At 43.5% G+C, this 288,358-nt stretch overlaps 2 protein-coding genes across 2 annotated transcripts; one reads left to right on the top strand and one right to left on the bottom strand.

The window, feature by feature from the left end:
- Positions 1 to 47,330: 47,330 nt before the first annotated feature.
- On the top strand, positions 47,331 to 178,399 carry DNAAF9 (dynein axonemal assembly factor 9). Its single transcript, XM_065405753.1, has 37 exons — positions 47,331 to 47,413; positions 73,511 to 73,590; positions 89,965 to 90,081; positions 90,703 to 90,827; positions 94,790 to 94,886; positions 97,813 to 97,919; positions 101,092 to 101,169; positions 104,715 to 104,813; positions 105,924 to 105,979; positions 109,408 to 109,543; positions 111,274 to 111,355; positions 115,895 to 115,931; positions 117,547 to 117,634; positions 118,129 to 118,205; positions 118,917 to 118,961; positions 119,491 to 119,536; positions 124,334 to 124,445; positions 125,696 to 125,766; positions 126,552 to 126,602; positions 128,762 to 128,849; positions 131,899 to 132,002; positions 138,416 to 138,562; positions 142,270 to 142,355; positions 142,655 to 142,753; positions 143,041 to 143,158; positions 143,645 to 143,733; positions 145,941 to 146,099; positions 149,626 to 149,751; positions 152,161 to 152,198; positions 165,746 to 165,881; positions 166,770 to 166,856; positions 168,085 to 168,191; positions 168,934 to 169,008; positions 169,217 to 169,419; positions 172,210 to 172,275; positions 175,456 to 175,549; positions 178,287 to 178,399. The coding sequence occupies exons 1-37, from the start codon at positions 47,331 to 47,333 to the stop codon at positions 178,397 to 178,399; spliced, it is 3,522 nt and encodes a 1,173-aa protein (XP_065261825.1).
- A 45,156-nt stretch (positions 178,400 to 223,555) lies between these two features.
- LOC135879702 (kyphoscoliosis peptidase-like) lies at positions 223,556 to 243,357 on the bottom strand. The gene is given in 8 exon segments (XM_065405752.1): positions 223,556 to 224,508; positions 224,511 to 224,867; positions 234,437 to 234,627; positions 237,579 to 237,770; positions 238,239 to 238,356; positions 238,610 to 238,727; positions 242,098 to 242,753; positions 243,297 to 243,357. Coding segments are annotated over 8 exon segments (2,646 nt in total).
- Positions 243,358 to 288,358: the final 45,001 nt, after the last annotated feature.

Raw genomic sequence — 288,358 nt, 5'->3', positions numbered from 1 at the left:
AGTCCTCGCTGTTGTTTCCCATGCATAAAGTTACACGTATACAGGATGTATAGAGGATATATGAAGAAGGCAAGGGAGTTGGGCGGATGCGCCCCGACCCTGGGAAAGAAATGTAAAGGATGGGAAGTTAAACAGATGTATCCTATTTACCCCTAGAAAGGAATCTAACAGACCCCCAGAAGAATAATCAATCTAGGGGGCCCCAACAGCTGTATCCCATCTACCCCTGGGAAGGAATTTAAAATTCCATAGGTTAGCAAAATGTATGCACGCTAAGTTGTTTGTTACTGTGTATAAAAAGGCTTGCTTTGTGCTTGTAAGGTGTGTTCCTCCCTCTGGCAATAGTCGAGGGAGACACCCACTCAGCTGACTGATCAATAAAAGACTTGAAGCCGTCTTCTAGACTCCCGTGCCTCCTTGGGGTAATTGGCCAGCTCCAGGGGGAAACGAGCTCATTTGGCTAACAATGGCGACTCCGCCGGGACTTCTCTCCCTGTAGAGGACACTGACCGGCGGCCGAGGGCGATTCCGAGGAGTGGCCACCTCGAGCTGTTGGTTTGCTCGGGCCTCGGGTCGTCACGATCGGTCGGGGCGGCTGTGTCCTCTCTAAAGAGAACTCCGAAGGACACGGCAGCGAGACGGCTTCAGAAGGAGGGGAAGTCTGACTGCCGGACGCGGCCACTTCGGGCGGTAAGTGCGTTTACCTCCTGGGTTAGAGGAATAACGCCCCCGAGGTGTGGGTTGGACGGTGGAAATCCCCTAGGCAGCCGGTATAAGGGAATGTATGTTAACATTGTTGTAGCATTATAGGTGTTTTTGTCATTGTGTTTTTGGGTTAAAGGGTAAGCAAATAACGGCTAATGAATAACGTCACTAACTCCACAAGTCCCTGGGCTATTCTTAACAATTATTGGGACCTGGAGCAGCCTCAGGGAGTACTCTTGTTTGTGGGAGGGGTAATCTTGTTTCTCCTCCTAATGGTGTGTTGGAAACCGAGACTGTAACTGATTAAGAGATCTGTGTGAAAGATGAATGAGTGCCGCTGCCAGGTCTGAGGCTTAAGCTGACTTCAGCCGCCCCAAGACTCCTGCGAGGGGAAACCCGGTGACCAGGATATCTTGATTGCAAGGGGGGTCAGCCGAACCTCGTGACCAAGCGGATATCTGAGATAGTACTAGATCCCTGCCCCTTTCCTCCCCCCTCTTGATACCTCTGTCTCGAGAAATACTAGGTAAAGCATAATGGGGTCCGGACAAAGCACCTTCTCCGGGACACCCCTGGGATGTATGCTGGATAACTGGAAGGCGTTTAGACGCCAGGCTGATTATGGAGTTGTATTATGTAAAGACAATCTTGTAAAATTCTGTACTCTTGAATGGACGACATTTGGGGTGGAGTGGCCCAGGGGAGGGACACTTAAATCAGAAATTGTACAAGCAGTACATAGCATTGTGACCCGGGATGGGCATTGGGATCAATATCCCTATATAGATATTTGGCAGGACCTCGTGGCCAATCCTCCCCCATGGTTGCAGAAATGTAGATCACAAACTGTTAAAACCTTAATGGCCCGCGCCCCTGTTAGGAAGCCCTGTCCCCCTGTTAAGAAATCTTGTCCACCGGCTGTGATTCCTTGTGCTCCTGATCCTATGCCCCCTCCCCCTCTGTATCCTGGCCTCCCGGTCCTGGCAGCCTCGATTGATGGCCCCTCTCCCTATGAGGGTGAGGCCTCAGCTATAAAAACAAGGGATGAGCCGAGCGTACCAGATTCCTCCGAACAGGAGCCCCCTCCGACCCCCTCAGGCTCCCGGGTGTCTGATTACACTAGGAGCAAGAAAAGTCAGGCGATAATTCACCTTAGCCCCGCAGTAACTCCAGGAAGGAAAATGTGGAAATTGGCACCTAATTATTCACCCGGGGACACTCGACTAACCCTTACTAGCTCCTCAGACAAGGGTAAGGATAAATCAGTATTCGAGTGCCCCCTGAGGGAAACTGCACTCCCCGGGGGTGGGCTCACTATGATATATGTTCCCTTTACTACTAGTGATCTATATAATTGGAAACAACAAAATCCCCCGTTCTCGGAAGACCCTGCCCCGCTAACAACAGTATTTGAAACCTTAATTACGGCCCACAACCCTACCTGGGGCGACATGAGGGTCGCTCTTAACACTCTATTAACCGCGGAAGAAAGGCGTTTAGTCCTCTCAAAGGCCCGCGAGTGGGTAGTTGAAACAGAGGGAAACTCGGCCACGGTAGCTGAGCGACTGCCTGAAAGCCCTCCTGAATGGAAACATGATGACACAGGCCGGGCTTCTCATAGCCGATACGCCACGGCTATAGTCCAGGGTATGAAGCGCTGCATTAGGAAAACCCCAAATTGGGCCAAATTATATAATATAAGGCAGGAAAAGAGTGAAAATCCAGCTGCTTTTTATGAGCGGCTTTGTAATACCTGTAAAAGATACACAGACCTGGATCCTGAGGATATCAACGGGAAGCGGGTACTAATCCCCCTTTTCATTGGGCAGTCCTACGAGGACATTAGAAAGAAGCTGCAAAAGTTGGAGGGGGCGTCGGGCAAGAATATAGAGGAACTGTTAGAAATTGCCATGAAAGTTTATGATCGGAGGGATGATGAGGAGCGAAAGAAAGGGGCCCGCGTTTTAGCCATGGCCCTAAGGGAAGGAAATGAGGAAAGGGGGGACAAAGTTAAGGGACGGCAAGGGCCACCTGGGAAGGGGAGGGGCCCTCGCCTGGGTCGAAATCAGTGCGCTATCTGTAAGGAAGAAGGGCACTGGAAGAATGAATGTCCCCGGCGACAGGCCATGGGAAAGGAACGTAAAGATAGAACCCCGTCCCTTCCCATCCTCTACAACAGCACGGGACGTTCAGGGGAGGGATCTTCCCCATAGGGGGGCCGGGGGACCCAGCGGCCCCTCCTGGCGGCGCAAGCTGCCAGCCTGGATCCCACGGTAAAAATTAAAGTGGAGGGCCGCCCAATTGAAGCCCTTATTGATACTGGGGCCACCCTTAGTTTGCTCCCCCTTAATAATGCTCCCCGAGGTAGAGCTCGGGAGCGTGCCATGGTCCAGGGAATAGAAGGACAAACTACCGCTTTAGGAAAAACCTTGCCACTCCTAGTAAAAATTGGGGACCGTCAAATCTCCCACCAGTTTGTTTGCAGCCCCTCTTGCCCCATCGCGCTGCTCGGACGAGATATTCTTACTAAACTGCAGGCAGAGATCTCGTTCGATAAAGGGACTATGGAAGTTAGACTCCCTAAGCAGCAATCCTCCAACTACCAGATGGCTTTGATAAGCGCTGGAAATCACTCCCCGGAATGTCAGGGGAGGAGTGAAGCGAGCCAGCTGTCAGGGGTTAACCTTGAGGTTTGGGCAGAGGAGGGAGGCGTTGCTCGGGCTCGGAATGCTTCACCAGTGCATATTTCCCTTAAGGAGGGAAGCAGCCCGGTCCGAATTCGACAATACCCCCTTAAGCTGACCACTAGAGTCGGGTTAAAACCTCTGATTCAAAAGTTTCTGCAGTGTGGGTGGCTCAGGGAAGGCACGTCTCCTTATAACACTCCGATAATGGGGGTGCCTAAGCCTAATGGACAGTATCGGTTGGTCCAGGACCTAAGACAGATTAACAAGTTAATTGAAGCCCCCTATCCAGTCGTCCCGAATCCCCATACTATTCTGGGCCAAGTTCCCAAAAATCACAGCTGGTTCTCTGTAATAGATTTAAAAGATGCCTTCTTTTCCATTCCCCTTGATTTGGAGTCTCAGAGACTGTTTGCCTTCGAGTGGGAGGACCCAGATACCCACTACAAAGCGCAATACCTTTGGACCGTTGTCCCACAAGGACTTACCTGTGCACCCGAGATTTTTGGTAGCCAGTTAAGAAGGGACCTCGCCCCATTCCTGGCTAAACACCCTTCATGTAATATAGTCCAGTATTGCGATGATTTGCTCTTAAGTACTGAGACAGAGACGGCTTGTAAAGAGCAGACTATAGAGCTCCTTAATTACCTTGGGGCACAGGGGTATAAGGTCTCAAAGGAAAAAGCGCAACTGGTTAGACAGCAGGTCACTTTTCTGGGGTATCATTTGTGCCAAGGAAGTCGCAGTCTGGGTAAAGAAAGAATCCAGGTTATACTTAACAACCCTCAGCCCCGGAACCCCCGAGAATTAAGGGCCTTTCTGGGATTAACTGGCTTTTGTCGGCTCTGGATCCCTGACTACGGGGGAAGAGCCAAACCATTATATGAATCCTTGACTAAAGAAGGTCTGCTCCATTGGACATGGACCAAAGAAATGGAAAAAGCATTTCGAGAGCTAAAAGAGGCCTTGGTTCAGCCTCCTGCTCTAGCCCTCCCTGACCCTCGAAAGCCATTCACCCTGTACGTTCATGAAAGGGGAGGGGTGGCTGCTGGAGTTCTATGCCAGAGATCGGGACCAACCTGGCGACCCATTGGATATTACTCAAAGGTGTTGGACCCTGTCGCCAAGGGATGGCCTGCCTGTTTACGGGCCGTTGCAGCAACCGCTCTCCTTGTACAGGAGGCCGAAAAATTGACCCTGGGAGGGGACACTGAGGTTGTGGTACCCCATGGGGTGCCTCAAATATTAGGGACAGGTGCTGGGGAGAAGCATCTAAATCCCAGCCGACATACCAGATACGAAGTAGGGCTTTTGCTAGCTCCTAATCTGACCTTTAGGACAGTTAGCTCCCTCAACCCAGCTACCCTATTGCCCGACCCTCGGGTTTCTCATGAGACCGGGCCCACTCATGACTGTATTGAAGTCTTGCAACAAGAAACCAAACCTCGCCCTGATCTTTCGGACTTGCCATGGCCCAACCCTGAAATTGAAGGGTACGTTGATGGGTCCAGCTACGTGATAGATGGCAAGCGGTTCACCGGCGCAGCGGTAGTAATTAAGGACAAAGGGATATACAAGTTTAAACTTAGCCCTAATTTGTCCGCCCAGGCTGCGGAGCTAGTGGCTCTTATCGAGGCTCTCCGGTTAGGAGCTGGGAAAACTATTAACCTATATACTGACAGCCGCTATGCTTATATGGTGGTACATGCTCACGGGACCCTGTGGAAAGAAAGGGGATTTATCACAGCGTCAGGCCAAAGAATTGCACATGGAAGTCTCATCAAAGCACTTCTTGAGGCTTTGATGCTTCCCCTCCGGGTTGCCGTGATACATGTGCGTGCCCATGGAAGGGCCCCGGAGGCTGAGCAACGTAGATACAATCAATTGGCTGATCAGGCCGCAAAGGAGGCCGGCCGGAAAGGGGCCTCATGGCTCCTCTTGGTCCAAGATACAGAAGCTAAAAACCCCCCTCCCCAATACACAGCTGAGGAGGTATGCCACGCGCAGGCTGCGGGGGCCCGGCAGGTTCCCTCGGGATGGTGGAAACTACCAGGAGGGGAGACTTTTGTCCCCCGACCAGTGCTTCAGGAAATTCTTCGGCACATGCATAAAGAGGGACATATGGGGTCGGGGGCAATGGTCGATTTGGCCACCCGATCCCTAAAGGGGCTGGGCATGCACATGGAAGCCCAGAGAATAGTTAGTAATTGCCCTGTCTGCCAACGAACTAACCAAAAGGGGTGTGGCCCTCCCGCCCCAATGGGAGGCCGGCCGTGGGCCATGTACCCTTTTCAGAGATGGCAGGTGGACTTTGCAGAAATGCCCCCTTGCCGGGGCTATAAATACTTACTCGTATTTGTGGATCAACTTACGGGATGGGTAGAGTGTTACCCCACCCGGCATTGCCAGGCCCGGGCTGTTACTAAGGCCCTGTTGCATGAGATACTTCCCCGATTCCACCTCCCCGAAACGATTGAATCTGATCAGGGAAGCCACTTTACCTCACAAGTGGTCCAACAGGTGTCCCAAGCACTCGGTATACAATGGAAGTTGCATACACCCTGGAGACCGCAAAGCTCGGGTCAAGTAGAAAGAATGAATAGAACTCTCAAAGATACTCTGACTAAAATATGCACAGAATCTAGTTTAAAGTGGCTTGATGCCCTACCACTCGCCCTCACCCGCGTTCGAAGGGCCCCACGTAAGGGTCTTAAACTCTCGCCATTCGAACTAGTTTTTGGATTTCCACCCCGAGTACTTATCCCGGGATTCCGGGAGGATGTAACCTGGGAAGTGGGAAATGACTTACTATGGAAACAGGTTTCCGGGTTGCAATCTGTTTTATTGCAGCTTCATCGATACGCGGCGCCATTCCAGGCCCTCCCCTTGGATCAGACCGTGCATCCATTCCGGATCGGTGACCAGGTCCTTGTCAAGAAGTGGAAACGCGACCCCCTTACGCCAAAGTGGGACGGTCCACACACCGTTTCGCTCATCAGCCAGGCCGCAGTTAAAATTCTCGGGAGCGACAAATGGACACATCACACCCGGGTAAAGCGGTTTCTGAACCCAAGCCCGGAGACTGAATCAGCGGAAGAGGACACCAGCCCTCTGCCCACCCCGGTTCCGGACGCCCGGGGTGGCACAGGCGAAGACTCCACCTGGGAGTATCAGCATTTGGACGGACTGAAGGGGCTGTTTAGAAAGAGATAATGAAATTGTTGGTAATATCTCTGTTTATGTACTTCCATCGCTGTTATGGTTGGGGGAATAGGTTTGTACAGCTGGGGGAGACAATAGCAAACTCCTTTAACCTCAGTAACTGTTGGGTGTGTGGAGGCCCAGGGGAAATAAATGAGTGGCCTTGGGTAGCCCAGCCGGTACAACCCAAATGGTGGCTCAGTAATTTAAGTATAGTCCACGATGGAACGGGAGTTTGGACCGAGGATAGTAGCCCTTGGCGACTTTATTCTTCTGGAGTAGGTGTTCTCTGCCTTAATCGGACAAGGCGGGAGGGAGAGGGAGTGTATTTGGGAGAAAGCAAGTGTGATTGGACTCTATCCCTAGGGTATGACTGCTGGGATCGCTACTGTCGCCCGTACGACTGTTCTAGATATCAGGGGCGATGGAACCAGACCCATGTAAAGCTTACCAATAATAGTTGGGTAAGATGCTCCTTCCAACACTACACGGGCGAAGGTTGCAAGGCGGCCGGACGGGATGGGTTCTTTGATAGACTATTTTTAGTTTGCCCGCGAGACAATACCACTAGCAAGGACCACGTGGTACGGTGGCATCGTTGGGCATGGCAGCATCAGAATGGAACTCGAGTATGGGGTTTCAGCCAGTTCTGGTCTAGCACCGATCAGCTGAAATGGGGCTGCAATTGTGTCTGGAAGGCGGGAGCTGGGGCATGGAAATGTAATTATTGTGACCCAGATAGTGGACTTGTGGGGGGACCTTTGGGGCCAAGTAATCCTTTATATTTCGACCACATGAAGGACGACGAGGATGACGAAACCTGGACTGGCCCCTTTGCTAATGGAACCTGGGCTCTAAAGGGCCATTATTGGATCTGTGGATCCTATGCCTACCGAAGATTGCCTCCAAACTGGTCAGGAATATGTTATGTTGAATATATAAGACCCTTGTTCTTTCTATTACCCCAGATGCAGGGAAATAAGTTGGGAATTAAGGTGTATGATGATTTAATTAGAGAAAGGCGGTTCGTAGACTCCACCTTGGCCGCCGGAAGCTCCCAAACATGGGGAGCTCAGGAATGGCCCCCTGAAAGAATCATACAACACTATGGTCCAGCTACATGGAATCCTAATGAGTGGATCTCAGGGGCAAGGGAGCCCATTTATAATTTAAATCGAATAATTAGGCTGCAAGCCGTCTTAAAAATAATAACTAATCAGACGGCTGCAGCTCTTGATCTTTTGGCCGATCAGTCCACTCAGATGAGGAATGTGCTCTACCAGCATCATCTAGTTCTTGATTATTTGCTGGCAGAAGAAGGGGGAATCTGTGCAAAATTAAATGAATCCAATTGCTGTTTACAAATAGATGATAATGGAAAAGCGGTAAAACAGCTAACAAAAGAAATGAGGAAGCTAGCCCATGTCCCGGTCCAAACATGGGGTGGGTGGAATATGAATTGGTTCACGTCCTGGTTACCGCAACTGGGATGGCTCCGAGAAGGCCTTTTTCTCTTTATACTCTTTATTACAACCCTATTAACCCTAGCTTGCTTTGCCCCCTGTGTAGTTGCATTAGTCCGGCGAATAGCTAAACAAATTATACACCAACGAATGATGGCCCTATACCAGCCAGTGAAGGCTGAGGATTGGGGGCCATAGGGCTCTCAAAATGCTTTTTAGGGGGGAATCTTGTTAGGCCCCAAAACCGAAAAACATGCCTATCTCAGTCCTCGCTGTTGTTTCCCATGCATAAAGTTACACGTATACAGGATGTATAGAGGATATATGAAGAAGGCAAGGGAGTTGGGCGGATGCGCCCCGACCCTGGGAAAGAAATGTAAAGGATGGGAAGTTAAACAGATGTATCCTATTTACCCCTAGAAAGGAATCTAACAGACCCCCAGAAGAATAATCAATCTAGGGGGCCCCAACAGCTGTATCCCATCTACCCCTGGGAAGGAATTTAAAATTCCATAGGTTAGCAAAATGTATGCACGCTAAGTTGTTTGTTACTGTGTATAAAAAGGCTTGCTTTGTGCTTGTAAGGTGTGTTCCTCCCTCTGGCAATAGTCGAGGGAGACACCCACTCAGCTGACTGATCAATAAAAGACTTGAAGCCGTCTTCTAGACTCCCGTGCCTCCTTGGGGTAATTGGCCAGCTCCAGGGGGAAACGAGCTCATTTGGCTAACAGCAACAAAATGACAGATGAAATTCAATGTTAAGTGCAAAGTAATGCACATTGGAAAACATAATCCCAACTCTACATACAAAATGATGGGTTCTAAATTAGCTGTTATTACTCAAGAAAGAAATCATGGCGTCATTGTGGATTGGTCTTTGAAAACATCCACTCAATGTGCAGCAGCAGTCAAAAAAGCTAAATGAATGATTAGCAAAGGGATAGATAAGAAGACAGAAAATATCATAATACCATTATATAAATCCATGGTTCGCCCACACCTTGAACACTTGGTGCAGTTTTAGTCATCCCATCTCAAAAAAGATATATTAGATTTGGAAAAAGTACAGAGAAAGGCAAGAACAATGATTAAGGGTATGGAACAGCTTCTGTATGAGGAGAGATTAAAAAGAGTGGGATTTTTCAACTTGGAAAAGAGACGACTATGAGGGGATATGATGGAGGTCTATAAAATCATGAATAAGGAAGTGTTATTTACTCCTTCACATGACACAAGAACCAGAGGTCACTCAGCTAAATTAATAGGCAGCAGGTTTAAAACAAACAAAAGGAAGTACTTTACACAATGCACAGTCAAGCTGTGGAACTTGTTGCCTGGGGATGTTGTGAAGGCCAAAATTATAACGGGGGGGGGGGGTCAAAAAAGAACTAGATAAATTCATGGAGGCTAGTTCCATCAATGGCTATTAGCCAAGATGGTCAAGGATGCAACCCCATGCTCTGGGTGTCCCTAGTCTCTGATTTGCAGAGGCTAGAAGTGGACAACAGGGCTGGATCACTCAATGATTACCTGCTCTGTTCATTCCCCTGGCATTGGTCACTGTCAGAAGGCAGGATACGGGGCTAGATGGACCATTGGTCTGACCCAGTATGGCCATTCTTATATTCTTATGAGCAAACTTTGCCCCTGGTATACAGCACTTTGCATTTTAACTCAAAGAGCTTCTGCCTAAATTTCCTGCTGTCTAAGTGGATTTTTTTTCCTGCATAGAGGATGACATTGGCCATGGGTGGTGCATAGCATAGGCTGGGGAAGGCTGTGCCTCCCCAAACAGCCCCACGTGGCTCTGCCCATGTTCCGTCCCAAGGCCCCCTCCGGCTACTTGCCACTAATTGCCCCAGTGCAGGCAGGCTGTCTCCTCTTCTGGGAAGCCTGGTGGGTGGGGCTGGGCCTAGGGCAGCTGGCCTGTGGCAGGGACTTGGGTTGGTTGGGGCCGCCCAGTGCCATGGGGCCTCCGGCGCTGGGGCCGCGCTGCCCGGTGCTCCGGGGCGGGGGTGGGGGGCGTGTCGCCCGCCTGCCACTCTGGGGCTGTATTCATTCACTTTTTTCCTACTTTTCTGTGGAGGAGAATCGTGGAGTAATATATAATCATGACTATCATGCAAACAGGCAATCTTTAAATGTATTCTGATATTTACAGAAGCTGGTTTTTATAAATGCAGATGTTCTTCCCTGCTGGAACTGCAAACTTTTTATTAGATAGGAGCAAATCTATGTCAGGAAGGATGGTAGGGCCTAACCTCAAGGTGGCAAACACTTAGGGCACTCTGGTGGGAGTGGGGCAACCTGGCTTCAGTAGGCTTCTCGAGTGACCATAGACAAGTCACTTAGTCTCTCTGTGCCACAGTGTCCCCATCTGTAAAATGGGATAATACAATTTCCCTGTCTTGCAGGAGTGTTGTATTAGCAATTGTGAAGCACTCGGATACTCTGGAGATGAGGGCTCTATAAATAGATCAGTAGTGAGTTACAAATAGAAAAATGCTTGTTGGAGGAGAGGGGATCTCATTTCCTCTTCCTGCTAAGCGGTCTGCGATTTCAGGTGAGGGTTCTGGGAACTGTTTCAAGGGGACTGTGTTACCGATGCCTCAGCTGTAATCCTGTGTTTGACAATGATTTTCTTTGTGTTTTTGAACCAGTTATTTAATCTCTCTCTATTATCATTTCCCCTGGGGAATAAATGAGGATCATACTCGCCGCTCTCACAAGGTGCTATGGGATTAATGAGTGAATGTCCATGCCACACTTTGAACAGTGGTAACGGTTATTATATTGCCCATGTATTAAGGAGGTGTAACATCATCGAGTGATCTCTACGGCGCCGTAGTCGATCCGCAGCTGCAACTGTGTCATACTGCAGCTTTATTAATTGTATCTCAGGTCTAATATTTCTTTCATAATATGCCCACACCTGGCTTCCTCCTTAACATGTTTCAGTTTGCTTTGAATAGGAAAAAGCAGGCCATCTTGGGAGAGGGTGGGTTGCCATGGCACCCACCATCAAGCTTTAAGGAAATTGTGTTTTGTTGTGCAAGGAGTTGCTTCTCATTGGCAGGGCCGGCTACAGGCACCAGCTAAAGGAGCAGGTGCTTGGGGCGGCCAGTACCAAGGGGCGGCACTCCGGCCGCTATTGGGGCGGCACGTCCGGGGTCTTTGGTGGCAATTCGGCGGCGAGTCCCTCAGTCCCTCTCGGAGCAAAGGACCTGCCGCTGAATTGCCGCCGAAGAGTGGAGCGGCGCAATCGCGCTGCCGCGGCTTTTTTGTTGTTGTTGCCGCTTGGGGCAGCAGAAAAAAACCTGGAGCCGGCCCTGCTCATTGGGCCTGCATGCTAAGGCTGGGTACTTTCAGAAACAGTCCTGATTAAGGGTGTCTGGGTCAAAGAGACAGAATTAAATTATTAAAAAAGAAGGAAAGCGACTGAAAGGGAAATTTAAAACGAGGCCCATTGCACATCTCAATAGAAAACGTTAATTATATGAGGTGCATCTGCAAATCAGTATCCGTTTTGTTTTCGTCAGCTGGCAGAGTCTCTCTCAAAGACAGCTTTTCTTTGCTGAAGGACAGTTCTTAAGCACAGTGGCTTTCCTGGCTACTGGCACACTGCTGTGATAATGTGAGGGACCGTGCTGGTGTTTGGAGGGAATATGCACAACGACACATCAAGGAGCCAGGGTGCTAATTGCTGCTCTTCAGATTCTCTGGCATTTGATATTGGTAAGTTCCCATGCAGGCCAAAACAAAACAAAACAATCATGGCCATTAACAATTGTCTTAAAAAAAAAAAGACTAATTTACATACATCGGGACAAAATCTGCTTTCAGTTACATGTGTGTAAGCTGAAAGATACTCCACTGAGTCAACATTAATTTGAGTGCAGTTGCACTAGTTCTACACATGTGTAATGGACAATATAACACTTGGCCTACTACAGAGTGTGTGTGAGAGAGAGACAGTGTGTTTTCCCACAGGAGGGGGACTGGAGGGGAGCAAACCTCAGGCTTAACCTCATGGCATGATTTGGGGATAACTCTGAATAAGGTGGTACACCTACATGTATGATCTTCCATAGACACCCCCTGGCCCTAGATATCTATTGACTTTGAGAAAATTCTGATCATGACTGCCAATCAAAATGCTTTCTATATTAGAGTATTTTGAGTTGCTGAGAACAGTGGGAGTTGGGTACTCAGCACTCGTAACCAGATAGGTGCCTAAATATGGATTTAGGAGCCTAACTTTAAGCTCCTATTGTTGAAAATCTTGGACACTTTACTTACGTAAAATTCCCTTTGTAGCTTCATTCGGATACGATATTGTTCATTTTCCGTCTTGAAATGTTGTATCAAGTCGCTGTGTGTTGTTTAACAAACACCCTGTTCCACCCTAAGGGTGGCTGCATTTTGATGGTGGTGTGGAATAATTTCATATGAATGACCCAGCTCTTGATGGGAAATGGCCAAAAGCTATATGCGCTCACCTAAATGTAGCTGCAGTTTATACAGAACTTGGACTTCTGTTTTTAAAGAAAGTGGTTCTGGTTTTTATGGTTGTGAAGAAAAATCCTTCCAAACGTGCGTGAATGCAGGGCTGGTTTATGAACTCTGAAGAGTGTATAATCTAAACAAAGGCTCTGAAAAAGGATGTAACATACAAAGCAGCTGGATGGTGAATTTAGCCATGTATCTTTTTGGGACCATTCTTTTTGCATTGCCTCTTCCCCTCCCCCCGCCCACCTAAAGTTATCCACATGTGACCCAGTTTCCAGTACTGTTGGCTCCTTCAATATCTCCCTTTCATTCATCATCCCAGCCTTGTGGCTGAATGGGAGATAGCCGGAGCAAAGCAACCTGACAGAGTCTACCCCTGATGCTGCACAGATCCGAAGTGTCTCCGGGGTGCCATCGGCTTGGAGTCAGGAGCAATGGAGGCTGCAGAAATGTCCCTGAGAGCCTAATTTGGCTTGCAGAAACCTCATCCGTCTGGGAATGATTCCTGAGGAGGAAAGAGCCCAGTCTGATTCTCAGTACCCCAGGGGAATTTGCAGGGCTGGGCATTAGGGATGGAGTGGCAGGCGGGGTCGGGGGGGATATTTCTACTTGCAAACCGAGAACATTTGATCTCAAGTCGCTAAGACAAACAAACAGGAAAATCCATACCACCTCTTTTACAGAGTGGCTTTTCACAGCAGAGCTGAATTTGACATGGTAGACGCTAGGGAAGTACCATTCAATTCACTTACTATTCATTCATTTACTAGAATAATTCTTTATATAATCTCTCTGGAGAGCTGTTGGCTATATCCATTAGCAACTGCATGGACCAGTTTGTGCTCAGAACTCTTCAGGGAATTGTCTCCTATTGGTCACGTAGGTGTCTTTTTAATCTTGAAGACTTGTAGGTGATGAAAAACGTGATCAGATTACAGACCACTATAACTGTACAGCAAACAAACAATTGGCAATGGTGCACGGACCAGTGTGTGTCTGCATTGAAGGCCAGGTAAATGATTTTAAGTTTCCAAGAACTCCTTCTTCTAGTTTACCCTCTTTGTGGTAGGATAATGTTAATTTTAGTATGCCAAGGTTATCGGTACCAATGTTTTCTTCGTAATTTTGTTTTTTTCTTATGTTTTCTTAAAAAAAAAAATCAATGAAGATTTAGGACCAGATTCAGCCCCCCTTACTCAGAAGTAGTACCTTACTCTGTGAGTAGCCCCCAAGTGTATGTGTGGATGTCTTTGCCATGTGACTTCGTTATATAGTTAATGTAATTACTTACTACGGCATTATATGAAATAACTTCACACTAAGACATCACAATTTTTGTGAAACCTTTCTGAACCCATTCTAATCTCCTTGTTTGTGTACTTGTTGAACACCGCACACATTCAAGTGGACCAAGTTCATCCTTGGTGTATCCAGTGGAGCCAATGGAGTTATACCATGGGCTACACTTTTGCCCAATCTATTTTCTCCCCTGTAGAGTTGTACTGGTACTTGCTGCGAATGTTTTGAACAGACATGTAAGGAAAGTGCTTAAATGTACCGTGTGTTTTAGGTTCCCAGAACCTCTCATGCTGATTGCCCCAAGGATAACCCCTGTAATAAAAAGACAAGTTCTACAAGCTGTGCCATGGGCCACAACTGCCAATGGGTGTCCAGGCATCAAGAGTGCATAGTTTTACCTGGTATGTGTAAATAAATAAAATCATTTGATTTTATTATTATATGTATTACAGTAACAGGTAGGAGCTGCACCAGAACCCTCCTTGTACAAACACAGAACTAAAAACGTTTACCATGCACTCCCAGAGAAGGGGGAGAGAGTACTTATTAAAGGAATAATTACGGTATGTAGTGTTAATGACAACGGTTTGGGGTTATGCTATATGGAATTTGGACTGGAATCCAGTTGGACACAGCAAGTATATTTTTAAAAAAATAAATCCATTTCCAGTCTGATACATATCTGGCCTTTGCCAGGGATGTTGTGAAGGCCAAGACTATAACAAAGTTCAAAAAAGAACTAGATATGTTCATGGAGGATGGGTCCATCAATGGCTATTAGCCGGGATGGGCAGGGATGGTGTCCCTAGCCTCTGTTTGGCAGAAGCTGGGAATGGGCGACAGGGGATGGATCACTTGATGATTACCTGTTCTGTTCATTCCCTCTGGGGCATCTGGCATTGGCCACTGTCAGAAGACAGGATACTGGGCTAGATGGACCTTTGGTCTGACCCAGTATGGCCATTCTTATGTTCTTATCTATTCATTCTGTTCCTTAAATTAAAGTGCTTGTTTCCTGGAGACAACAGACTCAAATGAAACAGTCCTTCTCCCTTATGAGAGATGTTGCTTCCCTTAATTAGCTCAGTCAGATGAGACCGGAACTATGAGGGCTTGTCTACACTAGAAGAATTATCCACTGGTGCCAGCTACAGGGGCTGCTACAATGGCAGTGGAGATGGTTTAGCTGTGTGTGTGGACAAGGACAAACCCCATATTATGCACTGTTACAGCTCCATCCATTGCTGACACCTGTTCTTGGAAGCCGGTCCATTTCCTTGTAGAGGCAACACTTAATCAGAGGGGGATACAAGCCTGCAAATGAAGAATACCACATGCCAGTGTCTCTATTGGTATGTTCTCAATTCACCCATGATAGAGGGGTTATTATTATATTTCCATAGCAGCAAGGAGCCCGCATCAGACCAGGACCCCATAGAGCTAAGCACTGTGCGCACACAGTCCCTACCACAAAGAGCTTACAATCTACGCTATTAAGGATATAGACAGACGGGGTACTAGTGAACACTGTGACAATACTAGGCAGTGTGATAGGTAGTGATCTCTGCCCACGAGCAGAGATCAGTGTGTGCTATGCTGACCAATACTGTAAGGGCACATTGTTGACAATTACAGTAATGTAGACAATGGGCTTGTCTACATTACTGCTCCATGTAGACAAGCCCTTCGATACAAGCCAGGGAGTAAGGAAATTACCTAGATAAACAAACTTCACTGGGAAAGAGGTGAAGAAACCACTTCCGGTGTTTTTCCAGAGTTTATTGAAACACTGATTTCTTTTCTTTACATATTTTTTTTTTTAATCACGGCTGTTTTATCTGTGTGTATCAGTTAAAACCGAAAACCAGAATCCTTAAATATATATCAAAGCATCAATCATGGATCCATGGTTAAGAATGAGTTGAGTTTTGCCCTTAAACTAGGGATTCAACTTCTTTGTAATGCATGAAGAATATAGCCTATTCCACACAATTACAGAATGAATTTATCAGGATTTACAAGTGTGACGCAGTAGGGAGCGGGGTGGATTGACCTGGGAATGTCATTTAGTTTTACTGGGACTGTGCATGGGGGATGGGAGAGCAGGGGATGACTTTAGGTGAGGGACGGTACCTGAGCCTGTAACCTGAGCCAGGAAGGGGGGTGGGGCAAGTCGACACCTTTGCCCGGGAAACTGGACAAAGGGAGAGGGGGAGAGAAGGAAGGGGAGAGAGCCCTGCTGGAGGGGTTTTTGGTTTCAGTTTTGGGCTGGCTGGGAAGAGGCAGGGAACCCCAAGTCTGGGGTCTAAGATCCTTGCCCCCCAGAGGGACCTGGCTGAGGGGTCCTGGTTGTACCTACAAGCCCTGCTTGGGACTGTGTTCCTATCATCTAATAAACCTTCTGTTTTACTGGCTGGCTGAGAGTCACGGTGAATCGCAGGAATTGGGGGTGCAGGGCCCTGACTCCCCCACACTCCGTGACAACAAGTAAATCCATTAGTCTATAACTTAAAATTCATTTTAGAACTGGGTTCATGGGGTGTCAGATTGGTTTTTCTCCCCCCTGCCCCAAAATTGTCACGATAATGAATTAACACAAACTCTTCAAAGTTTCCATATAGTTAGAATTCATGGGCATCTTGTGCATAGGTAAAATGTTTAAAAAAAAATAGGATCAATGGTAATTGTTTTTACTGTGATCACCTTGATTGATCGGTCCTCCAGCCCTCATATAGATTGCGCTGATCAAAACGTGTCTTCCATTCTTCTCTTATCCTGGCCTTCCCTCTCCATGTGCGACCATGCCTTTTCAAAATAAAATCTTTCTATCTCTTTGGAGATTGGCCAAGTGGTCATTTCAGTTCCCGTGGGTACCACTCGGCAACAGCTGCAGTCCATCGATTGTCAGTGAGCCTCGCTATATGCCTGGCCCATCACATTTTACTGTACCTGCTTTCAACAATTACATCCTGCACTCCATTCTGCTGTCTGATCACTTATTGGGGACTTGGTCGCGGATTGAAATCCCCCAAATTCTTCTTTCCATCACCCTCTCCGTGGCAGGCTCCTCTATCTTCATCAGCACCCATGTTTCGCTGCTGTACAACATTGCTGGCAGCACTGTTGAGGTGAAGAGGTTGGTGCATGTTGCCTGGTTGATTTTTTTTTTTTCCTTGGAGAACGTTTGATAGAACTGAATGCGCACCAACCTGCTTTCATTCTTCACAAGAGTTCGCCTTCCCGATCATGGCGCATGTTAATTTCTTGGCCCAAATAAACATATTGCTCAACTTCTTCCATCTGTTCTCCCTTGACTATTATTCGGGCTTTTGGCAAGGCATCAGACTGCATACATTTTGTTTTAGAGCGGTTCATTTTCAGTCTGACTTGGCTGCTTTTTGTGTTGAGTTCTTGCAGAATTTTCTGTAGTTTAAAAGTGTTTTCAGCAATCAACATGATATCGTCTGCGAATCTGAGGTGGTTTAACTGCTCTCCATTGATGCTAATTCCACCCTTCCAGTTCATCCGCCTCGTTACCATTTTGAGGCAGGCTGTGAAGAGTTTACTGTTGTTCATTACTAAAAAATTTTTCTATTTGGAGCAGCAATGTGGACCTCAGGGGTGTGATTTCTAAAGAACACTAATGTGTTGCACATTAATTGGTCCAGCTAGACCCTGCTGGTGTGCAGAATAATATCTGCTTCAAAGAATTCCATGTAGAATTGCCCTTTTCCAAAATGGCTGCCATCTCCCATCATTCTCAATAGGACTGAGGCCACAGTATGCCCTTAGCAAAGATGGCCACACCTTCCATTCAAAACTCTGACTTCAGGGAGCATCAAATTAGGCCCTCAAGTGTACAGTATATAATTACTGATACAGGACATTGTGCTGCTGCCTGTCTCTTTTGGTAAAGTGACCAAATGAAGTGGTCCTGTTTGCGTTGCCTGATGAAATAATGGAACTAAGCTTCTAAGGGTCTTTTTACTGCTAGGGCCTGATCCAAAGCCCACTGAAGTCAATGGGAATCTTACCACCGACTGCACTGGGATTTGGATCAGGATTTTACCCTTCACACTGGCCTTCTCTTTTCAGTGTGGGTAATCAGTAAAGAATGATTCACCTCCATTTTTGTTTCTATTGTGCAAATGAGCAAGGGCCAGAAACCTATATCTTACCAAGGTAGCGTCAAGTTTTGTGGTTTCCTGTATCTATGTCTTGTTTCTTAGTGCCCGGCATGTGGTGAATGCACAAGTGGCAGCTCTGAATGCACATGGGGCAGTTGTGATGCTGTGTAAAAAGGAAGGTGGCCATCTACACTGTTATACAATTGTGATAAATCATGTACATGCCTTGTAAGATACCAATGGAAAAGCTGTAATCTGTGGAACAGTGCTATCTTGAGGAAAGCGTGTGCCATCATTAGGTATGAAGTTACAAAATGTTACTGTATGCTTGTTACTAAACATGTGTTCCTGAGTAGTACCCACAAGACAGATTTACATCAAGACCAGCCAGCCATGCATTTATGGGCCACTAAGGAAAATAAATCAACTCTTCCAATGGGTCCCTTCCGCTGATGCCTCAGAGCATATGGACAATGGATACCCCATGACTCAGCAAGGCACATAGACCATGTGATGCATAGCGCCATATTCGAGCCATTACTTTCCCATGCACATGGACTGGGGGTATAAACTGGAGTTAGTGACATCACCTTCTTGCCTCAGTCCTGCCCCACATCTCAGGACTGTGTTTTCTAACAAGGGGAGCTTTGAACAATGGACCGAGGACCCTCATCTTGTGGGTGAACCAGAGAGACTTATTCAGGGCCGGCTCTGGCTTTTTTGCCGCCCTAGGCAAAAAAGCCACCCGCCCCCCCCCCCCCCGCCCTCCCAGCGTGGCAGGGGAGGGTGCCGAGCCCAGCCGCGGCTCCGCTCTCCCCGGCGGCCAGAGCACCGGGGGGAGGGCGGAGAGCCCCCGGCAGCCAGAGCGCCGGGAGCAGGGCGGAGAGCCCGCTGTGGCTCCGCTCTCCCCGGCGGCCGGAGCGCCGCGGGGAGGGCGGTGAGCCCAGTCGCGGCCCCGATCTCGGGCCGGAGCACCCACTGCGCCGACCCCCTCCAGGCGCCGCCCCAAGCACATGCTTGTCATGTATGATTCACTTAAACCTTTACATAATTCTCCTCTTTTTATATTAATAACCCTTTAGTTTACTAGAAGATTGGTTATCAGTGTGGTTCTTTGGGGAGATCCTGGAGTACATTTTGACCTGGGGCGAGTGACTGGCTCTCTGGAGCTGGAATAACCCAATGTGTGATGAATTGTGGGTTTAATAGCCTTTTGTCATAAAGTCTGGTTTGTCTGGGTGGTGCAGGAGGGGCTACAGGGCCTGAGGGGGGATGTCTGTGGCTTCATAATAACTAGTATAGTACTTTGGAAGCACACACATTACTGCCTTGGTAAAGTTTTATGATAGAGTATAACAGTTTTGGGGTACGTGCCCTGTTCTCTGGCAGTCTGACCTGAGATTGGCACTCTTAGCTGTGTCCCATACCAGGCCGCGTGACCTCAGTAATACAAAACAGCGTGTGGTCTCAAATACCTACGTGGCCTCCTTCCCACACGGCCAGTGTATGGAGTGGTACACCATGAACCATGAACCATTGTCCAGGTGGCTTATTATCTCTGCACCTATGAAAATGGTCTGCTTAGGCTGCTGGTCATGGCTAATCTTCGGCTGCATAGCTGGTCCTTTTAACAAAACGGGGGAAATGTATTAATAGGTGTATTCATTCCTTTGTGGGGAATTGGGAAGGACATCTCATTAACATTTATTTACAATCCTCAAAAGTAAGCAAACATGAGATTATGCTTAGCCCTAACCTAACACTGGTCTATATTATGGTGTATTGGCATCTACACTATTACGCTGTTTGTACTTCACGCTCACTGCAGTTGAACTGGCTACATCTCAGCACAGAGGTGGCACATGCAGGCTGCTCAGCAAATTTCATGTTTCTCTCCATTGTTTCAGCCACACTATTCCAAGCTATATTTTAGGGCTCAGTTCTCTCTCTGCCATCAGAATAGAGACTATTTCACTCTCTGATGCTCTTCCTTAGCGATAACTGAGTCAGTGCCCCCTCTGGCCAGATGGAGACATGGCACGTGAGCTCACTCAGCCTGGCAGGGCTGTTAGTATATTTATAGTACCCAGAACCTTGAAAACTCTCTCTGCTCTTATTTCCATCAGGGGGGTGGTAGGGGAACCCAGGCCCGCCCACTCCACTGGGTTCCAGCTCAGGGCCCTCAAGTTAGATAAGCTGGATCAGGGTTTGTCAACTCCAGCTGTGCCCTGATCATCTTCCTACTTTCCCCTGGGTTCCTGCAGGCTCTTCAGCCTGTTGTTCTGGTCTTCTCTTTCTAGGGTGTTTGTCCCTGGGCGGCTCTTCCGCTGCTTGCTGGCAGGAGATCCCTTGTCCAGCCTGCTCACTCCTGCAGTAGCCACCCCACCATGCTGCTTCCCAGCCCTTCTATCCTCCCAGCTGCAGGGAGGCTGCCAATCAGCAGTGGCCACAGTGCCTGTGTTAACCCTTTGGTTGCAGGGCCCGCCTGGGGTACATACACCCCATGACAGTAAGTAACAATTATACCCTTTACAATGAATTCAGATGCTTAAGTAATTTATCAAAAACAAACAAACAAAACCTCTGCATTGAATTAAACTTGTGGGGGAGTGTGTATGGGGGTGGGGGCGGGATTGCACACCTGGGTTCAGTGCTCAGCCACTGACTCTCTAAAACAGCTTGGTCAAGTTGATTAGGGCTTGATCCTGAAAGATGCTGTCATAACTATAAAGGGAAGGGTAACAGCTCTCCTGTGTACAGTACTATAAAATCCCTCCTGGCCAGAGACTCCAAAATCCTTTTACCTGTAAAGGGTTAAGAAGCTCGGGTAACCTGGCTGACACCTGACCCAAAGGACCAATAAGGGGACAAGATACTTTCAAATCTTGGGGGGGGAAAGGCTTTTGTTTTGTGCTCTTTGTTTAAGGGGTTGTTCGCTCTTGGGACTGAGAGGGACCAGACATCAATCCAGGTTCTCCCCATCTTTCTAACCAAGTCTCTCATATTTCAAACTTGTAAGTAAAAAGCCAGGCAAGGCGTCTTAGTTTTACTTTGTTTTCTCAACTTGTAAATGTACCTTTTACTAGAGTGTTTATCTTTGTTTGCTGTACTTTGAACCTAAGACTAGAGGGGGGTCCTCTGAGCTCTTTAAGTTTGATTACCCTGTAAAGTTATTTTCCATACTGATTTTACAGAGATGATTTTTACCTTTTTCTTTAATTAAAAGCCTTCTTTTTAAGAACCTGATTGATTTCTCCTTGGTTTAAGATCCAAGGGGGTTTGGATCTGTATTCACCAGGAGTTGGTGGGAGAAAGAAAGGGGGATGGTTAATTTCTCCTTGTTTTAAGATCCAAGGGGTTTGGATCTGTATTCACCAGGAGTTGGTGGGAGAAAGGAGGGGGATGGTTAATTTCTCCTTGTCTTAAGATCCAAGGGGTTTGGATCTGTATTCACCAGGGAATTGGTGAAAGGTTTCTCAAGGCTTTCCAGGGAAGGGAATTAGCTTTGGGAATGGTGGCAGCGGACCAGAGCTAAGCTGATAGTTAAGCTTAGAAGTCTTCATGCAGGCCCCCACAATTGTACCCTAAAGTTCAAAGTGGGGAAGCAGCCTTGACAGATGCTCAGGGCTCACATTTGAGCCAGCAAAGCATTTAACCATGTGCTTAATGTTAAATACGCAAGTGTTTCCACTTAAGTCCCACTTCCTCTACCAGTACCCTGGTTTCCTCAGCTGAAAATGGGGATAATACAGCTAATCTATCCAGCATGTGTATTATGAAGCTAAAATTCCCCACTGTCTGTAAAGTGCTTGGAGAGTCTCAGATGGTTGGTACCAGCATGGAAACTGTTACTGTTTATTTATGAACTGCAAAGACATGAAATAAACTGCTTTTATTTTGCACTATTGACCTCTCAGCTACACTCTGCCACTTAGACGTTGTCCCAATGGGAGCTACATTAATAGGCTAAAGATCAAAGCCTTCTCTATGGCCCAGGAGGGAAACCGCACGAGGCAGAGGTGTCACTTACCTCCCATGTAAGCCCTCAAAACAGAGTTCCAGGGGGACTTAGTGGTGCATAGGAACTCATGCTGGCCTGCTGCCCAGGGGTGAGTTTCAGCCCAGCTGCAGAAAATGGTGTATCTAACTTTGAAATGCAGGCAAGGGGGCCAGTTCTGTGTGGCTTTGTAATGGGAGATGGCACAGTGAAGAGGGTGGGGGCAGGGAGAATGAATGTAGCCTGAGGCCTTGGCACTGGGAGAGGAGAGTGGGGACACAATTTGCATCCTCTCTAGCTCTGTCCCGAGCCCTCCTCACTCCTGCCCCCAGCCTTCTTCAGTTTCAGGTCCGGGGAAGAGTGGTTGGGGCTCTGGAAAAGGCTGGGGCCATGCCCCAGAAGAACCAGGAGGAAATGACAGCAGCATGTGGAGCACTCCCCCATGTGTGGCGCTCTGGGGGAGATGGTCGGGCCCTATGTCATTGCGAGACACACAGTTAACAGATAGAAAGCATCAGAGGGGTAGCCGTGTTAGTCTGGATCTGTAAAAAGCAACAGAGGGTCCTGTGGCACCTTTAAGACTAACAGAAGTATTGGGAGCATAAGCTTTCGTGGGTAAGAACCTCACTTCTTCAGATGCAAGATAGAAAGCAGTGGACGGTTTCCTCACTGGCTTTGCACCTTTATTGTGTATTTGCTGCCTCCTGGTGCCTACAGAGTAACAAGTTATCAGCATTTTCCCTGCACGCCCTGCTCTAGCTGAAGCCTTGGAAATACAGAAGGTGTTTAATTTTCTGAAATGGACTGACTCCTCTGCATGGGGTGTCCTCAAGCTAGTCGGCAAACTCTTCCATATTCAGATCCCACCTGAAGACCTATCTGCTCCTCCCAGGATGCCCTGAGAGGAGAGTCAGCCATGCCATTTATTTTATGTCCCATTTCTTTATTTTGAAATAGATATATTTTCCAAATGACCCCACCGTGCTGTGCAAATGCCTTGGAGTAATTGCCTAAGTTTGGTGCTGAAACCCCCCATCCTCATTCTCCCAGCTCTGGCCTGCTGTTTTGTTGCCCCTGCTCTTTCCACCATATCTGAAATTACACCCCAATCCTGCAAACACTTAAGCATATCGGTCACTTTACTCATGTGAATGTGCTTAAGTGTTTGCAGGATGGGGGTCTTACACTGCAAACTCTTTGGGGCAGGAACATTGCCCTGTCTGCACCCTGAAGCATCTACAACACCCACAAGTGCCGTAAAATTATAACTTTTAATTGGTTCTTTTTTTTTCTTCTTAAAATTTTGCTCCTAATACAATAACATCAAATTTCATGGACCAGACCCTCGGCTTCTGTAAATGACATGGACTTCTGTGGCCTTCATTGAAGGTGTACTCACGTATATCTTCTAGAGCAGGGGTCGGCAACCTTTCAGAAGTGGGGTGCCGAGTCTTCATTTATTCACTCTAATTTAAGGTTTCGCGTGCCAGTAATACATTTTAACATTTTTAGAAGGTCTCTCTCTACAAGTATGTAAAGTAAATAATAGTGCAGCGAGGTGAGCGGGGCCAGCGGCTGGTATCCCAGGCCGGCAGCAGGCTGAGCGGGGCTGGTGGCCAGGACCCTGGCTGGCACAGGGCCGACAGCCGGAACCCCAGGCCGGCAGCGGGCTGAGTGGGGCCAGCAGCCGGGACTCTGGCTGGCAAGGGGCTGGTGGCCGGGACCCCAGACCGTCAGCGGGCTGTGCGGCTCAGCCAGCTGCCGGTCTGGGGTTCTGTCTGCCAGCTCCTGCCAGCCGGGGTCTCGGCCGCCAGCCCTGCTCAGCCCACTGCCGGCCTGGGGTTCCGTTCATCCAGGCAGGCAGCAGGCTGAGCGGGGCCGGCGGCCGGGACTCCGGCTGGCAGTAGAGTGCCACTAAAAATCGGGTCGCGTGCCACTCGTTGCCGACCTCTGTTCTAGAGACACTTTTGTAACAGCGTATTGCAAAATGCTGTACACATGTGCAATGTTCTAAATTAGGTAGGAAAGGAGAAAACTGCTAGTTGTGAACATTTCCTCCCCAGATCAGCCATGTGGGAGATGGACTAGGGCACAAAGGGTGGTTACATTTGAGCAATCAGATAGCAGCCAGCACAGAGGGCAAAGTCACAGAGCTGGTGTAGCACTAACATTATACGCTTGGGAGAAATAGAAATTATAAACAGATGATTTTGCATCATTCTGAATGTTGTGTGTCACCTGACATACATGCAGTTTCAGAATTTTTCCAGTGTATACCATAGTGAAACAAACTAGTGAATGTTTTACACTGCTGTGCTTCGCAGAAATCTTGAACTATTTATAATCTTAAATTAGAAAGTGATAGGAGGATCCATTCCATTGCCAGTAACCCTCCAGGTTTATTTTCCAAATTAATGTGTTTTCCCAAGTGCCCCAATATTTATTAAGGGCTTGGCTGAGATAATAAAATGATGCTACTAATGTGAAAGTCTCTTTGATTTGCCTGCATCAGACATGCTGGCAAGGCTCCACCCAATGCATTATGGGTACCTGAATACATTAGACATACTGAAATTTATTAGTTGCATTGGGAATTATGGTGTGTCTCTTTCTATTCCCAGAATGCAAAATCTGGGATCCTGATTTAAACTCCATACCTAACAAATGAGCAAGAAACTAATAGTTTTACATCCAATAACTTCACATTTGGACACTGCCACTAACAACGATGTGAAATTTCAACTTTGTTTCTATACTTACTACGATTAGGTGGCCTATCATGAGACTTTAATAATCAAGGTGAACAATAAATTTATTGAGCAATGAAATACTGTCTTTTATTGTGTGTATGTACAGAGAGAAATATTCTACCCCAGCTGTACTGAAAGTAATTCTGCAGGATCTCCTGGTCCATGTTTCTGGTTCATGATGGGATATTGAGCAAAATCCACTTGTTTTCAGGTGTCAGGAAAGAACTTAGTCTTTGATAGCAATTGTTCCTATGGAGGTGCTCTCCATGTTGTGGTGTTCAAATTAGGTCCTTTTATTTGCTCTTCGGATGAGCAAGAACCATTCACACTGTAGCAACATAAAGCATTGTGGCTCACCATAGAGCTGTCCTAAGTCTTGGAATGGTTTCAGCTACCCGCTGTCAAACCAATCTCTGCATCACTTCAGCTCCTGAGGCGTAAATTAGTTATGCCTGACACAAATCCAGATGAATTAGGAGGGGTGTTTGATTGGACATTGAGAGTGGGCTTTGTAGATTTCCATACGGAGAGAGTTGGACACATAATTAATAATCTCAGAGTGCGTATAAAGCTAGCTAAAATAAAGGGGATTTGCTGTGTGGCCTCCAGTTGACACCCACTTTGGCCCTTCACTAGCAGTTCTGGAATGCGTTACTGTGGGGTAACTGTGGCACCTACGTGTGTAACTCCTCTCGGAGTAACATAATCCTGGTTTTGTAAAGACAACAGATGGTTTGTAGCACTATCCTGGGACTTCCTGTTCCTAATAAATTCCTTGCAAGCTTTATCTAATTCTTTCTTTTGAGTGAAATGCATGGGCAATATGTACAAAACAGCTATAGGCGCCTTGACAATGAATTCATTTTTAAGGGGAATGTGCTTTTAGGTAATATAAGCTTCAGTCCTTGCCATCTCTTCAGATCTTTTTAAATAGCTTTCAGTGCTGGCCTATATTATTGCTGGTTAGGTTACCCAGCCTCCCCAGTGTTTTAATCCTCTTTTGGCCACTGTATTTGGAAATTTGATTAGAGCATGGGGGTGAAATCCTGGCCCCAAGGAAGACAATGCAAGTTTTATGATTTGAATAGGACCAGGATTTTCTTTGGCTTGAGGGGAGGGTTTTGTTTTTTTAAAGAGGAGGAACTTAAATTTTAGTTATTCGCCATTAAACCTGCTGGGTATTAAATCTTTTGCCCATCACATTAGATTCCACTCCATTTCATACAATAACAACCAGCTCTAGTAACGTGCACACCTATAGCGCTTTCAATTCACCACCCCCAAAGAGCTTGATAAGGGTTGGGTAAGCTTCCTTGTTCCCAGCTGACAGACGGGGTAATGGAAGCAGAGTGATTTTTGTGGCTTACCCCAGGTCACATGCACATCTGTGGAAAGTTAGGAATGGGATGGAGGATTCCTGCCTCTCAGCTCATTTAACACAGCTGCCCTCATTTTATCACAGGCACTGGTTAATTTTATGCTTTTTGTAGAATCCTAGAAATGCAGGGCTAGAAGGGACTGTAGCAAAGCACTGACTCACCAGTGCAGTGCCTCCTGCTGGTCATCCAGGAATTACTCATCCCAGCCTCGGAGCGCCTCCTGCTGGCCAGCGTCTCCCTACCAGTTCCTGCTTCCTGGTCAATCTCCATCACTTATAGTACTTCTGACCCCACGTCCCTCACTGGCCCACGGTGCCCCTTCTCCTGGGTACTGCCCGTAACAGTACCCCCACACTCAGGGTCCTCCCTTCCCCAGGGAACCCCACTCCCCTAAGCCCACCTCACCTCAGTTTTCATCTCACCTTCTCTCAGGGGTGAATTGCAGTCTGAAATGGCCACTCATCATCAGCCAGGGGGTTGGACCTGCTGCCTATTCCTTCCTTGACTGCTTCCCCACAGCCCTACCTCCTCCGGCCCCGACAGCAAGGCATCTGCCTGGGGGTCTGCCAGACTGGAGTGCCCCCAGCTCCTCCTGCCTTTCCCCAGCACTGCGCTGTCCAAGGTATCCTTTTCTCTATCCCACAGCCAAGTCCATTTCTCTCCAAGTCTGGAGAGAGACTGACTACCCTCTTCTGATCTGCCCTCTTTTTATACCAGCTTGGCCAGCTCTGATTGGCTCCCTCCCGCCTCTTCCTGATTGGCTCTCAGCCCCAGCCCTCTCCAAGGGCTGGTTTTTAACACTTTCTGAGCTGGAGCAGGGTGACTGCCCTGCTACAGGGACCTTGAGAGCTCATCTAGTCCAGCCCCTGCACTGAGGCAGGACCAAGTAAACCTAGATCATTCCTGATAAGTGTTTTTCTAAACTGGTTCTAACCAGGACCTCACTAGCTACATCCACCCAGTTTGACAGGGAACCATTGATAACTTCTCTTTTTCAGCCAGTTATGTACCCAATTTTAAAGCAATTTCATCTAGATCCCATTTCTCTAGCTTGTTTGTCTTTCCACTCCTTTGATGTTAAAGTTACTTTGGATACCTAGAGCCAGTGCTTCTTCCATAGGGCAAATAAGAGGTTAAAATGGAGATAATGGGTGAAATCCTGACCCTGTTGAAGTCAATGGGAGTTTTGACATTGACTTCAAGGGGCTAACATTTCACCTGAGGAGAGGAAGGATGGCCCAGTGATTAGGGCACTAGCCTGTGCGGTGTCTTCACTGCAGAAAGAGGGGGTGTTTTTAAATCAAGGTAGCTAGCTCAATGTAAAATTCCCATGGTGACAAGAGGCAGGCAACTTTTATCTTGATGTTGACCTTGACTAGCTACACTCTACCCCCCACCTAGGGTTTACTTCGACTAGCTACATGGAGGTTAAAAATGACAGTGCCCTGTTTCCACTGGTATTTTACATTGAGTTAGCCACGGCAGTGTAAAAACCCACCCTTTCTGCAGTGAACGCAAAGCCCGGAACTCTGGGGAGCAGGGTGCAATCCCCCGCACTGCCAAAGACTTCCTTTGTAATCGACCCTGTGTGTTAGGTCTCTGTGCATCAGGTAGAATAGCACTTCCTTCTCTCACAGGAGTAGTGTGAGAATAAATATACTGACGAGTGTGAGGCGCTTAGATGCTATGGTAACAGAGGCCAGATGAGTAAACATGACCGATATCTTGTTTCTCTTTCTCCAGACAAAATGGGATATCTAGATCTTTACAAGACTGCTGAGATGCTATATGGAATCTGGGGGACACTAGAGGATATTCTGAATTTTAATATTGTAGAATTGTAATGAGTTATGCCAGATATGCCATGTAAGGTATCTGCAAAAATGTTATCTGGCTAGTTATATTATCTCATTTATGTGTTTCTATCACCTTTGTATTATGAGTTATAGATATGCATGTCTGTATTTCAAACTTGTGCTATGCTTCTGGGTGTCACCCCCAGACAGTTTGGGCATCAGCTCTACCTAGCCTGCTTGATGGCCCATTAAGGACCATCAGCTTTACAACTGACCCACTGAGAGAAGACAGATACACCTTATGACTCAGCAAGACATGCAGCGGCATGCCTACGGACAGAACTCTAATGCCTCCAAGCCACGTGCTGGGCACCTTTTTGTTTGAAACAAAGGAAGCACGGGCCGCATGGCAAAAGACTATAAAAGGCAGCTGCATCTTCTCCATTTGTCTTCAATCCTGCTTCTTACCCCTGGAGGAACTTTGCTACAAACTGAAGATCTGAACAAAGGACTGAATGACCCATCCAAGCTGTGGATGTATTCCAGAGGGACTTTCAAGCCAACAAACTCACCAATACTGCTAGGAACCTGATATATGGACTTTGAAGTCTTTCTATGTATGTATGTATGTATGTATGTAACTGCTTTACCATTTAACATCTCTCTTCTTGTTCTTTCCTTTTTCTTTGTAATAAACCTTTAGCATTAGACACTAAAGGATTGGCTGGCAGCATGATATTTTGGGTAAGATCCAAACCTATACTGACCTGGTGACGTGGCTGACCCTTTGGGGTCAGAAGAACATTTTTGTATATGTGAGCAGAGTTTTTAAATAACTTCTCACTGTACTGGACCTAAGTGCTGATTAGGAGCCAGAGAACTGGAATGCAATAAAGGGGACTGTGATATTTCTTTTTTGCTTCTTGATAACCAGTGTGGGGGATCAGAAGCACAGTTTGACTGGTTGAGGAGAATAACTTCAGTGTTACCCACCAGTCTTGGGAGTATCTGCTCTCCCTTTTGCAACCTGCCCTGACCTTGGCATTTCCAGTGAGGTTCTGCCCCAGGCACCACGTATCACAACTGCATTTTCCACTCCAAATCAGCTCAAAGCTCTCCAGAGCAGTCACTTCCAATCCCTCTCCCTCCCCCTTGAACGCATGTGATGTATACATACCATTGGATGGTCAGGCCATTGGAATGTGTATTGCCACATCAGTGTACTTACTGCACTAAAACCACAGCTCCTGCATTTGTGCCCTTGTATCAAATCAATAAAAGGAACCACAATAAGTTGCTGTTTGATGGTTTGCCAGAGAGCTTCACAGAAGGGCTGTGCTTAAAAGGACGATGCTGCCAGACACTGTTTTAAGTAGTCTCTCTCATCTTGGTTCCTTCAATGCTCTCCACGGTCCCCTGAGTTGGGGGACACCTCGCTACCACCTGTCCTTAGCGTGAGGGAGTTTTGTCTGTGCTGGCCAGCGGTCAGCTCTCTGGCATCGCCAGCCACGGGCAGCGTGAGCACTCCCCTCTCAGCCCACACAAGCTCTGCCATCCCTCTGCGGGTTAGCGATAAATACACTCAATCCCTGAGTCCTCTGAGCTTCCCCCTGCAGTGCCCAGCCCCAATCCACTGGGCACTCATAGAATTCCAGAGCCTCTGGGTCCAAAGAAACAGGGCACTCCAGCCTGTCAGTCACATAGTAGGATGGCGCTCTGCTTAATGCAGGACACTTAGACATGTTTATAGTGAAAACCAGGTTAAGTTTATTTAACAAAGAACAGAGATTCAAATGATAGCAAACAGAAGTATTAGAAACAAAGGGTTACCATATAAAATAAAATCATAACACATATTCTAGAGCCTAAACATAACTAACAAGGTGCCTTCTAGTTCAATAAGGTACAGCTTCCCCAGAATCCTTTTCACAGTGTTTCTCAACCAGGATGGCTGAGACCCTCCTTTCATGAGACCAACCCCACCGGGAGCCTGTCTCCCCAGAAGAAGGATGCCATTATGTCTTTTTGCATGCCTAGATATGTTAGAATAGTCCTTTATTCCTTATGTGTAAATTCTCCCACTGTTCACTTCTTCCTGTTAATTTCTTCTCTTGAAATCCCTGCAATCTCTTCATTAGCATTTGACTCCATAGGCAAATAGACTTCCATTATAAGACATACAATGGTCAGCCATGGAAATACGTGTCTCCCACTTCCCATCTGGCGGAAACAGTCTTAAGGCATGTTACTTCTGGGAGATCTGCCTGTAGCATCAAGGTTTTAATAACATAATTTCTAGTATATACACACACATCTCATATTATCCACATATACATTTCACAAAGATTATGATGACCCGTGTGACACAGGCTCTCAGCAGACAGCTTACATGGCACTCTTTGGACTAGTATCTAAATACCAGACCCAGGGGATCCCTGTAACCATTATGCACCCTTGTGCCCTCTGCTAGGTGGCATCAAGAAGTCGTTAGGTCACAGTTGCCACTCCTAGCCACAGCTGTGAATTGCTGCTTAGCTTCACAGCATTGTGCCTCCTTCTTTTTAAGATCAAGGTCAAGCTCATGGTGACCAACTCAGGATAAAATAGAACGGTAGGACAGACAGACAGGCCAAAGACAAGGTGTCATAACTATAAAGGGAAGGGTAACAGCTCTCCTGTGTACAGTACTAAAATCCCTCCTAGCCAGAGACTACAAATCCTTTTACCTGTAAAGGGTTAAGAAGCTCGGGTAACCTGGCTGACGCCTGACCCCAAGGACCAATAAGGGGACAAGATACTTTCAAATCTTGGGGGGGGAAAGGCTTTTGTGTGTGTCCTTTGTTTAAGGGGTTGTTCGCTCTTGGGACTGAGAGGGACCAGACATCAATCCAGGTTCTCCCCATCTTTCTAAACAAGTCTCTCTTATTTCAAAATTGTAAGTAAAAGCCAGGCAAGGCGTCTTAGATTTACTTTGTTTTTCTCAACTTGTAAATGTACCTTTTACTAAAGTGCTTATCTTTGTTTGCTATACTTTGAACCTAAGACAGAGGGGGTTCCTCTAAGCTCTTTAAGTTTAATTACCCTGTAAAGTTATTTTCCATACTGATTTTACAAAGATGATTTTTACCTTTTTCTTTAATTAAAAGCCTTCTTTTTAAGAACCTAATTGATTTCTCCTTGTTTTAAGATCCAAAAGGGGTTTGGATCTGTATTCACCAGGAGTTGGTGAAAGGAAGGAGGGGGGAAGGGTCAATTTCTCCTTATTTAAGATCCAAGGAGTTTGGATCTGTATTCACCAGGGAATTGGTGAAGGTCTCTCAAGGCTACCCAGGAAAGGGAATTAGCTTTGGGATGGTGGCAGCGGACCAGAACTAAGCTGGTAGTTAAGCTTAGAAGTCTTCATGCAGGCCCCTACATTTGTACCCTAAAGTTCAAAGTAGGGATACAGCCTTGACATGGTGGCAGAGGTGGGATCGTTTTAAACCCAAAAGCCAGTAAAAAAAATTTTTTCTTCTAGCTGCTTAAAAAGCAGAGCTGAAGGTAGATAGATGCATATCTTATCTCTCCTTGCCTGAAGGCAGAGGTGTTAAGTTTTTTTTAACAAGGTCCTTTGTTAAAAGAACGGTTCAATCAGTGAGCAAACTGACTGGTAAAAGGAATTTACAAGCTGAATTGTTTTTTTTTTCTTTTTACATCCTCGGAAGTAGCTTGTTAGAAAGTCTCTGTTAACTCAGCAGCAGTCAGAGCTAGGTACATCCCAGTTTCAGTCAACTGCAGAGGGGTGTGACCCAGCACAAAAAAACAGGAAAATGACTACCAAAAAAGCAGCTAACAAAATAGAACTGACCAAACTAGAAGCAGAAAAAAATAAAAAAAAAACATCAAAGACTGCTTCAAATTAAAAAACTTGAAAAGAAGGCCCACAAAAAAAAAAAAAAATAAAGCTAAAAAAAGCCAAAAAAAAAGCCAAAGAGGAGGCCCACAAAAAAAAGATGGAGCTAAAAAAAGCCAAAGAGGAGGCCTATAAAAGAAAAGAAAAAGCCAAACAGAAGGCCCATAAAAAAAAAATAAAGCTAAAAAAAAAAAAGATGGAACTGGAAGCAGCAAGAACTAGGCAGGGTGCATCAGACCATCCTAACAACTCCTCTCCAGGTACCACTTCCCATCCCAGGAAATTCCCCACCTACAAGGCAGGCGATAATACTGAGGCCTTCTTAGGCTTGGCCGGATATTATAGGCGATTTGTACCACACTACAGCCAAATCGCCGCCCCGCTAACAGACCTAACAAGAAAGAAACAGCCAAATGCAGTTCAGTGAACTGATAAATGTCAAAAGGCCTTTAACCAGCTTAAGGCAACACTCATGTCTGACCCTGTGCTAAGGGTCCCAGACTTTGACAAACCGTTCCTAGTAACCACAGATGCTTCCGTGCGAGCCGTGGGAGCAGTTTTAATGCAGGAAGGACCGGATCAAGAATTCCATCCTGTCGTGTTTCTCAGCAAGAAACTGTCTAAGAGGAAAAGCCACTGGTCAATCAGCAAAAAGAAATGCTACGCCATTGTGTACGCGCTGAAAAAGTTACGCCCATATGTTTGGGGACGGCGTTTCCAACTACAAACAGACCATGCTGCGCTACAGTGGCTTCATACCGCCAAGGGAAATAACAAAAAACTTCTTCGGTGAAGTTTAGCTCTCCAAAATTTTGATTTTGAAATACAACACATTTCAGGAGCTTCTAACAAAGTGGCTAATGCACTCTCCCGGGAAAGTTTCCCAAAGTTAACTGGTTAACAATTGTTCTTGAAATAAAACATATTGTTAGTTTTTATATAATCAGTAGTATGTCTAAAGGTACATGTGTCTTATTAACTCTGTTTTCTCCTAGAGCTCCAGGAAAGAAATCACAGCCAGTGTGGAACCAAACGTCCAACACTATCTGTGATTTGGGGGGCGTGTCATAACTATAAAGGGAAGGGTAACAGCTCTCCTGTGTACAGTACTAAAATCCCTCCTAGCCAGAGACTACAAATCCTTTTACCTGTAAAGGGTTAAGAAGCTCGGGTAACCTGGCTGACACCTGACCCCAAGGACCAATAAGGGGACAAGATACTTTCAAATCTTGGGGGGGGAAAGGCTTTTGTGTGTGTCCTTTGTTTAAGGGGTTGTTCGCTCTTGGGACTAAGAGGGACCAGACATCAATCCAGGTTCTCCCCATCTTTCTAAACAAGTCTCTCTTATTTCAAAATTGTAAGTAAAAGCCAGGCAAGGCGTCTTAGATTTACTTTGTTTTTCTCAACTTGTAAATGTACCTTTTACTAAAGTGCTTATCTTTGTTTGCTACACTTTGAACCTAAGACAGAGGGGGTTCCTCTAAGCTCTTTAAGTTTAATTACCCTGTAAAGTTATTTTCCATACTGATTTTACAAAGATGATTTTTACCTTTTTCTTTAATTAAAAGCCTTCTTTTTAAGAACCTAATTAATTTCTCCTTGTTTTAAGATCCAAACGGGGTTTGGATCTGTATTCACCAGGAGTTGGTGAAAGGAAGGAGGGGGGAAGGGTCAATTTCTCCTTATTTAAGATCCAAGGAGTTTGGATCTGTATTCACCAGGGAATTGGTGAAGGTCTCTCAAGGCTACCCAGGAAAAGGAATTAGCTTTGGGATGGTGGCAGCGGACCAAAACTAAGCTGGTTGTTAAGCTTAGAAGTCTTCATGCAGGCCCCTACATTTGTACCCTAAAGTTCAAAGTAGGGATACAGCCTTGACACAAGGTCAAGGAAGATTCCCCAGTCCCTCTCTCCTGAGGATGTCATGATTTTATGTTGTGTGTCACTCTTTGTGTGGGCAAGGTTCTGGGGAAAAGCCAGAGCTTTCCTCCTCCATTTTGTTCATGTCATTTGAGGACTAAACCTAGTTTTGGGATATTTTAAACTTATAACTATTGCCTTTAAACATGACACTTGCATTTTTTGAATGCTTACAATTGAATGAGTCTGAATTTCAGTAGGGAAAGAGAACATGACCCTGCTATTTACCTTATTGCTACGTTTTGAGCCTGATTGGTTTAGTTTTTTAAACATTGTTATTTTACAGTTCAGGAGATAAGCTCACATTAAGCATCATTTTGTACCACTGGACATCAGATGTTCCCTGGCTTTTGCTTTATTATTTCTGCTTCATTTTTCACAGCGAAATTTAAAAGAGCATCTAGTTCTGTGTTGTGCATGAATGTTTAAAAAAAAGCACAGAGTCTAGGAACATGAAGCCGCTGTGAGCATTTCCTCAGATGTTATCACACCAAGTATCATGGGTAATTGAATTCCTGCTCCCTTTTTATTTCTGATCTCATTTTTATACAGTTCCCTGATCTGTATAAAACATTTCCCGATTCATTATCTTATCCAGCTGGACTGAAAATAGTTTCCAATCATTGCCCTTGGATCTTTCACATGAATCCAGACTGCCTCTGTTGTGATAGATGAGCGACAGGCTATTTCTTCTTCTAGCTACAATGAATACCCGGGTATTTTTAATACAGCATCTTAGCCAGTTTCCTGGCTCCGTTGCAAGAATAGATAAGCTCTCTTTGTCTGTAGTTCCATTTTAAATGTCCTCGTTTTCCTGTGCAAAACAGATTTCCTTACTTTAAAAAAAAAAAAAAGCTTTTTCCTTTGTCTCCTGTGGAACAAAGCACTCGGAACACATTATTTAAATAGTAATGGTTAAATCCAGCCCAGGTGAAAATGCATTGGTTTCACTAGGTTTACACGAGGAAGGAATTTGACCCTAAATGTCTAGTCACTGTCTGAATTAACAAAAAAGGGTTTATTTGGAATATATTAACTTGTGCAGCTGCAGCAATTATCTCTTCACTAATCAGAAAGACGACAAAATTTCCAGATATAAAAAATGAACAATACAGATGAGATGTGTATCTGTTATTTATTGTTCAGTTAATGGTTCCTAATTCATTCTCAAAGGTGATTTTCTGCAGCTCCCTTATGGTTTATGCAAACTATGCAATGCGACTTGCAACTCAAAGGGAAGAAGACAGGGTTGTCATGAGGCCAGACATGTAAATATATACGTTAGCTTATGCAAGGTTTGCTTATTTTCCAGTAGTTCGCCATTTACATGACTCCATCTAAACACAATAGGCTCAGTACTGCAACTCCTATCTTCATGAATAGTTTGGTTTAAGCCAAATCAAGACCCCTGTTCTAATCCTGCCTCTGATCTGCTGCTGTGTTATCTTGATCAAGTCACTTCCCCTCTGTGCACTCTTTCCCCTTCTATCTTTTGTCTTTGTCTGTTCAGGTTGTGAGCTCTTTGGAGCAGGGTCTATCTCTTACTACGTGCTTGTACAGCACCTAACACCAGGGGAGGGATAGCTCAGTGGTTTGAGCATTGGCCTGATAAACCCAGGGTTGTGAGCTCAATCCTTGAGGGGGCCATTTAGGGATCTGGGGCAAAAATCTGTCTGGGAATTAGCCCCCCTTTGAGTAGGGGGTTAGACTAGATGACCTCCTGAGGTCCCTTCCAACCCTGATACTCTATGATTCAATGGCAGCTTCTAGGTGCTACTGCAGTACAAATAATAGTGGAAATGTCTTTGCTTTATTTGGGAAATAAAAGTTGTGAGGCTGTTGCAGATCAAAACCTAAGCTGTGACTTTTCCTCATTTGCTGTTTATTGACCTGCATCTTGTCAGCACGATGGCAGAGCTGAGTCAGGCAGATTGATTTCTTTAGTTCCTTTGGTCAAAGCTTCTTTTCCTAACAGGCAGTGACTCAGCCAGTTTGCACCATGGGATTGTTACATGTCCAGAATGAACTGCAGAACGGCAGGAAGGAGGGAGGGGCAGGAATCAAAGAAACACTGTTTTGGCAAGGGAAGAGCCAAGAGTTATATTTTTCTGCTAAACTTTATATTTTGTTACCTAGTCCTTCCACCCCCATCACCACCACCTTGCCCTGTTTGCTGGGGGTGGGAGGGTTCTATCTGTTGTGCCGAGGGCGGGGGGGGGATAGTTCAGTGGTTTGAGCGTTGGCCTGCTAAACCCAGGGTTGTGAGTTCAATCCTTGAGGGGGGCCACTTAGGGATCTGGGGCAAAATTAGTACTTGGTCCTGCTAGTGAAGGCAGGGGGCTGGACTTGATGACCTTTCAAGGTCCCTTCCAGTTCTAGGAGATAGGACATCTCCATTAATTTCTCTCTTACCTAGATGTAAGCTTTCTGGGGCAAGGTCTATCTCCTTTGATTACTTGACTGTACAGCGCCTAGTGAAATGGGTCTCTAATCCTTGACTGGGGTTCCTAGGAGCTATAATGGTAAAACTGCCGTACTGGTCACACTGAAAGTTGTGTCACTCATTCTTCAGATTTTAGCTTTTTTCCAGTTATCTCTAAATAATTAATAATCCCCATGGCAATTAATAACCTTGTAAGCATTCCAGCGCTGCCTAGGTATGTGGACAAGATGCTTTTCCAGTGCTTCCTATGTAGCAGGTTCATCCCCGCTGAACAATATCACCAAGAAAGTTGCTGCATTTCCCCCATCGGGAGTGTCTGCAGTAGAACTTTCCAAAGAAAGCCCAGGAGCGGCAGGAAGTAGGGGAGTCTGTCCCGATCCAATGCCTGCGAATGGTGCAAAGGGGAGAGTCATGCTGGCGGGTGCTGTCTTTCAGCTCAGATGCGTAACCCAGGTCCCATGGCGATTAAACAAATCACGACTACTTGATTGATGACATTAACCATCCATGGCATTTTTCATGTGTAAGCTGTGGTGCTCTGGCCAAATTCCAGCTCAGGTAAGTTATTTCTGCCTGTCTACACTACCCGCTGGATAGCGATTGATCCAGCAGGGATCGATTTATCGTGTCTAGTCTAGACGCGATAAATCGACCCCCGAGCCCTCTCCCGTCAACTCCTGTACTCCAGCGCCGTGAGAGGCGCAGGCAGAGTCGACGGGGAAGCGGCAGCAGTCGACTCACCGCGATGAAGACACCATGGTAAGTCGATCTAAGTACGTCAACTTCAGCTACGTTATCCACGTGATTTCCCACCCAGTGTAGACCAGGGCTCAATCTCCTCCTTTGTTATCACTGGGTGTGGTAGTGGCATCCATCACTTTCTGAACCAAGCAGTTGTAGTGTTGCTGTGATCTGTCAATGATGGGCTATATTGTCCCTTCTATATTCTTGAGCTGAACTTCAAAACAGCCCAGAGAAGAAAGCGCCCCAGGATATCCCTTCCCAGGTTTTACACTGATCCCTGGGCACTTTAATCCCACTCTGGGTTTTTTTCACAACGCACATTTTATTCACCCATTCGGCACTTAGACACTCTAGTGTATTGAATAAACTAAGATATTTAATAAAGTCTCCATGGAGCATCTATGAACTTGGCACAGAACAGCATTTTCCACTCCAGACAGAACTGCATTTAAGGGGTGGGTGAAAAAAATCCTTATGCATGTTTTGTCAGAGCACTTGCAGGTCGAAATGTGCTATATGAAAGACAGGTATAATAATAGCTCACTGTAATCGTCCTTTAAAGAAGGCTGGATAGGTTAACGAGCAGAAGAGAATGTGATGTCAAACTGCCATTCATCTTAATGCACAGGAAAAGCTAAGACGTGGATAGACCTATGCTTAAATTACAGTTCAGCTCCAGGGTTTGTTTGAATTACCTGGTTGACTGTTTAAGAGCACTTTGTTTATAATATTTTCAGATGACGGATGAGGCTATCCAAATAGCTGTTATGTATCATGCCTGACTTCCAGGAAAGCTGGGGAAGACAGTAAGAGCAAAGGCTGGAGAGGTTGCATTCAGTGGGGGAAAATTCCCCAGAAAAGAAATTGCTTGAGTAGCCTTGTGACATGTTGCCTGGAGGGACCAAAAAACCCCCACACTGGCTCCCTGCTGTAGGTCAAAGAAAATGATCTTTTATGTGGCAGGGGAAAGAAATAGTGCATGTGCCTCTAGCGTGGTGTGATTATCAGCCTTCTCGTACATGATACTGATGCACCTCTCAGGCTTTGGAGCTTACCATACAGTGTACAGACAAGAACTGCCTGGAGCTAACGTCTTAGCAAATCGGCCGGGCTTTCTGCTGCTTGCATCATTCTGAACCTGAAGGGTTAGTCATGTTCATAATAATGGGACTGTAACGGGGTCACACTCACTTCTCACGCGCACCCCCGTCTCAGTGCTTGTGCCTGCTCACTCTCTGTTTGTGGTGGGTCTTCAGTGACTCTGCCTTCTGGTCAAGTCACATGCAGTCTGCATGTGAAATAAACAACAAAGCAAACCCCTTCCAGGGTACAAGACCAATAGGGGCCTCTCTCAGTGCCCTCTGTAACATCTCTATCAAGTTGTCCCTGCTCCAGTATAGCGCAGTGCCCCAGGGCTCCCTCCCTGGAGGCAATGTCTTCGCCCTCTGGGGGCCTTTCTGGCCACAGCTGTCCAGCTGGGCCACTACAGTTCAATTCCCCCTTAATGTCCAGGTCACTTTCCCAGTGGTGGTGGGGGGGGGGGAGGAGGGAACGGGGGGGGCCTAGCCCTATAGATAGCAGCTGTCTGACACGTCCTTTTAAATAAACTGTGTTGCTGCTACAATTCACTGAGCCACTTCCCTGTGGCTCCAGCACATTCTTTACTCTTACCCCAGGACCTTGTCCTGGTGGAGTCCCAGCAGCCAACCCAGAGCACCATCCACTCTCCTCCAGCTCTTGCAAGGAATTGAACTCAGGCTGGCCCTGCAGTTCCTCTTATACCAGCCTGCTGGGCCCTGATTGGCTGCTTCACACACAGCTGCTCTAGGCAGCTTGGAGGACCTCTCTACTGCCCTTTTCTGGGGTGAGGTGTGGCAGGGCACAAGGCTGCCAGCGGGGGGCATAGAGGCCTAGTCCACCCCATCACAGGGACACCATTCTGTTGCCACCTTAAAGAGGTTATTCCAGGGCTTGGCTAGTTGGGAGAACTGACATTTAAAGCAAATTTGACCTATTTTCCAATGTGATCATGCTGGATCTCCCAGCATTCCCCGGTACTTCCATGAGGCCTCCCATCCAAGGTCACACAGCAAGTCTGTGGCAGAGGCAGGAGGAGATCAAAGTAGTTCTGACACCCCAACCGTTGCTGTAATCTCCAGAGAATAGGACTGATGTTTTCTGGGACTGATTAGAAAGAGGTTTTCATTTAAAAAAAAATTGGATTGTGCTTGAGAATATTTAAGAATTTCTGACCACACAGGCGCCAGCTTTTTTCCTTTGCCCAGGGGTGCTCAACCCCTGCTCCTCCCCAGGCCCTGCCCTCACTTCATCCCTTCCCCCCAAGGCCCCACCCCACTTCTTCCTGCTCAGTTCCTCCCCTGAGCCCGCCCCGTCCCCACTCCTCCCCCTCCCTCCCAGTGCCTCCTGCATGCCGTGAAACAGCTGATCCGTGTTGGGCAGGAGGTGCTGGGGGGGTAGGGTGACCAGACGTCCCGATAAAATCGGGACCGTCCCGATATTTCGGTGTCTGTCCTGCATCTCGACCGATCTTTGGTCGGGACGCATTTTGTCCCGATATCCGCCAGCAGCACTGTGGGGTTTTTTGTTTTTTTTTGCTCAGCCGGGGCAGGACTCCCCTCCCCCCCAATGTGTCCCCCGATATTTTCTTCCCCTCATCTGGTCACCCTATGGGGGGGCGGGAGCTGGCTTCCGGTGGGTGCTAAGCACCCACTAATTTTTTTCCATGGGCGCTCGGTGTCTATGTCTGACCATCTCTAAAATTGCTTATTGTACCTTATAGTCTAAAGCCATCAGAATCTAAAGCAAACTACAGTTTTGGCCTGTTTCTCACTTACACTAAGGCCTGTCAGTGTAAAGTGACCTTAAAATGGGAGTAAATTCTATTTACGCTTTTACTGTAAGGCCTCTTTCAGTGTCAGCATTGTGCAAAGGGGCCTTATTGTAAACGAGGCTCGGGTCCTTTATTTTTGTATAGCATCCTTGAGATGGTACCAACAAAACACTTTACAGTGGGAATCAGTCAGGAGCTATATTAAAAAAGACAAGGTTTAAAAAAAAGATATTTGAAGGGGGGAAGGGGCTTGATGGTTCTAAGGGAAGGTGGGGGTCAGAGATAGAGGAGGCAGAATATGTGAAAGATCAACTCTGTTACAGAGGGTAGAGCTGGTCAGGAACTCGTCAGTGAGATATTTTTCTCATCAAAACTAGAAGGAGAGAGACCAGAATAGCTGGGTGATCAGGGCATTCAATTGAGATGTGGGAGATCTACATTCAAGTCCTTGCCATGCCTGACTGAGAGCAGGGACTGAGAAGCTGGGTGTCCCACATCCCAGGGGAGTGCCCTAACCACTAGGCTATTGATGGCCTCACTTTTCCCCAAACATGTTTGACGTGTCTAGGTTTTGTTCTGCATTGGAATGGAAACAATTGACAATCCCTCTACAGTTTTCATGAAATGGAAATCTTGTTTTCACTTGGGTTGGGAAGAGGAGGCGGCCCTCACTGAAAACGCAGTCAATAGGCAGGGAAGTAGGTGGCTGTGAGGTTGCAGAGGAACAAAGCTGTGAAAGGTTTGATGAAATGGGGGAGGAGGGGCCTTTGAACTAGATTTGCAAAAGATTAGGAAGCCACTGAAGATGGTAGGGTTGGAGGTGTGATATGAGTCTGTTTCCTGGTGTAGTCTTCCCTTACAAGGAAAATTTTTCCAAGCAGCTCTGGTAACAAAATTCTGATGAAAAAGGCAGTTTTGTGTGAAATTTTTCCCACCTTTCAACCAGCTCAAGTCCTCAGCATCACAGAATGCAAGTTACAGTAAGGATTTGGAACACCAGGGAAGACAGGGAAATTCGAAGTAAAGATATATTATGGCAGTCTTCTGGAAATGGCAGTAGAGGAAATGGTCATAGACAAGGGAGATGTGGGAAGAAAAGCAATTATTTGGGATGAGCAAGATCTCATTCCTTTGGAGCAAAATGAATGCCTATCTTAAGGGAAGAATTGCAATAGCAGAATCAGAGACTGATGCAAGGTGCTCTCAATCTGTACCTTCAGCCTTTGAAGAATTTGATAGTCTCTCTAGGACTTGAGAGTCAATACAGACACAGAGATTGCAGAGCAAGCTGAAGAGCTGTAGAGTTGGGTGTTGTCTTCACTGCAGACATAACTCAGGTTCTATGATGCTTCCCGGGTGTACCCAGGATTGGGAGGCACCTTAGCATGAGGAAGTCTTGTCTGTGCCTGCCATGAGTCCGTTCCCTGACTACACCTGCCATAGAAAGCACAACCACTCCCCTTTCAGTCTGCGCAGGCTCTGCTGTCCCTCTTTGGGTTAAGGAAGCACACTCGAGCCCTCTGAGCATCCGCCTGGGGTGTCCAGTCCCTGTTCAACTGGACATTCACAGTATTCACAGATTCGCTGCTCCCAAAGAAGCAGTGCACCCCAGCTTACTACTTCAGATCACCGCTCTGCTTAACATATAGCACTTAGGCACATTTATAGTGAAGTTGATTTAATCAAGAATAGAGATCCGAGTGATTAGCAAGCAGAAATATTGGAAACAAATGGTTACATATAAAATAAAACCATAACACACACTCTAGAGCCTAGACTTAATTAACAAGATACTCACATGTCTGATAACGTATTCCTCACCAACGTTTTCCAGGCAGGCTGGCTGTGATCCTTTTTTCATGAGACAAACCATGCTGTCAGCCTGTCTCCTCAGTGAAGGATACTGTGTGGTTCTTTGCAACCCCAGATATATCAAAACAGTCATTTGATCTTCATTCGTAAATTGGACATCCTCCTGCTGCTTGCTCCTTCCTGTAGATTTCACGATCCTTTGTCGATTTCATGGTCTTGGTTAGCTGGTGGTTCTGCATGCAAATATACTTGCATTGTGAGACACACAACACAATGACCAGCCAGAGAGAGAAGCTTCTGTTACCTCCTGCCTGAAATGAAAATATCCAAGGTATGTCACCTCCTGGTGACCCGCCTTTGACTTTAAGGCTTTAAGAACATAATTTCCAGTATAAATACATAACTTCTTAAATATTATCCATCCATACATTTCAGAATGATTAGGATGACCAGTGGGCTCTTGGCAGAGTCCTACGTGTCCGCTTTGGTGAATTATTGTGCATATACTTGAACCAGGGTAACCCTGTAAAATTCTATGCCCCCAAATCCCCTCTGCCAGTTGGCATAAAGAGATTCCTGATTCACAGGTTCAGCCACAGGTTTTGTCCTTATTGTGCTCCCCATCCACAAGCCTCATGGTGAGGTGGCCATCGCGCCATGAAGTATAAGGCAGACGGCGTGGTAGTTTATCTTGTGTATTGTGCCCCACTTCAGCATGGACTCATCTGTGGAGCTGGGACGAGTATACATTGGGAACTTGGATGGCTGGGAAGGTGTCCTCCCTCCCCTCCCACACACCCACCTGACACCCAGCCCAAAGAGGAGTTGATCCAGCCTCAGATAGGACATCCGCATTGAATCACAGGCACTCTTCCCTGATCAGGAAGCACAAGAGCATGGAAGGGGTGAAGCATAAAGAAGAACCAGGGGTGGACACATCTCAACTGGGAAAGGTGGGCGAAGCCATCTTTGTTGTTGTTACAAAAGTGAGATGGGGTATGCGCTAGCCAGGAAAGGGTTAATGAGCTGCTGTGGGTTCAGTCGGCCTCACCCCACTAGACCTGCAGCAGGTATCAGACTTGGAGGGAGGAGCTAAAAGGGAAGAGCCCAGCTCATTCGGGGGCTGACTGAGACGGAGAGCAGAGCGCCAGCTCTCACTGTGCGAGTGGATTGGCTGGGAACAGGAATTCCCAGAGGGACTGCCATCTGCCAGAGCCTCCCTGAATGCAGGTAGGCCTGATGCGGGTCTGTTGTTTGCTACCCATGCCTGGCTTGTTGCTACTGGTTAAGATGATGGCAGGAGGTGCCCTGCCTAAAGGGGTGACAGCCAAATAAACCCCCTTTTTATTTTGTGGCACCTGACCAAAGTCTTGGCCCTGGTTTGTCCCAAGCCCAGGAGCAACCCAGGTCACAGAAGGATAGTATAAAATATTGGTGTGAGTCTCACCCAGTAATTCTAGCCCCCATTTCAGGTGAGGGTGGGTGCCACGCCATGATGCTCATCTAATCCCCATATTCGTCCCTCTCTCCAGACCATGCTGCTTAAAAAGGTGGACAGCAAAGGGACAAAACCCCCTCAATCCTAGCAGTTTTCAATGGCTGAATGCAGTAGCGTTTTTTTAATGGAAAAGCATTAAAGCAAAAGTAAAAAGCTTTTTGTCTGTAGCTAGCCTGGGCAAAATGTAACAGAATCCTTACAGGAATGACCATCCAAAGTCCCCTTCATGTTAAGGCACTTTCCCCACTAGTGCAGAAGCTGGTTTATTTCTGATCTTATTTTGGTCCATTCCTGGACAGTAATAATAAAATATAATATTTTGCTCAGGAAATATTCCAGGCAGTCTGGCAAACCTCCCTCTGCCACCATTTTAACTGGCAATTTCTGTCCAGCATGTATCAGGTCATCTGTCACAAGAAGCAGAAAGACTTCTTTTGCATATGTGGACGGTATCCACCCCGAGGTCTGGAACAACCCGGCCTTTTTCTACTTTGGAATCCGAAGCAGCCCAACATCTTGTAAAGGATGCAGCAGCCTGAAATGGGCTTAACATAATCACCATTGCTGCTCTGTCTCCTAGCACCCTCCCCTCTTCCCCAAAAAGAAAATCTCGGGGAGAGTTGAAAGGTAAAATCAACTCACCATTTCTTTTCCTGGGAAAACTCCTTTACAAAGCTTCACAGAGGCGGGAGTTTGAGCACGAGCAAAGAGAACGGCCTTCTCTTGAGATAAACATTGATGCATTTTAGCTGTGGCTGCACACAGTGAGTGTGAAATTCTAGGGAGTCATGGACAACCACAACCTTTTTTTCCTTTTGTCTATCATGACCAAGTGAGACAGTAATGGTCCCTTCCGGCCTTAAACTCTATGAAACTGTTAGACTCCTCCAGAGGGAGGAGGACAACTAGGAAACTACTCAATGTCAGTGAAAGACTTCAGAATCTGAGGTCAAAGCAGTGGGGGACCAGAAATGGCTTAATTGTGGAGGTGCAAAAGGAATGCTCCATTTGATTGAAAAAGCTTGTGGAGTTGGAGGGGAAGTGATGGAAGGTGGATAAGGAGTGTGAGGAGAAGTGAAAGGAGGACAAGCACCCAAGAAGAAGTTGTTGGCTCAGTATCTAGGCCATGCTCTTGAGATGAGGGAGTGAGATACTGAGTTCCACAGGGACATGTTTGAGACACTACTAAGGCTCATGACCCAGAAGTAGTAGTGGTGGTGGTGGTGAATCTATGGGGCGCATGCACTTGGTGTTTGCCTTGATGTTACCATGTCTTATAACTTATGGACAACAATGCCTCCAGGGCCAGTCATTGAGCTACAGAACTGTACGCCGTCAGTGGTATCCACTGCACGTTACACCTGCTCCAATGTGGGGAAAAGAGATCAAATATACTCATTTGGATTTTTGTCTTTAGTGACATGGTGTCATATCTTCATTTGTCTTGTGATTGTAGACACTTAACCACGTGAGGCAAGAAGCAATGGGCTTAAATTGCTGCAAGGGTGCTTTAGGTTGGACATTAGGTAAAACTTCCTGTCAGGGTGGTTAAGCACTGGAATAAATTGCCTAGGGAGGTTGTGGAATTTCCATCATTGGAGATTTCAAAGAGCAGGTTAGACAAACACCTGGCAGGGATGGTCTAGATAATACTTAGTCCTGTCATGAATGCAGGGGACTGGATTAGATGACCTCTTGAAGTCCCTTCCAGTCCTCTGATTCTGGGTTAGGGCACTCATTTTTAGCCTTAGCCAATGAACTTCAATAAAGATAAAGAAGAAGGAGTCTTTAATGCTTGCATGAACATTATATTTGATTTCCAGACAACAGCCCAATGCACCTAACCTGTCATGCAACCCTATTAATCGGCCCCAGTTGACACGCCACGCACATGAAGCATCCCTTATGGCCTTCGTTGTAATAGACCCTGTGGCAGTAGGAGATGCATTTGGTGTTTGTGTGTAAGCAGACCCCGAAGTTATAATTGCAGGCCATCCATTCCATCTCCAAGTACTCCCCCTTATCCTCACATATTGTGAAGCACACAACGTGCCCCAGTCACATGTCTGGCATTAAAGACGCTACAATCCAAATGAGTCAGCAAGTAGCTCCAGTTTGTATTCAATCAGGCAAAGGCATGTTCCACCTCCATCCTGCATCTGCCCAGTGTGTAGTTAAATTGCCTCTTGTCTGGTTGGCATATACCAGATAAGCTTTCATCAACCAGGGCAGCAGAAGATATGCTGGGCTGTCTAAATTCACAGTTGACATGGACATCCCATTGACAACTGTGGTGTTAGGGGGGAACAAAGTATTAACTTGACCATATTGAAACAGACCAGTCCTCCAGCCAGGGCTGGCGCTTCCATTTAGGCGACCTAGGCGGTCGCCTAGGGCACCAGGATTTGGGGGGGCGGCATTTTGCCGCCCTTGGCGGCAATTCGGCGGCGGGGGGTCCTTCCGCGCTCTGGGTCTTCGGCGGCAATTCTGCGGCGGGTCCTTCACTCGCTCCGGGACCCGCCGTCGAAGTGCCCCGAAGACCGGGAGCGCGGAAGGACCCCCCTGCCACAGAATTGCTGACGACGACCGGGAGCGCGGAAAGACCCCCGCCTAGGGCGCCAAAAACCCTGGCGCCGCTCCTGCCTCCAGCACACGTCGGCATCATGTACCCTGCCAGTCCAACCGATGGAAATGTCTATAAATAAGCCATGCTCCAAAAGGGCCTGCATAACAATGCAGTAGTATCCTTTCCTGTTAATGTGCTTGCTTGCTTGAAATGTCAGGCATAGGATGGGTATAGATATATGTGTATCCCATCAGTCACATCTGCACAGCTTGGAAACTCCATCCATTCAAACTTTGCAATTATGTCAGAGATATATCTAGTTGTTCCAGTCCTGGGGGCCAGCACAGCATTAATTGCTTTGCACACACCTCCATGACCATTCTGCCAACCATGGATTTGTCTACCCCAAACTGTCTCCCCCAAACTGATTACCAACAGATCTGTAACACTCTGCAGTTGCCAGCTTCCACAGGCTGACAGCAACACACTTCTGGATCATTATTGGCTCTCTCATCTGGTTGCTCTGCTTCACCAGGGCTGGGGCATGCTCCTCAAAGCTCCAGAAATGTGGCTTTTCTCATGTGAAAGTTCTGGGGCCACTGCTTGTCATCCCGTTTCCATCACAATGTGGTCCCACCACTGTGTGCTTCTGGTCCTGGTCCACAATTAGCAGCCTGCATAACGGGGGGAATCTGCCATGAGAAACAGCATCTGCTTGGTCCATGCCTCCATCTCCTGGTCCCATTCTTTTGTTGTGCTGCTACTTGTAAGCCGCTGCCTCTGTCTTCTCCGGGTCAAAAGCAGCCTCTGAAACATCTGTCACCATTTCTTGGCAACAGCCTCTGCAGCTGCACAAAAAAGAAACATTTCCATAAAAAGCAGCAGTTGTCGGTTATTAGGGCAAGCCGGATCCATACCTTTGGCACACAGCAGCACACCACCACCTCCGCTTGGGTCCTGCCAGCACATGAATTACCCAGGACCAGACAGTTTCCTCCTGCAGTCCCCAGAGTGGGCAGCAAGTGTTTCCCCACAGCATCCTGCAAAGGCGAGCATAGAGCAAGGCAGTGAGATGTGGCACTATGAATCTAATGACAGGTGCTGTAAGTACCTAGAAGGCTGGAACCTGGGCCTATGGGGGTTCTGGGCTGCTGACACCTCTGCATCACCACAGGAGGCTTATGCTAGTTGTCCCCTGTGATGCTAGGCTCAGCAGGAAGTACTGCTCAGCAAGGACTGACTGGTGGCCCCTCACAGGGCACTGGGTGGCTGATACCAGTGTATAAACCAGGAAGCCATGATGGGGAGCTTTCTGAGCAACAGCACAGGCTGACTGCTCCAGTCCCAGCTTGCAATACACCCTAGACTCTGGCTTCTGACCCTGGTTTGTCCTCAGCTTTGCTATTCGATTGCTGCCCATAACCTAGCACTAGGGTGACCAGACAACAAATGTGAAAAATCAGGACGGGGGTGGGGGGTAATAGGAGCCTATATAAGAAAAAGACCCAAAAATTGGGACTGTCCCTATAAAATCAGGACATCTGGTCACCCTACCTAGCACCCAATCCCAGTCTCCTGCCTGCCTCCTGATGCCTGACTCTCGGTTTGCCCTCTGCCCTGTCTCAGACTCTGACCCGGCCTGACTCCTGCTCTGACTGCCCACTTCCCAGTCATGACATTCACCCAGACCGTTACGATGTTTATCCTGACTAGATACAACACCTGTGCAGACCTGGCGTGTGACAGCACGTGCTTATTTGACAACGTGGTCATGCAGTAGTGAGTTAGTGTGACTGGGCTCTGTTTGGCTAGGGGCTAGGAGGAAGACTGATCCCCAACTTCCTACTAACAGGTGCCTCTCATTGTAAGGACCAAGTGGTGCAGGAGCCAGCTGCAGACCCACTCCTTCCCATTGGAGGGGAGGAGTGTCATTCCAGAACAAGGGCAGGGGATTGGTGCTGCAGGCCAGCTGGTCAGCTCTGGGCTAATCAGAAAGAATGCTGATAGGACAGCGTGCTGCCCGCGGCCTGCAGAAAGGGCAGAGGGTAATGCAGCCGAGAGCTGTGGCAGATGATTATTTTCTGTCCTGCATGAAGCAAAACCCCACGTCAGTAAATCTTACATTGGCATGCAGACTTAAAAAGCATTAACTTTTAAACTCTTGGTTCATGCTGTGAGCAAGTAAATGAGGTTGTGGTGTAAATTTTATTCCAAGGAGTTAGATTAAAATAATACCACGGGACATTATGATGTCCTCTTTCAACTAGTTACATGATAATGACAGGACTAACGGGATTGGAAGTTTAGCATTTAATGTGTCTCTAAAAGTGTTAGGAAGACCATGCTTAGTGTGTCTAACCCCAAAGTGTTGGGCAGAGCTGGTTGGAAAAATGTCGACAAAACTAGTTTCCATCAGAGAATGCAATTTAGTCAAAATCCAAACCTCCTGTTTCAACAGTTTCAGAACAAAAAGTTTATTTTTCCTGTCAAAATGACTTTAATTTTTTTATTTTGTATTATATTACATATTGTATACTAGAATAAAAAACTTTTCATGTCAAAACCAAAACATTTCAATTTTCTCGAAATGAAACATTTCAATCAATCCAAAATGATTTTTTTCCTTCAGAATTTTCTTTCACAGAGAATTTTGACTTTTTTAGGACTTGTTCCAAATTGGAATGAAAACAAACTTCAGGAACTTGAAATCCTTTGCAAAACAGAATGTCTGTCCTTTGCCCAGCCTTAGTGATGGGTTATGCCTCCGTTCCTGCTTCAGACTAGACTTTTTTCCCCCAACTACTTTAATTCCACTGTGATCTCTTTAGCTCATCACTTAAAGCCAAAGAACCATAAATCAGAGTAGTACAAGAGAAACTAAATTCTACACAGAAACATTCTACCGGATGCTGTCTTCGGTATTATTATTTTGGGGAAATTCTCTGGCCTGTGTTATATAGGAGGTCAGTCTAGATGATCACAATGGTCCCTTCTGACCTTGGAATCTATGAATTGTAGTGGTATGCCATCTATGTATGCAATGCATGCTTTGTATGACCCCAGCTGGTGTATCACAGACAGGATCCTGCCTGTGGGACTATTCTGTCCAGCCTTTGAACGTGCATGGAGGACATCATCTTGTAGAACAAAATTGCATCCTCTGCATAGCGTGACCTGGTATGCACCTAACGTGTGAGATCACGCTGCACGGAGGATGCCATTTTGTGGCACGTCACTGAAAAGGTTGGAGAAGAAATGGTTATGGAAAAATAGTTATGATTATTCTGGGTTAATAAAGTTATTTTTGAGATGCTTCCTGCATATACCAAGTGCTTACTCTTCTGTTTTTGTGTGTTCTATGGGTCATCTCCTGTCGGATAACCCTGTGTTTCTTGTGCACATAGGGCCAGACTCCCTGCTGACGTAAATTTGCAAAACTCAATTTGCACTAGTAGAACATTTGGCCTATAATATTTACCCCATTGTTTTCATATTCGATTTAGGAATGAACTTGCTTTGTCACTTTTCTTCACTTTGTGTCTGCTCTTTATAACTTGACAGAACAATAATTTAAGGAGGGTGAGAAGCAGGTTAATAAAACTGTCCTCAAACAACATAGAGGGATTAAGGTGCTGATCTTTAGCCCCGAGAACTTGTACAAACAAAATAGAAATGACTTATTGCCATCATAATTCATTATTTAATTTTCTCTCTAGAAGTCCAACACCAGAGACCTTTGTTACAGTCCTGTTTTTTCCCTCCAGTGTTATTTATGATACTATATTAAATTTTCATCAACAGCTGCATATGCAAAAGGCTTTTTTTGTCTGATGTGAACACAACCACTTCTTTTGAGATGCTGTGTGGAATATAGAAACCATTACAACTTTTATGGATACTTAGGAATCCCCTAAATCTGAAGTTGTAGGAAGAAAAATTCTTGTGAAGCACAGGAGCTGATTCACTTGGATATTTCCTTTTTAACAAAAAAAATTGCATGCTCTTGTGTCACTTCATTTTAAAATGAATCTGTTTCACAGGAGTTCAGTAAAGGTCTGACCATGTGAAAACCGCTTACTTTTTTCCTGCAATATAAACAGGATGGATTTTTAAAAATAATTTCTATAAAAAAATTACGATAAGCTTGTAGGGAATTGAAACTTGATCTTCTGAATGTCTGAGTAGTAAAGCCTTATTGGAGGTTTATAACAGAAGCACCAACAGGCATTTCACTTTCGTGATAATATTAATATTGATTTTCATGTGTTGCTCTATCATTGCAAAAAGAATAAACATAAACCTAGAATATTTTAGGAACAGGAAATAACAATGTTGCCCAGAAACAACATTCTGATTAATTCTTCTTTAATTTAGCGCCTATGGGAAGGTATAATTTCCTTTTTTATTTTCACTCCCACTCCCAACACTCATCTGTAACCTCTATGTACACTCTCCCCTGTGATCTCCAACCTCACCCTCCTGCCCATACCTCACCTCCTAAACCATGAACTCTACCTGTGCTTAACCACCACCTAGAGCAGCATTTCTCAAATGCGGCCACGGTGGCTGCATGCGGCCACCAGAGGCTTTTCTTGCAGCCACAGCCACCTGGGCAGTGATTGGGGGGGGGGGGGGGGGCGGCAAGCATTAGCTCCTCCCCTGGGTCTGCAAGTACAGGTTGGGACCTGCCCCCCCCCCCCCCCGAGCCATAAACACCAGAGGAGCAGACAGCTGGTGTCAGTTCTCCACCTTCCCATGGGTAGTGGGGCTCAGGCTTCTGGCTTCAGCCCTGGGGTGGCAGGCAGCAAGCTTCAGCCATGTGGCGGCAGGCTCTGGCCACTGGGCTTCAGGCTCACCAACCCCCTCATCGCCTCTGGCCCCCACTGCCTCCCACGGCCCATGACCCATCCACCCCATCACCCCTGACCCCCCAATGCTTGCCTACCCACCTCCCCATGTAAGGCTTAATTAGTCCCCCGGCTTGCCAGGACTGAGAAAGTCTGCTGTGAAAAGTGATATATGTATGTTTGTTAATATCACTTTTCACTGCTGCCCAGCTAGCTAACAAGTCTGCTGCTGTGAAAAGTGATATTAACATACAAATATCACTTTTCACAGAAGCAGACTTACTAGCTAGCAATTCTATTAAAAAAACAAACAAACAGAAACCAAAAAAGCAAAAGGAACAACAACAAAAAAGGCAAGAACATGCAAAACACCTTATTTGTGTTTCTATTCTGTTTAGGTCCAATAAAGAATAGAGACAACTATACATTGTTGTTATTATTGAGTCTGCAAAAAAACCCTACATAAACAAATTACAATGATTTGGACAGGTATATGTGCATATTTATTTGTTTTTCCTAAAGCTAATTAAGTTTTTTGGAAAAATTGTCATATTGGCCACCAGCAAGAGTTGGTGGCCGCATTATGAGGCCACCAAAAAATTTGTTGCGAGAACCCCTGAAGAGGGCATAGCTTTTTCTGAGCTCAGCCCATTGTGGGTAGTTTACAATTTGTCTCAATAATAACTAATAATAAATTCCCTCTGTGTTTATAGACAGACATAATTTTTCAGTTACAACTCTTCTGTCATGTCACTGGTGTAGAATCACAGTTACATTTCAGTGGTAGGTAGATTGATATTATGTATTGTGGGAGATGGTCTTGTTGGACCATCAGGACTGGACATCAGGACTCCTGGGTTCTATTCCTGACTCTGCTTCTGACTCATGGTGGACAAGTCACCTACGTGCCCTGCCTCAGTTTCTCTACCTGGGATGGTGATATTTTCTTGTATCACAAAGAGGCTGCAAAGGGACTTTTTCATGTCTCTAAAACACATGGCGGTCTTTGGATGGATTTTGCTATAGAAGGGCAAAGTATTCAATATGACAGTGAAAGATGCTAAGATAAATCGATTTCAGGGGAGACCAAAGAACCACACAAGGTCCAAACGTGTTCTCGGAAGTCCTAAAGTAAGGCTTAAGGCCCACCCTTAGTGTAAGTGCAAGGTGATCAAAGAGTGATCAGCTTCCAGCTGTCACTGCTGCTAAATTCAAACAACAATTCATTTAACAAGGAAGATACATGTACAAACCAATATTGTGGGGTTTGTGCATTTATTTTAATAAAGTGCAGCCCACAGCCTCCTGGCAAGCTGCCAGCATGGGGTTGAAAAGTTTAGGTGTCTCTAGCGTGTAAAGGAATGTAGGATCTTACAGTAGGTAAGGCAGCATATACATGAAGGCTATTTTTAGCCCATCTGTTTTTACAGAAACAAATATTTAACAACAACAACAACAAAATTATCTGCAGGTGCAATGGGAGAATTTATTTTTAAAAGCCTGGCTGCAAACCTAGCATTTTCCAAAGATAAAAAAGCCAAGTACAGTCAGGCAATCTGAGCCAAAAGCACAGCAAGCAGCATCTCCACTAGGTCAAGGGGACCGAGATTTTATACTTAACCCAGATTTTATAGATTAATGTTGGACGAGAACTAGGTCAGGAAGAACCACTGAGCAGCATGTACAGCAAGCGTCCTCTTTTCCCAGCAAGTCAACTTGCTTTCTTTTTCTTCTTTATAGATTGTTGTACATTTAATACAGAGTTTGTAGCCTTACAGTTTAGAGGATCCCAAACAATAGTGCAACACCAAACCTCAGAAAAAGTTAATTATCTTCCCCTCTAGTGTCACTTCTGGATGGGGTCTGAGTCATGTCCTGGATCCCTTCCACACCAGTCATACTCCAGTAAATTTGACATCTTTCCTGCTTTTTCTGGGATCGTCTCAATTTTGTCCTGGTGATCCTGACTCCTACAAGCACCAGAGAAATCTGGAAAAAGTGCCAATCCTACACAGCTGCTGGAGGAGAGTTTCAGGGAGTAACATTTTGCTTTTAGTTTTTGCTGCCCGCTTTTCATCTTTATGGTTTTTATTAAAGTGGGAATGGATCTCTTTCATCTGTTGGGTTGGTTGACTTGCCTGAGACAGTCTCAGGTTTTCCCTTGTTCCATCTGTGGTGGTGATGGAGTCTACGGTCTCTCTTGAGTGTTCATGTGACTCTTTAGGTCTTGGTGGCTCTGAGCAGAGGGAGAGATGTATGAGGATTCTTCTGTGGTCGTATTGGAATTTCCTGTTTGGGACAGACACTTATAGTAGTTAGTGCTGGAGTGACTCCCTCTTGGGGGATATAGGCTCTCTCCTGAGCTGAAAGGTGTATGAAGAACTGTCCTTAGCATTTTTAAGTGGGCCTGTGAAATAATTTTCTCATTCCCCCAATGCAACTAATTCATGTCCAAACAATGTTGACTACCAGGCACTGCATGGAGTTGATATTTTTGGGGACGGTTTAATGAAATGATTCTTTGGGATGTATCCAAACTTTAACTGCCTCTACAAAAAGGGTGTATACAGGGGAAGATCTTCACGTTCCCCCCCGTCAGCCTCTCACTGGAAGAGGCACAAAGCCTAGCTGGGAATGGATGACAGGGGATGGATCACTTGATGATTACCTGTTCTGTTCATTCACTTTGGGGCACCTGGCATTGGCCACTGTCGGAAGACAGGCTACTGGGCTAGATGGACCTTTGGTCTGACCCAGTATGCCTGTTCCTATGTTTTTATGCTTATATCAGGGTCTGTGCAAAGCTGCCAACAGTTAAATTTTTTTTGCAAGGTACAAATTAGTTGGTGCCTAGCAACTTCCAGGTCTCCAACTCACCAGAGAGTTGTAGGTCCTTTAATATATTAACTTTTTACACAGCACTTTGCAAACATCAACATCATTAAACTGAATACCACTGAGACATAAATGGTGTTCTCTCCATTTCACACATGGGGAAAATAAGACATAAATTAAGCCCCAGTAAGAAGCGCTCTCTAATTCCAGTGACTTTATGTCCGCTTGCATGTTAATGTCACTGTGTATTGACAGTGTTTTTTCTAATGGTACATGACATGGGGAAGAGAATGGGGACAATGAAATAAATGTATCTGAAAGGAGTCCGTATCCCCAAGCAGGTCATATCCAGAACAAAGCTGAGTATCTGCATGTGTGTGCAGAGTATGAAACTGTAAAGAGGAACATTTCTCCACCCACACCCCCTAATAGAGAGTGTCAGGAATGGAAAGGGAAGCGGCTGGACCAATCTGTTTGTACACGATTCTGGGTAGAGTTGGGGAAGCCAATGGCAGGGTCTCCTTTTTCCCCTAGAGAGAAGGGAGAGTTGAAAGTGGCAGGATCTTTCTCTTTACCTCTCTGCTAATCTGTAGGGAAGGAAGAACTAGTAGGGGGCAACGATCTTCCCCAGGAAAGGGAGAATAGGGGAATTGCTTGGCAGCCTTAGCCTGCATGATTAGTATGGCATATACCTCTGGGAGGGTGACTGGCCCAGCACATCTAGCTAGCTAGCTGGGTGATGTCAAGGCACAATGTCTTATTATTATTATGATCTAGTATTTGTGTTACACAAGTGGCTAGTGGTCCAGGTCAGGACCCAGGTACCGTTTTGCTGGATACTGTAAATAAAAAGAGTCCCTGTTCCAGAAATGACATGATGCAACAATCAGAAGAAAAAGACAATAGGGGATGATGGGACGACATGGCAACAGTCGAACTAGCATGCTTTGCATAAAACCAATAACCTCTGCTCTGCACCACCAGGCCTCTTTATCAGCTGTTTGTGCTTTCATGCCATCATGACAGAGTAAGTCTTTAAGGAGTGATTTGAAGGAGGGCAAGGTAGTGGTTTTATGGATTTTGGCAGGGAGCGTTTCCCATGCAAAATGGGCATCAGAGGAGAAAGCAGATTAATGGGCAATAAAGGCTGGCATAGTGAAGGTAGGGTTTAATGTTGCACTAGTATACTAGACCTGATAGGTAGAGGCCATAGCCAAGTGGTTTGGGGGGAGGGATAGCTCAGTGGTTTGAGCATTGGCCTGCTAAATTCAGGGTTGTGAGTTCAATCCTCAAGGGGGCCACATAGGCAAAAATCTGTACTTATTCCTGCTAGTGAAGGCAGGGGGCTGGACTTGATGACCTTTCAGGGTCCCTTCCAGCTCTATGAGATAGGTATATCTCCATATATGGTTAAGGGCCTTAAAGGTGAGACAAGAAGCTTGTAGTTGATGCAATGGGTAAAGGGGCAGTGAACAGAAGCACAGAACGGTGATGTAGAAGAGCAGCCAAGCAGGAAGATTGTCCTAGTAAGCAGTGCTTTGAATGCAGTTCTGAGGGGACTGGTTGGAGTGGTCAAGGCTAGAGAGGAAGACATTATAATAGTTGAGGTCCAGGGTGGGCCTAGTCTAGACACCACAGAAAAGGCCAGATATTTGAGACATAATGTAGGAAAAGGCAGCCAGGCTTAGACATAGTCTGGATGTGTGGGTTGAGAGAGGGGCCAAATCAGAGGTGAAACCCAGGTTACAGGCCAAATCAGAGGTGAAACCCAGGTTACAGGCCTGTGGCATTGGGATTATGTTGGTGTGATGTCCATGGTGATAGAGTAAGGGGGCAAAAGCAAGGGCTTGGGACAGGGAGATCGAAATCTCAGTTAGGCCATGTTGAGCTTGGACAGTCAAGAAGCCATGTAAGAAAGACAGGAGACTGAGATAGGCCATGAGCAGGGAGGTAAAGTTTGTGACTTGTCAGCATAAAGATGGAAGCCAAAGTCGTCCTTGTGGATTAGAGCACCTAGGAATAGTGAAGGGTTTTTGTCTTTGTGAGGTTACTGGCTGAGCATCTGAGGCTTGTGTGGAAACAGTTCAGGCACTGGCTTCTGTGACTGCTCTTGAGCAGCACCTTTAGCTTGCTGGGCTAAAACCAAGGCACGGGTCTTTGGGAGGATTATTGGCCCAGCATTTCTAAATTGCTGGGATGGTCCCAAGGTAAAGGCGCTTGTCACTCAGACTGCTGTGCTGCTGTCAGGGGGCAGGCTACTGTGAGGTCAGTGGCTCACATGAGGTCAGTAGATCAGCATCTTTAACTTGCCGGGCTCAAGTGAAGACTTGGGCCCCTTGTGAGGTCACTAGTTGAGCACCTCTAGCTTGCTTAGCTGATGTCAAGGCCCAGGGACTAATCCACTGTGAACGTACTGCCTCAGCAACTGTTGCTTGCTGGCTTGATTTCTAGGCATGGGCCTCTCTGCCATGTGGCTAGTCGAGCACCCGTAGTTTGATGTTAAAGCACAGGTCTTTATGAGCTCCTTGGCACAGATCTTTGCAGTTGTAACTGGCTTACTGGAGTCAGTGGATATTGACCCCCTACCACACCTGACAGTGTGGAGGATTTCAACATCCCTGATTTCTCTGAGACTCTGTTTGCTTCTAGGAAAATGTGGAAGGATTGCAACTACAGGCAAGTCTCATCTTACGTGCATTTAACATGTGTGAATTCAGCTTTGCGCGATCGGGGGGAAAAAAAAAAAAAAAGAGAAAAATAACAATTTAAATACTGTACCTTTAGTGCGGGCAATTCCGCCAGCCATTACACTCAATGTAATTTTGACTATATGCGATTTTCGCTTTACGCGCTGACAGCGGAACGTAACCCAGGCGTAAGATGAGACTCGCCTGTACTTTCTCCACTTCTCTGCTACAATGAGCGATTAAGGTGCCTTTCCCCCCCCCCCCCCAAAAGTTTCATTTTTCATCAATGCTCATAGACTTTAAGGTCAGAAGGAACCATATACAGAGTCAATACAAACAAAAATTCATTTACTGACAATTAAGGTTGCACCAGGACATGCCCTAACTACTCCAAACCTTTAAAGCATAGAACTAAGGAATTACAGGGGGCTGGGAATGCATTGGGGAGTGGTGAGGGGGGCTGGGCTGGGTGGTGGTCTGTGGGCTGAGGGAGGTGACAGGGTTCTGCGGGCGAGGCTGGTTTAGTGGGGCTGGGAGCAAGACTGGGGGGGCTGGGGGAGGTGACAGGAATCTGGGAGCAGGACTGGGGTGGTTTGGGGGGTGCTGGGGGCGGGGCTGAGGGAGGTGATGGAGACCTAGGGGCAGGGCTAGGGGGTGTTTTGGGGGAGCTGGGGGGGTGGAGCTGAGGGAGGTGCTCGGAATCCGGTGGCAGGGCTGGGGGTGGTTTGGGGGATGCTGGGGGTGGGACTGAGGGGTTTTGGGGGGCTGGGGGAGGTGACGGGGAGCTGGGGCGGGGCTATGGGGTTTTGCGGGGGGGCTGAGGGAGGTGAGGGGGCGGGGCAAAGGGGGTGGTCTGGGGGGCTGAGGGAGGTGACGGGGAGCTGGGGCGGGGCTAGGGGTTCTGCGGGGGGGCTGAGGGGCGGGGCAATGGGGGTATTTTGGGGGGCTGAGGGAGGTGATGGGGAGCTGGGGCGGGGCTATGGGGTTTTGCGGGGGGGCTGAGGGAGGTGAGGGGGCGGGGCAAAGGGGGTGTTTGGGGGGGCTGAGGGAGATGACGGGGAGCTGGGGCGGGGCTGAGGGAGGTGAGGGGGCGGGGCTGCCAGGTTTGTGTGTCCCCCCCACCCTGGCTGTTGCCGGGCGGTACCACTGTCCGTAGCGGGGGGGGGGCGTATCGGTTACTCCGCAGGGCCGGGCCGCGCCGGGCCGGGGAAGAGGCGGTGGTGGTATCGGGGAGACCTCGTTCCAGCTCGGGGTCGGGGTCTCCTCAATCCGGGCTGCGGGCGGAGAGCAGGCGGCCGATCCCCCCCTCCCACAGCGGGCGGGGTGGTGCGGTCCGGCTCTCGCCCCGCCCCCTCCCAGACTCCCGGGGCGAGGCGGCCCCAGCCCGGCTCGGCGCAGCGCCCCCTGCGCTCCGCCCCCTGCCCCGCGCGCACAATGGCGCTGCCGCCCAGGCCGTCGCTGCTGCTTCCCCCGCCGTCCGCCGCTCTTCGGAGGGGCCGCCCCAGGCCCCGCGGCGGCGCCGAGTCCGTCGTCAGGTAACGGCCTCGCCTGGGGACGGGAGGGGGCAGGAGAGGTGGGGGTCTGAGGCGTGGGGGTGGGGCGCTGAGGGGGCGGGGCAGGAGTGGGGGGGCATCTGCATCGGGGGGTGCGGGGAGTGGGGCGGATGCGTGGGAGGGCCGGGGGGGGGGCAGAGGAATGGGGGGGAAGGAACTTGGGGGTGGCTGTGGAGTGGGGGTGGCTAGGTGGGACTGGTGGGGCCATTATAGGGCTGGGGTGGTTAGGTGGAACGAGGGGGGATGTTGTAGGGGCTTGGGGTGTGGGGTTGGGGGAGGGGATTAGCAGGGCAGGGTGGCCTGTGAGAAGGGGGTGGTTTGGGGTCGGTATAGAGGGACGGGCGATAAGGGGGGTGGGCATGGTGGGGGGTTGAAGTGGGGTGCGGACAGCGAGAGCATGGGTGTGCGCGTGGGAGGGGGGGTGGTTCCCCAGGCATTGTAGGCGTTAGGTCAGGGAGCTGCTGTTGTTGGGTTGCTAGGGCTCTGCCCATTTTTCTTACCCGTTTCCAGTTGCCTGGCAGAGGGAGCACGTGGGTGTATTAAAACAGGGCTCTTATTATAAAGTGTTTGATTATAAAGCACCATGAACAGGATGAGGTGCCAGGTGCCTGAGGCCCTGAATAATTAAAATGCAATATATGGCAGCAGTTAACTGTATAAAGTAGATAATAGAGTGACAGGCATCTAGCATATGCAGCGTCTAAAATGCCGCCACAAAATGTTTTGCAGAGATGCCAAAATTTAAAATGGCTAAAGGTATATATATATATTTTTTGTTATATGTCTTCCTCTTTTTCTAAACAAATGCATAAAGTAGCCAAAAATAGGACTGTCAGTCTTTAAGGGTATATGCCTGTGTGTTAAATCCTCCAAGGCTAGCTCAAAGAATGGTGGTCTTTCTGTTTGTTTGCAGTGTATTAAGAAAACTGTTGTGTGAAGGTTACAGTCTTCTTCCTGGTGTAGTGGGAAATTTAATTAGGCATGAGAGATGGGGAGGAGAAAGGGGAATCTTATTCTTTGAAACTGCTTGTCCTTCAGCTGTGGTGTTGATGTTTTAAAATTAATACTGCTTCATTTTTGTTTGAAAATGGAAAGTATATATTGTAAAATTTGAAATAACATGGTGTTCTTTTGAGTCCATATGGTTTAATTTTCGTTTACTGAAAGAGAAAATGGTTTCTGTTCAAGCCTCTCTGCTCAGGGGAACAAGTGACCTTGGAATATGTGATCCTGTTTCAGTGCTGCCTGGAGAATTTCTGATTCCTTAGAAACATCTGTGAGTCTTGAGCTCCCTTAGCATATCCAGCCAGCATCTGTAACTCCTCCCACTAACATGCCAAATGTCATCTGCTAATTTGTTTTTGGCATTCCATTTCACTTCATGCACTGTAACTGTTTCAATTCAAATGGGGAGGAAAAGTCTGTTTGCAATGAATACTCCCAGACTGCCAATAAGAATTGGGGTGTAGCTAATAGAAGTAACTTAAAAATAAAACAAAACAGTCCTGCTCCCCCAAACTCAAATGGAAAATTATTAGAGTATATCATCATGGAGAAACATCCCAAGATAACTTTTCTTGGATCTCTTCCATGTGCTTCAGAATTTCTGGACTTCTGTAGGGTGCTTGGGAAATTGGCATTCATAACTGAAATCCTGGGCACTGTATCAGGAAAAGGGAATAAAGAATCTTAAATTGTCTTAAATAAAACTTACTGAACACTTAACTGCTAAAAGAAGTCTTCTAAGAAGTGTGTCGTTTCAAAAATTGATTTATTGCTTGGTTCTTAATGAGATTTTGTTTTTGTGAAGGATAGAACCAGATTTAATTTAATATTTTTTGCATGAAAATACATGCATTTTTTTAAAGAAAACATTGGGTAAAAAAAAATCTCAGCTAACAATGCAAGTTAAATTTATTTGTTATAGAATTATAAATAGCTGTCCACCCTTGTGTAACCATTGCAGAGCTATATAGTTTATTTTACAAACAAGGATAACACTGGTGATTTGTACTTTATAATACAAGTTACTACTTCAGAGGTAGGAAAAATGTAAAGTCACTGTCTATTAAAGTGCTTTCATTTTGATCTTCAGTAAGCCTGGCATGGTGTTCCATTGACAGGTGAAATATTTAGATGAGAGAGAGAGAGAGGTACTATTAAAGCAAAATTCTAAATAGGTCTCATAGCTTTCTTATATGGGAATCTTAGATAGGCATTCAGTGGAAAATCCTCATGTTCAGTGCCCTTCATATCGTACCTTTTGAATATTCATTGAGGCACACTCTGCCGTGTTTTTGCAGAAATGTTTCTGAGGCTGTGTGTTAGGGGTAGAAGGGTTAAGGGAATTGTCTTCAAATTTCTTGATGCTGAGGACATATTCCTGCTGAAGGCTTACATTGTGCATTGGTATAATTGTGCTGTTCTTTATGTATATTATGGAGGACAATATATATGTTGCATATGACACTCTCATTTTGAAAACACATTGAAAGGGGTGTGTTTCACTTTGAAAAGTTTTATGGCTTTTTAAGTGGGTTGCCTCTCAAAAGTCTTTGAAACCATTGTCCTGTGGACTAGAGATGGTTAATGTAACTAGTGGACTAACAAAATTATTTGAGCACTTCTTCCAAAGATGAACAATGTTCGGGCAGGATGGAAGCATGGTAGTGGATATGTTTGTTTTCAGCTAAGGCCTGGTCTATGTGCAGATGTTCGTACTAGTGGTTGGTTAGAGGTGTTTTGTTTTAACTGAAATTGTTGCACCGGTACAACTCACAATGTGCATGCTGTTATACTGGTATAAAGGTGCCTTGCACAGATATAGCTTATTCCCATATGGAGGGAGAATAAGCTATACATCTCTATAAGCAATTTCATATGGGTATTATTGTGTCAACAAAAGTTTTTTGGTTGTTTGTTTGTTAACTGCCTTAACTATACTGGGGTAGTTACTCTTGGGGGAATTCTGCGCCATTGCATATGTGTAGAATTTATGTCCCCTGCAGATTTCTTTGCGTCCCCGCAGAAAAATGACTTTCTGACGGGGAAGCAAAGGGAAGCCACAAGAGCGGTCATGCGACCCTCCCCAGCAGTATGTTTTGGGTGCCCAGGGCAGCCAGCAGAGAGGTAAATCACTGTGGGGGGCAGGACTGGGGAAGACCCAGCTCATGGCTCCTACCCTATGCCAGTCTCAGCTGCTAGTCGTCACTGTGCTGGGGAGGGTGGAACTTCCTCTTCCCCTGCATGGCATCTGGGGCTGGGTCAGACCCCCCCCCCCCAGATTTCTCCCCCAGCTGCAGGAAGCTCTTCAAACTTCCCCCTGCTTCCTGCCCCCATTGCTCCTCAGCTGCAGGGGGAGGGATCACTGTACAGGAAGCTACTCCCCTATCCACCCAACCCCCGTGCATCCAGACCCCTTCATATCCAGACCCTCCCACCGAGTCTCATCCCCCCTGCACTCAGAACCCCCCCCGATGAGCCCCACTCTCCCTGCAGCTGGACCACCCTGGTGAGCCATCCACATTCCCACCCCACCAAGCCCCAAACAGCTGCAACTGGATCCCGAACCCACTCCCCTAGCATTTGGACCCCCCAGAAACCCCTGCTTAGCTCTATTTCCCCCCCCGCTGAGTCCCACCCACCTTCACCTGGATCCCCCCTGCAGAATCCTATTACCGTTGGACCCAGAACACCCCAACAATCCCCTGTGGATTCCCCACTGAGCTGCCCGCACCCAGATTGTCCCACACAGAACCCTGTCAACTCACACCTGGATCTCCCCACACTAAGCCCCTCCACACTAGGATCCTTCCCTGCTGAGCCTGCCTGCCCACACTTGGTGCACCTGGCATGGAGAGGCAGGGCCCTAGGGTGCTTCTGGGGTAGGCCCGGCCCTTGTGTTGTGTCAAGGTTGACTGCAGCCTCACCACTGAGTCTGTGTCCCATGGGGGTGGAGGGAGGAGCTGCACATTGGTTTCCCACCTCTGTGAAGCCAGAGGTAGGAGAATTTGCAGAATTTTAAAATATTGTTTGCAGAATTTTTAACTTTTTGGTGCAGAATGCCCTCAGGAGTATGTAGTTAGTGATGCAACTTTTGTCTGCAGACCCAGGTCTAAGTGTACTAAGGAAAAGCATGGACAAGGGCAGGAGGGATGACACTCATGGAGTGAGATGGACAGAAGAGAGGGATGCATGTTTTTGTTACCTTTCTTAATGAAATATTATTTTCAATGCAAAGATTTTTCTTAATTGAGAAAAAAGTAAAACAAATATTTTTTTTCTAGTCATTTTCCCACAAGGCTTCACCAAGATTTTTTTCAACTTCTATTTTTAGATCACTGTTGAAAATTTCTTTGGCCAAGTTTTGAGAATGTGAATAGAGGGGGGGGAAAAGACCAGACATCAAAATGAGGTAGTGATACTCAGGGCTTGAAAAATCTACTTGACCCCTACTGGCCAAGGAGTGAAATCCTTGTCTAGATTAAAGAAATCAAATGGTAGTACAGCAATTGATTGTTCTTACATCTATACGGTTACAAAACAGCACACTATAATGTCCACACTAGACTTGTCTTACACTGCTTCAGGTAGAATGGCAGTTATCTTTTACAGCTCTCTTAACCAGGAAGACAGAGGTCTCTGTCTTCTTGCATTACCACTCTGAAATGCCCCTTTGTCTTCAGCTGGGTGTACAACATGAGACTTCAGTCTCTGCCCACCCACATACCCTCTCCTCTTGGCCCAATTCACCCACATATGCTGCCCCCCACTCTGGTTTTTCCATGCATCAGTTTGCAAAACCAGTCATGGTTCATTGGCTGATACTTCTGCTAGCAAATGACACATGGTTCATCAGAATGAGAGTATTGATTGGTGTTTGGGGGCTGCAGTAGGAGGAGCCAGAGAGATCTGCATTTTTTTCAGCTGGCAATCTACTGTTGAACCACTGGCTGAGTACCAGCAGAGTGGGACTGCAAGAGAGCTCCATGAGTTTAGTGAAAGGTATTGAACCAATATATTAACAGATGTTCAGACAAGTGGTGATTTTTGTTTTTTTTGAATGGTCCACATTATCTTCTTACCCCATTTCTTCAGTGTGCTTCCTTTCCACAGCTTTGTCTCCATCTCACACCTTCCCTTCATTAGTGTAATTATGCTCAGGGTTTAATACTGGGGTAGTTAATAGGCAGACTGTGGGCCAAATTTGGACTGCCAGATGGTTTTGAATGGACCCTGAAATCTTTTATTTATCTTTTTTTAATTATTATTATTTTCTCTGGAATCTGGACCTTGACTATACCTTGACCAAGAAATTTGGACCATGACAAAAAATAGATTATCCCTGGTTTAGTATATTGTATCTTCCCTTAATTATCACCCGTTTATGTAAGAAAAAAAGTTTAATGTAAAGAATGCATTGTTTTGGTACATGATGAAAAAGCATGCATACAAGCCAACACTGCATTTGTTCAGAACAACAGTGCTGGGCTGCTGAAAAGTGCTATCCCTTTGTGTTCAGTGACCATTCACAAATATAGTACATTGCCCAAACTGTAGAAGTAGCATCACAAACTTAGTTGCTATTTATTTTGCTTCAAATGACATCTACACTATCCTTCAGCCTTCAAAAGTCATATGCCATTTGACTTTCACTGATGTGATCGATAAAGACATGGCTTTGTCTCTGTAATCAATGACTGATTTAATTATTCCAGGAGCAAGAGAAACTTCACCCAGAATCACTGCAGAAACAACATTTGTGTGTGTGAGAGAAATAATATATTATTTTACATTCCTTGTGTACAAACTACAAGAAAAATTCATTTTGCCTGGCCAGTGGCTGCTCTGTAAATTGATATCAGTAGTCCCTCAAGGTCTACTTCACAGTAGAAGAGCAACCTTTCTGGTTGTAATACTCACTTGGCATATGCTTTCTCATTATCTGCACCTGGGGAAAAGCTTCACTTGTACTTAAATCCTTCCATTATTATTGAGATTCTTGATTGTAGTAAAAACAAACTCCTGTTTGAATATGTCTGCCTGACATTTGTATTAGTAGCTCCAACTCTTGATTTGCTCACGCCCAACAAATGTGCTGGACTACTGTATTCGATATCAGTAGTCCACCTTCATAGAGCAATAACAATGATTTTGTTAACAGCAAGGGCAGCTTTTGCATCGGCAAACTGCAACTAACGTTGGGCCAAAGTCCTCAAAGTAATAACTCAGTTACTTTTCATTATTTTTAGGTCTGCTGATGTACCACATCCTACTAATGTGGGTAGTTTTGGACCAGATGGTGCAACCTAGTCCTAACCTACAGGCATTTGACACTCTTTTGTCCTCTGGGCTGGAGTTAAGGAGAACGTTGGGGGTGGGGGACATTGCATTCTTTGAGCAGCCAGGTGTCCTCCTTTATCACTTTTGATATCTAAAGTACTGATGAACAGACTTTTGATGGAGGCATTTGTTTTGGTAGTCACTGTGTTGTCAGGAATTATGTGGCTGCCAAACTGACTCTCAGAATTCTTTGACAGTGTGGGGTTGCAATATGGGAGATTTTTCCTAAGTCCCTGCTTCTACAGCTGAGAGGCTATGGCCTTATATACTAACAAACTTCAACTGTAATTCACCACGAGTGCATCTCTATTGATGGTATTAGTGGTAGAAGCTGTGGTGTAGACAGGGCTCAAAAGAATTTTACCCACGTATCTAAATGGGAAAGCCAGGCCTGAGCTCTGTTTGTGCTCCAGATTCAATGGTTACAGCTGCTGCTCTGGTGGTGGATTACGGAAGCAAAGCTGTCTAGTGTAAATGCAAGTACACAAACATGGCCTCAGCATGGGGGGATGGGCTAAATCAGTGGTTTCTCAACCTTTCCAGACTACTGTACCCCTTTCAGGAGACTGAGGCCCGAGCCCCGCTGCCCACTTCATGGGGCCCCCTGTAGTCTGGGGCCCAGATAGTTGCCCTGCTTACCACCCTCTTAATGCCAGCTCTGCACTTGTGACCCTTCTCAACCCATCCTGTGACCCCCTCCTCCCCCCGGGGGCTCACAACTCCCATGTTGAGAAATTCTGATCTGGATGAGTTGACATACCCCCTGGAAGACTTTGTAGGAACCACGGTTGAGAGCTACTGGGCTAGATGCCATTTTGAGGTAGGCCCTTCCAACCCTATAGGTCTATTGTAAAACAGAATTCTGACATGAGTGCTGGTGCATTTACTCTTAGAACAGTAGTGGTGTTCAGATGTGCTAAATTGCCGAGGGGGCCCCAAGCCACTTTTTTTTTTTTTTTTTTTTGGTTCAAAACTTCATTAAACACTTGAAATAGGTGGTATAGACAGAGCTGTAGTAGCAAATATTACAAAGTGCGAGGAAAATATGAATCTAACAGACTTAAATCTCATGTACACAAAAAGCAAAAAAATGAATGAAATGTGGTCCTCTAAAACAGTGGTTTCCAAACTTGTTCCGCCGCTTGTGCAGGGAACGCCCCAGGCAGGCCGGGTGGGTTTGTTTACCTGCCGTGTCCGCAGGTTCGGCCGATCGCAGCTCCCAGTGGCCGCGGTTCGCTGCTCCAGGCCAGTGGGAGCTGCGGGAAGCGGCGGGGGCCAAGGGACTCACAAAGGTGCGGCATGAGCCTGAGAGAAGCTGAATACCTACAATTCCTGTTGAAGTTGGTGAGTTTTGAGGGTATTTGGCTCTTTCGTGGTCAGGCCCTTGTAACTCTGAAAACCAAAAACTTTGATTACTGAGTCCCAGGGTGTATTGATTTAAATCAAAATGCATTACCTAATTGATTTTAATCTTGTTTACATTTGTACTTTTTTAGTATTTTTCTTAAAGGTTAATTCTCATTGATTGGTAACCATTAAAACCTGTTGATTTGCAAGTAAATATAGCTTTGCAGAAAATTTGATGTGTTTTCCTAACCAGGAGGATAGACTATTTATTTAAGCAATTATAGCTTAAAATAGATTTATTAAGGTCTTTGCATGTTTTACTATGTTAGAAAATGTTGAATTTTCTTTATCTTATTTATCAGATTAATGTTTTACTTACGATTTGTGTCAAGCTGCATTTGAATGGAAATTGGAATGCAGTGAAAAATACACAAGTATCATTTTAGAATTGTTTTTAATTAGTTAGATAAAATTGCCTTATGTTCTGGATATATATGAATTTTTTTAAATCAAAACATGCTTTTTGCATTTAAAACTAACTCCCTTTTTAAACCAAGGAGGGAGATAGTGAATTTCTGATCACTGTCACCTTCAAGTTTTTAGAACTAGTAGATCTCATCCTCTCACCCCTAGTTTTTATTCATACATTGGAAAAAGAAAACATGCTTCCCTGCTTCTTCAACCCCAATCAATTTGTCAGCTTTGAACTAGTCTTTGAACTGAACTAATTTGAATAAACTGAAATGAGGAAAATATTCTCTTGGCACTGCAGAAGTGGCTATTGCTGTCCAAAAACTGACTGGGTACATCGACAAATTCTGATTCCAGGTGTTTAGCTAGGGAATTCGTTTACTGGTTTGACTTTAAAATTTAAGCAGCCAACATGTACTGATCGAATATTTTTGTTGTTTAATTTACATGACTTTACATTTTATAAGAAGTTTAGGCCTTCAACAATAAATGTTGTCATATCTTTACATTTTAAATATTTTTATTTTTAAAAATAAATGTGTGTATACATAAAAAACTTAAACAAGAATCCATATAAAAATAATCAAATTTTTATCCTCACTGCTGAGTTTGAAACTGCCATTGTTTGAGGTTAGAACAGTGGTATATATCCAGACCACTACTACTTGCTATTCTGTCTGAAAATGAGTTTATTTTTCATGTTTTATTCCCAAGTGAACCTTTTCTCAGTATTGCAAAATTGCCAACAGATTTAACATAATTGGCTATTTATATTTGAGTCAGGCCTATGGCTACAATGGCAATAACAGCAGGCCAGGATACATTTTGTTGGCAACTGCTGAGGAGTGACGTTTGTTTTAAAAACAATAGGAGAGCCCTTTGGAGTCAATTTTAAAAAATGGTTGTAGTGCAGTGTGAGAGCAGGAAACATCATTTGGCAAACCTCTTATTCCCAGACAGACAGCAAATATCTGTTTAAGCTCCTGAAGAGACATCTTTTAGTTGCTTGTAGATTTTGAATAATTGTGCTGTGGATCTTTCGGTTTCTTTAGTTCACTGACATCTATGAAATTAAACTTCACCATGTGTTAGGCAATTTCAGACATTTCTGTGGGAGGAGTGTAACGTTTGCCAATGTGAAACAAAGCATACGCAAAGCAACACTTCAGTACAGCAGTGGAACTACATCTGTTACATCTGCTGAATAATATCGTTTACCCACTTACCACAGCTGTGGTTATGGCTCAGACATATGGCAAACTAGTCTACAACCCTCAACAGGGAATCCGTTTTAATGGCACTCTGTTTCTGCCCCTTTCATCAGTAATATCAGACTGGGAAACAACAGGAAAAGGAAGTCTCTGTGTAGTGCACTGAATAAATTAGATGTAGGAATACAGGATGCAATTAAGAGTAATAAGGAAGGTGGCTGTTTTTTCCACAATCTGTGGTGGTGGTGGTGGGGGTATTAGGACTTTATTAAATGAAACAAAATACTGTGGCATTAACTTTGTATGCTTAGTCCTCATACATAACTCAGTCCTCATACATAAAACCACACACATTTGTCCAAAATTAAAATTTTGCTTTTCTGTAAGGAAAACTGCAAGAACACAGTAGTAGTTGTAATAACAATTACTAACTTGTCAGATCTATCACTCTTGCATATGCCTTTAGATATTGACAAATGTTTGCCAGTCTACTTGACCTTTTCAGCACCTTGCCTATTACTTGGGCTATGTCTTCACTAGAAACGCTGCACTGGCAGCACAGCAGCTGTGCTGCTGTAGCACTTGAGTGTAGACACTCGTTACAGTGAGAGGAGGAGCTCTCCAGTGGCTGTAGTTACCTCCCCTCCCCAAGAAGTGGTAGCTAAATCAACGGAAGAATTCTTCTGTTGACCTAGCGTTGTCTACAGCAGGGGTTAGGTCCGCTCAACTACATGGCTCAGGCCAAGTTTCAGTCAGACTAAATCAATCCAAATGTGCCCAAAAATGCTTAACTGATGCAGAGATGGCTGGAGAGGTGAGCAGATATTCTGAAAAGCTGACAATTCTCAATTCAGTTGTCTTCTGGTGATTCTGCTCAGTAGCAATGGCCCTTTCTCCAATCACCAATGTCTCAATAGATCTATAACTTGTTCTGTAGTAGACATTACAAGAGCTTTGGTATTCTCGTTAAATTACTTTTAACGTTTTAGAAAAAAAGTTTTCATTCAGAGGTAGACATAAGAGCGTAACATTTCCAATATCAAAACTTTCAAATGTGGGTTTGTATGTAAATACTTGAATAAAATAGAAGCTCAAAAATGAAATGACAAAGTATTTTTTTTTTTTTTTTTTTTGGAAGAGTTGGTTTTTCACAAACCTATTAGGTATCTAAATACTTTGGAGAACACTTAGGTAAAGGTAACTTTTATTTCTCAAATGAGGTAAAGAAAACTTGATCTGCTGAAGGTTATGTAGTGAACTTAGCACAAACAATTCATGTATAATCTGACCTATAATTTTATTTCCTATATTTTGGGGTTATTGAATGAAACTTTTTGTTGATGTTGAACTTTGTATGGTAATAAATTGGTTAGTAGGTGGAAAAATGAGGATTCCATCTCAAGTACACACTGAATAAAGAAATTTAATTGAAAAAGTATTGGGAAATTTTCAATCTGTTTCTTAGGTTTTGGATTCCATGTTGGGAATTTAAGAACAAACTATTGAGTCAGTGCACTACAAAATAATGATTAAGACATCTGTTTAACAAACCAAAAAAACCATACCTTGGCTAGTCCATCATTCTGTGCAATGCTCTCACTGAGTAACCGCGTAAACTTTGCTTTACCCTGGTCTTTGTGTAACCCACACACCTTCTGGGTGTGGTGTTCTGTCCCATCTAGTGGTACCAAGACAACTTAGAAAGAGAGTTAAATGAGTCTGCTCTACAGCCTTAGCTAACAGCCAGTTGACTTTTAGCTCATGCAGTAGAGGCTCATGCACTAAGTTCCAGAGGCCCCAGGTTCAATCCCGCATGCCAATGACTGGGGCCTGTTGGCGTTACATTTGCTCTTCATCTCTTCCTATTGTTTCCTATTTCTCACCTACCCAGATGTTGTCAGAAATTAGTTTAAGCTCCTTGGGACATGATTCCTGTCCCACATATTTTAATTGTCAGATGACTGGTATATCACTATAACAAACGATACAACATTTGATGGTGATAGCACTAATTGTTTTCAGTGTAGTAAAATATCTGGTTTCATTTTTAGCTTCATTCTAATACTGTATCTAAAAGTAACCTTGTCACATGGTACTTCAGTTTTTCAAAACTGGGAACTAGTGAACCATAATTTCTTTAAAGGTGACATGCAAATGAAAAAAAACTAGGTTTGTGGCCTTTTTTTGCGTCATTATGATGTAATGAATGCCTGAAAGGTTTTCTTCTGAAGTGTGTTTTTTAATTAGAAATTCCAGTTTAGTTTGGCCTGGAATATTCTGGTATCTGGAGAACTAGTTACATTATGATATTACAAGACTCAAGAGAACAGAAGTTGAGCATTTGAAGGTAAAGTGATTTTGAGTCTCCTTTTGGGAGAAATGGAATCTATTAATATTCAACAACTCTTAAGTAACCTGTGAGAGTTCACAGCTACAATTTCTGAGGTCCCCTCCTCCAGCAAGACAAGACAGCCCGGCACCTGGCCCAGAGTGGGGCAGCAGGGCCAAGAAGCCCTGGACGTCTTTTCCCCCTGCTTCCAGCTGGGAACAGGGAGGCAAGAAGGGCCCCCCCCTCCCAGCCCTGAAATTGACAAGACAGCCTGGCTCCACCCAGGGAGGGAGGGGAAAGCTGCCCAGGCTTCTCCCCGCTTTCTTGTCAGTTTCATAGCTCCTGCCCTGAAATTGAGCAGACAGCCAGCAGTGCAGAGTCTACACAGACACGGAGGGCAGGTCTGCACTTGCCATTTAAAGTGGAAAAGGTCCCTTGTTTGCACAAAAACCATGGGAGCGTCTACACTTGCCAATGACTCTTTGCGGTGAAACTCAGAAGTTTCACCGCAAAAAGAAAACCACCTCCACGAGAGGCATACAGCTCTTACCGGTGATGCTTTTGCGGCGATGTGCAAGTGAAGACACGTTCTTCCAGTTTACACAGCTTTTAGCCTCCGGAGGATATCCCACAATGCCTAGGTGACCACTCTGGCCAGCAGCTCTCCTGCTGTGATGCCAGGTAAACAGACATCCACCCCTCCCCCTGTAAAGCCCCAGGAACTTTGAAACTCCCCTTTGAGTTTTCTTGGCAAGTGCTCACTTATCTGGCCAGGTGACAATGCCTGCTTCACAGAGCAAGTGGTCCCCTGTTTGGAGCAATGCTGAGATGCTGGAGCTTACCAGTGTTCGGGGAGAAGAGGCTGTGCAGGGATCCAGGATGCCCCACGATCACCCTTTCCACAAGACACATCGTCAAAATGGAGAGAGCTGCCCTAGAGCGCTGCGATGGAAGCGCTGCTAATGTAAGCACTCGGATGCCTTAGGACAGGGGTCGGCAATCTTTCAGAAGTGGGGTGCCGAGTCTTCATTTATTCATGCTAATTTAAAGTTTCGCGTGCCAGTAATACGTTTTAACGTTTTTAGAAGGTGTCTTTTTGTAAGTCTATAATATATAACTAAACTATTGTTGTATGTAAAGTAAATAAGGTTTTTAAAATGTTTAAGAAGCTTCATTTAAAATTAAATTAAAATGCAGAGCCCCCTGGACCAGTGGCCAGGACCCGGGCAGTGTGAGTGCCACTGAAAATCAGCTCACGTGCCGCCTTTGGCGTGTGCCATAGGTTGCCTACCCCTGCCTTAGGAATTAAGTGAGTACACAAACAAACCAGTGCTTTACTTTCACCGGTTTCCTATCACCGGTGAAACTTGCAGCACAGAAACTCTGCAAGTGTAGACATACCCTCAGTCTCCCTAACCACACCAACATAACTGCACCTCCACAAGAGACGTAGGGCTTATTTTGGTGTAGTAGTGCATTTACATCGGTGGGAGCAACGCTGTAGTGTACAGAAATTATATGGAGGGACGGTTAGGGGAGGGGGTCGTGGCCCGGCCCTCGCCTCCTATCCACCCCCCGGGGACTCCTGCCCCATCCACCCCCCCGGCTCCCTGTCCCCTGACCACCCCTGGAACCTCCGCCCCTGACTGCCCCCTGCTGCCCCATCCAATCCCTCCTCTCATTCCTGACGGCCCCCCCCCGGGACCCCTGTCCCATGACTGCCCCGGGAACCCCTGCCCCTGACTGCCCCCCACCGGCCCATCCAACCCCCCCCTCCTTCCTGACTGCCCCATCCAACCACCCCTTCTCCCTGTCCCTAACTGCCCCCCACCACTCCATCCAACCCCTCCTCTCATTCCTGATGGCCCCCCCCGGGACCCCTGCCCCCATTCAACCCCCCTGTTCCCCACCCTCTGATCGCCCCACCCCCTGTCCACACCGCCGCCCCCTGACCACCACCCCGAACTCCCCTGCCCTCTATCCAGCCCACCCTGCTCCCTGTCCCCTTACCGCACTGCCTGGAGCACCGGTGGCTGGCAGCGCTACAGCCGCGCCACCCGGCTGGAGCCAGCCACACCGTCGCCACCGTGCAGCACAGAGCACCAGGTCAGGCCGGGCTCTGCAGCTGCGCTGCCCCAGGAGCTCGCAGCCCCGCTGCCCAGAGCATTGCGCTGGCGGTGGAGCGAGCTGAGGCTGCGGGGGAGGGGGAACAACAGGGGAGGGGCCGGGGGGTAGCATCCCGGGCCAGGAGTTCAGGGTCTGGGCAGGAGGGTCCTGCGGGCCGGATGTGACCCGTGGGCCATAGTTTGCCCACCTCTGCTTTAATGAGTAGTTGCTACATGAATAGTAGCGCTATAGAAGTAAATAAGAGGAGGCAGATACTGCTTTTTGTTTAATATTAAAAGTTTTCCTTTTATTGAAGGCATTTATTGTCACTTGAACATTGAGAAATAAACTGTATTTGTGACCGTGTTCTTGATTTCTGATGGTGTTTCTGTCTATAATCCTTTTGACTCTAAAAATCTATATTGCAGCTAATACTTAATTTCAGTTCCTTGTACTGTTGCCAATTCTTTTTAAAAGGAAGAACTTACTAAAGTTAAATGTGAATTTTGCCTGAACAAGGAGTGAAAGAATTTTTGCCCTGGGGAATAAATTAGCTACAGTATCAGAAGACCTTGTCAGGAGTGTCATCAATAGCTTTTATTCTCCTTTTCCCATTACCTTTCTTTATAATCATCCCTTTGACATTTTGAAACTCAAATCTATTTCTTTATCAACAAAACAACCCTATAACAATAGGTATGTGTAAAAAACATAGAAATAAAATTATGGGGACTGGAGTTCACTTTTTATTTTGTTTGATATAATAGAGCTTTAAACTTAAAAGAAATGAGGAGTGTGACGGGTTGGATCACAGAACTCCCCCTTGGGAACTGCCAACTGATGTGCCAAGACTACTATTGCCCCTGCTTTCCCTGCCAGCTTGGGACTCCAGCACCCTGTCTTGCTGAGCCAGACACACCAGTCTGCTCCAACACAGACCCAGGGTCTGAACCACGTGTCCCAAAGCTGCAGACTTAACTGAAAGCAACTTGAGAAGTGTTCCTGTCTTTAACACTCAGATGCCCAACTCCCAATGGGGTCCAAACCCCAAATAAATCTGTTTTACCCTATATAAAGCTTATACAGGGTAAACTCATAAATTGTCCGCCCTCTATAACACTGATAGAGAGAGATGCACAGCTGTTTGCCCTCCCAGGTATTAATACATACTCTGGGTTAAATAATAAGTACAAAGTGATTTTATTAAATACAGAACATAGGATTTAAGTGGTTCCAAATAGTAACAGACAGAACAAAGTGAATTATCAAGCAAAACAAAATAGAACACGCAAGTCTATGTCTAATACTGTAATAAAACTGAATACATATAAAATCTCACCCTCAAAGGTGTTTCCAGTAAGCTTCCTTTTACAGACTAGTCTCCTTCTAGTCTGGGTCCAGCAATCACTCACACCCCCTGTAGTTACTGTCCTTTGTTCCAGTTTCTTTCAGGTATCCTTGGGGGGTGGAGAGGCTTTCTCTTTAGCCAGCTGAAGACAAAATGGAGGGGTCTCCCAGGGGTTTAAATAGACTTTCTCTTGTGGGTGGAGACCCCGTCCTCCCTCCTATGCAAAGTCCAGCTCCAAGATGGAGTTTTGGAGTCACCTGGGCAAGTCACATGTCCACACATGACTCAGTTTTTACAGGCAGCAGCCGTTGTTTACATGCTATCTTAAACGTCCTCAGGTAGACTTCTTATGTGGATTGGAGCCTTCCAAGATTCATTGTCCTTTAAGTGTTTCTTGATTGGGCACTTAATTTGCACATTTCTTTCTCAAGAAGCTGACCAAATGCTTTACTAAGGCTACTTAGAAATCAAGCAAGTACACAGCCAATATTCATAACTTCAAATACAACAATGACACATGCATACAAATAGGATGAATAGATTCAGTAGATCACAACCTTTACAGAGATATGTTACATGGCATATGTAGCATAAAACGTATTCCAGTTATGTCATATATACATTCATAAGCATATTTCCATAAAGCCTTATGGGGTACACCGTCACAAGGGGATCCATGTTGAATTTCATGTCCTTACCTAATAAATATAAATATATTAAAGGAAGACCAACCCTTGGTCAGCCCAATGTTGAGTCCTTTTAAGCACTGTCTCTAAGGATTGGCTCTCTTTCTCTTGCAGTTGCAGCCGTCTTCGACAAATCCAAAGCATCCTGACCCAGAGCAGCAAATCTCAACCTGATGGAATCCTCTGCATTTTAGGTTAGTTTTCTGAACTGTTAAAGTGAGTAAACAACATGTCAAAGAAATGCACAGACTAGACCATTAAAAGCCATGAAGACAATTGCGGATAGAGAAATATGGCAGGATGTAAAGTTTAGAACCATGGGCTGAAAACTACAAAATGAGATGCATCATAGATAGAAATAATAGTTCACATTTTTCCATTTTGGTATCTTTTCTAAATTCCTTACTGTGCTGAAAAAATTAGACAGAAAAGGATATCTGCTACCTTCCCCAAATCAATGGATTTTTTTTTTCTTTAAGGGTAAATGATTTAAAATACAGATTCAGTGACAAGCAACCTCTGAGAAACCGGGGAAGCAGTGATTATTTAATGGTGACAGTAGCACATAAACTATAACTAAACATAACTAGACCTGAGTTTGCAATGTCTTATGGCACCAAAACAATTAATATAAAACAGAGCTGTGTACACACAAGCATCATTTTACAGGAAGGTAATAGCCCTATTCTATATGCCTATCCTGCCTGTAATGTTGCAGTTGTAAGTACCTAATTACTAGCAAGATATTGACAAATTGGAGGGAATTCCATGAACAATGATTGGGGTAGCTGGAGGGCATGACTGTGAGGTTAAAAATTGTATATAAAACTTGGCTAAGCAATGACAAAGGAGAGGAAATGGCAATATACAAATATTTGAAGAGGAGAGGAATTACTTAGTGTACCCCAAGAGAGGCTAAAACTCATAATACTGGGATTAAATTGAGAAATGGATATAATGGAAAGCTTGCTGACCGTGTGCTTGCTGTGGAATAGTCTGCCAGGGAAACTGGTGGAAGACCATTGATCAGTTGGCACTTTGAAAACTAGACTGGATAGAAAACTAATAAATGTACAGGAGGTAATAATTCTGCCTTGGCAGAAGGTGGATTAGGTAACATTCTGGATTTCTTCCATATGTAGAATATCGGTATTAATTATAATAGTTGGAGAAATCTTTTGAGTTTTGGCTCAAGATGAAACAACTTTTTTCCCACTTGCTAAAGGAATTTCTCCAAGAGGAGAGACTGTGCCAGTATTGTAATTTTAAATTCAACAACATTTTGCATTTCAGTGATGCCATAAAAAATAAAAATACTTCACCCAATTTAGACTAGCATCAGAGACAAAAATGAAAGATTGTTTTTAAGTGATATAACTGACACAGCAGCCTTCCATTTGCACCATAGTATTCCTTGACATCTGTTGCTGTCAATTTGAACTACTGCTGCTGTCCTTACGTTCGAAGCAGCAGCGGAAGGCAAGAAGCAGCTTTAAAGAAATGCTATGCCTGTTGCTAGAAGCAGCAAGTAATGTTTGTCTCATTCTGGAGTTGACTTTGTTCACTGTGAACGCATCGATCTGGCAGAATAAGGGAATCTTGATGTGAAATATTTCAAACCATACAGAAAATCAGCATACCAGGCATAATTATTTCCAGTATGGAAAATTGTGGCATTTATTGTTGGTTAATACGAAGCTCAAACATCATCATTTGTTTTGGGGTCACAGAAGGGACCATTATTATCGTCTAGTTTGACCTGCACAACACAGGTCATAGAATTTCACCCTGCATCAAGGCCATAAATTTGGTTGCGCTAGACCATATCTTTCAGAAAGACATCCAGTCTTGATTTAAATACTCTTCAAGTGCTAGAGAATCCTCCAGTTCCTTAAATTATTAACCCCATGGTTAAAAAATTGCACCTTATTTTTAGTCTGAATTTTTCTAACTTCTTTTTCAGCCACTGGATCTTATGTTCTGTTTCTTAGATTAAAGAGACCTACATTATAAATCTTTTCCTGTTCAGATTCTTACTTAGGCATAAAGTATCATAATATAAATTGACACATTCTCCCTTCTCAGAAAGATATTGCATCAGTGTGAACTACAGATTTGTGCTAAAGTTAAAAACTTCTTTGTAAGATTCCAAAAGAAGGGTGGGTGGTGGAAGGTTCAGTGGCAGTTAAAAATATATTTAAAGCTGAATTTTTAAAAACATGCATCTTTAAGATCCAGAGATATTTGAATGGTAGAGTTGCTGGGTTCTTTGCAAGCAGTGAATGACATCACAACTACCATAAACAGATGTGAATGAACAGGTACATGTTTAACCTCCTGTTCTAATAATGTTTTTTCTGGAAGTTGTAATCTGCCTGGTTCTCTCAGAAGTTGCAGCTCAGATTTCTTGACAGCTTAGAAGTGATAATTGGGGTTTAGCTAATTTTAGTTGATCACAAATTACATTTTTAAAATGACTGTAATTTCTTCTTTTAGGATCTTAACTTAAAACAAACAAACTTGCAATTCACCTTTAGGTTGAGCTGTTTTTTGAGGACACGTATTTAACTGTACAGCATATATTTTGAAAACTTTACCTAGATTCACAGCTGCAAGGGCAGTAAAAACTGGTATGGTCTAGTTTGACCACTTTCTTAACACATGCCACAAGATTTGACCCAGTAATTCCTACAGTGGGAGGAATTATTTTCCTCTACTGCATATCTGAATCACTGTACTGTTGTCTACACTATTGTGAATAAGTTTCAGTATAATCAAATTTTGTGTTTTATAGCTTTGCAAATTTGCAAACTACAAAGGTAAATAAAAATAATGGCAGGGGGGAGAGAAGACACAGTATAGGGGCAAATAGAAAAGATGTTTTGCTAGGTGATATTTCAGATGCTTGTTCCTGGTGATAAGAGATGTAGAAGAGAAGGCTCTTGCTCCAAAAGAGATGAGACTGTGTGGAGGGACAGAAAGGAAGACAGCCCTGGATGAGGCTGAGTGAGCGTAGGTGCAAGGTAAGCTACAGCAAGTGCAGGGGAAAGAAATGGAAGGTCTTACACACAAGGAGAGCTATCCTGAACTGGATTTCAAAATAAGTAGGCAAAGCCAATTGGGTCATCTGAGGCGAGATAAGCGCTGTGGTTGCACTCCTCTCTCCTTGTAAGAAAGAAGGGAGGCAGTGTGATTTTTATACATGCTGGAATCTGGACAGCTGGGCCACAGAAGGGGATATAATAGTCAAGGCAAGAGATGATGAATATATGTCTGAAGACTTTGGTAGAAATGTAGTGGAGACAATGGAGTCTGCTGGTGGGGGTGGTAAACTTACACTTGGTAAGGTGCATTTAACTATAGTTGACCTCTGGCTACAGCTCTTGTTGGATGGGGGTATTTTTTTTTTCTCAAATGGAAGCAGGTATACTCCAAAATTGTGCTGGTAACACTTTTTCTTTTTTCTTTTTCTCCATTTCCAGTTCACTTTTCCTCTTCCTGCTAATGTGTGGTTTTTTGTTTTTTGTCTTATGCTTCTCTACTTTATAGCCATTTATTTAGATGGAATCTGCTTGGATACCACATTGCCATGATGACACCAAACAGCAGCTGGAAAATTGAGGAGGATTTTTGCAAGCCTTATCAGTTAGCATTGTTGCCATGGGTTACCATTGTTGAGCATTAGCTCTGCTCAGATAGCAATTAATCTTAACTATGTGAGATTCTGATTCTTCTATTTTGGTTTTGGATGAGTGGGAGAGGAGGAGGGAGAGAAAAGATTGGATTTCTACCATCTGGGATTTGAATTCCAAGACACTGTGGTGATACCCATATTTTGCTTTAAGTGTGTCACGGATCGCAGAACATGCTATGCCTTGTACTATATAGTATCATGATTGCACCCTTCCTTTTGATAGGCCCTGGACCTTCACTTTACTCGAGGGAGATCCGTGACTCTGGCACTCGTTGACTTGGTCCCTAGGCTTCAGTGCCCATTTCATTGTGTCTCCTTTAGCAGGGCCGGTTTGGCTTGGTTCTCTGCAGGAATCCTCTCTTGGGTGCTTTGTAACCAGAAAACCTATGCAGAGAAACTGTTCAGCCTTCTCAAAACAAAGTATGCATTAGTCAATAGGATACAGTAGTCACAGAAATGGGTTACAAATAAAGAAGGCGTATGTGCATGAATCTTACTCTGAGAGCATGCAGTAGCTAACAAGGGACTCTGGAGGGCTGAGACATTAGGTCCACAGTCTAAAGGTCTGGATTGTGGGATCCTCTCTGTGAAGAGGGATGTCAGACATGGGATCTGCCCTGAGGTGTGACCTAAAGCTAACAGTAACCAGTCACTACTCAGACCCAGGGGGTTCAGCAGTTGGATCCAAATACAGCAGCCTGGTCATCATCCCTCAGGGGATGCTTAGCCAGAGTTGTAAAGGGACTTTTGTGTTGTAGGCTTATTATGGGACTATTACATCATTATACTGTCTTGTTCCTGTTTCTAGTGCAGTCATGTGTCTATTATTAATGACCAGTTTAGATTCTGATGCAGCTCTGAACGCAACCTGGATGTCCTTGTTTTCTTGAATATTGTTGTGCTGAGCTCTCATTTGGTTATTGCTAATATATCTAGATTTGTCGGCAGCGACTGAATTGTATTCTAACAACCTGTGTGAAAGCTTGATTTCTGATTTATGTCAGAAGTCACATAGTTGCCGTAATAGATTTGGTGTCTATTAGCACATCCAGATGTTAACTGTAACCAGATCCTATACAATTTTAACTGTGGGGAAACTTTGATTCATTAGGTTCTAATTAAATGTTATACCTAGTTAGTTTATGTGAACGTTCTCATCTGTAAGAAATCGGTAGGTTATTTTCTTTATTTTAATTAAAAAGCTGCCAGTAGAAATTTATGACAAGCTTGGATTTTAAGAGTACTACATCAAGAATTTCCTCCTTGTTCCTTTAACACTTAAGTATTATGTATAATCATGTTTACACTGATAAATACTTCAGCTAACCTATTAACCTTTTAAGAACTTGAGGTGGCTGTGAACACTTAACTTGTAGACGCAAGCATTACTCTACAGTGTCGCTATTTTTATGTATGCGGTCGTGGTTTCCATAAATTTTATTAGTGTTTCCAGTGGTAATAAATGTTAGACATTTCCTTCATCGGTTGTAATGAAAATCTACACCAGGTTTAGAAAGGGTAGACTTGTAGTGTCTTTAATGCTTTTCTTTCTTCATGCTAGATCTTCTGTACTATTCATTTTTAACATCTTAATGCTAGATATTTTGGTGACTTTTTCTCAGAAGCCTTCCACATGCCAAATGTTTTGTGAGGCTATCTGTAGATAAATTCTGTCATACCTCAGCAGCTGCTTTTTGGTGACTCGGGGATTGTAGTGTAATACGTGTGAGCTAATGTTTAATCATGCAGTCTAAAGCAGAAGAATTGGGTAACAATTTATTGGGAAAGTTCAATCAAGAGCATATTAATTAGAATGAATGTTGTATATTTTTAGCTAGATGTGTAATCTTTACTCATCTAGTAATTTAAATCCTGCTGCTTGACAATGCTGCAGAAAGGTAAAGGGTTCATTTACAGAGCAATGTGTGGATTTAAGTCAGTGATGTGCTGCTTGTGTGGTGTTCATTGATCTGGAAAAAGGCTTTGATAGAGTTTCAAGAGAAGTCATCTAGTGGGATATGAGGGAGAAAATGATACCAAAACTTTGTGCGGCTTCAAGCCACATATATAAGTGTAACCTCAATAATTAGAATGTCTACTGGTGAAGCAGATGAACTGTCTGCAAAGGTGGGAGTGCATCAGGGATCAGTATTAAGTCCTTATCTTGTTTATCTTTGACCTGGATACTGTCACAAGGAACATACGGAAGGGCACTTTGGTGCATGTTAAATAGAGCAGTATAAACAAGTCGATTGTATGAAATTTTAGTATATATTGACTTTGCTAATGCTTTTTATGTAGCCTGTTATCTAGATATTGCCTAGTTTTACAAGTTGACATACCCCCGGGAGACTTCTGTGTATGCGCAGGGATACAATTTGTGTGTGTGTGTGTGTATATACACACACTGTAAATACACACACTGTAAATACACACACACACACACACACACACACACACACACACACACACACACACACACACACAAATTGTATCCCTTTATCCCAACTCTTCATAAATCACTTCTTTGCAAAATTGAGGGCTAAGATAGATTTACGTAGTTCCATTGAGCATACAATTGTGCACACTCTCTGTATGACAGGGGGCTTCAAATTGTAAACTGGGAGGGAGGGGCTAAGGACCAGGTTTTAATACATGATCTAGCCCAATGGGGGTCCTGGTCATGACTGGCGCCTCTGGGCATTACTGTTGTATATAAATAATACCTTGTTTATTACTGCTGTTATGCCAATTGGTCCCTGTGAGGCTCATTTCAGAGCATCATCAGAAAATTAAGACTGTTACTGTAAATAAGAACTATGCACCTAAATCACTGCTGTGCTGGAAGAAGTTCCCAGGAGCCACTTGCTAATGTTCCACTGCCCCATTCAAGATTTGGGGTGACTTTCCTGGAGCTGGAGTTCACCCTCTTTGGATATTGCCATCTCATTCCTGACAGAGAGAATTTCTGAAAAGATACACAACTTCCAAGAAAGCATATCCCTCTTTAAAAGTTCTATCCCAACCTTCTCTTCAGATTACACGAGAGAAATACTGCAATATACTATCAACAAACTCAATTTGTTTTTCGGGTACAAAGTAGAAACATCTCTAGCACAAAGAACAGGAGTACTTGTGGCACCTTAGAGACTAACAAATTTATTTGAGCATGGGCCACGAAAGCTTATGCTCACATAAATGTATATAAATTCAGTCTCCTGTGCTGAGGCAGGACTAAGTAAACACGTGATAGGTGCCCAACCTATTCTTAAAAACCTCCAATGATGGTGATTCCACAACCATCTTTGGAAGACTCTCCCAGAGTTTAATTACCCTTATAGTTGGTTCTTTCAATCTCCCTGGCTGCAGATGACGCCCATTACTTCTTGTCCTACCTTCAGTGGACATGGAGAACAATTGATCACTGCCGTCTGTATGACAGCCTTTAATGTAGATGAAGACTGATATCAGGTTCCCCATAGTCATCTTTTCTCAAGGCTAACATGCCCAGTTCTTTTTAACCTTTCCTCATAATTGAGGTTTTCTAAACCTTTTATAAGTTTTGTTGCTCTCTTCTGGATTCTCTTCAATTTGATCACATTATTCTTAAAATATGGTGCTCAGAATTGAACTAAGTACTCAACTGAGGCTTCACCACTGCTGAGTAGAGTGGACAATTACTTTTCATGTCATACATATGACACTCGTGTTAATACACCCCAGAATATTAGCCTGGTTTTTTGCAACTTCATCATATTGTTGACTTGTATTCAATTTGTGATCCATTATAATGCTCTAATTCTTTTCAGCAGTACTAACATCTAGCCAGTTGTTCCCCATTTTGGAGTTGTGCATTTGATTTTTTCCTTCCTAAGTGAAGTACTTTTCACTTGCCTTTGGTCTGACGTCAACAAGATGAAGATCAATAATTTGTCAAGGCTGTTTTGAATTCTAACCTTGCCCTTGAAGGTGCTAGTAACTCCCCTCAGCTTGGTATCATCCTTCACATTTTATAAGCATACTCTCCACTCCATTATACATCATTAATGAATACACCTCTACCTCGATATAACGCGACCCGATATAACATGAATTTGGCTATAACGTGGTAAAGCAGTGCTCCGGGGGGGCTGGGCTGCGCACTCCGGTGGATCAAAGCAAGTTCGATATAACGCGGTTTCACCTATAACGCGGTAAGATTTTTTTTTTTTTTGGCTCCCGAGGACAGCGTTCTATCGAGGTAGAGGTGTATATTGAATAGTACCAGACTCAGGACTGATCTCCTGTGGGACCCCACTAGATGAAACCTATTTGTTTGACAGTGAATCATTGATAACTGCTCTTTGAATATAGTCTTTCAACCAGTTGTACACCCACCCACATTTCCCTAGATTGCTTATGAGAAAGTCATATGGGACTGTGTCAAAAGTTTTATTCAGATCAATATATATCCTGTTTACTTCTCTTTCTCCCCCACCCCCCAGGCCAGTAATCCTGTCAAAGAAGGAAATTAGGTTGGTTTGGCATATTTGTTCTTGACAGATCCATACACTACTACTTGTAAGCCAGTAGGGGTTTACAAATTGTTAAATAATTTGTTCCATATCTTTCCAACATCAAAGTTAGTCTGACTTGTCTGTAATTCCCTGCATCCCCTTCGTTCCCCTTTTTAAAGATAGATACCGTTTGCCCTTCTGCAGTTCTTTGGACCTCACCCGTCCTCCATGCATTCTCAAAGATAATTGCTAATGGTTCTGAGATTATTTTAGCTAGTTCCCTAAGTACCCAAGGATGAATTTCATCAGGCCTTGTCGACTTGAATGTATCTAACTCCTCTAAATAGTCTTAACTATTCTTTCCCTATTTTGGCTTGTGTTCCCTTGTTAATATTAATTGTTGAGTATCTAGTCACCATTAACCTTTTTAGTGAAGATGGAAACAAAATAGGCATTAAACCCCTCAGACTCCGTGATGTCAACTGTTACTAGCTCTCCTTCTCCATTAAGTAGAGCACCTAGACTTTCCTTCATCTTTTTCTTGTTCTTCTTTATTTATAGAATCCTTTCTTATTGCCTTATACATCTGGTGCCATTTTGCACTGTATCCTTTCTGATTTTATTCCTACTTGCTAGTGTTATTCTTTTGTACTCCTCCTTAGTAATTTATCTGTTTCTCCACTTTTAGGATTCCTTTATTTAATTTCAGGTCATTAAACCCGATGGAGTCATATTGGCCTCTTATTGTTCTTTCTGTCTTTCCTTTGTGTCTGAATAGTTGGCAGTTGTGGATTTAATATTGTCTCTTAGAGAAACTGACCGCTCTCCTGAACTTCCTTTTCCCTTATGGTCCCATGGGAAGAAAATCTCTTACCAGTTCTCTGAATTTGTTAAAGCTTGCTTTTTTGATGTTCATTGTCCTTATTCTATTGCTTACTCCTTCCTTTCCTTAGAACCACAAAATCTATTGTTTCATGATCGCTTTCACCCAAATTGCCTTCCACCTTCAGATTTGCAACCAATTCCTCTGTGATGGTCAGAATCAAGTCTAAAACGAATGTCCCTCTGGTTACTTCCTCCACTTTCTGAAACAAAAACTTGTCCCCCTATACTTTCCAAGAACTTATTGGGCATCATCTTCCTACATTTGTCACTCATCTGCAGTGCACTTCGTTGGTATCCACCTTGGTTTCTTCCTTTTGGCCTTTTAGCCCAACATTTATTCATCCACTCTAGTCACAATCCCATTTTTATACATTGGTCCATGTCTCTTCAGCATTCATTTCTTTTTTTCACCAGAGATCTGATGTTTTTGCACGTGGCTTCTTCATATTCTTTCCTGATATTTGGCTCTTTTAGCTTGTCCATGTCATAGATCTTTGTTCTCTACACTCTTTTGGTCATTTCAGCCTCCTTGATGCCAGCACTAACATTAGATCTGTTATCCAGTATGTAAGGAGTCTTAGTTGAACACTTGGCGAATATTGGACCATAGAAACTGAACAAAGACTGGGAAAAAACCCCAAAACATGCCAGCTTAGTCATCACCTGGACAAACAAGGACCGCATTTTCCTCTCAGAAACTGAGTTGGGGGTGAAAAGTATGTGATCAAAACAAACACAGTACACGGAATAGAGAATTACATGATGAACTAGAAGGATAAAACATTTATTGGAATATGGAACACAGAACATAAGTACATTATACGAAGCTGGAGCATGTGGTAATGATGTACGAATTGAAAAGATGAGTGGAAATCTTTGGTTTATGTGAAACGAGAAAGGAAGGCAAAGGAGAATTCTACCACAATGAACACGGGATATTGACATCAGGAAGGGAAGAAGGTGGACATCAGGACAGAGTCACATGGGTGCTAAAGTTGAAGTCAAGCCAGGCTCTTATGCTGTTTAATCTGATATTTCCTCATATGTTGAAGGTCAGATTCAGATCAAATGCAGTGCAATTATAATAGTACAAGTATATGTGCTGACCTCAGTAGTGCCCAAGGAAGTAATTTATGAATTTTATAATGACCTCTAGAAAGATATACAAGTAGTTTAAAGACGATATAAGTTGGGGTGGTGGAAGATGTTAATGCAAAAATATGATTAGATGGGATATTGGCCTGGAGACGTAGGCATATTTGGTCTCTGGGAAGAAAACTAAAAAGGAGAGAGGCTACTAAATTTCTGCCCGAGTCACAACCTGGTGATAACAAACATGCTATTTCAACACAGTTGCAGAGAAAGTGGACTTGGATATCATTTGATAGGCAAATGAAGAACATGGTAAACTTGGTACTTGTGACTTGCAAATAGAAATTGTGGTGGTGGTTGTGCAGATGATTTGTGGCTGTAATTGGATCAGATTCATATGTAATTTTAATTTTTTTTATCTTGCTCATCTATTAATTCTGCCCACCCGGCACTCTTTTTTTAAAAAATAATGTCCTATCTTGTCTTTTAACCCCCATCTTAGATCTTGGACTTCATGTGGAGGGTTGCATCATAAGGGAACAAATACCTTTGATAACTCTAAGAATCTCTGGCATTTCTAATGTAATCTAGCATTGGGATATTGGGGCAGGACCCTCATGGCCCTTTATGCCAGCTCTCTGGAATTGGGTGGGGACCTGGCTCAACTTTGGAGTCCTTCTGATGTGGGAGTTGGGGAGAACAGCAATGAATATTGTATGAAAAAAAATAATGCAATATGAATCCTGAGGCTTTAATCTTGGGAAAGTCAGTACATTCAGAACGCTCATGCACGTGGGAATGACAATGTGGCTTGTGTTATGTGACCATACAATGTTTTACTGTGTGTAGTAATACAGAATGTTACAGGCATCTCTGGTTCTGAAAAGTGCAGTTCTTTAATATTGCAAGTGTAGAATAATCTAGTAATGAAAGACCCTACTGTGAATGCTCAAGGGAAGTGTTAAAATTCCCCACCATAATGTTATCTTTGGAATCTGACTTCACTGTGGTGAAATTCTCAGACTTACTACCAAATCAGCATAGATTTCTTTGCTTACAATTCCTTTTTTGAAAAAAATAAAGATATTAATGTTATTTATTTTTAAATCGGAGGTAAAGGGGAAACTCACTTTATTCTACTCCTGTAACAACGTTGCTAGATGGAATGTTATCTTCTGTCGAGCAGAGTTCTTGCTCATTATGGTGTCAAGTTCCCATAATCATTTTCTAGTACCTGTGATTTTCATTAACTATTTCTCTTACCATCTAGTATCTATATGATAGCATATACTTAAATGCATTCTGAGAACTATAGCTGGAGTGCTAGAAAGCTATAGTTGAGATTACTTAGTGGTTCCTATTCTAAATCCTGTGTGCTCAGTTACTTAAAACATTCCAAAGCTTTTACCTTTTTAGTCAATATTTTCCAGGTTTGATCTCAGCCCAACGACGAATTTTTAATTTTTGGAATGTTTGAGTAAAAATAGTTCATCACTTTTTAAGTAGGAGAACGAGGAGTGAAGTAGAATACGTTTTCTGCTATTAGTTATGTGTGGATGTATATAGACAAGATGCTACATGTGTATCCAAAGCTGTAGGAGGAGCTAGGGTTATAGTTGTATACACAATCTTAATTTTGTCACTTTCTGACTTTTGAGTACTTAGCTGTGCAACTTCAGTGTTTTCTTAACTTAAACTTTGATGAAATATATGTATGCTACAGAGGCAGATGTATGGACAGACAAATCATAGGGAAGAAACAAAGTGATTAAAATACTTTTTTTTGCAACTAGTGTCCCTAACACACTTAACACTGCCTTCACCAAACAAGGATGCTCCACTAGAGAAGTAGATCACATCATGGAATGGGCCACCCAAATACACTGAAAGAACCTGCTTCAATATAAGGGGAAAAAACTCCAACTGCCCCAAGTTGTCGCCTATCCCCCCACACTGGACCTCATACAGGATATCACCAAACAGTTACAATCCACACTTGATGGGGACAATATCCTGAAATAAATTTTTCCCGAGCTCCCTCTTCTGGCTTTCAAACAACCCTCCACCCTTGCCAAACGCCTCATCAGAAGCAAGCTTCCCACAGACCATGACACACCAACTCAAAGTGGCACCAGACACTGCTGTAACAGTGAAGCTTTCTGTATCCTGTTCGTGTTTTCTTTGTCAAGAGATCCATCGTGGGAGATGTAGCTGCCAAGATAGATAAAACAGTCAACTTGCTTTAGTTGAAGTCCACTAATGGATATGCTAGGGGATATGGCAGAGAGCGGTGAAGATGATTGGTGCAACACCACAGTTTTCTCCAGGATGATAGTGAGGCCAAACAATTTTGATGCTTCAGCGAAGTGATCTACGATGCACTGGAGATCTCCCTCTGTGTGTGCTAGGAGGGCCCAATCATCCGCAAAGATTGCCTCTCTTAGTAGTAGTTCAGTTAGTTTTGTTTTTGCTTTAAGCCTTGTAAGATTGAAGACTGAGCCGTCGTGTCTGTATCTGATGTATATACCTCTGTTGAGCCCATCTGGAGCATAGTTGAGAACTTGGGTGAAGAAGAGGTTGAATAGTACAGGGGCAAGGACACAGCCTTGTTTGACTCCATTTGAATGGGAAAGGAGTCAGTGAGATCTCCATTAAAAAGTACCTAACCTTGCATCCCCTCATGGAAATAAACATGATCTTTACAAGTTTTGGTGGGCAACCAAGTTCGCTGAGGATCATCCATAATCCTTCTCTATTGACTGTATCAAATACTTTTGTTAGATTGTTGAAAACACTGAACAGATTCATGTTTTGTTCGATACATTTTTCTTGTATTTGCCTGATATTGAAAGTCATGTCTTTGGTGCTACGACCAGGTCTGAATCCGCACTGAATCTCCGGTAGATTGGCTTCTGCGACAGATGAAGTCGGTCGGTTCAGGAGGACACGAGCAAAGATTTTTCCAGTGACAGATAGGAGAGAGATCCCACAGTAGTTATCACAGACCATTTTGCTGCCTTTATTTTTAAATATAGGAATAACTGTGGCATCTTTGAAGTCTTGTGGCATTTCTTCACTGTCCCAGATGTCGGTAAGGATCTTCTGGAGTGTATTCCATCTCTGCCCGAGGACTTCCCTGAGCTCATCGAACTGATTGCCGTTTCTGTTTCTTCAAGTGAGGGTGGTGAGTCAGTGTGCTGCTGAACAGGATTTTGAGGTATCTGATTAATAGCACTTCTTTCAATTGAGGATGGACTGTTCAGTAGTTGGCTGAAATGTTCAACCTATCTCTGTTCCATGCCCTGTTCGTCTTTGACTCTCCTGCCATCAGCCATCATGAGTGAACCTGTGCCCACCTTTGAACGTCCATAGACTAGCTTCAAGGAATCAAAGAACTTTTGTTTCATTTTGTTTCTGCATACATTTGAGTGTCTTCTGCTACCTTCTCCCACCATTTATCTTGTATCAAGCATAGTTGTCTTTGTGCCTTGCTTTGCAGATGTTTAAATCTCTCTTTTTCTGAGGTGGACTGAATATAATTTTGCCATATTTGGAAAGCCTCATTTTTTTTCCTTTCAAGAGTAGAATCATAGAATGGGAGGGGACCTCGAGAGGTCCTCTAGTCCAGTCACCTGCACTCATGGCAGGACTAGTTATCTAGACCATTCCTGACAGATGTTTGTCTAACCTGCTCTTAAAAATCTCCAATGATGGAGATTCTACAACCTCCCTAGGCAATTTATTCCTGTGCTTAACTATCCTGACAGGAAGTTTTTCCTAATGTCCAATCTAAGCCTCCCTTGCTGCAACTTAAGTCCACTGCTGCTTGTCCTATCCTCAGAGGTTAAGAAACAATTTTTCTTCCTCCTCCTTGTAACAACCTTTTACTTGTTTGAAAACTGTTATCATGTCCCCTCTGTCTTCTCTTTTCCAGACTAAACAAATCCAATTTTTTTCAATCTTCCCTCATAGGTCGTGTTTTCTAGACCTTTAATCATTTTTGATGCTCTTCTCTGGACTCTCTCCAATTTGTCCATATCCTTCCTGAAATGTGGCGCCCAGAACTGGACATAATAATCCAGTTGAGGCCTAATCAGAGTGGTGTAGAGTGGAAGAATTACTTCTCATGTCTTGCTTACAACACTCCTGCTAGTATTGTGATTTCCTCCTCATGTTCATCAAACCAGTCACGGTGAGCCCTTTTCTTCCATCCAATGACTTATGACAATCTATAACCCACCTTTGTCCTATGACTGCAACGGTATTAATTGCTCACTTAATCTTAAATGTTTTCCCTGCAAAATGTGTTTACCTCATGGGTAGTCAGTAGGCGGACCTCAAGACAAATCCGGGCCATCAGATGCTTTTGAATGGCCCCTGAAATCTTTATTTACTTATTATCATTTTTTTTTTCCTCTGGAGTCTGGACCTTGACTATAGCTTGGTCAAGAAATTTGGACCTTAAACAAAAAATAAAATTGACTACCCCGTTTTATCCCTTTTGTTAAATAATCTGACCTGAAGAAGAGCTCTGTAGCTCGAAAACTTGTCTTTCACCAACAGAAATTGGTTTAATCAAAGATGTTATTTCATCCACCTTGTGTGTGTCGTGCTTTTTAAAGCTTCCGACCACAACCTGCTGCATTTGCAACTTTCTGAGAGTCCTATAAATTATTAATTTCAGAAATTGGTAATATTCTACGCCTGCTATGTATGTCATTTGATATATACCATTAGCTTTAACATCTTATAAACAGCTGTGGGAGAAAAACGAGTCCTCACTCTGAGGTTGGTTGCAACATGTCAGAGGCAGTCTATTCTCAAGCAATATTGCAAGGGGGAGAATGCACAACAGCAGGTCTCCCAAAAGATAAACAATTAGGGCAAGCATTTATACCTTTTGTTACATACAGTAATGATCAACAACTGCATTTTGTTTATACATATTCCTTCCTGATATCTTACTTTCCTCAGCAATTTCTGCTACAGTCTCTGTTCCATTCTTATCTAACACAAGGTCGAAAAACAGCATCTCTTACAGTTCTTTTCAACTCGCCCAGGCCCTGCTTGGAAGTTTCGCATTATTAGCTGTTAGAGTTAGCCTGACTCTTGCTCTTCCTGTAAGACTAAGGGCTGGTCTACACTGGGGGGGGGGGGGGGGGGGAATCGATCCAAGATACGCAACTTCAGCTATGCGAATAGCGTAGTTGAAGTCGAAGTATCTCGGATCAAATTACCTGGGGTCCACACGGCGCGGGATCGACGGCCGCGGCTCCCCAGTCGACTGCGCTACTGCAGCTCGCTCTGGTGGAGTTCCGGAGTAGACGGTGAGCGCGTTCGGGGATCGATACATCGCGTCTTAACGAGGCGCGATATATCAATCCCGGATAAATCGATTGCTACCCACCGAAACGGCGGGTAGTGAAGACGTACCCTAAGATGTCTGCTCTTTTTCCAACTTCCACACAGCTGAGCAGCATCCAGTTGTAACATTAGAGATTTCAGTTGCTGTAATGCTTATCCGCAGCAAAAGTTTCAAGTTCTGCAGAAGGTATATAGGCTTTGTACAATACTTATACACTGCTACCTCGATATAACGCGACCCAATATCATACGAATTCGGATATAACGCGGTAAAGCAGTGCTCCAGGGGGGCGGGGCTGCGCACTCTGGTGGATCAAAGCAGGTTCAATATACCGTGGTTTCACCTGTAACACGGTAAGATTTTTTTGGCTCCCGAGGACAGCGTTATAGCGAGGTAGAGGTGTATTAGCTGGTGCATCCTGATCCAGAACAGATGTCCAGAGAACCATAACTTATTTCTGAAAAACAGAATATGATGGTGTTTTCTCATAAGAACACATATGCGTGTGTTATCTCATAAGAACAGTATAGTAACTTCAACAGTTTTTAATTCTGTGAAAGTGCCAGTAAAAAATGTTCTCCAGATGTGTTGTGGATACTGCAGACTTAAAAACTGTAGTCATGCTGCTTTGACAGTAGCCAAAATAATTCCTTGACTCCTTGATTATACGGGATTGCTATTCTTAATTGTGTAGTGTTTGGCTATGATTACTACGTTCTTTAACTATATTTGGGAAAGTGTAAATCCGTAAATTACCTTGGAAGAATTCTTGTTTAGTCTGCTCTAGGGCTGCTTCCACATAATTTCTCCCTTTTCTTCCCTCATGACTTGATAGATGAGTGTGGTTCTAGTATTAGTGAGTGTCTGTGCCTAGCTTTTACTATTTAGATTTAAACTAAACTGTCACCATAACAATTAGAGTGCTGTTGCCATTCATGGTATCACATGCACAAGAATAAGACCAGTCAAAGTTAATAATCCAGAGGGAGCTCTGCCACTTCATACTGTAGCTGCTCATACGTTTGTTCTTTTTCAGGAATCGATAGCAGATACAATGAAGGCTGTAGGGAGCTGGCCAACTACCTTCTCTTTGGTTTGTATAACCAGAATAACGACTTTGAGAAAACTGGGTTTCCTGAAGAAGTTCTTGATGGTGAGTAATATAATGTTAAGCATTGTATTTGCACACTTGCTTGTCAATGTCTAGGGCCCTACCAAATTCACGGCTATGAAAAAGGCGTCATGGACTGTGAAATCTGGTCTCTCCCCCCCGGTGTGCTTTTACTCTCTACTATACAGAATTCAAGGGGGAGACCAGCCTTTCTCAAATTTTCTTTTTGAGTGATCTCTATAATGCAGTACGACCCCTCAAGAGTAATATCCTACTAGAACAAATATGTCTGTTTATACAATATTATGTGAAGTGCTCAACATTATGACATTATATTTTTTCAAAGCACGTGGTGAGACAATCCTGCAGATAACAGGTTAGAATAGTCATAACTGTGTTGCTGAGAGAGAAAGTAATGTGGGTTTTTTTTCCTCCAAAAATGGGTAGCTGTATTAAGTGAAAGTGGGATTGATCTAGTAACATTTTCCATCATGCATTTCTGTTATGCTTTGCAGATTTTTTCGAATTGGGTACTTGTAGGAAAATTTTTCCTGTTCAATTCCTTAGATTTCTGTGTAGATATAATTTAGATTTCTAGTTAAGTTTGTAGCTATGAAGTTAATGTAGTAATCTCTGATTTGACTCTTGTTTTGGTTATTGCAGATGTAATCATATTAATAAAACCTGACAGTGTCCATCTGTATTGTAACCCTGTAAACTACAGTTATCTTTTGCCATATGTGGCATACTGGAGAAACTTGCATTTCCATTGCCTGACTGAAAATGAGGTAAGTGAAGGCAGAATAAGTATAGTTATAGTAATCAGGGAGGGTGAGGTGCTCTGCTAGCAGTTGAGGTGTGAACACCAAGGGAGGAGAAACTGCTTGGTGTTCACATCTCAACTGCTAGCAGAGCACCTCACCCTCCCTGATTGAACTAACCTCGTTATCTCCATACTGATTTATACCTGCCTCTGGAAATTTCCATTACTTGCGTCTGATGAAGTGGGCGTTCACCCACGAAAGCTTATGCTCCAATACTTCTGTTAGTCTTAAAGGTGCCACAGGACCCTCTGTTGCTTTTTACAGATTCAGACTAACACGGCTACCCCTCTGTTACTAATTGAAATGTTACGTTGATAGTCTAATTACTAACGTCGCCATAAATGTAACCTTTTTTTTTCTCTTCTGTAGCTTTTGAGGCGACTCTCAAAAATTTTCAGTTAAAAATAGTTATTCTCATTGATCACAACCTAACTGATCTCTGTCACGGAAGTCTGATGTGACTGCTGATACTGCCAGCTGCTTTCTTTTTCCAGGGCTACAGGGGAGCAAATGAGCATAGTGGGAAGTGCAAAATTATCAGTCTGACAACTTGGGCTGCAGTTTCATTCCAGAGGGCTGTAGTTTGTCAAAGGGGAATTCCAGTCTGATAGAACTGGGGAAGCCCAGGAGATTTAGCTGTTTGCCTCAACTGCAAGAGGTGGCTGGATAGTGTGGGGTAAGAGGAATTCGGGGTAGAGAAGGAGTATGGATAAAGGAGGAGGCACAGAAGCTGGCTGTGGAGCAGAGCTGGAGAACAGGTTGAGTAGTGGAGGTTCTCAATACTTACTTGTAACTTGCAGTTGGTGGAGAGAAGCAGGGCCACTGTATGTCCTGTCTTCACTCCCCAACCCCTACTTATTACATATATTTAGATTTATAACAAAAGAGATAGAAAAGCTATGAGGTATATTTTGTATACTACTCTAGCTGTGTTTGATAGAAACTTTAGAATATAAGCATCCAACTAAAATAAGCAGCTTGCCCACAAGCCAAAACATCTGTAACAAAATTTAAATGTTGACCCTCATCAGACTTGCCGGGTGCCTGGAAAGTCAACACACCCAGGCTATTCCAAACCATAGCAGTAGGTTCCAAAGCTGAGGGCCCCGTGCTAATTAATAGTAATCATTAATCATGCACAGCATCCCAAATGTGCTGTGCAATTAGAAATATTTTAATATGTTTAAGAAGATAAACATATTATCTTGGGTTTGAAAAATCTGCTTACTTTGCTATTCTCTGATTAGATTTGTTGTGTGTGGTCTGCTCTGGCTAAGTATTAATGAAATCTCATGATGGTGATTCAAACTGCTGATTATGAACAGAAAGATGAGCCAAATGCCCTAATATATTTGAAGTGTATAATGAAATAAACTGAAAATTCTGAGGTTCCTTGTACTGTAAAGATGCTGATTTCTGGGGTACTGCATATAAATGTCAAGAAAGTGTGATGGACTTTTTTTTAAGTGCCATTTCTTCAAATGTATATGGGACTGCCAGTTTCCTAGAGAACTTCTGGCTGTTCATAGGAGCTGTGAAATCTTGTCATCCTTCAGACACCATTTTAGATTGATTCTTTCTGACAAATGATCGCCTGTGGCTGTTTGTTAAAGCATTTAGTTTTCCTTTACAATGGCATACCACAGTACTGCTTATTTTTAGCTAAGCTTTTATAACAATAATAACGGCAAAGCTTTAAAAAGGAACAAGTACCATGGGGCTTGTGCAGCTCTTATAGAATCTTGCAAAATTTAGTGTTGTCCGATCTTTCCACTTGGTCACAACATTTTTGAAGTGACTGTACTGAACAGTGATGGAGAAGAAGTGCCCTTGAAAACATGTCTTATAAATAGCGATATAGCATAATAAAGAGACTTATTTTAAATTCTTTCTTATCACGTTTCAGAAGTATACTGACTGTATACTACATATGTGATGGAATATATTTACAATTGAACTGAAAAGCCTTAATGAGCGACCTTCCAGTGTCCCCCTGGAAACCAGGAAAGCTAGTTCCGAAGGCATTTTAAAATCTAATTTGAGTAACTGACAAAGTCACTTGGGAACAGGTTTTGAACTGAAAGAGTACGCTCCGACTCCCTCATAGATCTAAAGCAGGGTTCTCTCAACAGATTTTTTTGGTGGCCTCACAGTGTGCCCACCAGTTCTTGCTGGTGGCCACTCTGACAGTTTTTCCTAAAATACATAATTAAGTTCAGGGAAAACAAATAAATATGCACATGTACATGGCCAAATCATTGAAATTTATTCATGTAGGTTTTTTTGCAGACTGAATAATACAAATAATGTACATTTGTCTCTATTCTTTACCGGACCCAAACAGATTAGAAACAAATAAGGTGCTTTGTATGTTCTTATCTTTTGCTTTTTTGGTTGATTGCAGCTAGTTAGGTCTCTTTCTGTGAAAAGTGATATTTGTATGTTTGTTAATGTCACTTTTCACAGCAGTAGACATGCTGGCTGTCTGGGAGGCAGTGTAAAGTGATATTAACAAACCTACAAATATCACTTTTCACAACAGACTTACTCAGCTCTGGCAAGCCAGGGGACATATTAAGCCCTGGATGGGAAGGTGGGTAGGGAGGCAGCAGAGGCCAGGGCAATGGATGGGGGGCTGGGGAGGCAGCAAGGGCCAGGGGTGATGGGGGATGGAGATGGAGGGGTAGGGGAGGCGGCGGGGGGTGAGCCCAGGGCCGGCACCTGTCACTGCACGGCTGGGGCCGAAGCCCAGTGGGCTGAGCCCAGGCCCAGTGCCCACCGCCACACAGCTGGGGGGCGGAGTGTGCGGACGAAACCTGGGGCTAGAGGACACAGCAGAGGCCGGGGCGGTGGAATGTGAGCCCAGAGCTGGCACTTGCTGCCGCGTGGCTTGAGGCCGGAGCCTGATCCCTAGGCCCTACGGCTGGAGCCCCAAACCTGCGACCATGGGATGGAATCTGCCGCCATGCAGCCAAAGCCTGGGCCCAGAGCCTGCCACCCCAGGTCTGAAGCCTGAGTCCCACTTCTCCCGGGAAGGTGGGGAACTCTCACTGGCTGCCTGCTCCTCTGACATTTGTGGCTCCAGAGGGGGCCAGGGCCCAATCCGTGATAGCAGATCCGGGAAGGGGCCACTGCTTTGTGCCTACCCCCAATCACCACCCAGGAGATTTGTGAGATTTGTTAGGAGACCCTAACCCTAACCCTAAAGTGTTAGAAATAGGAAGTCTCTCTTAATCCCCCAACCATGCTACTATACGCATATATAGTAGAGGGATCAGGAAGACAAGATTGTCTAGTGGCCAGAGCAGGGGAGTAGTGTTAAGAATTCTAGGTGCCATTCCCAATTCTGCCACTCACTTGCTGTGTGACTTGGGGCAAATCATTTCACCTCCCTGTTCCATTTCCATCATATGTAAAATGGTGATAACTGTTCTTCTCTCTGTAATCTTCTGTAGTAAATAACTAGTAAAGAGTCCTGAGATTCTCCAAGAAAAGAATACCTTGCACTTAGAGCACTTTCATTATTGTGTGCACGTTTCCATGCAAAAATGCCTGTTGGTCTTAACTGTCCATATTGTAGTAGGTGGGGGGCAGAGAGGCTTTCTTGAAAGTTGAGAGTGAAGTATTCGTGCTTTCTCCTGCATAGCCTTGTAAAAACATGTTCACTTTTGTACTTCAGTTTTGCAAACAGTTCTCTTTGGCCTTCATATGTTCATACTATGATGGCTAAAATCCCCAGAGCATAGTGGTTAAATAAATAGCTTTCCAGAGCCTTTGTTACTGTATGGAGTAGTGTAATATACGATCAGCATTGGTTATGCAAAATGGCAGTTGTCACCTTTATTGAAAATGTATTTTAACTGTAAAGATCTCCAGCCAGAAAATGTTAGGTTTAATAAAACTAATTTTTAAATGATTCCTGTCAGTATGAAGATGAAGAAGCTGCAGAGGAGTTTAAAATTGCCAGCTTTGTAGACATGGTTCGAGATTGTAGTCGAATCGGCATTCCTTACAGCTCCCAAGGTGGGTTAATACTGTATTACTTCATTGTTTTGGTGAATTATTTGATCATCTGTTTGTCAGAATAGAAGTATGATGTTGTAACAACAATAAGTTAAAATACCTCTGGGCGCTCCTTTTTATTGTAAGTGAGCCTGATAATTTATCCATCTCGTTTTAATGTATTACTTTATATCAGGATTTGGATTTCTTAGAATCTGAAATTTAAATTACTGAGATTTTTATTTTCTCTTCAGAGAAAATAGTGTGTGCGCACTCTGCATAGTGAATGCTCATAGCCTGAGGCAAAGAAATAATTTGCATGCCGGGAAAAGTGTTTGGCTAAGTACAGAAGTTCTCTGTTCTGATGGGGGCTTCAGATAAATACACTTTTGTATAAGGAAAGAATAAACTTTTTTTATTCAAGCTTCCTGTTTCAGAACAGAAGAAATTGGACAGCATGATTTCCTGTGTGATCTGTTGCCAGACTTGAAAGCTGAAGATTTTAATTTTATATTACTTCATAAATGTGTTCAGGAATGGAAACAGCATACAGTATGTGGTGCAAACATACTGCAGTGCACTTGCTCTGTGATTGTTGACTTTTAAAAAGAGAGCAACATACTGTTGCAGAGAAATCTTTGAATTATGCATTTACCATAAGTCTGGCTTTCTGTTGATGGCTGGTAACCACTGTTGATAGTTATGGTTGCATTCCATATTCACCTCTGACTCTCCTTTATTTTAGTGCTCATAACTCTCATGTCTTTTGTATGAACACTTTTCTTGCTTGGTCTTGACAAAAGGTGAAATTTATTTGCAAATTTGTGCAAAGTCAGTTCAGGCAGTTTTGTGTTACGTGAATGTAGAAAATGTATCTCTCCTATAAAGTATTTTCTGATAAGAAAATTTGCACTCATAACTGAAATAGCAGAAGCTAGTAACTTTTAAACTTTTTTCTTAAATAATCATCCATCCTTAGAAGTGGAAGATGCAATAGTTTTCAAGTCATAAATATATGAAGAACCATTGTCCTAGTCTGAGTTAAGGATGCACTTTTTCTTGCACTTGTTCCTAAATTCTGCTGGACGGTAGTCACTCTCCAATTCAAGCAGTTTATAAGCTCCGCTGATAAACATATGCACTCATCAAGCTCAATAGCTTTAATTTTTTTTACTTATAAAACCATAGGGAATTTAGATGGGGGGAAAAATTGCATAAAGCAACATTTAGCATAAGTGACTGCTTGAGAGGAAGTTCAGAAAGTTAAGCTTTACTTCCTCTGTGGTATTTTGGGCATTTTATGATACAATGTGTCACTTATAGCAGGGGTTCTCAACTTTTTTCTTTTTGAGTCTCTCCTCCCTCCCACCCCCCAATATGCTATAAAAACTCCATGCCCCACCAGTACCCAACAACTGTTTTTCTGCATATAAAAGCCAGGGCCGGCGTTGTGGGGGTAGCAAGCAGGGCAAGTGCCTGGAGCCCCATGCCACAGGGGGCCCCGCAAAGCTAAGTTGCTCAGGCTTTGGCTTCAGCCCCACGTGGCAGGGTTCAAGGCCCTGGGCTTCAGCCCTGCACAGCGGCGCTTTGGCTTTCTGCCATGGTCCCCAGAGAGCCTAACATTGGTTCTGCTTGGCAGACCCCCTGAAATCTGCTCACGGCCCACCAGGGGCCCCTGGCTGAGAACTGCTGACTTACATTTCTGGTTTCCTTTGCTTATTTACCCTTTGCTTCATAGGCCTAAACTTCTACAAAAACATTTCAGTGTGAGTAGTCCTGTTAAGTTGAATGAGTGTAAAGTTAGCCATCTGCTGAAGTGTTTTGTGGGACTTGGACCTCAGTCTTTATCATAAATTGTAAAAGACATATAGCATGGTCTAACCAGTGTTGTGGGAAAAACATTTAACATTCTGGAAATTCTGTAATACTGAATATTGTTTCTCAACTTTACCAGGTTAACTTTGCCAGGTTAACTTTTTCATGCAATTTATTTTTAGTCCACCTTCCCTCCAACCCCCCCAAAAGTATATTGGACAATTTTCCACAAGTAGAATACTGCTGTACATAAACTATTTTACTTCTTACTTACATATACAGTCTATATTGTAGATCTTACAGCTAGTTCTGTATTCTTCCGTTTGTATTGAAGATCAATAGGTTGTTTCCTTTGGCTTTCAGTTGAACTCTGCTTTTTTGTAACAAGCACAGTGAAATATTTAAACTAGAGTAAAAGCTGTGTTATCTGGCCCTGTACCAACCGGAAAGCTCTATAAACCAGCATTTCTAATCTTCATAGAAAGTCCGATTTATAGTCCAGTTGGCACAGGGCCGGCAGGCTCCCTACCTGGCTCCGCGTGGCTCCCCAGAAGCAGCAACATGTCCCTGCTGCTCCTAGGCGGAGGAACGTCCACGAGGGATTTAGCGTGCGCGAAGGGTTGCGGGCCTGGGGGTTGGGACGCGGGAGGGGTTGCAGGTTGCAGGCTCTGGAAGGGAGTTTGGGTGCGTGAGGGGGCTCGGGGCAGGGGGTTGGGGCGTGGAGGGAGCTTGGGGTGCTGGATCCAGGGGGCACTCACCTCTGGCAGCTCCCCACAAGCGGCGACCTGTACTGGCTGCTCCTAGGTGGAGGCGCAGCAGGCGTCTCTGTGAGCTGCCTCCGCCTACAGGCGCTGCCCTGCAGATCCCATTGGCCGCGGTTCCCAGCCAATGGGAGCTGCGGAGCCCAAACTTCCTCCCTCTTAGCTAACTGGCATTTTTCACTTACTGGCACCCCCCCATTCCTCCAACATGCCCGATAAAAAAGCTTTTATGGTATATATAAAGGAATATTTCAAGTCATTTGTTAGACCCTCAGAACAACTTTGGCACATTGTAGAAAGGTGAGATATATTAAACTGATGCTTTTATTATAGTCATTTAACATTTTTTGTGAAATATTTGATTCCTGTAGGTCATCTACAGATATTTGATATGTTCATTGTAGAAAAGTGGCCAGTAGTGCAGGCCTTTGCACTGGAGGGGATCGGTGGCGATGGCTTCTTTACCATGAAATATGAGGTATGTACTTCAATTTATTATCGTTAAGGCTAAGATTTTGTCACAGATATTTTTAGTAAAAGTCAGACACCGGTCACGGGCAAAAAAGTAAAATTCACGGAAGTTGTGATCTGTCCATGACTTTTACTAAAAAATATCCCTGACAAAATGGGGATCTGTGGGTCCCTATACCCCTGAAGCGGGCAGCTGCACAGGGGCTAGGAACCGCCTGCAGCAGCTGGGGGCTGCGGGGTATCCCTGCTGCCTGCAGCTCCGGGGGTCCTCCGTAGCCGCCTGCGGGGGCCAGGATCCGTGGGTTACTCCTGCTGCCTGCAGCTGCAGGGGCTTGCGGCAGCTGGGAGCTGTGGGGTTCCCCCGCCACCGGCGGGGCCCAGGAGCTGCGGGAGAGTTTCTTCGGCAGCGGCTTGGAGTTCCGGGGCCGACTAAGGTGGCGGAGGTACCCTGCAGCTCCCTGCCCCCGCAGGCGGCGGGGGACCCTGCAGCTCCCGACCACCGCAGGCTGATGTCACGAAGGTCGCTGGAAGTCACGGTTTCTGTGACTTCCGCGACTTCCATGACTAAATCGTAGCCTTAGTTATCGTTACCTAAACATAGAATTCTCTCCTTCAGTCTCTTCCTCTCAAACAAAATTATCCAGGTATGAAGTGAGCAGTATTCAGTTGTGGACTAGTGACATGTTTGCAGTCTATTACGTTATGAACTAAGTGTACTAGAAACTGGTGCTTTTTTCCACTGGAGAGCTATGAATCTCCCTTTCTAGTGGTGTAGACCATTTGTTTTGAGCCCTGCTAGGTGTTAAGATATAGATCTGAAAATAATAAAACATTTTAGATCATTGTTAAGGGTACTTATGGCCCATCGTCTAAGGAAAGAGGGAGTGACCGTAACTTCTTACTTGGATGATTTGTTGGTTCAGCTGTTCTGACTGTGGCAGGTTCTCTCTCCTAAGTCAGGTTTTTGTGAGGCAGCATGGCTCACTGGATCAGGCAGCAGACTGGTAGCCTGTGTGCTTCAGTTTCCCTTATTGTAAAATGGAGATATAAGTTACCTACTTTGTCTACAGAGGAGAGCGCTATATAAGTACTATTTTAAAAAAAAGTGTTTTTACTTCATTTCACCTTCCTGGAACACTGCATTGCTATGCAGACATCTCTGGTTCTCTGCTGTCCCAGTTCTATTAATTTACTGTCTAAATATTCCTGCCTCATCTCTAGGCATGGGTGCTCTTCATCTAGGCTCCTCTATGGAGACCCACTTGCTACACATAGCTTTTATTTTTTTCTGTGTTCTTGATTAATTACTACTTTTAGTGATGTTACTTATCTGTCTTTTGACAGCTTAAATAACCTCCACTCTCTTGTTCAAGTAAAACTTTGGCCCATCTGTGCTACAGATCTGCCTTTCTTTTCCTCAACTGTGTTCATGTACTTCACTGCTTTGACTCGTCTTCTGAAATCCTCATCCACGCTTTTATTTCCTCGTACCATCTTGTGCTGTGAATTTGTCAGATCTCAAAGGGTGTGAACACAGTCTGAATAGATAGGTGCTCTAATGGAGGTTTGACTGGAGCAGTGATACTCGGGCTCCTGAGCTTCAAGTGGCTCTTCAGTGTGTTTCCTGTGGCTTTTTGCAGTAGATATTAAAACACCGTGATTTAATTAACAACCAATGAATTCACATGACTGTAGCTCTTTTGGGTAATGTTGGTAGCTAATTTGGCTCATGAACCACTGAGGTCTGAGTATCCCTGGACTAGATGATGATAATGATCCTTTTTGGTCTTAAAATCTATGGGTGAGACCTTGGCTCCATTGATGTCAATGGGAGTTTTGCCACTGACTTCATTGGGACTAGGATTTTACCCTATGAATCTATGAGAGATCTCTAAGGGTATGTCTACACTGCAGTACAAATCTTCCAGCTGTCCTGGGTCAGCTGATTTGGGCACGTGGGGCTTGTGCTATGGGGCTATAAATTTGCAGTGTAGACGTTTGGGCTTGGGCTGAAACCTGGGCTCTGGGACCCCAAAGATACTTCAGGGTATTACGTGCTGCATAAACAAAGTTGTTGCCTATTCCTTTTCTGTATTTTGTTTGAGTTTTAGGTCTAGTGGTATATTGATGCTTTTAACACATTAAGGCAGCCACACATCCCCCATTCTCTTCAGTTCAAAATTATCCTCGTTCGAATATTTAAAAACATTTTTAATACTTGAAGTAGTTATTCTGTTCTTTTTCAAAAGCAACTAAGACTTTTAATCAATATTTCACAAAATATTTAAAGATTAATAATCACCTCTTAATATTTTGTGATGATACAACGGTGGCGCGTGTTCCTAGTGCTATTATGCACAGAACTCCGTTAATGCACTTAGTTGTAAATGACGAACGAATGGAAACCATGTCTTAGAAGGCAATCTATTGCCAGATTCAGTGAAGAGCAATTGAAATGACTGTATAAAGCAGTCGTATAAAACTTTCAGTGTTGAAATATTTCAATCTAGAAAGCATTTAAAATGTCAGTGTCTCTTTGAATATTTTTGAATGATTATAGCTCCATATGTACGTTTACCTATGGAGGAAAATGTTTAAATTAGTGTTAGTGCCAGTTAACTTGTAACTTGCTTTAGCTTGGTACTGTCTGCCTTTCTGACCGTTCACTCATAACAAGGAGTTGCCTTTTCTGCAGTTCTAGCCATTTGGAACGGCTTTCTTGTATTGCTCTACCAGATTGACTCTCAATCTTTTTAAAAATCTTAACTGCACATTTGTCTTTTTTCCCTTGGCTATACTTGTTAATATCTCTCTTCTCTGCTCTTAATTAACTCTATTATATTTAACTCTGAAAAGCCTTTTAGGATATAGCTTGTATGAAAAAAGCACATAAGACCTAAATATCAATTACATACTATCACTTAATGTGAAGGATATTAATTTTATAGGTTGGGTTATCCAGAGTTTTTAAATCTTATCCAGTCTTGAATTTGAAACGCTTATGCCATTGGTTGAGTGTTTCAGATTCGTACAAACTGTTGTAGCAGGCTGAAGGCCAGACTTGCAAAACTGCTCCGCACCCAGCAGCTAAGTGCTTGAGTGCCGCATAAATCTGTGCATGTCACACTACTTACAGTATTTTCACAGTAAAAAGAGATGTCTATTAAAATGTTTTACAGTTAATGGATGTCAGCATGGATCTGTGGAAAACATACAGCAAAATGGATCCTGTTTCCCTGGAGGACTTGCTTTTTGAGGTAATGCAGCTGAAATGTTTTGAACTAACTCATGACAAGTCTTAGACGAAAAGTGTCAATTTACGTTCGTGTCTAACAAAAAACTGGTTTGACTACATCAGCCAAAGTGTGGGCTCCCTACGCTGTGAGGGTGCTGCAGTTTTCTCTTTGGAAGTTTGTGTAACTTCTGTGGAATTAAAGACACTGTGTTCTTTACCGTATCAAGTCTATAGAGAGAATCCCCACAATTGCATGAGTTGGCTGTATTCTTTGCAGGTCACAGCACTGTGTACTATGTATGTTCGACACCAGTCCTTCAGTGCATGTTAAAAGAATAGTGCGTGGCAGCAGAAGCATTGTGTTACAAAAGAAAATTTTCTTATCATAAACCTAATTGGTCCATATTGATTGATAGCTACTTAATAGTTTAAAAACAGATCAACAGTGACACATAGTGGCCACAGGCAATTTTTACAGTACCTTTTTTTGCATTTCCCAGTGAACTTGTTTTCTAATGAGGTAGTCTGATTTTAAATGCCTAAACCAATTTGAAGTTGGAGGAATATATGCTTCTAGAATAGCAGTGCCTTTGGTAGTTAAAGTTTAGTTGACATAAACCTCAATTTGCGAGGCTTAGTATTGCCTCTGCTAAATCCAATTTGAATGCAATTTGAGATGGATTATAAAATATATATAAACAGCACTAAAAGAGGACAAGATTAGACAGAACTGTGTGTGTGTGTGTGTGTATATACACACACACACACACACTGTCTAATCTCCTGTTTTAGTGCTGTTTATCTGAAACTGAAATCAGTCTCAGACTCTCAGGCAGTTGAAACTTTTTTTGTTGCTGGTCTTGATGGATATCGCTACAATCATAAATGTGGGACAAGATATTCAGGATTAATTGTAGCTAACTTTGTGTTTTATATTTACTTTTGTGCATTTTTAGAAATTGGTGTGCTGTTAAAAATTACCATATTGCCAGTTTAATTCTGTCATGCATAGAACAGAAACAACAAGCATAGAGACATTAGTGGCTTCCTTATGTTGCTCAGACAGCATCCTCTACGATGATGAAGCCTGAGCGCTTGTAGGGTTGAGAGTGTACAGTAATTCTTACATACTCTGTTCTCGTCATCTTGGTTTATTGTTGCTCTTGACCCCAGAGTGTGAGGTATTAGCTCAGATTTTGTTTTGTCATGTGGATACCTGTCATTTAAAGGTTGTGTGGTTTGCTGGTTTGATGCTTGCAGTAGCACTTTGGGAATCCAGAGATCAGGGCTCCTTTGTGCTAGTCCGTGTAAAAACACGAGAGAGATGGTCCCTGGCCCAAAGTGCTTAAAATCTCATTAACTAATTGGTTGGACTGAGACAATCTCACTTCACATGCCAATATGCTTTTATCATCACTCTCCTGGAACCAGTGACCTAGAGATGAATCTATTATCAGTCTCTTAAGGCATCCAGTTGTCCAGTAGTTAACTTCCATAATGGTGGTTGAAATGAGATGGTGTCGTCCTGAGTTTGAATAGGAGTCTGTCTTGAAACACATGATCAGCTAGCTCATAAATCCCAAAGAAATAAACAGGATGTTAACACTTTTAATTGTGTATCTATCAAATCTTTCTTACATACTGTAAGATGCTTTATTTCAGTCTTTAGAAGTGATGCATTTAAAATACATTTTGGAACAGACACACAAATTTCAAAGATTTATATATAAGGTGCCCAGTTTCAAGCAGTTCCGTTTCTCTCCCCTTCCCCCCCTCCTCCCCCCCAATTTCAAAGGTTTGCTGTGAGGCTGCCAATTCTTGTTGTGGTGATTCTTCTTCTTCTTCTTCTTCTGCTTCTTTTTTTTAATATGGAAGATGGATGTTGGGATTTTCAGAAGTGCTTGGACTTGGCCTGACTCTGCTTCCATTGAAGTCAATGGTGAAAATCCAGCTGACTTCAGTGGGAGCAGAGTTTGGTCCACATGGTGAGTTTTTGGAAATTCCTGCCCTTGTTTCTTTTAACTCTAATAAAACTTTGACTCAAGTCTGACAACTCTGCTTGGTATTAAAACAGTGAATTATGACGTATAGCATGGGGCATATCATCTTGTCCTGAATAAACTAATGAAAGTACTTCTCAACTATGCTATTTTAGAAAGCTAAAAGAACCTATGTGAAAAGCTTTTCGCCTTGCTCATTCTTGCTGAACAGAGGTTTTCTTGCGGCTTATGGCTTCAAAGTATAGAATTAATGAGTATCAGTCTGTAGTCATAAATAAACAATTTTGTTTAGACATTAAATGTCCACATTAAAGTGTGTGTAAGACAGAGTAGTAACATTTACAATCTAATTTGTATGGTTTACTATTGTTAGCACTGCATTAATGAAGCTGTAAGTGAATAGGCTGTATTGTCTTGTGCATAGCCTGTTGCTAAATTTATAATGTGGACATAAAAATATAATTTTGACTCATACCATTTTAAAAAAGAGCACACAGTCTAAACCCTCTCACTTCAGTAAACCTTCCTTTCCCCCCATATCTTCTAGGTTCATGCTTAGGAAAACTATGGAAGCCATTCCACATAATACATACTGTGCAATAATTGTAGATCCCACACTAAACTTTGTTAGAATTCTGATACACTATGTATCCATCCCAAATATCTACTTCATCAGAATGATACAATTTTGTTTTTCTCTATTCTTTTTCTGACGTTTTAATTTCAGTCTTAACTCTCACTGCCTTAACTTGTAAAAAGTCCTGTTCATTTGTATGCTGATTCATTTCCGTTCTGTACCTCACATCTAGCATACTTGGTATACATACTTGCTGTCTCCAGCCATGTTGTTTAGGGATAGAGGGGTGAAAACACATGGGGCAGACTTTATCTTGAATAATTTCCAGTTATAAGAACAGATTCTTTGCTGATGCATCCGAAGAAGTGGGTATTCACCCACGAAAGCTCATGCTCCTATATGTCTGTTAGTCTATAAGGTGCCACAGGACTCTTTGCTGCTTTTACAGATCCAAACTAACACGGCTACCCCTTTGATACTTGACAGTTATAAGAAGTCACTTTTCCCTCCTCTCTATCCATAGTTACTGTCTTTGTTTGATGTTAAAAGTACAAATCCGTATTGGAGCAATGTAGATTCCTTGTTTTTAAAATGTATTAGGCAGTACTTCATTTTTGATCCTGTTCATATTTACACATTTGTCTCTTCAGTTTTTGAGTGAGTATCTCTTCAAATAGCTTTTACCCAGTAATCTGAAAACTCAGTTTGACATTCTCAAAATAAACGGCTTAATTTTTAGACTGAAATTACTTATTGGACAGAATATTTTTTTTCAATGAAAGTTGAATTTTCCAGTTTATATTAAGCTTTGAGTGACGAAACTAAATTTCAAGGTCTGAAGTGGCCATAAAACAAGATTTTACATAATTGGACTGTTAACAAAAGTGTTGTAACATAGTTGATTTCATCATTTAACATCCGTGATTTACTGCCTTGCTGACATGATACTAGCCGAACAGAACAACACGTATTGCTTTTTTCCCTTTTCAGGATTTAATGACTTTCGAGCACCAATGGACCAGCTTTTTTGCTAATTTTGACACTGAAATTCCTTTCATCCTCGAGCTGTCAGAATCTCAAGCGGGGGAGGTATGTTTACTTAATTAAACCCTTTGAAATTCAAATACAAGGAGGAATTCATGTGGCACCTTAGAGACTAACTAAGGTGCCACAAGGACTCCTCCTTGTTTTTGCTGATATAGACTAACAGGGCTACCACTCTGAAACCTGAAATGTAAATGTCACTAATGCTGATTCATTATTACCGCCTTGCCATTATATTTGATAGGGTTTGTTTTCTTCCCTTCCCCCCCTTTCTTTTTCATCTTTATGGTTATAAGCAAACTTGCCTATTGCGGTGTGTAAGCTTATGAATACTCTTCTTTCCTAAATTGTACAGTTCAGGCTGTGTTTCCTTTTTGTTTAACATGACAGAACAGTATAATAAAAATGTTGCATCTGTGTAGCAGGGCAATTTAACTTTTCAGCTAAACTCAAAGTTGAGTTTTGCACTGATAGTGGACCTTATTTGTATGGCATGTCTGTCTAATAGATTCAAATTTATGTATGAATTTCATTTCAGTTTGGTGATAGGAATTCATATAAAGCGACAAACAAGAAAAACTGAGACTGCAAATTTCAGCCCTGTTTTAACATAATCCATGATATGACTCAAATGGGAAATGTGGAGGTGCTACTATGCATTCCACCACTGTGACCTGTTACTAGTTCCAGTTGAGTTTAATAATCGTAATTATGTAATCAAGATATGCAACTTCTTTTTTTTTTTTTTTTAAATGATGGATAATGTAGTTCATTTTTTAGTGCTTGTCTACACCATGGGTGTTACAGTAGCCCAGCTCTGGTGCTGTAGCTATGCCCCTATTCTGCCATAGTCTAGATAATTCCTATAGCAACGGAATGGGTTTTTTCATCGTTGTAGGTAATGCACCTTCCCCAAGCAGTGATAGCTAGATCTACAGAAGCACTATTCTGTCAACCTAATCGCGTTTAATTGAGGGTTAGGTCGTCATAGTTATGGTGCTCAGGGCGTGAGTTTTTCAGACCCTTGAGCAAGGTAGCTATGTTGATCTGTAAGCCAGGCCTTAGTGATAGCATTAGCATCTCTCATTTAAACCTGGCAGTCTTTGTGTTTCTTTTTATTGTTGGAGTAACAAAGTTGTTTTTTTCTTTTTGTAGCCATTCAGAAGTTACTTCAGTCATGGAATGATTTCAAGCCATATAACAGACAACAGGTAATGTCATTTACCTTATTCCTGTGAAGATGTCATATGTATCAATCAGTGTACTATATTTATATAATGTTACTTTATATCTGATGCATTGAGACCTATTGTAATGTCATTTGGGACCAGGAATATATCTTAATATATCATGTCCTATTTAGGATTGATATGGAGTTATCTTTAGGTATAAAATATATTTTTAGTAATACCACTTATGTATAGCCTCTTCTCCTGAAGGATCTCCCAACTCTTTGTAAATTGTCATCCATGTGACTGTATTGTGTACAGAATAAGCATTCAGGCTTCTAATTACCCACTTTGCCTATTCTATGTTATTCAGGATCTTATATTTGATTCATTACCATGCTATCTGAGCATCATGTGCACAGAATGGCCAAGTTAGAACATTTGGCCCCATATTTTCATAATAGTATTTAAAAAAAAAAAAAAGTTGCTGAGTGACACATTGGGTTTTGTAAATGATTAACAGGCAAAACACTTAAAAGCAAGGACATAAGTAGATAAGAAAAACCCAAATCCTACACTAGCCACATAAGAATAATTTAAGGATAAAATAATGCTTGTTTCATCCCAGCACAAAAGCATTAATTCTGTCACAGCAATCTCTCTATATAACACTTAAGGAAAAAAAATATTATGGAAGTAGAAACTTACAAATGTGCAAATTAATGACAGATACTGAACCTTAGTTTAAATGTAAAATCTAGATACATGGCTAATAATACTTTGTGGTTGTGACTGGTGTCCCAGGGGAGCCAACTGAAGTCACTCAATTAGGGTGAACTGCAAAGAATAAGGCAGACAATCCCCAAAGCTGGTGGATATTCCAATACTTAGATTTACCAAGCCAGCACAAAACACCCTCTATAATACCTCACTGGTTACGCAGAAGCCAACAATACAGTTCCCTTAAAGTAACCCAACCTCAGGCCTCCACCCAGATACCCAAGTCAAATATGATGAAGATTGCTGAAAATATTATTCATCATATAAAAAAGTTCTACCAATCCGTAAGGATTGGACACGTTACCTCCCGGTTAATGAATATTTCAGATCTTACCCAAATACTTACAGCCAGTTCTTATTAACTAAACTAAAATTTATTGAAAAAAGAAGTGTGTGTGTGTGTGTGTATTGGTTAAAAGATCAGTATACATACAGATATGAGTACAATTCTTGAGATTCAGATTCATAGCAGAGATGGTGAGCTTTGTAGTTGCAAAGAGTTGTTTCAGAAATAGTTCATAGGTTATAGTCCAATGTTTATATTCAGGGTGGTCCAGTCAAGACTGGGATCTCAGTCCTTATGGCTTAGGCTTCTCCTGCATGAAGCCTCAAGCAGATCTGAGATAAAAAGGGTTGGGACCCAAGGGTCTTTTACACTGTTTTCTAGCAGCCACTTGACCATACAGTCCTGGGTGAACAATAGTCTTTTGATGTAACCTTCTGTTTCCCAAACCTTACCGGTAATTAACTACATGGATTAACATAAGATAATTTATCTGTTTGGCAGTCTATCACAAACTTTAAAGAGACACATAGACAATGACATCATTGCATTCAAGATTCATCTAAATGTTAATATTCCCTTTTGATCTCTGAATCAATAGCTATAGGAACTGTCTGTTTACATAGCTAATTATTAAACAAGATATAAGTAAACACACACAATTAGTATCACCTCTAATTCTCTAACAATACAGGTTTGCACTTCAAAGTTCTAATCTGTCTAGCAGGGAATGGCCCTAATTACCATTCACATACTTTTTAACTTGTCTTTAATGGTTGGCTTTGGGTCATTTAACCTGCAAGCTGCTTAACCCTTTCTGGCCATACGTTATATTTTGTATAAGATTTGTTGCAATTATAGAACAGTGGTAGCCACAATGATTTGCATGGTCATATTTTAATTAGATAACGTCACAGTGCTCTCGGACTATTTCTTAGTCACTGCATCTCAAAGCACATTAAAATGGTAAGGATTGTTAGTCTGATAATTCTGTTGGCCAAGTACAGAGATTTGAACCAGCTTGTATCAGAAAAACATGGTTTTAATGGATAAGCTATAAGTCTGACATATAAGGGTACATTTGTGATTTCCCCAGGGCCCAGTTACTCTATCCTTGCTGGATTCTTGTGTAAATAAATATTTGTACCATGGAACAAACATTAGGGGAATATACAGAATAGTCTTAGTAAAGGTGTTAACCAGCTCAGTAATTGGTAAATACCAAGGTAAGAATCCTAACCAAACACGCAATGTCTCACTGTCTTAGAGTCGATTTCTCACTTATAGCCAATGAACTTATGCACATTCTCTTGGCCGGGGATCGTCTTGGTGGGATATGCAGGAGGAGATGTCATTTCATCAGCTCCCGAAGTTTCCTTTCACTTTGGAAAAGTAACATTGAAGTTGAAAATAGTCTGTCACATCTTCACCTCCTCTGTTTCCTTGCTCAAGTGTCTCGTTTTCAAATAATGTCAGTAGCTGATAGATTTTTATCATTCCTCCCCCTGAAAACCACTTTTTGCACAAACGTATGTTAAAATTTGTTTCAAAGTCTGACATAATGTGGTTTGTGTGTTAAATTGAGATACAAAGAAACATTAGATACCTCAAAATATAAAAGCACTGTTTGTCTTTTATCACAAAGTACTTAATTCATTCAATTTTCGGAATACATTTTACTTAATGAGATGTAACTCCAAGTATTTGAAAAATGGAAGGGTTTTTTGTTTTTTTTTGGTGGCGAGTTAGAGATAGATTTGATTATCTTCCTAATGGAACTGTGGTTGTCACCTGTCACTTATTCACTTATTAAACATGTACTTACTGATCTCAGGAGAACTGTCGTCATCCTTTTGTTCCAAAAGCAGAGCATTTTACTGCTTGAGCTAAGGAAAGATCTCAGTTAGCTGTCATCTAAAGAACTACCCTTCGGTTCTTCCTTACCTGCTGCTAACCAATGGATTTCAAGGTACCCTCTCACATAGTGTCAGGGCTTTCCATAGTAATTAATCTCTTTGAAAAGTTTGGAGACAGCTGTCAAGCTTTTTTGAACTACAGGTATCCAGAGAAACATTAGACAGCAGTCAAAATTGCAAATAGGAAATATTTAGACTCCAAGTTTCTTAACATCCTTGAGGTAGGCTTGGAAGATGTTTTCATAAATATTTTGTTACCTAATCTTTTCTTTTGTTACCTCACGATCCCTTTTGTTTGGTTTTCTTTCTTTCTAATGGTAGAGGTTTTCCATTGATTCTCAACGTAGACTATACAACTAATTATAATTTCATTGCTATATTCTGTTTTAATGGGGGAATTCCAATAAATAACGTATAAAAACTCGTAGAATACTTGAGGCCTTGATTATATTTTAAAAGTGTTGCAGTAATAATTGTATTTTTCTCTTTAGCCCTAGCAGACAGCCTTTTGTGCTGTTTGGTAACCACTCGAGTAAAGAGAACCTGAACTCTGGTAACTTTAATTTTCCATCTGAGGGACATCTGGTTCGAAATACAGGCCTTGGCGGAAGTACTGCTAAGCACATGGTGAGCTTTTTATAACTTACCTTTTTTTCCCCCCAGCAGTATGTTTTTGCTTTGCTAAATTGTTTTTCTTTGTATTACAAAATGCTTATTGGTGATCAGTCAAACTGCCAACATGTGTGCAGTACAAATATATATTCTGAAAGGTTCAAGTAAAGCAGTCAGACCTTTAATGAAAAGGGAGGAAATTGAAGTTGCTATGGGACAAATCCTACAGCCCCTCTTGGAAGCCAAACTTCCATTGACTGAAATGGTGTTCCACTCATGGGGTGCACATGATTGGGCCCAATATGAAAGAAGACAACTTTCTAAGGACTGTGCATAGTTGAAAAGATAGGGTATAATATCCTTGGCATATATTCTGACTGATTCGAGGCTGCAAATAAAAATACTCTCTAAAGATGCATAATTTTTCTAACTTTTTTCTTCAGTAACTGAAATATGAGTTATGGTTGAATCATAAAACTCTTGGTTAATATTTCTAAAAATATACTGTATCAACACTTGTAGTAATTTTTGAAATAACTTGTTAACTCATTAATTGTACTCTTCATATTTCCAAAACCATTGTCTCCAAACCTCATTACATATTTAAACAACCAGACAAACATCAAAATCCCTGTAAAGCTGTCAACTGTTAGATTGTTACTAAAATGAACTTTTAAAAAATTTACTTGTTTCCATTTTCAAGTAAAAGTTGAGTTTAAAACATGTCATGAGCTCGATGGCTCATTGCGCTACCATGCAGGGGATGCATTTTGGGAAGCGACCCCAGGGAATACAGATCCTCAGTCTGGCTGGGCTGGGTGCATCAAGAAGGTAACTCGAAGCGAAGGAGGAGAGGTAGTGTGCAGGTTGCATTGTTTAGTTGTCCCTAGTAGCCAGTTGAGGAAGGCTTTGAGCGTGTCTGTAACTGCTTGCACAGTTGCTACTGCAAAAGATGTAGAGTGTAGTTGATTAGGTACAGGTAATTATGGAGCAATGGCCTGGTAATGATTTTATGACTCCACATGGGCTAGAGCAATATTTAATGAGTCACTGCCTTATGGATGAGCATGGGGTTGGCCCATTCCACTGGTTAGGTAAACAAGAAAAGATCATTTAATGTTCCAATGTAATTAAACTTCATTCTCAGTTTCCTCCCCTCTCTCATATTATTCCCACATGGATACCAGTCATACTATTTTTATTTTCACATACATGGGTGGGATTCCTGTTAGGAGCACCTGTTGTCTGTCAGAGCCAGATGTGATTGCTTCCTGATCTGGTGTCTGCCACATCATGTCAGTGAGCCTCAGAGGGCTAAAGGAGGCGGTACGTCTAACATGACATTGCTCTGCTCTGTTAGCTAGTAGGATGCACTGATAGTAGCATTAAATAACGGCAGGGCAGCCAAGGAGAGCTTGGCAGAACTTGAGGCACCTGAATGAAAAGGAGTAATTTATATACAAACCCTGAAAACACATTCTTAATTCACACGGGGAATTCAGAACTCACTTTGTTTTCAAGGCCTTTTTGAACCACGCATATCAAGTCAAATATTGAAATACACCTTTAAAAGGCTTAGATAACTTTTTAAATACAACTGGTCCTGGTTCATGCACTTTCGGTAGCATTTCAGTAGCTAGAAAATTAAGGCAGATTTTAATTAGCCATCTATTTATAGTTGTTAATGTTTATACCATTATTTATTGACTAAGACCCACTTACATCTTATTAATACTGACAACTAGGCTGTACAGTGTGTATCTCCCAAGGGACCTCTGGCTTGTTCAAGGACCTATATTTTTGGAACAACTCACATTCCTTACCTGGGTAAGTCTCTCAACATTTTCTCAGAGTATTTAAGGAACATCTCCTGATTATTTGTAATAATTTAGCAGCAGGTGCATTGCTTGTAGAGAGATTGAAAGCATAGACTATTTGATTCCCACAGCTGTAGAGACTTTGTAGAGCAGTAGCCCATGCAAAGAATCCTACCTGACGTGGTTACCATGACCATGTCCCTCCACCTTCACCTTTCACTAAAATCTGTCGGAAGTTTTTAAGGAACTCTCCAAAAGTAGGTCTTTGGAAAAAAGGCAAAAATGGAGCTTAAACTTTATTTAGTTTGAAAATACCTTGGAAAAAGTCACAAAAAGTAGGGGAGAGGAAATCTTTCAAAGCCTGGGGATGCATGGTGAGAGTAGAATTGAGTGAGCCTGGTGGAAATATTCTGCTTTTAAGGTAAAATCTACCCCATTCAAGTCAGTGGGGGGGGCCTTGTGTCTTAGCTACTTCAGTTCAAAGTCACATATTTAATTTGGTTAATGTTGAGTGTGAGTTTAAATCCACTAAAGGAAAAAAAATAAGAAGTTCAAGCTCAAATGTGCTATATGATTGTCACCACTATAATGTCAAAACATTACCTGCCATACCTGGGGTACAAGTTACTGCCTGGTTTAAGTATCGGAACATAACTGCAGTATCTCAGCTACCTCCATTTGGTAACTATTGACACATGACTTTTAATGATTGCTTCATTAAATTGTACCATATTGGAATATTATGTACTTATATTTTTAAGTTACAGATTTATGTGATATTCATTGTCTTATCATCTTGATCCCCATAGCATTTTAAAAATATATACTAATAGGGCCTGATGGTGCTCCCTTTGAAGTTTGCATAACTCCCATTGATTTCAAGGGGGAAGATTCAAGTTTCCCAGTGTTAAAATTTTCAAAATTTGTATGGAACCCAGATATTTTGGCAATAGGGGTCAGATGAACTTTCAAATATTCTCCAGCACCTGGAGCATTGTTTATAAAATACAACAATAAATGTAAAAAATAATGCTTTGGGGAGTACATAAATCTTAATAATAAATTGAGTGTAGTCATCTCAAATATCTGTTCCAAGCTATTAGCAAATATTAAAAACAATCAGTTGCACACCTAGTAAATTTCAAAATATTATGAGACATGCTTGCTTTAGTTACTGTAGGAAGTTCGTAAAGAACATCGTTTTGACTGCATTAGTGTTTGACAGGTTACAAGAAAGTGTTAAACTGTCACAGAAGTTTATAGAAATCAAAAGGAATTCAAGGTGGTAATTACACGGCAAAATCACAACTCTTCTTTTGTTAAAAGATGATGATTTTACAGGGAAGATGAGAAAAGAGTTCATACTGTTCTTTTTAGTCCTTTGTCTCAGTCTTTTGTTGTCTGAATAGTCTACCCAAGCAATGGTTGCAACAATATTATCATCGTAATAAAAACATTGTATACTTTGTTCCTAGCTATGAGATTATATTAAATAGATTTCGCCGAATGCCAGTCTATTATGTGCAGTTAAGATTTAATCTAATTTCATCTGTTAATTAGCTGTTTAAAATACTCTTTAAAAAAAAAAAAAAAAAAAAAAAAACCCTCAACACACAAATTCCAATACATTTGCTTGAAAAAAGATTCTCTTAATGAAACATTTATAGCCGCCTAATAAATAACAGTATTCTAAGATGTTGATATTAAGTGTTACACCTGCATGTAATTTTCAACCAGATCAATTTACCATACAGCCAGTCTTCCCTAGAGAAACTTTGCTGGCAGTAGCTCAAGAAGACCATTTAACCAAGATTATTCCAATGAGAAGCAAATGACTTAATAGTAGCTGAAAGCCCATGCTGTCTCATGGCTGGGGCAGTGGTGATTGGGTGCATTACCTTTGATACCACAAAGATGTGGGGATCCTTGGCATAGCATAGATACATGCCTAACTGCAGGCGTACATTGCATAGGAGTAATTCATAAGTCAAAATGGCTGAGAACGTAATTGGGTGGAGACAGACAGCAAATCCCAGTGATGACTGAACCTGCTGATGTTCTGAACAAAAAATAAATAAAGTGCTCTCGGCTATGCTTGAGGTGGTTTGCATTGTTTCACGCTGACTCAACAGACATTATAGGCTTCAGCATGACAATCCTGGAGTCTTCTTATGTAGATAGGCTATTAATCTGTCGCTTGTGATGTAATTCAGTAGTTGGTGTTACTAACTAAAAAAAGCCTATTGGTCCTTTAAAAATAAAAAAACTTGCATCTTTTTCAAGATCAAATGACTTCAGATTTTGCCAAACGTATTTGCAAAAAAAGTTCTTCCCTATGTAGTCTCATCTATATTGCCTTCCCCCTTTATCTTACACTCACAAGTTAAGTGAGGACGTAGAGGAAATTTATTTATCAAAAGAAGGTTTACGTCATTTCTTCTCATTGAAGTTGTATGCTTAAAAGCAGTAATATAAGATCTAACAGTCTCCCCAATATAAACCATAGCATAAGGGCATTTCAGTAGATTAACATTTAAAGGTGTTAATGGTTGGTGTGCATCTGTATTTAAAATGACTTGCGTTAAATAATGTTCAAGCTCTTAAATCAAACATGCTTGAAAAGAGACCATTAATGAAATCATGTTTTATATTTCTTTTTATAGTCAGCAACAATATACATACATCACAACTACCATAAACATTCACCTTTGTTGTTTAGAATTGATTTTATTGTAGTTCATACTTGAGAAGTCTTTTCAGATAAGACCTTTTTTCCTTGTGTAATGTTTGTAGAAAGTGTGGATTGAGTATACTACTACACTGTCCTTCTTTCTTCTCTCCCCTCTAACATCCTTTTTTGTGATTTTAAAATTAGTGAAGCTCTTCAGTTCCTACCCTTTTTTGTTCGTGAGCATCACCCAGCACACGCTGGTGCACATGCAAGTAAAACAAATGAAAACCATTGATATGTTACTATCTTGCTGCCTTTTTGCTTTAGGTGTATACATAGCCTATATATGGCCTTGCCAGTAATGTTAAACTTTGTGACTGAAGCAGTTGAACTGTCATTTTTTACAAACTTAAACAGAGTAAATATGGTTATTCATAGTATTTTGCAACTTCTCAGGTGTGCAACTATATTTTTGATACTTTTCATGATTTATAAAAGGAAACTCCATCCCTTTGTCTTTGACCAATGGAGGGCTTAAAGTAGTCACTAGAGCCCTGCAAATCCGTGGGTATCCGCTTTATATCCATGGACCATTTCTGTGGATACCAGTGTGGATGCGGATACAAATTTTGTATCCACGCAGGGCTCTGATAGTAAGAGTGGGTGGGTGGGCAGCTGTGAGGAACCATGATGCAGATCCTCCACCTGCCCTGGTCGGGGGGTGGGGGGGGGGGGTAGGGAAAGGGGCCAGGGGCTTCTCGGGCCCCACGTCCAGGGCAGGTGGAGGGTCCGCCGTGGCTCCCCACAGCTGCCTGCCCGGCTCTTACTATAACTGGGCTGCAGCTCGGAGCCACCCCCCTGGCCAGAACAGGTCGGGGAGAGCCGCGCTGGGAGCCTGGGTCCCTCCAGCTGCCCTGGGCGGGGCGCCGCTTGGGCCCTTCGCCCAGGGCAGGTAGAGGGTCCGCCACAGCTGCCAGCGCATCTCTTCCCGACCGGGGTCCGGGAGTGTGCCTCGGAGCCTCAGTCCGCAAATCCGTGGATGTGGATATCCGCAGATAATTTTTGCAGATCGCGGATCGGATGTGAATACACATTTGTGTATCCACGCAGGGCTCTAGTAGTCCCTATTCAAAAGGATTAGGCTCTGCTGCACTGAAGACCGTGTGAGCTCTGCTTTTTACTTTAATGGAAGCCAAACTGAACATGTAATCCCCCAATCCTGAAAACATTTAAGCCTGTGAATAGTCCCATTGAAGTTAATAGGACTCCCCATATATGAAAAGCCAAGCATGTATGTGTGCAGGATTAGCCCCTCCTCACCAAGGTTTTAAAACCTGGGTGCCTAAAATTAAACTCCTAAATTACCATAGAGAAACTGCCACATAACTATATTTAGGGATTGGCCTAATTTTCAAAGATACTGATCACCTGCAGTTCTTATTGACTTCAGTGAGGCTTGTAGACCCTCAGCACCTTTGCAAAATAGGCTACTTATATTGAAGTGCCTCAGTATAGTAATTTGGGAGTTTAACTTTAGGCTCCCAGGTTTGAAATGTTTGGCTTTACCATGGTACTGCACATACTGGTACAAATTGTAGCCAGAAATTTGCTCTGGTGTTTTTTTTTTTTTTTTTTTTTAAACAAAACCTACCTATCAAAGCAAGAGCTCAAACAAAATTACCAGCCACAGTTTATACATCAATTTATATAAAACAAGAAGTAAAGATGACTCTGCGAGTAAAATGTAAATACCAATTGTTTAGCCTTTTGAATTTGTAATTCTGCTTCTTTAAAGTAGATACCCTTTGCATTAAATACATTGCATAACCTCATGTAATAGTATTTAAAATTAACTTGAAATATTTCATTTTCATACAGGAAATGACAATGAGATGCACGAGAAAACTAAACAAGTGTAAGCTATCCATTTTTTCTTTTCCCCCTACTTCTTCCTCCAATTCCACTTAATGACAATAGGTCCCAAACCCCTATTTAGATGGGGATGGCTGCTGATGATTACAGTGCAGTTTTGTTTTTTTAACAGAGCTCTGTGTATATGTGGGAAGGGGAGGCTTTGTTAATCAGGTACTTAAAAGATGAGAAATCTGGAAACTGATATGGAGTATAGGGACTGTTATTTGATGTGATATCACTGCAGCACCAAAACAATGTTTTAAATAAAATAAAATAATTTTAGGTCTTAGACCTTAGTTCCTCCTGTGTTACTGATACATGGGACAGTCCAGTTTCTCCACTGATTATGGTCGCTTGCTAGTTGTGGTGGTTCTTGGAGTTTGTGCATTCAGTATCTTGTGTCACTATCTTCTGCCAGTTCTTCCTTAGCCTTCCTTGCTTTCTGTTTCCTCTCTCAAATATCCAATTAAGTGCTTGCTTACAATGTCTCCTATTTGTATTTGGTGGAAAAAACAGACGATGTAGCTAGATCATATGGTAACAGTCTTTTCATTACTCTAGTATCTCAGGAGGATGTTAAACAGAAGCTACTAAAGTTAGAAGTTTTAAAATCAGCAGCCCTGGATAACTTGCTTCCAAGACGTTAAAAAAGTTGCCTGAGTATCACACTGGACCATTAATAGTTGGTTTTCAGTAAGTCAGGAACACACCGTATGTTGCAGAAGAGTGGAAGAAAGCCAGTGTTGTGTCAATATTTAAAAAGGGTAAATGGGATGAAATAGGAGTATGAGACCATCTAGGTGGGCTCAGTGGATGATCCTGATGAGGATGCATGCTGGTGTCTCCTGGAGTCAGAGGCATGGTCCCAGTGCCTATGGTGACTTTGCCAGTCTATTGTACCCAGTAGCACAGTCTCAGGGTCCCCCACAGGATCAGGCCCTTAATACAGTACATGTTCTATTGTGCCATATTCATAAAGCTTGACCTCAAAAGTTGGCTGTTTATCCTATGGTTCTCTCCATGTAGAAAAGCAGCATTTGACTCAGTTTTTGATAGAGGCTCATGGATTAAGCATATTTATTTTTTATTTAAATGTTTTAAGAGATCATAAGTTTAGGCCTTAACGTATTTTGTATTAAATTTGGATTTCATTGTAAACAGGTTTATTTTTAAAAAGAAAAACTTATCATTTAAATAACAATCAAAAATCTGGTTTTAAAATACACCTCTACCTCGATATAATGCTGTCCTTGGGAGCCAAAAAAATCTTACCGAGTTATATCGAACTTGCTTTGATCCACCGGAGTGCGCAGCCCTGCGCGCCCCCCTCTCCCCCGAGCGCTGCTTTACCGCGAATATCGGGTCGCGTTATATCGGTGTAGAGGTGTATTCAACTTTTTTAACTTTAAAAAACTGACTTTCATCCCCCCAAGTGCAAATAAAATGTAATGAAAATAAATCCACTAGGCACAATATTAGAGATTTTAAGAGGTGTCTACTCTTTTTAAAGTAAGGCATTGTGTGGGTCTTGCCCTGTAAAAGATTTCTGGATTGTTATGAGAAAAGACAAACTTTTGCTATAGCAATTCGTGTTATGTTTGTATTTGTCGTTTCAGTAGGCTGTTGTCCCAAATATATGCTGCTGTTGTGGAGGCTGTCCTTGCTGGTATTGCATGCTATGCCAAAACTTCCAATGCAACCAAGGTAATTTAAAATGCCTGTCCTGTATCTTGTAGCAGCAATTAACTTGTTGGCATTGTCTTCAGAATGTTACATACATCTGGCTTTAAGTAATACCTTCTGAATAAAATCCCACCATTTTTTTTTCCTTTTTGGCTTGTATATACATTACAGTAAAGTTCATATAGTCTTTAATTTTGTCTAAACTGGGTTATTTGACCTCAATTGCAAGTTACTTTTCATTGGTAAGGTGACCTCCAGCAGGACTTTCTGAAATGTCCGTTTTAATTAGTGCTGTTTCAAAGTTTTACGCATACAAGATGTGTGTCTGACCTTGTGAAGTTTGTTAGTAATCTGGGCACTCAGTAGTCTGGCTCAACTATGGTATTGTGCCTCTACTGCCCAGGATATGGTTTCTGTTCAACATCTGCATGCACATCTAAGTTAATGGGAATTCTGTAAGCATATATATAATTTCTTTTGTTTTTATTTATTTATTTATTTATTTTTATTTGCAGGCAAAAGAAACAGCAGAAGAAATTCTTATGTCTATGCTTGATTCCTTTCATCTAACACAATTTAAAACTGCATTACGGTATGTAACTTTCGATATTTATTAGCTTTTCTGCTCATATTGTCTTAACTCAGTTGTTTTCTTTGGGGAAAAGTTTCACTTAAAACATATTTCTTGTTTTTAAATTTGATTACTAAATTGCAGATTTAAATTGAATTGGTAGAATAATAATTTCATTTTTCTTCCTCTACACATTCTCCTAGCCACTTGGAAAGTTATTTTAGCCTTAAAACTGTGATCAGTTTCTTTGCATGTAGTTTAGCATGTAAAAATATGATATGATTCAAGCATGATCTACATTTATAGCAGTGTGTAGGGTACAGACACTACATGCCCAGCTAGGACAGGTATAAAAAGCAGTATACGGTGAGGCACCGCTTAATAGAGTAGAGCATAGCGCCCTCCACGTCTGAACCCTAGGGAATATAGATGGCTCTCTATATGCCCAAACAGTGCCTCCCATGTCTACACTGCTATTTTTAACAGTGTAGTGTCCTGCAATTTCTCCCCTGCTGGAGTCTTTCTCCACCACAATGAAAGACTCTAGGAACAGGGAAAGGTTGTCGTAGCTTTTCCCCAATGCCTTCCCCCTGCCAGAGCCTTTCACTGCCACACATAGCTACACATTCCCTACATGCTACTGCAAGTATAGACAAGCGTAGTCATTAGCAGATCTCTAGGAATAAAAAAAGCATTTTAACTGGGTACTTTCTTTATTTTTTTTGTACACAGCTCCAAAATAGCTTTTCAGATTCAAGCTGTGAATAATCATGGAAGGTCAGTATTATTTTATGTTTCATATGGGAAATAAGTAATTTTAATGCTAGTCAGCAACCTAGTATTTTTAGCCTTCACAAAACACATTAGAGAAGACATTATGATCTTTAAGTTTGTTATAGCAAATGAGGGCAACCATTAAATGCCTTAGCATTTGTATACAGAGGCAATTTAATGGCTTGTTATCCTTCTGTGTGTATTTATATTTTTATGGAATCTTAGTAGCACTTTAAAAATGAAACAGCTGGGTAGAGCATCTTTATTATCTCTGTTAATATATAGGAGCAGCAGGCGCACATTAAGAGTTTTCATTTAAAAATAAATTGGTTTGAAGTAAGTTTTTTCTTCTCTAACTTATGGCATCTTACATTTTGCCACATTGTCTAAAACCAAATTTTACCTGATTGACTAAAATGCCCTAGAGGGATAGGACACTTCTTTCAAGTAGAAATAGTTATTTTGGATGGGTATTGTAAACTCTCATTTAAATTATCTAGTCTTTAAATATTGAAATATTATTCTGTTTTAGAATTATTCCATTGGATAATGAGGATAGCCTGTACTTAGTTAAAACGGTAAGTAGAACTATTCTGTGCTGTGCAGTAACTTCCAATGATGGGTATTTCTAAATCTTGTAGTAATCTCTACCACGGTGAACTACTATATATAAATTTAAAGATCTCTTTATAAAAAAATCACTTAAGATGTCAAAAGAATGCAGTAAGGGATTAGATCGACTTATTTTTGTAAGATTTTTGAGTTCAGTAAACAGCAACAAATCTCTGCTGTCTTTGGTAGATGGCTTTTGGATGCAAGAACTGGTTAGCTCCTGATGTGTTTGGGAGCTTGGCCCAATAGATAGGGCAGGGAACTTGGGCTTAGGAGACCTGAATTTGATTCCATTGGCTGAACCAGAGTTCTTACCCTTGCTGTACTTGTGTGGCCTTGGGCAAGACACTTAACTTCTTTGTTTTATTTTCCCCATATGTAAATAGGGATGATACTTATCTCTTTGAAGAGCTTTAAGGTCTATGCATGAAACTTGTTTCATTAGTGCTAAGTATTTAAATGCTAAAAGACTCGTTTTTTGTTGTTGTTGTTTGTTTGTTTTTTTTACAAGAATCAATGGCTGGAAATTAAAGCCAGACTAATGAAAATTAGAAATAAGGCACACATTTTTAAGAGTGATGGTTACTGACCATTGAACAAATGACCAAGGGAAGTGGTGGATTCTTCATTTTAGTGTCTTCAAATCTAGAAAGGCATCCCGTCTTGAAGATATACTTTAGCCAAACACAAGTTACTGGCCTCATTAGAGGTAATTGGGTGAAATTTAATGGCCTGTGTTATACAATGGTCAGAGTACATGATCCAGTGGTCTCTTCTGGCTTTAAAATCTGCATATCAGTGTTTCCCAGAGTGAGGCTTTTTTCAGCATTGGAGATGAAAGAAAATTGGGCATGATTCCAGCACTCTCCAGCCCCCACTACAAATGGAAGACACTGGGGAGTAAGTGCAAAAAAGGGTAGACGTTTAAAACCTGAATGCAAACAAATGGAGCGGGGGGGGGGAGATTAGGATTGGAAGAAAACAAAAAAGTAGCAAGGTGTGGGTTAAGGTACAAGGGAACCTAGGTCTAATACACAAATCCTTAAAAAGGTTGGAAACTACTTAGCATGAATCTGGCTTTTAAAAAAATGCAAATATTTTTGGCATTTAGGACCATCTTTGGGTGAGAGCTGTTGCAGTAATTTATTTCTTCTTCAGTCTCTGCACATTCACTCTTGTGGAATTGCACATCCTGGTGATGAGCTAGTTAGTTGTGAGAATGTGCGATCCCACAAGCATGAATGCACAGAGACAACTGGCAAGTAACCTCTGTCTTGATGATCTAAGTATTAAAGAACAATAACAAGATTTTCAAAAGATGCAGTAGTAACACTGAAGTCCAGATTCCTTACTTAATGTGGACATATGGCAACAGTTGCAACTTAAATCTTGCGTCTGTTTTTTCTCTCTTTTCCTGCAAAACTGAAAATTCAGCCATAGTGTGTACAGTTATGTATGAACTGCTTGCCCTGCATGGCTGGCTGTCTTGAGCTGCTCCACCTCCCTCCTTGTTTCCCTGGGCAGTGGGTTGGAGAGGGCCTGGAGAAACCTGGGGAATTTGAGAACGCAGCCATGAAGCTCTGGCTTCAGAATTAAAGTATTTACATAGCAGGAGTTCCACAATTCAGATCCTGTGAACTTTATACTCCAACCTAGTTCACAATTGTGGTGCTCATGGTGCTGCCATCATCATGAATAAGTTGGATTACGACCAAGAGGCTCCTAGACAGCTCTCTAACACCACATTCTACAAGCCATTATCCTCTGATCCCACTGAGGATTACCTAAAGAAACTGCACCATCTGCTAAAAAAACTCCCTGACAGAGCACAGGAACAAATCTGTACAGACACATGCCTAGAACCCCGACCAGGGGTATTCTATTTGCTACCCAAGATCCATAAACCTGGAAATCCTGGACGCCCCATCATCTCAGGCATTGGCACCCTAACATCAGGATTGTCTGGCTATGTGGACTCTCTCCTCAGGCCCTACGCTACCAGCACTCCCAGCTATCTTCGAGGCACCACTGATTTCCTGAGGAAACTACAATCCATCGGTGATCTTCCAGAAAACACCATCCTGGCCACTATGGACGTAGAAGCCCTCTACACCAATATTCCACACAAAGATGGACTACAAGCTATCGGGAACAGTATCCCTGATAATGTCACAGCTAACCTGGTGGCTGAACTTTGTGACTTTGTCCTCACCCACAACTATTTCACATTTGGGGACAATATATACCTTCAAGTCAGCAGCACTGCTGTGGGTACCCGCATGGCCCCACAGTATGCCAACATTTTTATGGCTGACTTAGAACAACGCTTCCTTAGCTATCGTCCCCTAACGCCCCTACTCTACTTGCGCTACATTGATGACATCTTCATCATCTGGACCCATGGAAAGGAAGCCCTTGAGGAATTCTACCATGATTTCAATAATTTCCATCCCACCATTAACCTCAGCCTAGATCAATCCACACAAGCGGTCCATTTCCTGGACACTACTGTGCTAATAAGCGATGATCACATAAATACCACCCTATACCGGAAACCTACTGATCGCTACACTTACCTACATGCCTCTAGCTTCCATCCAGGACACACCACAAGATCCATTGTCTACAGCCAAGCTCTAAGATACAACCGCATTTGCTCCAATCCCTCAGACAGAGACAAGCACCTACAAGATCTCTATCAAGCATTCTTAAAACTACAATACCCACCTGCTGAAGTGAAAAAACAGATTGACAGAGCCAGACGAGTACCCAGAAGTCACCTCCTACAAGACAGGCCCAACAAAGAAAATAACAGAATACCACTAGCTGTCACCTTCAGCCCCCAACTAAAACCTCTCCAGCGCATCATCAAAGATCTACAACCTATCCTGAAAGATGATCCTTCACTCTCTCAGATCTTGGGAGACAGACCTGTCCTCGCTTACAGACAACCCCCCAACCTGAAGCAAATACTCACCAGCAACCACACGTCACTGAACAAAAACATTGACCCAGGAACCTATCCTTGCAACAAAGCCCGATGCCAACTCTGTCCACATATCTATTCAAGTGACATCATCATAGGACCTAACCACATCAGCCATACCATCAGGGGCTCGTTCACCTGCACATCTACCAATGTGATATGCCAGCAATGCCCCTCTGCCATGTACATTGGCCAAACCGGACAGTCTCTGCGCAAAAGAATTAATGGACACAAATCTGACATCAGGAATCATAATACTCAGAAACCAGTGGGAGAACACTTTAACCTGTCTGGTCATTCAATGACAGACCTGCAGGTGGCTATTTTACAACAGAAAAGCTTCAAAAACAGACTCCAACGAGAAACTGCTGAACTCGAATTGATATGCAAATTAGACACAATCAATTTAGGTTTGAATAAAGACTGGGAATGGCTGAGCCATTACAAACATTGAATCTATCTCCCCATGTAAGTACTCTCACACTTCTTATCAACCTGTCTGTACTGGGCTATCTTGATTATCACTTCAAAAGTTTTTTTTTTCTCTTACTTAGTTGGCTTCTCAGAGTTGGTAAGACAGCTCCCACCTGTTCATGCTCTCTGTATGTGTGTGTGTATATATATATCCTCAATATATGTTCCATTCTATGCATCCGAAGAAGTGGGCTGTAGCCCACGAAAGCTTATGCTCAAATAAATTTGTTAGTCTCTAAGGTGCCACAAGTACTCCTGTTCTTTTTGTGGATACAGACTAACACGGCTGCTACTCTGAAACCATCTTATTTTAAAGAATTCCCAAACAAAAACTGTTAGTTTATAGTTAAGGATTTAAGTACCTTTTGAAACCACACAAGCTTACAAATCATTCAAGAAACCCAAATGCTAAAAAATATTGAAATCACAAACTAAGGTAACAAACCGTTGTTATGCTTTTTATAGATACATGCATAAACTGTAGACTTATTTGTGCTTATTCTATACCTTAGGTATAGAAGTTTTAACTTCATTATTTGTCTTGGTTTTAAGTTAATTTTTTATACAGTTTGATATGAGACTGATATAACACTAGGAAAAAAACAGCTTCCTGTAGAATCAGTTTAGTATTTTATCATGTGACTAATGTGGCTGTTCTTTAATTGATGTAGTCCTTGTTTATCCCTTGGTCCTAAAGTCTCTTAGCTATCAGCTTTTATGCCTCCATTTTTCCATATCTGCATAAATAGAGTCCATGCGTTGAGGCTTGGCATAATATTTTATGGGATGAGACATTTCATTGTTGCTTCTTCATAGGTGGTGTATTTGATAAACAGGGTAGTAGAGTTAAGTTTGATCTAAAGAGACGTTTTCTCTTGAGCAATATTCTCACTAAAATGTTCTAATAAAACGTGAACTCTGTTAATAGAACTGAACAGTTCTTGTTCATTTCCACTGTAATCTAGCATAGTTTTTATGTTCGCACTGGTTAGTTTATACTTGGGATTAAGAATTGGGTAGTATATTTAGGAGTGAGGAGATGACATTTTCAGAGTGAAGCTGATTCAGACACAATTCAGTTTTGAGCTGTGAGATTTAAGAGATGATGATTTGAGGCAACGCATTCTAGTTACATTTGTTAAAATCCCTGGGTACGCCATTTCCCTTTGTCTGTGGAAGTATATCCTCTCAAGCAGCTAAAATTGGAACTCTGTTTTGATTCTAACAACATTTTAGATAAAAATTGAAAAATTATAAAAGGCTGTCCTACCTCTCCTCCCTTCTCCCTCCCCATTTGCTACAGGCGGCTATGACAATCTATGACATTCCAGATTTACTCGGAGGAAGGGGATGCTTGGGATCTGTTGTCTTCTCAGAATCATTTCTGGCATCACAGATATTTATAAAGGAAAAAGGTAACTTTCAAGCTCTTGCATGCACATTACTATCTCTTAATGTTGTTTTTATCAATTCATAATGTAATTAAATGGAGTAGTAAAGTAACTTCTTGTATGTTATCACTGCTATTTTGAAGATTTTAGTAAGTAAAGACCTAACTAAAAACTTTAATTTGCTAGTAATCTAAGGAATCCAGTTGTTTAATTTTAAGGGCGAAGATTGCATTCATTTTTCCTCTGCAGCTAATCTAAGGGACTCGTTTGTTTCCGCTATCAGCTTCATAGGATTGCTAGACAAAAGAATCTCATGCATAATTGCCTTCTCAGCTTTTCAGTCTTATTGATGTTCTTGTATTATAAAAAAGGACAAATAGAAGCACCTGATTTACCTTCCCTATACCTTTCATTATTTTATATATAGTTTTCTCACCCCGTAGTATTTATCTCAAAGCTAGAAACGAGTAAATGAAAATTAAAAATTAACTGGATGCAACTTTTATTTGTTTTTTAGAACAGTCTTGATTTAAAATACAGGATAGTAGGTAACCTTCAACCAGCTTCAAACCCCACTAGATATTTTCCACAGTGCTGGAGTCGAAAAAAGCCAAAGGCTTTGGTAACAAAGCCATTTGTTAGGAATTCCTATAGCATAAGATAGAAAATTTGCTCAAGACATTGGGTTCTAACCAAGTGGATCATTCTTTTTTGCCATGTGAGGAGGGTTTTATCTGATTCTTGTGGATTGCTAACTCTTTAATAAAAAAAAAAAAAAAAAGCGCACCCTAATACCAATATTACGTATGCGGAAGTGTTCTGTTTAATCTTAGTCAGGACTGTTTTTTCCCAAAGCTGAACTCCATTTTTCCTTGCTTTCCCAGCTCCACAAGAGGAGAAAGGGGGAAAATGTAAAACATGTTTAGCCGAGGCAGTAGTGGGAGTCAAAGGGAGAAAATAAACAGCTGAAGGGTTGAGGGACTTTGGCAAAAAGGGAAAGGCAAATAAGAATCCTAGAGAGGAATGAGGACTGTTAATCAGTGTGCTCTGCAGTATTTCTGATGGATGGATGATTGTCCTGAAAAGGTTGGGAACCCTGTCATGTAAGGAACACCGATCATTTAGAGAATCAGTATTTTATAAGTAATAGCAACTTGAAATCCTCATTGCTGGTAGTGGAGACTAATAGGAAAATAAGGTGATTTGATAAGCTATGTAAATAGTTCAGAAGGAATACTACTTCTGTTTTATTTTTTACATTTGCTTTCCTACAGATGGCAGTATTAATACAGAAACCAGCTACATCATTCTTACTGCAGCTATCCCAAGATATGTTTCTTGGCTGGTTAGTATAGTGCAACTTAAGTATTTCATACCCTGTAAGTTTTGTAAATGCATTCCACTAGAATAAAAAATAGGTAAATATAAACATAGAAAGTATGTGTGAATACTCTAACTCCATTTATTGGTAAGTAACACTCCTTTTAAAGAATCTGAAAATGGCTTATGCTGAAGGTATTTAGTCATTCTAGCAATCTTAAATGTAAAAGTAACTGTTGTACAGTTTATCCAAGCTGACAGGTCTGATTTTTGAGAAGTGAATATAATTTGTTGGGCATTTTATAGCACTTGGATAGCTAACGTGACTTGTTGTCAGTGTAGAACTGCTTCTATAAAATTGGAGGTCTGAGGCCAGATCCTCAGTTCGTGTAGCTCCTGTGAAGTCAGTGGAGCTATGCTGGTTTACATCAGCTGAGGATCTGATCCCTGGGGGAGTCTACTAAAAATTATCTGAGGAAGGAGTCTCTTTCTCCAGCCCTATTATACCACTTTGGCCTTTAGAGGCTGCTTTACCTGGAGCAGACCCTTGGATGCCAAAGTTACGCAGTGGGTTGTTTTGGCCCCCACAGCAACGCAGAATTGGAAAGGTGCAAAAGTGGCTTAAAGCACAGAATCTGGACCCCCACCTTTGAATATCATTAGTCACCCAGTGCTGTCACTAAAGCTGTATAAAGAGCATTTGTTTCCCATGAATGTTGAGCAGCATTTTTATTATTAAAGCAAGTTTAAAATCAGATCATTAATCCATTGTGAATATAAATGGAAAATGCAATTTGGTTTTGCCTGCAGGTAGAAGATAATGAAGTGAAACTGTCTGAAAAGGCGCAGCAAATAGTGAAGGTATGTAATGATATAGTGCTTAAACTATCTGCTAATCCAAGGTAAACTTGTTTAGTCAAAACATAAAAGTGATGTTTTCAAGATCTGATAATCACAAATAACTTGGGCTGTCAAGCAATTTAAAAAAATCACAATTAATTGCACGGTTAAACAATAATAGAATACCATTTATTTAAATATTTTTGGATGTTTTCTACATTTTCAAATATATTGATTTCAATTACAACACAATATTTATTTTTGATTACAAGTGTTTGCACTGTAAAAAGACATAAGAAATAGTATTTTTCAATTCACCTAATACAAGTAGTGTAATGCAATCTCTTTATTATGAAAGTTGAACTTGCAAATATAGAATTATGTACAAAAATACTGCATTCAAAAATAAAACAATGTAAAATTTTAGAGCTTGCAAGTCCACTCAGTCCTATTTCTTGTTCAGCCAATTGCTCAGACGAACATTTGTAAGTTGCACTTTCAGGAGAAAGAGATTGCACTACAGTACTTGTATGAGGTGAACTGAAAAATACTATTTCTTCTGTTTAGCATTTTTACAGTGCAAATATTTGTAATTAAAATATACACTTTGATTTCAATTACAAAACAGAATACGATATATATGAAAATGTAGAAAAACATCCAAAATATTTAATAAATTTCAATTGGTAGTCTCTTGTTTAACAGTGCGATTAAAACTGCGATTAATCAACAGCCCTACAAATAACGTGTACTCCTATAATGGACTATGCATAATGTATTTTTTGATTAGTCTTTCTGTATATAAGGAAGTTTGTTCTTTCTCTCCCCCTTTTCCCCCCTGCCTTCAAACTACATTGTACAAAAATAAGATTATGACTGTGAAGCAGGGCTTTGGAGCTGTGCTCCGGCTCCGTTCCAGCTCCAGGCAAAAACCTGCCGCTCCACTTCTCTGGAGCTGCTCCGGGCTCCACTCCAAAGCCCTGGATATGACAGAAACTCAGTTTTAGGTTTTCTTTACTGCAAACAAGCCACTAAAAACTAATATCAAAGAGAGTTCTATTAATCAGTCGTCTTTGGAATGTTGGTTTTAAATAATGTTACCCCCTGAGTGCAGTTATCAAAAATATGTATTGAAAAGATCAATATTACTATACATATATATTTTTTTAATTTATAGCAGGCTATATGCCTGCAATAAATAACTAGAGAGAGAGAGAGAGAGAGAGAGGAAGTATGAAAAAAAAATTGTGTAGCATCTGGAAATATCTAAAAAACCTTTAGTTTTTCCATCTGTGATTTAATTTGTAGTTGCCATAACCTTTCAATATAAGTAAATTTTTGTGATTTATGTTCCTATTAAACTGTATAACATGCTTTTAGTTCAGTAGACTGATAATATAAAAACTAAAAGTCCATGCTCTGTGAATGTGAAAAATAATTTAATAGGTTTTATTTTACAAAACTGTGTGTGGGGGAAGCACTTTTTAAAATGATACTCCAGACCTTTGTTGTGCCATTAAAAGCCACCTTATCTTCGGATATGCAGAGATTAGGTGCAATACTTACAAAGTTAATCAGAAAGGGTCTAATGCACTGATCTAGCTTTTCTCAATTTAAACCTTTACCATTTACTTGTTTTTGCTTTATCTGTTATTTCTGTAATTCAGTCCTTTAATGGTCTGACAAGAACTCTACAAATATTTATAAATTGTACTTTTAATAAAATATTAAAAGCCTTTATTTTTATTCAGAATTGTATTTACAGAACAGAATTTGGTCTTATATAGAGCATTTTTTGTAATCCAGGTACTTAAATAACAAATAGTAATCTAGTGACTGTGTAGACAAATGGAGTAGCTGTTATGCACTTAGCAGTAGCTGTCTCATAAGTTTGAACGCCAGCAACTGTTTAATGAAAGAGGAAAATATTGGCCACAAAACTAGACACCTTCTATATCTGAGTACTATCTTTTAACTTGCATTTGTAGAGTCACCAGAGAAGCGCAAAGGGGGCTTCTCTTTTTGAGGGATGGTATATTTTAATGCAAACCCATCCTCTTACTGCGTAATGTAAATCCAGTGTGTAAAATGGGATAAAACTTGGTCAGGTTCAGAGTGAATAGTCACCATCACCAATACAGTCTATAATGTTACAGTAAAACATTCTGCTTCCTTTTTAGGAAGATGAATCCTTCCTAGGCACTTTCCTCACAGGAGGTGATGGAGCATATATTTATTCTAGCAGTTCACAGGTCATGCCTGAGGAAGGTGAGTTTTGTTTTCTTTTGTAAGTGTTAAAGAATAGTTCAGCATTCTAAGGGCATGTCTACTCTTACTTCCGGAGCAATCAATCCAGAGGCGGTCGATTTATCGCATCTAGTGAAGATGTGATAAATCAACCGCCGAGCGCTCTCCCGTTGACTGGAGCGAGAGGCACAGGCAGAGTCGACAGGGGAGCGTCAGCAGTCGACTTACCGCAGTGAAGACACCGTAGTAAGTAGATCTAAGTATGTCCACTTCAGCTACGTTATTCATGTAGGTGAAGTTGTGTAACTTAGATCGATTTCCCCCTCCATCCCCTCCCCCCCTCCCGTGTAGACCAGGCCTAGTAGTTACACAAATCTAGAAGATGTGAATCATGTAGTGAACTAGGCCCTTCCTTGGGTTGACAAGCTACACATGAGGCAAATTATAGATATGGTATACTTATGCTTGGCTTGAAACTCCAAGTCTTCTGCTTCCTTGTTCCTACTGAAACTTTTGCTTCCCTGGAGCGTCTGTCCCTCATCCTAACCCTTCCCCAGTGTAATCCTTACTGCTTTGAAGAAACTTTGGCTGCTGCATTTCCATTGAAACCACAGAGAAATCCTTGATGTTCCTGGTCCCTCTCTGCTCCAGCTAAAACCATCCCTTCCTAGTATCGCACGTGATTTTTGCCATCTGTCTCTGAAGAAACAGCAGACTGTCTTTTGCTTTCTTTTTCCTGCATAAGATAAACTGATGAACCAAGAGACTCAACGTCTATATTTTCAACTGAAACAAATTCAGAATAACGCTATTATTACTGTGAGGACTTTTCCTTTTTTTCCTGGCATTATATTGATATTCTCTGCTTCATTTGTTTCTTTTCATATTTTAAGTCTGGAAGCTCACAAAGCAGTATGTTCATAAGCAGCAAACTATAATTTATATATTAAGATATTTAAGGCAAATTCACTTTGTCCTTCTGTCCAGAGAAGAGAAATTTTATTATGGTGCCAAAATACGAGATAAAGATGCTGGAGAATTTACATCTTCTCCAGTGCTTGGCAGAAGTTGAAAACTTGGTTAGGGAAAACAGTCCTGCAGCAGTCTAGTAATATCTATTCAACATCTTATTTAATAGTAGATATAGAGATAAGGTGAAAATAGCATGATGTGCCTTGTGCTTAATAATTTTCAGATTGCAAGTTTGAGTTTAGGCTGACTACAAGGTGGAGAAATGTATTAAGCCACCCATAGCAATGTTGTGCAAAATGAGCTTTGGGTCTCTTTATAGTGTGGGAAGAGAATAATAGTGGTTTTGGGTTTGTTTTTTTTAAACTGTTTAGCAATGTCTGCCAAATGAGATTTTCTTCTATTTTGTGAGATCTGTTAGATTACATCTTTTTTGATCTCTCTGTATGATAGTCACATGCATAAGAGGAATGCTAGAGAGCATTTATTCATAGAAAATATAAATACAAACTTCAAAACCAGTATTCTCTCCCATTAATTGTAATATTTTAAGTTAAATAGTCAATTGTGTTCACAAAAACAATGCTGAGATATCACTTTAACTACCTAGCTGTACTATGAATGTCCTACTTTGAAACCTGCTCATTTGTTTTGTATTGGTGTTTTCTTTTTGGAATAGAATGCTAAAGATTTTGTATCCATAAACTTCTGTTTTGTTCTCTTTCAAGAGAGAAGGTATTAAGACACCTATTGTTTCATTATACCATAATTTGATAGACTGTGTGTGATGTATATCCTATTTAATCCTCTCTCTCAATTCTCTTCCTTACTTTTGTCTTAATTTAGTCTCCCCCTTCCATAGAGAAATAGATAATTATTCCTACTCCTCTTGAACATTCTTTTACTTCTCTTCCTTTTCTTCTTCCTCATATGTGCTTTTCTTCTAGAGTGCTGCCCTGCTCCCCTGGATGGAATGGCTATTAGTAGTGGCTCTGGTCCCATTGGTAGTTCCTGGTCTCTTTTTAGCAAGAGCAGTTTTGCTTATGTCAGCTCGTGGTTCCTTTCCTTCTCTTATTTAACAGCTGAGCTCCTTCTTTAGAACTGCTTTTGTTTAGCTGTTGTGATAACTAGGCTGTCTCCTCCTTCTTTCCAGCTGCTTCCACAGGCCATCCAGGTTTTCTTAAGAGCCTGGATGCCTGTAAAATCAGCTGGAAACTAGGAGGGGGAGACAGTACTGTGTGACCTACTGACTGTTACTGGATCACCAGCAAGTTGGAAAATTGCTGACCAAAATGATAGATTTTATTCTGCATATGAAGATAAGTGAGTCTGTGAAGAAAGTAAAGGAACTGGATTTCATAATCTTTGATAATCTCCACATATGCAGATAATATCTACTAACAGCAAAAGTGATGTTTGGGATTGGTGAGAGAAAAATAGAACTTGTTCCCTGCCATTTATTATGCTGAAATATGAATTATATAAAGTGACACTGGCCAGATAAGCATGTCCAAAGTCAGCCCTGTTTTGACATTAATAGGTTAAAATTTTTCCTTGAGATGTTGGCTCTTTTATAGAAAATAACATGTTTATACATTTTATATATATATATAAATTGTGTGTGTATAATAAAAATTCTTATGAAATGTGAAACACAGAAACCATGCCCATCTCAGTTATTTATCTCTTCTAATCTATATTCACTATTTTTCTCAGTTTTGCAGTTAATCGTTAATGGATTTTTTTTTTTTTTTTAAAGCCCCACAAAAATGGTGTGTGTGTTTTGTTTTTGTTTTTTTTAAGAGATTCCTCAGGGTAGAACTTGCACAAATAATATGGCAGTTCCTTAAAGGGTTTCCTTCCCTAATAGCATCTGGAGATATCTGGTAAAAATGACTGTTTGGGACAGATGTTATCTGGATTGCCTTCCTGTGTAGTATATTTCTTCTGCTTTTGTTGCATAAGATAATATTTTGAACTGAAACACCAGTTCCATCATGTTGTACTACTTGAATATGACTTTATTAAAAAAAGTGTCAATAGATATTGCTAAATAGTGGCGTGTTGCATACATTAATAATCTTTCCTTTTTCAATTATAGGTAAATTATACTTCTTTTCAGATGGCATTCTGTTTTCCCATCCCCATCATGGGAGCATTACTGTTTCAAAGAATCATATGGATTCCATTAAGTTCTATGATGGGGTAAGTGCTTCAGTGGTTTGCAGTTATTGTCATAGATTGTCTTTAATTTATTTTTTTACAGGGGTATTTATGAAGTGCTGTATATACTCGTTCATTAGCCCGTTCGTTTATAAGCCGACCCCCCAAAATGGATAGGTAAAAATAGCAAAGATTGTATGACCCTTTCATAAGCCGACCCTATATTTCAGGGATTGGAAAACTTTGGCTCCCGGCCTGTCAGGGTAAGCCGCTGGGTGGGTTGGGACGTTTTGTTTACTTGGAGCATCTGCAGGCATGGAGCTGCTCAGCTCCCATTGGCTGGGAACGGTGAACCGTGGCCACAGGGAGCTGAGGGGTTCCATGCCTGCAGACGCTCCAAGTAAACAAAACGACAATGTATTAGATATTCAACTCAATGATTCCATAGAGTTTAAAATAATCAAATTTTGGTGTAGACCCGTTTATAAGCCGACTCCTGCTCTTCGATGCGTCACTTTTTTACCAAAAATATTCGGCTTATGAACGAGTATATATGGGAATTAGCAAAAACATGTTTGAATCTTTATGATAGTGTTTGCAAGACGTGCAGAATATTGTTGGCCTTCAGTAGAATGCCATCTAGATGCTTCTTGGACTCCAGGATACAAATTCCTATTCTTTGTATTAGTTTTACTGCACTTTCATGATGGCTGAACTGTAAGTAGGACAAGATTTTAGGATGGGAACTTCATCATGGATATCTTTGTAGTTTGGGCTGCTAGCTTTATTTTATGCAGTGGAAAGGGTTGTTTTTTTATTAACTTTTTTATTCATTTCACAGTATTTTTAAAAAACTAAGTAACAACTGTAAATGAAAACAAAAAATGTATTTTACTTGTTTATACATCTAGCAAACTTATTTTAACCAGATTTTTCATTTTTGTGTTTCAAGTCATAGCTCCAGTCACATGGTTTGTAGATGAAGTGCTGCAGCTATACCAAACATTTTTAACCTTCAGTCAAATGTTCCTAGCAGTGTACCACTTATCATTTAAAAGGTCACGAGGCATGTCTTTATCTACTGTTGGAGACATTGTGTAACTGACAGTGTGAAAGGGATAACTGGCTCACCTTTCCCAGGGAGACAAAAGTGAGGAAGAAAAGCATGCAGCATATGTGTTCTACATTATTTTATACATTACAGTTAATTACAGTAAAGCACATGAACCATTTGTGACGGGTTGGACCCCTTGGGAAGCCACCTGATGTGCTGAGATACCCCTGAGTCTACCTGTTTTGCCAGCATGGGCCCCCTTTAATCTGTTTTGCTGAGCCAGGCTCTTAAAAACCTCCTCCAACACACACACAGGCAGGGCCACACCCAGCTGCAGATCAGCTCTGGGAAGACTCCGCTTAAGGGACTTGTTCCAGCACTCAGATGTCCACCTCCCTTGGAGTGCAGACCCAAAGATATCTTATGAAATTCGCCCCCGCCCTCAATGTGGAGAGAGGTGTGCACACTTCTTGACCCCCTCTTCTCCCAGTTACAAATTACAGAAACTGGGTTTAATAATAAACAAAACAAATTTTATTAACTTTAAAAGACCGATTTTAAGTGGTAAAAGGGGTAACAGAACAAGGTAGATTACTAAGCAAATGAAATCAAACACACAAACTAAGCTAGTTTCACTAAAGAAATTGGTTACAAATAGTATTTCTCACCCTAGATATTGTTGCAGGCAGTTTGCAAAGTTTCTGTGGTTCAGAGTTCCAGTTATATTCCTTTTCAAATTGGACCCCTGTCTCAGTCTGGACTCCCCTCTTGCCTTCCCTTTTGCAGTCTTTCTTCTTGGGAAGACAGGCCACGGAGAGGAGGAGTGTTGTTTGCCTTCCTCCCCCCCCTTAAATAGGATTTACATAAGGCAGGACTCCTTTGTTTCCCAAACTGGACACCCCCCTTCCCTTCCCTTCCAGTGGAAAGTTACAAGAAGTCCCAGGTAATGTTTTAGTATGAGGTGACAAGACCACCTGACCCTGTAGTATCACAGCATCCATGAGACAGTGGCAGTATGGAGCATCCACAGGAAGGCCAAGCTTTTCACGATTCATTGTCCTCACTGATGGGCCATCCATGCTGTCTGGCTTTTCCATTGTTGTACCTGATGTGTTCGCAGTGGGCTTCACCCAAAGTAGCATAGTTGAAATACAGAAACATTAGTCAATATTCCTAACTTCGGATACAGAAATGATACAGGCATACAAATTGTATAATCACATTCAGTAAATCATAACCTTTCCAATGAGATCTCACATGAGCCATCTTGCATAAAGTACACCTCTACCCCTATATAACGCGACCCGATATAACACGAATTCGGATATAACACGGTAAAGCAGCGCTCTGGGGGGGCAGGGCTGCGTGCTCCAGCGGATCAAAGCAAGTTTAATATAACGTGGTTTCACCTATAGCGCAGTAAGATTTTTTGGCTCCCGAGGACAGCGTTATATCGGGGTAGAGGTGTACATCTGTTATGTCATATTCATATCATAAGCATATTTTCATAAAGAATATGGAATGACACGGCACACCATTATTTTAGCAGACATTGGCTTTTGCCACTTTCTGACCAAATTGTTAGTCCATTACATGATGATGATTTGCTGTTTCTGATGTATTGCTTTGATGTGACTTCTGAGAATTAAGAATTGGGTTAGTGTGGACAGCTCCATTTAAAAGTAGACAAATCTGTTTTATCTACAGTCGTTTCTTGCTTTCATAGTTTATTACTGAGAGTGGGAATGTGAGATTACTTTGGATGAGCACAAAGTTTCATATGTGCACTAAAAAGAAAAGCACCTGTTTTTCTTCAGTCTCAAGTACTTTAAGTAATAGTACAGGGACTTCCAGGGAGCATTGTGTAGATATGATTTCATAAAGTTAAAAAAAGTAAAATACAAGAAAGGCGTGTGCTTAAAGTTGAAAAGCACAACAGTAGAGACCCTTACCTTAGCTGCCTTTTCTTTAATAGCATATTGACCGACTCTTTGTAGTTGTATGAGTTATTTTAACACTGACCTTCCTTCTATTGTTTGATTCAAGACACTCACTTTTATAAAACTCTGGCTATTTATGGGGTCTGGCTATCATTTTTGAACTGTTGCCAGGTTTGTGTGCAAAGCAAAACCTTGAAGGAGAATTTTATTGTTTAACTGAGTTGGCATGAAACAAGGGTGGAGAGCTAAAAATATTAAAACACGACAGGAGGATAAGGGGATTGTTAGTGTACTGTTTTTGGAAGGTAGAGTGTAACAATAATATAGATGCAGAGGAAAGGATAATCATTTGCACTTCCAAGCGAGAAAGTATTACAAACAAGAGTAAGTGAGACCTCAAAGTAACATGCACATCTTAGAAAAATCTATATTTTAGAATTTTATAACTTTTGTTTCATCTTTTAATTATAACTAATCCTAGTAACATTGTCAACCAAACAAACGTGGGTTTGGAAATTGATTTGCGACTCCCACTCTTATGGCTGCTGAGTTGACATGCCACTTAATTTCCAGTGAGTTAGCATGGGCTGAGCTTTGTCCTTTTTAAATCTTGATGCTTTTCTCTGAAGAAAGCCATGTGCTCTCCATTCTCATCAGAGGAAGATTATTACTATGACTTTTAACAAAAAGTACAGGAAGATCATAGTAAACTATAAACTACACAAAAATGCATGGTCGAAAGGGGTACCTAAAAGAACCATGACAGCACCTCTTAGTGTTTGAGCTGTGTGACCCTCATAACCTAAACTTTTGGTCTGCACAAGAACATTTTCTCAAACTTCACTGTCATTTTAAAAAAAAGTGAACAAAAACAGTAAATTCTGTAAATGCAGAAACATCTAGTTGCAGTACAAGTTTTAGATACTGTTCAATCACTTGGCATTGTATTTTAAAGATAACTTCTTCAGTTTAAGCTTTGATAGTTCAAATGCCGCTGATCTCTAATGGTGCTGTGTCCAGAATTTTTGTGTCTAGCTTGATTTCATCGACATAAATAATGCCTGGGTAGGACTAACGTCTCATCAATTCTGAGACTTAGTAGTTTTAGTTGTTCTTGAAGGCACAGTCTAGGATATATTATAAGGCTTTTTGTGACTATTGACCTTTTGAATAGCACTTTGCTTGCTGGCTAGTGAGGTTTATTATCTTCCTTTAGAAAAGAAATCTTCTTGGTGTACTGCCATATATTATGCTTGGAAAGCTTCTGTAAAGCTTGATTCTGTTTATTGCATTGTTAAGCAAATATAGTTACATAAAACACAAATGGCTTGGGAAATTTACTGTGTTCAACAAATGTCCAGTGAACGGCAAAGTAGCTGTTATCTTTTCTGGTTAAAATAATTTGCCTCTTGATGTGGGATTCCAAACTGTTGCTGCTGACTTGAGGCTTGCGTATGGTCCCATTTCCACAATTGGATTGTTCCACATTCACTGATGCTGTGGAGCTGCCATTGTGGTAGAGGTGCAGTGCCCCAGAAGCGATGGGTACCACAACCCAGTTCAAATGGGGGCATGACACACAAACTCACTTCTAGGTCAAGCTCCAAGGGTTTTGAAGTCCAGGTCTAAACGTTCCTTACGATAGAGAGGTAGGTAATTAGAGGTGAGGAGAATGAAGTAGTTTCTGTAGTATGCAAGGTGATTTTTAGGGAAAAAGAAGAAAAGGGAATGTGGTCGTTTTTGGCATCCAGGATGGATTTCATAAAAATCCTCCTTGACTTTCTCTCTCCCTTCAGTAGTCTGAGTGTTCAGTAGCCCGGATAGGAATTCTGCTTGTTGATGGCTATGTTGAAAGACTTCCCCAGATTGAGGCATTCATATTTAAGTATTGACCAGCCTAAAATTTGATTCCTTCCCAATTATCATTAGTAGGATACTGCAAAATAAAAATGGTATTTTTTGTCTACTAGCTGTCCGAGGCAAGATCTACAACAATACTAAACTTCCCTCTCCAATCACACCACCAATCCTCCCAGGATGCAGTGTTTGTGATCCAGAATATGCGCACACAAAACTTCATTATGCTGTACCTGTGGTATTTTATTGTATTTAGCAAGGAGGCTAGGAGTCAAATTTTTTGAAAAGAGAACACCTCCAATGTCCTGCATGAATTTAGAGTGATAGAACCTTACTTTCTACTTTTGTAAAGTAGAGATAATTTTATCTTCATTACAGGATACTGAGGCTTCATTAATGTTTGTAAAAGCATCTTGAGATTTGTTGGATGCAAATACAACAATTTTATTAAATCAAAATGAGATTGAAATTGACAAGAATCCCATTTTAATGAGTTTTAGGGAACAGGAATCTCATCAGTTGCAATTTTCTGTTGGCTTACAAGAATAGAATTTTGGCAGTAGGAATGCTAGACTTATTTATTTGAACTTAGGGCTGGTCTACACCCAGCCGCTAGTTCGGCGGCTGGGGATCGAAGTTCTGGGTTCGACTTATCGCGTCTGGTGTGGACGCGATAAGTCGAACCAGGAAGTGCTCGCCGTCGACTGCGGTACTCCAGCTCAGCGAGAGGAGTACCGCGGAGTCGACGGGGAGCCTGCCTGCCGCGTGTGGACCGCGTCTGAACCGCGGTAAGTTCGAACTAAGGTATGTCGAATTCAGCTACGTTATTCACGTAGCTGAATTTGCGTACCTTAGTTCGACTTGGGGGGTTAGTGTAGACCAAGCCTTAAACTCTGTAGGGGGCTTTATGAGAGAAACATGGCACTTGCAATATACTTACATGCTGCATCTCTACTGGCAAACCTTGTAGCCATACTTCACTACTGGCACAGTTCCTCTCATGGTAGTAATTGTGAAATCTGTGATGTAAAGGAAGCTTTCCTAACTTACCACTATGCTATCCATTTTAACCTTCAATGTTACATATTTTGCCTTTTATACTACCGAAGGAGGTGTGCCAGCAGAGAACTCTGGGGAACTACTAGTGTAGAGGAAAATAGGATATGGATGGTTGTGGGTTGCCTAAACCTCAAAGCCACAGTTGAACGCTTCAAGAAGGAAATTTAACTCTTAAAGGGTGCAGAGATTTTTCGAAAGGCAACTGGTCTTTTTTTTGTTTTTGTTTTTTTTAAATCCAGCTGACCAATCTTGAAGGCCCCTTTCAAACTTATGTTAACTCTTTAATACCACAGGAGAGAGAATTTGTCTTATGACTGGGTATCTGAAAACCCTATCACTGATTATGGTGGGTCCTTCTCCTACGTTTCTGTACTGGAACTCTTTTGGCATAGCTGTTGCAGGCTTGAAAGGATGCACCGTAAATGTGACTATAAAATGCTATAGATTGGAGAAGTAATACACGTAAACATAACAAAATGATATAACTTTTCGTTTTGAATTATCAAAACTGTTTATTTTAAAACTTCCTTGTATTTCTTTCCTAGGATTCTACCAGTGTTGTGGCTGCTCTTTTTATAGACTTCAAAAGTTCCTTGCTTGCTCATCTACCAGTTCAGTTCCATACCCCAAGCAACTTCCTGATGATTGGACTTTTCCCAAAATCAAAGATCTATAAAGCTTTTTATTCACAGGTAAAGTAAATAAACACCATCTTGCTTTAAATGTAACGAAAATACCCATAATGTTCTATGTGATGTAAGGATAACGGAAGATGTTTTAGGAAGCAAGATAATCAGGTGGTTAGAGCAAGGGAGTTGGGCTCCTAATATGGGATGAGTCACTGAGATTCACCATGGGATCTTGGGCAAGCCAGTTGACTTTCATATGCCTCAGTCAATGCAGCTATTAAGTAAAATCAGCACCTGACTGAAAATAAAATCAGATTCTGGATTTAAGATAAGCTCTCAAAGCTCAACTTCTCAAAGTCTTAATATGACAAGTTAGAGGGTAGCAGTTTTCTGAAGGTGACCATCCATTGTAATCCTCTCTTTCTGTTAATGATGTGACCTAGAGCAACTCTACCACCCTTCCTCCTCACCTCAAGCTTCTGGAACTTAATTTATAAGCATGATTCCCTGGGTCATCTAGTCCAGGTCCCGGGGCCTGGGCTATATGAGGCTTATATCTAGCTGCTAATCACCAGTGCCTTTTCTCCCAACAGTATGAGAGAAATGTGACTCTGCGCTTGATTCCTCAAATCTTGTGTGAGAGAAAATCTTTCTTAACTTTTGTAGATGTTCCTAGTGATAACTTTCTAATTATGATTGTCATTAGCATATTACCCCATAGTCACTGTTAAAGTTATCACTTGCATTCTCTTCTAGCCAATGAGTTTGGGCTGTAGAGTATAAAGACTGTAATAGTCATATTTCAGGTATGGCACTGGTGTATTTATTTTGCTACAGTAATTATACCTAGTTTTTGTACTATCTAAATCAATCATGATGTCAAATCTATCTGCTGAGTTAAAGATAAGTTTAACAACACACAGAAGATATTTTTTATGAATATTTGAGACCAGTGCACTGTCTTCTCTGTAGATGGAATGATAGCTTGCTTTTTAACATAGTGCTTTATATCTTCCCAGTGTCTCTTTCCACTGCCTCCTGTCTCTTAAACTGTTGGTTTAATTTGTGATATTCGCAATCCCTAGCAACCCAGAAATCATGTGTCGTCTTGTTTCTCTGGTTCCAGTTTAGTAGTTTATCTAATTACTAGCCAAATCACGTTGGTCAGTTAAACTTATCCTTATAGGAATCATGAAGAAGTAGAAAAGCTCTCCTTATGAAAGAGGAGTCATAAATCCTGGAAAAAGTTTTGAAGATCCTTTTAAATGTGATCATTAGAATAGAAAAACTTAACTTCCTAGATAATTCAAGTAGGAGGAAAATGTATGTGTTTGAATAGTTTGTTCTTACCATTCTGTAATAGCGTCCTCTGGAAGTATACTGTACCAAGAGAGTTCTTCTACTGTTATCACTTACATTAAGAGGTCCTGATGCTTGAAATTGGAATGGTTTGTTGCATATTTCTGGTTATACACTTATGGATCATGATCCTAGGAGGTCTTTAAAGAAGATAAAAGCTTCACTTGTTTAGCTTTAGTACTGCCAAGTACCCCTTCAATTGATACTCACCCACAAAGTAGATTGTACTGGAAAGTGTGGAGAAGGCTGTTTCATAAGGGGCATTTTATAATCATTACATATTTAGGTGCCGAGTCTGGCAGAACAGTCTGAGGATTTTAAGTAGGCCATTGAAATTCTCCAGTAGGACATTAACACTTCAAAAAAAAGTAATATGTTGTCTTCAATAATAATGTCATAGGTTTTAATTTTATTGTATGCATTAGGATTTCAAAGTAAAAAGCATCAAGTGCTGAGATGCCGAATTGTTGTTGGAAGATTGTCCTCTTGTCTCATCTTTTTATGTCTCAGCAATTTATACTGAAAAGTGTGACTGTAGGTGTTGCCTTTACTTAGAAAGAGGATGGAAAGACCTTAATCTTCTGTAACGTCTGCCCCTGATTCCTCTAAATCTGACTTCTGGGCACACAGTGCCATTCGTAGTAGCATGACTTAGATGAATAAGATTTAAGCCATTGTCTCCAAAAGTTAAATCAGCACCTCACTAAAAGTAAAACCAGGTCAACGTTTCAAAACACTTGACTTTGAAGGCAATTGTACATAAATCTAAATAATTTCTTACATTTGCCTTGGGATTGAAGAAACTTGTGGGAAGTGTTGAAAACATCTTTAGTCTCATGTTCCCTCTCATGGTCTGCTATGATTTAAAGGTTGAATTTATTACTTCTGTTTGCACCATTTTGTCCCTTTGAACCAAACCAGTCCAGTGTGTTAGGTACCATATTTTAATTACCACTGGAAGCAAAGGAAATGTGGAGCTTCCTCCTTCTGTTTCAGGAGTTTAATATGATTATTCTGTCATAACAGCGCATATGTTTGTGGGATTTTCATTGATAAAAAACAAGCTTAGAGCTCTGCAACTGTTTAAATATCCTCTTCTGCTCACTGCAATTCAATGTTATCCAGGCAATAGGCATTGAGTCCTGTGTCTTTTATCAGTGCAGAAGCCATTAATGTGAACTCTTCTGGCTTTTCGTATCACTGTCCATTTTAGAGTCCTTTCTAGTTTAAGGAAGCAGAAGAAGCCTATATTCACCAAGAGAGTTCTGATGGAATGGTATGAATGTCCTATATCTGCACATCTCTTGCGATGCTATAGACTCTAGAGGACTATAGGGTTCCCTCCTTTTATACTAGGAACTGAGTTCTTAGAAAGAAGGCTTAGGGGCTCTTATTCTTTTGAAAGTTGCAGGACTTCCACATTCCTAAAGGAAGTGTGTACATATCCAATTCCTGTCTTGCTGCAAGAAGTTGGATTGTAAATACTTAGTGCTTATTAGCAATGAAAGTAGAAGTATGACATGACTTGTGTAATTATATCGTGTTTTAAGAGTAAATGGTGCTGCATTAGGTGAGCGACTATTTCACATAGAAGTATGATAGAGCTATATCTTAGAACCATTTCTCAACTTCCTTGAGATATGCATTATTCATTGGCATAGTTTAGCAGCATTGGGGTTGAAAAGGAGCTAGCAGTTGATGGCGGAAGGTATCTTACTTCATTATGCTGGTACATCCGTTGTGGGACTGGCTTAAAATCTTGAAATTAGGTCTTGCAAGTCACATTCATCCTCATTTCTCTTAGTAATGTGGATCATTGAAGACATAACTCTCAGAACTTCAATTTCAGGTAAACTTTTCTGGTTTGTCCATTTTGTATTTCACACAGTTTAGCATCCACAAGTAATGTCACAGCCCAGTTTGTTTGCCATTTGGTATACAGTTTGCCCATTCTTTTTGCCTTGTCTCAGTCCCAGGGTGGTGGTAGTGGGATGCTTATTGTAAATCTCAACTCTGCATCAGGAAGCTACCTGAAATCTGTATCCATTATTTTCCTGTAAATGCATGAGTACTGTTAAACATTTATTTGGCAGTTCCCTGATTTTGTTTTTGTTTTGCGTGCCCTACATTCGGTAAACATCTTTCCTTCCAAATATGTATGATTGTGGCTTCTCCTACCACTCAGCTTTCTCAGTCATGGGATGGCTGGAGGTGGTTGTTTAGTGAGGGGCTTTTCTGTTTTAAAGAAAAGAAGCATTCTGAGTTGGCATTATAGGTAAGAGACTTAATTTCCTGTATGAAAGAAAAATACTTTAAAGAGACTCTTTGATGGTTAATATACTAACATTTCAAATGTGTGAAAACCAAATGAATTCAATGTTTTGAGGCCTGTTTTTTTGTTTTGTTTTCAGGTTTTCTCCTCATGGCAACAGACAAACTCAGGAATATCTTTAAAGGTGATCCAGGCAGATTTCCTATCTGTAGAACAAAAGAGATTGTAAGTTGATGTTGCTCATCTTCATGAATTCACGTGTAATGATATGTATAGTGTAGTGTTTTCTATTTAACATTCAGCCAAACTATGTGATCTCTCAAGCACTGTAGAATGTTTTACAGCTGATTCACTTGAAGAACCAGAATGATGATGAAATATTAGGTGTTTTAGAGAAAGTATAAAATTGTTATAACTTTGCACTAATTTTTTTACCAGTATTTACTACTTGGATATGTGGATTAAAAATAGAGGAAATTGGCAGGGCTTGTTTTGAATTAAACAAATTGGTGTGCTTATTTTAGACTCTCCAATATGCAGAAGCTATGTAATGCCTTGTCCTATCCTGCTGGGGAAAGATGGAGCCAACTAAAAATGGCCGCTAGCCTCCCAGAACTAGAGAGGTGAGTTGGGTTTTTTTGTAATTTCAAAAGATCACGTTTCCAAGAATGATTACAAAGAAGATGTCATATTTTAAGACCTATTGTTTCTCTAACCTCTTCTTAATAAATAATTCTTATGAGATGCAAATATTAATACACAGTCTAAATATTTTTCCCTTTCTGGGAGATCTCTATTAAGTTCTATATCCAGTAACATGTTTCACTGTAGTCAAGTTACAGCTATTCATGTGGAGGGGAAAAATCCACATTGTCTTGATTAGAAGATAATACAACTTCACTTTTAAAAGGTTTCTGCAACACTTTGCGGTCAGCAGTATAAGTCGTGAGCCAGTAATGAGAGCACACCTTCCTATTTTGTTACAACAGTCGGAAAGCATTCCTGTTAGCAAAGCAGAAAATGATAAGGTAAGATAGCGCCAAAACAAAACCCTTAAAACAACTTTTTAAAAAATGAATAGGAAAAAAGTTGATAAAATACTGTACTTACACCTTCACTTCTCTTGTCTGTAAAATGTAAACAGATCTTTTGCTTTGCAAATGTATTTTGCACTGCATTTATTCAATTAGCCTTGCATTACATGCAGCTCTTTCAAAGGTTGGTTGTCCAGTCACATTCGATTAACTGTAAAATATAAAAGACATGTACGTGACATATCTAAATAACTAACTATATAATCAAACTTATATTTAAAGCCGTTGTGCTTCCTTCTCTCAGTCTTCCCACTGTTTGTTGCTTTCAGTGGTGGTGTTTTGTATTTAGGATTTAAGTTTCTAGGAGAAGGGAACTTGTTTTATCTGTTTGTGAGGTGTCCAGCATACTTTTGAGCATTTGAAGAAAAATAATAATGACAGTAATAATAATAATAAATATGCCTTTTACTTTTACTTTAGGTGGTTATCACTATTATAACAGGGCTTCCAGGCTGTCACTCCAGTGATCTGTGCGCTTTCCTGGTCACTTTTAACAAGGAGTATGGAAGGTTAGTGTAGTTTTGGTTCTACTTTCTACAGCAGTCATCAAAAAAAAGAAAAAAGCTGGTTGATTTTTCCATTTTTGTACCGAACAGCTCCTGTGATATTCAGGAAGGATGTGAAGTGATTAGGTTGCTAGCCATGGATTTGAGAGACTTGGATTCAATTCCCTGCTCTGCCACAGACTATGTGATCATGAGTATTTCACTTTGTCTCTGTGTCCCTTGGTTCCCCATCCTGACAATGGGAATAATTGCACTTTGTTACCTCAAAAGGGTGTTGTGAGGACTCGTGCAGTAAAAATCATGAAGCACTTAGATTCCAAAGTAATGGCCGTTGGAGGGTGTGTGTGATATAAGTATCTTAGGTAGTTAGATATTATTCTATATTAAGAATGGGAATACCACAGATACCACAAGAAAGTTAATTCAAATGGCCAGTTGTGACTGCTGTATGTCCATTTGTTTCAGTTTTCTGAGACTGTTCAATTCATCTGTAGGATTAGCAGTATCTCCAAAATGAGCAGATGAAACATTAGATGTTAGGCTAAAGTGACTGGTCACTTGGTGATTTTCTTTGTCAGCACTTTGAGAGAACAGGTAGAGAGATTTCGTTGCTTGTTTCCTCTGGTGGTGAGTCTTAAAGCACATATAACTCATCTTTTGTGTAAGAGGTCAGAATATATTTGAAATCTAGCTAAAATATTGTTTTTAAATGTAGAATCTGCTTTAAAAATGGTTTTGTTTTTGCTGTCTTTTGCCAGACCAGAGAGAATATGTATAACTTCTACCAGCATATGGAGATAGGAAAGAATCATTTTAGAATTTTATCTTGTTTGAGTACTCAGCTCTGTACAAGATCAAACAAACAAACCCCTTTTTTCTTTCCCCCAAAAGCTTATAATCTAAAAATCTGGAATGTAGTCTCCGTAGTAAGGCGGCTCCAGCAAGTATTAACAAGACCTGGCTGGATGGGAATTTAGCACTTCTAAATTTTCAAGTAATTCTCTGTTTTGAGCCAAATGTAAAAATAAATGGTGGGGTTTTCTGTGTGGCTTGTTTTGAACTTTTTTATTTAAAGTTTGCAAACTGAGATATTGCAGCGTCTGTACTCCCTGTGAGGGGTGTGCGTGTGTTTGTTTTTATTGTAAACATGTAAGATTATTTTGAAATGATTACTGCATAAAGCCTTATTTCATTACTTGGTTAAATGAGTAAATTGGTGAAAATTTCATTGTAACAATGTAACTGAAATTGTATCCTGTCCAAGATAGCTCAGTTGAGGTCCATGCATTGTCTCATGATCAGGGATCCTAGTTTTTCATGATTTAAAAAAAAAAAAAAAAAAAATTCTCAAATACACCATAAAAATTTGTGGTTTGCCATGGTTAAAATGCAACGCTGAACTTTAGTTTCCCTAGCTACTGTATTATAGTAAAATATAGGTATCAGTCGCACACAATGTTTTATTGATATATTTACAATTTTAAGCAAGTTCAAAGCCTACTAGTGTCATCAATCATTATAATAAAATAAAATTTGCAGAATTGCAATTTGTATTTCTCACATATACCAAATACTTCTATGTCTGTATTGTATATTTTCAGAAGGTTTCTTTTTTTAAATACAAAAAAATAAAGCTCCCATTGTCAGCCCCGAGTGGGGAGACTCCTGCTGTCAACTGAAACCTTATTAAAAAAATCTGTTTGGCCCACACAAGGTTGGGCTTAGGTTTATGTGGCCCTCCTTTGTAATAAGGTTGGGCTCCAATGGAATAAGTGACACTGGTACTTTAAATAAAATTTAGTTAATGGTTAATATATGTTTTTATTTTTTTCACAAAATGCAAAAACTAAAAATTGTCTGTTTTTCTGTGGCAAAGGGATTTCTAGGATCCCTGCTCGTGATCACTCAATTTTATTACTAACACACAAATCAAAATTACTCTGGCACATTTTGAAGACGCTATTTGACCTTCTTTCATATCAAAGAAGCCATTGACAGCAATTTAGAAACAGTAGGCTGATGCTGAAAAGACATAAACCCAAGTGAGTTTCTCCTTTGTTTCTGTATGGGACCAGAAATAGGGAATTTCTGTGTACTGGTCACAGATTTATTTTCGATGGCCATGGGGTCAAAAGGAAAAGAACAGAAATAATATGGTATAAAGAGAAAACAGAATTGAATTGATATCTCACTCAGTTTGATTATTTCAGGTGGGTTGTTTATCGGCAAACTATGGATAGCCCTGAATGTTTCAGTGCTGCCCACTTTCAGCGTTACCTTTCAAGTGTTCTTGAGTCCCAGCAGAACCGCAGCGCACGTCAGTCCAGTTACAGTAGAAAGAAAATGAGGCTGTTGGTGGTCTTGCAAGGGTAAGTGTTTCAAATGTTAGACAAGCAGTTTCTACAATAGATTCTTCTCTTCTATTCTCATTTATAAGTATTTCAAGGATCCCCATCGCTGCTTAGTAGTTCTGTCAAACACAATAAGATTGATCTTCAGGAGAGTACACCGCTCTCAGTTCTGCTCTTCATATCTCCTGGGTTAAGCTATTTTGTAACTTGTAATTCCTGCCTGCCTTCATTGGAAGAAGGTATTTGTAAAATGATGAGTCTTGGTTCATGTTCTGACAACAGTCAGGCTTGGCTTTGGCCTTACCCCGTCCGGTACCTGTTCAAGTGTCTGGAGCCCTCAATAGAGAATACTTTACCTCTGGCCCTCACAGATTTCATCCTGAGTACTGATGAGAGTGTGGTTCTAGTGCAGTACCGCTTTTTTAGTAGGTCATGATAGCGAGGCACTCATCCTCCAGAAACTGATGAGAATGCATTATCTTGGTGTCCCACCCCCTCCCCTTAATCCCACTTCACATATGGTGGCCAACTAAAGGTACTGATCTCAATTTTGAAAGCCCTTGATTTTTTGAGGACCTGAGGTAAATCTTATGAACTACTTTGAGAACTGCAGGTGGAAGTTACTGTAGCCGCTATAGCATTGTTTAGTTTCTTTTGTATTTACTGTATGCATGCAAGTGTCACAAAATACTTCTCTGTTACACCCAGTAGATATCATTTATTGTAGAGAAGAAAACAATAAGGTACAGCAAAAATGTACAACAGCTTTGTGCATCGTGCAGAAAAGCTTGTTAGCTGAGCAAACATCCTACTTTTCACAATTAGTTTTATATTTGAAGGTTAAGATACTGAAAATGTTTTGAAAAATATCAATAGGGTGGAGAACCATCCCATTCCTCTCCAAGGAAAATTACTTAAAAGCCTTAAAGGTTTTTGCTAGACTTTAATTTTGAGTGTCTTGAAAATATTTAAATTCAGGAAGTAAGATGTAATTGAATTCTTTGAATACCACAATTAGATCTTTCTTTGGAAAAGCATTGTAAAGATATTCTGAATAAGCCGTGCAGAAGGATTTCTAATAAATAATTTCAGGGTTTTGTGATCTAAATAAGCCATTCATTATTTTTTTCCTCAATGTGAACATAAAGGTAAATTTTTTGTGAGTGAGATTTTAAACACAAAAATAGATAAATGTTAACTATAAGAACTGTTATTCTTCCCTTTGCATGTGTAGCAGCTGATCTTACACACACACACACTCTCTCTCTCTCTCTCTCTCTCTCTCTCTCTCTCTCTCTCTCTCTCTCTATCTATAAAGTGTGTGTGTTGTAATTTGTTATAATACCTTAATACACTAAGTGAGGCTAAGGGCTTGTCTACATGAACATTTTGTTCTCTGCAAGCTGGTGTGTGAATCTACCCCACACTAGCCTGCTACGTACTAACTGTCCATGTGTACCATGCTGAAGCACACTGACAGTTCATTAGTGTGTTTTGATCTACGCTGCTTTGAAACAGGAATACATTAAAATGCGTTAATGAACAGATATCAGCAGGGTCCATATGGACAATTAATGCACGGCAGGCTAGCGTGCAGTAGATTCATACACCGGTTTGAAGCAAACTAAATGTTCATGTAGACAAACCTGAGTTGTATTTGCTATGAGAACCATAGTTTAGGATTTCATGTCTCTTGCATTTAAAAAAATCTCAACCTTTAACTTAAATTTGCGTAATTCAAGAAACAAATCTACACCTGTTGGTTTTTATTTCATTAGTTCTTATTCAGGTAAATATGCATGTGAACATGCAACAGTTTTTGCTGTTGAATGTTCTCATATTGTCTCTGATCCAGAGTGGATTGTGCCCCGCAGAGCATGCGAACTCTGAAACTCTGGTTTAGAACTGGTTGTGAAGAACAAAACCATATTCAGTTAAAACTGTTGGGGGAATTTTAAGTAGGCCTTGGTCAAATTCAGTTTCACGTAAACGTGCCTAGTCTTGTGGGGGAAAAGCTATTAGATCTTTAATGAACATGAGTGGATACAATCTGTTTTATACGTATCATCTGAAAGATGACCACTTCAACAGCACACATTAGCACCATGGTGGGAGGTGGTCAGTCTTGAATCAGAAGGAAAGGGTGCTGTTTGTTCTATCATTGGCACCACACTTGGCAGCGTATTCAAGTATTTGCTCCTAGCGTAATTAAGTCTTGTCCACCTTGTTGCTGCCAAGAGTGTAACAGTAATTTGTCTTTGCTGATAAATGTTCTAATCCTTTAAAGAAATGTGTGCTTCATTTGGATTTAATATGTATGATTACTCAGCGTTCCCATCAGATAACTTACATGTATGATTAAATTGAAACCATTTTTTCCATCTTGGTTTAGAAGTAAATATTCATTTCTAAATCAGATAATACAGTAGTGGGTACCATTATAGGAGTCTAGGTCATAGCATTTTGGCTTTTCAAGTGTACAATATTTGAAAAGGATACTGTTAGGTAAACTCATCTACATTGGTCACCACTAAACTCTTTACTATTTTGTTTTGTCTAGTTTCCATTATTGGGAATACTAAGATAGTGTTCATTGTAAAGATTCTCATGCTGATTGTTTTGTAGTTTAAGAAAACTAATTCTTTCTTAATATATGCCTATAAATTACATTGGTGCCAAATTCTTAACTGTTACTAATATATTTTATGCTGTTTTGGCTGTGGTCACTGTTTGTTTGCTTTTCATCATTGATAGTAAAATAGAATAGTTAGGTGAACTTTGCTTTATACCATAGGTAAATTCTCTGGGTTTAGGTTTAAATTTCTAAAACCACATCTCGCCAAAAGTCTGAAGCGGAATCTACGCTAGAGAATTCTAAAAAGTTTGCAGCGTGGGCTGGTAGATCTTAGACTTCCCACATTTTGTTGGGAGCTGAACTCTGGGCGTTGACTGGTACAGAGAAACCCAATTATTAATATAATTTGAGGACTTTTTTTTAATGCCAGTAAAATAAAGGATAAGAGAGAATTTGCCTAAAAGTAAATACTTTTCATAAACTCAATTTAGTCAATTTCATTTATTTTGTTCTCATGCACTAGTACAAGGTTGAGTTACAAACACAGCGGAGGAATATTTCAATTCAAGTGAAATGTTGAAGTTGGAATTCTTTTTAAAGAAATGTCAGAGAAACATTTCTGTTGACATTGGGTTTTGTACTTCCTTCCTTTACAAAACCTACCATTTGGACTTAAATAAAATTTATTGCGTTCCTCTAAGTCTTCAGTTAACATGCACATCATATGCAGAAGGCATAATGTGAATTTCTTCCTATCTTGTTGTTTCTGTGCCTCTTGAAAGCAGAAGTTTACATTATTCAGTGTTATGTTTTCTTTGTGTAAGTCAATGTCTGAATGCCTAAATTTCTTGCATACTGAATTGTGTAACAAACATTTTCTGAGAACTCTAGTAATTTCTTCTGATTAGTTGTTGACATGGTTCTTGTATTTCTGTCACTTCACACTTCTTCACTTTGTTCTCTTTGCAGATATACAGATGTTATTGATGTTGTACAGGCACTGGAGACTCACCCTGACCCTGATGTGAAGTCCTCTTTCATCATAGGAACAATTTCTACTTGCGTAGAACCACTTAGCTGCTATATGGAACATAGGTACATTTTAAAATCTGAATTGTTTTGTGTATTGTTTGTGTATATATAGTTGGGTCTGTTCTATCATCTTGTGAGACTGATGCGACCATATTATGCTGTGTTGCTTGTGCACAGCTGTGCTGGCTTATTGTGTTGTAACTTCACGAAATGTTCTCGTTTTGAGTTTATATCATTTTAACAGAGCTTTTAAATGCAGCTTGACTTATACCTTTAATGTGGGATTGTCATCCACTAGAAAAGCAAAATTTTGTTCTCAAAAGGTTTAACTTGGGGAAAAAAATTAATGTTGGCATCTGTGGATTATGTAGGAACAAACAAAAAGAGAAACAGATTATAGTTGTTGATCTTTACAAAGCACATAAATCATTGCAGTGATTCTTCAGTGAAACTTTCTTATCCTTCATATTGCCAGGTAATAAAAAACTTTTATTTCAGTTTGGGTACCTGATTAAGAAAACAAAAAGTAATAATTAAAGTCAGCTATCAAATGAAGTCACTACACATTGAAGATGTGAATTTTCTTGGTTCTCGGTTTCAAATTTTACGGAATATAGTGACAAAAGATGGGAGAGGAAATTCTGGAAGTGTTAGTTGCACTTCTTAGATTATTTTTTTAAAAATTGGCATGCAGCCAAGCAACTAATACTTTAAATAGCAAAATACACTTCATAAACTGTTCCCATGTGCCCAACCCAAACTGTAGAGATGACAAAATCTTGATACTTTGTTAAAATGCTTTTCAAGGGATGTAGAACAGGGCTGATTTTAAGACTTTGTGGTCCTAGATATAAACGCTACACACCATTTTTACAGCTATTTATGATCTCAATAAGCAGATGGGTTGATTCTGTCTCTTTGAGTAAATACCAAGTGCCTCCACCATAATCTTTCAATTTGACGTAGATAATGTTAACCACAAATGAAGGTTATTACTATAAATATTTCATTAGGAGTATGATGAAAGAATTGCAGGTTATCTCCTGAAGTGAAGTAGCTGTTGATGGCAAAGACATAGCCCATGTAGTGTCTATTTCTGTCTCACTTTGAAGCTTCCTTCTGTGAGAGCTTGCAAAAGTACATAATCTGGCAGACCTAAAATGGCTTTATGCTGCAATCAGTCTTTCTGAGTTATGGAAGTTTTGAGGGTTCCAGAAGAGTAGATTGTGTCTTGCTGTCCAATTTGAACCTTTTATATTTACAAAAAGAACCTCTGTTCTCCAAAGTTTAATTACTGTAGGTATCCAATTAATTCAGGCTCTAGGGCCAAATCATCTACAGTGCCTGATAATGGAGGGCTTTCTTTTGTTCCAGAATATTACCCCTTTACTTGAGCTCGTTACAGGTTTGATAAAGTTGATAAATGGTGTCACTGCTGTGATTGTTGATATAATGCCAGAAGTACATATGGTACTATTGCAAAGGCTAAAATAGACCAAATACGAATTCCGCCCTAAAAAGCATGTGTGTTCTAAAGGTACAACCCAGAAGTACAACAATAACTCATGTTTAACACTGTACCTTTTCAAAGTATATACCAATCTTTTACTAATTAACTCTGTGTAATACCAGATAGATCAAACAGACTGAAAATAGTCCCTGAAACAAGAAAGCTTCATAAAATAGATTTGTTTTCCAAAAGTGCTTAGAGACAGGGAGAGCACTTAGTAAACATGACTTGGAAGGCTATTCCAGGCCAGGGGATAGCATAAAAGAAGGCTTGAAGTTGGGACAGGGTGGTGATGCCATGTTAAGTCTAATAGTAGGCATTGTTCAAACAATTGGGAGTCTTCAAACTTGACACAAGGATTATGCTTGTGTTAGGGCTCGATTTAGATTATTGATTAGATGTTTGATACCCAGGCTCAATCAGTTTATTAATGAAAGATAAATCAGTGCTATACAGAAAAGGTTAATACTTCATTCAATCCTGGGAGCAGGTTTGCAACTGACACTTGCTGTTCCAAAGTGATTATAAAAATTACCTGCTTTTATATATTAGCTATTTACCACAAACGGCAATACCTAATTATTACAGGCCTTTCTTATCTGACCTAGTTTCTTCTTCCTGTTTTTCAGGATATAGACACCTACCCCAATTACTTCTAGCACCTTATCTAGTTAAAGACACCTGTATTCATTAATCCAATTATCCTAGCACATTTTTTGTATTTGGCATCACTTCTGAAAGGTTCTGCATACGAAACAAGGGTTACATGTGGTTCAGTTGCTAATAAGCTTTCACAGTGAAGCTTCTGGGAAATGAAAAGCATGCTGGAATTTGGTTCATAGTTAGTATAAATGCAAAGAATAGAAGCCTTCTAGAAATAGATAGTATTGGGTAACTGTTGGTAGAGAGCATTCGTTCGTACCGTGATTTTTAACGTTAAGATTTCTTCTTTTGTTTTCCAGATTCCTTTTTCCTAAATTCCTGGATCAGTGTTCACAAGGTAAATAACTTTGTTTCTTTGGGAAATGATGCAGAACAAAACCTGTCAATACCCAGGCTTTAAACGTTGTGATTTCTGACTTTTTCAGCCTGAGGGCCAAACATGTATTTTGCAAAACAGTCAAGAGGCCAGTATCAATACTTTGAGGTACATTCTTTGTCCTGCATAGCTGCCTTCGATGCCTCTCTCTCCCCACCAGATAGCTTGGGAGGGAGGAATGGCTGGAGTATAAGGCATTTCAACTATCCGCAGATGGAGTGTGGTCCCTAGGGGGCTGTTGTCAGCTGGCACAATGTAGAGCAGCTGCCTGGCTCCTGTAACCTGGGCTCTGACAGAGAATCAGCAAGCTAAAACTGTTAGTTCTTGGTTTCTAAGAACTAGGTAAAAATGTGTACAATATGAATATTGACTTATGAAAGTCATCTGCATAAAGGTAAGTATTGAAATTTCATTAAAACCTACAACAGTTACTACTTTTTCTTACTACTGAAAGAGCTTGTGAAAGTAGATTGTTGTCCAGTAGCTGTAGCTAAATAAGAAATACTCTGCTTTAATACAGTATTAGCGTTTGGTTCTACTCTGAAAAGTGATTTAAAAATGGCACCACGTTCAGAAGATCTGTTTTGTGGCTGTGTTCCGTCACATCTGCTTACTTTGAAACAAAAACACGTGTTTACTATTTTCTCGGGTCACAATGGGAAGTCAGAACAGCGGTGGGTATGACCTGGGTTCTGTCCCTTCTCATGCCTCATCAAGCAAATTGTTATTTAAGTTCCAAATGGGAGATTTTTTTTGCCAGCCTGCAAATTCAACCTGAGATCTGAAAGTTAATCTCTGTTCTTGCAGATCATCAATGGTAGGAAAGATTCTGCAGCCCGTTTTCTGCCTTCAGTTACGCCTGTGCAGTTTCATTGTATTCACTGTATTAAACATCCTTCTCTCTGGCCTTGACATATGCAGTCTGCCCTATTCATATCCATTCAGAATGCTGCTGCAAAGGTCATTTTCCCAGTCTGTTGCTTTGACCATGTCACCCCTTTTTTTGCATCCCTTCACTGGCCCCCCTTCTCAGTTGCATCAAACACAAGCTGCTTGTCTTCACTTAAAAGGTCCTTTACAGACAACTTATCTTTCCCCTATTTACCTCTCAGTTGCTGTTGAGTTGTGGACACCCTGATCAGCCCATGATGCCAGCCTCCACTGCCTACTTGTTTAAATTCTCAAATAAGTACCTTCATGCTTTCTCCCGTGCTGCCTCTCCTGCTTGAGGTACTCTGTAAACATCTGCCAAGCTACTTCATTATTCACTTTCAAATCCCTCCCCAAAGCTTTCCTTTGCCATGATACCTACAAAAACTTGACAGTGGTTAAGCTGCTGGTGTGCTGTGACCATTGCCTATCATCAGTATTGTCTCACTGTTTCCTTGTATTCCCCAATCTGTCTGTATCAATCTGTCACTTGCTTTTCAGCTCTTTGGGGCAGAGACTGTTTTTGTTCTGTGTTTGTACAGTCCCTTGTTCAGTGAGGTCATGATCCATGACTTGGGCTCCTAGGGCTACATTAATACAAATAACAACTGGGGACAAACAGTTGTTCTTGTAGCTGTCTTGATTTAGAGTTCTGTTATGCCTGTGTCATAATAGAATATAGCATCCTTCCCAAGTATGTTAGCTCTTCAGTGCTTACAAATAGTAGTAAAAACATTATTTTAATCACAAAAGTAAACCAAAGTGACTCGGAACACTCAAAGGAAGCAAATCTAAGTAAGAATAGGGTGATGACCAGTGTGGAAAGTATTATGATGCCATTATATAAATCTGTGTGTGCGTTTTTTTTCTTCATCTGGAATACAGTGTTCAGTGCTGAATTGCAGAATTAAAGGGAATACAGAGAGGAGCAACAAGAATTAAGGACATGGGGAAAATTGTGGTACAAAGATTGAGAAGATTGGGATTGTGTAACTTAGAGATGAGATGAATAGTAGGGACAAGGAGGTGCTGCTTCCGTTATACAAGGCGCTGGTGAGACCTCATTTGGAGTACTGTGTGCAGTTCTGGTCTCCCATGTTAAAAAAGGATGAACTCAAACTGGAACGGGTACAGAGAAGGGTCACTAGGATGATCCGAGGAATGGAAAACCTTTCCTATGAAAGGAGACTCGAGGAGCTCGGTTTGTTTAGCCTAACCAAAAGAAGGCTGAGGGGGAATATGATTGCTCTCTTTAAATATATCAAAGGGATAAATACCAGGGAGGGAGAGGAATTATTTCAGCTTAGTACTAATGTGGACACGAGAACAAATGGATATAAACTGGCTGTGGGGAAGTTTAGGCTTGAAATTAGACGAAGGTTTCTAACGATCAGAGGGGTGAAATTTTGGAACAGCCTTCCGAGGGAAACGGTGGGGGCGAAAGACCTCTCTGGCTTCAAGATTAGGCTAGATAAGTTTATGGAGGGAATGGTTTGATGGGATAACGTGATTTTAGTCAATTAGGCAATAACGTGCCATCGCTGGTAAAATGAGGGTCCGGCTGGAGAACCTTGCCTGTATGCTCGGGGTTCTACTGATCGCCATATTTGGGGTCGGGAAGGAATTTTCCTCCAGGGTAGATTGGCAGAGGCCCTGGAGGTTTTTCGCCTTCCTCCGCAGCATAGGGCAGGGGTCGCAAGCTGGAGGATTCTCTGCGACTTGAAGTCTTTAAATCACGATCTGGAGACTTCAACAGCTGAGTTAAGGGAAAGTGGGTGGGTCAGCTTTTGTGGCCTGCATCATGCTGGAGGTCAGACTAGATGACCATATTGGTCCCTTCTGACCTTAAAGTCTATGAGTCTATGAATAGGAAGGGATATGGTTGAAGTATATAAAATAATGACACTGAGACACTAGAGTGAGAACTTCTATTATCGCTGTTCGTTAGCATAAGAACAAAGACACTTAATTAAATTAAAAAGTGGAAAATTCATAATCGATAAAAAAAAATCCATATGGTGCATAATTAGACTGCGGAACTCATTGCCACATGATGTTAAGACCACTAAGTCAGCAAGATTCAAGGAGGGATTGAACACTATGGATAATGAGAATATCCAGAGTTGTTGTTTATAAAAATATTAAAAGTGGGGGGAAAATTGGAGGAATACAAACCTCATGCTTCAAGCCATTCTATCAGGAGTAAGGAGGAGACTTCCCTGGTGGTAATTACCCAACATCTGCTTGCTGCAGGGTTTCTTGAACCTTCCTCAGAAGTATCTGTTTGAACGGTCATTGTCTGAGACAATGTACTGAACTAGATGGACCAGAGGTCTAATCCAATATGGCAAAGCCTATGTTCTGAAGAAGTTGCCATTTTCACATTATTATTTTTCAGAGAAAAACTGCATTTTTTAAAATAAGTAAATCTGAACACTAAATCTAATCAGGGCTAATTTTTGACTGAGGCATTGTTCTGTTTTCTCTAGGATTTTGCCTCTGATGTCCCACATGGTTATTTTTTCCTCCTCTGTACTGACCATATTTGGCTAATCTTTCATGAAAACTCCTGTTTTAGGCATCAGTTGGCACAATGGCTTGATGTATTAACCTTTATTACTAGATGTACAGTTGTTTTCCATAGTCTAATCTTTGTACTTGGTGGATGTCTTTTGGTATTACAAAATCATAATATTTAACATGATTGACACTGTCACAGGAATTGAGTAACAGGTCTGGTCAGAGGTGGATTGGCAGAACTGTGATAGGAAATTTACCCAGCACCTGACAATACTATGTAGATCTTTAAACAGTTCTATTTCAGTTCCTTCCTTGCATAAACTTTTTAAAATTTCCCAAATTCTCTGACATAAGAGCAGCCAATACTGGGTCAGACTAATGGTCCATCTAGCCCAGTATCCTGTTTTCTGACAGTGGCCAATGCCGGGTGCCCCAGAGGGAATGAACAGAACAGGCAATCATCGAGTGATCCATCCCCTGTCGTCCATTCCCAGCTTCTGGCAGCCAGAGACTAGGGGCACCCAGAGCATGGGATTGCATCCCTGATCATCTTGGCTAGCAGCCATTAATGGACTTATCCTCTGTGAACTTACCTAATTCTTTTTTGAGCCCCACTATAGTTTTGGCCTTCATATGGCTATTCGCAGGTGGTGTCAGTGAGAGGGCTTTTAACTTCCCTGATATCTGTTGGAAGACTATTGCAGCAAAACATGATGCATCCTGCAAATTCTTAGTGTGTGCAGGCGACAGCTTTGAGTCAGAAAGTTGAGGAAACGACTAGGAGGTCTTCCATTTTGAATCTGGTTTTGACCAACAGGGATGAATTAGTTGCGAATGTGAAGGTAGTTGGGAACTTGGGAGGAAGTGATCATGATCTGATAGTATTCAAGATCCTATGGAAAGGAGCACGTGAGAACAGCAAAACAAGGACAATGGACTTCAGACAGGCGGATTTCACCTGACTCAGAGAAACAGTAGGCAGGTCCCATGGAAAGACCAGTTAGGAAAAAAAGAAGTTGAAGAGGGCTGGCAGTTCTTAAAAGATGTAATACTAGAGGTTTAACATCAAACTATTCCAACACAGAGGAAAGATGGGCAGCCACATTGGCCTCCTGTGTCTCTTCTCAAGTTGCTTTTCAGAAATCTAAAAGCCAAAAGGGATACACACAGGAAATAGGAGGGGCATGTCACCAAGAAAGTATACAGGGGATTAGCACGAACATTTAGGGACAAAATCAGGAAAGTCAAGGCAAAGAATGAGTTACAGCTGGCAAAAAATGTTAGAGACAACAGGAAAGAATCTTCAAATAGGTCAGACAAAAAAGCAAGATACGGGTGGTGTGGGTCCACTGCTCAACAGAGAGGGTGAGCTGATAGAAGATAATAGGAAGGCATGCAAATCATGGGAGGTGATAGTACTGCTCTACTCGGCACTGGTTAGGCCTTAGTTGGAGTACTGTGTCCAGTTGTGGTCACCAGTGTATAGGAAGGATGTGGAGAAACTGGAAAGGATCCAGAGGCAAGTGACAAATATGATCATAGGGATCGAATGCAAGCCACACACGATAAGGCTGAAGGAACTGGGTATGTTTAGTTTGGAAAAGAGGAGATTAAGGGGGAACATGATAGCAGTCTTCAGATACTTGAAAGGCTGCCTTAAAAAAGATGGAGAAAAGTTGTTCTCTTTTGCCACAGAAGGCAGGAGAAGAGGCAGTGGGTTCAAACTACAACATAGCAGATTTAGATGAAATTTTAGGAAAAATTTCTAACTCTAGAACAGTAGGACAATGAAATAGACTACCTTGGGTGGTTGTGGAAGGTTCTTCACGGAGATTTTCAAAAGGAGGCTGTATAGCCATCTGTCTTGGATGGATAGATGCAACAAATCCTGCATCTTGACAGGGAGTTAGAGTTGATGACCCTTGAGGTCCCTTCTAACCCTATGATTCACAACATCCCCTGACAACGAGTTCCACAGGTTGACTGTGTGTTGTGTGAAGGAAGTACTTCCTTATGTTTGTTTTAAACCTGCTTGTTAACTTCATTGGGTGACCCTTGATTCTTGTGTTTATGTTCAGGAGTAAATAACACTTTCATATTCCGTTTCTCCATGCCATTCATGATTTTATGCACCTGTATCACATCCCCCTTTAGTCGTCTCTTTTCCAAACTAAAGGGTCCCAGTCTTTTTAATCTCTCCTCATATGGAAGCTGTTCCATACACTGTAATTTATTTTTGTTGCCCTTCTCTGTATCTTTTCCAATTCTAATATATTTTTTGAGATGGAGCGACCAGAACTACATGCAGTATTCATGGTGTGGATGTACCATTGATTTATTTAGTGGCATTATGATATTTTCCATCTTATCTATCACTTTCCTACTGGTTCATAACATTATTATCTTTCTTGACTATCTTTGCACAATTGAGTGGATGGTTTCAGAGAACTATCCACAGTGACTCCAAGATCTTTCTTGAGTGGTAACAGCTAATTTAGAGTCTATCATTTTGTATGTATAGTTAGGATTATGTTTTCCAGTGTGTTACTTTGCATCTATCAACATTGAAATTAATCTGCTGTTTTGTGAGATCCCTTTGTAATTCTTCACAGTCACCGTCAGCCTTAACTCTATTGAGTAATGTTTGTATCCTCTGCAAACTTTGCCACCTCACTGTTCACCCCTTTTTTCCAGATCATTTATGAATATGTTGAACTGCACTGGTCCTAGTATGGATCCCTGGGGGACACCACTATTTACCTCTCTCCATTCTGAAAACTGACCATTTATTCCTACACTCTGTTTCCTGTCTTTTAATCAGTTAATGATCCATGAGAAGGATCTTCCCTCTTCTATGACTTCTTCCTTAGCTTCAAAGCAATTGTTGAGGGACCTTGTCAAAGGCTTTCTGAAAGTGAAAGTACACTATATCCACTGGATCACCCTTGTCTTCATGCTTGTTGACCCCCTCAATGAATTCTAATGGATTGGTGGGGCATAATTTCCGTTTACAAAAGCCATGTTGACTCTTCCCCCCAACAAATCATGTTCATCTCTGTGTCTGATAATTCTGATCTTTACTATACTATAGTTTCAACCAGTTTGCCTGGTACTGAAGTTAGGCTTACTGGCCTGTAATTGCCAGGATTGCCTCTAGAGCCTTTTTTAAAAATTGGTGTTACGTTAGCTATCCTCCAGTTGTCTGGTACAGAAGGTGATTTAAGTGATAGGTTATATACCACAATTAGTATTTCTGCAATTTCATATTTGAGTTCCTTCAGAACTCCTGGGTAAATAGCATCTGGTCCTGGTGACATTTTACTGTTTAATTTATCAATTTGTTCCAAAACCACCTCTAATGACACCTCAGTCGGGGACAGTTCCTCAGATTTGCCACCTAAAAAGAATGGTTCAGGTATGGGAATCTCTCACATCCTGTGCAGTGAAAACCAATGCAAATAATTGATTTAGTTTCTCCACAATGGCCATATCTTCCCTGAGTGCAGGCTTCCTACTTCTGATGTACTTAAAATTCTTTTGCTTGTTAGTTTTTGAGTCTTTCGCTAGCCTCCATCTATTCCCTCCATATACTTCTGCAATGCCCTTTTGTTTCCAAATTGTTCTCTGCAACTGTTCAGTCTAGGTAATCTCTTTTCTGCATGGAAAAGGAATGCTCCAGCAGGGGTCGGCAACCTTTCAGAAGTGATGTGCCGAGTCTTCATTTATTCACTCTAATTTAAGGTTTTGCGTGCCAGTAATACATTTTAACATTTTTAGAAGGTCTCTTTCTATAAGTCTATAATATATAACTAAACTATGGTTGTATGTAAAGTAAATAAGGTGGCCAGGACCTGGGCAGTGTGAGTGCCAGTGAAAATTAGCTTGCGTGCCGCCTACGGCACACATGCCATAGGTTGCCTACCCCTGCTCCAGAGTATCTTCTAACATCCTAGATATCAATTTTGTTTAAAGTTGCCATTTTTTTTACTGAGGACCAAAAGGAATCATTATCACTGTGAAGCATAGGTTTGTGAGTTTCCCCTGCTGTTTCTGAACTTCATTATCTACCGCACTATTCCCAGGCACATTCCTGATAACCTCCTCAGTTAGGCTGGTGTGTAACTAACAGGAGTAAACAAACAAAAGCCCTTTTGGAAACACAGATTTTAGAAACAGAAGAGGGAGGGGAGGGGGTGATTCAAATATTAAAAGGTCAAAATCATTAAGGAGTGAAATTGTGTATTTAAGCATCTCCTAGTTTTCATTTCACACACATCCCCCTCCCCCCCCCGTCCCCGTTTCACCTCCTCCCTGGCGTTGTCTCCTTCATCTCAACTTTGTGGTCTGCCAGTTTAATATAGGGCCTAATTTTGCAAATACTTACTTCCATGGGTAAAGATACTGGTATATGGGCCTGCATGATTAGACCCTTAATTTGTAAGCTCCACAGAGTGGAAACAATTGTCTGTAGCTCCCTAGGTCTGCATGGAACTCTACAGACAAATGCAAGACGGTCACTGCCATAAAAATAATTCTAAATAGGCAAATGCGGGAGTGGGGTGGAGGAGAAGGAATATGAGGAGACTTCTTTTCTCATCTTCTTTATTAAAGCATAGTGTATTTGCTTCCTGTTTCTGGTTTGGCTGATACCATTTTAACCATTGTCTCCTTTCCTATTTCTTTTTAATTTTTTGTTTTTAATCCTTGCCTATTTTCTCATTCTTTTCAATCCTGATGGTCGTATTGTCTGTAATGCTGGTTTGAGGTGCACACCTATTGTGCTGTGTCACTTACACACAATAGTAAGTTAAATATATGGTTGATTTGTTTTCAAATCAAAATTATGAATTAGCAATGTAAAGCAGCAGTATGCAAGTTATCCATTTGGTGGCGCCAATTAAATGGGGAAATTTTTTTAAAAGAAAATATCCAACATGTGCCATTACAAACAAACCTGTAGTTGTTGTTGGGCCTACTTCTTACCTTTCAGGTCATTTGTGTGATCCACATAATAACTTGTAGGTGTATCTCTGTTTGTTTGAAGTTCTCTGTGCTTGCTGTTCTATCCTTTAGCCTCTCAATCCCAATTTTATTATCTGACAATGTAGATGCTTCTCAAATTAGTCTAAGAACCTCTTAAGCTAAAGATATTAGAAGGTCCAATTCTGACCTTTATAATACCTCCCACCATAAGTATTTCTACCTTAAATGGTTTGCTCTTGCAAGTACCTTCTATTTTGTCTCATGTTAATATCCATGGCACAGGGGAAATACCTGAAATTGTTTATAAATTGGACTCGGGACATGAGGGAATTTTCAAGTTCAGTACTACAGCCCGGGAGTTACTAGGGATCTTGCACCCTGTGCTCCGCCATCCCTTGGGTGAGGTATTAGACAGAAGTTCCTTAAGTTGTAATTCCTCTTCAGTGTAATTCTGCTCAGAAATTAATGGTTCCTGTGGTACTTTAAGAAAAGAGAAGGGTGATGACACCAATATGCCAGCCAGCATTCTTTCCCTTAATAAAATTGGTTCTGGTGCCCAAGGCTTATTGGCGATAGAAGCTAGGATGTGATTTCTGATTCCCTTCAGAAGGCATTTGCAACAGCAGCAGCTAGTTCCAATTTAACTTGTAATTTGTCTCCATGCTGTACTTGTTCACCAGGTGTAAAAGGGCATCTTCTGTATTCAAATCCAGGAAGGTTCCTGTAAATGAAAATAGTAACTGTTGTTTAGCCCTAAGTCTGGGAGAACAGATAGCCTCATGATTTTAAAGAGGGAATTTCTCTTTATGGCAGCACCAGCTGAAGTCTGTTACTTTTCTCCAAGGTTAGACTCAAGGAAGTTAGGTGTCCCACTAGTATTTTTCCAGCTGTTATCCTCATTTATGGCATCTTGTGGAACCGTCATGGAGTGGAATGCAAACTTGGTGTCTAAAAGAACCATTTTGGAAATAGAAAGGAAAAATATTTTCTATTTTTGTTTCTAAAAGGGACAATTGTCTGACTGTCTGAAGTCTCAGCTCTAAAATGGTATGGACGAACGTATGTGTATTGAGCTTGCCATGAGGCTTAAATGTTCATTTTTCTTTAAGTCCTATTTTATTAAATTGGCTTTTTCCTTCCCTTTTATTTATTTCTTTTAAATTGGTTCTTGCGCTAACTGATCAAACTTGGCTTCTGTTCAATGATACCACCTGATCTTTAAAAATCTGAAGGAATCCTGCTATCTGTTGCCAGAGGAAGTGTCGTATTTAGAAAAATCTACCCCTGCAACTGTAGAGAGCTGCACCAGACCAGTAATTTCAGTGTTTTAAGAGTTGCTGAGTCACAGGAGTCCAAAGATTCAGATTCCTACCCCTACATCATCCTACTCCTTCCCCCCTGCGCCGCACACACACAGGTTGTCTGAGGTCCTAGGTAGTCTGGCAGTAAAGTTTCTTAGTGATTTAAATATTTTAAAAAATCATACCTAGGAGTTCCACTGTAATGGGGCTTTGAAAGGAGCAAGTGGGCTAATTCCACCAGATAAATCCTTGTCCACGTGAACTCTAGACTACAGAAGAAGCTACATTTGTATACACAGGCAGCATATGATAAAGTGAACTCTTTTTCTTCTTCTTTTGTATTATCGTAGTGCCTAGGAGCCCTTTCTATTGACTAGGACCCTCTGGTGTTAGGTGCTGCACAGACATTGCAGTCTCTGCCTCGAAGTGTGGACAAGCAATAGCAGATGGATACTGACAGATGGGAGAATACAAGGAAACAATGAGATAATATTGGTCAGCATGATAAGCTGCTGGGTCTTAGGACACCAGCAGCCTAATCACTGTCAAGTTTACATTTACAGTGAAAATGAAGATTTAGGGACCTGAGGATCCCTTTATTTCTCCTACTTTAATCTCCTGATTCTGAAAATGTTGCAGTATCAGTATTGCATCTGAAGACGATGATTTACTGCAGAGGTCATCAGCACCTTTTCTGAAAGGGATGCAGATGTGACTCAACTGACAGAAATGCAAAGGGATAGGACAGGTGTCAAATCCTGTTCTTCCCTCACCCAAAGATAGCGTAGACCACTGGCTCTCAACCTTTCCAGACAACTATACCACTTTCTGGAGTCTGATTTGTCTTGAGTAATCCCAAGTGACACCACTTAAAAACTACTTGCTTACAAAATCAGACATAAAAATACAAGCATCATAGCACACTATTACTGAAAAATTGCTTGCTTACTTTTTCACCCTATAATTGTAAACTAAATCAATTGAAATATAAATATTGTATATACATTTCAGTGTATAGTATATAGAGCAGTATAAACAAGTCATTGTCAGTACAAACTAAAATTTCATACAGGCTTCGCTAGTGCTTTTTATGTAGCCTGTTGTAAAAGTAGGCAAATATCTAGATGAGTTGTTGTACCCCCTCGAAAACCTCTGTGTATCCCCAGGGGAATGTGTAACCCTGGTTGAGAACTACTGGCGTAGACTAGCACTGTCACTTGTACAGTGGGATGATAGCTGTCTTTGAAATTTCTCATGGAAGTAAGCCTTTCCTTTGCTGCATCAAAAGTAGTAGTGATTCTTTGTCTTCAGAGCACTTCACAAGATTGAGCCTCAGAGCTTCATTGTGAGGGAGGTAAATATCCCCATTTTACAGATGGGGAAGCTGAGTTAGAGTGGCACAGTAAGTTGCTCAGGGCCATACAGTCAGTGAGAGAACTGAGATTAGAACTCCACAGTTCCAAGTCCGAATGAGTAGAATACGATACCTTTCACAGAGTAACGTTCTTTAAGTGATTGGTTTTGAAACCCTCCATTTTATGTAGTGTAGAAGACTGTAACAATATCTCTGGACATTGATGCTGAACACTGATTATGTATCACTTTCTGCCTTGTCCCTCCAAAACTTTCCACTAAAGACCACCCCTGCAAAGGGGTGAATATTTTAAGGTGGTGGGTTTTTTTTAACCGCTTATAAGACCGGTGAGGAATATTGGTACTCAGTGTGTTTTGAGACTGGTCTAACAAAGTATGAGCAGCATGATGCCGGCAGTAGCTTTGGTATGACTTAATTGCTGTTATCCAGTTATTGGTTGGCTTCTCTAAGGTGGAAATACCTACCAGTGGTTACTCTCCATTTAAGAACAGAGGTTTTTCTTCTCTAACCTTCTCTCCTTTTTGACTATCAAACAACTGTATTCTGGTTGGACTGTACACTAAATATTCACAAACAAATGCTTGCTTATGTGCATAACTTTACACAGGTAAGTAAAGTTAAGCGCATACTGAAGTGTTTCTGGGATGGGAGCCCAAATTGGTATAATCTTATTTCCTAAATACGCTATTCCTTCTTTCTACCTGCAACCTGTTATGTCTGGTCTCTTTCGGGTTGTAAGATTGTTGGAGTTCAGGGACTTATTTTCTATATATTTGTATAATGCCTGACACAACTGACAACTCTTTCCCCTTCTCTCCCCCCCCCCCCCCCCCAAACCTCCTTGGCTCCTAGAAGATACTGCAATATAAATGTTTAATAATTCAGAATAATTAAATCTGTTGATTGTTCCGCATAACTTGCTCAAAATGCTATCAGTTTTAGATTTTCTCATTTTTAATAAGCTTTCCTTATGGGGGTGAGATGCAAACAAATACAATTTACGGTCGATAAACTGAGTAGTCAGTTGCTTGACCATACTTTGATTCGTTATGAAATACATTCAAGAGGTGAAATAACCAGTTAGGTTTATTGCTCTAAGCCAATAATAATATCGCATAGGGAAAAGGTTCTATCTATGATACCAGCCTCCAGGAAACTCTCATGCAGCGACATTATATTCACTTTATACAGATGGAGTGCTCCCAAAGTTGCAAGTTTCAGCTGGTGTTAATTTTATGATGATTTTTTTTTTAAACAGGTTACACAACTCTTTACGTGTCACTAAATTCCAACCCATTAGTTTGTCCCAGTTCCCTAACTAGTTATTCAGTTCCTTCTTTATCTTTGTTTTGGATATTAGCATTCCAGGTACTGATCTGTGAAGGTACTTCACTAGCTTGTACTAAGACCTAGAACAAATTTATCTTGATTTTGACCAGTTTCCTATCTGCTTAGGCCAGATATTTACTTCAGTAAATTAAGTGTTATGGGATACTTAGCATAAAGTGAACGGGATTATGGTATAGGCCAGTTTAGGCTGTATCACTGTTAATATATTTGTGCTTGATGTTATTGGTGCTTAATGCAGGGGTGGGCAAACTTTTTGGCCCGAGGGCCACATCTGGGTATGGAAATTGCATGGCAGGCCACGAATGCTCAGGAAATTGGGGGTTGGGGTGCGGGAGGGGCTGAGGGTTCCGGCTGGGGGTGCAGGCTCTGGGGTGGGGTTGGGGATGAGGGGTTGGGGGTGCAGGAGGATGCTCTGGGCTGGGACCAAGGGGTTCGGAGGGTGGGAGGGGGGTCAGGGTAGGGGCGGGGGTCAGGGGTGCAGGCTCCAGGTGGCACTTAGCTCAAGCAAAGCAGCTCACGGAAGCAGCGGCATCTCCCCCCTGTGCCTCCTACACGGAGGCACAGCCAGGCGGCTTGGGGAGCTGCCCCATCTGCAGGTGCCCCCCCTGCAGCTCCCATTGGCCATGGTTCCCAGCCAATGGGAGCTGCGAAGCCCCTTGGCTGACCCTATGCATAGGAGCCGGAGGGGGGACATACCGCAGCTTCCGGGAGCTGCGCGGAGCCACAGCACATGCGGAGTGGGGCAAGCCCCTGGCTGGAGTGCCAGAGCGGAGCAAGCCTCGGACCCCGCTCCCCGGTAGGAGCTCGAGGGCTGGATTAAAACGTCTGAAGGGCTCCCGGGACATAGTTTGCCTACCCCTGGCTTAATGCATTCCTACATAAATACACTGCTCCGTGTGTGTATATATATGCTAGCCAGCATATACTGATCAACGGTTACGACCTGGAAAAGTGTTTTTGCTATACCGCTTAACCAGCATATGTTTATTATTATTCTCCATCATTGTAGACCTTATTTGAGTGAACTATTCCCCAATTTCCTCATGCAGGACTGGTGAGCAATGTGGTCTTCACAAGTCATACTACAGAGCAGAGACACCCACTCCTTGTACAACTTCAGAGCCTCATACGAGCAGCAAATCCTGCTGTTTCATTTATCTTGGCAGAAAATGGCCTTGTAACTAGGTAATACTAGCTTCCAGTTCTTTGATTTTCAAGTTGCTGTTCTAAAAATGGGAAACTCTCTTACAAGAAAAGCTGATCCTCTTTGACTTTCACCTATGAACAGAAAGTGGACTTAGTATGTAAACCAGAAAAACGCTTATTTTTCTTAGTCATTACTTCCCTGATAACAGGATACCTCATCTGTTCTTTGAATTTTGACATTTTAAGAATGTCATCTACACTTCAACCAGATGTTCTGATACAGCATGATACACTAAGGATTTAAGTGTCAAAGGAATACATTAAATGGCCATAAGCTAGAAATAGTACAGTATGATTTAGGAAAAGTTAAGGTTTAAAATGGATGCATCTTTTCATTTGCAGAGTAATTTTCATGTTAGGTTTTTCTTTATACAGCAGTGCAGGTAAAATTCTCTTTCTACAGATTGTAGGTTTATATTAATATTTGTTCCGTTAGAGCTCAATTGTGCAACCTCTACACACATTGAGTAGCATGGATGAGTAAATCCACTCAACTTTAATGGGACCAAACTCAATGAGTAAGTCCTACTCAACATCAATAAAAGTTGAATTGAGGATCCTATAAAGTTCTTACAAGGGCTTTTTTGCTGTGTTATATATTTTATTTAGTATATTTACTTGTATTCTAGTTGCAAATAGAAAATTAGTTGAGTAGAGAACTCCTGGTTTTTTTTGTTTTGTTTTTTACAAAAACGTTTAACATCTGGAAAATTGAGAATATTTTAATGTACCATAAATAGTAAACATATAATTATTTTACTGCAATCTGACTAGCACATCCTAATTTATGTAAGTAGTTGACAGATAAATGACCATTGTTACCATGTTCTGTAAATTAAAAATCTCAACCTTTTATCTTTTTAATAGGAATGAGGATATTGAGCTAATTCTCTCTGAAAGCAGTTTTTCAAATCCTCAGATGATGAGAGCTCGCTATTTAATGTATCCTGGCTGGCAAGTATCTTAACTGAGAAATTAAAAAAAAAAAGCATTTTTTAATTAACATGAAGGATTTTAAAAGCCCCACTAGCTTATATTTTCAAGACCGTTCATACGTGTGGACCAATCACTTTGTAAACGTCTTTTTTTAAGAGCTTGTGAGTAGTCTTTTTAGATCCACTAGTGCCATCTTTTGCCTACTTAGGATCCTCTTCTGTTGCCTTTTAAATGGGTGGCAAAATTGCTATTAATTTCCATGAGAGCAAGAGCTAGCCCTGGGAGAATAAGAGGAGTTAGGGCAGTACTGACTTGAAGTAAATTCAGTCTGACAGCTGTTCAGCCTAAATGAAATGATCTAGTGGTATTGTTTCAGTTACTAGCAGACAGTTATCCCCAGTGGAATATCCGCATTCTTGATTGGCAGCCTCAGCGGAGGCCAAGGACAGAAAATTCATGGAAACAGAACTCCATTCTAACAGCTAGTGATATCTTCTACAGTTTGGGCTTGCAACACATTGCTGGGGATGGTATGTTGTTGCTGCCGTCTGTGCTGTATCTGTGTGGCAAATAGAGGATTTCATTCTCCAGAACTGCCAACCTGGCACCAATCCCAAATCCTGACCAATTCAGATTTCTAGTTACATTTAGAGCATTAGAGGCATAGTGTGCAGCACTTCAATCAACATACCCTGTCAGTCCAGAACAGCTTCTATGCTTCTTGTTCAGAGTTAATTACACCTTGACTCCAAACTGGGTTTGAGAGAGGCTTCTTAAGTAAACCAGCATGGAGTTATGTAAGGGCAGGCCTTTTTGTAGATCACACATCACTCCAAAGGGAAGAAGATTGGGTTGGAGAAGAAACTGTTTCAAACCTCTTGACGCTGACATTCTCTCTCTTAATGTAGTGCACAGGGGAAAAAAGTGCTAACAGCAGGAACTTCATTGAAGTGGTTCCTGATATCAATCATGATACAAATTTACATATATAATTCTTACCTTGTTTACAGTTTGTATTTCTCTTCTTACATGCAATTAATTTAGTTTTTCTCTTCATGAAAGCTCCTCTGTTGTTAAAATAACTAATTCTTCATTTTTAGAAACTTGTTAGATAAAAAGCAGAGAGAGCATGATAATAGACCCTTACAGGAACTTTGATTGCTCACATGAAGACTGGGGAAACTAAATCAAAAATATCTTTGGCAAAGCAAGTTGATTTCCCTTTTTCCCTTTTTTTGTTAAAAAGGTATGATGGTAAGTTTGGAGCTGGTTCCGTCTTCCCACCAATGGTTCAGATCTGTGTGTGGTTTAGCCGTCCTCTGGAAAAAACACGATTTGTGACCAAATGTAAAGGTAAAAATGTTTTTTGGTGACTTTAAGATTTAAAATATTGTGGGTGTTTAGTTAGTGTAGGGAGACCCTGTGCTATGCTAATCATGAATAATATGAATTTTTATTTAGAATGTAATTCCTCCTCTTTAAAGTACTTCCATATGCTATGTATTTTGACTTTCTTGTCTATTCTGGAAACTTTAAAAAGACTCATGACCTTGTTTAAATAAGTGTAATCTTTTAATATTAAATCTAACATTTAGTGCGTTTGAGGGTAATTATCCCATAGACTTCGATACTTAAAAGCTTTTTCTAAGTTGAAATAAACACTTTTCTGTTTTCTTGCGTTAAAGGATAGCTGCCTTGTGACTATATATAATCATTCTTTGCAATGGTTACAAAATCGGACTGCTGCTAGAGTGAATATGTGCTTTCAGAGCAGAAATGTCTTTCCGTCTGTCACTTTAAAAATGGTTTTTCTGAGAATCTTCTTTCTCTCCGCACTAAGAGTCAATTATGTGGGAGGGATACTTTTTTATTATAGTACCCTTCGAGCATATATCCTTTTCTCCCCCATAGGGAAGAGAAGTTACGAATAGTGTGGGCTTCAAGGGACATAGGATAGCAGATAGTATGAAGTGGGTTATTTAGAGATTGGGACTCTAACCTTCTACCGCTAGCCAAGGTGAACTATGCTGAATGAGCTGCACCAGGGAAGAGAAAAATAAGTTGAATAACCTGTTTTTGTTTTTATTTCATACAGCAATTAAGTCATCAATTAAGTCAAGTCCTTTTTCTGGAAACATATACCACATTTTGGGCAAAGTTAAGTTTTCAGGTAACTGTAGTGTACTTCGTATGCATGGTCTTGAGATTACACTACTTGTTTTCACCTACTCCTAGAATACTAAAATATATCATTTGTAGTGGTTTGGTTCGTAAAGGAACCATACACATCTATGCACATATGCTACCTGTTAAAATAATTGAGATAAGTCAGCTATATCAGCCCAGTGTATAAAGAAAATATCTTCTCTTTTTGGTAGATTCTGATAAGATGATAGAAGTCTGTCATAACACATCATCTAATTCATTAAGCCTTGTGCCTGTTCAGGAGGGGCCTACTCCTCCTGATTCAAGAAATGATAACCGAGATCGCAGCGGTCAGCAAGAGTGCTTCCTTGTGTTCATTGGCTGCTCTCTTAAGGAAGAGGATATAAAAGACTGGCTCAGACAAACTGCAAAGCAGGTTTGTGGACACTCAACTGTTGGGATTTTTTTTCTGTGTTGCCTGGTTTAAAAATCCAAAGAGAAATTTGAGTGTTTTAATATTCTTATTGTTAAAGTAGACTGGAAACTGATTAACTATGTCCTGCATAGCACACACATGATTCTACCATTAGAAATGATCTTTTCAACGGGATGGCTGAAAAGGCTTACCGGTGCCACCTGTAATTCGAACTTTATTTTTAAAACATGTCACAGCATATTCACAGTGAGAACTCTTTGCTGCAGAATACTCCATAGCAAATTGAGTATGCGAATATGTCCCGATAAACCCAAGAAGACTTGGACTGAGGGCTGGTCCACACTAACCTCCCAGTTCGAACTAAGATACGCAACTTCAGCTACGTGAATAACATAGCTGAAGTCGAAGTATCTTAGTTCGAACTACAAGGTACTTACCGCGGGTCCACACGCGGCAGGCAGGCTCTCCCGTCGACTCCGCGTACTCCTCTCGCGGAGCAGGAGTACCGGTGTCGACGGCGAGCACTTCCGGGATCGATTTATCGCGTCTAGACAAGACGCGATAAATCGATCCCAGAAGATCGATTGCTTACCGCCGAACCCGGAGGTAAGTATAGACGTACCCTGAGACATGGTTGTCCTTCATATGGGTGGGGTCCAGAGTAGCCTAAGCTCAGACAGACAATTCAGTGTGTGGAATCTGCACTTGGGTTTAATGATAATGAGCAGCAGTGACCACTATAGTTAGTGTATAACTGTTTCCATTCCTCCCTCCTGTTCTCGATTGCTCAAATTTTGATCTTCTGGGCTTACATTTTCCAGGCTTGGTCTGTGCTTGACAGTGAAGATTTTTTTTAAAAAAAGGTTTTGAGCAAAAACTGTTCAGCTATTTTTCATCATGAGACAATTTTTTTGGTGGAAGGGGATGTGTTCTCTTCCCGTTTTTAAAACATTTTGCAAACTGCTGTGGAAAGAAAGTTTAAATAGAGCATGGAACTAACCTGTGTTCAGGTGAAACCTGGTTTTGATTTACACTGCCTTGAAAATCATATGTTCAGGTTTTTTTGCTAAGTTTGTAAAGTGGGCTGTTAAGTAAGTCCAAAATGTGTATATGTGTGTGGCTAACATAGCACATGGTGAAGAGTAAAGGGTTGGGGGATGCACTTTGTAAGATGGACAAGGGTGTCTTGTTTCTGAGGGTACGTCTTCACTACTGATCGGATCGGCGGGTAGTAATCGATCTATCGGGGATCGATTTATCGCGTCTCATCTACACGCGATAAATCGATCCCTGAATGTGCTCCCGGTCAACTCCGGAACTCCACCAGAGTGAGAGGCGGAAGCAGAGTCGACGGGGAAGCCACGGCTGTCGATCCCGCGCCGTGAGGACCCGAGGTAAATCAATCTAAGATACATCGACTTCAGCTACACTATTCTCGTAGCTGAAGTTGCGTATCTTAGATCGATCCCTCCCCAGTGTAGAACAGCTCTGAGATATTATAGGGACTGCAATCAGTGCTCCTGTAGGCTTTTTAGATGCTGTGACCAGTCTGAGCTCCTGAGGAGTATGGGAAAAGATGTTGTTACAGTGCTTTCCAATCAAATAGTTCCAAAATACTGGCGAGTGACTCTCTTTGAATTCTTTTTTTAAAGAAAACTCCATACAAAAACTGAGAACATGAAGTTTGCACAGTACAGCACTTGAGCCAGGAACTATTAAAATTATGGTTGCACACATTGCATTAACTCTAGCTCCTTGTCCATACACATTTTGGTAGAATCTTTAATTAGATGGTCATGATTTCTCTGATGCAAAAAAAAATTGTAATATATTGTAACTATAAATTTGTATGTGTAGCATCTTGGAATGCAGCGTAGGCTGAGAAGTTGACTCTGCTACTTCTATTCCTCCAGCATGGGGCGTGGTTTCTTTTTAAGTGGGAAATGTACATGCTGTATGTACACAAATGTTATTTCTAAATCATGCTGCTTCTTACATGCCAGCGGCATTTGTCCGTTCTGAGACTGAGTTCATGGAAGATTGGACATTTTAAAAATAAGCAAATTTCTCCCAGGATGAAAAACACTCCCCTTTTTCAACTAAATCAGCAGTGATTGAGCTGAATTTAATCAGACCTTGAAAATAAAAGCATAATCTTTGGACTGAGAACAAATATGAGAGATTTTAACTCAACCAGTAACGCTCTCAAAAATGTACAAACCTCTGTAAATGGGATTTATAATGAAAGTGCCTTCTCATCCCCTACAACATCAAAAGTAGAGACTGATTCAGGGGTTTTAAATAATTTAGTATTTCAGTTTCTGCATATTGCCTAAAGAATTGAGGTATAGGCCTCTTTATTAAGTCTAAAAACTTGATTGCTCTGCCTCTTATGTGATTTTTGTGTTTTTTACAATAGCTTATTTAACTAGTTTAGTTAAAATACCTTCAGAATTTTTGTTCTATTCTGTTAACTAAACCACATTTATATAAGATTCTTGAGTTTTTTACACTTGTATTTGTAAAAATTGAATCTAGAGTGCCTTAAGTAAACAAGGTAATTCAATAACCATGTCCACTTATTAGCATTCATATACATTTTTTAAAAATACCTTGTGTTAGGATTAACCACAATTATCTGTGGTTACATATTGCTACCTTTTTCATATTTGTGGTAGTTGTACTTCTCTGGTTGCTTGCTTTTTTGGTTTTTTTGGTACCTTAATTATAACATAATGTGATGTTGCCATGAGCATTAAAAGCATTATTGGTATCTGAATCTATGTATAGAAACCTCAGAGGAAAGCCCTGAAAACCAGAGGAATGCTGACTCTGCAGGAGATCAAAAACATTCATGTAAGTACAAGCCATTAGCATCAAGGCTTCGTTTTGACCCTCACTTCCTTAAGTACCCATGTATATGATAGAAGACTATAGCAAGAACTGTGTTCTAAGTTTCTGACTTGATGCATGCAAAACTATTTTTCCTGATGCTGTTAAGCTTCCAGATAAGTGGTGGGAGTGCTGTGTAATTGCATTAGTTTCCAAATAACCCAATTCCATAATAGAGTTTTGGAAGTGGGAGCATGGGGCTATCACATCATAGCAATAATCACATTTTCAGAATAATGATGGATGTATTTCCATTAATTCTTGGTAGCTATATAGATACATACTGTTCATTTCTGCTGTCCTCTGCATGTGAGAGGCAAAAATAAACTCATTGAAGATCGTTCTTTCTGTGGACACTCTATTAGAGTGCCCTTGCAGCTACTACTGTTAAGCTGTCCTTTGCTGGTCTTTCTGCTGGTACAGCCTGTTTTTAGACAAACCAGGAGTATTTACAAGTTACTCTGTGGCTTCCTGTTGGAATAGAAGGTGATTAAACACTAAAACCTCCTGTATGAAATGTGGAGTTTGTCAGGGAAGCATCTGGTCATGTCACAGGACTGGAAAAAGATCCTTATAATCATAAGCACTTAGTGCCTCAATCTTAGATGTTTGCTCTTTAGTATATATCTGGAATAGAACCATATATCTCTGGTCAATAAAAAGCAGGAAAGAAAATTGATTTAAGGATCTGATATGGGAAACTAATAGTACTTGTATTTACATGGCAAGCTATTCAGCATTTTTGAGCCTATACTCTTCTTGCGTTTTAATGAACGTTTATTTTGATTATCTGTCCTCACAACAAATATATGGATAGTTGCTGGAGAGTCCATTTGGGAAATGGCACAGGGTGCAAAGCTGTTAAAGGGACAGCCTAATGACTACGTGCAACTTATTTCAAAATATATCAATTTTAAATTGAATTAAACAAATGTTTGATAAAAGCTTCACGTTACCGAGGTCTGTATATGTTTCAAAATTAGTTTGAAATGCAGTGAAGTCTGTGCAAAAGGCTGCCTTAGGAAACCTGTCATAAGAGACCATCCAAAAGCAACCCCAAAACTACCTTTATTATAAGGTCACCTCCATGAAGCAGCCTGTTTCTTAGTTCTTTAAGTAGTTAAGACATATTTTAATGTATTTTTAAAGCATTCTCTGTTCTGCAAATAAGGACAATTACAATACATTATACTACCGTGACTTAGTGACTCCACTCCTCACCCCGCTTTTGTTGCTTAAGGAATTAGTGCTCATGCCACCATTCTCTTAAATGGAATGAGGACTGATGTACAGAGTGCACAGAGTATTTATAGTTGCTTGTGCAATGAGTATTCCCTCATTTCCTAGGCAATCGTGGAGATACAGTCTGAGATGTTCAGATATTATGGGGACAGGAGTGATGTAAGCACCTTGGCTGTTAGATCTAGATTCTCAATTAATAAAGGATTAGAGGGTAATGTAATTGATGCAAATCAACATGGGTTTATGGAAAATAGGTTCTGTCTAACTTGATCTCTTGTTTGAGATTACAAGTTTGATTGAGAGAGATCATGGTGTTGCCATAATATACTGAGACTTCTGTAAGGCTTTGACAGACATGACATTTCGATTAAAAACCTAGAATGACCTAGAACTAACATGGCATATATTAAATGGATTAAAAGCTGGCTAACTGTCAGGTCTCAATGTAATTGTAAATGGGGAAAAGTGATCCAGCAGATATGGTTCCAGGGAGGTGCCGCAGGGATCAGTTCTTGGCTCTATTTTATTAGTGATGTGGAAGAAAACATGGGCATCACTGATAAAGTTTGCAGATGATACAGATTTGGGGGAGTGGTAAATAATGAAGAGGACAGGTAACTGATACGGAGCGATCTGGATTGCTTGGTAAACTGGGCACAAGCAAACAATATGCATTTTAATATGGCTAAATGTAAATATATACATCAAGGAACAAAGAATGTAGGCCATACTTACACAATGGGGGACTCTACACTGGGAAACAGTAACTCGGAAAAAGATGTAGGGGTCATAGTGGATAATCAGCTGAACATGTGTTCCCAATGTGATGTGGCCAAAAGAGCTGATGTGATGCTGGGATATATAAATAGGGGAATCTCAAGTGGGAGTAAAGAGGTTATTTTACCTCCTGTATTTGGCACTGGTACAACTGTGTTTGGTGTTTGCAGTTTTGGTGTCCGCAATACAGAAGGTTATAGATAATTTTGGAGAGGGTTCAAAGAAGAGCCACAAGAATGATTCAAGGATTAAAAAATATGTTTTATAGTGATAGACGCAAAGAGCTCAATCTATTTAGCTTAACAAAGAGACGGTTATGGGTGACATAGATTGTACTGAAAAGTATCTACATGGGGAACAAATTTAATAGGGTCTTGAATCTAGCAGAGAAACATATACATTGATCCAATGGCTGGAAGATTTACCAAGGCTCATGATGGATTCTCCATCACTGACAATTTTAAAATCGATTGGATGTTTTTCTAAAATATGTGCACTAGGAATAATTTTGGGGAAGTTTTGTGGCCTGTTATACACAAGGTCAGACTAGACGATCACAGTGGTCCCTTCTGGCCTTGGAAACTATTAATCTATTCTAGATTGAGATGAACAGGGCCAGTCTGTGTCTCTTGAGTGGTTTGTCTGGAGACACAAGAAGATAGCCCTGTATCAGTTAACATTAACGGCTTGTTCAGACTAGGATAAAAGGCATATTTTTAAATTATATTAGCTAAAATAGGGCAGGGCTAACTTGCCCTTTCCAAACTAGTGTTGCATTGTTTAGGCTAACAAGTTTTAAGAGTATACCATTTATCCTAGTCTAGACATGCCCTTAGGGTCCTCTTTTACAACCAAGAGGACAATAAATGTTTTGGGTTTTTTTCTCAATTTTCCTAGTAGAAAATTAAATTACAAGGTAACAGCTAACGATACTGCAATCATGTTAGTATTTAAGCCTGTTTTGCAAGTGTCTACCTCATTTAAACAAAAGGTCAAGCACTTTTGTACTGGGTTGGTAAGTTTCTGAAAAGAGGCACCCCCCTTCTGTTTAACTGCATAGATTTACATACCCATGTTTTAGACTGCCTACATGTCTAATGGTACAGTATTTGCCTTTGAATGCAGATGAAACGCCACTTGGATCCACTTCCAGCTGGTTACTTTTACAATGGAACTCAGTTTGTGAATTTCTTTGGGGACAAGATGGATTACCATCCATGTATCCTTTAATATGTATTTAAATGCATGAGTATTTTTGTAGAAAGTATGCTGCAGATTTAGACAAAGCTGACATATGGAATATTGAGGCAGAGCATTATCCTTAAGAGCCAACTGACTAGCTGGTGATCATGCATAGTGAAAGATTTTGATGTTTTAAATCCGCATATGACCATTTGCCGTATCAGGTTTTAACATTAATAGATCACTCCTACAGTCACAGTGTAAGAAGCTGAATTGAACAAACCATAGGTCATTAGATCATATAGAAAATCAAGTACAGTATAATCCTGATTTTTTCAAAAACCCTGTTATCTGAATCCCTTCTGTCTCCATGCTCTGCATTAGGATAATGTGGAGGTTCAGATGATAGAGCAGAGACCCCCGGCCCTGGTGGAGGCCACCCTGTTGCTGAATGGCCTTTGCAGCAGCTCAGGCAGCCTTGTGCAGCCCTCCTGTCATGGGACTGAGTGAGTGGAGCCATGACAGCAGAGCTGCAAGGGCCCCTGCACTGCTGCAGGGCTGGTGACACCTGATCCCTGCATGTGCAAGGTCCTGGTGGGGCAGATCGAAGCAATGGCCAGAAGTCTCCACTTTGCCCCATCAGGGCCGCAGCCTTCCTCTCCTCCCCACCCCACCCTCCACCCCTTGCGCTTGCAACAAACAGGGTAGTCCTGGTATCATGGGAGCTACTGAGGGCTCCCTGCACTGCCACTCCTGCCCTCTCAATTATCCAAACTCCTGATTATCCAAACAAAATCTGTGTCCTCTGCGATTTTCAGATAATCGGAAGCATACTATACCCAAAAAAAAAAAAAATCTCAATTTAAACCAAATAATCCCTTAACTACCTTTCAATATAATGTGTCACAAAAAGAATGTATACTTGGAGAACCCCCCCAAAAAAGACAGCAAGATCTCTGGCTACAAAAACATCTCATTCTTGTTCCTTGGACGTTGAAGTTTAATTAATGTAAAAAACCTTCTAGCCTGATTGATGTGGAAAAACCTCACATGCATAGGAACTAATCACTGTATCTTCCGAGTGCGCACACAAATAAAATCAGAAGCATGTGCGTGATTACCCTCCAGTATTACTTGTGAATTAAAATATGGCTGCACTTGCTTCATTATTTAAAAACCCTTGCTTGGGTTCTGCACCCTTTACTTGATATCAGCAACCAGCTATGGCGAGCATACACTGAACTCTGAAATTAGCTATCTTTGTTTTCTTAGATCAGCAGAATTGGTTCCTTGTCAGGACAAAATAAAATATACCAAGATCCAAGGGGCTTTTTTAGTTTTTCCTGAATCACACTGATTACTTTTTTACCTGAATTGGAGTATTGGATTTTCTCTCAATATTTGGCAATAACTCCAGAGTCATGTTAACAGACCCCCACTGTACAATTCCTCATGTGTTTATCACATTTTCTAATATTTTTGTCCTAAGATTCTCTCTAAACTATTATTTATTATTATTTATTTGTATTATTGTAGTGCCTAGGAACATTTGCATTAGGTGCTGAACAAAGAGACCATCAGTCACAAACAACTTACCTCAAGTCTCCTTTTATGTTCTCAATTTCGTTTTTTATTTCTTGATCTTCAGTAACTGATTGATTGTAATTTACTTGGAAAGCTGCAGGTGGATACTTCAGTTCTTCTTTGAGCAAGAGGACCCACTTGTCCTTCCACAACTTCTGTGGCACTTAATTTTAATTCTTAAATCATCAGACCTCTCTTCCCTTCTTGGATAAATTCCCTAACCATGGTCATTTTGGTAGAAAAGTTAAGGGAAAACAAAGCAGCACATATGCTAAACCTTGTTCATGAATATTAATCTTGATATTTCTGCTGGTGGGATTTTGACTTTTTTTCTTATTGAAACCCACTTAATCAAATTCATGTACACCTCTACCTCGATATAATGCTGTCCTCTGGAGCCAGAAAATTTACCGTGTTATAGGTGAAACCGCGTTATATCGAACTTGCTTTACTGTGTTATATCCAAATTCGTGTTATATCGGGTTGCGTTATATGGGGGTAGAGGTGTAATTCTGGTGTGCAAGACCAAATAATGGATGAGACTATCCCAAATAATGTACCACAGCATCAACCACCCTTTCACAGCCATTAAAACAGTCTAATAACAGGAATAATACCCTCTTTCTCATTTACTATCCCCTCCTAAATGCAATCCAGTACAAATGGAACATACTTCCAGGGTCTAGATACTGTGTGACGGGTCTACATTTTTTTTTTTTTTTTTGAGTAAATTTAAAAGCCAGATTGAAAAAGCAGCTGGTGATAGGAATCCTGATTTTTTTTTTTTTTTTTTTTTTTTTTTTTTTTTTTACAGAACTTTACCCAGGGACATCAGATTGAAGCTTGGGATGATTTTAGAGAGGCAACAGTTGGGGCAGAGACTGGATATCCTGGAGATATCCTTACTGTCACTTACCTGACCTGCTGGTGTTTCACACAGCCCTGATTATTTTTTCCTATTGAGATTAAGAAAGTTACCTATGTAACTCTTAGTCTCTTTGAGGAAGCGTACTGATAGTCCATTCTGACTCCGGGATATGCTAATACATTGTATTATTGCCCACAGAGGAAAATTCATCCTGTTAATATGCAGAGCTAACTAGTTCAATTGCTTACTTAGTCCAACCTGTTCTGATTCTAGTGCACATTTTTATTTGGATGAATACTTTTCCTTAGTATTTCGACATCAGTAATGGACCAATTCATGAACGACTACTTGGAAGAAGCTAACAGAGAAATCGAAAAGTACAACAGAGAGCTAGAAGAACAAGAATATCATGACCTCTTTGAGCAGAAGACATAAGCATGCATGTTTGTGGTATTAAATGCACATAAACATTGTGGATTTCTAAACTGTCATCTGACTATCAGTAACCGAAAAATGCTGACAGCCTTGCTGGTTAACAAGAAAATGAAAAGTAAAATGTTAGTTTTTAGCAGTTTTAAAATGAAACTTCATTCCTGTAAAGCTGGCATTTTAATCTGGTAACTACTTAGTTGTTTGTACAGTCTGGTTCACATCCACTTCATCTTAATTCCAGATCATAAAAAGCATCACCTGGAATTTCTCTGATTAGCAGTGGAAATATTACATGTTCAAAACAAAACTATGTCCTAATAGCCCTGTGTATGAGCAGTGAAATTGGTTTGTGGTACAGATAATCAAAAACCTGGAGCTCATTTCTTTCAATGTCCTATCAAACTTCCTGTACAGAATGTACACAGGTGTCCATAAATGAAAAAGTGGCCAACACTTGTTACACCCTGAAGTATTTCAGTATGAGAGTTTGAGTGTGTTCCTAAAGCGAGAAATGGGGGAACACTTGAAAAGCTCTGATCACTTGATCTTGCTGCTGCTCTCAATGGCTCATTTTCTCCTGTGATACTATCTTTATCATGCAGAATGCATTACAGGCAGAGTGGTGTAACCTATGACCTGACGTTGCTGGAGAGTAAAAGGGTTATCTTGTACATTTTCCTGTAGCCCCAACATCTGAGCAAATCATCTGGGGATGAGCAAGGTATCTTTTGGCTGAAGAGATGAGTTATTCGTCTACTCAATATGTTTTCAAAGGTAAAAAAGAACAGTAGAGAAATACAGAATAGTACTTGAAGTACTTTATCTGTCAAGCTTTTAGGAGAATCTATGTGCCATAGCCTTCCACATAATTGAAACACTGGGTTTGATTTTTTTTTTGTTCCGATTTGTTTTTTCAAGCTGATATTATAGTGAGAATGATGGCACCTTGTCCTCTAAATTAAACAAGAACTATTTTGAATATGACTACATAGAACGCTGACCAAGACTCTGAGGTGGCTAACCTGCAGGCTCCTGACCGACAGTATTGTAGGGCTTGTTACCTTGAAAAACAGATTACTGTAGCTCACTGTGTATTTGGAAATTAGTTTTGTGGAAACCAACCATGGCTGAACATTTTAACTTGCATACTCCTTTCCCTCAGGAACAGATAAGGAACAGCTTTTAGTGCATCTGTGACCTTTCTGTTGATCAGATGTATTTGATGCAATAAGAATTTATTGAAGGAATAATTCCGTATAGTATGGTTATAATAATGAAGCATAACTGGTGTTCATAAGCTCTTCTGTTAAGAAAGGAAAACTAGATTGAACTCCTACAGTCAAGTGCGAGTCTACATAGAAATTTGATGCCTTAGTTAGGAAAGAAGTTCTTTAAATGTGGAATCTTAAATGGCTGAAATTTCAATTAGACCACAAAAATTGGAACACTTCAGATAAAATTTTAGTATACGTCACTACTAGCCTGTGCTGTGATCATTCGGGTATACGGATTCCATAAGAGAGTACAGATTTTGAATTCCAGGTGGTGCAGATTAGGATTTAAATGTTTGTAAGGCGGCTGCTTCGTTTTTTCATGCTAGATGTTAAAAGCTTTCAGAATTTAGGCATTACCTTGCACACCACAGGACTTGAATAGGATAGAAGTGTTTTCCTTATAAAGCACAGTGAAAGCCAACAGTTTAGTTCCAAGTTTTGTATGCTTTCTGGGGCAACCCATATTGCAGGTATAGAGCATCATAATAAGGCTCGAGAATTATCTATGCATGGCTACACTTTAGTCTTTTAATATACTTAGTGCCTGGTAGGTAAACGTAGCTAACAGTTGATTTCTGGGGTGTTGTCAGTGTTTAGAAACTAAGTAAAATTGGCTATGGAAACTGCGTATTAAGACAGGGTTGTGAAAATATAAAATTCTGTAGGTAATATTGCAAAAGGGGCATTTAGACAATAGAATAATTCTTTGCCAATATAACTTAGCGTAAACACTGTGTGCTCCTTTTTAGCATAAATTGTCTAATCTGCAAAAGCCATATATCTAGAATAGCTGTATGACTATGTAACGTCAGACATAAAATACCAGGAGCTGAGACAAATGGCACTCTGTTGACACTTGGTCTCAACTTGGAAATCAGTAACGGAGTAGGTTTTAAGTGCAATTGATAGATGAAGATACTGTAGCTTATACTCTGCTGAACTCTCTTTAAGAATTCTAATTTGTGCAGGTCTTGAAAATAAATATTGATGGGCTGCTTCATCTAGGTTTAGTATAATAAGCTAATTAAAACCGAGATGCCCTGTGACCAAAACAGGAAATACTAAACTTATTAAATTGGGTTTATTGCTGCACAAATCAAGCTGTTTTTAAAGCCTGAATCAGAAGAGTTCACCACAACAAAGGCATAGTATAGATATTATATGCTGTACTGCATGCTGAGTGGTAACAATAACTGTGTAATATGATGAAGACCTTTCACCATACTGGTACTATTTCAATTAATATATTTTGGTATTGAAATAATTTGATTACCTCAGCTTTTAATGTTTAACTGTGATTTTTAAAAAAATTACCGAAATAGTGAAACTGTGACAATGATATCCTTTAAACATAGCAGTGCCTTGCATATGGCGCCATTGATGCACTAAGCGGATTATGGGAGTGGACGTCATGGGTTGTATTGCTTGCACCCTTTTTTTAAAGGAGAAACGGTTTTGGTGAAAGGACTTAAAATTAACCTAGTGAAGAATATTAGCACATATGGTTAAATCGTTTTTTAAAAAAACTCTTTGAGGACTAAAATGTATAAATACTTGATGCTGCTGATGTTTTATAGCAGTTGCTGATTAATTTTACTTCCAACAGTCAGCAGCCCCCCCCCTTTTTTTAAGGGGGGAAATCGTAATTTTTGTATTCCTGTCAGAGATGTATATACCATGCTGAACCCTAACTGCAGGGGAATCTGGTTTTTATTTTTTGAACTTGAGATAAGAATTGGGTTAATCCTAAATATCTAGTTTTTGAAATTTTTAGCTACTGTAAAACAAAAAAAGCACCATCTCTCGATAAGCTGCAAATGTTCAAATAAGTAAAAAGTGCCATTATACTATCTTTTTACTGTATAATGAAAATGGATAAGAGTAACTTTGTGTCCAGGCATTTCTGGTATTATGCTGAAGTGCTAAGAGTCCTCAAAGGGTTTATATGCTTTGCTGACCTTAACGTTAGCAGCTTGTGTTTTTTTCTCACAGAGAATGAGTGTTGGTCAGAAGTTGCTGAAGTTATAGGGGGGTGAAAAATGTGACAAACTTAGCAAGGGAACACTTGCAACTTGAACTGAGCTGTGACCTAGGATTATTTCTTTGTAAAGCTGTGGAATTTGGTATTCCAGTTTTTACACATTTGTATTATTATTTAGCAAAAATGATTGCAGGGAGGATTTAAGTTGCAATTAAAAGTTCCCTAATAAGTTTTATATTGAGATTTTTCTGAATTTGCACAGATATAAGCTCTGGAATACCTTGTTTGGTATTCTTAAAAGGGAAAATTGTAACTAGTATAGTAAATCGTAAACTGTGAGTTGTTAGAACAACGTTGTTAATCTAATTTTAGATTGTTAAAAATGTACCTCAAAAGGCTAGTGAGAAATTGCTTCATTTTTACACAATTGTCAAATACTAATATAACAAATCTCACTTTACAATGTGCCAAATTCACTTTTATACTAGTTTTCAATGCTTTAATATTTGCAACTTGTTAAGTTAAAACTTGTATTTACAAACACTACTGTAACTTCAGTTAAACTGAATTGTGTGATTGAAGCTTTTTTGCTTATTGTATTTATTACACAACTTGATTCCATAAATATATAAAATTACCTTTCCATTTATTTTTGTATTGTTTTACATGTTTATACCTGCAGTTTGTGTGATTTTTTTTTTACAACTGTAATTCCGATGTCATGCTAAGAACCAATAAAGTATATCCATTTGTTGTCTTTCATTTGATTCTTTGACAAATTGAACAAGTTCATGGTTATTTAAGCTGTATTTTTTGAGGCTCTCAGCAGTCACTTTTTAAACTGAGGCTACATGTAATTATGCATTAGACAGTTAACTAAAACAGGAAACAAAATGCCACACGATCACTTGTAACTAAGCTCCCGTGTACACTTAAAATCTTCATAATGAGTGATCTCTGTCAAGCAAAACAATAATCTAAAGCTGCTGGTTTAATTTCAGACCATATAGTAAGCCTCTTAACTAGTTGGGTAAAGCTCATGCAAGTGATTGTTTTTATTGTGCCTACTCAAGGCTTGCTTTTAACCAGTTGCACACTTGTAAAAATAATTATGGCCGTTTATTCTTTGAAAGCAAGAAATTTATTGCAAGTCTCAACAGCAAAATTGATTTTACTGTTTTTTGAAGCAAATTCACTTAACGTTCATCTCAGAATGTTAATAGCGGACTTAGTTGTAGTGAAAGTGTTTACATGTTTATGCACACACTGGATAAGGGCTAAATCCCGTTCCTTTTATTCCTGTAAGTAAGAGGAAGGACCACTTTTTGAGCAACAGATTTTATGTAAAAGAAGGCTTGTCAGAACGTGTTTTTGATAATTTTGATGGATGATGTCGGTGATTGTTTATTCTTTAGTATTTTTTTCTATTTGTATCTATTTAAATTTTCACAGTTGCAGGAAACTGGGGAGGGCTCACACAATTATTTTATGACCGTAAATACTGGGATTCAATAACTCCAACTCTTCAAACACAAATTGTCAACATCACATGTCAAAATATACAAAGTAAGTATCCTTAAATCAAACTCTGATGATGTCTCAAGCAGCATTTTTCTTTCTTTTGCCTTTCTTTGATTATCAATGGAAATATTTTTTCATCTGTGTGTAATGAAATCGACATTTATCGACATCTACTGATTAAAAATCTAATCCTTCCAAGCCTATGTGTAAAAAATTGAATTTGACATTTCCTTTAAGTTCAAAACTGTTCTATATATTCAGCAATATCTTTATTCCATATGCTCAGTATCTTTTCCAGCAACTTTATTTCATATTTGATATAAATCATTAACTTTATGCAGTATTTTTTTAATTGCGTTAATTTGATGCTTATGATTCATCATGCTTTAGGAATTATTTTGGGGAAGTTCTGGTCTGTTATGCAGAAGGTTTGACTAATGATTGTAGTGGTCCCTTCTAGCCTGGGAATCTACGAGGTATTGATAGCACTAGCTATAGGGTGTGCTTTTGAACAGTTAGCTGTGCTTCCCATCTGGACCTGTAGTATGCTCATCCTGATATGGGCTCCTCAGATGACCAACAGAGCTAAAGAAAAAGCCGTTTTCATTGTTAACCTGAGAGAGACAGACTACATTTTGCATCCAGTCCTCCAGAACTGAAAAACCACTCTGCTTCTCCCTCTTAAGAGAAAGAAAAGCTGCCCTCCCTTCCTCCCCCCGCCTGTATTTAAAAGTTTTATGCCTTTTCTTTCCCCGCTTTTTATACATCATGCTGAACTACTACATAGAGAGAGAAGCTGAGCCTGAATATCTGAACACCCCTATCCCATTTGGGGGAAATTGTGAGCCACATGTGAAAAAGCTTTTACCAAAGAAGTGTGTTTTGGGTACACCTTTTTGTAAACCATGAAAAAAACATATGCCTGTCCAACAGGATTAGACCGAAAACAGCTATCGCTAGGGTTACAGACAGACAGAGACAGAGAGAGAGACACACAGAGAACAACTGGATGAGAGAGCAAGCTATAAAGGAACACAACAAAAAACCACCCAAGCACTGTCAAAACACTAGAGAAGAGAGACACATCTCAAACCAATTAGACTGGGAAACGCCAGTGTTTTTAAATGAAAACCAGCTGCTCATTCTTTAAAAATAATTCTCCCCTTAGCCATTGACCGGCTGGATTACAGTATTTTTTCCTTACCACATGATATTCTTCATTTGTCATTTTCTTAATCTAATTTTTAAAAAAAGATTTTTTTTTACTAAAATCTTTCATGTCCACCTCTTTAAAATGAACACTGAGCCCTGGTGGATGTACAGCATGTTACATTCTTCTTTGAGTGATTACTCGTGTATTCCACAGGAGGTGTGCGTACTCGCCATGTGCACCGGTGTCGGAAGTTTTTCCCCTATCAGTACCTGCTCAAAGCAGAACCAATCCCCAGACAGATTTTTGCCCCAGATCCCTAAGTAGCCCCCTCAAGGATTGAACTCACAACCCTGGGTTTAGCAGGCCAATGCTCAAACCACTGAGCTATCCCTCCCTTTGCTGCAGCTCTTCCCCAGAACTCTTATCCGTTCAGTGTATGGTACCTGTAGTTAGTAGTTTGATGAGTTTAGTTTAGTTTTTAGTTAGTGTGCCCAGGTCGGGGGCATGCCCCGTGCCCCGGGTTTTAAGTCGTGTGACACTTGTAGGTGACCGATGCCAGTGAGTGATCCGCACATGGACTGTTTACGTTGTTTGGGTGAAACCCATCTCAGCGATCGCTGCAAGGTTTGCAAGTCATTCAAGCCTCGCATTATGCGATCGTCTCCCAGACCAGGGAAAACACCGGGTTCAGCAGGGCCGTGCTCTGTCCCGAGAGTTTGTGAACTCCTTCCCACCTCCAACAGATATGGCTTGGAATCACCTATTGTGGAATACACATGAGCAATCACTCGAAGAAGAAAAGACAGTTACCTTTTCTGTACCTGGTGTTCTTCAAGATGTTGCTCATGTCTATTCCACATCCCGCCCTCGTTCCCATCTGTCGGAGTTGTCTGGCAAGAAGGAACTGAGGGTTGGGGGAGTGCACAGCGCCCCTTATACCGTGCTATGGAAGCGCCACTCCAGGGGTCACTGGGATGCTCCCCTACGGGTACTGCTAGGGAAAAAACTTCTGACACTGGTGCACGTGGTGAGCACGCACACCTACTGTGGAATAGACATGAGCAACACATCTCGAACACCAGTTACGGAAAAGGTAACTGTCTTTTATCCATTCAAATCAACTCACTGATAGTAATTTATGCAAGCAAGAAAGTCCCTGCCCCAGAGATCTATAACAAAACAATAAATGAATGAAACGGGAGCAGGGGGAGGAGGTAGGCAGGGGTTGGGAAAGACCAAAATACCAGTAAAAGGAGCCAAATGTTTGGCATAGTAGACAGTAGTCTTAGCTCACCACCTGCTATCAAGTGAAATTTCAGTTGATTTTTAAAGCAAGATGGATTGTTTCCCCCTTGAGCAATCTGCCTTGAGGTGATGTAGCAATCTGCCTGTCCTCACCTTTGACTTGAAATTAAGGGATAAGTTTCTGGTGCCCAATGTCAAATGCTTCCTCAATACCACTCAAAATATAGCATTAAAATTGATGATGATCAGGAATTTTCCCCAGCTAAACAGGTCACATTTGAAAGCACAGTAGTAATTTCTCTTTTTAAGTGTACCCTTTTTGAGCCCATTTTACAGTGCTGCTGGGTATGTGCAGTTGGCCTTGCTATGCTGTACTAAACTCCCCACCCCACCCCACCCCCTTCTTGATTTTTCATTAGCTTTTTTGTATAATGGGCAATTTTTGCCCCTTAGTTTCTACCAGCCAGATCAAGAGTTTAGCCAGAATCCACCAAACAGCCTGACCATTACCTTTTAAATATTAGACCTCAGTATCCAGAAATTGTGCTGTTATTTTCAGAAATGCCATAAAGAACTTAGTCCCTGATCTGACAAACGCTTAGGTACGTGTTTAAAGTTGGGACCTTTGTGCTAGATCTAGTATAAGTTAAGTCAATAGGAGGTTTTCCACCAGGGACCAGGCCTTTAGATAGAAAATGCTGGTAAGTTAACGCTCAGTATGATTTTTATCTTGCCATGTAGTCACTTCTTAATTGGATTTGAATAGCCAGCTTAAGCCATTCATAAAGGAGGATAAATTAAAGGTCATTTCATTCATTAAGTTTGTTTAGGCCTTGCAGAGTCCTCTTTTGAATGTCTATTTAGACAGTGTTTTGATGCTGTGCGCTTTAATCAATTACATTTTAGCCCTCCATTAGCAGACTTTATTGTCCCACTTGCCTCCTTTCTGCTCCACTTAGTTTTTGTTGCTTGGATTTACCCAACATTTCTATTTAGCTTGTATGCTTTAATCATATGGAGATATACCTATCTGATAGAACTGGAAGGGACCTTGAAAGGTCATGGAGTCCAGTCCCCTGCCTTCACAGCAGGACCAAGTACCGTCCCTGACAGATTTTTGCCCTAGATCCCTAAATGGCCCCCTCAAGGATTGAGCTCATAACCCTGGGTTTAGAAGGCCAATGCTCAAACCACTGAGCTAAACTGTAGGTGGCTGTAGATGAAATGTGAAATTGTTTTAACCTGATTGCAAGGAAAATCCTATGCAAGGAGAAATACTTTATTGAGAAACTACAGAAAATTGTTTTAATCCAGAATGTGCTGGTGCGTGATTTACAAGATGCTTTTGGGATTGTGCTGGATTTCTGGATCCCTGGCATCAAGGGGTTAACAGTTCAAAAATCCTTGTTCAAACTTAATCTTTAAAGGCTTGGAAGCCTGAATGTATCAAAGGATGTAAACTCTGGCAACTGTCAAGCCATCTGGAAGATTTCTAGAAAGGCTGCAACCCAACATTTGTCACGTTTTCCTTTCAAAGGGAATGCATTTTCCTTTTAAATATTTTGATTTTAGGTGCTCCAAGGAAAAGAGACCTGTCTGCTACCCGAGTAATAACCAAAGGACTGGTGAGTAATCCAGTATGCTGGAGTACTTTTTTCTGCCCACAATAAATTGATAATCTTAAACTCCAGTTTCTCTGGCTGTTTCTGTAAATGTCAAGCTATTCCCCTGCCTCAGTTTTTATGTGGCTTTTTTTTTCTTGGTAGCAGGTGACTAGATATTATTTCTTGTTTTAAGTTGATGTATACTGATATTTCGACCAATCAGGGTTTAGAAGTTAATACACTAAAATGTTATCCTTCCCATTCTTTTAAAAAAAAATCTCTACAAAAAATGTTGCTGTTTTGTGCATATGCCTTGGTAGCTGTCCAGTTTTGGTCCAGCAACTTCTGCTTCCTTTCCCCTTGAGCCATATATGCAGCTTTCTCTCCACTGAGTAGTCTAAAGAGGGTGGAGATCTGTTGTATTGAACTATTTTCCATTGAAAAAATAATCATAGCTCCAAGGGAAACCATTTATCTATGTACCCCAGGGGAGCTTGGGGGTTTACCTGTAACCTTTTGGAGACACTACATTGAATTAAAAAAAAGGGACTGGGGGGGGGGCATTTACACTGGCTCAACCAAAGGGGATAGGGTTCCGTAGCATATGAAATATTTGTCACCGTAAATGCTGGACTCTGTTAGACAATTAAGCCTAAACCTGCCATCGCAGCAGAGCTTTTTGGAAGCGTTCTTCTGAAGCTTATATCTTAAAGGAGTCCTGAAATGTGGTGGTCACAAAGGGCAGAGGATATGTGGGGGACCACTAAGGTTTCCATGAGGTCTCATGTTGGAGTCAAACTTGGAAACCCCCATTAACGTGGCCCTGGCATATTTTCAGGTTTTGTGAAAAGTTTTTGCCATATAGCCTCCGTGGTTTGTAGTTCTCAGGAGCAGAGCTGGTGACTTCACTGAGAGCTGCCTGTTGTTTGTTCTGGTTTAGTGTTGTATGAATAGGCAAATAAGTGATCATTTTCTTTATTTAAAATAATAATTAATAAAGCCTCAGGAAACTTCCATGTAGAAAATTCTTGGGGGTGAGGATATAGAGCCCTTTTCAAACAGTCCTGAGACACTGTCATTAAAAGAAACAACTCAAAACCACAGCAACTCAGGAAATGTGCAACCTCCAGCTTAATTCTGTCCCTGCGTCCTCACCCACTCTTGATGCTTTCTCAGGCCTCCTTAGCCTTTCGATCATGGGCCATGTTCCACAGCTCTCCCCACCTACTTTGGCTAAGGTTTTTGGGAGCCCCACTCCAGGATACCTCAAAGAGGCCTGGTTGCCAGGTTGGGTGCTTAGCATGTTCTGAAAATCAGGCCCTTTGGCCACCATGATGCCCCTCAAAAAAACAGAGGCACCCAGAATGTCTAAACACTCTTGAAAATCAGGGCCTACATACACAGGTGGACAACCCATGACAACTATTCCTCCTGCTCCAGACCATCTCTGGGTGACAGGCTACGATGATATTCCAACTTACCCTTCACGTGTGGTCTCGTGACAACACCGTGCCTCATCCCACTCCTACTGTGGGCTGGAGAGCCCAACTTTCTACGCCTATCCCCTTGGTCCAAATGGAAACTTTGTTTACACTCCTGATAAGGTTCAAAGATCCCACCCGTCCCCTACGGTCCAGAGAGCCATCTTCACCCCCTTCCAATCTGCATGTACTGGCTGGGGTCTCCATTCACCTGGCAGCTTTATTTCTTCCTCTGCCCCTGAACGGGAGAGGGACCCAACCTGCGTGTAGTGCAGTTTGACAGCTTCCTGGTGTCGGAGTGTATTGGTGCATCTCGTGCACCTTTTGTTGCTCCATCTGGGTCCTATGTACTGCACTAACAGCAGCCAGCTGGCTGTCGGACATCTGCTCTGGTGAGGTGAGGTCCCTTTCTGGCATAGGGGAGACATCTGCTGCATCTTAGGAGGGATTCCCTGCATAGGGACCCTCCTTTCTCCTTCATAGCAGACAGGCCAGAAAAATGGATGCAGGTCATGCCATGCATCTAAATGTGAACTGTTAGCATTCAGCTGAGCATAAGTTCCCAGTGTGATGCTGTTGCCTAAAGGACTGGGCATGGACTTGGCTGTATTAACAGGGTGGTACTGAGCAGGTGGAGGGAGGTGGTATTACCTCTGTATACAGCCTTGGTGAGACCTGCACTGGAATAATACCATGTCTAGTGATGATGTCCATCCTCAAAAAAGGAGGATGAGTAATTGGAGAGGATGCAGGGAGGAGCTACAAGCATGATTTGTGATGAGGAAAACATCCCTTACAGTGAGAGTCAAAGGATATGTCTACACTGTAGCTTGGAAGCATGCTTCCCAGCATGGGTAGACCGATGCACTAGCTCTGATCATGCTAGCATGCTACAAATAGCAGTAGAGATGGGAGTAGCGTGGGTGGCAGCTCAGGGTAGCCAGTGAGTACGTACCGGGAGGGTCTGAGCGGATTTGCACTCAGGCGGCTAGCCCGAGCCACTCCCCATGCTTCGCTTGGCCATACTGATATTTTCATACACTAGCTCAGAGTTAGCATGTCTGTCTACCCCTGCTGGGAAGCACATTCCCAGGTGCAGTGTGGACGTAGCCTTAGAAAGCTGGAGCTATCTAGCTTACTGAAGAGAAGGTTAGAAGGTAGCTTGATCATGCCGGGATAGCTCTGGTTTGAGCATTGGCCTGCTAAACCCAGGGTTGTGAGTTCAATCCTTGAGGGGGCCATTTAGGGAACTGGGGTGTGTATATAAAAAAATAGGGATTTGTCCTGCTTTGAGCAGGGGGTTGGACTAGATGATCTCCTGAGGTCCCTTCCAACCCTGAGATCCTATGATTCTATGCCCTGTAATTATTTACCTAAGGAGAAGATACCTGATAGTAATGGGCTCTTTGTGTGCTACAGTAAAGGCAAAGCATCCAAAAGCTAGCCGTTGAAGTCTGCAAGGTGCAGATTTGAGAGGGCAGTTAGCCATTGGTATAGACTACTGAGGGAGCTGCCTGACCTGCCATGACTTGGCATCTTTAAATTAAGACTGGATTTCTCTCTACAAGATAACGCTCTAGTTTGACAACTAGCGCTTGAGCTAGATAGAGGAATTGGTGGGTGAATTCTATGGCCTGTTATGTAGGAAGTCAGACTGGTCTCTTCTGGCCTTGCAATCTATGAATATACTCAACAGGGCAGAGGTTTTAGTTGTTCATGTGGTGAATGGTGAGAGCTTCCATACTGCAGATGGTGGGTGGGGATGGTTAGTATTCGAACCTTAACAGTGAATGTCATTTAGAATCTTCTTAATAAACTTGAACATACCCTTTGAAATTAAATTTCTAGTAACGTACTTACCTTGGTACCTCCCGATCTTCTAGGGAGTCTGGAAATATTTGCAGAGGTTCCCAACACTGCTTAGCCATCAGTAAAACATTACGCCTGCCAAAGAACCTCGATTTGGAATTTCTTAGCCTGCACGTCTACATACGAACAGTGCTCTTTATTAGCTGCTTGAATTACTAGTGGAATTGAAATGACACATTCACAACAGGAACTGTATGAAAATGGAACGCTTGTTTAAATGGATCGCCCTGTGCTCCCATTGTGCACATTCTGAGAGGTGCTCCTGAGATAGCCCTATTGAATTGCTTAAAATAAACCTTCATACTAGTTGGCTGCCTAGGTAGGAAAGAAAACTCCCAACAGCAAGGCCCAGGAGATTTCAATAGCATTATTTCTCTGGTACAGACAAAAAGGCCTCGACTGTTCGTCTGAGTTACCCATTCATGACTAGGAAATCATTAGGCACACAATGTATTATATAGATCTCTGCGAAAGCCCCCAGCTCAAGTAAAACAGGAAATTTATAATGGTTAAAATTGAGCCTTCGGTTAACCCCTCCACAAATCTTCCATTTTTCTGTGTTATCAAAGTTAGCTCAATATTTGTTTTATATACATCCTGTTCCGGACTTTGACTCCTTCCACGGAGTGCACCTTCCTGCCTTCTATTATCTGATTTATTACAGAATCATTTTGCTTTGTAAGATTTCACTCCACCCGCTTTAACTCTTTATCTTGTCAACTTGAAAGCTGGGCCTTTCAATGGAGTGGGAGTCAATGTGTCACTTTTCCCCCTCCTGCCTTGTTGGCTTCTAAATAATCAGTCATTTGGGAGCTTATCTGCCTGCCCTGCTTCCCTATCTCTGCGGAGCCTGGCACCGACCCTACACGACGTGGATCAAGTCATAGCAGGTTTGGTTTTCTTTTAATTCAAGAGATTGACCAATAAAAGGATGTTTGAAAAGCAAAGGCAGATGCACTGTGATTAGTGTCTGCTGCGCCTTGTGAAGGCGTCACTTGCTTCACTGCACATAACACAGCCTTGCAGAATTGTCACCCAAATGCGTCAGCCCAGCCCCACTCAGCAGGATGATAGGGTGGGGGGAAGCTAATGACTTGCTCATCCAGAAAAACTAAACAAAACTTGCCCCAGGCAAGTAGAATTTTGCAAAAGATGACCCAATCCTTAATGTTTTCCATGTTCGTTGCACTGTGGTGTTCTTCATGCATGTGTATTGTGCCTAGGAGTAGCCCCTTTCATGGACCAGGAACCCACTGTGTTAGGTATGGCACAAACACGGAACAAAAAGATAGTCTCTGCGCCAAAGAGCTTGCTGTCTAAATAAAGGTATGAACGATTTGTTTAGCCTTTCATTGGATAGTCCTTTCTGTGCACATCTCACAGTTCTAGTTCACGCAGTCTGGCGAGACAGCCTTCAAACGGTCTGTCTACCCCAGCACTGCCATCGTTACAGCTTCCCTCAGAATGGCCCTGTGAGGTCCTTCTATATTATTCCCATTTTACAGCGGGGAAAACCGAGTCCGAGGTGAAGTGATGTACCCAAGGCCCCCAGGGAGTCAGTGGCAGAGTTCGGGTTGGAATGAAGGACAGGCGCAATTAGTGGGTGTATAACACTACCTCTCTGTTAGGTAGCACTCTACACTTCCCTTTACACGGGTATAAATAACTGCACAAAGATGCAGTGCAATGGAAAATCAGACCTTCTGTGTACAAACCCACCTTTCTGGGGATAGATTCGCTGTGATCTAGGATTGAACTGGGAGCTGGTTCCCTCACCCAGCCTCCACAGGCAAAGGCAAGCAGCTCTGGAAATCAGTTTCTCCACTCAGACCCCCTGTGCCTAGCATCCATGCTGGTCCCACCATCTGACCTATGGCCGTATGGAGAACATGGGATGGCAGACCTGCCAGGACTTCTGGGAGTGGGGGTTCCCTAACAGTTTTGAGCAGTCTACTGTTTTTCCTGATTGCTCAGGAGAGGGAAGGGAATTCCATATACAACTGGAGACCTGCCATTGTGTTAGCATATACCCCAGCACTAAAATATTTAAAAATGCCCTTCCTTTTCCCAGACACTGCTCAAGATTTAACCTCCTGCTCCTGCCACTGGAGTCACTTGGGCAAACCCTGGGTAGCCCCATTGACTTCAGAGGCTCTGCCTGGGCATGTGGGTCTGCCCAGGAGGGTCCAGGTGCAGCCCTGGGGGTCTGAGACTCCTGAAAGATGCATTTGCAAATAAATCCAGTTGGGAATTTTTTGACACAACCTTTTTAAATCAGAAAATGCCAATTTGTGCAAATGGAAACATTTCATGGGAATATATCCGTTTTGACGGGAAGCTTTCTCAGTCCATGCTGGAATTTCTGGTCAACATGAGAGAGAGACCCCCCAACCTTCACCAGGCCAACAGCCTGGTAGTCACGGCACTCATCCGGGAGGTGGGAAACTCAAGTTCAAGGCTCCGGCCTGAATCAGGAAGAGCAGGGACTAGAACCTGGGTCTCCGGCACCTGAGGTGAAGGCCACTACCTGGGAAGATTTTTGAAAGGGCTTGGGTTTGTCCTGATACACAATGGGACATTTTTTTTGAAATCTCAACCTTTTTTTGCAGGCCGAGCAGACCGTTTCCTGCTCTGCTCTATCTACAATCAAACTTTTTACTTATTTAGGTTCCTGGTTTGCCAGTTTTTCCATCTTATTCAAGTTTGAACCCTGCCCTGAGCTCTTTGCGGGGGCTCCCTGGGAATATTTCACAGTGGTCCCTGAGGGCAAAGAGCAAACACAGCAGCAGAAAAAAAAAAAAAAAAACACATCAGTGAGGTATTTATTTGGATCTCTACCTTTTGCAGTGTACAGCCGTTAGCGGTCCCTATGCACCGGTACAAAATCGTGGGCTTAGGTTTTTTCATGTGAGAGGTGATCGAACACAGTGGTTCTCAACCAGGGGTCCAAGGCCCCCTTGGGGGCTGTGAGCAGGTTTCAGGGGAACCGCCGAGCAGGGCCAGCATTAGACTCGCTGCGGCCTAGGGTAGAAAGCTGAAGTCCCACTGCATGGGGCTGAAGCCCGGGGCCCTGAGCCCCGCCACCTGGAGCTGAAGCCGAAGCCTGAGCCATGTAGCTCCTGTGGCATGAGGCCCCAGGCAATTGCCTGCTTGCTACCTCCTAATGCCGGCACTGGCTTTTATATGCAGAAAACCAGTACTTGTGGCACAAGTGGGCCGTTGAGTTTTTATAGCATGTTGTGGGGGGAGGGGGGCCTCAGAAAGAAAAAGGTTGAGAACCCCGGATCTATCAGACCTGCTCCTCCCTAGGTCGGTCTTCTCAGCATTTGTTGCCATGCAACAGAAACTGAATGGAGATTTATTAACCATTATTTCTACATATGGCACCTCTCATGCACTCTCGCCGCGCTGGAGTTCCGGAGTTGACGGCAGAGCGATCGGGGATAAACCGATCTGGCGGGTAGTGTAAACGTACCCTCAGGCTCCCCTAATGCAGGAAGTTATCTACTCCTTTGGTGGGCATAACCAGGCAGGCTTTCTCCCCAGCCCACAAAGGACTCACTGCCCTGCCCATGGCTCTCTTTTCATCCGTTTTATGGTCCCAAACTTAAGCAAAACAAACAAACCTAGTTCCTCCGCTCAGCCTGGGCTGTTACTCCCAGTGGATTTCCCCCATTATGGCTCAGGGTCTCACTGCCTCCCCTCCCAGGGGACTCTGGCAGTCGGGCTGCTCCTGGTTCCTATTTCTGACTCACGAAATCGCTTCCCTCTTCCCCAAGCCCAGCTGCCCTCTTTAAAATCTGGGTTAGATGATTGGCACAGGTGTGATGGCCCTGCTCCCTCAGTGTCACCCTGAGCCCAACTGAAAGCAGGGACTCGAACTCTTCTGGTGGCTGAATTGATGCCAACTTTTGTTGTTACAGTTGCTCCTGAAGTCCCCGTGTGAGATACGGGGCCCCGTTTGTGCTGAGCACTATACGAAGTAACCAAGTGCTCATCCTACAGAGCCTCCAGTCTGAGCGCACAAAGGAGGTTTTACTACAGAACCAGAGGGTTAGAAAGAACCACCAGGATTATCTAGTCTAGCCCCCTGCCAACATGCTGGAGTTGTATCTAAACCAGTGGTTCTCAACCAGGGGTACGTGTACCCCTGGGGGTACCAAGAGGTTTTCCAGGGGATACATCAACTCCTGTAGATATTTGCCTAGTTTTCCAATAGGCTACATAAAAAGCACTAGTGAAATCAGTACAAACTAAAATTTCATTCAGACAATGAGTTGTTTATACTGCTCTATATTTTATACACTGAAATGTATGTACAATATTTATATTCAAATTGATTCATTATATAATTATATGGTAAAAATGAGTGTCAGCAGTTTTCCAGTACTAGTGAGCTGGGACATTTTTTTTCATATTTTGATGTCTGATTTTGTAAGCCAGTAGTTTTTAAGTAAGGTGAAATTTGGGTGTACACAAGATAAATCAGACTCCTGAAAGGGGTACAGTAGTCTGCAAACGTTGAGAGCCACTGGTCTAAACCAACCAAGACAGATAAGCCAGTGAATGACCTTCCCCAACGTCCTTCAGTTTACCCACATTTTGCAGCAGGGGAATTGGATTGCAGTGAGATTTAAATGATTTGCTGAGGGTCATGTGGGAAGCATGTGGCGGAGCCAGGAACCGAACGCAGTCACCCTGAGTGCTAGCTCACTGCCTTAACCACAAAACCATCGCTGCTTTCTAGTAAGAGAAGAGACTGTTTGCAAATGCCCAATGAAGGGGTTGTTTTTTCGTGGTGGAAGTTGGTGGCAGAAATGGGATATAGCTGAGTTAGGCTTTTACAATGCTGGATGGATACAGGTGGGACAAGACTTGCTCAACATTCCCCACTCCAATGTTTTTTTTTTTTTTAGATATACATTTTAGATTCTTTTCTCTTGTCTTCTGGTTTTGAGCCTTCAGGTCACATTCCCATGTTTTCCCTTCAACTGCAAAGACTAGAAAAATTTTTAAATGGAAGCGGAGATTAAATAAGGTTTTCTAATGACAGCTGAGGTTATCATGTGATTGGGTGGCTCCAGGAGCAGGGGCTCCACGTAAAACATCAGGTATCGTGAGAGTTAGCAACACTGCTGCTTCATGCAGGAGGTCCACCCTGACCCATTTCCCCGATACCAAATAGCGGGCTTGACTTCCTGAATGTCTGCCCTTAGTTTTCCCATTAAACATAAAAGAAGACTGCCTACTTGTGCTATCTCCTTGGGAAGCAACTGGTTCCCTAGAGCTCACTTGCTCTCTGGCTGTAGGGTGGAGTGGTAAGGGCTGATGAGCAGTTCTAGAAGGGGGCTTTGCAGGGGCTGGAGGTAGCTCGCTCCACTCCATTATGCAAGAATGGAGAACCAAAAAGGGGGGAAATCTCATTAAGGGTTTGTCCGCACAGCAAGTTAGCAAGCGGCTAGCCAAGGTGTGAATCCACGGGGTGCTAACGTGTCATGTGGACTCTGCAACGGTGTGCTTTGATGCACTCTGTTTCAAACGTCAAACCACGCTACGAAACTTCTAGCGTACAGTAGCAGGGACCACATAGGACGTGACTGTGCAGCAAGCTAGCGCTCTGTAGGTTCGCACCTTGGCTTGCCATGCACTAATGTTCTGTGTAGACAAGCCCTGAAACAGCTTGAGGTGGTGCTCCCTACCCCACTCCCCTTCGCAAAAAAAATAAAAAAGTACTGGACACAAGTTGTATTGATGTGACTAGCTGCAGGTGGGTGTTCTTGGTAGGGGCTGTTGTGGTAGCTAGGCATGCCTGTAACTATGTAACAGGGTCTCTTGGCATTTCTATTCACAATCCTTATTCCCTGCTGTTCGTGACCATTTATTCTGGCTGGAGCCCTGCAGTTCAAAATCTTCAATGTGGTAAGAACAAAAAATAAGCTCTATCTGAAAGGGACGGGTGTCTCCTGCACGATGCTTTATTTTGTTAAGTTCTGTGGCTGCAAAATAAAAGCCTTATCTGTGAGGTCCCTAGCATGTGTGGATTTAAAACAAACCCTTAACGTTGTCGAGCATGCGGGTGTTGTGTTTGAATGAGAGAGAACGGTAGACGCTGCAGGAAGTTTGCATATGCTGGCTAATCAAGCATCAACACAAATAGTAGCCTTTTAAAATGTTTGTGTGAACGTGCTCTCTCTTTTTATGCCTGTCCTTCAAGTGGGCTCTGCATGTTCCTGTGGGTGCGATCAAAATGCCTGGGCCGTGAGTTTCCAGAACCTTCTGGAAAGCAATTGGATCCACTTGCCCCCTCTCTTCTCCTCAAATCTGGAGGGTTCCTTGGTAGGGTGACCAGATAGCAACTGTGGGGGGGAAAAACAGGATGGGGTGGGGGGTAATAGGCACCTATATAAGAAAAAAATCCCCCAAAACAGGACTGTCCCTTTAAAAATGGAACATCTGGTCACCCTATTCCTTGGGAATAAAAGCGGGGCTGGTCCTAACCACCCCTCAGTTCCTTTCTAACCACTGAACGTTCTGCAAGCTCGGCTCTCACGCAGTGTCCTCAGTGGGAACCCACCGAGGTGGAGAAGGAGGCTCTGTCGCAGAACTTACAGACTGTCATCAAGTCACCTCTTAACCCGCTCTTTGTTAACTAAATAGATGGAGCTCCTTGAGTCTGTCACTATAAGGCAGGTTTCTAATCCTTCTCATGAGTCTTCTCAGAACCCTCGTGACCTGTGGGCACCAGAACTGGGCCCAGTATTCAAGCAGCGGCCGCACCAGCGCCAGATATTACCTCTCTGCTCCTACTCGAGAGTCCTCTGTTTTCTTTTTGCTCCTTTTCTGCCCTTCTGAGGCAAACTTTGTCCTCAGTCAGGTTTTTCTTTCAAAAGACGAGAGGAGATTCTCACCCAGCACAGGCTTTGTCGGGAGCCGCCGGCTGGGCCGCCTCACACACCCCAATGGACTGGGCCTGTCAACTAAGCTGGCACCAAATAAGTGGGGCGTTGGCTTTGAAGAGTGCCCTGCAGGAGCGGGAGGGTGCCTTCACTCGCTCCTGCTCATGGGAGAGCTCGTCAGGCTCAGCGTTTGTGTTGCAGGATCCCAGGACGGCTGTGAGGGGAAAGAGGAGGGAATGAGCTCCAGGGGACAGCACCAGGTGAAGCAGTAGCTGACAGTAGCCATTGCTGGGATCTGACCCCGGTCTCTGCTGAAGGCTCTATCCAGCACTTTGAATTTTCCAGGCTCTGATCCACCATTCCCAGAGCGAGTTGATTTTGTGTGGGTGTGAGACAGGGACAATGGGAGGGTAATGAATGGGTGGGTACGAGCGTGATCCTGCTCCCACAGAAACAGATTGGGGTGGGGCATAGGGATGGGTCTTGGGAAAACTGGTTCCATGCCCAGCTCTGGCATGGACTAGGTGTTTGATCCTTGGCACGCCACATAACTTCTATGCCTCATTTTCTGGAAAGTGCCGTCATTGCCAAGTAATGATTCTCATTAGTTATTAAACTCCCCGGTGAGACTCTCTTGATTCTACTGGGACTGCCCATGTAAGTGCAGTGTGTGTGTGTGTGTGTGTGTGTGCGTGCGCTTGTGGGATCGGGGTCTTATTTGTGGGGGATAGAAGGGGCGAAGCGCAGGATCAGCTGTGCATATAGCAGCAGCAAAGGCTATAATTTTGCATAGCGCCTGGGTTCGGGACAACCAGAGGCAGAATGGGGCTGCAAGAAACCCTGTAAATATTCCACTTGAAATGAACCTAGCACGTAAAAAGGCCTCAAAAGTCAGGAAGGAAGGGGGCAGTGACTGGGCATCCAATAGGGTGTGACCTGCCCCTTGATAAATATGTTGAATTAAATGAAAAATTATAAGATTTTTTTTTTTTACTTAATATCTTTAAGCTGGCAGAGGGCTACGCTCGCCAGAGAGCTGTGATTGTGGCAGCAAGGTGTGGCTGATTTAGTTTTAAACTCAAGGACTAAAAACTAAACCAAACCAAAAAGCTATCATTGCAAAAGCACCACAATGAACGATAACACAGCCGAATATTTTCCCCTTCTCTAGCACCTTCCACTGCAGGATCTCAGAGCATCTTACAATTAGTAAGCTCTCGTTACAACACTCCTGTAAGGTAGGTTGTAACGTAGGTAGGTCCGTCCCCCCCTCCTGGGGGACCACAATCTCCAATTTAAAGAGACCGACTGAGGGACGCAGCAAGTAAATGATGTGCTCGGGGCCACAGGGTATGAATGGCAGAGCCCATGAATTAGACCCCACAGGTGAAATCTTGCTTCATTGAAATCAATGGGAGATTTGCCATCGACTTCACTGAGCCAGGATTTCACCCCGGATACCTAGATTCTTGCCATGTAACTTTCCTATTCTAGCTCTTCTACCGCCCCAATTGCTGTGGTATTTGAGTGTCCATTTCCGTGGCATCTTTCCCTACCGGCTCTCCTTTCTAGTGGGAATAAGAGACTGTCATTCCCTTGTGGTGCGAGCGGCTTGCTTAAGATGACAGTTGTGAAAAGTAGGTCAGCATAAAGAACAGGAGTACTTGTGGCACCTTAGAGACTAACAAATTTATTAGAGCATAAGCTTTCGTGGGCTACAACCCACTTCTTCGGATGCATATAGAGTGAAACATATATTGAGGAGATATATATACACACATACAGAGAGCATGAACAGGTGGGAGTTGTCTTACCAACTCTGAGAGGCCAATTAAGTAAGAGAAAAAAAACTTTTGAAGTGATAATCAAGATAGCCCAGTACAGACAGTTTGATAAGAAGTGTGAGAATACTTACAAGGGGAGATAGATTCAATGTTTGTAATGGCTCAGCCATTCCCAGTCCTTATTCAATCCTAAGTTGATCGTATCTAGTTTGCATATCAATTCCAGCTCAGCAGTCTCTCGTTGGAGTCTGTTTTTGAAGTTTTTCTGTTGTAAGATAGCCACCCGCAGGTCTGTCATTGAATGAGGAGACAGGTTAAAGTGTTCTGCCACTGGTTTTTGAGTATTATGATTCCTGATGTCAGATTTGTGTCCATTAATTCTTTTGCGTAGAGACTGTCCGGTTTGGCCAATGTATATGGCAGAGGGGCATTGCTGGCACATGATGGCATATATCACATTGGTAGATGTGCAGGTGAACGAGCCCCTGATGGTATGGCTGATGTGATTAGGTCCTATGATGATGTCACTTGAATAGATATGTGGACAGAGTTGGCACAAGGATAGGTTCCTGGGTCAGTGTTTTTGTTCAGTGATGTGTAGTTGCTGGTGAGTATTTGCTTTAGGTTGGGGGGTTGTCTGTAAGCGAGGACAGGTCTGTCGCCCAAGATCTGTGAGAGTGAGGGATCATCTTTCAGGATAGGTTGTAGATCTTTGATGATGCGCTGGAGAGGTTTTAGTTGGGGGCTGAAGGTGACAGCTAGTGGTGTTCTGTTATTTTCTTTGTTGGCCCTGTCTTGTAGGAGGTGACTTCTGGGTACTTGTCTGGCTCTGTCAATCTGTTTTTTCACTTCAGCAGGTGGGTATTGTAGTTTTAAGAATGCTTGATAGAGATCTTGTAGGTGCTTGTCTCTGTCTGAGGGATTGGAGCAAATGCGGTTATATTTTAGAGCTTGGCTGTAGACAATGGATCGTGTGGTGTGTCCTGGATGGAAGCTGGAGGCATGTAGGTAAGTGTAGCGGTCAGTAGGTTTCCGGTATAGGGTGGTATTTATGTGACCGTCGCTTATTAGCACAGTAGTGTCCAGGAAATGGACCGCTTGTGTGGATTGCTAGGCCCCGGGTGTTCTTGTAGCACTACATTGTGTGTAAATTAAATGTTTGTACTTCACGGTCCAAGAGACACAGACAAGGTTTTCATCTCGGGGCCAAAAGACCAAAAACATCAAGACACTGATCACAGCCTTTGATAGGCCGAAAGACGACTTATGCTTGATCTTCGCTCTGAGGAGCCGAGAAACTATTGTATTGTTCAGCCACAAGGTGGCGGTATGTGCAAAATACCTTGTTTAAGCTAACCTCAGCCATACCTGGCAGAGCATTAAAGGATCTTACAGCAAACGCGTCTGGTGTGCACCTTGCTCAGAGCTCTGTAGCCATTCCCTGTGCAAGACTGCCAGCTAGCCAGTAGCCATACCCCGCCATCCTGCGCACATGGTGTACCCCATTAGCCTGCTGAACCAATGTGACTATAGACACAGTTGCTGCAGAAGCTACCCTATTGATGTGCTACCCTATTGCATGTGAACGGGACACTCCCAGGGCCACCACTGTGGTGATGGCTCACTAGACCGTTCTCCTTCCAGATTCTATTCAGGGTCTCCGACTGCCTTCCCCACAGCTCTGAGAGCTGCTCCCCTGCCTGCCTTATGAGCAGACATTAAGGTCCTGCCCTGTTTGTTACTAACGAGCCAGCTTGCTCTGTGTTTCTCCCCCCCCCACTAGCAGCAGGGGAGGGAAACTGAGCCCTCACTTCCTCTCTGTGCTCCATTCCCCAGGAAGGCTGAGACTTTGCAAATCATAAGAGCCACATGTGGATACCTAGCGGGCGGCTGGAGAGAAGGTGCTAGGAGTCGCTGGCTGGTAAAAGCAGCATGGCCTTCTCCCGCCGTGGGGTTCCAGCTCAATGCTGCCGAGCTCTGCACTGGAAATGCATAACTGCCTTGGCGGGGTGGGCTGAGAAGCCAGGGTATAGACAGCTGGGAAGCGCTTGAGGCTTTTGCCCTTGGAGAAAGGGACAGATTTGTTTCCTTCCTCCATGTGGGCAGAACAAGTAGGTCCCCCCCGCCTTGCCGAGGGACTTGAACTGCTAGTTCCCACCTTTGTAAACCTTGACAGCAGCCAGAAACTCACCCAACTAGCCGCTATGCCAGCCAGCAATGCAGGAGAAGCTGAAGGCTGCCACTAACTCATGATACTTCAAACTGTCGTCATTAAGCTCCAGAGTTGTCAGTCCCGTTGAGACGAATCAGTTCACACCTCTCCCAGTTTTTGTTTGTCACCCTGCAGACCAGGCTCAGTTCATTCATCTGCCGTTTCCTTTCTATCCATAATGGCTAGAACGTCAGTTGTTTTTAAAGAAAGTTTTGATGGTGCAGAAATTAGTCGATTCTCTGGCAAGTGGCATACCTGAGTCCCGCCCCCCAGCACAGTGCATGCTTGAAAGCCGTTGCCCCGCTCTGTCCGCTGTTTGTTCAGGGAGGATGCTGCAATTATCTGCAGCCAGTCTGCCATGGCGAAGCTTAGAGAGACAAGGTGGGGAAGGTAATATCTTTTATTGAGCCAACTTCTGTTGGTGAGAGAGAGACAAGCTTTCGAGCCACGTGGAGCTCTTTGGCTTCTCCCTGGAGAAGAGTTTTGTGTGGCTTGAAAGCTTGTCTCTTTCCCCCCATCAGAAGCTGGTCCTGTAAAAGATATTACCTCCCCCACCTTCTCTTTAATATCCTGGGACCGACACCACAGCTCCGCTGCGTGAACTGTGTCCTGACATTTGAGCACAATGCTAACCCTGTTAAAGAGCTGCCTGGGGCCTGAGTCAGGGCATTGGTAGCTGTGTGCCTAAATCCCCAGGCAGTCCTTTAAGGCTTTGTCTTCACTACCCGCCGATCCGGCGGGTAGCAATCGGTTTTTCGGGGATCGACTTACCGCGTCTAATGAAGACGCGGTAAAATCGATCCCTGATCGCTCTGCCGTCGACTCCGGAAATCCACCTCGGCAGGAGGCGGCAGCGGAGTCGGCGGCAGCGCGGCAGCGGTCGACTTTCCCGCGTCCTCACCGCTAGGTAAGCCGACCTAAAATACGCAACTTCAGCTATGGTATTCACGTAGCTGAAGTTGCGTATCTTAGGTCGGACCCCCGCTGCAGTGTAGACCTAGCCTGAAACTGCTGCTGCCTGGGCCTCTCCTGTAGACTTTTTAAATCATTAGCTAGGCCGTTAATCTGTACTAGCACTTTGTATGCAAAACAGTGAGGAGAAATCAATCGTCTATTTAAAAGTTAGTGTCTTTTCCAACCAATGTAAACAGCCCCCCCTCCGTGGCTCTCGAGATGGTGTTCGGTGGGTATGGGCTCCATACCAACACAATGAGATCATTTCTGAGCAGGATTTTTGGCGTTCTCCAGAAAACCACGTCCATGCTTTGGCACAATGACTGGTCTGGAGCTGTAATGCTATGTTTATTAGGCAATGCCTCTGATGGTTTTCAAGTGATTCTGGCAGTTTTGCCTCCCCCCGCTAGTACAGTTGTAGAAGTGGCTTCTTTCTACCTTTAAATAAATAATCCTTACGCTTCTAATTTTTTTTTAAAAGGAATTGAAAAGGGAAGGCCGCAGATTAGGGAGCGCTGTGTGTGTGTGTGTGTATGTGTATATATGTGTGTAAATAAAAACCCAGGTGGAGCTACTATAAGGTGGGTGCATAACTGATTGGAAAACTGTTCGCAGAGAGTAGCTATCGGCGCTTCACTGCCCAGCAGAAGGGCATATCGAGTGGGGTCCCGCAGGGATCAGTTCTGGGTCCAGTTCTGTTCAATATCTTCATCAATGATTGAGATAATGGCACAGAGAGGACACTAATAACGTTTGTGGATGAAACCAAGCTGGGAGGGGCTACAAGTGCTTTGGAGCAGCAGTTCTCAACCAGGGGTCTGGGGCCTCCTGGGGGACAAGCAGCTTTCAGGGGGTCTGCCAAGCAGGGCCGGTGTTACACTCACTGGGGCTCAGGGCGGAAAGCCAAAGCCCTGCCCCGCAAGGCTGAAGCCCAGGGCCCTGAGCCCCGCCACCCGGAGCTGAAGACGAAGCCCGAGCACCTTGGTTTTATGTGGCCCCGGACAATTGCCTTGCTTGCTACCCCCTAATGCTAGCCTGGGCTTTTATATGCGGAAAAACAGTTGTTGTGGCACAGGTGGGCTGGGAGTTTTATAGCTTGTTGGGGGGGGAGCTCAGAAAGGAAAAGGTTGAGAGCCCCTGCTTTGGAGGCTAGGACTAAATTCAAAATGATCTGGACAAACTGGAGAAATGGTCTGAAGCAAATAGGATGAAATTCAATAAGGACAAATGCAAAGTACTCCACTTAGGAAGGAACAATCAGTTGCACACATACAAAATGGGAAATGACTGCCTAGGATGAAGTACTGCAGAAAGGGATCTGGGGGTCATAGTGGATCACAAGCTAAATATGAGTCAACACTGTAACACTGCTGCAAAAAAAGCAAACATCATTCTGGGATGTATTAGCAGGAATATTGTAAGCAAGACACGAGAAGTAGTAATTCTGTTCTACTCTGCGCTGATTAGGCCTCAACTGGAGTATTGTGTCCAGTTCTGGGCGCCACATTTCAGGAAAGATGTGGAGAAAGGTCCAGAAAAGAGCAACAAAAATTATTACAGGTCTAGAAAACATGACCTATGAGGGAAGATTGAAAAAATCGGGTTTGTTTAGTCTGGAAAAGAGAAGGCTGAGAGGGGACACAACAGTTTTCAAGTACATAAAAGGCTGTTACAAGGAAGAGGGAGAAAAAAAATTCTATTTAATCTCTGAGGATAGGACAAGAAGCAATGGACTTAAATTGCAGCAAGGGAGGTTTAGGTTGGACATTAGGAAAAACTTCCTGTCAGGATGGTTAAGCACTGGAATAAATTGCCTAGGGAGGTTGTGGAATCTCCATCATTGGAGATTTTTAAGAGCAGGTTAGACAAACACCTGCCAGGCATAGTCTAGATAATAAGTCCTGCCTTGAGTGCAGGGAACTGGACTAGATGACCTCTCGAAGTCCCTTCCAGTCCTCTGATTCTATGAATGGGGATGCAGTTGGAGGTTGTAGAGGTGGAGGATGGTGGGTGGTGGGGGGAGAGAGGGAAGAGATGTATGCATTGCTAGGGATACTTTCTCCATATTCCTGACTAGGAGACTCTGGAATAACCAAGTGATGACTGGCCTCTTCCCAACAACCTCTTGAGCCCAGTGTATGCTGGGAAAGGACTTTGGGTTCTGTTCTGTTCTAAACAGGCTGTTAGCCCACACAAATCACTGTAGTATCATCCTTACTGAAAAACACTGGTTAAGCAGCATGACTAACAGGGTCAAGAGTTGTTTGCAGTGTTGTAGCCATGTTGGTCCCAGGATATTAGAGAGACAAGGTGGGTGTGGTCATATATTTCATTGGACCAACGCCTGTTTATGGAAGAGACAAGCTTTCAAGCTACATAGAGCCTCCTCTTCAGCTCTGGGAAAGGTACTCAAAAGTCTCAGCTGAATGCGAGATGGAACAGAGGAGAGACCATTCAATGTGAAGTGGCTCATTAACACCTCTCCAGTCATAGGACAAACAAAGGGGGAGGAGGGAGTTAGCGGGTTACCAAGTGTAAATAAACTACAAATCCAGTGTCTTTATTAAAACCAATGTTTTTTAGTGTTTAGCAAAGTTATGAATTTAAACTCCCAGGCTCGCCTTTTGAAGGTACTGTGCAGGTTTCCTTTGAGGATGAGGACTGAGAGGTCAAATATGAAGTGATCGCTTTGTGAAAAATGTTCACCCATGAGTGATAGGGTGTTTGTCTTTTATCATTTTATCATGCATCCGAAGAAGTGGGTTGTAGCCCACGAAAGCTTATGCTCTAATAAATTTGTTAGTCTCTAAGGTGCCACAAGTACTCCTGTTATTTTTGTGGATACAGACTAACACAGCTGCTACTCTGAAACCTATCATTTTTCTGTGTGAGTTCATTTGAGAGCGTAGTCATTGTCTGGTTGCACCCAGAGAGTTGTTTTCCAGGCATGATGAGGTACACCACAGTTTTATGATAGGCATGTGTAGGACCCATGGATCCTGGCAGGTGTGTTGTGGGGGATATTGATCATTGTAGCAGTGGGGATATGGCTGCAGGTTTTGCATCTGCTGTTTTGAGTTGGTTTGTCCTGGCCTGTGGGGAGCTTGCTTCTGATGATGAGGTTGGGGGGTTGTTTGAACGCCAGAAGAGGGTGTTCGGGAAAGATTTCTTTCAGGATGTGGTCCCCATTATAATTCTTTGGAACCCATACGGGAGATCAACAGAGTGGGAGGGTTGTAGGTGACAAGTACGAGTGTGCAGTCAGAGGGTTGTTTTTCTGTATTGTAGGAGGTTTTCTCAGAGTATTTGGGTGGCTCATTCTATGATGCAATTTTGTTCTTTGCTGTACCTCATCCTGTGCCCTACATTCCCCAATGACAACTCTAGAGGTGAAACCAGGCCATTGAATGAACTCTCACAGAAAAAAGGACAAAAAGACCTTGTCACCCGCGGCTGAACACTTTTCACAAAGCAATCGCTCCATATCTGCCCTCTCAGTCCTCATGCTCAAAGGAAACCTGCCCAGCACCTTCAAACGACGAGCCTGGGAGCTTAAATTCATAACTTTGCTAGACACTAAAAATCATGGTCTTAATAAAGACACTGGATGTATGGCTTATTACAGCAACCTGTAACCCACTAACCCCCCTTTTTGTCCTATGACCGCAGAGGTGTTAATGGGCCACTTAACACATACGGTAAGAGAGAGTTCAATGTGAACCACTTATGCTAATCAATGTGTTCCACCTTGTATTTAGTTGTGACACTCCATTTCCCAGAGCTCTGTGTAGTTTGAAAGCTTGTGCCCCTCTCACCAACAGACACTGTCCAATAAAAGATATGACCTCACCCACCTTGTGTCTCTAATGGTCAAAAGTGGCTGCTCCTCTCCCCAGAGAAAATTGTGTGCAGCGTCATGTGTGTCTTGGTTTGGTAGGGTTTATTTTTAATATGCACATGCTGTTCTGTGTGTGTTTAGAGAAGGCAGATCAAAGAAGCACCCTGTGATGTTGTACCCCATATTCTTCATAGAAATATAGTTATGATATGAATAGGGCATAAAGAAGTTTTATGCAAGATGGATCATGTGAGGTATTGAAAAGGTTATGATCTACTGAATGTGTTTCTCCAATTTGTAGGCATGTATCATTTCTGTATCTGAAGTTTAGAATATTGACTATGTAACAATTACAACAGTGTGTGTACTTGGGGGAACGCCCACCAGACAGTAGGCAATCCGCCTCAGTGGGCCATTTAAGAAGGATAATAGAGCTTTGAAGATTTTTTTTAAATGGATCTATACCTATCTCCTAGAACTGGAAGGGACCCTGAAGGGTCATCGAGTCCAGCCCCCTGCCTTCACTAGCAGGACCAAGTACTGATTTTGCCCCAGATCCCTAAGTGGCCCCCTCAAGGATTGAACTCACAACCCTGGGTTTAGCAGGCCAATGCTCAAACCACTGAGCTAGCTTCAGTTTAAAGCACCACCACACTTGGGTGAGAGGTTTTCGTGTGAAGATGGGAGTGGGGCTGGGGGGAACACCCAGGTTAGAACCTGAATTAACTCAGCAGTCAAGACAAGCGCTCAGTGCTGGGCGGGTACCCATGTAATGCCTATGTGATCCTTAAAACTCAGATTTCCTTCACTGTTGCATCTCGGCATTGATTGAGGGAGATTCCAGTAACCTGGGACCTAACCCAAGGCATGTTGTGTCCAGGTTCTATTATATCTCTGACTTATTATCCTCTCCACTCATATATTGCTGCCTTGGAACATTAGTTTTGCTGGAAATTTGCCATATTTACTCTGAAGGCAAATGAGAAGTTTTCTGCAAACTTGAACCCTCTCGTGTCTGTATCCCTATCGAAATAGGCAGGACAAGTCATGTTATTTCAGGGACGCACTGAATGACCATAATTGTTCAATTTTGCTTTTAAGGCTTGAGGTTGCCACAGTGGCAGCAACTTCAACTTAACGCCAGTCTTGTTTATGGTCAGCACTCAAAGGGTTAAGCAACAACAGCGACAGACTTCAGCTCACAAAATCTGGGCTTGGGGGAGGCATGTTCCAGGCTGAAATCCAGCCTGACCCTCTGGCCTGAGGCAAACGTTGTCATGCTAGAGTGCTGGGCCGTCTTTCTGGCTGCTCTTTTTTTAATTAAATTTGTTTTGCTTTTGTCTCTTTTAAGTCAGAGCCTTCCCATTAATTAAACATTGTAATTAGTCCAAATTGCCGTTGGTTTCCTCTTGGTTTTTATAAAAGAAAAGAGAGTTCAAACGGTCTCCTTTTAAAGAAACAGAAAAGCAAAATGGACGCCGCTGATTCTGTGCACAACAGATGCTGGATTGCTGTCGAAGGCATTTGTCAGCCTGGTATCTGTCTGTCCCCTCACCTGCATGGCACCCATCCCAGTAGTACCTAAGCACCATTGCTGTAGTGTAAGCCCAGCACTAAAGGTGGATTTCTAGTTTCCTATTAATAACTTTGGTCAGTTGTGTAGCTCAAGGCTGCTTAATACTGTACACGTTCCTTTGACATCATCTCTTGTCTTTGTCGAGGCTGTACCAGAACATCAAATGATATCAAACCCGATTCTGTTCCAAAAGCACGGATTTCGCTGCCTGCGTCCTGCCGGGAACTCAAAGGGTACTGCTGAGCCCATATGGCTCATGCTGGAATGGTGCTTTGAGATCCCTAGCGGCTGAACCCTCCTTTCAGTATTGGAGGGAATTTCCAGTCGGCGCCGTCTGGAAGCAGCCACGTCATTTCGCAGTGGGGCCCCGAGGCCAGGGGCGGAATGGAGGCAGAACGCCCCTGTCACAGTTCAGGGCAATTGCACCTATATTCCCCCTCTGTGATCCACTCAGGGCACCCAGTCTAGACTCCTGACTCCTCAGCAGTCACCTCTCTTGGCAGAGACCCACATCTCTGTTGGTGGAGACCCACATCTTTTCCAGGCTGCATTAGAAGCTGCCTTTAAATAGCTGGAAAACCGGTGCCAGTGGAGCCCCATCTCCCATGGTGGTTTTCGGGACAGCAGCTGTTCTCAAACCGCTGCTCAGCATGTCATTTTAGTAAGATAACGTTTTCAGGGGAGCGTTTGACTTGGACAAGTGTGTGTGTGGGGGGGAATAGTTACGTCCTCTTCGTATTTAGTCATTTGGCAAGATCCTAAAACCCTCTTTGAGCCGTCGTGCTTTGACTAGGAAAGAAGATTTCCCCCTTATTTTACAATACAAGTTGTACTAGAATTTGGATATTGTAAACTGTCGTGGTGTACTAAAGGTGCGTTAAAGCTATCACTTGAAGAGGAAGGGGTTTCCTCGTCCTGCTTACAGGCTAGGGTACTCTTGGCTTTAGGGCAGCCAGTCTGCAGAAAGCCAGCCTACAGCAAGGTGTAGGGTGAATTGTCTCTCTCTTTTAGGGAGCAGCCTGCTTTTCTCTCTCCCTGTTTTTGGGCTTTTTTGTGTTATCATTCTGAATGCTTAAAAATTAAGGTAGTGTTATAGTGTAACCTTCCAGCAAGAGAATTTTATGTTTGTACCTAACTTCTGTGTGTATGACCTGAAACATAATAGTTGTCATTTCAAAGAGCTCCGGAAGGACGAGGAGCAGCAGCAGCTGTCCACCATGAGCCTACGGGATCAATCCAAAAGGAATGAACAAAGGCAGCTTAGTGCAACTCTCTCACCCCCACAGCAGCGGTTCCCAAACTGCAAGTCGCAACTCCAAGTGGGGTTGTGGCTATCCCGACTGCGTGGAGGATACCACAAATGCCATCCTCCATGCAGCATGACCTCGCACGCAGCACACGTCTGCGAGGTCACACTACGCGGGGGGGGGGGCATTTTGTAAAGCATTTTTAAATGGCATCCTCCAGGCCGTCGGGGGTCATGGGAAGCAATGCATCTGAAAATGGGGTCATGCAGGGAAACGGTTTGGGAAAGCCAGGGAGGCATTGCCGTAGTAGTTGGCAGTGCTGAAGGCAGCTGACAGATGAGCTAGTATTGGTGCGGATGTAAGTATTTATTTAACTGTGGCCGCCTGCGTGGGGATGAGCAAGCCGTAAATGCAGGCAGCCGTTGCCCCAGCTAGCTTCAGTCCTACAGTTTTTATACAGCACGTCCGTCCCCTGCTGGATCCTTCCCTTGGAGGCCCGAAGGAATTCCACGTACAGCCCGGGCTTTGTTCAGGCCATGTTCTGACTCCCTTCCACCTCCATCAGCGTCTGCTCGACGTCACTGAGCTCTGCGCAATGTAGCAGACAACCTGCAGCCACACGGCGCCCTTGATCCCTCGCTAGTGACTTCGGCCAGCAAGCGAACGGAGTCCACGGGACACTTGGGTTTTTTGTCACTCACTCCGGTTTACTAGGCAGGAAGGAGGGTGTCACAGGATGAGCTGGCCCTTTAAGAGGGCTGGGGCCCAACTGTACCCTGTGCCTGTCTCAGCCCACCTTCCCAGGTGATGGAAACAGGTCCTGAGGTCACAGGGTAGAAGACTGCAGCTCAGAGCCAGGCCTGTTGGGATATAGAGGATGTCCTGTGGGCAGGGAGGGAGCTAGAGACAAGAAGGGGTCTGAGAGAGGCAAGGGGAAAGCCCCTGGGGCCGGCAGCCTGCACTGGGCTGGGGAATTGCTGTTTGGGGATTACTCATTTGTTTTCTGTCTAACCAGTAAATTATGCCCTGAGGCATGGGCCCGAAACAGAGTCTGGCATGGCACTGGTTCCTTGTTGGGCTGGTGAGAGAGCCCACCACCTTACAGGGTCTTGTGGTTACAACCCTGGACTGGGACTCGGGCGACCCGGTTCAGCGTCTGACTCTGCCACAGCCTGCCTGTGTGGCCTTGGGCAAGTCATGACGTTTTTCTGTGCCTCTTTAAAACCGGAATCATCCTTCCTTTGTCGTAACGATTTAGACCGTAGCCCATTGGGGCAGGGACTGCCCCTCCGTGTGTTGATTGCCCACAGTGCTGGGCGCTATACAGTCCATACAATCCATAACAACTTGAGGGCTGAGGCATGGTGTGAGCATCCCAATCAGGCAGTGGTGCCCAGAGCAGGGCTTTCTCACCTGTCGCCCAGATGTTTGCCAAATGCAATGTGGAGAGCGGTTTACAGCTTTAAAGAGCTTGGGTCTTTGGTGGCATTGATGTGAAATGCACAGGGCCCTGCTCTGTGGGAGGAGGGCTGGAGGGTATATTGTAAAATGACTGGTTCAGCCGAGGTAGGAAAATCAAACCAGACGCGGGAAGCGTTCCATAGGGGGTTATTGGCTGGGCAGGCAGCAGTTACTGATAACATCGTACCTTGTGTTTGGAGGGCTCTGAGACTAGACCACAGGCCCGATGCTATTGCAAGCTGAGGCTGGGTTTAATGATTTTATCCGTCGATAAAGCCCTTCCCAGACGCTGGTGGAGGCAGCTCATCTCGCCAGCAGACGAGTGAGAGGACAGAGTTATTTCTGTGCCACTGACTTCTTATGTTTCCAGTTTCCCAAATAGCAGGAAAAGTAAATGTGATGGGGGGGGGGGGGGGGGAACAGGACTAAGGCCTTGTGCTAACTCCACACAGCCCATGACAATGAGGCTGAATCAAAAGCCAGTTTCTGCTGCCTGGGCTTCTCAGCCCGTTTCGCCCATCTCACATCAAATAGTTCAGCTCTTAGTTTAACGCAGTCTGGAAGTTTTTCCATTTCTTTCTTCTTCTTGTCAACCACCTTTCTGTAGCTATTTGGTTTTGTAGCCATAGTGATGAAACACATGCGTTGGCTGCTGTTGCGAGAATGCTAAAGAGGCGTCTGTGTTTGGTTAATTTTGCAAATTGGGTTATTATCTTACATCATAGTCATTGGAATTTGGGAGACATATTTGCATAGTGCTTACCTTAATGGGAACCTGATCTCAATCGGGTCTCTGCTCTCTACCATTATGCCAGTGATAACTATTTGTTCTCATCCCAGGGGATTGTTCCATATATCATGGCACTCCCTCAAGCATTTGGCTGTGAATTTTGTGTCCCTGGTTTTGCAGAGTTTATATGCAAAAATACCTGATCATCATTCTCCCCCGGTATTCTCTTCACAAGGGAGTGAACTTCCACCGCTTGTAGCAGCAGCTGGCATATCCACCCAGTCCTCTGCAGAGATTTTCTGAATCATCTTTTCCACTTCGCCTCACGTCGTCAGCATTGCCATACAGTTTGGGGTGGGAGTCGGGGGAGGGGAGTGTATCTGTTGGTTTGTTTTTACCAGAGATTTGATTATGTTGATATTTCCTTACATAGTCACTTCCTAGGGATTCATAGATTCCAAGGCCAGAAGGGACCATTTTGATTGTCTAGTCCAGCAGTTCTCAAACTGTGGGTTGGGACCCTGTTTTAATGGGGTTGCCAGGGCTGGCTTAGACTTGCTGCGGCCTGGGGCTGAAGCCCGAGCCCCACCGCCTGGGGCTGAAGCTCTTGAGCTTTGGCTTTGGCGCCCCCCCACCCAGGGCAGAGGGGGCTCGGGCAGGGTCAGGCTTCAGTCCTCCCTCCTGGGGTCATGTAATACAGGTTTGTTGTCAGAAGGGGGTCGTGGTGCAATGAAGTTTGAGAACCTCCTGGTCTAGTCTGACCTCCTGCACAACACAGACCAGAGAACTTCTCCAAACACCTCCATCCAAAAGATCTCCCATGGAAACGCCAAATAAAATTCCTCTTTTTCAGATTGATGTGGCTCTCGCAGTATGTGCAAGAGTTTAGCTCTGTTTGAACAGATAACATTTCTTACATATTTTAATCCTGTTCGTTTTTCTCCACCAGTCTTTTGTGAAATAAAGGACAACATCGGGGCTATTATAAATGGGGTAAGTTTTGAAATATCCGTTGCAAGTGCTAGATGTTTCCCCATTTCTCTTTCCATGTTTTTAAAATTTTTTGACAACCCATGGATTTTTTTGGGGGGAGGGAGTGATAAAGGGGGGGATATTGCCTTATCTGGTTGACCAGTAAATAGTCATTCTTTTAGTAGTATTTGGACACCAGGTAACTCTAAATTCCAAAATATCTGCTTCATGGGTATCTGCAAATCTTTGTTGTGGAGGTCCAGAGGGTTGTCACTGGAGATGAAGAATGGTCTTGTGTTTAAGACATTCAGATGGGACTCGGGAGCTCTGGGATCAGTTCCTGGCTCTGCTGTAGTGTGTAATTTGGGGCAAGTCACACTGGGTATGTCTACACTGCAACTAGACACCTGTGCCAGCTGCCTTGGGCTCGGGCCAAGGGGCTGTTTAATTGTGGTGTAGACAAGGCTTCGTGCTGCAGCTTGAACTCTGGGATCATCCCACCTTGCAGGGTTCCCGAGTCTGGGCTCCAGCCCGAGCTGAACATCTACATTGCAATTACACAGCTCCTTAGCCTGAGTCAGCTGGCACTGGCCAGCCATGGGTTTTTAATTGCAGTGTAGACATGCTCTTAATCTCTCTGTGCCTCAGTTCCCTACCTGTACCACTGGGGTAGTAGTACTTCCTCTGTCTGCCTTGTCTATTTGCTTTGTACTGTCCATGGGGTAGGAGCTCTCGCCGCTAATTCTAATGGTCAGGCTGCTTCGTGTGCTGGGACGGCGGCTTGTCATGCTGACCAATATTGTCACGTTATTTCCTGGTGTTTCCTTGTCGATCGGTCTGTATCCAGCTGTTGTCTTGTACATGGATTATAAACTTTTGGGGGCAGGGACTTTTTGTTCCGTGTTTCGTACAGCGCCTAGACCAATGGGTCCTGCTCCATGACTGGTGCTCCTAGGTGCAATAGAGATAATGTGTATGCATGCTGTCTAGAACAGTGAAGCCCCGATCTCAGGTGAGGGGCTCTAGGTGCTATGGTAAATAATATATAATAATTTGTTACGCTATGTTGAAGTGGAAAAGAAAAAAGAAAAAAAAAAACCTGGTGCCAGGGACTCCAGCAATTGAAAGCAGCAAAGATTTCTCAGCAGTGTGTATCCATCCCTTAAACTGTCAATCATGGGAAGAACTGTCAGCCTGGGAGCTTTATTTGATTTGTGCGGTCACCTTGCGTCTCATGCTCCCAGCATGATCTCATGGCATAGAAAGCCACGTCGCTGGACAGGGTTGCACTTTTGGACTGTGAGTCATTCTGAGAGAGCCAATCCACAGACTCTTGCTCCATATTTTCTCCCCTGCAGCTCGTTAACACAATCATTCTGAGGGAAATAGATTAAATTACATCTGCCAAAAACTCGGAGCAGAGCGATTCAGTGTTTCGGGTTGTATTCATGTTTAAATAAAGAAGTAAATAGAAGCCAATAAAAGCACCCAGAATCTCATAGACGTCTCCTTCACACCTCCTCAATCTGCCTTTCAAACCTATGACATGCATATTTGAATGTGTGCAATGTTGTTGTAGCTGTGTTGGTTCCCAGGATATTAGAGAGACGAGGTGGGCAAGGTAATATTTTTATTGGACCAGTTTCTGTTGGTAAAAGAGACAAGGTTTTGAGCTACACAGAGCTCTTCTTCGGGTCTGGGAAAGGTAACCAGAGTGTCACAGCTAAAGACAAGGTGGAATAGATAGTTTAGCATAAGGAGTTAACACGTTCTAAGAAACCATTGAAGGTGAAGTGGCCAGTTAACATCCGTGTAGACATAAGACAAAAATAAGGGGTTAGTGGGTTACAGATTGTTATAATGAGCCATAAATTCAGTGTCTTTATTAAGCCCAGGATATTTAGTGTCTAGCAAAGTTATGAATTTAAGCTCCTAGGCTCATCTTTTGAAGGTTTGTGCAGGGTTGCTTTGAGGATGAGGACTGAGAGGTTAGATGTGGAGTGATTGCTTTGAGTGTTCGCCCACAGGTGATGTAGTATTTTTGTTTTTTATCACTTTTCTGTGAGAGTTCATTGGAGAGTGCAGTGATTGTCTGGTCTCACCCACACAGTTGTTGTTGGGGCATTTAATGCGCTGGATGAGGTATGTTGTGATAGGCATGTGTAGGACCCACAGATCTTGAAAAGGGGTGTTGTGAGGGGTGTTGATCATCATAGTAGGGGAGATATGCTACAGGTTTTGCATCTGTTCTGGTAGGGTCCGGGGCCACTTTGAGTTGGTGTGTCCTGGTCTGTGTGGAGCTTGTGTCTGATGATAAACTTGGAGAGGTTATTTAAAGGTATTTTGTTCCCCAAAAGAATATAGTCAAATCCTGCTCAACATGCTCGTTGCTACAGTACTCATATATAGTGCCTGCCCCAAAGATATTAGGGGATCTCTGATTCAATGGGTGTTTCATAAATTCATAGAGTTTAAAGCCATAAGGGATTGTTAGATCATCTACTCTGATTGCCTGGATATCAGTGGCCACTAAGTTTCGCCCAGTCACACTCTATACTGAGCCCAGCAACTTGGGTTAGACCAAAGCATTTCAGTCCTCAGGAGTGAACTGTTGTGCGCCCCAGGCAGAGGACAGGGGAGGTCGAGGTGCCACCAATGGCAGGGAACTGAGTAAGTGAGAAATGCCCAGATAATCACGCGTTGGCCTGCTAAACCCAGGGTTGTGAGTTCAATCCTTGAGGGGGCGATTTGGGGATTTAGGTGGGGATTGGTCCCCCTTTGAGCAGGGGGTTGGACTAGATGACCTCCTGAGGTCCCTTCCAACCCTGATATTCTATGAAAAATTGCAACAGGTGAACCACACCCATGCTGCAAAAGAAGGTAAACCGCCAAGTTCCCTGCCATTCTGATGTGGGGAGATTCCTCCCCAACCCCAATCTGGCTATCAGTTTGATGCTGAGCATATGAGCAATGCACATCAGCCCAGACATCTAGGAAGAAGATTCTCTATACCACTTCAGTCCACGTACCCCTATGCTGGCTGCTCTACAAAGGAGGATAAGCCCTTAATACTGTTACCAGCTAGTGGAGTTACTCCTTTAGCTTACACCCCCTTTCTTTTTAGCACTGAAAGTCCTGGGTTCAATTCCTGCTAGTGCCCCAAAGTTTGGACTTTGAATCAAAAAGAGGGGCACGTCTAAGATGGTACCATGACAAGCCTGGAGCTGGGGATAATATAGTTGTCTTGCCCCATCATACTTATTATAAGATTGCTTCTTTTGGACACCCCTTTGACTGATTTGGCTCACTCATGTGCATACGGAATCTTGCTAGGGACTCCTTGAACTAAAATCATAGAAATGTAGAGCTGGAAAGGACTTTGAGAGGCCAGTCCCCTTCACTGGGGCAGGACCAAGTACACCTACACCATCCCTGACAGGTGCTTGTCTAACCAGTTCTTAAAAACCTCCAATGACGGGGATTCCACAACCTCCGTTATTTCAGCCCTTAACTATTCTTCGAGTTAGAAAGTTTTTCCTAATATCTAACCTAAACCTCCCTTGCTGCAGTTTAAGCCCATTAGTTCTTGTCCTACATTCCGGGGACAAGGAGAACAATTGATCACCATCCTCTTGATAACAGCCCTAAACATATTTGAAGACCGTCAGTCTTCTTTTCTCAAGACTAAACATGCCCATTTTTTTTAACCTTTCCTCAGAGGCCAGGTTTTCTAACCCTTTAGCATTTTTGTTGCTCTCCTTTGTGCTTCTCCAATTTGTCCACATCTTCCTTAAAGTGTAGCACCCGTAACTGGACTTAGTACCCCAGCTGAGGCCTCATTAGTGCCAAGAAGAGCAGGACAATTATCTCTTGTGTCTTACGTACGACACTCCTATTAATAAACCCCAGAATGACATTAATCTTTTTCACAACTGCATCACATTGCTGAGACATATTCAATTTGTGATCTACCCTGACCCCAGATCCTTTTCAGCAGTACTACTGCCTCGCCAGTTGTTCTCCTTTTTGTAGTTGTGTGTTTGATTTTTTCCTTCCGAAGTAAAATAAAATAAATAAATAAATAAATTAATGGAGATATCCCATCTCCTAGAACTGGAAGGGACCTTGAAAGGTCATCGAGTCCAGCCCCCTGCCTTCACTAGCAGGACCAAGTACTGATTTTGCCCCAGATCCCTAAGTGGCCCCCCTCAAGGATTGAACTCACAACCCTGGGTTTACCAGGCCAATGCTCAAACCACTGAGCTATCCCTCCCCCCCGTAGAGTATGCGTAGAGTGCTTTGTACTTGTCTTTATTGAATTTCATCTTGTTGATTTCAGACCGATTCTCCAATTTTGTCAAGATTGTTTTGAATTCTAATCCTGTCTTCAAAGTTCTTGCAACCCCTTCCAGCTTGGCGTCGCCTTCAAATGTTGTAAGAGTGCGCTCCACTCCCTTATCCCAGTCATTAACGAAAATATTGAATAGAAACGGCAGAGAACAATACGTGTTTCTTAACTGCAAGTACATGCTGTAATTTATAGTTACGTAACTTGATCCTAGTGCGGGGGTGGGGACCGCTGTAGAGGTGAGGATTTGATCTCTCACTGACTGGGTTTTATTTTTTCATCTGGAGTGGAATTTGCTCTTGCTTTGTTATTTTTGGGCACGTAGTGTTTATAAGCTTTGTCAAAGCACCTAGAGCCTTGGGCAAGTGCTTTTGAGGTGTCTAAATCTAAATAAAAACAAAATGAAGACTAGGTGTATGTAATGCCTACATCTACGTAGAGAGGCAGTATGGTCCCATTGATGTCCATGGGAGTTGGGTGCATATATGCTTTCTGAAAACCCCTCTAGGTGTCTGTCTGTATCTTTAGGTGCCTAGATAGCTTTAAAAATCTGGCCTTTTATTCTCTTTGTGCCTCCGCTCCCAACCTATGTAATGGGGATAATAGCAAATCACTTAAGGCTTGTCTGGCCTGAAAGTCTAATTAAACTGCCATAGTTATACTGCTATCACGCCCCGTGTGGACACTTTTATTCCAGAATAAGTCCGCCTTTGAGCAATTTTGCTTAAACCTACAGAATGGGGGAGCTGTCTCCTGGAAATCAGCGACTCTGAAAGGATTTAGGGGTTATAGTGGACAAGCCATGAAACGTGAGATCCCAGGACAATGCTGTGGCAGAAAGGGCCAATGAGGTTCTTGGCTGTATAAACAGGAATAGGAGTATTCTGTACATGGCATTGGTGAGACCAGTTCTGGAGTGGCTGTCCCACTGTCTGGAGTGGCTCCCGGCTGTGAATGCCAATCTCAGGGGCAGACTGTTACAAACCAGGGCACAAACCCCAAACTGGATGTGGGTTCTATGGTTAGATTTAATCAACTAAGGGTAGGTCCACACTATCGGGGATCGATTTATCGCATCTCATCTAGACGTGATAAATCGATCCCCGCTGCGCTCCCCGTCGACTCCGGAACTCCACCAGGGCGAGAGGCGGAAGCGGAGTCGACAGGGGAGCCGCGGCCGTTGATCCCATGCCGTGAGGACGGGAGGCAAGTTGAAATAAGATACGTCGACTTCAGCTACGCTATTCTCGTAGCTGAAGTTGCGTATCTTACATCGACACCTCTCCCCCCTCCCCCCCCCCCGTGTAGACCAGCCCAAAGTATCAAATGTGAACTCCTCAAGCACTGGAACAACCTTAATGTGGAGTCAGTCAGTCCCACTGGGCACCTTTCTTGCCACTCAGACAAGCCTGCCTTTGATATAGATGGTCCCTTACACCAAAAAAATCACAACAATATTCAGGTTACTCCCAATCCCGAAGGACCAGTCACTTATCCCAGGTCAATTGCACCTTAGAACTCACACCAAAGACAACGCTTGTAGCCAATCCTATAATAAACGAACTAAAGGTTTATTAACTAGGAAAAATAAATGAGTTATTTACAAGGTTAAAGCAGGTCAACATGCACACACAAATGTTACAGTCTTAGGCTATGTCTACACTGCAGAGATTTGTCGCCAAAAGTTATGCCATTTTAATTAAAGCACTGTTGCAAGTCCACACTATACTCCTTGTGCCAGCGGAGCATGTCCACACTAGGAGCTCTTGCATCAACACAGAGAGCTGTGGGGGGAGGGATAGCTCAGGGGTTTGAGCATTGGCCTGCTAAACCCAGGGTTGTGAGTTCAATCCTTGAGGGGGCCACTTAGGGAGCTGGGGCAAAATCAGTACTTGGTCCTGCTAGTGAAGGCAGGGGGCTGGACTCAATGACCATTCAGGGTCCCTTCCAGTTCTAGGAGATAGGATATCTCCATATATTATTATAGAGCGGTGCACTGTGCAACTGGCCACAGGGTGCTTTGGGAAGGGTTTGCAATGCCTCATGGGGCAGGTACAGCGTCACATGATGCAAGTTTTTCAAGTCCATTGTTCCATGGGTATCCTACTAGATTGCCAGCCGCTTTTAAACTGAAGTGTGAGGGGTGGGGAGGAGTGTGTGAGACAGGGAGTGTGTGTGTGTTTGTCTGTGTGTGCAGGGGCGACTGTGTGTTGGGGCAGTGTGTGAGAGAGACAGTGTGTGTGTTGGGGGAATGTGTGTTGTTAGAGAGTGAGTGTGTCGACATGCTGTCTTGTAAATTCAGACAGCTGCCGGAAGCAACCAGTCCTGGGGGAAGGGGGCACCCCTGACATCAGCCCCTGGCTCTGCACAGCATTCACACACACACACACACACACACACACACACACACACACACACACACACACACACCTCTGTCCCTGCCTGCCTCTGTGTTCGTAGCGTGGCAGAGAGCAGGAGCGTTCCATGTTAATGGTTTGCTCCTGGTTGCTTGGAGCCGAGCAGCAGGCTCGGCTGTCAGAATGGAGCTTTGAAAGAGGAGGGGCGCAGGCCTGCAGGGCAGCTGAGTTCAAATCAGTGCGCAGAACGGTCATGACAGGAATTATGGGATACTGGGGGAGGCCAGTTCTGGTGGCATAATGAACGGGAGTGTCTACATTGATACTTTGTTGTTTTAACTTTGCTGCAAAAGACTTTATGCCTCTCGTCAAGGTGGTTTTATTTTGTCGTTGAAACTGAAGAGTTTTGTCACCAAAAGTGGCATTGCGGTGTGTCCAAAGCTGCTTTTTGGAGACAAAACTCTGCAGTGGAGACAAAGCCTTAGATTCCAAAAAGCGATAGAAGCTGCTGTAATGTGCAAGCTGTGAGAGTCCTTTAGGGTTAACGCAAGCTAAACAGCCGGGGATCCCTTGCTTATGCTTAGAAGTCTTGCCCTCTCCCTGAAGTCCAAGAGGCACAAGGATAATAATTTCTTCTTGACTGGGATTTTTATTCCCTTTCCCCATAGCTGAAGCCGATGGGATGAGCGTTTGTGCATATCTCCTCTTCATGGATGTGGAGGGAGCAATCAACATAGTCTTTTGTCCACTGATGGTCCACAATGGCTTGTCTGATGTCTATAGTCCTTCTTTTGTTGGGCAGGAGATGACATCTCTTGTGGTAAACTAATGACTGCAGGGGTTTTCCAGTTTCATTGCAAACACTTTTATAGTTCTAGAGAAATAGTACCTTATAACATGGGGTACAAAGACTATAAATGAGATTAATGCATGCAGCAACTTACAAGCATTTCATAAAGTCTAAACACATTTTTTATAAATCGAATACCATTTTAACAACACGAACACATGGGTGAGCCAGTCTGGATTCCAGCTGTGCTTTTGTCAGTGTTCAGAGGCCCAGGGGCCTTGGCATGAGCAGGCACCTGGTCTGCCAGCATCACAAGTACTGTGTACAGTTCTGGTGTCCACGTTTTAAAGAGGACATTGAAAAATTGGAGAAGATACAGAAAAGATCCACAAAAATGACCGGAGGGTTCGAGAAAATGCCTTTTGATGAGACACTTTGTGCTCAGAGTGTTTGGTTTATCAAAAAGAAGCTTGAGAAATGGCTTGATTACAGTGTCAAAGTACCTTCACAGGGAGAAAATACCAGGGATGAAAGAGCTCTCTAGTCAAGCAGAGAAAGGCAGCACAAGAACGAATGGCTGGAAGTTGAAGCCAGACAAATTCAAACTAGAAATTAGGCACACCTTTTTAACAGTGTGGGTGAATCGCCACTGAAACAGACTACGACAGGAAGTGATGAATTCCCCATCTATGGCGACTGGATGCCTTTCTGGAAGATGCACTTTAGCCCAACCCCAAGACGTGCTTTAGTCAAACCTACCAGTTACTGAGCTCAACGCTGAGCTGCCTGGGTGAAATGGAATGGCCTGTGCTCTACAGGAGGTCAGGTGAAATGATCTAATGGTCCCTTCTGGCCTTAAAGTCTACAAAATTGACAAGACAAAAGGGGGAGGGAAAACAGAGGCACACGGAGATGAAGGGACTTGCCCCAGGTCATGCACCAGTTAAATGGGAGAGCTGGAACTAGAATCCAGCCTGCTTGACTCACAGGCGGCACTCTGAGCTCTAGGCTATGTTGTCTCCTGAGCCGTCTCTGCCTGTGTAGATCTGCTTGCAGGATTGGAGCCTGCGAGATCATTTCTTTTTCTGACTAGATACCCCTTTTTTCTGTTGCTCGTTTGGTCCAGTTCTGTACTCCTCTCTAACCATCCAATTTTAAGCACTTTAGCGCTTTTAAATAATCTTTGTGAGAGAGACAGGTAGAATAAATGGTGACATTTCAGCCAAGTGACTCCCACAAAAAGGGATCTGAGCAGTAGGGAAAGCCTTACATGTGAAGGGTAATACCATGCAGGTTTGGTGCACAAAGGAGACAGATCTCCTTTATACAGAGGAGAGTATGAACATGACACACATCAAATGTCCTTGGCGACTCATGGGTTTTTAAGGCCAGAAGGGACCGTTATGATCACCTTGTCTGGCCCGCTTGGGCAGCTCATTTCCCTCTTCTTCAATTGATTTTTTGGGGGGAAGAGGGGAAATATTAGGCCTGATCCACAGCTGGTATAAAGTGGCACCATCCTGTTCAGTTTAATCAAGGTGTACTGCGAAAGGGTTAAGGAGCAGCTGTGGGCCCAGAAAGCCCTGCCCAGCTGCCCCTGCTGGGCATGCTCACAGTGGAGGCTGAGCTCAAAAGGGAGCAGTTCAGCTCAGTCTAGGTGGACGGAGCAGGAGAGTAGTTGTGTAGTGCAGGCTCCTGCCAAGAAGCCACTGAGGCCCCATGTGGCCGGGATCAGGCGTTGGGGTGGCCATATTTTGGAATCCTATTTTGAACTACTATTTACTGGGCCCTGGCTTGGAACCCTGTGGAGCAGGAAGGGCCCAGATTCCCCTACTCCCAGTCATTGACTCTCGCCGCCGTGTGACACAGCCCGGTTTGGACTTCAATGCATTTGCCAGCTGAGAATCGGACCCATTGTTTCAAAACAAAAGGAAAAGGAAGATCCTCTTTATACGATGCACCTGTTGAGAAACCCTCAGGGTCTCAAACGTTCCCATCTCCAGTGGCAATTCCCTCCCCTACCCAATTATTTATAGGCTGTCCTGTATCTGTGGTACTCTGACTGTTCTCCCTTTTGGGGTACGTGGTTTCCTACTTTCCTTGAACTATATCTTTAGCACCCTGGACCCAATTCTGTTCTCGGTCTGTCCTTACAACCCCACTGAACTGAGAGTCAGTGGGATTGTGCGTAAGTGTGAGCAGCGTCTGTCCTTGAGCCTCATCCTTTTGAAAAAGAAACCTAAATGTGTAACGAATGCCCATGTGCATCTTGGGAGACGTACTTTATTGACAGATACTTGTCATCACAACCACACCTCCTTCCGTGCCAGGTGCTCTGTGCCTCTAGCCTGTTGGCAGTGTGTACGTTGCCTAGGCAGATCCATCTCGGTTCATAATTATCCTTGTATCATGTTCCTTGGCAGGATTTTCTCCCTATTATTCCAGGACTTTTGTGCTTTCCCATTTAGTTCTTCAGCTCCTGTAAAATGGGGCCCTTGGCTTTCACCAATGTACCAGCTCAGCTGTTTGATTATTTTCCATGCCCTGGAAAAGCCGACTGAAATTAAGTAAAAGCCATTTTTATCCAACTTCTTCAGTAAATCAAACAGAAGATTCTGCCTCTGAATAACAGTGGGCAGTGCCCCCTGTCTGTTTCTTTAAAAGCATCCCGAAATAACCCGAGAACTCATGCGAAGGTATTGCAGCCAGAATTTCCATTTAAAACATCAGTGCAGAGTGGGTGCGGAGATGGTTTCACTGGATGTTGTGCAGAGACCCACTGCATCGCTCTTGCCCTCTCTAGTCCCCCAGCAATGACAGCAGCTTCTAAAAGAGGGTCAGTTCCTATGTTCCAAACAAGGTGGAAATGCCGAGCTAAACTCTGCTTTAAAGATTCCTTCTGGAGGTGCAGCTGGATATCGTTGCCAGCTCTTCCTATCCAAAACTGTCACAGAATATTGTTGTGCAACGTTAAATTGTCTAGCACCACCCCAGAGGTGGCTGCATTTTGGTGGTTGGTGATGTAGTTACTCTGTGTTTATAAATGATACACATGTTCTGGAAGAATATGAGACTAGCAGAATCCATTCTGTTATATGTAGCAGTCTTCTTAGCTCTGCTACAAGGGTGTCTGTTAGCATGTCAGATTATAATTGCGTCTCTGACTTTTTTAAATTATTTATATGATATATCTAGGCCAAGGAACTGCTTTCCTGACTGCGGTACCCACTCCCAGCTCTCATTCCAAATCCTCAGCACACACATGTACAGGACACTTACACATCATGCTGGCTAGTGAAGGACTGGTAGACTCCATTCTTCAGCTCCTGGAAGAAATTTTAAAGCAGCAGTTAAAAATGACACATTCTCCCTTGATAGTATGGACTCCATCAGGAAATGCTTAACTTCCTTTATATACATATTTATGTTTTTAAAAATATTGCTACCACCTGATGCTTTTGGCGCCCGGTGGTTGGTTTGTTTGTTGTTTTGCTCTTCAGAGGAAGAAAACCCTGTTAATTCCCAAGATCTTGAAGAAATGTCAAATAAAACATGCTGAACCATTATTCAATCGGGTAATAAGCAGTAAAACAATCTTCCTGGAGAGGCGTCGAACAACGGTTTCCCCCGATACATGTAGACTATTAGGAGTCTTCAGTGTTCTGGTTCTAATTAAATTGCTGCATCATCTCTAAGCATATCTTGCGGGAAGTGATGTGCAATGTACAATTCTGCAACTCCACCTGACGTGCAGGTACTTTGGACTTATTTCTGTGTCTTATCAGAGCCACCTCAATTATGAGAGTTTCTTGCTTGCTTCCATCACTCTCCTGATCATTTCCAGCTTCCCCGTATCTCTGGATCATTTACCCTGAAGCCCCCTCTGAACTGGGGGAGCTGCCTTCCACATCGAACAACAGGATGACATCCATGCTGGTGGAATGCTGACTGAACTTCACCGCCAGCTTGAGCACAGTCCCAGCGAGCCCGGTGTACACCTCCCCCTCCCAGATCTTGCTGCGAGTTGACTGCAGTTCAGTCCTGGATTGCCCGACCACGAGAGCTCTGTAGGCTTTTGGCAGCTTGACTCTGAACCTGATCCAGCTTCGTTCCTGGAGCACTCCCGTCCTGGGCTGTAGCAAGCTGCAGCCTCTCCTCCACGTGCTGTACACTCGGGGGAACGGAAGCCACCGTGGCTCGGAAAAGCAGCGGACGACGTAGTCACAGACGTGAGCAAAGTCCTTGTGGTCCTGGTTCCTGCTGAAGAGCCCCACTTTGTAGAGGCCCGATTCAGGAAGCAGGATACAGATGCTGACCTTGTTTCCCAGATGGGTGAGCAGGATGTATCTCTCCATGGGGTACTTGGTGTTGGTGACTTTGTCCTTACTCAGGATGGCGGTCACTTCGGTGTCCGCCCGGGTGTGGAACGTGATGTTGCACTTACCCTGGTTGGTGTTGATGATGGCGGCAGGGTGGCTGGGGTTAGAAAAGCCCCTACAGCCGGTGCTGATCCCTGTCCCACAGTGCATGCTGAGGCCAGAGGGGAAGAGCTCGTTCTGGTTGATGGGACCAGAGCAACAAATGAGGAAGTTGGCTGCGTTTTTGAAGAGGTCACCTTCTAAATCTTTCACAAACACCGAGAGCCTGTAGTAACCCAGAAAAGGACACAGCACGTGACAACTCAGCTTCTCCTCCTCTGCTTGAGAGGCCAGGCACTTTGTGCTCAGGGAGGTGTCTAGATCTTTATTCACCAGCTGGTACGTGGCCAGCAAGGGTCTAGATGTCTGTAGCGTCAACAGCAAAGTTCCTGTTGCAACATCAGGTCCTCTCCGCAGTTGCATTCCTCAATCCCAAAGTCTTTCCCCTTCGGATGGAGGCCCCAGAAATGAAAGGGGTTTTCAGGCAGTTCTTTCTTATGTGACTCTAGGCACTTGATCTGATAGGAACACACCCAGCTATAGGGGTTCTGAGCATCCGACGGGCGCGCAAAGACCATCAGCTCAAACAAGCCCTCTGTAGGGGGGAAAACTTTGAGAGTCATGCTCTTCTCAGACACCGTCAACATCCCGTGAGTCATGCCTAACACTTCTTTGCTAACGTCGCCACAGAGCTTGGAGAGATGGTAGCTAAATTCTGCTGGATGTGTGCTCCTCAGAGACACTGTTGCTTCCCCGTGTTCTGTAGGAAGGGGAAGGGGTGAAACACTTAAGATCATAGTTCAGTGTGAGCATCATAGTAAACTTAATTCTCAGCCCAAAGCCTCTCTCTTTAGTAACATCAGTAAAACCCAGGAAATCTGGGTTCTACACCCAGCCCTTACTGAGCAGGTGAGTCACTTCTCCTCTTAGTGCCCCGTTTCCACACCAGTTAGATGGGAGTGAAGAAATCCCCTCGCCCTTGTAAAGCACTTCAAGGTCTACACATGGAAAGTGCTTTTAGCGTTATTATTAGGTCGCTTTCCAGAGTGCCCATTGTTAATGGGAGCCGTTCCCTGAACTTATTAGACTTACGTGACAAACCCCGTGTCCCATCCAGAGCATTACTTTTACAGTAGCTCTCCAACTGGATGCAGGAATCGGAGGTGCAGATCTGATGTGCTGCTATCATAGCAGCTGGGAAGCTCAGAGGATTGCAGCACAGCTGGGAGAAAATCCCACAGCAGTCAGCCAGACTGTAATCAGACAAGTTCCCACCCTTTTTTTGGGGGGGGGGGGGTGTCACCTTCAATAGAAAAATTCAGTGCGCTGTTGTCTGGGAGGCAGCTCTAAACCATCAGGAGGGGAAATGCAGGAGTTTCACAGAGCGTACCTGACGAATGACCTGGGTAAGGTTTGTTCTGATTATACAGCTTAGAGCTCAGCTACACAGCACAGAGGAGTTGTGCAAACTTATTAGATTGCCTGAGGCAATTTACACCTCTGCGTCCCTTACTTTGCCTTTTCTGAGTCTTTCTTGTTTGGCTTTTTAACTTTCTTTTGACACAGATACATGTGCATATCTTGTATTTTAAGGCAGAGGCAGAATATCTTTTAAAAGAAAACATTATTAATGAGAGATCTTTAGGAGGATGGATAGTGTGTGTGTTTGTACAGCACCTAGTGCCGTGGACTACTGGTCCATGCTGGGGCTCCAAGGCACTACTGCAATACAAACATAATTATAGCTACCCAGGACACCGTTCAAGACCCCTGGATCCTACACATGCCTATCACAACAGCAGTGTACCTTATCCGTGCAGTAAATGCCCCAATAACAACTGTATGGGTGAAACCAGTCAATCACTATGCGCTCAAATGAACTTTCATAGAAAAATGATAAAAAAACAAAAACAAAAAGCCCACATCACCTGTGGGCAAACACTTGCCACAAAGTGATCACTCCATATCTGACCTCTCAGTCCTCGTTCTCAAAGGAAACCTGCACGGTCCTTTCAAAGGATGAGCCTGGGAATTTAAATTCATAACTTTGCTAGACATTAAAATTATCCTGGGCTTAATAAAGACACTAGATTTATAGCTTATTATCACAATCTGTAACCCATTAACCCCCCTTTTTTGCTCCATGACTGCAGGGCTGTTAATGGGCCACATCGCCTTGAATGGTCCCTTAGAATACATGTTAACTACTTATGCTAAACAGTCTGTTCCACCTTTTGTTTAGCTGTGACACTCTGAGTACAATTCCCAGACCAGAAGAAGAGCTCTGTGTAAGCTTGAAAGCTTGTCTCTTTCACCAAGAGAAGTTGGTCCAATAAAAGACATTACCTCACCCACCTTGTCTCTATCTTAGGACCAACATGGCTACAACAGCAGTCCTTTCTAGCCGGTCATTTCCCATTCTGTATTTGTTCTGTTGATTATTCCTTCCTAAGTATAGTACTTTGCATTTGTGTTTATTGAATTTCATCCTATTTATTTCAGACCATTTTGCCAGTTTAAGATCATTGTGAATTCTAAGCCTGTCCTCCAAATTGCTTGCAACCCCTCCTAGCTTGGTATCATCCTCAAACTTTATACGTGTACTCTCTATGCTACTATCCAGACCATTTATTGAACAGAACCAGACCCAGGACAGATTCCAGCAGGGCCCTACTCAGTGCCCTTCCAACTTGTTTGTGAGCCACTGATAATTACTCTCTGGGAATGGTTTTCCAACCAGATATGCACCCACCTTATAGCAGGTTCATCTAAGCTATATTTCCCTAGTTTGCTTATGAGAAGTTCATGTGAGACTCTATCAAAAGCCTTAATAAAGTTGAGTTATATCACATCTACTGCTCCCCACCCCGCAACCACAACGTTTGTTTTGCTGTGAAAGGAGGATATTAGGTTGGTTTGACATGATTTGTTCTTGACAAATCCATGTTGACTGTTACTTATCACCTTATCTTCTAGTGCTTACAAACTTATTATTTGCTCCATTATCTTTCTGGGTACCAATGTTAAGCTGACCAGGCACAGGATGACTATGAGCCGCCAATGTGATATGGCCGTGCAAAAAGCTAATGCGGTCTTGGGATGCATCAGGTGAGGTATTTCCATTAGAGATAAGGAGGTGTTAGTACCGTTATACAAGGCACTGGTGAGACCTCATCTGGAATACTGTGTGCAGTTCTGGTCTCCCATGTTTGAGAAGGATGAATTCAAACTGGAACAGGTACAGAGAAGGGCTACTAGGATGATCCGAGGAATGGAAAACCTGTCTTATGAAAGGAGACTCAAAGAGCTTGGCTTGTTTAGTCTAACCAAAAGAAGGCTGAGGGGAGATATGATTACTCTCTACAAATATATCAGAGGAATAAATACCAGGGAAGGAGAGGGATTATTTAAGCTCAGTACCAATGTGGACACAAGAACAAATGGATATAATCTGGCCATCAAGAAGTTTAGACTTGAAATTAGATGAAGGTTTCTAACCATCAGAGGAGTGAAATTCTGCAATAGTCTTCCAAGGGGAGTAGTGGGGGCAAAAGACATATCGGGCTTCAAGACAAAGCTTGATAAGCTTATGGAGGGGATGGTATAATAAGATTGGTCTTTGACTATTAGTGGTAAATATGCCCAATGGCTTATGATGGGATGTTAGATGGGGTGGGATCTGAGTTACTACAGAGAATTCTTTCCTGGGTGCTGGCTGGTGAATCTTGCCCACATGCTCATGGTTTAGCTGATCGCCATATTTGAGGTCGGGAAGGAATTTTCCTCCAGGGCAGATTGGCAGAGGCCCTGGGGGGTTTTCGCCTTCCTCTGCAGCGTGGGGCACGGATCACTTGCTGGAAGATTCTCTGTACCTTGAAGTCTTTAAACCATGATTTGAGGATTTCAATGGCTCAGACACAGGTTTGATACAGGAGTGGGTGGGTGAGATTCTGTGGCATGCGTTGTGCAGGAGGTCAGACTAGATGATCATAATGGTCCCTTCTGATCTTAAAGTCTATGATTCTATAATTCCCTGGGTTGTCCTTATTCCTCTTTTTATAGGCTGGCACTCTATTTGCCCTTTTCCAGTCCTCTGGGATCTCTCCCATCCTCCATAAGTTCTTAAAGATAATAGCTCAGAGATCTCTACAGAGCATTCCTTAAGTATTCTAACATGTATTTTGTCAGGGTCCAGCTGACTTGAAGATATCTAACTTGTCTAAGTAATTCTCAACATGTTCTTTCCCTATTTCAGCTGCAGAGCTTACCCCATTTACATTTGATGTAAGTTGTCTGATCACTGCTAACCTTTTTGGTGAAAACTAAAACAATAAAGGCCTTTAACACTTTGGCCATTGCTGTAGGATAAGAGGATCCGTTTTCTTGGTTTGGAAGTGTGGGATGATGGGGTCTGGATGTCCCTGATGTTTAGAAGTTTGAGGGTTCCATAAGTTAATTCAAGCTGCACTCTTTTGAATTTGCTGACATAACATACTTCTCAGAGTCCTTCCAGCAACTCGCAAGTCACCTCACTCCATCAGCAGTTATTTACCCCTGTGCAGTTAAACATTAACATCCTGGTTTAATCGCATTTTGCGCCCCCCTCTCTGCATAGGTGTAAAATATGAGACGATGAAAGGCTGTAGAGAATCAAAGCTATAAAGTCCCTTTAACTCCTGAAGGCTATCAAAGTGCTATACAGCCTGTGACCTTGGTTCAGCCAGGTGCTGAAACACATGCGTATGTTCCATAGGCCTCAAAGGGATTTAAGCATGTGAATAAAGTTAAGCAGATGCTGAAGTGCTTTGCTGAATGCGGTCCCGCATACACCTGGATTATTGGATTATTCAACCCACTGTTATTCAAACCCCCATCAGAATTTACTACATCTTTTAAGTTAGTGAAACGTAAATAAGAAATTGTTGATGTTCAAAGCATTCAAACAATATAAATATAATATAGTATAGGAGATCTGCCCTAGGTTCAAAAGCTTTTCATATAAAAAGAAGCTTTTTGTTATCAAAATAATGAATGGACATTTTTAGTGCAAATCCTGAGTTTTGGTATTGTCACAAATACCCAACATACGTGTGAAAAGTGTGAAGTGGCTGGGTTTTGTTTTTTGTTTTTTTGCCTTGATTTGTTAAAGTTGTGACTTGGCTCATGCAGTAAGTACAAACAATAATCCTCTGGCAAGTCTCCATCGGAGACCTTACTGATGACAGAATTTATTAACTGCAGTTTTGCTTGTTATTAAATTCGGCCAACGTCAGTTTCCTAAGCTGCTGCCCTGGCTGGCTGAATCATATTAGGATTTTTAAACAGACAGAAAGAAAAGAACATTGTATTCAACCAAGCCAAAGATGGTGAGATATAGAGAACACCACATTCTGCTTTGGGAGGGAAACTCTAAAAGATAATTAAAGGATACATTTGAAACATATCTGGGGAATACTGAATTTATTCCATTGGTGTTCTGAAGATTCCTTTATATAGGAGAAGGCAGGTGAAACCACAGATGAGTTCCAATGCAGTTTCTGCATATATGTATTTTAATTCCCAATCCTACCATAGGAGGGGGGAATTCTTTTGATAGGACAGAGTCTAGTAACATGCCTGGACCACTGCCCACAGCCGGAATACCAGTTGTTATACTCATTGCTGAAAGCAGTTAGAAAGGCCGTTTGTGTAACGTTAGCACAACTAACACACAGAGAGGGAAGTGAGTGACCGTGAGGTGTAAACATGACCCTGTACCCTCCTGACTCGAGCTTTTTGCTGAAGAATACAGTAGTGCAAGATGGAAAGTCGGCCAACAGTAACTCTTGCTATGTGAAATACAGCTGGTTAACTGATAGAAAATTCTCTGCCTGACAGGCTGGAAAACTCCACACTTAACGTAGTTTCTGCTCAGCAGTTTTTCTGATGACTAACCTATGTAATACTAACAATTGGGGTATTAAAGGAGGAAGAGATCTGAGGTCGGTGGATACATGAACACTTGGAAAACCTTGACCGTTTCTTGGACACCTCTCAAGTTCCCCTGCAGATGGAAGGCTGGCCATTGGAAGTCTACAGACATCCACCCAAGACCTCCTCAAGTCCTCGGGTAAATATTAATCTGGGGTTAATGTGGGGTGCTCTACTAACCTGTTGCGATGTGTGTAAATCCTGGAGACTAAATAAAGCAGAAGGTTTGAGTGAACGCACGTTTGTTTGCCTGCTTGCATCAACTATCGGCCAGACGGGCCGTGTCCTGATTGATTTATTTCCTGCCACCGCCTCACAAATAGGGTTGCCAACACTCCCAAATTGGCCGTGAGTCTCCCAGAATAGGGCTCAATCTCCTGGAGGCTACTGAAGCCAATCCGGGAGATTTTAGGCCACTAAAAGTGCGGTGGCATAGCGGGGCTAAGGCAGGCTCCCTACCTGCCCTGGCTCCGTGCCGCTCCTGGAAGCAGCGACACATCCAGCAGCAGCTCCTAGGAGGAGGCGCAGCCAGGGGGTCTCTGTGTGCTGCCCCCACCCTGAGCGCTGACTCCACAGCTCTCATTGGCTGGGAACGGGGAGCCGTGGCCAATGGGAGCTGCGGGGGTGGTGCTTGCAGGCAGGGGCAACGCAAAGAGCCACCTGACCGCTCGTGAGCCTAGGAGCCGCTACCGGACATGCTGCTGCTTCCAAGAGCTGCCTGAGATAAGCACCGCCTGGCCAGAGCCTACACCCTGAACCCCCTGCCGCAGCCCTGACCCCCCTTCCCGCACCCAAACTCCCTCCCAGAGCTCACACCCCGAACCCCTTGCTCCAGGTGGGAACCCACTCCCACACTCGAACTCCCTCCCACAGCCCACATCCCGAGCCACCTGCCCCAACCCTGAGCACTTTCCCACACCCAAACTCCCTCCCGGAGCCTGCACCCCAACCCCAGCCCGGAGCCCTCTCCCACACTCTGAATCCCTTGGCTCCAACCCTCTGCCCCAACCCGGTGAAAGTGAGTGAGGTTGGGGGGAGAGCGAGCGATGGAGGGAAGGGGGCTGGAGTGAGCGGGGGGGTGGGGCCGGGGCAAGGGTATTTGGGTTTGTGTGATTAGACAGCTGGCAACCCTACTCACAAAGAGTAAAGTTACCAAGAGATTTGGGTTCAGCAAAACCCAGGGTAACACTACAGATGTTCAGGGTGTGTGTTGGATTGCTCAGGAAAATACCCAAAGTGCAGGCACGTTTTTAATTTCTCAAAATGTTGTTTAAAAAAACTTTCTCTGCTATTGTATCTAAGGCATCTGCCACTTAACTGACTTAGTACAGGAAAAGGTTAAATTCACAGGGCCAAATTCTGTTCTGTTACTCCTGGTGCAAAATAACACTAGGCATTAAAAGGGCATGATATGTAAAGGGTGGATGCTCAGTATTTTCTGAGCATCAGGTCCCTTTGAGGCATCTCAAGCTGAGTACCCAAATATGGAGACAAACTAAGGCTAGGTCTACACTACCCGCCTGAATCGGCGGGTAGAAATCGATCTCTCGGGGATCGAATTATCGTGTCTCGTCGGGACGCGACAATCGATCCCCGAATCGACGCTCTTACTCCACCAGCGGAGGTGGGAGTAAGCGCCGTCGACGGGAAGCTGCGGAGGTCGATTTTGCCACCGTCCTTACAGCGGGGTAAGTCGGCTGCGATACGTCGAATTCAGCTACGCTATTCGCGTAGCTGAATTTGCGTATCTTAAATCGACCCCCCCCTGTAGTGAAGACCTGCCCTAATAGTGACATGTGACAATATTGGCCATTGGTGTTGAAACTAATAGGGAGAAATGGGCAGCTTTTGTAGTAGACGCCTCACACGCATTTGCACTGACATCGTTTTAGACTCTTAAGAATAAATTTTCAGACACTAGCCTCCATTTTTTTATACTTTTAACTTTGCACGTGCATAAAATGGAGACCTATTTAAGGTGTAGCTCACAATTTGGCTTTTAAGCGTATTCATGATACAGGGCTGGTTGCTGAGCATAATTTTAGTACTTAAATTACTAGAGTTGGTCACTCACCCCATTTGTATCCTTATAAAAAAAACATGTTTAAAATGTTCTGAGGTTTAATGGGGAAAATGTGAAATAAAAAAAAATGAAATTTCTACTTCAAAATGAAGTTTTGATTTCAGCTCAAATTTTTGAATGCTAAAGGGATTTTGACATTTTTACTTTTCCCCCTTTCTCTTCCTTTTCTCTCACTGAAGCCAATAGAATGATATTTAGGAGCTCTTCCCGTCCCGTTTCCACCCCACACACACTTTTTCATTTTCCACTCTAATTTTTCCAAATTTATCTAACTTTGGAGAAGTTACAAAGCAGAAAAGGGAAAAATGAAACTCTGCCACTCTGCAACCTTTAACAATGCACTCAACTTTTGAAAAGTTGCTGATTAGCAAAGTTAGCATTTAATTTTTCTAACTTTTTCAACAATGTAGACCTTTTCAAAAGTTAGAGTGGGAAAAGGGCAGGGGACCACAAAAAAAGGAAATAGTTTTTTTTTCCCCTGGGGATTTTTACTTAACCTCCTTCATTCTGTTGCATTCAGTGGTGGTAAAGTTGGGAGAAAGGAAAAATCAAAAGGTTGCAATTTTCCAATTTGAAAATATTTTTTTCAAAAACCAAACCAAACAAAAATTTCAATTTGATATAAAATAAAACTTTTTCCTTTTGTTTTTGTTTTGACATTTCCCCAGTGAAAACTAACAAAATTTAATCAAAAACAATGTTATCCTGTGAAAAACTTTGTTTTCGGTGAAACTCCATTTTTCAGCAGGAAAATGTTTCAGTAGAGAAATTTTGACTAGCTCTGTAAATTATACGCTGCATGGTGAAATATCTGGGAGAGTTTTGTAATCATGCTTTTCTTCCTGACTTTATATAAACCTTAACTAGCGTTAACTTGGCGGTCCACTGTACACATCGAATTGTATTAACACAAGGACGTCTTCAAAGTGTCTCAGAATGCCTATTCCTATGTATGCTGGGCCTGGTTGCATGGTAATGAATTACTTAACATGAGCAGAGGTGGCAGAATTGAATTGAACCCAACTGTTAATCAGACGAGTTAGTCCATGATTATGAAATTATATAATTATCTAAATACTTACAATGGAAAGAATGGATAACTCATGCTTGGGTTCTGTATGCATATGTATAATACATATCTATGCATAGGTTAATTTTGTATTTGGACAGTACATCACTCAAGTAGGGAAGGGAGCCTGTCTGGTGGTTTGAGCAGGAGACTGAAACACACAAATTCTGGGTTCTGGTCCCAACTTTGCCACTGTTTGGCCTTGGCCAAACACTTATGGGAGGTAGTAACACATGTCTACCCCACGGGGCTGTTGTGAGGCTTCATTACTTGTAAAGCGCTGTGGGGATCAGGGGGAGGAGGGCTATATCTTCCATCTTTGATTCAAGGTATATGCCCAACACTATCCGCAAAGCTCAGACCTCCTGAAATATGGCGTGACTTGGATTTCCGGGTAAATGACTCCTCTTGATCAAAAGCTTTACGCTGTGCTTTGTTAGCAATCCACTGATTCTTCAGAACGGTTTCTTAAGCCTTGTAATAATTTCTAAGATTACTTTTCCCTAGAAGCCTTCCCGGCTGATAAAATAAACGGCAGAAAAACCTGACTGCCAAGGACGATGGACACTGGGAAAGCTAACTAGCTACACAAAGGATTCTCAGGCAGGTAAAGGTCATATTGTATCTGACCCAGAAAGCTATAAAACTACCACTGATTGGGGAAAAACCCTTCTTCCTCAAGAAATAGGACAGGAATGTTTCAATCATGCTTTATATTGTAATCTCGCTGCACCAGCAATGTTAGAAGAAAGAAAACTCATGTCCCACTTTTTTGTTATGCTGCTGCCTATAGCAGAGTGCTTTGTGAACACTGAAATGATGTTTCAGGGATCTTACAGTTATCTACAAACAGTTAAGTAGAACTTATTTGTACTGTGAGATAGGGAAGTAGTATTGTACCTACTTTAGAGATGGGGAAACTGAGGCACAGAAGGGATTAAGTGACATGCCCAGATTAAGTACAATTCAGGCATCTTCACTCCTGGTTCTCCAGTCACTGTACCACACAATGGCTCTGATTCGGGAAAGCACTTAAGCGCTTGCTTAAGACCCATTGGCTTCAATGTGACATATGCATGTGCTTAAAGTTAAGCACATGCTTGTGCCCCGTTCCTGAATTGGGGCCCATATCTGCAAAAAGATATCGCCTTATAATCAGGATCCAGGAGTCAGTGGCTGTAAACGGATGTCCTTGCTTTGCATTTACCTGTTTTGAGAAGGGAGCGGTTTGGAGAGAGAAGGGAGAGCTGCAGTTTGAAAAACTCCGACGTTTTGAAAACTCTCTGTTCAAAGTCTTCCAGCGAGACACGCGGCTGCACAAGCTGCCATTCCGGCTCATCAGGCCAGTGGGTCTCAATGAAATCCTCAGGGTCAGGTAGAAAGAAGACATCATCATACCTGCAAGAGTGGGGAAACCAGGCCACAACATAAGGACACTGCAAACGTTCGTATCCCAGCCCCCTCCTTCAGCACTGAAGTCTGAGGATACAGCACCATGGACTTCAGCAGAGTTGGATCTGCTTAAACAAGGGGTGGATGCGGCCTCAGGTTTAGCACACAGACATGTAACGTCATTTGGAACGTGTGCAGGATCATGCTGCTTCCTGGGCTTCAATTCAGAATCCAGGGCTTTGGCCTTTCATCTCCTCATCATTCTGGGGGCTCCTGTGATATTTTCTTCCACAGTCCATAAGATCTCACTGTCTGGAAGTTTTTTCCCATACTTCCTTGAACTACCCTAAACAATTCCTCTCCATTTAGGGTTTTATCACCCTTCAAGTATTAAAGCAGCTATCTTAATCCTCCTGCTTAATTGAAAAGAAAAAACAACTTGACTCAATGCATTCAGCGAGCAAATTGGACTGAAAATCAAACGCAATAAAACAGATATCACGATCTTTAATATTGTCTCACCATCACCAGTACAGAGAGAGTACTGGTGTACTCCAGTGTAGAAACATTCACATACTTGGGCAGCACCATCAGCCAGGATGGTGGAACAAGCCAGGACATCCAGAACAAAATCAGTAAAGCCAGGAACACCTTCAAGAGCTTAAATACAGTCTGGAAATCATCAAAATATAACACCAAAACCAAACTCAAGATTTATCAGAGCTGCGTACTTTCAATGTTACTTTATAGTGCAGAATGCTGGGGAATGAGAAAGTATGACCTATCCAAATTGTCTTCATTCCATACAACCTGCCTCAGAAAAACTCTCCGTATCTTTTGGCCCAGAACAATCTCAAACCAAGATCTATTGACACAGTGCAGCCAAGGGGATCTGAGCACCATAATTGCCAGGAGGACTTGGAGATGGATCAGTCATGTGCTTCGGATGGAAACTGATTCTATCACCAGAGTAGCAACAAGATGGACACCTGAAGGCCAGGGAAAACCAGGCCGCCCGAAAACAACATGGTGAACAGCTGTGGAAGCAGAGCTGAAAAACCTGGGGCACAGCTGGGGAACCATGGAAAGACTTGGCAGAAACAGACAGGAGTGGAGGGAACTTGTCACTGCCCTAAATGCCAGAGGCATAATAGGAACATGATGATGATGATGAATTGTTGTCACTCAACCATGCTTGATCAGATATTTTAGTAAGACATCCCATCTTGGTTATAAATCACTCCAACAGTTGATCATTCTCGCTGTTAAAAATGTGCACCTGATTTCTGGTTTGAATTTGGAAGCTGATGCTAGATGGCCATTGGATCTGGTTATGCTTTTGTAGAAGCAGAACCAGATTAACAAATAACACCTGTACATCAGCCACCTTGACTCATTCTACTGTGACCTGTGAGTCACAGCAGGAGATTGGGAATCAGTATTAAAGAGCAGAGCGGGCTTAGTGCTCAGGTTAGGTCTGATCCTGTGATTTGCTGAGGGCCCTCTACTTCCATTGACTTCGACATGAGCTGAGGGCACTCATCACCATACAGGATAGGTTCATCAGGATTTAACCAACTGGACCAATGCCTACTACTTTCAGTGAGCTTTGGACTGGACCCAGAGGAAGCAGTTATTTGCTTGTTCCCTGAGACAATGGCTGTCTATTCCACTCTTTCCCTCTCCACTCTTCAAAAACAACCCAAACAAGCTGATACTTTTAAAAAGTTGTTCCAAGTAAAAGAATTGCCAATTAGTAATGGCACAATGCCTTCATTATGCAGCATTAGAGTAAAAAAAAGTCAAGTTTCTAACATCTCATGGAATATTTTTAAATTTGATAAATAATTTTGACTCAATCATTATTTACTTAGTCAGAATGGGCTGAGAAACCTCCAGCAATTTTGTCTAGAGCCTCATAATAATAAAATGGCTGTGGAACTGGAGATTAATTACTTAAATGCTGACACATTTTTAATCAAAAACTAATGGTGGGAGAAAAGGTATTATTTGACTATTCTTTAAAAATCTGTATTTACAAAATACATGACTTTTAAAACTGCATTTTCAATAAAAACATGCATTCTGGTGCTAACTCTTCAGATTTACAGATGCCCAATATTGTGTTTCAAAATGTGTTGTGTTGTATATGTATGTATATAAATATATATATTTATATATATTTACACTCCCACCTCTGGCTTGATCCAAATTTCATTGAAGTCAATGTGGCAACTCCCTTTGATTTCAATAGGCTTTGGATCAAATCTCTAAGTATTTAGGTCCATGAGGCACTCCAACCATGGGGTGCGAATCCATGCATGCAACATCTGTTTTAGGAGAGCTATTTGTGGGTGGAAGGAGGAAAATGGGTTCATCTACTTTAGTGGCTTAGAGATGGATTCCAAAATGAATCCACCTCTATATGCCATCCCTGACCGTCCCCATATAGGGTTTGATTCTCCTTCCGTTCAAATCAGTTGCAAAACATTGATTGTTTTGAATGCTGTGGGATCTAGCTCATGATTCTCTTTGCAGAATGGTGTGGGAAGTTATATGGGCAGGGATAGCAACCAGAAATACTGATTCCCAATTTCCTGCTGTAACTCACAGATCACCATAGAATGAGCCAAGGTGGCTGATGTATTGGAGTTACTGATTTACATTTATTAAATAAGTGTCTCTCCAGTGTTCTAGGCCATGGGGTCTCAACCATGGGGGCCTGGTGATCCCTGGGGGTGAGGTCTGTGTTCAGGTTTCAGGGATTCGCAGTTACTAGCCCTTTCTTGAGGACTAGATGAGAGGGGGAGGGTGGGGACCCTGGACCTTCTTTCTGTTGTAACATGGAGTCACGGTACGGAAAGGCCGAGAACGGCTAATTTAGTCACATCCGAAATAAGTGGATTTCTTTGTTTGGAAATGAGAAACGAGAGGTTGTGAAGGGGTCAGTGTCTCACCTGGGTATAAACAATCTCTTCTCCGCGTCCACAGTGCCTGCACCCCAGCATGCATCCAGCAGGTACCACTGCCCTTCCAGCTGAACTGCGTTCCACATGTGGTTGGATTTCTCTTGTTGGCAGTTTTGCCCTTGTTGGTATCCAGTACCTCTCCCATAGCCCGACACTTCAATGCAGCTCAAACCTGCCTCCCTGTAAGGATGGAAACATTCATGGTAGAAAACACAGATTAGACTGGAAACCCCTCAGAGTTGGTGCTTAATTAACTGCTGGCCACTCAGATGACGTGATAGCTCAGACTTCTGTAATCTCCGTTCCAGGATGTTTATGGTCATGTTCTTGCTGTTGAGCTCAGGACACCGCCATTGCTTTAATAGCCCCTTAGTGGAGCTTGCTGGCTGTGAAGATCAGCAATGACCTTCCCAATTCTTCATTTGTTCTTTGCCTAGGTCACGGTTCATTCAGACAGAATGGCTTTTATTTTGGAATAAGAGAGTGACAAAAACAAGAAAGAACAAAAGTCAAGTCTCCAGGAGAGAGCAGAGCACCCTGTGAACGGACACAACGTAGCACGGAAATAAACACATAACACGTTTTGTTCAGCAGTGCCAGCCATTCTCACAGTGTTGGTGGGAAGGTAATACCTAGGTTAATTTATACCTGCACATTTCTTGGCATAAATGGGCATAACCGGAGCACACGCCTCTTCCAGTCTGCAGGACCTGTTCTGGGGTATGGATCTTCTGAGATAACCCTAAGAAGCCATCCACATCATATCCTAAGAGGAGGAAATGAAACCACAACCATTATCCAGAGGCTTTGGCAACTCCCCAAATGAAAGAAGAATTGGTAAAACCTTGGGGACAGATCCTCAGCTGGTGTAAATTGGGGGTACCACTAGCAAATTTTCTGGTGAAGTAGGGGAATCAAGCCTGGGGCTCCCGAGGCCTAGGCTAGTTCCTAATGACCATCCTCCTCAATCTAGACAAATCACCCTACTATGAGTCGAGCTGAATGAAAAATGTACTCACGGATATTGTGACACAGCCACATCCATATTGCTCGCACGGTCTCCAGCTTGCCTCGGGCCTTGTCAGTAATCAGCTGAACAATGGTCTGGACTGACAGCAAAGCCGGCTTTGATTTTATCTGGTGAGGATAGGATTTTATGTGAGCAAGTTGAATGTGTATCACGAGATACATTAATGTCTGTCTATCTGTCATTTTGTATGGTGCTCACGGTAGGGCCAGACTCACTTGTAAGTACTGGTCTCTTTGCATCCTCCCGTGGTGTGAAAGGGTCAAAATATGGCTAGAACTTGCTAGCTGGGGATTCACACAGCATGAGTGAGTCACCACATAGCATGGAGCAGCCCCAAGGTTGCTCTCAACTACACTTGGGCCAGACCTGGCTAGGAACAGATCCCAGAAATGGGCATCTGCAAGCAGGTCCTCGGCAGTCCCTGCTCCTGATCATGCCTGTGGATACTGGGCACAGCTGAGAATTTGGGCCACGGTTTCTAGGTGCTAGGTAAACGGGGCCAGTGGCTCCACTTGACCACTCTGGATTGAGTGACTGGGTTCCCTCCTCCCAACCCCCCCCCCAAAGCTTTAGTCACAGGAGAAACCCTTATGTGTGTAAATAGCCCCACTGAGGTCAACGGCACTGCTCCCAGCTGGCTTAAGGCCTGATTTGGCTTTGAGTCTAAAGTTGAAGGGCTCTCTGTTGGGTCTCTTGCGGAGAGAAACTCGTTCTGGGGAGCTCTCAGCTAGGCTGGCATGTGGGGAGAGGTGGAGGCAGTTCCTGACTCCAGGGAAGACCTGTGCCATTGAACAGTGGTGATCCCCACAAGCAGAACGTACTGGACCCACGCACATCTGCAATGTAGATGGTTGCCTTCCTATTGTCGGCATTCACAATAATAATTCCGGAGGGGGGAAATGACAAAGTGCACCAGATTGCAGTACATTCAATATTTTAAATAAGCAGGTGGGTGGTTTGTACAGCTCTCTATTCCCAGGGGTGCCTTTATTGTTTTTGTTACTGTTGCCTCCACCTCTCCCAAGCTCCGTTTTAGCATATGAGGTAATCTCCATGGTCCTGAAGCCAAGCTTGCATGGAGACAAAATTAATTGCCTCCAAATCCCAAGCGATGTTAGCCTGCGGCTGGGTATGAATGACAGATTTCTACAGAACAGGGAGAGCAATTACTTTCAGCACCGAGTAAATAACTGAACTTTTGCCTTCTCTCTACTTAACCTTTGGTGTGTAAGTAACAAAAGGTCGTCAATTAAACTGTTGGATCTTTGACACATTATGGTGGTCTTGAGGCTAACCTGGTGGTGTTTAGTGTAGGTAATAGTGCGTCATTATAATTTGTTTGTGTGCCAATCCCTGGACCTCTTATGCAGTCAAACATGTATCATTGCACAACTGCAGTTAAACTTTAGACCTTATAGAGCACCACTCTCTAAACCTCATGGGGTGAGATGTGCCAGGGAGCTGGCTTGAATCTTACACCCAGTTTAGCGTTTATTGGCTTCTGATTGTCTGTTCAGTGGTTGGCCTGGAAAGAGGACCCAGTAGAATGCCTCATGGTTGAGAATGAGCAGGACTCAGGTGTATTGGATAAAAAAGGGATTCTTTATTGCAGCTGCCGGACACAGTGCCGGTGCTACCATTAAGGCAAACTAGGCGGTTGCCTAGGGCGCCAAGGTTTGGGGGCGCCAAAAAGCGGTGCCCCCAATTTTTTTTTAACAGCGTTCCTACGCCCCCTCCCCGAGCGCGTGGTCGCCGCTCCACTTCACTTCTCCTGCCTCCCAGGCTTGCAGCGCCAATCAGCTGTTTGGCGCCGCAAGCCTGGGAGGGGAGGAGAATTAGAGCGGGGGCAGCATGCTCGGGGAGGAGGCGGAGCAGAGGTGAGCTGGGGTGGGGAGCTGCTGCATGGCTCCCCGGTGGGGGAAGCTGCCACGGGCGGGGGGGGGGGGGGCGCCTCAGGGCAGGGGGGGGCGGGGAGCTGCTGCAGGGCTGGGTGGGGGTGTGCAAGGTGGACATTTCGCCTAGGGCGCGAAACTTCCTTGCAACGGCCCTGGCCGGACACAGACAGACCCTGTGGTTGTCTCTGGTGCTCTCTCTCGCTCTCTCTTTTCTGAACAAGAAAGACACTGGCCCTCTAGCCCCAACTACTTAAGCACAATTTTTTGCTGCCTCATTTTATCACATAGGATCTCCTTAAGCTCTGGCCCAGACTTAACAGTCATGTCATGAACTGCTAAATACAGTATGAGCCTGACTACAAGTCTCTCATGGAGACTCTTCTTGTCTCAAGCCAACTGGGACCACGATTTCTAGATGTGGCTGGTTTTGGGTGCCTTACCTGACACCTTAAAAGGGACCTGGTTTTTAGAGTACTCGGTGTTTTCAGGCCCCTCTGAGGCATCTCAGGTTGGGCACCTGTTGACCTGTAACCCCGACCTGATTTTAGGGTGCAAACTTAAATTATAGCCTGTGTTAATGCATATTACATTACAGCTCTACTAATTTTACTATCTTAACACATTTTAACATGGAAAGCAAATGTGAAAAGATTTGTTAAAGGCTTTGCAAAGCATGAGGCCTAGCTAGTTAGCCCGAAGTGCGTGACCTAGGGTTATAACAGTTGGCAATATGCATCTTGTGATAAACAAGTAAACCACAAAAGGGCAACTTAAGCTTGAAATAACACTTCTAGGGGATTTTTTTTTTTTTTTTTTTTTTTTGGTACATGTAACCACAGAGAAACCACATTCACGTATCCAAACTGTAGGAAATGAAGTGACGCAAATGAGCCGTACCCCTGATTACGGTCCCCCGTAATACTAAACATGGACAGAGGGCTGAGACCTAAATCAAATATTTTCCCAGATGTGGGAGGGATATAAGGAAAATGTGTATGAAAAAGATGGTCAGACCAACCCCTACTTGGGACAATCAAATGGCGGAATACGAACAAGCTCTCTGGTGGTGATCTCCATTTACTTTTTTTTTTCATCTTTGTCTCTAATGGCCACCATAAAGTTGTAAGTATGCACATGGCTATAAGTATAACAACTTGGGCGGGGGGAATGTTTATCTGTATATATGTATGATCCAGGGGGTTATATTTATTCTACTCTTTGTGTAATCTTCGCTTACAATTTCAATTATGCTTGTCTGTACTAACCAAAGCTAATACATTTGTGCATACTTCACCGACTCAATATAATTTCTTATGTAGCCACCTCAGTAAAAGAACCTGTTATTAGCAATAAGGACGTTTGCATCTTAGGCTGATCCAAGGCTACACACCTTGGCCCTTGTTTTAATTTTGCTGGAGAGGAAAGCCATTTGTTCATGCCCACAGCAGCCTCCCGCTGTGATTTTTGTCTCGACTCATAAGGCAAAAAGCAGGCTCATCATTAGCCAAAGCATTAAAAGGCTGGTTTCTCATTCACAATATCTATATAGACCTTGGAGGAAGCTTGTGCCTACAGTACCTACCTGCTCGCTCACACGCAGAACATGAGCGTCTATGTGGCTGAAAACCTTTGAGTCTGGGAAAAGGTCTCGCCTTTTCTTTCTCTGGGTCACGCTGGACCATGCCTGCCTCTCTCCTCTCAAGCCATCCATCCCTTCTCTGGAAACAGCTAGTGGAGAACAACCCTTCTCAGGCGGCTTATGGACAGTAGATTTCTTCAGGGTCACCTTGCTGCCATTGTCAATTCTTTTTGCCCCAAACAGGAAAGTACGCTTGATGGGGGAATCCTTGGGGCCATTGGCTATGCTCTTTGTTGCCATGATTTCCTTCGGAGTGGTCTCCCCATTCCGCCGGCTCTCCTTGGCAGCCCTTTGGTGGAGCTTCTCTGAGGCATCAGAGGGGCACCCCATGGCCACATTGCCATTATAGAAGTCTGACATTTGACTCTCTCTAGCAGCAGCTGACATGATATCTGGGGACGGGGCCAGTTTTTCACTGTGGTTCCTACCCTGAGCTCGCCTCGCAGGGCCTTGGATGGGGTGGCTTTCATGGCAGTTGGCATTACTTGAGGAAGAGCAAATGGTGGAAATTGATTTGCTCACTTTGACACCCTGGGGTTTGGACGACTTTCCACGGTCGCAGTCCATCTTTATTTGTGCAGATGGTGGTCCAGTGGAGTCTGTGAGGGAAAGATAGAAACTCCTGTTCAAAGGAAATATTTACTCTGCCTCGCCTTCCTTCAGAGCCTGTGTGTTGTAAGTAGAGTGACTCTGTATTTGATGGTTTGGAGCTGCAAGCCACAGCACTGAAGGTTCCCGCGGGTACCAGAAGAGCAAAGGTGGGCTAGAATCACCCATGTACAGTCTATTGCAAAGCCATTTCCAGGCACAGGATATTTTTTAAGGATGTCAAACCAGGGAAATTGAGCTGGGAAGGAAGAGTCAAAGGGAAATTGATAGAGGTATTTAAGCTTATTGGGTGTTGTGGCTCCCGTACAGGGCTGAGATCTATTCCTGGCTCTGACAGTGTCTCCATATGCGTTTGTGGGCATAATTGTGTCTCCATTTCCCTGTTGTAATATTAGAATAATAATTTTTTTACATCCCCTGTGTCAGAGCCAGAGGTGAGTCAAGCCAGTACTCCATGCAATTAACGCTTGAATGCCTGAAATGGGTATTTTGGCACCCAGGTGTGAAAATTAACCCATAAAAGTTTTTGTTGCCTTCAGTTTCATTAAGCTGCTTGGTATCTGTAGAACAGCAGTACCTCTTGCTCCATCGCATTTTGGTTTAATCTATTGGTTTTGTTTTCTGTTACTGCTTAAGGCTGGTAGGGGGAAAGGGAGTATGGGTTGTGGAATGAAAGGCCTGACCCTAGACTTACAGGATAGGTGGGTTAATCCCATAGACGGGAAAGCACTCCCAGAACTTGTTCCTGTACACTTTAAGCCTTCCCACTGGTGCTGGGGGGGAAATTTTTCAGCAAAACATGCAGGTTCAGTGACACCAAAATATTTTGCGAATTCATGTCAGTTTCGCCAAATTTGTTTGTGTAAAAATAAAAAATAAAAAAAAAATTCTGAAACAAATTCTGACACTTTTGAAACGGAACATTTTGATTTTTCCATTCTTTTCCTTTCAAAATGTCCTTCCGTTTTATTAAAATAGTCAAAAACCTTTAAAAATTGTCAAAATAGAAACCAAACGTTTTGTTTGGTTTCATTTTGACAAAACTGAATCAAACGGTTTTGTTTGACCCCGCATTATTTTTTTCCAGTTCTTCGAGTCACCAAAAATGCTGAAAAATTTCATTTTCAGTTTGACCCAAAACAATTTTTTTGTGTGGCTTTGACGGTGAACTGAAAAATCCACTATTTCCCCAGCTCTACTTCCCTCCGTCACTGGAGAAGGCTGCAAAGTGCTTGTTTTTATTAGGTTGGGTTTGTTTCTGTTTTTTAATAATAAAATGACTGTTTGTGAAATGCAAATAGCATGTCGTGCTGTGAACCACTTACAGAGCAGCCCAGAAATGTCACTCGCTGGATTCCTCCGGCTCCTTGCATGCAGAGGCAGAGTGGATTTTCAGCAACTACTCTAAGGGCTGGTCCACACTAAGCCCCCAGTTCGAACGAAGATACGCAACTTCAGCTACGTGAATAACGTAGCTGAAGTCGAAGTATCTTAGTTCGAACTACAAGGTACTTACCGCGGGTCCACACACGGCAGGCAGGCTCACCCGTCGACTCCGCGTACTCCTCTCGCGGAGCAGGATTACCAGCGTCGACAGCAAGCACTTCCGGGATCGATTTATCGCGTCTAGACAAGACGCGATAAATCGATCTCAGAAGATCGATTGCTTGCCGCCGAACCAGCGGGTAAGTATAGACGTACCTTAACTCTTGCCTGACTCTTCCAATGAAGCTACATGTCAATCATCTCTGTGCTACCCTGCTGTCTGCTTTAAAGGGGTGATTCTTTCCCCTGCGTTGGTGGGTGATGGAGGTGGCTGGCCATCACAGCGAGACTTGCCAAGAGGGTCTTGCATGTGAGACAAGCTTGATGCAGCTCCTGCTGGTTTGGCCAAGGAGAGACTTCGCCTTAGCTCCGCTGGTAGAAAATCAGGATGCTCCCTGTCCGTATCTCTGCTGCTCTGATACGCAGGGCGCACACAAACTGCATCCCACCACCAAATGGGAGAGACCACTAATGAGTGACACCTGTTCTAGGTGTTAGTGCAATATAACTAATAATCTAATACCTAATCCTGGAGTAGGGTGACCAGACAGCAAGTATGAAAAATCAGGACAGGGGGTGGGGGATAATAGGAGCCTATATAAGAAAAAGACCCCAAAATCGGGACTGTCCCTATAAAATCGGGACATCTGGTCACCCTATCCTGGAGCTGTCCCTTAAACTTAATTTACCTGCCCATGAACTGGGCCAAGTGCAGAGCTCAGTCTAATAAAATGTGAGCTCCCAGAGGAGTCCAAACGGGTGTGATTTACACCTTCTTTTGGCCCTTTCAATGCGCATATCTCAGCAATTAAGAATCCCCTTACATGTTGTTAGGGTATTTCCCCTCCATCTTCATAGTAGCTGCCATTTTATTAGCTAGTTGCACCCTTCCCTATGGAAGTGCTTTACAGTGACGGTTCCGTGTGTGATGCTCTGAGGAGCTCTCTATGACGCAACCTCTCCTAGGGGGTTCCCAAGAGCAGAACCGTTCACCTTATGAGTTGACCCCACAGCCTGAAGACACCACATGTTCTATAGTTACTTTAGGACCGCCTCTAAAGCTGGTTGCAACCCAGCTTCTAAACGTACATGGGCAAATTTTTCATGCCCACCTGTTTGCATGTACAAGTCGCCCGTTTGTAGTGTGAACGCAAGCAGCTAGTGGTGCAGTTTGTATGCACAGATACCAGCTAGCGCCTGGAAATACAGCTTTGGTATGCAGGTTGATGAGTGAGAAAAGAGAGCCCACTTCTGAAACCTTGGCCTGGGCTAGCTAGCAGGTACAGTGCCAATCGCCAGCTGTCAACTTGGCAACAAAATCACAGCAAAATCAGCCCGATCTTTCTCAACTTGCTCTCTCTGGACTTGTTCCTGCAAGGTAAAGGAGGCAGCATGGTTTGGTGGGTAAAGCACTGGCCTAGATAGCGAGGGACTGGGTATTAATCCTGGCTCTGCTGCATGATCTTGGCTTGTCTGGTTAGACTGTAAGCGCTTTAGAGCAAGGTCTCTCTCTCTAACTATGCATTTGTGCAGTGCTTGGAACAATGGAGCCCTGATCTTGGGTTGGGACCTTTAGGTGCTATGGTAATACAAATAATAAACAACTAGGAGCTGAGCATCCTTACCTCTCATTGAGACCAGGGAGCACTGAGGACACTCAACATTTCACAGGATCAGTCCCCCTGAGAAGAGGGAATTAGAATTATATGAGTAACACTCTTGTTCTTATCTACTTTGTATAGTCACTAGCAGGGCCGGTGCAACCATTTAGGCGACCTAGGCGGTCGCCTAGGGCACTAGGATTTGGGGGGCGCCATTTTCTTCGGCAGCGACCGCGGCGGCCGGATCTTCAGCCGCCCCGGTCGCCGCCGGCATTTAGGCGGAGGGAGCTGGGGCAGTGGAGCGTGGGGAGGGCCGCCTGCAGCAAGGGGGGGGGCCGGCACGCAGGGGAACTCCCCTCCCCAGCCTGGGAGGCGGGAGAAGTGAAGCAGCCATGGCATGCTCGGGGAGGAGGCGGAGCAGAGGTGCCGCAGGGGGGGTGCCTCGGGGTGGGGAGCTGCCGCGGGGGGGGATGCCTCAGGGCGGAGGGGGGAGCTGCCACTGGGGGGGCGCCTCAGGGCGGGGACTCGGGGACGGGGGGGCGCAAGGTAGAAGTTTCGCCTAGGACGTGAAACATCCTTCCACCGGCCCTGGTCACTAGGCTGACCTGGGAGATACTGGAGTGCTCATTGTGAAATGATATCATTCTGTACTTGCACAGCCTGCAAACCAGTAGCAAGAATTGTGGAGGTTCCTTCCTGTTAGGTGAATTGTGCCTTGCACCAGCTTTGTCACTGGTTCCCAATAGGGCCGGCCGGAAAACAAGAATTCTGTTTTGCCAAAAATGTGAAGATTTGAGAATTTGGTTTTGTTCCGATGCAGAACAAAAATGAGACCCTTTAAAAATATATTTATATATGAAAAAAACACGAGAGAGACTGACAGATCTACCTAGAGCTGAGAAATTTTTTGGACAGAATTTTTTCACCCAAAAAGGCAGATTCAGATTGATTGAAACATTTCACAAATTTGAATCAAATGTAATTAATTGTTTCAATTAAAAAAAGAGAGAGCGAGAAGAGATTGCAATTGAACCTTTTCAAATTATTTTTGCCAAATGCTTTGTTTCAAATTTTATTTCACTTTTATTTTTAAAAATTATAAAAAAAAACCCAACAGGTTTTGTTTGACCCCAATTTATTTTTTTCCAATTCTTCAGTTTAGCTACTGAACCAAAAATTCAATAGCTACAGACAGACCATCCCATCCCACAATAGCCCAGCGAGTATCCTAACCCTCTCGCTCTCTGTCACTCTCTCTCTGTTTTGACCAGAAATTCTATCCTGGACCCAAGAAGCCTCCCAACAAAAGTTTTGCCCAAACAGATACATTTCTGCAAAAAGTTTTGGTTTCAACAAATTTGCATTTTCTGACCAAAATAATAATAAAAAAAGGTTGAATTGAAAAATTCCAGGCCAGCTCTAGTTCCCAGAGGCAGGACAAGCTTCTGGTTTTGATTCTTCAGCCTGGTTCCTGGTGAATGTAGTGTCCCGGTGCCCACAATGTGCTGCACGAAAAGCGTTTGTTCCAGCGAGCATGGAGCAAGGAGACTGTGCTGCATGCAAGAAACCGTTCTCACTGGTGGGAACATTTATGTTAGTGGCTGTTGGAGAGTGACATGCAACCTCCTTCTTGACAAGTGACCTGCTATAGCCCCGTTGCCTTTGGCAGGCTGGCAGCCTCCAGGATCGCCTCTGTGCAGCTGCACATTAAACCAGGCACTGCAAACGGTCTTTCTCCTGCTCCAGCTGGGGATGGAATAACACTGAAATACTGGTATGAATATGAACACCGTTGCACACAGACGTGCTCTCATCTCTGGAGATAAGGGTGAGTTCTAAGGGCACCGGCTGCTATTCGAATTTGAAAAATAACTCAGGCAAACCTCCTCCCCTTCAACAGGGAGGAAATGCCGTCTGCGTTATCTTTTGGCTCATAGCCAGTGGCTCAGTCTTGAAGCTTCAGAAACTACAGGTGGGGCTTTCCCCGTTTCCTCCCTACGCCTTGTAGGAATTGCAGAGCTAGAATGGCTTTGCAATTTGCCTTGGGGCATCTAGCCAGCGTGGAGAGGCACAGGTGTCCATCTCCCAAAGACTCGCCATCCCAGGCAGCACTAGCTGGCTCCCTTATGGGCAGCCCTCCCAGGGGGCTGGAAACGACTATGACTCTTGCCCCAGAAATCAGGACCAAACCATGTTCCTGGGGCCATGGTGGGAAAACTTGCACTGCTGCTGCTCATGCTGTACCTGAGCAGGGGGTTAACAGGACCTTGGGGGAACAGCTGTATCGCCGGGGGAGAAGGGAGACGACCTACAGCTCTTTTCCATTTCTGTGATTCAGTTCCCAGGACAATCAGTCCGATGCCTGGAAAGTCACTTAGAGAGAGCCTATAACAACCCTCTCGCAGCTAGGGGGCAACTCGATGTATTTACTCTTTGTGGTAGGGGGCAGCTTTGTCACAAAATGGGTCATAGCGGAGACAGCTTATACATGTACATAGCCCAAGGAAAAGCCTTCAGACACTCCCATAGCTCAAGCAAGGAGGCAGAGCCCCGCCATCTCTCGATAGCTGTCTGACTGGAGTACCGGTGAGCTCTGGGATGGGCCGTTGGCCAGTCCGTGAGCAGAAGAGAGACCCACGGGGATGCAGAGCACTTGAGGTTAGTGTGTGGAGTGATAGGTCAATGAAGAAACCAGCTGAAATGCGAAACGTCCAGCAGCAGCCATCCGCCCCGGTGCTGTGGGAATTAGTTTGTATCCGAATGACAGCACCAGCTAACATAGCTTAGAAAACAAATATAGAACAGCGCCTGAAAGCCCAGCCTTATGCTCGATCAATGACAGTGAACAAGTCGGGCCTCTGCCTGTTTTTCTTCAAATACAATGTGCTAAATAGTCCCGTCCTGCTCCTTGAGGACGGGCAAGCGTGCTGCAGTCATAGGTGGAAGCTGAGGTTTAGCAACAGTTGGTTTGACTTACCTCCCTAGTTGCTACGTGTCCGTGTCTCGCTGCGGTCTGCCAAGGTCAGGCAAATGCTGGTGCTTCACGGATCCCTTTTATATGCTTATTATCAGGCCTGGGCTGTTCTCATCTGCACCTTGCCAGTGCCAACTGAGCTAAAAATACTACAAAGAACTGGAGAACACAGCAGGCACTTTGCAGGGTGCAAGCACTCCAGAGGGCCTGAGAGTTCTGCAGAATAATTGGCCAGAGAAGTATTTATATCCATATTTATATAGAAAGCGATTCTAGTGGGAGAGATAAGCTACTTTTTCATAGCAGCAGCCAGCACCTGCAAAGGCAGCGTTTGCCTTCTCTCCCCAGCCAGCTCTTTAGAATCACTAATTGGAGAAACACGTGGGTGCATTCTGGGGGAGAACAAGAAAATGGATGGGAGTTTTGTTTGTCTCAGGGTGGTTTGAAAATGAGGATCATGCTGCTCCCCTCCCCCCCCCCCGCCTCTGTTTGCAAATCCTATATCTCCCTTGAGTCCCATTTTCATAGCAATCTCCATTCACTCTGGGAGGGATCTAGTTTCATAGAATCATAGAATATCAAGGTTGGAAGGGACCTCAGGAGGTCATCTAGTCCAACCCCCTGCTCAAAGCAGGACCAATCCCCGACTAAATCATCCCAGCCAGGGCTTTGTCAAACCTGACTTTAAAACCCTCTAAGGAAGGAGATTCCACCACCTCCCTAGGTAACCCATTCCAGTGCTTCACCACCCTCCTAGTTAAATAGTTTTTCCTAATATCCAACCTAAACCTCCCCCACTGTAACTTGAGACCATTACTCCTCGTTCTGTCATCTGGTACCACTGAGAACAGTCTAGATCCATCCTCTTTGGAACCCCCTTTCAGGCAATAGAAAGCAGCTGTCAAATCCCCCCTCATTCTTCTCTTCTGCGGACTCATTCTTCTCTTCTTTCATCCCAGTCCAGCTTGCTCCTTGCAGGGAAGGGGCGTTCAGCCAAGAATACCTTCTGTAGCAGCAGGACTAACAGCCCCAGAGGTGGGGAGTGAAATTACTTCTCTCTTTAGATTCTTGGCTCTTTGGGGCAGGGGCTGTCTGTCTGTTCTGTGTTTGTACAGCGTCGACCACAATGGGGTCCATGACTGGAACTGCTAGGTACTATTGTAATACAAATACTATCTCAGGACAATGCCTTGGTATCTCCAGGCATGGATACACTTTATTGGTATTATTGTCTAACTGTCTTTCACTAAGGGTAGGTCTATACTTAAAGCTGGAGGCGTAATTGTCAGCACAAGGAGACGCACACATGCTAGCTCTGATCGAGCTAGTGCACTAAAAATAGAGTTGCCACACCATCGTGAGTAGCTAGCTGCCCGAATACACACCCTGTGTCTCAGAGAGGACTATTCTCAGGGCTGCTAGCCCATCCCGCTGCTTGTGCCGTGGTGCCTACATTCTGTTGTTAGTGTCCTAATTTGATCAGACCTAGCACAAGAATGTCTCCCCTCGCTGAAATTTACAGCGCCAGCAGGCATATCCTATGTGGCATAATCTCCCCTGTTCCTGTTCACACATAGAATCATAGAATATTAGGGTTGGAAGAGACCTCAGGAGGTCATCTAGTCCAACCCCCTGCTCAAAGCAGGACCAACCCCTAACTAAATCATCCCAGCCAGGGCTTTGTCAAACCTCTAAGGTTCGAGATTCCACCACCTCACTAGGAAACCCATTCCAGTGCTTCACCACCCTCCTAGTGAAATAGTGTTTCCTAATATCCAACCTAGACCTCCCCCACTGCAACGTGAGACCATTGCTCCTTGTTCTGTCATCTGCCACCACTGAGAACAGCCGAGCTCCATCTGCTTTGGATCCCCCCTTCAAGTAGTTGAAAGCAGCTATCAAATCCCCCCCTCACTCTTCTCTTCTGCAGACTAAATAACCCCAGTTCCCTCAGCCTCTCCTCGTAAGTCATGTGTCCCAGACCCATAATCATTTTTGTTGCCCTCCGCTGGACTCTCTCCAATTTGTCCACATCTTCATTCCATCCGCAAATATCCTGCATCATCTTGATCAGAGCTGTGGTCAAACAATGGGAAAATCTTAGTGGCCAGCTGCATGGGAAAAATGTCATTGGAAGAATATTTTCCAGCGCTCTACTGCAGAACTTGGCAGAAAAGGAGAAAAATTGTTTTGGAATTGATGAGAGAAATGCGTCAAAGAAGCTTCCACGGATATTAGTCCATCAGTTCTGCTCTGGATTTCCTGTGTAATGAAATCACGGTTTACTGAGGCTGCAGGTTGTTGTGTGTTTCCCTTCCTACTTATGTAGGCTCTGATGATGCATGTGGCAAGGGGGGGCTGCACGCACACACACCTCGGAGCAGAATGCACATTAAATTACTAGTGCTGCGACTTGGTATTTGCAGAAAGTCAGTAAAAAGGAAACTTTCACAGTTAGCAGATCGTTGCACCAAGGATTTAGCGAGGGAAGATTGCCGGACCAATGGCAGACAGCTAAATATGCAATGGCTACGTGACGGGGTGTCCACCCCACACAAGCCCTGAGCAGGGCCAGACAGGATTAATTAACCTTCAATGCTGCAGCTGGAGGGGAACCAGGGCTTGATAAGGCCTATGGCAGATTAAACCCAGCTGGGGAAGGCGCTTGGCTAAGAGTATGAGCCAGGAAGTGAGAGCAGAAAGAGGCCGCAGGGATAAGGTCTGTGGTCACTCCCTAGAGGAAAAGAGAGCTGGCCAGGAATAAGAAGGAGAATCCTGGGGGTCCGGTCTTGGACTGGGGAGTCTGGCAAGAGGCTGATAACGGTGAAGTAACCATGGGGAGCAGAGGAATCTCCAGGGTAAATCCAGAGATAGGCAATGAGATAGAGAGCTGGGTTAGGAAGGAGCCCAGGGAAACAACAACAGGGACTGAGACTGAGCAGACCTAGGTTGCTAGTCACAGAGTCCCTGGGCTGGAACGCAGAGTAGGGATGCACCCAGGTTCCCCTACCAGGCACGGGGAAGTGGCACAGGACCTGGAGACCATCTGAGACAGCATCCGGACAGCTTGTCCAGTGGGACGTTGTTACCCCGGAAAAAGGGGATTATATAGTGACCTGGTTGGAGGGCCAAATGGTGAAAAGGGAGGACCCTGAGTTATGAAGAGAAGGGCCACAGTGCTAACAATGGACAGAAGGGGGCGCCAGAGGAGGCCAAAGCTAATTCCCAGACCCAACCACAAGGAGGCGCACCTGCAGTGAGTGGAACTCCTTCAGAAGCTAAAATACACTTTCAATCCCTCTAACAGGGCTGCCCGGGGGGGGGGGGGGGGGGGAGGCAAGTGGGACAATTTGCCCCAGGCCCTGGGCCCCGCAGGGGCCCCCAGGAGAGTTTTCGGCGGGTCTTCGGCGGCAGGTCCTTCAGTGCCGCCGAACACACCCAGAGCGAGTGAAGGACCTGCTGCCGAAGACCCGGAGCTCCTTCCGCTCCAGGTCTTCGGCAGCAATTTGGCGGCTCCTTCACTCGCTCTTAGACCCGCCACCGCCAAAGTGCCCCGAAGACCCCAGCCCCCCTGAATCCTCTGGGCGGCCCTGCCCTCTAAACGTTAACAACACTAGCACAGACCCCTAGACACTGCAGAAATCCAGAGGGCTCTGCATGGGGTCTATGCTAATTGATCTGGGGAGAGGGCTATAAAAGGAATAACTCTTAGAGCATCTTCTCCAACCCTCTGCCAGCACAAAATCATTCCCTAGCAGTATATTCTCCATTGTTTTTGTCCAGCCAGGTTTCCCAGGCTCTGCTTGCAAAGAAAAGCAAACCACTGCAGTTAGTTACTGTTGATGTGATCTGAATGTACCGTATGTGTACTAATGAAATGGGCATAATGAAAGGAGGATTCTAACCGGCTTACAAGTGCCCACCTATGCGGGCATCCCATGAAACTGGCTGGGTCAAATGTTGATTTCACTTCTGCAAACTCACTAGGAACATAGGAACTGCCAGACCGGATCAGAGCTGTGATCCATCTAGTCTAGTGTCCTGCCTCTGACCGTGACCAGCAGCAAATGTGTCCTACAAGAACCGTGCAGTAGGCACTTTAAACCCCTCCAAGGGGGAAAATAGGTGGCGTGGTAATTTCCTGTGCTCATTCATTTTAATTGCGAAACCCTTCCAGCCTCCCTTGGCTCCTGAAGTGCGTAGCTGCTTTTTCACAAAGCCCTCAGCAAGAAGCCAAAAATGAAGAGACAAGGGAGAATTGCTCACGCTTCGATATTGGCTGCCGGCTGCCTTTCCATTCCAATTCCCTGGAAAGCGAAGTTGAATCCAAGAAACGAGGCCAGGGAGAATATTTTTAAATAGTCCATTTAAATGCCTTTACCTGGACTAGAGTTGTACTTTCCAAATTAAGTGTACACTTAACTTTCCCAGAGTGATAAATCTGAAGGCCAGGAGGGTCTATCATGACTATCTAGTCTGACCTCCAAGCAGAGCACACAGAGAATTCCACCTGATGGTTCTTTCGACAAGCCTAGCATGTTGTGATTGTACTAGAGCATATCTTTTAGCAAGGCATCCGGTTTCCAATCAGACTCCCAGTGGTAGTAAATGTCCCACAGCCTTTTGTAAACTGTGCAAGTAGTGAAGCTATCCTTACTGTTAAAAACGTGTACCTTATTTCCAAGTTGCCTTCTTCTGTCTTCAACATCCAGCCATTGGACCTTGCTCCTTTTTTGTCTGCAATCAGCCCTTTTGTGTGGATTGCAAGGTCTTTGGAGCAGGGACTTTTTGTTCTGTGTTTGTACAGCACCTAGCACAAATGGGTCCTGGTCCATGACTGGGGCTCGTTGATGTGACTGCAATACAGATAATAAATCATAGCATTGGATAGCGTCTTGCTGTGCAGGTAGTTTTATTCTGAGCTGCAGTGTTCTTAGAAAATATGCAGTACACTGTGCATGTGGGTTGATCACTGAATTAAACATTTGTGCAGGTGGGGAAAGTAATGGGGTCATGGTTTTCTAAAGGAGTCATGTGGCCGAAATCCTGATTTGCCCATGGAAGAGCTTGTTATGTAGAGTTCATATGGAACCTTCTCCTTTTCCACTGAGATCCCACAGCATGTGCTGGATAGCTGTGCATCTCTACAAATGTTTCCTCTATTTTTCCTTTTCCCGTCTCCCTCCTCCCGCTTTCCCCCATATCCTGGTGATGAATTTCTAACAGAAGCATGACATTTTGATGAAAGAACTAGAAAGATATAAAATTAACAGGGCACACATTACAAGGATTTAAAGCTGGCTAACTGATCAACGGCATCATCAACAAGTGCATATGTTTCCAGTTGGGTCCTGCAGGGATGGTTCTTGCCCTTATGCTATTAAACATTTTTATTCATGACCTGGAAGAAAATATAAAATTATCACTGATAAAGTTTGCAAATGGCACAAAAATTGGGGGAGTGGTAAATAATGAAGAGGACAGGACACTGATGCAGAGCGATCCACATCTCCTGTTAAATTGGCCACAAGCAAATGATATGCGTTTTAATATGGTTGAATGTATATATCTAGGAACAAAGAATGTGGGCCATATTGACAGGAGGGGGGTCTCTATCCTAGGAAGTAGTGACTCTGAAAAAGATTTGGGGGTGGTAGCGGATGATCAGCTGAACATGAGCTCCCAGGCAACTCTGTGGCTAAAGGGCTTGTAGTAGGAAGACAGCTTGAGACATAAGCCCTTGTATCAGAGGCCTGGTATGAGGCCTGAGGCCTGGGCTAAAGTAGTAGTCAAAGCTTTACTGATATAAAGCAAAGACAAGCTGTGAGCAAGAGGCAGGACATTCCTAAGAAATGCTAGGCACAAAGTACTCACGCAAACACATCCCGATATCAAGGATGGTACAAAAACATTCCCCAAGGATAACAGGAACATGCTGACCTCTCCTAAAAGATAAGGTCAGGATGACAGTATGTAATAGAGATGTTTTGATCAAACCAACATGTACAAGGTGATGGATGATAACTAACCACATCAGGGGGCAGCAACTAACTATGTCAGAGGAGCAGTACATAACTTGTTTGTATCAGGGTATAAAGATGTATCTTAGAGGGAGTGTCTTTGTCGAGCCTAGGGAGGAACAGAAAGTTCCACCGTTCACTGAGCTGATCCATTGTTACAGGCATACATGTATTAGTGGTCCAGTAGAGTCTGTGGGATACTAGTACCATGCTTTGTTGACAATGAACCTGGCTGGGTGTCCTCGTCCCTTAACTGATCTTGTGGTCATTGGGTGGTTCGCTCAAGGTCTGCTGTGCCGGCTGTCTGTGCAGTGCTGGGCAGCACACAGGGAGAATGCAGAACACACACGCAGCCGAACATCTAACCACAGGGCTAATGTGATCCTTGGATTAATAAATGGGAACATTGAGTAGGAGTAGAGAGGTTCTTTGGCACTGGTGCGACCGCTGCTGGAATGCTGTGTCCAGTTCTGGTGCCCACAATTCTAGAAGGATGTTGATCCATTGGAGAACGTTCAGAGAAGAGCCACAAGAATGATTAAAAGATTAGAAAACCTGCCTTACAGGGATAGACTCGAAGAGCTCAATCTATTTAGCTTAACAAAGAGAAGGTTAAGGGGTGACTTGGTTACTGTCAGTAAGTATCTACACAGGGAACAAATATTTAATAATGGACTCCTCCGTCTAGCAGAGAAAGGTATAACACAATTGTAGCAAAGAGGCATGGCCTCCCTCGGAGATTGACAGCGAGGGAGGACCAGATGCCCCCGGGTGGGCAGAACCAGGAAAGCCATGCCCTCCATGCCGGAAGCAGAGGGAGCGAGACAGAAACAGGAAGTATAAAAGGCAGACCCTGTAGCTCAGTTGAGCCGAAGCCGCCAAGGGAGGCAGACGCTTCCACCCTGCTGCTGGAGCCAGAGCCAGCTGAGGACTTCTGCTGTCCCAAGGACTTGTCCGAACTGCCTGAGCTACCAGACCCACCTGATGCTGAGGAGTGGCTGGGATTACCGCTTGCAGTGTACCCAGGGGAGACGGATGACAACCCAGAGATCCAGGTACACCCAGAGGGATGGGTAGGAAGGGGCCTAGGGACAACCAGCTACAGTCCGGCTGGGTTGCTGCCTGAGACCAGTTCAGCGTGTTGCAGCTAGATCCCCGCTGACCCAGTGGCAGATCACTCTGTCGCTATTAGGGGCCTGGACTGGGATGTGGGGGAGTCAGGTGGGCCTGTGTCCCTCTACCCCTGCCACTCCTGGGGTGGCAGCCTCTCCACCTTTGGCCGGGAGGCCTGTGGGAGTCTACTGTCTGCTGGCCCCCCCTAGACTGTGTTGGTTGCTTGCCCCTGCCTGAGGGCTGGAGCCCTAGATTGCTGGTACCCCCCCTGCTTACAGGCCAGGGTCCCCAGTTTGTTCACTGGTCTGTCCTGCCTGAAGGTTGGGGCCCTGTGCTTGGTACCCCGCCCAATCTGAGGGCCTGGTTTCCCAGACTATACCTGGCTTTACCCTCCCTGAAGGTTGGGCTTTAGACTGTTTGGTTCCCTGCCTTGTCTGAGGGCTTGGGCCCCTGGATCATTCACTGCTCTACGCTGCTGGAGGGATCGAGCCCTGAGACTGCTAACTTCCCCCTTATCTTGGACTGTTATTCCAGGGGTATGACAGCAAAGAAGTGTGGCCTCCCTCGGAGACTGACAGCGAGGGGTGGCCACACACACCTACAACAATCCAATGGGTGGAAGCTGAAGCTAGACAAATTCAGACTGGAAATAAGGTGCACATTTTTAAGTGAGAGTAATTAACCACTGGAACAATTTACCAAGGGTGGTGGTGGATTCTCCACCAGTGACAATTTTTAAATCAAGATTGGATGTTTTTCTGAAAGATCTGCTCTAGAAATTATTTTGGGGAAGTTCTCTGGCCTGTGTTATACAGGCGGTGAGACTAGATGATCCTTCTGGCCTTGAAATCTATGAATCGATCTATGATTGGGACTGTCACAGGATGAGCTGGCCCTTTAAGAGAGTTGGGGCTCAGTTACCCCTGTGCCAAACTTGGCTCACCTCCCCAGGTGGAGGAAATGAGTAAAGTCACGTGATAGGGCCTTGTGATGAGGAGCAGGTTGGATCAGCTAAAGGGGAGATTCTAGAGGGGGAGAGCCAAGCAGAGAACGGCTCTAGGGAGAGGAGCCCTGGGAGTTGATGCTCTATAAAACAGCAGGAGGGCTGATAATTAGGAAGAGGCCCTGGGAAGGAGAAGCAGGGCAGGTTAGTGTGAAAACTCTGTTCATTTGAAGTGATAGCTTATAATTTTATCAGGGTTTTCCTGATCCTGCTTGCAGGCTAAGGGGCTCTGTAAGGAAGCATGCAATCTTGGTGCCAGCCTAGAACAGGTGGGGTGAGTTGTGTGCCTCCGCCTTATGGAGCAGCCTTCTTTATCTCTCTCCGGTTTTGGTTCTTGTGTGTTAGGATACTGGATTTTAAGAAATAAACTAGTGTTATGTTGCAACCATTTAGAAAGATAAAAACATAAAATACTCTGTCTGCATATGCTGTTAACATAACTATGGTTTTGGGCAGGGGGGCAGACTGCCCAACTCTTTGGGGTTGCCAGGGCTGGGAGCTCACAGAAGAGGTACATGGATTCCCTTTACACTGCCACCCTGTGCTGGGGGGGTGTAGTGATCCCTCTTATAAGGGGGAAGCTGAACTGATTAAAGCCCAGGAGTTGCTGGCAGTTGAGCTGGGAAGCATGGGCTGGGAATGAGTTGAAGGCAAGGGAAGAGAAAACAGATGCTCAGGAGGGAAGGGCTGTACCTGGCGAGATGGGCAGAAGGTTGATGTTGATCCATCCCCATGTGATTTAGGTGGAGAGCCAAGTCAGTGTGGTGACCACATTGTGCTAGAAAATACAGAGATCCAACCTATGTGAGGAGAAACTGAGGCAGTGGATGGGCCTGAAACCAGATTGGGACAGGAACTTATTTCAAGACCCATAAATACTGTTTCTTAATGGTATTTAGGAGTAGAGAGAGGATTACAAATAGGAATATTCTCCCTTTGGCTCGCTGTCAACTCCAGGTGAAAAATGCCATTATATTTTGCATTAAAATAAAACAATATTAAAATCTGGAATAAAACCTTGGGAATGGGGGTAAATCTATGTGCAATCCTCTTCCCGCAAAAAAACCCCCAGCAACTGTAAGTGAATGGTATGTACTATGAGAGAAGGCTGGTCTGGTAGAAAAGGTACTGGACTGTCACTCTGGGGACCCGGCTTCCATTCCTAGCTTCAACACATTCTTGATGGATGATCTTGGCCAAGTCGCTTCCCCTCTCGGCCTTATGGCAGGTGGGGGATTCCTAGGGCTTGGAGAGGGGTCCCAGCCAAGTACCTCTGCACAAACACCAACCCTCCCTCCGAGGGGAGGGGGTCAGATTTAACCCCTGAAACAAACACCGCCCTTAACTATAGAATACTTCTATCTAACCCAGGTAAAGCCAGGAGTAGACCTGGGTCAGGATCTCTAGCAGAGGTTATGCAATCTCTCATGCCCCTGATGCAGCATACAGCACCCACCCCCTCCCCCATGCTTGGCTTAGAGACACACTGATTCTCTGCCCCATGCCAGTGCAATCCCCTCCCTGCCTTTGGGTCAGCCCAGCCTGTGTGTGCGCTCCAAGGTGGACGTGTAGTGTGAGCTCAGAATGGTGGGTCCTGTTGCGTGGTCTCAGCTCTTCTGCCAGCTCCAGGCTGAGCGTTTATAAGGGCTGGTCTACACCCAGCTGCTAGTTCGGCGGCTGGGGATCGAAGTTCTGGGTTCGACTTATCGCGTCTGGTGTGGACGCGATAAGTCGAACCAGGAAGTGCTCGTCGTCGACTGCGGTACTCCAGCTCGGCGAGAGGAGTACCGCGGAGTCGACGGGGAGCCTGCCTGCCGCGTGTGGACTGCGTCTGAACCGCGGTAAGTTCGAACTAAGGTATGTCGAATTCAGCTACGTTATTCACGTAGCTGAATTTGCGTACCTTAGTTCGACTTGGGGGGTTAGTGTAGACCAAGCCTAAGAGTTCCCTTTTCCAAACAGCACTGAACATGAGAACGGCCATACTGGGTCAGAACAAACGTCTATCTAGCCCAGTATCCTGTCTTCTGACAGTGGCCAATGCCAGGTGCTTCAGAGGGAATGAACAGAACAGGTAATCATCAAGTGATCCATCCCCTGTCGCCCATTCCCAGCTTCTGGCAAACAGAGGCTAGGGACACCATCCCTGCCAGTCCTGGCTAATAGCCATTGATGGACCTATCCTCCATGAACTTATCTAGTTCTTTTTTGAACCCTGTTATAGTCTTGGCCTTCACAACATCCTCTGGCAAAGAGTTCCACAGGTTGACAGTGCGTTGTGTGAAGAAATATTTCCTTTGGTTTGTTTTAAACCTGCAGCCTATTGATTTCATTTGGTGGCCCTAGTGCTTGTGGTATGAGAAGGAGTAAATAACACTTTCTTATTTACTTTCTCCACCCCAGCATATCCCCCCTGAATCGTCTCTTTCCCAACCTGAAAAGTCCCAGTCTTATTAATCTCTCCTCATACGGAAGCTGTTCCATACCCCTAATCATGTTTTGTTGCTCTTTTCTGTACCTTTTCCAATTGCAACATAACTTTTTTGAGATGGGGTGACCAGCGCTGCAGACAGTGCTCAAGATGTGGGCAGACCATGGATTTATATAGAGGCAATATGATATTTTCTGTCTTATGTATCCTTTTCTTAATGACTCCCAACATTCTGTTCGCTTTTTTGACTGCCGCTGCACATTGAGTGGATGTTTTCAGAGAACTCTCCACAACGACGCCAAGATCTTTCTTGAGTAGATAGAAGCTAATTTAGACCCCATCATTTTATATGTATAGTTTCTGTCTCTGCCCTAGCTCAGCGCTCCTGCTTCCTGCACGTGTGTCTTTTTGTTTCCTCTCTCTGAATTTTCCTGGGCTCATCCCCTGTCCCACCCCCATCTGCTCATTGGCTCAAACCCTCCCAGGGGTCACAGTTAATTCTGTTTATTAGCTACAGAAAGATAGAGTTCAAGTGACTACAAGTAGTGACACACACAAGTCAGAATTGGTTACAAGAAAATAAAAGGTAACACACAAAGCAAAGGTCTCTCTCACCACCTGTTCCAGCAGTCTTACCGACTGAATCTCTTTCAGTCAGGGTCTCTCCCCTGTCCAATGCTGCTTCCTTTGTTCTTCAGGTGCTGATGATGCCATGGGTAAAGAGCAAGGGAGAGATGAGTTGGGGTGTCTGCCCTCTTCTCTTATTGCCCTTTTTCTTGTGCAGGAACCATCTCCAGCTGATGTTCAGGAGATAAAGTCCGTGTGGACAGGAACCTTAAACTGCTTCTTTGTCAAAATGTAGATCTTTTGCCCACACCTTCTCTCCTGCCGAAGAGAGGCCACTCAATCAGGTGATGGGCCCTTGGATTCCGTTGACACCTGGCTGAGGCATTGGCTAGCCTTTTGTCTTTGGAGAACTTGTTTGACTGCCCTGCAGAATATGTTGGAACACATCCCAGTAATATCACAAAGTGGAATCTTATAACTTTACATACAATGTTCCCGCAGATATTTTACCTGGACAATAATGATCAGCAAACCGTGAGTGTTCAAATGATACCTTACACGGTATGCTTTGTACAAAATTTAACATAATCAATGTAAAAGGGGTGAACATAGGGGTCAGGGCAGTCCCTAGCAGGGGTGCAGGGCCCGGGACACAGGCGCTGAGTTTCTAATTTGCTGGGGGTGCTCCCCCCAGCTTCCCCCAGGCCTAGCCCCCACTCCACCCCTCCCCCAAAACCCCACCCCCACCCTACTTCTTCCCACCGCTGCTCTGTCCCGCCTCTTCCAACCCCTGCCCCTCCCCCTCCCAAGAGTGCACTGTGCCCTCACTCCTCTCTTTCCCCCCCCCCCGCACCTCCTGATGCCATGAAACATCTGATCCATCGTAGGCACTGAGAGGGAGGGGCGGGGGAGGTGCTGATTGGTGGGGCCCACCGGTAGGCAGGAGGTTCTGGTAGGAGGGCTGCCGGTGGCCGTCGCTCACCTCCTCACCGCCCCCCACCTGCTCGCCCGCCCACCTCCTCACCCCCCTCCTGCCTGCCTGCCACTCGCCTCCCCGCTCGCCTCCTCACCCCGCTTGCCTCCCCTCCCCTCCCCTCCGTCTCTTTATGATTTTATCCAAGCACGGGGCCCCCCAAAGTGCGGGACCCGGAGCGGTCACCCCGATTTGTTGTACCCAAGGGGCGGCTCGGATAGGGGTACAGACTCACACTCAACCTCTGTGGATATGACCAAACACCGAGACCATCATCCTGTGTAAGACTAAGACTGGCATAGGGGGCAAGGATTATACTGCCCAGGTGGAGCCATCTCCTGGCACCTGCGCAAACCCAACCATGGTGGCCCACAGCCTAGTCACTGTCAGGGAAGTCAGAGTCCTGCCAGTCAGAGTCCTGTACCACACCCATCAGTCCATAAGGCTGTACCACAATCAGGTCATTGCATGGGTACTCTGCCTTGACTGGGAAGATGTGGTGATGCCAGGAGTATCTCCATTGCCCGGCAGAGCAGCGTTAGAGAAGGCCTAGGAGAGTCCTGGCTCCAGGAGATAGACATGAGCACTACGTAGGTTACCACAGAACAGAGGCAGCATCTGGCCCAGCTGATTTGGAAACATTCTGCCACTTTCTCCAAGCAGCCAGCCTACTTCAGGTGTAAAAAACAACGAGGAGTCCTTGTGGCACCTTAGAGACTAAATGTGTTAGTCTCTAAGGTGCCACAAGCACTCCTCGTTGTTTTTGCTGATACAGACTAACATGGCTACCACTCTGAAACCTGTCACCATACTTTAGGTGTGTGACCCACATCCAGTATCCGATCACCACCAACCACGCCCCGATCTGAGAGAGGTCCCAGCCGGTCCCACCTGCCTTATACCAACCAATGAAAGATGCTCAATGAAATGAAGGAAGCAGGTGTTACTGGAGTAAGCTGCAGCCCCCATTGTCCTGGTAAAGAAAGACGGGGAAACTCCACTTCTGCGTGGACTACTGGAAACTCAACCAAGTTATGCATAAGGATATTTACCTACTGCCCTGCATAGAGGAGGCGTTGACTGTCCTTAAATCCACCTCCCTATTCTCCACCATTGACCTGGCTAGTGGGTATTGGCAGATACCGATGGTGCTGGAGGACCATGCATGTGAGAGACAGTCCAGGCTGGAGAGTTAAGGGGCACAGTGGTCCCACAGTCCCAGGCTAGGCCCCGAGTGTCAGGTTCAAGTAGCCTGGTCCCAGCAAGTGGGTGGCAGTCTAGCCCTGGCTCTCTGTTTGAGATCTAACCATGTCCCCAGCCATCTCTTTAAAGTCCATATTGGGGTATTTTATTTTATTTTTTTCTTAACGAAAGCTGAGATTCTGGTGTCATCACATGACTTCAAGGCTCTTAGTAAAAAATCAAATATTGCGAGACTCATGCTAAAATTGCAAGAGTTGGCCACCCTCCACCCTTTGTCTGACTTAATTATTTAGACTTCAAGCTCTTTGGGGAAGGGACTTTCTCTTACTGTGTTTGTCCAGTGCCTAGCACAATGGGGCCATACTCTTGGTTGGGGCCTTAGATGCCACAATCCATACAAATAAAATAAAGGTTTCTTGATGAAAATGTTACTCTAGATTCAACCTAGCATGTCTACTGCATTTATCTCCAGTTGCTATGGTACCAGGGTAATTTTCCTAGAACAATAGAGTAAATAATACATCAAAGGTACCTGTCACTAAGCGTCCCTGTCTTGTGCATCTTCTTCCTTGATGAATATTTCAAGGGCATTCTTTTAGTTAACAGGCTTCTCTTTCATACTGAGGAAGCACACATTGTTTTTGACAACTCCCCTCCATTATACTATTTTTTTTCTTTATAGGTGACTACATGAAATTAAAATAAGTTGATGCCTTTTTGATCAAATGCATGAAAGTACCACAGGGATTGTACATTCTGCTTCATAAACTGGGATGAGAATTTCACAAACAGTGGCAAAGGGCTTGATGTGTATTTTGGTAAAAGTAAAATAAGAGCCATCCCTACCTGAAGCTTTCCTGCATAACACAAATCCAAAACTGGAATCTTTGTCGAGACTTGAAAATTTTTTGGCTGACTTCATTATGTTATGCTGGGGGTTGGGCAATTACATTGCTTTATTGAGGCTGTTGGGCATTGTGGCTGCTTTCTATTCAGGCAAAATGGGGGAACAATTAAATATCCCTGTGTTTAGTGATAGCTGAAACTATGGAAAACCACCGCCCAAGCACTAGACTTCATGCAAACGTGGGCAATGGGTGTGCATGCAGTCCAAGGAGTTTCCGGGGGGGACGAGGGGGGGAGGCTCTGATAACAAACACAGGGGAGGGGGACTGATTTGATTGAGTGTGCGTGTGTGTCTGTGTACGCGCAGAAGAAGAAAGAAGCAGACAGAGAAGGCATCAGAAAAGCCAATGAAAGAGGCAAGGGAAGCATTGGCAGCATTGCCGAGAGAGAGCATGCTTTTTGGGCAGAGTGCTGGATGAAAAAAGGCTTGGAACTGTAACCAGGGAAACTGCCTCCCGTTTGATTCTTTTTGTGTTCAGAGAAACAGGGCTTTCTTTGTAAATAAACGGGATTGTAGCAAAGAAATATCCGACTCTTATCAATTTCTCCTTATGGAAACAATCTTCAGAATCCCGAATATTGGCTAATGTCTCAGTCCCATGGAGTAACAATTATTTTTCATCTGTATTTCCAGATTTCAGACAGGAGTAGAAGCATAAGAAAACATGTGAGAGAGCCTGATCTCATCATATCTCCGGCTTGCGCAGAAGCAGGAGATCCTGGAAATCTGTTACGGCATAGTGTGCTGCAGAGATTTCCAACTCTGGAGAAGCTTTTGAATAGCATCTGAACTAAACCGCTAAGCCTTCGGGGGCTTGCCCCTTTAGGCAAAGCATTGGCCCACATATTGAATATGGGAGCAGAAAAATATTCTGTTTTGAGTTGTCGGTGGGCTTCCACATGTACCATGCAACTATAATAAGGTAGCAGTGAAATGAACTGGCTGGTGTAGCTGCCAGAGGCTCTGTCAATGTGATGTTCCACATTGGCCATGACGAACAGCAGCACGGTGACATCCTAGAAGTCCTGGTGGCTCCCAGATTTATCATCATGTGTATCCATTACAGTCTGCTTCAGGGATGCCCATTGTGTGTCTCTCTTCTCCATCCACTCTGGCTCCTGGCTCCTTTTTTAGTCCACCTAAGTTCAAGTCTGAATAATGTGTTTTCCCCTGGAACATGCACTCTTCAGGCTGCCTAGTGACACATGTTTCTAGCACACTCGTGCTGCCATTGGTTCTCACTTTTCCTGGTTTTGTAACTATAAAATGTGTGGGAAGAGCAAAATGTGCGTGTGTTGCTGTTTTCAAGACTAGTATTTTCATTTGAGATCTAGTGTTAAAATGTCCAGTCCCTGCCCTTACTTCTTGGTTTGAGGAAGGGGTGGCCTGGATTAGCAGAGCACGACTGGGAAGGACTACTAGGAGTCCATGGAACTATGCCTGTGAAGGAGACACAATCCTCAACACTTAGGGAATGAGTGGGGAGACAAAACAAGGAAGTGTGGGGGCAAAGGAAGTGGCTGGGATCATAGAATCATAGACTATCAGGGTTGGAAGGGACCTCAGGAGGTCAACTAGTCCCACCCCCTGCTCAAAGCAGGACCAATTCCCAACTAAATCATCCCAGCCAGGGCTTTGTCAAGCCGGGCCTTAAAAACCTCTAAGGATGGAGATTCCACCACCTCCCTAGGGAACCCATTCCAGTGCTTCACCACCCTCCTAGTGAAATAGTTTTACCTAATATCCAACCTAGACCTCCCCCACTGCAACTTGAGACCCTTGTTCTGTCATCTGCCACTACTGAGAACAGCCGAGCTCCATCCTCTTTGGAACCCCCTTCAGGTAGTTGAAAGCAGCTATCAAATCCCCCCTCATTCTTCTCTTCTGCAGACTAAATAACCCCAGTTCCCTCAGCCTCTCCTCATAAGTCATGGGCCCCAGCCCTCTAATCATTTTTGTTGCCCTCTGCTGCAGTCTCTAATTTGTCCACATCCTTTTTGTAGTGGGGGGCCCAAAACTGGATGCAATACTCCAGATGTGGCCTCAGCAGTGCCAAATAGAGGGGAATAATCACATCCCTTGATCTGCTGGCAATGCTCCTACTAATAGCCTTCTTGGCAACAAGGGCACAGTGCTGACTCATATCCAGCTTCTCATCCACTGTAATCCGCAGGTCCTTTTCTGCAGAACTGCCGTTTAGCCAGTTGGTCCCCAGCCTGTAGCAGTGCCTGGGATTCTTCCTTCCTAAGTGCAGGACTCTGCACTTGTCCTTGTTGAACCTCATCAGATTTCTTTTGGCCCAATCCTCTAATTTGTCTAGGTCACTCTGGAACCTATCCCTACCCTCCAGCATATTTACCTCTCCCCCCAGCTTAGTGTCATCTGCGAACTTGCTGAGGGTGCAATTCATCCCATCCTCCAGATCATTAATGAAGATATTGAACAAAACCGGCCCCAGGACAGACCCTTGTAGCACTCCCCTTGATACCGGCTGCCAACTAGACATCGAGCCATTGATCACTACTGTTGAGCCTGACGATCTAGCCAGCTTTCTATTCACCTTATCGTCCATTCATCCAGCCCATACTTCTTTAACTTGCTGGCAAGAATACTGTGGGAGACCGTATCATAAGCTTTGCTAAAGTCAAGCTATAGCACGTTGTAGCGGGGTGGTTACCCCACTCCTGCCCTGAAGGGCTGAAAACAGCCCTGGGAGAGGGCTGTGGCAGGGGAAAGGCTGGGCTGATTGGAAAGCAGCCACAGCGGCGGCTGGCTTAATGAGGGCCCAGCTGGCCCTTATAAAAAGGCTGTGAGCCAGAGGCCTAGAAGGAGTCTCTCTCCAGGCTGAGAGAGAGCAGGGCCTGGCTGCCTGCAGAAAGGGTACTGGGAGTGAAGCAGGGCTGGGGAGAGCCAGAGGAGCAGGGGAGCTCCAGGCTGGCAACTCCCCAGGCTGCAGGGCCTGGTCCAAGGCCTATCGAGGTACTGGGAGGCAGAGGAAGGCAGCAGTTCCAAACCCCCTTGCCTATAATGAGTGGCTTTTGCACTGCAGTCTGCCCCAGGGAGCGGGGGCTTAGTGATGACTGGCAGTAGCCCAGACTGAGGCAAGGTGGGGATTAGAGGGTTGGGGGTTTCCCAGAGAGGGGAGACCCATAGAGACTGGTGGGGGTATTGCCAGGGGAAGCCCCTGGGTAAAGGGGCACCGGGTCCGGGAGGGACACGGGGGCCAGCAGCAGCGGGACACCAGCCTGCAGAAGGCGCTCCGAGGGCGGAAAGCTAATTCCCTGAGATGACCAGCAGGAGGCGCCGCAGGGGTGAGTCCCGCACCGTTTACACACGTGCACCACTTTCCCCATATCCACTGAGCCAGTTATCTCATCATAGAAGGCAATCAGGTTGGTCAGGCATGACTTGCCCTTGGTGAATCCATGTTGACTGTTCCTGATCGCCTTCCTCTCCTCCAAGTGCTTCAAAATGGATTCCTTGAGGACCTGCTCCATGATTTTTCCAGGGACTGAAGTGAGGTCTGTAGTTCCCCAGGTTCTCTTTCTTCCCTTTTTAAAATATGGGCACTATATTTGCCTTTTTCCAATCATCTGGGACCTCCCATGATCGCCACGAATTTTCCAGGGTAATGTGTTAAAATGGTTTGAGTCCTTCCTGGATGGGAAACTTGACCTTCACGACTAGTCCCCTTGCTTGTGGGGTTCCAAAAGGATCCATTCTTTCTCTCGTCCTTTTCAACATCTACATGCAGTCACTAGGTGAACAGGTCAAATGACATGGACTCAAGTGCTAGCAATATGCAGATGATACATGGCTCTAGCTATCCTTCACCATATACACTAGTACCATCAAGATGGCCCAGAGCTTGGATGAGATCAGCTCATGGATGCAGAACAGCTGGCTGAAGCTGAACCCAAGCAAGGCAGAAGTGATGCTGGTGGGCAGAGGATAGCATTCTGAAGAGCTTGCATCCATGATGCAGTCTTCTTTGATGGAAGGTTCACCCCCGCAGTTGGTCAATTCAGTAGGTAGTGTAGGAGTGCTCTTGCATTGGAGATGCTGAGCTCCAACCTAGCAGCATCCATGAATATAATTTTCTACTACCTCCAGCTGGCCAGGAAACTTCGGCCCATCATGGTGTATGAAGACCTGGCTTCAATTATTCATGCCTTTGTCACCTCTTGGCTGGACTATAGCAATGCGATGTACCTGGGCATGAAACCTGCAATACTTATGGCACTTCAACCAGTACTAAAGGCAGAAGCATGTCTCCTCAGCAACACGGGCTACCATGAGTACGAGACCTCTCATGCTCTCTCTGGTGGCTTCCCATAAAGTTCAAGGTCTCTGTTCTTATTTTTCAAGGCACTAAATGGCCTGGGATACCTAAAAGATCCTAAAGCTATAGACCATAGTCAACAACTTCACTCCTCTGGCACAATGGAATGTGCTCTGTAATCAAAGTGCAGGGGAGAGAGCTTTCTTGGGGGCTGGTCCGAGACTGTGGAATGAACACCCCCAGGAACTAAAGACCATCCCAAACATCACCACATTGTGCTCCAACTGTACGCTACATTTCTCCTGAAGACGTTCAAATACTGTGGTGCGGTGCAAGAATCTATACAGAATAGAGTTTTCCTGTCAGTTTTGTGGGATTTTGCTTTCATCCGCTACATCCTGATGCGTTACGTCGATGCACTTCTGTTCCATTTTGACACCCCATGATTCTGACTCATGGGGCATTACTGAATGGGCTGCGCCAGTGCAGATGCTGCTTATCAGACCAAAAATCAGTTTGCTCTTTCATTTCTCACAATTACATCCTAACCCAGCCTGATTCAGTCACAGTGGCCTTTTCATGCTGTTGAAAGCTCCTTTTATTTTCTGGGAGACTTGTAGCTACGCTGATTTAAGTTGAGGAGGGGGTAGCTGTTCAGTGTGATCTTGTTTTCCTTTGCATCAAAACCAGTCTGGTTTTTCTGCGAAGCTTTCTTCTTCATCTGTTCTCCTTAAGTGCAGAACCAATTTGAATTTTTTTGCTTTTATGGTTAAGCTTTGTTCCTTATCAGTCCTTGCAAGCAGCCTGTGCATGTTTCTTAGCACAATCAATGGAAAGAATTTGGGTGGAGCTGGAGCAGGACCGGACTGTGCAATTGTGAGCACTGTGACTATTTTCATTAGGCCAATTCTTGTTCCTCATAGAATAGCAGGGTTGAAAGGGACCTCAGGAGGTCATCTAGTCCAACTCCCTGCTCAAAGCAGGGCCAATCCCCAGACAGATTTTTGCCCCGATCCCTAAATGGCCCCCTCAAGGATTGAACTCACAACCCTGGGTTTAGCAGGCCAATGCTCAAGCCACTGAGCTATCCCTCATCTAGCAAACAATCCTGTGAGCTTGTCTCAGCCTTCCTTATAGACCCATCTACTCCACTCTAGTCAGAGGGAGTTCAAGTGTGGGCAGCCTGTTCCATCAGGCCCTATGTGTTCTGATGAGAGCTTGTCTCTTCTGCAGGAAATTCCAATGTTTCAGAAAAGGTTTTATTCCAGTTTGGAATGAAAATCAGAAATTTCTAAATTTCCTACTTAAAAAAAAAAAAAAATTTGAAAAAAACCCGAAACATTTCATTTAGAAAAAGCTCCTGGGGTTTTTCAGGCTCCGAGCTCTGTGGTAGCCTAATTGGCTTGCTGCCATGAAACTGGGACACCTGGGCAGCCTGGCCCTGCTGACTATCTTGATATAGATATAGATATATAAAAATAAAATTAGGGCTGTCAAGCAATTAAAAAAATTAATCGTGATTAATTGTGCGATTAAAAAAATTTATTGTGATTAATCGCACTGTTAAACAATAACAGAGTACCATTTATTTAAATATTTTTGGATGTTTCCACATTTTCAAATATATTGATTTCAATTACAACACAGATTACAAAGTGTACAGTGCTCACTTTATATTTTTATTATAAATATTTGCACTGTACAAATAAAAGAAATAGTATTTTTCAATTCACTTAATACAAGTACTGGAGCGCAATCTCTTTATCATGGAAGTTGAACTTACAAATGTAGAATTACGTACGAAAAATAACTGCACTCAAAAATAAGACAATGTAAAACTTTAGCGCCTACAAGTCCACTCAGACTTAGTTAGAAAGGTTTTGGTTGCCTCAGCATCCACGGAGTCTACCATTGTTAGTCTTGGGGTGATCTGCTGTGCTTTCCCCAAGACCTGCAACGCAATAGCAACTGGAAATGCCGGGATACTCCATGGTTCCCACGTCAGGTTCTATTTGAGGGAAGGAGGGGTGGTTCTGGAGCATGAAATGCTGCTGGTACCCACGCTGTACCCCCCTACTGGGCCTGGGAGCTCATGGAGCGTGTGCCATGCTTAGGGAGCTGCCTGGAAGAAGGCACAGAAGTGATCTCATGGGAGGCTGACAGGTGGGCAGACAAGGATGGGAACAATGGCAGGGTGTGTGTGAATCTCAACAAGGGAGGATGGGAGGGGACGGCAGGGTCATGTAGAACGCTGAAGGTGGTGATAGGAAGCTTAAATCTATATTGGTAGCTGCATTTTGTATGGCTTAAAGGGAGACAATGTATGCATTTGGGAGGCTAAAGGGGTGGATGTTACAGTAACTGAGGCAAGATAGAATGAGGGCCTGAATGAGAGACCTGACTATGTGGATGAAAAGAAAAGGGTAGATCTTGTAGCTCCACTAAAACATGCTGCCTCTAAGAGTACTGCAGACATGTACCATCCAATAACTGCGATTGCCATGTGGTCTTGTGTCTTACCATGTGCCTGCCATCCAGGACTCAAATGATATCGGCTGTTGCATTCCAAATTCTTTTCTGAAGCATTTACTCCTGTGGCAGTTTCTGCCGCCTTGTTCTACAGGTGTAGGGCATGGAAGAGTTCCAGCACCCGCACATGCAAGTGTTAGAATCTGTCTTCCGTATGGTCAGGTGTTTGTGCAGAAAAAAATGCATGTATGTGCATTGGCAAAGTAGTATGTGTAATCCACTGATTAGAGGTCCCTTCTCTACGTCCCATTCTTAGAGGATGTGAATCTGTTACAGCCCCAGCTATGGAATGCTGGCTCCTAGCTCAAGCTGTAGCAGGTCAGGAGGTCTCTGGTTTAATCCCTGACGTGTCGACCAAGAAGGCAGCCCATAGCACATATGTAGTAACTATCTTGGTCACCACTGGGGAATGAATCCAGGACCTCTTGATCTAATTCATGAGTCTGTACAGCTTGAATAAAGGAGCAACTTTCCAGCTGGTAGTTGTAGCAGACTCTGATTCCATGTGGGAACATGGGGTGGAGGGTCAGGGGATCCATAACGCACTAAATGGTGAATTATGCACACACGCAAATAGAGGCCAGAAGTCTGAATATCAGGTGCATAGTAACTAGGAGTGAAATTAATTTCCTGAAGTGTACTGATTTATGCAATACCACGATCTCTCTTGCTTGGGAATCCGAAAACAACTGCAGGCTGTCTGTTCTCGTACCACTCCTATTTTGATCTCTCCTTTTCTTGTTTCCCTTTTTAGTATTAGACCGTGGTCCTGCGGGTGGAAATTCTGGCTTAAATTGCTTATTTAAGCATTCAGTAGCTCTTCTTGGTATAGTTTCCACCCCCTTTTTTGGTCATCTGCATTTCACAGCTATAATGAGGAAGAAAACCGGAGTGTGCCACAGCCTATCTTTGTTCTGTGAGAGAATCTGCCAACTCATCATATATCGTCCTAATGTGTGGTTGAATCATCACCATTACCAACAATGCTCAGAGGAAACTTTCTCCTGCTTTGCGCGTCTGCCATGCTCTCTGGGTTTGGAGAGGTCTTTCCTCCAGTATGTAGACTAACTATGGTATATTTTACGTAGGTGAGACTATTTCTAAGGCTGTGAAAACAGCTGAGTTGAGCAGTGGTTAAACACTGTTGTTAGTGTTTGTCTGACGGTAGCGACAAAAGACCTCAAAGGCGATCAGTCCCATTGCGCTTGGCTCTGTACAAACTATTAAGCCTGGTTTACACTTAAAAGTTTTGCTGGTACAGCTCTATCAGTTAGGAGTGTGGGGAAAAATCACCCCCCGGACGGATATAGCTGTGCCTGCAAAAGCCCTAGTGTAGATGCAGTTATACCAACGAGAGTCCTTTTTACCAGACTAAACTGTCTCTCCACTAGGAGGCCTCACCCGTACAACTATACCGGCAAACCCCTTCTAGTGTCTTGTAAGATGGACTCCCTGCCCCTTAAATTGTAAGCTCTTAATAGACAAGACAGACAAAGGGCAGGAGGCGAAACTTGCCCAAGACCATGCAGCAGGTCAGTAACAAGCTGGGAATAGCTTCAAGGCCTTTTGACTCCCAGTCTTGTGCTCTCGCTATTGGACCACATGGCCCAGCTGGGTGATACAGTCTGTGTGGATGATGAGAGACGTACGGGCCAGCTCCGCGGCTGGTGTGAGCTGACGTAGCTGAGGCATGTCCTGCTGTCTGAGGATAGTGTTGCTCTGTTTCTGGCCAGGTTAGGGCCTGATTCTCTGTCACCTTGCACCTTGCGTGGTCACTTAGGCCTATGTAGAATACCACTACTCTGCACTGGTAGCATTTTACTCTTTGCTTTGCACAGGTATAAATGACACCCCCAAGGTGCAGGGCGGCTGAAGGCAAGTCCTTTGAGTTTGAGGGCCCAGTTTTGTGAGGGGGTGGGCACTCTCATATCTCACTGCATAGGCGCCAACTCCGTGGGCACTCTGCGGCTGGAGCACCCACAGAAAAAAATTGGTGGGTGCTCAGCACCCACCGGCAGCTCCCCGTGGCCCCACCCCGCCCCCCTTCTCCAACTTGCCTCCGCCTCCTCCACGATCGCGCTGCTGTGTCTTGCTTCTCCCCCCTCCCTCCCAGCGCTTGCGCCACGAAACAGCTGATTCGTGGGGCAGGGAGGGAGGGGAGGAGGAGGGGGAACGCGGCGCGCTGGGGGAAGAGGCGGGACTGGGGCGGGGATTTGGGGAAGGGATCCAATAGGGGCATGGAGGGGGCGGAGTTAGGGCAGGGACTTTGGGGATAGGGTTGGTATGGGGGCGGGGCTAGGGGCGGGGATGAAGTGGGGGCGGGGCCAGGGGCAGGGAAAGGGAAAGGGGCGGGGGGGCATGGGCACTCTCTGGCGCTGTAGAAAGTTGGCGCCTATGTCTCACTGAACTCCTTGGCCCGGCACCAGACAAGAATCTGGTCCTCACCGTTAGGAAGCTAACATCACAGCTGCTTGAAAAAAAATGGCAGTGGGCTGAATCTTGGCACTTAATTTTTCAGTGCATGAACATCTGAAAGATACATGTCCGGGAACACCATCTAGTCATTTTAATCTACAGGACAAAACATCCACAGCCCGCAAGCTGTGTGCAAAAGACCACAGCCTCTGACTCTGTGGCAGGCTGGCCTAGCTGGGAAGCGACCGCCTGCCTCAGGCTGTATAAAAGATGTATACGTTGAAGAAGCGGAAGAGCAGAATGGTGTAGGCCTGGAGGGGAAGAAATGCATGTTACATCGGTAGCAGTGTGCCAAATTAGGCTGAATTTAGAAGTCGCTCTTCTCTATAAACCTCAGTACTTTACAGAGGAAGGTATCTTATCCCCATCTTATGAATGGGGAGCGTAACAGGAGTGGCCTGTTCCCTTTAAGGGGCAGTAGGCATCAAACAATCCCTCTTCCTTGGTATGTCCCTTTAAGATTTTGAAGATTGGATACACCTGAGTCCTGGGAAGGGGCAGAGGCAGATATTGGGAGAGATGAACCTGTCCCTGAGGAATAATTAGGGTTTGGAGGAACCCAGACTACTGTTCCTTTAAGGGCCTGTGACCAGGAGCCTGGTAGTGCAGGGTGGGGACGGTTCCTCTTCCTCCCAGCCAATTGACATGAGCCCAGGGAAGGAGGGCAGATAGGCGGCCTCCTCTTTCATAACAGAGAGTCTCTGGCAGAAGGAGGGTTGCTGCCCTCTCTCATCCGACAGTTTAAAGGACGGAGTAAAAAGAGGCCAGCTATGGAGAAGCTGATTGGTCTGACTCCCAGCACCAGGAGGAGGACTGGGGGATTCCTGAACTTGGGAGAGGACTCCCGTCACCATTAGCTCCAGGGCCAGAAGGAGGGCTGGACTTGAGGGGCTAACGAGGAGGTTTTGGCACTTCCTAAAAAGAGTTAATAAAGGGGACCCCACAAAAGGTGTGCATGTGTGTTTGAAGTACTCGGGTCTGAGAAAATGATTGCAAGCATCTAACATCATTCGCCGACCCCTGTAATTTGTTCAAGGGTACTTCTGGGAGACCCTCATTAAAATGCCACCAGCGAACCAAATGGAACCCAAACGTCTCCACCTCTGGATTTTCCTTCTCTCTGGGTTCTGTGGTGTCCTCCATGCCAGAGACTCGGCTGGTTAATTGACTGGTCAACTAATGTCAATTGACGGCCTATTATTTGACCATGGGCAAATATTGTCAAACATTCCAGGCAAGAATGCGGCAACCTGCCTTTCTGATTGTGTCGCAGTGCCATTCTTTCATTTCTTAGAACTTCATTTCATTGTGTTTTGCATTTTTCTGTGTTAAAATAGCTCAGTTAAGTCACTTGTTTGGTCTGTAATCAGGGATAAGTATCTATCTAAGGTTTAGTCTATTGAAGACCATAAAGTCTTACTAATTTTTGTTACTCTTTAATAAATTACTGTTTTAGAGTATTTGACCATTTTTGACATTGGTCAATTGACCAGTTACTTGTGGATTGGTCAAATGCCCAATCCTACCAGAGATGAACTTAGCTCTGTGGAACCATAAAGACAGTGACACACATGCTCACACTCACTCAACCCTCTGCTCTAGTCTCAACAGATTCAGTTTCCAGGAACAAAATATGAAAAAATTCCAGCAAGTGGCTCTTACTGGGCCCTTCTGTCATGGGGTGCTACCCACCTGCTTGCTTGTGGCTTAAGAATGTTTCTGTTTACATGGTAGAATACATCAATAGATTCCCTAGCCCTTCACCCATCTGCAACTGCAAAAGGATTATCACAGCTCAGTGGGATGTTTCAATGACCACCTCTTGTTAAAATATTGGCAGTGCCTCATTGGTTTCCAGGCTTCCCCTGTGACCCACGGACACTCCTCTATAAGGTTAGAGACCCAGGTGGGGCAATGGATTGGGCGGGGTGAGGGAAGGAGGTCAGCATTGATGTTTATGTGCCCCCTCTTTATCCTGAGAGAGGGTTTCAGAGGAAGGAGCCAGCTGAGGTGGTCTTGGCAGAAGGACTCCATTACAGGCCTGGGGCCTAGGAGGCACAAGGCCACCGCGGCCCTGGCTTCTGGTGACTCTCTTCATGCCTGTTGGTTTTGGGTACTGAAAACCTTTGCCTATTTCTTGAGGGGAGGAAGGCATAAACTGCTCCTTGTGGTCCCTGAATTGATGCAGAGGGGAAAAGGGTATGTGTATTTCTTCCATAGGGAATAATCTGGGCCAGAGTTATTAAGATGGTAGCTGCCATCTTTATATTTTTTTCTTACTGACCCTTCCCTGAGTTGAGGAGTGGCCCATATCTCTCTCTCTCTCTCTCTCTCTCTCTCTTCCCTCCTCTTTAAACGGTGTAATCTTAGGCTGTTTTGGACACCCAAAGAATCCTTCTCTTTTCCTTCCTATTTCCAGGAGAAGCATCCATTCCTAGCTCGCAATGCGCTCGGAAAGCATTTGAGCCCGTAGGAGGCGGCCCATGCTATGAAGGAGCGAAAACAAGCTGCTTCAGTTAAGGATTCAGGGTACGTCTACACTACAATAAAAACCTGCGGCACCTAGTCTGAGCCTGGGTCAGCTGACTCGGGCTCGGGGAGCTAAATATTGCAGGGTCGACAGTGGGGCTCAGGCTGGAACCTGGGTGGGGGGTTTCAGAGCTTGGGTCCAGCCCGAGCCTGAAAATCGACACTGCAAGTTGTAGCCCCACTGTCCGAGCCCCACGAGCCCGAGGCAGCTGACCTGCGTGTGCAGGAATTGAAATGTGATTGCTTTTGGCGGGATACATTCTGTGACCCTGGGGCTGAAGGAGCTCGCTCTCCCTGCCACGGCCCCGGAAACAGAGAGGTTTTGTGCCCCTCCTGATTACTGGGGGGGTCCGTGCCCCTGCCCCTGCTTGTCCCCCCTTGTGCATGCCCCTGGGCCTGGGCCAGCTGCGGTCATGCCATGGGTCTTTTGCTGCAGTGTAGGCATTCCCTCAATGTCCTACAAAGCAGCAGTGGAACTGCCATGGGCAAGCTGGCAAACAGTGAGGGGGAGCTTAGCGCTCCATGGGCTGGTTTCACTACACAGCTATAACCCCCCTAAAAACATTTGTTACAGACCAGGGCATTCCTCACGGGGGCCACCCATTGACACAGAGGTTGCGGGGTGACACAGGAGAGAGCACGGGAGTGGGGGGGGGGGGCAGGTGGGAGCAGGCAGTGTGCAACAGAGAGATGGTCACGGAGGGTCAGAGGTGGGAGCTGGCTACTGTTGGGCACGGTGGTGTGTTAGCTGTGGTTTCTGCGTGTGGGAATGACCCTGTGCTACTTGACTGCAGGGTTAGACATTTCTCTTCAAGGTAAATAGGACTTGGGTGCATCCCTTTGGCTTTATGGAACTTTGGGCCATTTTTCAGTGCAGGGGCAGTGGGGCTGGGGAGCAGAGAGGGCTAGCGGCCCCATTGTGGGAATATTGTGGGGGCTGATTTGTTTCCAGCCATGCTCAGCTTGGCTCCACTTCCCCTGCCCCACACCATCCAGTTCCAGTTATTGCCTCCCCATTGGCCCATTGTTTGGGAACTGAGAGCCAATCCAGTTCTGGCCAGCCTCCCCCACCCATGCCTCCACCAATGAGGAGGCAGTAACTACGTGCATGCAGGTGGAGGCGAGCAGGGCTGGAGTGACCACTGCAGCGCCAGGGAGCAGGTAGGAGCTGGGGTGATGGGCTCCTATCCCGTCCCATGCAAGGCATTCTTCCGCCTCTTGTGTTCCAGGGGCAGAGGAGACTGTACAAATGGGATGGCCTGTATCTCACAGGTAGGGAAGCTAATCTTGGGTGCAGACTAGCTGGAGCAGCCAGGAGGACATCAAGCTGCTAACCCAAGGGGAGGGTGCTAAGCAGGCAAATGAAGTTCAAACTTAGCATGTTGCAGACAAAAGTGAACCATTGCAGCACAGAATTTTTCAGGTGCTCAGTACCAACAGTAGACATCTGGGTAACAAGCCAGAGGAACTGGAAATTCTCATTGATAAGAAATTTGATGTAACCGGCATTACTGAAACCTGCTGGGTCGATTAGCATGATCTGAATGTTACAATCACTGGTTATAACCTGTTCAGGAAGGATAGAGAGGGTAAAAGAGGTATGTGGGGCGTGGCACTCTGAATTAAAGACACCTTTACCTGTTTTAGAGTTATTGATAACTCTGATCCACATGCATTCAAGATCCTGTGGTTCTATGTGCCAACTACCAAAGCCCAGAGAAGGTAGGGGTGGGGGTCTCTTACAATCCACTGAAGAAAGTGCTGATCAATTGAAGAGGGTCAGAGAAGAGCCACAAGAATGATTAAAGGGTGAGAAAACCTGCCTTATAGTGATAGACTCAAGGAGCTCAGTTAGCTTAGTTAACAAGGAGAAGGTTAAGGTTGACTTGATTACAGTTTATAAGTATCTACATGGGAAATAAATATTTAATAACAGGCTCTTTAATCTAGAACCCATTAGAGCTTTCTAGAGCAGTGGTTCCCAAACGAGGGCCGCCGCTTGTTCAGGGAAAGCCCCTGTCGGGCCGGGCCAGTTTTTTTACCTGTCGCGTCCGCAGGTTTGGCCAATCACAGCTTCCAGTGGCCGTGGTTCGCCGTTCCAGGCCAATGGGGGCTGCGGGAAGCGGCCGCCAGCACGTCCCTCGGCCCACGCTGCTTCCCGCAGCTCCCATTGGCCGAGAACAGTGAATCACGGCCAGTGGGAGCTGCGATCAGCTGAACCTGCGGACGCGGCAGGTAAACAAACCGGCCCGGCCCGACGGGCTTTCTCTGCACAAGCGGCGCCCCTAGTTTGAGAACCACTGCTCTAGAGAAAGGTATAATGTGATCCAATAGCTGGAAGTTGAAACTAGACAAATTCAGACTGCAAATAAGGTGTAAATTTTTAACAGTGAGGGTGATTAATTACTGGAACAATTTACTAAGGGTCACAGTGCATTCTTCATCATTGACAATTTTGTAAATTAAGATTGGATGTTTTTCTAAATTATCTGCTCTAGGAATTATTTGGGGGGAAGTTATCTGATCTGTGATCTACAAGAGGATAGCCTAGATGATCACAATGGTCCTTTTTGGCCTTGACATCAATTAATGAAACCAGAGGCCAGGATAAGTTATTCCTTAAGCATCTGTTTCTAATGTATAGAAAGGAAAACTGTGTTGTTATGGGAAACTTCAGTATGGGAGATATATTCTGGCAGTCTCTTACAACCAAGAGTAAAACATTAGAGATTCTAAAAATAATAGATAATTTTCTATCAAAAGAGATATTGCACCCATCATCAAGTAACTCTCTTTTGAACTTCCTTATGACAGATAATGATAAAGTAATCTCTGGACTATAAATTGGTGGTTGCCTAGGGACCAGTGATCATGACCTGATTACATTCAACATGGAGGAACAGAGGCCAGTTTCAACTACTAATATATATATTAGGTGCTTCAAAGGGTATAATTACCCAGAACTGAGGAAAATTATAAGCAAATATGACTGGTAGGAAAAATATATACAGAAAAATGTGAATGGTATTGGGCGCTCTTTAAGAAGATTTTATTAAATGGTCAAAAAGCTATGATTCCATAATCAAGAAAGAGAAGGATTTTAGTTAAAAGGTCATACTGGTTCAGTTGTTAAATGACAGAAATAAAAAAGCAACATATAACACATGGAAAAAAGGACAAATAAAAATCAATATAAATTAGAAGTTATGAAGTGCAGATAATTGATAAGGGAAGCTAAAAATATCAGGGGAAAATCATGGCTGTCAGAGGCTAGGACAAAAAAGAATTTTTAAATTTATTAGGAACAAAATAAATTCTAGCAATGGTATAGGCATATTATTAGATGGAGATCGTCAAATTGATAATTATGCTGATATTGCAGAAGTGTTCAAAATATTTCTGTTCTGTATTTGAAAAGAAGTGGGATGATGTACTCGTAGCATATAAAGATGATGAAGTACTTTCCAGTCCATTTGTAGCCAAGGAAGATGTTAAACAACAAGTACTAGGGATAACACAAGAGATATTGCACCCAGTCAGGAGGCCCAGATAACTTGAACTCAAGAGTCATAAAAGAGCTGACTGAGATTATCTCTGGCCCACTGATATTAATTAACACAGAATTGGAATTTAATTGACTTGTACTGTCAATTACTTGGAATACTGGGAAAATTCCAGGAGACTCGAAGGGTGCTAATGTTGTGTCAATATTCAAAAAAGGGCAATTGGGATGATCCAGGTAACTCTAGGCTGGATGCCCTGACATCAATCCCAGGCAAAATAATGGAAAACCTGTTATAGAATTCAATGAATAGACAACATGGTTTTTATGGAAAATAGTTCCTGTCAAACAAATCTGATTTCATTCATTGAGATTACAACTTTAGTTGATAAAGGTAACTGCATAGATTTAATATGATTACACTTTTGTAAGGCATTTCATGTAGTACCACACAACATTCTGACTAAAAAATTTGCACTGCCTAATATCAGTAAAACACATTAAATGGATTAAGACCTGGCAGATCTGGGTTCTAGTGGGGTTGTGCAATGATTGGAAAATAAATTTAAAATTACTGCTGATTAAAAATTGCAGCTGACACAAAGACTGGTGGAATGGCAGATAATGATGAGGACAGGACAAAATGTGTTCTAATATGCCCAAAGGCAAAGTTACACATCTAGGAATAAGGAATGTAGGCCACACCTACCGAATGAGGGATTGTAGCCTGGAAAGCAGGAATCTACCTGGGAATGTTAACATGGTGACTCTTGTGGTCTTGAGGCAGCAGAAATGAACTGTCATCTCAGAGTGTATGGCTCGAAGAGACCTCAAGAGGCCCCTAGTCCTTCCCCCCTGCACTGAGGCAGGATCAAATGTACCTAGAGCATCTATGACAGATGTTTGTCCAACCTGTTCTTAAAACCCTCCAATGACAGAGATTCCACAACCTTCTGTGTCCCAGTGTTTCACCATCCTTAGTTAGAAAATGTTTCCTAATATCTAACCTAAATCTCCGTTACGGCAAAATAATCATAGAATTGGAAGGGACTTCAAGAGGTCATCTAGTCCAGTCCACTGCACTCAAGGCAGGACTAAGTATTATCTGGACAATTCCTGATAGATGTTTGTCTAACCTGCTCTTTAACATCTCCAGTGATGGAGATTCTACAACTTCCCTAGGCAATTTATTCCAATTTATAACCACTCGGACATTAGGAAAAACTTCCTGTCAAACTTAAACCGCCCTTGCTGCAATTTAAGCCCCGGCTTCTTGTCCTAGCCTCAAAGGTTAAGAAGAACAATTTTTTTCTCTCCTTGTAACAACCTTTTATGTACTTGAAAACTGTTATGTCCCCTCCCAGCCTTCTCTTCTCCAGTCTAAACAAACCCAATTTTTTCAATCTTCCCTCATAGGTCATGTTTTCTAGACCTTTAATCATTTTTGTTGCTCTTCTCTGGACTTTCTCCAATTGGTCCACATCTTTCCTGAAATGTGATGCCCAGAACTGGACACAATACTCCAGTTGAAGCCTAATCAGCACCGGGTAGAGTGGAGGAATTACTTCTCGTGTCTTGCTTAGAATACTCCTGCTAATGCAAAAAAAAGCAAACATTCTGGGATGTAACAGCCTTACACTGTTGACTCATATTTAGCTTGTGACCCCCAGATCCCTTTCCACAGTACTCCTTCCTAGGCAGTCATTTCCTATTTTGAATGTGTGCAACTGACTGTTCCTTCCTAAGTAGAGTACTTTGCATTTGTCCTTATTGAATTTCATCCTGTTTACTTCAGACCATTTCTCCAGTTTGTCCAGATCATTTTGAATTTTAATCCTATCCTCCAAAGCACTTGCAACCCCTCCCAGCTTGGTATCGTCCGCAAACTATGCCATTATCTAAATCATTGATGAAGATATTGAACAGAACCAGACCCAGAACCGATCCCTCTGGGACCCCACTCGTTATGTCCTTCCAACATGACTGTGAACCACCGATAACTACTGTCTGGGAATGATTTTCCAACCAGTTATGTACCCACCTTATAGTAGCTCCACCTAGGTTGTATTTCCCTAGTTTGTTTATGAGAAGATCATGTGAGACAGTATCAGAAGATACTTGACCATTCCTGATGTAGTCTACAATATTCTGTTAATATGCTTGTGATTCCACAATATTAAGTGGAAGCAGGAGAGTTATGCTGCAGAATTGAGACTTGCAATCAGCTTGGGAGATCTGAAATGCCTCAGATGTGCACAGAAGGATGGCGTGGTGATTAAAGGAGTGGAATGGGATTCAAATTACCTTCGGCAAGTCACATCCCCTCTCCGTGACTCAGTTTCCGATATGTAAAATGGAGATAAGACTCCCTTCATCTATTTAGATTGTAAACTCTTTGTTGGCGGGGCTGTCGTCTGTTACTATGCATGCACAGTGCCTGCCACAATGGGGCTCCAATCTCAGCTGAGATCTCTAGATGCAATTTTATTACAAATTATAATTTTATTAAAAAAAATTTCAGTTAAAAGAAAAAAGTAGACCTGGCGCCCAGGACTGCATCAATTCTAAAAGCGGCAAAAAGCAAAATAAAAATCAAGAATGTGTTTCATGCTCGAAACTTCCTAACCTCAGAAAAACCGTCCACATTGCAGCTTTATTGGATTTGTGCTATCCCCTTAGGTCCTACGCTCCCAGCGTGAGTTCATTAGTGCAGCTCAGTTTTCCTTTATATGAAGGTATCTTCTCTCAGTCCCGAGCTGCAGACTGAAGACGCTTACACAGAGAGACAGAGGCACGGAACCCAAGAGGAGACAACAGAAGCCCAGGGAGAAGAGACAGGAGGCGAGCGTCAAGCCTGCAAGACGAAGGAAATGGATCCAAATGAGAGAGGCGCGTTGAATGACTTGTGGCGTGGTCTGGCCCTGGAGATCAAACACAGACGCAGTCCTCGCAAAGTTGAAATGAATTGTGTTGGGGTTTGGATTACGGTCACAAGGATGATTGTTTTCCAAAATGATCCCTTGCTTTACTGCTCTCGCTGGCTGAGTCGCCTTGTTTGTCGCACGCAACAAAATGCTGGATTGATTTGCTGCTGCTTTTCCCAGTCCAGTCTTCTCATGCTTGGCAGTAGGTTGGCACCTGCAGTTAGTCCCTTGGCAATGGCCAGGCAAAGCTATAACTCACTGCCCCTATTTTAGAATGGTCACGGCAGCCAAAGTTGGAGTCTTTTGCAACTGTCGTGTGTGTGGGGTCTCCGCCGTGCTATGGTCCCAAACTCTATCTTCAAATGGTCCCGGCTCGTCTGCCAGCTGCCCCCGGGCTCAGGCAAGTGCTGTAGGTGGCTCCACTGCTTAAGGTTCTAGCTGATGGGGAGCCACCAGACTTCTCTCAAGGTTACCCTGACAATGTGACCCATTTCTCCCCAACTGCCCTTCCACCTGGCCACCTCCCTCCCTCCCCAGCCCAGGGAGAAAAGCAGCAGCAGATTTCCCCCTTAAAAGGTTCCCCCCTTAGCAGACTCCCCCCAGCACACTGCCCACTGAAGCCCCATTGCTACTCAGCATATTCATCGCATGTTTCTCGGCGTGTCCCTCTAAGAAGGGCAGGACAGGGGAGACCCCCCAAAGCATAGCTCCCTCCCCTGCCTCCCTTTATAAGAGCCCGTTTACAGCCTGGCCTCTCCTTGATGTTAACCCAGAAAGTGTTCCCCAGCCGACCAAGGGGCCTGAGGGGCACCTTAAACCAAGGTGCCCAATAGGAACGGGAGGGGTGGAGGACTTACCCCTTTCTCTGCATCACATTGTGGCGCCCTCACTTAAATTGATTAGTCCCAGGCCTGCTCGTCGAGTAAGGTACTGTGCAATGGGCCGGATGCTCAGTTGGTGTAAATTGATATAGCTCCATTAGCTGAGGATCTGGTGGTAGGGTCTAGCCCTCTGTTGAGTGTTAACTTCCTAACCCAACTGGGCCATTTGAATGCTAAAATGATTGAGGGCAGGCGATTCCTTTATCTTTGTTTGTTTTTTTGTAGATTCTAAGGCCAGAAGGAACCACTGTGATCATCTAGGCTGACCCCCTGTATAACACGGGCCATAGAACCTCTCTGAATTAATTCCCATTTGAACTAATCATTTAGAAAAACATCCAATCTCGATTTAAAGGTGTCCAGTGATGGAGAGTCCACCACAACCCTGGCGGTAAGTTGATCCAATGATTAATTACTCTCTCTGTTATAAATATGTGCCTTATTTCTCAACTGATTTTGTCACGCTTCACAGCTGCTGGATCATAGAATCATAGAATATCAGGGTTGGAAGGGACCTCAGGAGGTCATCTAGTCCAACTCCCTGCTCAAAGCAGGACCAATCCCCAATCTTGTTGTTCCTGTGTTTGTTAGACTGAAGAGCTCTTTATTATCAACATATTTTGCTTCCCAGGAAAACACCAAGGAAATTAAATGTAAAAAAACCCCCGTCAATGTCAGTGCATCTTAAGGCTGAGATTTTTCAAAGGAGCATGTGGGAGGAATTAAGCACCCAAATCCCATGGGATTTCAGTGGGATCTGCATACCTAATTCCCGGAGGTTCCTTTGAAAATCCCAGTCTACTTTGGCAGCCTTGAACTTCAATGAATTTAATTTATTTTTTTGCATTTCCTACTTGAATATATTTATAGTTTGCAACACAACGAGTTACTTGTGTAGATCCCCTACCAATGAGAGAATAATGTACGTAGTCATTTCTGTATGTCTGTTTTTCTTCCCTTTTTAATTTAAAGCCTGCTGTTAAGAATTAAAAATGACTTCTTGGAATATAGTTATTTGCTTGGAAGCAATAAAACTCCATTAGCCTTCAGATTCTATATAGGCTTCCAGTTTTTTATCACCACTCTGACTACTGTCCAGAGCCTTGGAGTTTATTATGGATCTCTTTGCATTTCATTTGTGGTTGTCTGGACTCTATTAGTGATTAACTCTGTGCACTTCCAGCTTCTTAATAATGCCAGGGGCCTCACTGACTCCTCTTCTCCATGCTTGGAGGCTCACCAGCTCTGATCCAGGACCTGCTCACAGATGAACAGAACAATCATCTGCATCCTCTGTCTGTTTCATTCATCCACTCATGGTTGTCATCTCACAGGGCCGGCTCCAGGCACCAGCTGAGCAGGCAGATGCTTGGGGCGGCCAAGGGGAAGGGGCGGCACGTCGGGCTCTTTGGCGGCGGGTCCCTCTCGGAGGGAAGGACCTGCCACCGAATTTCCGCCGAAGAAGAAAGCGGCGCTGTGGAGCTACCGCCGATTGCGATCGCGGCTTTTTTTTTTTCCCCCCCGCTGCTTGGAGCGGCAAAAACCCTGGAGCCGGCCCTGTCATTTCATCAGCCTCCTTGGAGCGAGGTGTAAGAAGCTGGGGATAAACAAATGAAACAAGACAGGAACTCTGACAGGAAGTGAGTAGTGAAGAGCAGGGAGGATTGGTTTACGCTGGGATGGCGGGATCTACCATTAAAAAAACCAAACTGAACCAAGGGGAGTTGCACAGCATTTGAGCTTGCCCAGGACATGGTTTGGCCTACGGCTGTCCTTAGTTTGAACAAGGTGGGCTATCGCTGGAGTTGTAATGTTTGATACTGACATCCCTTCACTCTGTCAATCTCCTTATGGACATGCTGGCAATTCTTGGGGAGGCCGTGTGCAAAAATAGTCAGCTAAAGGACAAAGCACAGAATGGTCCAGAAAAGCCAGCGCATTATTTGTTCTTGAATGATTATCTTAGGGCTGGTCTACACTTTGGGGGGGGTGTCGATGTAAGATACGCAACTTCAGTTACGGGAATAGCGTAGCTGGAGTCGACGAATCTTATTTCGACTTACCTCCCGTCCTCACGGCACGGGATCGACTCTGGGTGGCGTTCCGGAGTCGACGGGAGCGCGATATATTGATCCCCGATAGATTGATCGCTACCCGCCGATTCGGCGGGTAGTCTGGACGTACCCTTAGTCTAAATGACCAAACAATCACAACCCTGCTATGGTACCGAGATTTGGGTATCCCCATCACTTTAAAATTTAGGGCCAGATCAGCAGATGACATGAATCAGAGTAGCTCCATTGGGTGAACTCCCAGTTTGCCCCAGCTGGGGCCCTGGCCCAGTATTGCTACTGCATTTTACTACATATAATCCAACCTCCAGCCTGCAGAATTAGCAGAAGTGAAAGTTCTCTCCCAAAGATCAGGTCGATGGCAAGCCAGAGGCAAGAGGAAAGGTAGGAGATTCTGATGACAAAGGGAAGGGACATGTGAGCAGAGAGGTAAGTGAAACAGAGCAATAAGGTAATGTATTTCCTCGGTTATATTATAGTGGTATCAGTAGCAGACTAATGGCCGTATGGTTCCAGATAAAACATGGAATACAGTTTCTAGTGTCTGCTATGAAGATGTAACTGTTATTCCCTTTGGCAAGTCAATTCCTATTTATATCTCATGTCTCCACCTGCAACAGGGCTTCAGACTCCCCCCACCAATAACAGTCTAATTTTAAAAGTCAAGCAAATCTGTGCCTGCATGTTGAGTCTTTTGCTCTTTAGCCAACAAATACAAATATGCAGAAACCACGTGGGCTCAGCGGGGCACCAAAGAACAGTGCTTACTAACTGTCCACAAACATACTAGGCCTTGCTCAGTGATAAAGCTCAGTGGTTCATGAGCCAAATTCGCAATCAACATTACCCAAAAGAGGCACGGTGGTGTGAAATCAGAGTAAAAGCAACCTGATTGGTTAATAACTTAGATGGGTTAATAATTAAATCACGCAGTGTTTTAATATCATGTGCTGCAAAGAGCCGCAGGAGATGCATTAAAGAGCCAATTGCACTCCCGAGCCTCGGTCTGAGTATCACTGGCCTAGCTATATACACATGGCTGCTCTAGTACTTTCTGGCAGCTTCTATAACTTAGAACACAGTGAGCACCACTAGAGGGCTCACAAACTATGTAAAGGGATACAACCCTATTCCTGTAAACTACCCCGCAAAACTGATACATCAGGCCGACAAGGGGCTTGCTTCTGATCTCACTAATACTGCTGTAAATCAGGCATAACGACATTGAAGTCAATGCCCAGCTAGCGTTAAATCAATCAGGCCTCAAATTCCTGGCCCGTGTTAATAAAAACACCTGTGGCCATCAGCATTTAGATGATTGTTTACTTCTGATTCACATCTTGAGCGCCTGTACAATCTACTGCAAACGGTGGCCCCTTCTGTTGAGAAGGGGGCGGAGCCTGGCCTGTGGGCGGGCCATGAGGAGTACCACCACTTTTTGTTTTCCAATCTGAGCCCAGGTTTGGGGGGGATGATGACTGGAATAGTATAGAATCACTGACCCCGTCGGGCATCATATTATGTCAGAGGATCTATGTAATGTGTCTGATTCCTTCAGCCTTTCTGTTACATTATGACATCAAACGTACACAACGGCTGTAGAATTCTTCCCTAGCAAATAGCATGGGCTCTCCAGCCTATGCCATGCTTGTGCAGACCGCCAAGCACTAATTCTGCAATCTCTTCCTCTCATACCAACAAACATCCAATTAACATGTGCAGTTACCATGGTTTCTTCAGCACCAACCCAGGTAGCTTATCTGTGAAGCGGAGTTTCGTGAAGTGTATTGTCTCATTAGAAAATGTATTCATTAGGTGACTGCTCCTTCAAAATGTTCCATCCAGTCCAGTTTTTTGCCTGTTTATTCCTTGAGTGTTCTAACTCAGTGCACGCACAAATGTCCTGAAATGGAAGAACTTGATGTGACAGATTTTTTAGCTGACATTAAGCAGACAGAGATGAGGGCTGGGGACAAGGAATGTCCATTACTGGGCTGGGGGGTGATCTGTATAAACACAAGACGTTCCTGCAGAAAAAGATGGGTTTTATTGCATTCTCTTTCAATTCACTCCTCCTCCCCTCCCCCCCCCCACTCCCACGTAAAAGTAAATTTCAGACTATTTTACAATGCAACATGGCTTTTGGGGTCAGAGTTTAAAATTAATATACAGGTTAGGAACTCTTATGATTTGCTCATTGGAAGTTTCAAAGCTTTTCTTTTACAACCAGTAACAGATTATAACCCTGGAGACAACTGGGTCAGACTTGTTCATGAGGGTAAGATTTCAATTTGAAATTCAAACGTATAGCACCAGGCACTGTGCTACAAGGCCACTACCAAGATTTTTAGGTTGTGAGACAAGATGTAGAAATGAGGTTTCCTAGCCACCAAATCCAGACTGCCTGCCTGCCTGCCTGCCTGTCTGTCTGTCTCTGTCTATCTGAGCTCTCCAGCGCTGTGATTTCATTTCCGATTCTCGCCCTTCCCCCATTTGCTGCACCGTCCAGCTCTCTCTCTCCTCACCATGTTCCCCCCATGTTGCTATTATTTCCAGCCTTCCCTTCCTCCCCTGATTTTCTTTTCCTGTTCTTAATTTTACTAGACTGCTGAGGCAGGCCAGTGAAGTGTATTGTACTAGACACCTGAGGGGGCCAGAAAAAGAGGCTGAGGTGTTTCTGAATGAATAGCAAAGAGCTCTCGCCTCCACCAGCTGGCTATGGTCAGGGTCTTGTGAATTCCATGATTCTACTGCGGCAGATTTTACCCCTTCCCAACGACTGTATTCCAGAATCTCAGCTTTCATTTAAAAAAAAAAAAATCCCAGTGCTTATAGTTGCTGGAAGAACCTTGAAAATGTGACCCAACTTCAAGCGGCTGCAATGATGCCTGCCTGAGTCGGCAGAGAGTCTGAAACAATAGGTCTGTGAGGTGTGAATTACCTCCTTTGTCTGCAGCCATAGAATGTGGCATTTTCCCAAGATGCTCTAGAATCCAGTGTTCTTGCTGAGGGATTTGCCATTTTGCTATAGCCTGGCATTTTGTTTTCTGTCTCTCTTCTCTCCCAAGACCTGCCTACCACTGCCTCTTGCTCTCCTGCTTTCCTTGCAAGGGGAAGTTAGTTGGGTTATGGGGCATGCTCCCCGTACAGCTCCATGGAGCCAGAGCTGGAGTCCATCTTGCAGCCATGGAGTGGGGAGGTGGGTAGTCAGAAGCCAAGGCTTGTGAGTTGGGTTGCCTGCAGAACAGTGCAGCATTCAGGTCCCAGAGAGATGAGCATCTTACACTCCCCTCTTCCCTGTCAAATGTGAGGTAGGGAGTGGGGGAAGAGGTTCTGAGCTGAGCCTCCTTGACAGCATCATGGGCCTGAGGAGTGGAGACAGCTGCCTGGAGAGCACTGCGGAAAAAAAACATCCCCAGAAATAATTACCGTCAAAAATAGCCAAGCAAATGTTATGCCAATGAATAGCTGAATCCATCTACAGTTGTGTGTGTTGGTGGGGGGATGGGATGGAAGGGTATTCCATGGCAATAGTACAGCGGTTCTCAAACTGTGGGTCAGGACCTCAAAGTGGGTCGTGACCCCATTTTAATGGGGTCGCCAGGGCTGGCTTAGACTTGCTGGGGCTCGGGGCTGAAGCCCAAGGGATTCAGCCCTGGATGGCGGGGCTCAGGTTATAGGCCCCCGGGCTGGGGCTGAAGCCCTTGGGCTTCGGCTTTGACCCCTTCCCCGACCAGGGCAGTGGGGCTCGGGCTTTGGCTTTGACTCCCCCACCCAGGGCAGTGAGAATCAGGCAGGTTCAGGCTCTGGTCCCCCCTGCTGGTGTCGTGTAGTAATTTTTATTGTCAGAAGGGGGTTGCAACACAATCAAGTTTGATAACCCCTGGGCTAAATCAAGCTTTCTCACGGATCATTTGGTACTATCTGCTCACCCAAGGACAGCCCCTGCTTTCTGGTATGGTTGGCATGATGCACAGTAGTCTGCTGAGTGTATGTGTCTTAGAGCACCATTGACTTTAATGAAAGATTTCTGGAAAGCCGACAGATCTGTGATATATTCTTGC

The sequence above is a fragment of the Emys orbicularis genome, chromosome 5 (assembly GCF_028017835.1).
Source record: "Emys orbicularis isolate rEmyOrb1 chromosome 5, rEmyOrb1.hap1, whole genome shotgun sequence".
In the NCBI taxonomy this organism is placed as follows: Eukaryota; Metazoa; Chordata; order Testudines; family Emydidae; genus Emys; species Emys orbicularis.
This window is presented reverse-complemented; position numbering and strand designations above follow the sequence as displayed.

Coding starts and splice junctions, on each gene's coding strand:
- DNAAF9 (XM_065405753.1), top strand. CDS start 47,331: ATGTTTATCCTGACTAGATACAACACCTGTGCAGACCTGGCGTGTGAC. Junction 118,962..119,490: donor GCTGTGAATAATCATGGAAG/GTCAGTATTATT, acceptor ATTCTGTTTTAG/AATTATTCCATTGGATAATG. Junction 146,100..149,625: donor CTGTTGGTGGTCTTGCAAGG/GTAAGTGTTTCA, acceptor TTCTCTTTGCAG/ATATACAGATGTTATTGATG.